The 288,358-nt window shown below is 35.3% G+C and overlaps 2 protein-coding genes and 1 long non-coding RNA gene across 16 annotated transcripts in view; 2 read left to right on the top strand and 1 right to left on the bottom strand.

The window, feature by feature from the left end:
- The window catches only part of LOC105483303 (sodium voltage-gated channel alpha subunit 9), a 180,808-nt gene extending 112,451 nt beyond the window's left edge, over positions 1–68,357 (top strand). For 3 of the 4 annotated variants that reach the window (XM_011744101.2, XM_024793261.2, XM_071072885.1), the window contains 10 exons: positions 18,810–18,930; positions 28,061–28,215; positions 32,478–32,651; positions 37,272–37,394; positions 41,702–41,983; positions 42,935–42,988; positions 43,947–44,084; positions 61,674–61,778; positions 61,913–62,183; positions 65,535–68,357. In XM_011744101.2, coding sequence (XP_011742403.2) covers positions 18,810–18,930; positions 28,061–28,215; positions 32,478–32,651; positions 37,272–37,394; positions 41,702–41,983; positions 42,935–42,988; positions 43,947–44,084; positions 61,674–61,778; positions 61,913–62,183; positions 65,535–66,727 — 2,616 coding nt within the window. In that variant the 3' untranslated portion in view covers positions 66,728–68,357. The remainder of the gene's footprint in view (positions 1–18,809; positions 18,931–28,060; positions 28,216–32,477; positions 32,652–37,271; positions 37,395–41,701; positions 41,984–42,934; positions 42,989–43,946; positions 44,085–61,673; positions 61,779–61,912; positions 62,184–65,534) is intronic. The other variant, XM_071072886.1, reaches the window with a different exon arrangement.
- LOC105483302 (uncharacterized) overlaps positions 1–127,415 on the bottom strand; it is a 143,000-nt gene extending 15,585 nt beyond the window's left edge. For 2 of the 6 annotated variants that reach the window (XR_011609844.1, XR_011609846.1), the window contains exons 1-5: positions 127,018–127,414; positions 104,854–105,024; positions 65,581–65,760; positions 22,420–22,501; positions 18,783–18,861 (exon numbers count right to left, since the gene is read on the bottom strand). This is a non-coding gene — a long non-coding RNA (uncharacterized lncRNA). Of the gene's footprint in view, positions 1–18,782; positions 18,862–19,006; positions 19,059–21,307; positions 21,350–22,419; positions 22,502–65,580; positions 65,761–104,853; positions 105,025–127,017 lie in introns of all 6 variants that reach the window. The other 4 variants (XR_011609845.1, XR_988161.3, XR_011609847.1 and 1 more) reach the window with 4 other exon arrangements.
- Positions 127,416–148,801: 21,386 nt separating this feature from the next.
- On the top strand, positions 148,802–285,543 carry LOC105483300 (sodium channel protein type 1 subunit alpha). 6 transcript variants are annotated; one of them, XM_071072884.1, is made up of 28 exons: positions 148,802–149,074; positions 196,523–196,615; positions 200,656–200,968; positions 215,240–215,360; positions 217,428–217,515; positions 219,126–219,254; positions 220,957–221,048; positions 221,916–222,185; positions 225,684–225,747; positions 226,868–227,009; positions 227,665–227,871; positions 229,338–229,619; positions 230,625–230,921; positions 232,262–232,394; positions 233,216–233,454; positions 235,409–235,582; positions 236,994–237,350; positions 238,515–238,997; positions 258,812–258,932; positions 260,639–260,793; positions 262,228–262,401; positions 264,820–264,942; positions 271,897–272,178; positions 274,957–275,010; positions 276,543–276,680; positions 278,603–278,707; positions 280,281–280,551; positions 282,286–285,543. In XM_071072884.1, exons 3-28 carry the CDS (start codon positions 200,705–200,707, stop codon positions 283,458–283,460), a joined length of 5,940 nt encoding a protein of 1,979 aa, XP_070928985.1. In that variant the 5' UTR covers positions 148,802–149,074; positions 196,523–196,615; positions 200,656–200,704; the 3' UTR covers positions 283,461–285,543. The 6 variants fall into 6 exon arrangements, with proteins under 6 accessions (XP_070928985.1, XP_070928983.1, XP_070928980.1 ...); XM_071072882.1 differs by having other exon boundaries at positions 230,625–230,972; XM_071072879.1 differs by having other exon boundaries at positions 230,625–231,005.
- The last annotated feature ends 2,815 nt before the right edge of the window (positions 285,544–288,358 follow it).

The following is a 288,358-nucleotide window of genomic DNA, read 5'->3' as shown; positions in this document are numbered from 1 at the left end:
GAACTTTCCATTTAGCACTTCATTTTCTAACTGAAAAAGCAGGCTCATTAAAAGGAAGTGATTTTATTCACAGTTATAAAGCTAGAGTTGTACAGTTATAAATCCAGAGTTATATAGTTGTACAGTTATAAAGGTAGAGCCATGTCAAGAGTCCCAGTCTTGTGACTTACAGCTCAATGGAATTTCTACCTCTCTTGCCCTCTCTTTCTCCATTTGAAAGACAAAACAAACATTCCTATTGAACTTAATGTTCAATTTGTCTCCCCTGGGGTATAAAGCCATGCAGCTATAGAATTCATATATCTGTGGTATGCAGATGAAGGTGTGTTGTCATAATGGTCAGCTATCTTTTATAATTAGTGATTTTATTTGTCTTTTGTAACTGAAATCGATTATTTTAACCATCTGTAAAATTACTCTGCCACTTATTCCATGAGCCCTTCCTAAAGAGTATGAAATCTAGTGTCCTATAAACTGAGTTCTCTAAAAACCATTTGATGTTAATATTTTAATATTCTTGATTTTCACTATTTTTTCTCATTACATAATGGTCATATCTATGTGATAAAAGAGTGTACATTCTTATTCTATTACATTTCTATGGTATGCACAATCAAATATACAGGGGTTTGTGGCTACCTTAGAGGTTGTAGTAACGGGTACACAAGCCAGTATTTTTAAGTCATTTAGCATAGTATTTGAATTAGCAAGCTATTAAAAAATTTTTTGTTATCATCGATTTCTGCATCAATATTATTACCTAAGAACTCAGGTTCTTAGTGCTACTGACTTCTAATTATGAACTTTGAAAGTTTACCCTTCTTCATAAAAAATTTTCCATGACATATCTCAAGGTATGTCATCTTAAGTATAGACAAATCTACCTGAAGATGTAAGAATTGAGAAATAATGAAGGTTCAAGATCTAAAGGAAATTTGTTAGATAAGATAGTAAGCTGTGGGCAACTATAAAAACCTTATGTCTAAGGTCTTTCCTTCCAGCCTCTTCAGATGAAAATGTTTCCAGTTTAAATTTTGTCATTTTTGTTTTGTTTTGTTTTCCCATTTGGATCACCAAAATAGTGCACATTTTCTTTATTTGTCTAAAATGTTTCTAATCCTCCTATGCTAACTTTTCCTGCTCTAATTCTCATAATCTTCATCTCCCACTTGAGTTCCTAGAGTCTTGAACTGTGAATTCCCTCCTTTGCAACTTTTGCTTTTTTCATATCTGAGATGCCTTTGAAATAGTGATGGTTGTGTTTATGATGAGCCTGGATGAGCCAAAAAGGCAAATTCGATTACCCAATAGAAAGTAATTCCTAATTTATATATTTATGTCATTAAGTCTTAGCCACTACCTTGGGATATGATTAAGAACGCCACTTTTAATTTACAAGAAGAAAACAAACAACCCCATCAAAAAGTGGGCAAAGAATATGAACAGACACTTCTCCAAAGAAGACATTCATATAGCCAACAGACACATGAAAAAATGCTCATTATCACTCGCCATCAGAGAAATGCAAATCAAAACCACAATGAGATACCATCTCACACCAGTTAGAATGGCAATCATTAAAAAGTCAAGAAATAACAGGTGCTGGAGAGGATGTGGAGAAATAGGAACACTTTTACACTGTTGGTGGGACTGTAAACTAGTTCAACCATTGTGGAAAACAGTGTGGCGATTCCTCAAGGATCTAGAACTAGAAATACCATTTGACCCAGCCATCCCATTACTGGGTATATACCCAAAGGATCATAAATCATGCTGCTATAAAGACACATGCACACGTATGTTTATTGCAGCACTATTCACAATAGCAAAGACTTGGAACCAACCCAAATGTCTATCAGTGACAGACTGGATTAAGAAAATGTGGCACATATACACCATGGAATACTATGCAGTCATAAAAAAGGATGAGGTCGTGTCCTTTATAGGGACATGGATGCAGCTGGAAACCATCATTCTCAGCAAACTATCGCAAGAACAGAAAACCAAACACCACATATTCTCACTCATAGGTGGGAATTGAACAATGAGATCACTTGGACACAGAAAAGGGAATATCACACACTGGGGCCTCCTGTGGGGAGGGGGAAGGGGGGAGGGATAGCATTAGGAGATATACCTAATGTACATGACGAGTTAATGGGTGCAGCACACGAACATGGCACATGTATACATGTGTAACAAACCTGCACATTGTGCACATGTACCCTAGAACTTAAAGTATAATAATAAAAAAAAGAATGTCACTTTTTAAGATAGAATATTTGCCTCAAATCTTAGCTTTTGATATGACCTCGAGCAATTTACAAAAACCTTTTTTTCAGTTTACTTATGTGTAAAATAGATTGTAATAAAAATTACATGATTCTCATAAACAATTAGAAAATGCTTACTGAAAAGTAAGTGCTCAGTGTACAATTATTATAAGTATGGAATTGAGTGCTTACATACACAGTGTAAGTAGCTGTTGGCTACAGATTGAATTTAAAAGAGATAGCATGATGAAAATCAGTGCTTCAGAATTTTAGTGTGTGAAAGACATACTTGGGGACTTTATTACAAATGCCTGTTCTGGATCATATCCTTTGAATTGTCTTTGCCTAAATTCGGATGCAACTTCAGAATCATTAACAATGTTTGCAGCAGCTACTGATCATTAGAGACTACTATGAACAAGCATACACCAACAAATTGGAAAACCTAATGGAAATTGATAAATTACTCAATACATACAACTTGCCAAGATTGTATCATGAAGAAGTGGAAAACTCGAACAGACCAATAATGAGTAACAAGATTGAATCAGTAATTAAAACTCTCCTAGCAAAGAAAAGTCCAGGACTACATGGCTTCGCTGATGAGTTCTACCAAACATTTAAAAAAGAACTAATATTAATTCTTCTCAAATTATTCCAAAAAAATCAAAAGGAAAGGAAGTCTTCTAAACTCATTCTACAAGGCCAGTATTACCCCAATACCAGAACCAGGTAAGGATACACACAAAAAAAGAAAGCTAGAGGCCACTATCCCTGATGAACACAGATGCAAAATGCCCCAGCAAAATACTAGCAACTCAAATCCAACAGCCTATCAAAAAGATTATTCACCATGCTCAACCGGAAATGGAAATCGTCCCAGGGATGCAAAGATGTTTCAACATTTGCAGAACAATAAACTTGCTACATTATATCAACAGAATGAAATGTAAAAACCATGTGGTCATCTCAATAGACAGAGAAAAAGCATTTTATAAAATTTAGTATCCTATGTTTGATAAAAATTATCAACAAATTAGGTATGGAAGAAACATACCTTAATGTAATGAAGGCCATATGTAACAAACCCACAGCTAACATGATACTAACCAGGGAAGAACTGAAAGCTTTCTTTTCACGATCTGAAAGAAGACAAGGATACTCACTTTCACTACTTTTATTCAACATAGTAACGAAGTTCGAGCCAGAGCAATCAGGCAAGAGAAAGAAATAAAGGACATTTAAATTGGAAAGAAGGAAGTCAAATTCTCTCTGTTTTTATATAATCCGATCTTAGATATAGAGAATTCTAATGACCGTGTGAAAAAAAATATTTCATAAATGAATTCAGTAATGTTTGAGGACACAAAATCAACATGCAAAAATCAGTATTATTTCTATATGTTAACAACCAATAATCTGAAAATAAATCAAGAATGCAATCCCATTTACAATAGCTACAAAAAATAAAATACCTAGAAATAAATTTAAACAAGGAGATGAAATATATTTACAATGAAAACTATAAAATATTGGTGAGAGAAATTGAAGAGGACACAAAAAGGAAAAGATATTCCATGTTCATGGATTAGAATAATTAATATTGTTAAAATGTCCACATTACCCAAAGCAATCTATAGATTTAGTGCAACCCCTATCAAAATACCAATGACATTCTTTACAGAAATAAGACAAAAACAGTCCTAACATTTGTGTGAAACCACAAAAGACCCTAAATAGCCCAAGTAACCTGAAACAAAAAGAACAAAGCTGGTGGCATCACCCTAACTGACTTCAAAACACACTATAAAGCTATAGTAACCAAACAGAATGATACTGACATAAAACAGACATATAGAGCAATACATAAGAATAGAGAGTCCAGAAATAAATCTACACATATACAGTTAACTGAGTTTTGACAAAGTTTCCAAGTACATATAATAGGGAAAGGACAGTCTCTTTAGTAAATGGTTCTGGGAAAACTGAATAGCCACATGCAAAAGAATGAAATTAGACCTTTATCTCTAAATTTTTATACAAGTCAACTCAAAATAGACTAACTAAAACGTAAGACCCACAATTACATGACTATCAAGAAAACAAAAATGGGGAAAGTTTCATGATGTTGGTCTTGGCAAGGATTTTTTTTTTATAAAACCTCAAAAGCACAGGCAATAAAAGTAAATATAGACAAATTGGATTATATTAAAAAGCTTCTGCACAGCAAGGCAAATAATCAATAGAGTGAAGAGACAACCTACAGAATGGGAAAATATATTTGTAAACTATGCATCTGATAATGGGTTAATATCTAAAACATATAAGGAACTCAAACAACTCAACAACAACAACAAAAAACAAATAATTCAAAAATGGACAAAAGACCTGAATAGATATTTCTCAAAAGAAGACATAGAAATGCCAACAGATATATGAAAATATGCTCAACATCACTAATCATCAGGGAAATGCAAATCAAACCTATATTGAGGTATCTCCTCATTCTAGTTAGAATGGCTACCATCAAAAAATCAAAAGATGAAAGTATTAAAAGGATATGGAGAAAAGGGAATCCTTACACACTGATTATGAGAATGTAAATTAGTACCACCATTATGGAAAGTAATATGGGGGTTCTTAAAAAAATTAAAAATAGAATTTTCATATGATCCAGCAGTCCCAATACTAGGTAAATATCCAGATGAAATGAAATCAATGTGTTGAAGAGATAGAGTAAACATAGAATACTATACTCCTATATGTTTATTGCTGTACTGTTCACAATAACCAAGTTATCATATTAACCTAAATGATCATAAAGAGATAAATGCATAAAGAAAATGTAGTATATAAGAAACATTGAACATCATTCAGCCATAAGAAATAATGAAATCCTGTTATTTGTGGCAACGTGAATGAACCTGGAGGATATTATGTTAAGTGAAATCAGCCAGACACAGAAAGTCAAATATCTCACACATATGTGGAATCTAAAGAGTTGTCATAGAAGTAGATAGTATAGAATAGTGGTTATCTGAGGATGCGAGGCTTGGAGGAGCGAGGTATGGAGAAAGATTTGGTCAATAGGTACAAAGCTGCAGTGAGATAGAATAAGTTCTGGTGTTCTATGGAATAGTTGGATGACTAGAGTTAACCATAATGTATTGTATATTTCAAAATAGCTAGAAGTTTGTAAATGATCTCCTCACAAAGAAACGATAAATGTTCAAAGCTATGGATCTGCTGGTTACCCTACTTGATAGTTACATAGTGTATACATGTATCAAACTATCACATGTACCCCATAAATATGTACAATTATTATGTGTCAAAAATAATTTTTAAAATAAATGATGGTAATCTAATCCCTAGCTTACTTGGGTTCAGGTTTCTGAGATACTACTTTCTTTATTCAGGGGCTATGGATATATTTCCCCTTTTGGTTGTTTAAGAACCTGCATTTTGAGTAAGGGGAAATAACATCACTAACCTTTGATATCTCTCCCTCTCCTCTCCCTACCCAAAAACCCTCTCTTTTATGACTTAGCATCCTGGTTTCTCAATATAGTTTATGCAGAATTTTCAATGCTATCCTAGTATAAGTTTTCAGGTTGGCAGATTTCCTCATCCTGATAGATAGTTAAAAATACACTCCAGAATCAAATCAAAATATTTTACAGTAAAACATCTTATCAGAAAATAACCAAAGCGATGAGTTCAAACAAATGGTTTAGTCAAATATCTTAAACAGTTCTGAGTAAACAAATGGAAATAGAACAAGAGCACTTCTCTGAAGATACAGTGTCAGAATCAAGAAAGGCATGCTGTTATCTCAAAGGTACCCATGAGAATAATACTCTTTTCACTGTTTCTAAGAATGCAGGCACTGAACTGATGTCTCTTCTCAGAGTCAGTCTTTTCTTGAAGTGCAATGAAGCCCTCCAAGCACGCTCCAAACATTAACAACACACTACACAGGTTTTTTTTTGTTTTTTTTTACCATTGGCAGTGAAGTGCTTCCTTGTTATAAACCTTAAAGGAAGCATGAAATGCATCCATTCATCAATAAATATCTATTGCACCTTACTATGCTGTAAGCACTCTGCTAAGAACTGCTGAGGGAAAAAAAGATCATGTTCTCAACCAACTGCAATAATTTAATATCTGGATTAACTTGAAAGTTAAAATATAAGAGCCCAGGGTCTAGATATATAAGACTGTGAGCTGATCCAAGGATGTATTAGTTTCTTAGTGATGTAACAAATTAGCACAAACTCGGTGGCTTACAACAACAGAAATTTATTCTTTTGACAGTTCTGGAGGCTAGAAGTCTGAAATCAAGGTCTGAGCAAGGCCATGATTTCTCTAAAGGCTGTAGTGACTATACTCCCTTGCTGCTTTCTAACTTTGGAGGTTGTTGGCAATCCTTGCAGCTTGCAGCTGCATCATCCCAATTTCTGGCCCGGTACCCACATAGTTTTCTCCCTGTGTATCTCTGTCTTTTCTTCTTATAAGGACCCCAGTTACATTGGATTTGGACCCACACTAATGCCCTCATCTTAATTGTATCTGCAAAGACCGTATTTCCAAGTAAGATCACATTCAAACGTGCCAGGGTTAGGACTTCAACATAACTTTTGGAGGATTACAATTCAACCCATAACAAAGAATTTTGACTTAGAAGACTGGATGGTTTTTTTTTATTTTTATTTTTTTGAGACGGAGTCTGGCTCAGTCACCCAGGCTGGAGTACAGTGGCGCGATCTCGGCTCACTGCAAGCTCCGCCTCCCGGGTTCACGCCATTCTCCTGCCTCAGCCTCACAAGTAACTGGGACTACAGGCGCCCACTACCACGCCCGGCTAATTTTTTGCATTTTTAGTAGAGACGGAGTTTCACTGTGTTAGCCGGGATGGTCTCAATCTCCTGACCTCGTGATCCACCCGCCTCGGCCTCCCAAAGAGGTGGGATTACAGGGACTGGATGGTTATTGATGCAATTAGGGATATACTGATGGAGGAGAAAATTGAGGAACCGTGGATCAAACACATTTGAGAGGTGGGTGCAAAAGAAGAAAGCACACACACACACACACACACACACACACTACACACACGGATAAAATGTATACAGTAGCCCCTTTACACACATTATATAATTTTCCCTTTTGTGACCTCCTTAGGAAGTAAATGTAATTCATCTATATTTGCAGATGACTGAGATTCTAAAAGATTGAGAAAAGATTCGTTTAGTCACAGATGTGTCTGGGGGTATTTTTAAATTTAAGCCCCAAGCTTTAATCGTTATATTACATGCCATAGAAAGGCAGGAGAGTGAGTAGGAATACAATTGTTTTCTGCTATACCTCTGCAATGGTGTAATTCAGGACGAAATTTCTGTTGTAATGGTATTGTACATTTGCTGATTCATTGGGATTCTGATATTGTGCTTCTAATCCACCTTAATGCTGACTGATTAGGTTATAGTTTACCTTGGTAATAATGTGTGATTTTTATATTTTAAGTGTTTAAATTTGTTTCTTCAAAACTATCTTACTCCCTTCTTTATTGAAAAGTAAAACTGATTTTACTTCTAGAATATATTTCTTTCTCAAGACTACATTACCCTTTCCTTTCCATTTATTCAATATTAAACGCATATTTCATATATTATAGTATTTCATGTGTATCTGTATATTTATTTGCATATATATTAATGTATCTCTATTTTTTCATGCAAATTATTGATAAATATGACAAACTCGTCTTGACCAAACTCAAGTTCTTGTGGCTTCTGCCTGATATATTCATTCTTTTCTGGTGAAAGCCTTGCTGAGGTAACTATTAGGTTCTTAGTGCTACTAAGACTTATCCAGCTCTCCCTGGCTTGTTGATGAAATTGGCAAGTGACTCAGAAATATCACTAAAGTCCAGATCACTGCCTTTAAAGCATCTCCTTTGTCATGACATATTATGTTATTACAGAAAAGTATTAAATCAATTTGGCATAATTTTTTCTACACATCACTTTGCTCTCTTTGAAACTTTGTGTTCTCTCAGGACAATGTATTAAGTAGAATTGATTTATTATTATATTATCTTCCACATTAAAACTATATTAAGGGCTAGGGAATACACTTACTGCCACACCAAGGTACACATGTTAAGATCTTAATTATTTGAATAAATCTATTTTACTTAAGGGTACATGGATAATCCCTATTTTTTTTGTATTATGTTATTTTTGGCTATTTCGGAGTCAGGACTCTGTTTAACTGCATGCAACAGAGACTTAACTATATCAGCATAAGTGGATAGAGCATTCTATTTTCATATTTTAAAACTTCCACAGATCAGCAGTCCACGTGGCCTCCATGTCCTAGGCTCCATCTCTTCTCCCTTCTGCCAGTCTTCATATGTGTTTTTTCTTCTATCTTAATGCCTATAATTAGAGGTGACTGTTCCACCTACAGCTTTATATCCAATACTCAGGTAGGAAAGAGAAAGAAATAGACAGAAGCAGAAGTAATGACTATCTCACTTGCCTGAGGAAAAGCAAAACTTTCCCAGAGATCTTTATCCAACTTTGGCTTATGTCTTATTGGCAAGAACAGTGTGACATGACCACCCCTAACAACAAGGAAGCCTGGCTGAGGCAGGACATTTATCCAGGCATATTGCTGCCCTGAATAAAATCTGGATTATCTTAGTAAGATACATTGGAAGACATTAACAAGGTCAGACATGCTTCTCCAATATTATTACTGCTACTAATTATTATTATTCCTTTATGAAAATGTCAAAAGAATTGAAAGATGGTAATTTTCTATTTTAAGAGATTTAGTTACTAGGCATAGTTTGGAATAATGTGCATCAACTATAATGTTATACTTTGAAACATATTGTATAAAATTACCAAGAAACAAAATTTAATTTTTATTTACTGAATTAGTATATATGAAAATAAGAATATATTAAGTTAAATAATAAAAAACTAAATATCTAACCATTTTTAATATGCAAAAAGTAGAAATTTCACGTGGCTCAACATAGTATAAAGACATAAGTAAAATATAAACTTTATTCTACCTGTATAATCTTATTTCTTAATTACATAAATGTGTTACTGAACACAGATATTTTATTTATTTTTTGTATTTGTGCATAGTAGAGAACACATTAAAATTTTCTATGACTATCTGCCCAGAATTGTAATAGGCATAGAGTTTTTCTCTCCTAAATTACACTCATGAAATATTTTTGACCCCCTATAAATATTGAGTCCCCCAAAAACCACACTAAAAACTTCATGTACTTCAAAGGTAAAGGGTGATTGATCATTGACAACAAAAGTTTACAGTCTAATAGTTGCACCTTAGATAAATACACAAAAAATTATAACACAGAACAAAGCAAAGCACAATCCATAACAGGACACTAAACTAGTCCATTGAGGATGCATTGAGTAAGGGGCTATATCAGGCTGACTTCACATGAAAGGAGGTGGCACTTAAGCCAGACCTTACAGTATGGAGAGAATTTCACTGGGCAGATGTGGTACAGAAGGAAATCTCAGGCAGAGGAACGAGCATTCATGTTGTTCACCTGATTCACTCATTCATTCGTCTATCCACCCATTCATCTATTCAGTGTTCAGTTTACAAAGTCATTATCTTTAGAGAGACTTAAATATGCTTATTATTATGAAATGTAGTCATTTTATTGACTTGATAAAAAGTTGTTTCAATATTTGCAGTTCTCAAAGTTAAATATTTAATGTCCTTTTACTATGTGGTGGTTTTAATTATATTGTTATCAAGACTTTCTCTCGTTAGATTTTTTAATCAAAGTTTTTTCCTTAATTTAGATTTATGTTCTGCTTATTACTACACTTTAGAAAATGTAATAATCTTTCAAAAATGCATTTGACTTTGAAAAATTTAGGGATTAGTTACAGTTATGCTGTTGGGTAAAACTGGCATTTGATTGTATTTTTTATGCATGGATTTTTTAAAAAGCACTCTTCTGTAGAATTGCACTTAGACCATTTCTTTTTTTCAGGTTGTTTCCAAAGAATTTGAAAAATCTTTCCATCTTCATTTGTTTATGTGCCTAAAAACAATGAAATATTTGTCTGACATATTCAAATCAATGTGTCTTGTTCTTTATATTTTGATAAATTTGGAAACTTCACTTTTTTGCAATGCTGTTTAAAATGTCAAAATTAATTAATTAAAAATAAAAGTCAATCAAGACATGTTAATTTTAGAATATGCTTTTTAAAGCTGCATACTCTTACTCCCACTTCACCCCCTATACTGATAATCACTTGTATTTAAATGTTGCTTGCATTTAAGGAAAAATAGAATGCAAAACATTGCATTAGCACATTATAGTAAATTCAATTCCTAAATAATAGAATTATGTAACTGTTTAATTGATTGTTTTAAAGTCTCTGTTGAATGACATTTAATCTTAGTATTGTGATTCTAATATATTGCTTAACATTGAGTATATAGCATGTACTTTCAAATATGTAACTAATTTCTACTTATAGGTATATGACTTTAAACATTTTAAAACACAGTTGACTAAACTTTCATCATGCTGCATTTCTAAAATTTAGTACCTAACCTTCTTACTTCTCACAGGGGTAAAATCAAACTGGATCAATCAAGGATGCAGCTCTGTGCTTTTAACCAGGCAGAGACATATGTCACCACTTTTACACAGGTTACCTTAAAAAATCATACATACGATATTTTTTCAATGTCTTGCATGCTGTTCAGCTACAAAATCTTTCTGCCTGACCCATTGCAAGAGAGTAGAAACATATACAGTTGCTCAATAGATAAAGCGACATCACAGCACAATTCGACACCAATTGTGAAATTGTCGCACAAGCGACACCAGGACAATTCTATTATATTTTTTGTGATTCTCTTGATGACTTCTTTGATGTAACCTTCATGTGCTTAAGTGATTTCAAGTGCATGATCTGTAGATTTTTATTGAATTGATTATAAAAGTAAAATGCAGAATGTAACAGTAGCCATTGAAGCAACATTTGATTTGAAAACCTCTATCAACTTCCCTTCCTGATTAAACCTACATAAAAATATAGAGATGTTTATCACATTAAATTGTCACATTTAAATTAAGTAGATCAAAACTCTAAAAAATTGTGGAAGAAATGTTTCTGGCATAAATATAAAATCTCAGAGCAGGAGAGGATCATTGTAGTTCTAGCTGTATATTTATGGATAAGTAAATTGAGACTCATGCTTTCTTAGTACACATCTAGAAAGTTGGGGTCAGAGCCAAAGTACCCTGCTTCTAGTATAAACTTTGAATACATTTTGAAATGGTTTTAAGCACTGTTAGTTATGGGACTTTATTTTTTTAAAATCAACTCAGTAATTAATTTGATTTTATTTCCTCCTATATAAAATGCATCAGTTAAAAGTCGATAGGCCTTGCCTATGAATTAATAAGTGATACGTGTTCAAAATGTTTAATTTTATTCCAGAAGTAATATTACACATTGATGAGAATAAGTTTCTGATTACATACCTAATCAGAGTGGCCTCTAGAAACTAAGAGGTTTAGATAGAGCACATTATGAAGTGAACACTAAACCTATCTATCAATAACACATAGAAGACTTTTACTGAAATTAGATACAGATTAATATGTATTGCCTTATTGAATATTTCTAAAAGGTATTAAAAATACATACTAAGATATATTTTAATTTTAGCATAACTTGTTGAATGAACTTTAATAGTACTAGGATGGGGGAAGGAATCTCTGTCAATAAGAATTTTGACTATTTTTTATAATCTAGTTCATATTTTGAATTTCTCTGTCATTGTTGAGACGTTTGTATTATTGTTATCTTTTGTGCAATGATGAAAGCAAAACTTTATCCTGAAATTGACATACCCTAGGGTGTGTCATTGCAGTTTCAAATGAAAAATTAGTTATTTTTGTGTTCCAGTTTATTCAAAGATAATCTTAAAGGTGGCCTAAGTGAAAGATTTATTTTTCTATTTCAAATTTGGTGGGGATTTAGAGGCAATATACTCATAGAAAACTATTTTATTCCAGAATATGGTGAATTTTCTTCAACTAGAGCCTAAATAAGGATGCATATACGTCCAATATTATCTATATAGGTATAGATAAAACATACAATTTTTGAGAAAGCTATTTCTAGAACTATATATACATGCATAGACATATAAACATATGCATATATATGTTTTGAATTCATAAATTATTATTACTTTTTTACCAAGCTATTAGAAAAGATGAGGCACATGTTATAAATAGTCATCCTCTTAATCAAGAAAAAACTGAATATTCAGTTAAGAATGACTTGAAATATGGCACTTTAGCAAAAGTTGCTTACATAAGGGATAGAGTTATTTTATTCATGTAAAATTTCTATTTACATTATATTTTCAATATTAGAAATCCACATGTTTAAAAAACTAGTAATTATTCAGCTCATTAAAATTCACTTTTCCTTGCCCTCCTTCATTGTGGGTAGTATTAGTGGTTAACAGAAATGATTCAGATACCTAGGTAGCTTACTTTGTGTTTGTCATTCTTGCTTGTTTTAAAATTATAGATAATATTTACAAAGCTTGAGTCTGAGTATCTACACTTTGCCTTTGTGTTTGCTGAGGTTCCAATCCTTCTTTACCTACATGTTGCATTTTTTAAAGCTGGCATGAATAGTAAAATTGTCTAAATGTTTGCTTCTAAAGATTTTAAGATACTCTGACTTGACCCACTGTGTTCCAGCTGCTTTCTCTGCAAACAGTATAGCAGTTCTGTCATGCGCCTCTGTGTGAAGAGACCACCAAACAGGCTTTGTGTGAGCAACATGGCTGTTTATTTCACCTGGGTGCAGGCGGGCTGAGTCCGAAAAGAGAGTCAGTGAAGGGAGATTAGGGTGGGGCTGTTTTATAGGATTTGGGTAGGTAAAGGAATATTACAGTCAAAGGAGGGTTGTTCTCTGGCGGGCAGGAGTTGGGGGTCACAAGGTGCTCAGTGGTGGAGCTTTTTGAACCAGGATGAGCCAGGAAAAGGAATTTCACAAGATAATGTCATCACTTAAGACAAGGACTGGCCATTTGCACTTCTTTTGTGGTGGAATGTCATCAGTTAAGGCGGGGCAGGGCATTTTCACTTCTTTTGTGATTCTTCAGTTACTTCAGGCCATCTCGGCCTATACGTGCAAGTCACAGGGGATGCAATGGCTTGGCTTGGGCTCAGAGGCCTGACAAGTTCTGTGACAGAGCACAGAGACAACCCTTGAATATCAATGGCCACTTTACACTTCTAGCTCTTACTAGTAAATGCTTCTGTTCTTTTCATTAGAAAAATACTTCAAGATGATACTATAGGACCTGGCTGAGAAATCTGTAGCCAGTCCAGCCTTCTTATATGGCCAAGTGTTGTTGCTTTTGTATGATTTTTAAAATATTCATATCTTATCATTTAGTCATGTAAGTGTTCATGTTACTGGATAGAAAGTGCCCTAGGTAGAAGATTCTGAGAAAAATAAGAGCTCTCCATGAAATCATTGGTTTTATTTTGAATTTCTCTGGTGGTGGCTGAGATTTGACCTCATTATTTCACCAACAGAATACTATATAGCATGTTGACCTTGTGATGGAACTGTGTGTTTCATGCTGAATGAGTAGCTGTTCCTCCCAGAGCCTACACGATATTTCTCTGCTAGCAATAGACAAAGAAAAATAGGAAAGGAAAAAAATCGGTTTTATTGCCTTTTTTTTAAAAAAAAGAGCTAACGTTTTAGTTGTCCATAATTAGAATGTGAGCCCAGAATTTATTGCAACTAGTTAATAAACTGACAATTTTCTGCTAAATTAGTGAAAGTAACATTAAAACTTAGACAACAGAAGAAAATACAGTTGAGTTTTCCACTGATCAATAATATCTGGAGTATTTTTAAATTATTTCCATTTTTTCCTGAAATTCCTGAGCTTCAGTTATTTTTTAACTTGAGGCATTACCTTTCAAAAAGAATCTTGAGAAATTTCATATCAAAAACAATATTGCAGAGACCTTGAGGGGCCCAGAAATCTAAATCATGTTAAGAAATGTCATTACACTCAAGATGAAAAGCACAAATAGTAATATCAATAATATTAATGACCTCCAATTTTAAAAACTCTATAAAAGGATAATGTTCACACTTCTCCAGAAGGAACAAAATAAAGGCCCTGAACAATTGCAAGAGAGAAGAAAGGTTATCTTGGTTCTGCACCAGAAGAGGGTATTTAAACAACTAGTTATCCTGTAACATAATGGGAAATTGGAAATTGGACTCTTATGCCACATAGTAACTATGTGTGGAATTCTTCTCAAAGGGTCCTTTGATCCTTTAATCGAACTTTACTATTTTACTCCTTAATGATTCAAGAACACAATTATAGATATTGATGGTAAAACTATGCAGTTAAAAGATGGATAACAGTAACTTGAAACTAATTTTAAAATGTCTTTCTTGCTTATTAACAGATAATGGCGCTTAGTTTACCATGAATGTCTGCCATAATTTTTCTTCTCTTTTATACCCATCTCCTCCTTTTGATTTTCTTCTCTCAACTTTCTTACTGTCTTTTGTGAGTATTTTAAGGCTCAGGTGAAATAACCATTCTAGGCTCTGCTCCTTAAAGAATATCTTTTTTTGTTGTGTGAAGCAAAGAGTTTATAGTATGTACTTTAAATGTAACACTTTTAGGTTCTTTTCAGCATCAATCATTCTCTTTGAGTAAGATTTTTGTTGAGTTCTGTGTTTTGTACAGTGCCGCTATATGTTTGATAGTTTCTTCTTTTGAGCGTTAGATTATCAAGTCATTAGATATTCCTACTTCACACCTCTTGGAACAATAATTAACTAAATAGCGTTAGCCACCATCCATGATAGCATGAAATAGGCTTGCATTGTTAATGTTTATCTTAGGAAATGCCAGTGATAAATTTGTAAGTGAACAACTTAGGACATGTTCTAACGTGATACATATATTTAACGTAATTTCTACTCAAGCAGTATAGTAGAAAACACAGCTTCAAGGCAATCAAAGGGAAAACCATGAAGAATAATAACGCTTTTAATTTGAACATATTTTCAGTAATTGAAAGGAGCATCTTAAATAGCTACATAAGTTTACAATGAAGATAAGGATTATTTCACAGCTATAGTGTTGTATGGATGCACACTGAAAAATATGGAAAGATATGCCAATTTCTCTCTCTCTCTCTCCTCTCTCTCTCTCCCCTCTCTCTCTTTCTCTCTCTCTTGATTACCTCAGGGGGGTTGAATCAAGGAGATAGTGGAGGAAACTTTACTTTTGCACTGTAAATATTATACATTTAAAATGTTTGAGTCAACTATATCACTTTCATATTTTTAAAAAGACACTTTTAGAAGGCACTTACAGTCAATATCATATTATTCAATGAAAAGGCAAGAATGCTAATTATGGTACACTTCTGATTCCTAATACCAATGAGTCCACCTTCTTGATCCTATGCTTACATTTATATTTATTTTATTTATAAGTAGACTGCCAATGATAAAAAATTGATATTTCCCTTTTATTAGAAATCAAATCCATGTGAAAATTACAGAAGGTCCTATTTATAATAGCAAAAGAAAATTTTTTCATACTAAAGCATTTATTTCACTTCTCTAATATAGTATAGTCATTCTTTCATTTCCAAAATTACTTGGAAAACTAAACAACAGATGATTGAGTTTAAAGAAATGAAAGTAATATAGAAAATAATCATATAAAATAATACAAATAATTGATATGATCTTCCTTATATAGTACTTAAATATGGTGATGCTTACTGTGAGAATTCAATAAATTTCACCACAGGAAAAAAACTTTATTATATATATCAGCCTTTCTATATAAAGGTATTCTCTTAGAACTCTGCTAAAGAAGCTTATACTATAGCAAGTGTAGAATTCAAAGGTCAAATTGATTAGAACTGTCTATATTGCTAAAGTGTGCATATAAATATTTAATTTTATATACAGTATTGAAATAGTTACTGTTTGAATACTTAATGCATTCCCAAGAAAACCCTGAATGTGTAAGAATCTATTAGCCATAATAATTTGACTACAAATACAAATTAATAATAGTTCATATCAAATATTTTGATAATTTCTGACCCATTAAACAATAATATTTAATAACTTTAATTTATGACATAAAATTATGTGCCAAGCTGAATTCAATTGACCATAAAAAAATATAAAACCTGCATGTGAAAAAAAAAGTTTCAATGGCAAGATACACTACGTAAAATCACCGAAATTTTTACTTGCTCATAAACTAATTAGGCATAAATCTTTGTTAATGCTCTCTTAAACAGTGAGAGAACCAATTACTGGTGTTGAAGATGCTTTCATGAATTTAGCCTAAGTCAGAATTCTGCAAATAAGAATCATTTTATTTAAAAGTTGTTACCAGCTCAGAGAAAACAATTATAACTATTTCCTATTGTTAATATTGTGTCTAATAGCAGGGAGGTGCTTTGTATTCTTTCTATCAGCAGTTCCTCCCACTGCCTTACCTCAAAACCCAGGCCAATAATTCTTTTTTCAGAATTGAAGGACTTGGTCTTAACTTCACAGAATAATAGGGCCCTGTCTTTCAGTTCCCTGATGATAGTTCACGTGTAGCCGAGAGGTCAAGACTTGAAGCCGTTCAAACTGTAGTCTTCTAAATATGGTACTTTGGATTTTGTGGCAATTGGCACAAAATACATATTAGTAATTATAAGTTTATCCAACATCATTTCCTGGATTAATCTATATTTTAAAACTTGTCATATATACTTTAAAACTCATTCTATAGTTTCTATTTTAAAACTTGTTCTATAGTTTTATAGAATATTCAGTTATAATTAATTTCTATTTTCTAATTTTAGATTAAGCTAATTTAGATGAATTCAATCCGTTTAAAGAACCTGTTTTTGAGTGAAATTGTGTACTAACACTTTCATAACTGATACTGTCATCAAACTCATGGACCTGGTGGGAATAATGCCTCTAGGCCAACGTAGACTAGAGGAGTTCACTTAACAGTTTGTTCATAATTCTTTACTCCAGTTATAAGAAAGACTTGGTCTGCTTACATCATTCCTTATGTACAATACTTTATCAATGCCATTTTTATGATGTTGTATACTAGGTGATAATAATAGCATTGAGAATTTAATGTGGTACCCATCAAGAATACTTCCAGCTTCCAAGTCAATCTCTAAAAATCAAACCTTTGGATTGGGCCTATGATATTAATACAGATTCATAGATCAAGAATCAATTTATCTGAAATAAGTACTTTATTATTTTTAGCACTTGCACTTGCTTGAACTACTCTAAAAAAGATAAAGTTGTAACTTAATAAGAGAATCGTGTTGTAGTAACTAGCAGCTTCCAATATTCATGTGTCATTTAGCAAATGAGAATGAAAAATTAATTCTTCCATTGATATGCTGCTTTACTCCTTTATAAAACAATATTTGCGAAATTTGACAGAGTTTTGCTACAATTGCTGTATGTATTTTTTGTAAAGATTTATTCGTGTGTATGTGTAAACATCATGGTTACTCATAAAGCTCTGGGTGGGAAAAACCTATTTGTGTTATGATCAGTTATATGATCATAATGACAATTAATTCATTGCTCCATGTGTAAGTCTGCCATGTTTAATTTTCTTCAGTCTTTGTTTCAGAGTTTGCATGTGGTGCTTACTTTAGTAGCCACTTTCTTGACATTATAAATAATACTGTTGTTTAATCTTTTCTACGATGTACTAAAATGTTATATACAAAATAGGTAGTGTTGGTATGGTCATTGGCATTTTGATTTCAAAACCGTATTTGATTTTGTGGTCTTGATCAAAGAACTTCTATCTATATCGTCCTACTACATGTATTTAAATCCAAGAGATAATAAAAAATACATTTGGACTTTATCTTGAACTCATCTTTTTAAAAAATTTTAACTATTAAGTTTTTTGCCAACTATTTGATCTGAGCTTTCAATTATCAGGCATTAGTAATTTCACACTTGTATTATATTGCAAATAGGGTATAGGTTGTCCTCAAATAATGATTGTCAGTGTCCATAAATTTATATTAAAAATTAAAAAAAAGTAAGATGTGGCCAATACTTTCCAAAAGTGATAGTTAACATCAATATATTACCTTATCTAATTTTGGCCACATAACTGTTACTGTAATAAAATAATAAAGTTTATTATTTTACAGGATGGTGTAGATAGAAAGATCAAGTATAGATACATTTAAGGTTACTTGACCTCAATATGTGTTTATACATTTTTATGGCCATCATACTATTAATCTTTTTTTCATAATACTTTGCATGAGTCTGATTATTAAATAAGGCTTAAATACCAGATTTGAATGAACTCTAAATGAACTACCTGGTGGGGTGGTGAATTCCTTTCTAGAGATTAAACCAATCAAGCTCCTCAGAGTGCAGCACAGTTGATAACCCTTTGCCTGGAGAAGGAGAAGAAGCAGAGGCTGAACCTATGAATTCCGATGAGCCAGAAGCCTGTTTCACAGATGGTAAGACAAAAATTGAGACCTTGGTTAGCATTCCTTTATTAGTGTTTTGGAGTTTGTTTTAATGCGTAATACTTACCAGAGTTTGTTGGTAAGTCAGAAGACTCCATTCCATGCTGATTCAGCTATAGCTGTATGATGATTAAGGGCAAGTCACTAGAGTTCTCTAAATTTCAGTTTCCACATCTATGGCACTTGACTAACAATAATTTCCTATCACTGTATGTTAGACTGTAAGCACGCTACTGCTTCTTATTTTAGAGCCTTAATTAATATTTCCAGATCAGTGGAACCACTAGAATACAAGTTAATGAAAGAGTTTATACTTTTGTCCTTTTAATAAAAAATGGAATCTACTCACTAACTCTCAGAAAACTGTTTGATACTGTTGACCACAGTCTCTCTCAAAATTCTTCCTGTCCTTAGTTTCAGAGGCCATAGTCTACCTTTGGTCTTTTATTTGTCTTAGAATTCTGAGTTCCTCTCTCTATTTCTTTAATGAGTGTTGTTTTTCTGCACATCCTGTAAATAATGATTTCTCCCCACATGTTCAAACTTCAGTTATCTTTTCTTATTCTGAAGCTCCAAGGTGTTTCATGCATGCCTGTGGCTTGAAAAGCCATTTCTGTGCTATTGACTCTTAACATCAGTGTCTTTGCCCCTGACCTCACTCTTGAGTCCCAGATCTGCTTACAATTCCCCATTGGTCATCACCATCTGTTGTTTTTAAAACATTCCAAGTTTAATAAGTTTTTTTTGAAAAGGGCAAAAACAAAAACAAAACTTTAGCATGTTTTACAGCTTCCTCCAGTCTTTAATTAGTAACTTCATGATCTATCTTATCCTCAAGCTAAAGACTTTGAGAGAGCCTTAAAGTTTTCCTTGCTAGTCACAAGTTCATCAGGAACTCTGGAGATAGGGCCCAAGCCCTCGAGAGGATTTTCATGCACACTAAAATGTGTGAATCCTTTGCCTTCGGGGTAAAGTCTGAAGTCCTTAACTTTACATGTAAAGTTCTTTACATTTGGCCTTAGTCTTTTATTTTTTAACGGTACTTCTTTCTACTCCTGTATGCTTTCTGATGTACTGAATTTCTTACTACTTCTGGAATTTGCCAGGGATAATGCAGTATTGTCTGAACAAGTATTGTATCATCTAGGTAAAAATACAAGCCCAGCATAGGGCTGTAATGTAATACAATAACACAAAGTTCAAACTTTGGAGCCTGATAAACATACATTCTAATTTGCCTACTTATTATCTGCCTGTGAGAACTAGTACACAATTTAAAATCTTGTTCTTCAGATATCTCATCTGTAAAATGGGGATATCAGCATCCACATCACAGCGATGCTAAGAGGATCAAATAAGATAATGATTATAAACTTACTAGCACAGTGTCTATCTTCCTTCTTCTACTTTTCTTGTTCTTCAAGGATTCTGTTAACAATCTTATAAAGAAGCTATGATAGCACAGATGCTAATGACTTATGTAGTCATGGGCTTACCCTCTGCATTAGTATTTTTTGAAAAATCATCGACTTGCTTTCAGTCTCCAAGATTTTCTCAACTAGTCTCTTATAACACTCACACGTGAAGCAAAATGATTGGAAAATAAAGACATCAGCAAACTACAACGAGTGCATGGTTTTTCTTTAAATGCACACCAAATATCATTTTATGTAAGGAGCAAAGGTGTATGACATCCAGTCAATATACATTTTGCGCTTGCTGAAATTAGTGCTATAAGGAAATGCAGAGTTTCCTTTAAAAGTGTTCATGTTATAGGGATTTAAGAATTTCATCAACACTTATGGCCTGTTCCTCAAGAAATTTATTAGCAGCATATAGACTTAAATTTGTACTGATGCTACCAAGATTTTCCCTATTCATTTTATGAATGATCATCACTTAAAATTCTAGGATAACTAGAAAGAAGTTGGGTTTATCAATCAAATTAAAGTTTCAAACCAAAAAACAACTTCAAAAAACTTAAAGTCTTACAGAAAGTATTAACACTGTGCTATTTCAGACTGTAGGTACTGTTATACTAAGATATAAAGTTTTTTAAATCCTATAAACATCAATGAAAATACTTTTGTGATTACTTTGAGAGTGTTCATTGCTTCCAAATTGAGGCCAGTGTAGAAGAAATATTATGGAAACACATTTTCCGATGAACCTGGGCTTGGACCATTGAAATTTACTGAGGGAGTACTGGTCTCTGAGTCACATCCCTTTTATGTGCTCCAGTAGAGACTTCATACAGTCTCTGGATCTGTAGCCTAATAAATTCAACGAAGCAGCCAATTTGTTTAGCCTTTCAACCATGTATTCACATAATCATTCTTATTCCCGTAAACAAATAATTATTAAATACCTGTGTGCCAGGTCCAGTTCCAGGCACTGGAGGGAGACAGAGCTGTGAACAAAACAATGCCCCTTGCTGAACAAACATATCAAGATGTAGCAGGTCAGACAGGTGAAAAGTGCTATGGAGAAGGTATATGGAAAAGAGGAATACCAAGAGTGAGGGGGAAGAACTTACTGGCACATAAATATGCTATGAATGAATGATTGATCAGAGAAAGCCTACCTATAAAGGTGATGTTTCTTCTGTGACATAAAGAAAATTGAAGGGGGGCATGCAAATATATGGAAGAAAAGTATTTTAGGCAGAGTAATGAAGTCACATGCCCCGAGGTGAGGATATGCAAAACATTTGGGAAAAACCAAGGGGCCAATATAGATGGAGAATAATGAGAAATGAGAAGAGTATTAAAAGTTAAGGTCAGAGGCTAGGTGAAGTGGCTCACACCTATAATTCCAGTACTTTGGGAGGCCGAGGTGGGAGATCACTTGAGGCCAGGAGTTCAAGACCAGCCTGGCCAACATAGCGAAACTCCATTTTTACTGAAAATGAAAAAAAAATTAGTTGATCATGGTGGTACATGCCTATAATCCCTGCTACTTGGAAGGCTGAGGCACGAGAATCACTTAAATCCAGGAGGCAGAGGTTGCAGTGAGCCAAGATTGTGCCACTGCACTCCAGCCTGGATGACAGAGGAAGACTCTGTCTCCAACAAACAAACAAACAAACAAAACAAATGACGTTATTTTAAAAAAGTATAGATCAAAGATGTAGTAGAGGCCAGATTATAAGACATTTCAAGAACATTATAAGGATGTGATTTTAAAATCTCACAATGTGCAATCTTAAGAGTGGAAGGGCGAATAGCAATGGCAGAAGCTGGGAGATTTCTTGGAGTTTCTGCATAAATCCAGGTGAGAGGTGATGGGAGCTTAGACTAGTATGGTAGAGTTTTGTATAGTGAGGGTGGGACATTCTGAGTATATTTTGAAGTTAGAGCTGAAGCAATTTGTTGATGGATTGAACGTGGGGTGCTCAAAAACTAGAAATGCATAGTTTCCACATGAAGACTGAGAAGTATGGGCTTGTCAGAATGAAGAATCAAGAACATGTTTACTTACAAGTTGGTAATTGGTCTACAAGAGCTGAACTAGAATCAATACCAATTCAGAGCAATGTTTCACCTCCAGAGATCTCTGTTACCTGAAAAGTAATAGAAAAAATTAAAGAAAGTATGAGAAACAATTAAATCCGAGTAGCATGTTTTTACTGAAGACAAATGTTAAAATGATTTTGTTGTTCATTGTCTCACATTTGTTGATTCATTTCAGCTTCATAACTATCACTTTGCTAATGTATTTCATTGATTGCATCTAGTTCCTCTTATTCACCTTTTCTCCTCCCTCTTAGGCCAGGTTGTTCCTTAGTTCCATGTCTTTTACTTTGTATTTCAAGACTTCAGACTCCTTCTATCTTGCCCTGTTCTTTACTATCCTTGGTTCTACATGACTTGGCAATCTATATAATTATGAATATGGCATGACTCTTTGGGTCTATGTGGTTTTATATTGTGCTGCTTTTAGATTATCAAATTAGTAAATTACGTAATCAGGATTAGAGAAAAATAACCTTTTTCACAAGGTCAAGAGATCAAGACCATCCTGGCCAACATGGTGAAACTCCGTCTCTACTAAAAATACAAAAATTAGCTGGGCCTGGTGGTGAGCACCTGTAGTCCCAGCTACTCAAGAGGCTGAGGCAGGAGAATCGCTTGAACCCAGGAGGCGGAGGTTGCAGTGAGCTGAGATCGTGCCACTGCACTCCAGCCTGGCAAACAAGTGAGACTCCGTCTCAAAAAATAATGATGATAATAACAATAATGTACTTTTCTGTTAACTTGGTAGGAGGAGCCAAATCACCTTCCTTTCAAAATGTTTTGTATTCACCCACTTCCTATAAAATGACTAATCATTAATTCTAACTTTAGTAACACAATAACCAACTCCTTTGTGACTAATTTTTTCTTTCTTTGGAAAGATAATGTTAACAAATATTGTTTTAGTTATTTTAGACATTAAGAAATGGTGAAGAAAGCTTGTTTTCATAATCAATGTTTACATTAATTATATTGATCATGCTGTTATAGTTTATAATGAATAGTCTGTCTTTGAAATGGTCAATGGTTTCTTTTTTCTTTTCTTTTTCTTTTTTTTTTTTTGAGAGCATTGGTTTAACATGATGAAACTCAGCATAGACTTTATGTAATGCACCATGAGAGCACATTAGTGAAACCACCCAAAAGAAATAGCATTTACTCACTGGGACCCATTAAAATGTATGAGAGATTCCCTGTTATGTTTACATTTAATTAATAGTCCTTTTAAAGAGAAGGTGTGATAGCATTGCTAACCAGCTTGGTTGGAAATCTCTTGGGATATACCTTTGCACAAAAACCAGACAGGCACTCCATCATTCTTGCCTCAAAATAAGAGAAAGAAACTCTCTGAGGTGTGATAAACCCTGAGGGCAATATTTATGAAACTTCATTTCAGATTGAAAGTTTACTAACTTTTCTAATTAGGATTTTTAGTGTTTTTATTTCCTCAATCATAAGAACAATGTTTCCCTTCAACTTTAAGATGGACAAAAGTAAATCCCAGAGAGTAAAATCTTCTTAACCAAAGGGATAACTTTCTTATCCAATAAGTTGTACCTGAGAAAGATAGATTCTTTCTTGTATGTGCTCATTGTTTTTAAGTTTAAGACAAACTCTAGAGCACTAAGTTAATATTAAAAAATTCATCTCATGTTTTCACTCTCTCTCGTATTTTTATCTGCCCAGAAAAAGATTAACTTAGAGTTAATTTTTGACCCTACCCTTTTACTCTGTTTTTATATCATTTAATTGAATGTTCTCTCTTAACTAAATGCATTTAGATAATTATTTAAGTACAGGATGATAAATAATTTCAGATCTGAGATCATGTTCACTGTAATTAGCATTGTATAAATGAAGCTATGTGTAGATTTTCCATCACCTTTTTTTCTTCTTTTTCATCCAATCTTTATGTAAAGTATAGAATTCACAGAGATGAGACCTTTCAAATTATGGCTAACTGCTTAGAAGATTATATAACTCTCTTTGGGGAATCAAGTCTTTTAAAAATCGACTATAAATGACCTATTAAGCCAAGTAGAGGACAACAATGAGTACCGTAAGCACAGACAGCAAGCATTAGAGACTCAGTTTGAGCCTTCTGGGAACTTAGAAACTTCCAGAGAGAAAGAACAGGAACACATAAAATATGCATGATAACAAAAACACCAGAGACATTGTAGGGGGAGAGGGAAACACCTTGTTTGCTGTATTTCTATAGAGCTGGAAATTAAAGTGCTAGAAAATAACCTCATATCAACTGGATCAATGCACTAATTAGACTTCAGAAACATGAAAAGATCCATTACAAAACATAATCTACCAGGTGCATCTTGTCAAAAGGATTCTAGTTTTGTTGTTTTAGAACATACATCTTATGATTATCTGAAGTTGTTCCTTGAAAGGCTCAATACTTGTTAATGAACTATATTGTTTTGCAGAAAAGGAAATCAATTTTTTAGAAATATCTAAATCTCAAACTTCTGAAACAGGTATCGAAAAAGTGCTGCCCATTATTACTTTCCCACCTCCTGCCTTAATCTAAAATGAGGTTTTTCGTCTAAAATTTTATGAGGAGGAATTCATTGTAGTTAGTTTTTAAAGAGTCGCTCTTTTCTTCAGAGTAATTTAGTTGCTTTAATAAACTTTAAATTGATTTAAATTTAATTTTTCAATTTTTCAATCATTCTCTTTCTGGGCCTCCTACGTTCATAGCTCTGTTTATCACTGCTTGTAAAACTTTTTACTCTTTAGTTTCTCTTTTACTGCATCCACTTGGTTCTTCTTGTTCATCTCTCATTTCATCTACTTCAAAGTTTTCTCCTCTACCTGTCCTAGTGATGTATAGGTAAATATTTTTATAAACTGGTTCTCCAAAGAAAATAACATATGCATACTTATATCATTTGTTATAAATTTTACTGATATTAAGGATATATGACACACAATTTACAAATAATAAAATATTACAACTTTTTATTGAACATTCTGTGTATCAAATTGTTTATTAAAAAATGCTTTTTTTGAATTTTGCCAAACTTTTGCATGTATAGGCAACCTATTTTTGCAGCTAATAAACAAGTATAGTTTTAATATGAAGATTGCCTGGTATTTATGTTAGTCAGTGAAGTAAAAATGAAATGAAGAAGCTATATGTCAGATACTCATTTATCAGTGATGTAAGCAATTATTTGCAAATCAGAAAACAGAATTTCAATAATGAAAGGATTTTTTAAAAAATTTTTGTGCTATTCAGTGTAATGGCTATAAACACAATACACCTTGACTGTTTATCTGGTTTATTAGCATTTTCTCCATCATCTTCTTAATTCTACTCTAGAAAATCAAGAAGTTCTCATTTGTAGTGCTTGGAGATTTTTATAGTGTAAAGATTCCCACCATCACCAATTTCAAACTACTGATGTGAAGTTGCTAAATGCAGAGTTAAGAAGAGATTCACAGTAGTTAAACAATGTGACATACTCCCACCATCCAGATACAATAGGCCAGATAGAATAGACCAGCATCCAGAAAGAAAAGTTGCACAGTAATCCAGCAGTAAAGCATATTACTACTGTCAAGAGAGAATAATCCAGAGAGAATAGACCACCGTCCAGAAAGAAGAGATGCGTGATAGCCCCACAGTATGCCATACTTCTGCCGTTCAGACAGAATAGACATATATTGCCCAAAGAGCATAAATAATAGTAAAATACAGGAAAATAATTAGGAAGTGATATGTTTTAGTATTTATTACATTTCTTTAAAGTAAGTTATAGAATTCTAAGTTTATATAGTCAAATATTTAATAATGGCTGCTTTTAATAACAGACTAACAGGAATTTCTGACAGTTTAACAATGAGAATTGGTATGGGCTGCTTTCAGCACACCACTGAATTCTCTCCCTTAATTTTGTTGTTTCGGAATGTTTTGGAATTGGCCCTTTTTCCTCCTCACCCTAAATACTCTTTTTGTATGACCTCAAAAACTGTTCTGACTTCAACAGATACATGTATGCTAATTATTACTAAGTATTCCTTTCTAGACAGGCTTTTCCCCTGTTTCAGGTTCCCACCCCCATTTTAAAAATCTATAGGATATCTGTATTTAAACATTTCACAGGCCTCTCAAAATCATTACCTGCCAAGTCAGCTCCTGCTCCTGTGGTTTTCAATTCACTGCTGACATCCACGTGGTAGTCCTGGGCTCCTTCCTTTCTCTTACATCCAATATCCAATCAATCACCAAATCCTGCTGGTTTTATATGCCAAATATGTCCCGAATCTGTTACAGCTCTAGTTCCTAACTAGCGTTGCCCTGATCTTCCCCTCCTGACAGGGATACCGGACCAGAATCCGAAAGTTTTTCTGGGTATGGAACTTTCTTTACCCCTACTCCTCTCTATTCACCTCATCCAACTTATCCTCCATGTACCATGGAGGCATCTATTTACATTGCAATCTGTATATCTTGTTCCCTGCTTATAACCCTTTACTTACTCCTCAACCTGTATAGGATATAAACCAAACTCCTTAAGGTAAAGGCCAATGCTTTCCATAGTCTGACCAATTTCTCTAAACTCATCTCTCACCCTTGCCTCTTGTGTACGTTCTGCTTGCATCACCGTTCTAAACTGGTTTAAATTTCTATGCATAACAATTTTTGCTGCCCTCTTGGCCTGGCATTCCACCCAAACTCTTTTTTACTGATATTTTGGTTCAACCCAGGCTCCATCTCTTCTAGGAAGCCTCTACTGATCTCTCTTTCTCAAGAAATAAGCCAGGTTAGATTGACTTCTTCCATGCTATCAAAATGAACCCTATCTGTCACTTTAGTTGCCGTATCTAGTTATATTCATTTATTTCTGTGTTTATCTACCTAACCAAAACTTAACATAAATTCCCTGAGGAAAGGAAATCATGTACAGAAGTGAATACATAGAAGATATGTAACAAGGGTTTGATGGACAAATGAATGAGTTAATGAATGAATAAACCTAACCATTTTTAAGTACAATTTTCAAATTTTTGTAGCGGTATATTTTGTACATGAAATTTTAAAGCCAGATTTCTTTTTAACTTAGAATACTGGAAACAATTTCATCTGGATCTTCTAATCAAGATGACTTTCTTTTGAACCTAATTTCAGGACTTTACACTAATTTTCTCAATATTGTTTAGAAAGGTGTATTTCAGAGGGTTTTTATCATAGAGGAATTGAAGTATCATAGACTAGAAAAATTTATCTGGCAGAAAAGAAGACCATAAAATTAATTTCATCTTCGGATTTTAGTTCATTCATTCATTCACACATCAAATGAAAGTGGTTTAAAGACTGTGGAGGAGACTGAAGAGAAATTGGGGATTACAGAAGACACAAATACATAGTAAGCTAAAACTAACTAACAAGTATTAAGAAAACATCATGGAAAGTTAGAAGATGAAGGAAGGCAGCATTCAAATTAAATATATCTGAAACTGGAAGTATAGGTGTTGAAATTATTTGGTTGAGGGAGTATCACAGAGAACACTTTGCATTAAATCGTGTATTAAAAATTTTATTTATTCTAAATATCAAGATTTAACATGCATGTCTTTCTTGTCAGGTTGTGTACGGAGGTTCTCTTGCTGCCAAGTTAACATAGAGTCAGGGAAAGGAAAAATCTGGTGGAACATCAGGAAAACCTGCTACAAGATTGTTGAACACAGTTGGTTTGAAAGCTTCATTGTCCTCATGATCCTGCTTAGCAGTGGTGCCCTGGTAAATGATCTGACACCTAAGTCAACATATTGATTAAGTTGATATTCTTTAAAATGAACTAAAAGATAAAAATATCATGGCAAGTTGTTTTACCTAGAATTAATCCCTATGATTAGTGCCAATGAAAAAATTTTACTTGGGCTCAGTAAATAGTTACTGAACACTCCTACATGCCAGGCATTATCCTTGCTGCCCAGAATGCTGTTGTCCAAAGGACCACCCAGATGGCTATAATAGAAAAGAGAGTTTTACTGGCAATATCAGTTTGCAAAACAGGGAGAGAGTCTCTGGCGTAAACTGAAAGCACTTTATCTGTAGAACAAAGAGAGAAGGTTAGAGGTTTTATTGAAAAGGGAAAATGTTATGTATTGCTCTTTGAGAAACTTCATTGGCCCTAGTAAGGATTTGGGGAGCTGGTAAGCTCCAATTGGTAAGCAACAGTGGTGGGCAAAATTAGTCCTAGAGTGTAGCAGGTTTCCTCAGAAGCTATAGATAAAACTAATTTCAAGTTACAACAAGCAGTTTCAACAGTCAGTGTTGCCGAGAATTACAATTCTTGGAGTAATGTTTTGTTCCCTGAGAGCTTTTCCCCCTGCCTTCTTGACTCTTAGTTGACTGTTAGCTGAGTATGTCAAGAATGACCCAATTTGTATGATCCACTTTCACAATGCAAAGATAAATGAGATCCAGGTAGTATTTATTCTTAAGGATCTAAGAGCAATGGAGAAGAGAAGAATACAAATGAGTAAATGTAGAACTTGCATGTGTTTGTAAGCAAAGTGTATATGTGATAAAGTTCTGTAGCAAGGAGAACAATCATCTGCTTGCAATTTCAGAAACGTAAATGGTGCTTTTCAGGGTCTAGAGAGACGAATAGGAATTTTCTAGTTAGGCAAGGCAGGCTGAGGGGAACAAGTATATAATGGTAAGGAGGCACAAAACAGCATCAGACATTCAGGAAATTAAAAGTTGCTGAACTGTAGCAAGTGTGGTGGGAAGAAGAATAAGTACAGGTGGCCAGAGATACTATGAGAAAGATAAGCAGGGTCAGCTTGTGAAGCATCTTGTGAGTTATAAAAAGGGAAAACAGATGGTAGTTTTAGGATAAAAAGTAGGACAAGTTTCTCATTTTTGTACACATACAAGCAGCTTCCATGGGAGTTGAAAGAGATCTGGTAGAATTACAAGCTTCCTGAACCTTTATCTTAATTGTCATTTTTTCTGCTGGCGCGGACAGAGATGAGCCATTAGAAGCCATTAGGAGCCCAGACCCAGCTAGATATACCACTGGAAGTTTCATTATACTAAAAATAGAATACTCAAGAACTTTGTAACTTGCCACAAAGACAGTCTTCATGAATTTGGAATTTGATTTTACTGTACTTATAGGCTAATAGGTTGACCTGTTACTGTTTCATGGATGCTGGCAGAAGATATGAGGTGCTTGGGTCAGAGATAAAGGACTTTATTACTTATGCATGGAAAGTAGCATGAGTTTCAACATATTTCTGTTGGTTCCCCTTTTACCCAAGTCTCATGAGGGCGTTATATGAGCCTGAATGAGTGTGTACACATATAGTGGATTGATGTTACAGCTGAGGAACACTGAGCTTAGGGAACACATCTTTTTATACCAAGCAACATAAGTAACCCTGCCCTTTGTCCCAGAGACCCTACCTCATGTCTCAAGGTTGCTCACTGCAAGCACAACCCTGAGGAATGTCCCAGGTACGGAGCAGGCAGTGTCTGGCTTTCTTGGCACACTCCCCCACAACCTGCAGGGACCCACTGTGGCTTTCCTCTCCTAACAAGTCTCAACTCTCAGAAACAGAAAATGTGATCAGAAAAGCTTTATTGTCCTTATCTGGAGTTGTCCAAGTAGAAATCTTGATAGTGTCTACCATACAATGTATTCCTAATAACTAAGGAAGTTTATCCCATGCTGACTCACATATGTGACTGAGAATTTCAGAGAGGAGATTACCAAAAAAAAAAAAAAATTAAAGAACAGTTTGGAGTAATTCCTTGTTCAAAATGTCTAAAACAGAGGACATTTGGGGAGTGCATTCTCAAAACTTTATTTTAAGTAAATTGTATGAGGAAGAAAAGGGAAAGATATTTCAAGAAGCTGGTATTTGTACTTAGAGAGGTTGCCAATTAAACTAGATTTTTTAAAAGTATAGCAAACCCCCATGACACGTGTTTACCTATGTAACAAACCTTCTCATGTACCCTCAAACCTAAAATAAAAGTTAAAAAGAAGTAATAACTCTCACTTAGTTTATATTTATTGTGTTTCAGAACCTTCTTTTAAATGTTCTCATTTAATTTTCAAACAACCCTGCAAGATTATGGTATTTTGCTTATTTTACCAATGATAAAGCTGGGTACAGTTTTAAAAGTTGCTTAATGTCCCAAAGCCAGCAAATGACAGAGCTATCACTGAATTGATGTCTAAAGTCAAAGTCACCGTATCTTTTCACTATGTCATGGCTCCTCAGAAAGAAGAGTATACACAAAATAGAAATAAATGAGTGGTAACTGAATTTAGTAACAGTAAAGTGTAAGTCCTAAATCAGATAGCGCTCACATAAGGTCATTCTTGCCTCCTCGCTCCTACATCCACAAAATTCATTCTGGAAGCTAGAACCCCTGTGGGCTGAATTCTAATTCCTGCTCTGGGACCACTCAGACAGAGGTTCTCATTATCAAGACTTCCTGTGGCTCTGCTCTGACCCTGTACACCAGTTCTAGAAACAGGCTTCTTTTTCCTTGTGACTAAGCCCCTTCCTTGTCTTTGTATTTAAAGGACTGAGTCATTGCCATAGTTTCTGTTTAGATGGCTTGCCTGATTCCTCCAGAACTTGGGGGTGGAGTGGCAGGGAGGAAAATCCTGAGGGATAGAAGCCTCCCTCTGCACTTCAATTCCATTGAATTTCAGAACCTCTGCCAACTGCTGGGAACTTCTTTTTGCATCTTAGTAGGTCTTTTCAGTCTTTCTGCCCCAACTTGTCTCTTTTCTTCAATATTGATACCAACAGTTTCCCAAAACTGCTAAGGATAATTTTAGAGTATTGATAGCGGAACTTAGAATAAGAAGAATCTGAATGGCACAAGTTCGTTAGTATAGACAGTTAATAAATATAATATTATCCACGAAGGATACAGGTCTTTGACTTTCATTTTATCCAACAGGGTTAATGGTGTTTCAATCAGAAAGAGAAAATTCTAACACTTTAGACCTGTTGAGATCAGCAATCATTTTCAGTGTCTCAATGAGCCCTTTTTTTTTTTTTTTTTTTTTTTTTTTTTGAGACGGAGTCTCACTCTGTCCCCTAGGCTGGAGTACAGTGGCATGATCCTGACTCACTGCAACAATGAGCCCAATTTTTAAGTCCATTCAAATTCTTTGTCAAGGGACATGTGGCTGAAGTCCAAAGTCAAAGTCACCCTATCTTTTCATTGTGATGTGGCTCCTCAGAAAGAAGAGCATACACAAAGTAGAAGTAAATGAGTGATAACCAAAATTAGTAACAGTAAAGCGTAAGCCCTAAATCAGATAGAGCTCACCTAATGTCACATAATATTGTTGTGTGTCACTTACTAAAATTTCTTGGAAAGCATAGGAAGTACCGCATTCATGGAGAGAATCGAACAGTAATTTTCAGAGCTGAAGCTTTGAAGGATAATACATAGATAGACTGTCAAAGGAAAAAGCACGCTCTGTGTTCTATAGGCCTATTAAGCTACTGCAGTCATTCGTTTAGCAAACCTTTCCTTTCGTGCTGCTGTTATTAACATGGTGCTAGGCACTGGGATGCACAAGCATTTAAGAACTAAGAGAGGCTCCACATCCTACTGGTGGGGAAAAAGGGGAGTGTAGGTTGTGAAAAGTTTATAACAGGGGCTGATTATGGGATCATGTCTTAAATTGTTAGGACTTATCCAATTTTAATGGAGAAAGAGGAGGAATCAGATGGAGGTGGAAATGATCAGGTGTCAGAGATCATGAGTCTTTTTGTGGATTACAAGTAATTTCATTCTTTTGCACTTTCTCTTGACCTCTGATGACCAGCAGCAGCACTGGTGAGAAGGCTAGAACTAAGCGTTATGTGGTAACTGTAAACCCGAAAAAATGTCAGCTGGCCCATGTCAATATTATGTTTCAGTGTTCTTAGCATTAGAATTGTATTTTTCCTGGTTTTGTATGAATCATAAAGCTTAAGTTGTGCATGACTGAAACTTGAATATTATTTCCACAGGCTTTTGAAGATATATATATTGAAAGGAAAAAGACCATTAAGATTATCCTGGAGTATGCAGACAAGATCTTCACTTACATCTTCATTCTGGAAATGCTTCTAAAGTGGATAGCATATGGTTATAAAACATACTTCACCAATGCCTGGTGTTGGCTGGATTTCCTAATTGTTGACGTAGGTACTTTTGAGTACATTTTAGAAGATTTATTCTTACTGAGTGTTGTGAAAAAACCTTCACCACTGTTGTATATTATTATATTTTAATTTTGTTAAGCTTCATATACTTTCAGGTTATAGGTTTATTCTTTTAGAAATATTAGCACAGCCAGTGGAAATATATCTGTGAGGAATATTAGAACAGAAATCATTCAACAAATATAAATTATTTCTGTGACATGCTAACATTTATAATTGAGTTTTTTATGTTTTCTGCAAAGGAGATGTGATTTAAAAAAAATATATATATATGATTTGAATGTCATTCCTGTTAAGAATGAAACAAAATTTAGAAGTAGGAGGTGATAAGAGAAAAGGGCAGAGACACAGATTAAAGAGAGGAAATGATGACTATTCACAATATAAAATTGGAAGATAAGAGAGGATGAGGGGTATATCGAGTGGCTGATATGTGAGCTAAAATTTTTCTAATTTAAGTAAAGTTAAACTTTGTATTTTTTAAAGTTAACTTCGTATTTGGGGAGGGCGAAGGCATGAAATTTTAAAATATCTATCTCAGACCCAATTATAGGAAAAACCAAAACGAGACACAATTATCTCTATCTCAAATATGCAACTTGCCCTTCATCTCCAGAATGGCAGTGGGGCAGTGGAGTAAGCATTATTATTAATGTAATAATTTTACATAATAAATTAAAAGAACTGATGAATACTTGCATGATGGAAAATACATAATAATTCTTTAGTTTACATATAAGCCTGTAAAAAAAGCACAAATATTTTTACAGGCTTCTGACTGAGATAGGGAATAAATCTTAAAACAGTCGGTGAGATCAAGGAATCTCAAATAGAAACTGATGGTACAACACCCATTGTTATCATTTCATTGAATGTACTCTATTTTATATTTTAATAATATAATTTAATAATATATATGACATATTTTGTATTATTTAAAATGGCGTTCTTACATTATTTTATAACCTCAATCTCCCAGTCTTATTTTTCTCAGAAGGATATGTTCTTTATCTTTTACTAATTCTTCTAGATATTCAGAAACCTAACCTTTGTGTTTAGGGAAGAAACATCCTATAATCAGTCACACTTTTTAGAGATTTGTTTACATATAATGCCTGACATAATTAGGGGTCAACACGCAAGTTTTTATATGCCAATAAGTGCTTTAAAATTTAACCAAGGGTTTGCATTATTGAGCTTTTAAGAAAAGTTGAATTCATAGAGCATCATACGTGGATTAGAAAATCACAAGTAAGCATGATCATAAATAGTAAAATCTGACTGCAGAATGTTACCCAAATTAGTCATATTTACTCAAAAGTTCAGTTTCTCAACTGTTATTTAAAGCTTCATAAACTTTTGGCTTCTGGCCAGGCGCGGTGGCTCACGCCTGTAATCCCAGCACTTTGGGAGGCCGAGGCGGGTGGATCACCTGAGGTCAGGAGTTTGAGATCAGCCTGGCCAAAATGGTGAAACCCTGTCACTACTAAAAAATACAAAAAAGTAGCCGGACATGGTGGCAGGTGCCTGTAATCCCAGCTACTGAGGAGGATAAGGCAGGAGAATCACTTGAACCCACTAGGCAGAGGTTACAGTGAGCCAAGATCGCACCACTGCACTCCAGCTTGGGCAACAGGGTGAGACTCCATCTCAAAATAATAATAACTTTCGTTTTCTTAATAACTTGTTTTCTATAATATGTAAGTTATGTGAAAAAATTTTTTTAACATAGTTATATATTACACCTCATATGTGTTATCTTGGGTTTCCTCTGTGAGAACTCTAACTTTTGATATAGTAATGATTTCTTGTTTTTTTTTTTTTCAATTAACCATTCATGTATCAAGTTATCTAGTTATTGCCTAGAAAATGAAAAATGATAAAATGGATATTTTTGTGATATAGTAGTTTTAAAGAAAGGCTGCCCCAAATAAGAAGAAATTATAGAAGGAATGTAGGTTTTCCTTTTCTCTTAAACTGTAAATATGATGGGGTCTTTCTCTTAAAAAATTATACAATATTTTAGATATTTTAAAATCTTTAAAATATTATCACAAATATACTCACTTTCATCATTCAGTGTAAGAGATAAAGGTTTACAAGTAAAATTGAACTTATTTTAAATTAAGAGATATGGCTGTTTAATAATGGAAATTGTTTTATATTTGAAAATTTAAAGTGATAATTCTCAATGAGTATAACATCCTGTTCAGGGATATGTGTGCAGAAATCAGGGAGATAAACAACTCCAATTTGAAATATTATTTAATATTTTGGAAACAAACAAATATAATGCAAAGTACAGAGAGTAAAGCTCCACACAATATTCTTGCTGATATAGATGCAAATTTCAGGACGCAGATTTGGGGGAGTGGCTGACTTTTTTTTTCCCGAAAAGTATAGTAACTTATCTACAGCAGTTGTTCTCCAAGCATGGTCTCAAAACTGAAAACGTTGGCACATGTAGGTGAGAACTCATAAGGGGTGAGTTCCTCCAAGACCTACTGAATCAGAAACTCTGGGGTTGGATGCAGCAAATCGTTGTAACAAGTCCTACAGATGATTCTGTTGTATATTCAGGTTACAGAACTACTTATATTATTTGCTACTCAGAGAATGGACTTGTCTGATTTCTGCAGGCTTCTGGGTTATTTGAAACTTACTTGATTAAACAGTGTTCAGCAGTGCAGGCACATATTTGTATATATACACATGTGTTTATAGAAAGATATGAATATATATGCATATATATTCTCAGTTACAAACTATACCGTGGTCTTCTTAATAATATACATATATTCCATGTCATAAAACTCACTTAACAGTGGCTTGGAGAACAGACCTATCCGTATTTTAGGGGCTGTATCAATTATAGCAGACATGTCTTAGTCTACTTTTTATTGCTGTAACTGAATACCTGAGACTGGGTAAAGTATTCACTAAAGAAATTTATTTCTTAAAGCTCTGGAAGCTGGGAAGTCTAAGGTGGAGGGTCCACATCTAATGAGAACTTTCTTGCTGGTGGGGACACTGGAGAGTCCTAAGGCAGTGCAGGGCATCACATGGCGAGGGATGTTCACTGACAGCCAAACTGGGTTTTATAATAAACCCACTTTTGTGATATCTACCTCACTCCCGTGATAACCCATTAAGCCCTTACTCCATATTCCATTCATGAAGGCAGAGCCTTTATGATCTCATCACCTTTTAAAGGCTCTGCCTCTTAATACTGTTACATTGGGAATTAAGTTTCAACATGAGTTTCAGAAGGGACAAACATTCAAACCACAGCAAAACATTTTAAAATTTTGTTTTTTTTTCTGATTAAAGAGGGAGCATACATATTTTCAAGTGTTCTTAAGTGAAAAATAATGGATGTGAATGACTGGGCAAATTTAAGAGTGGCATGAGGAGCAATTTATTCTGTTAAATATATAGCTTAAGGAATTAAAGCAGTATTACATTTAGTGAGACATTTGGAAATACCACATGAGGACGAGTACTTTAAAACACCTCCTGCTTCATAAATCAGTTTACCTGTCTCTGATGGTAACAGCAATGAACTTGTTGTGAACAATGACTTTTTCTACTCCTGAAATAGATAAATATATAAAAAGTTGGCTCTCATGTGTTCCTATTCTTCCCTTGAAAACCTGAATCTCTCAGTCACTAACTTAATTCGTAATGAAGAACTGCATTTCAGACATTTTTCTTAGACATCGTCTCCTGCTACACAGGATGTGAGGCAAATGAATATTTTCCATGGAACTAATTCAGAGAGTAAATGCATTTATAGATCCAGATCTAAGATCATTGAGGAGCTTATTGCTTTGTAACTAAAATGTGTATTGATTGTATTGCTGTTCATGTTCTTTCTTAAGATAATTTATGGTAAGAACTCAAATTTCTTTTGGATACTGGTTATGGTAATTGTGGCTGATCTATCTAACATGATGAAGTTCTTATTATATCTATATTGATTGTGAAGCCAAGGAGATCAGCTACTTTCATTCTCTCTTCAGTACAATTGTGATTTTTCTCCCATGAAAAATTATTTGGTAGATCTTTGGTGCCAATCCTGAGAAATTGTAGGGCAGAAGCAATCTTGTTGAGAATTTGCCCCAACTCAAAATCATGAGTCTACAAAATGTTTTTTAATAAGATGTATACCAAGGCATCGATTTAGTTGAGTGAATACCACACTTTTAGGGCTTAGCTTCAGAATCACACACTTCATTTTGACCTGAGTTTTATAATTAAAATGTTGACCATTGTTCTAATGAAATCTTCAGATTTAATAAGCAATTACAAAACAATTGATTACAAAAGTGTGAAAAGCATATGCATGATTTCTACTCAAATAGAATAAACAACTTACTTTGCTTACATTATTTCTTCTTATTTTGGTTAACCTTCTTTTAAATCTATTTCCTTATAGAAACATCCACCTTATCCTGTTTTTAGGCATTGACTGTACAACTCCATATATAAAATCTTATTGTTCCTGTTGAGTTGCTTTTAGTGAGTTTCAAAATTGACTTTTTCCTTTTATGCTTCATCATTTTATTGACACAATTAATGAAAATGCTATTTTTATAGGTTTCTTTGGTTACTTTAGTGGCAAACACTCTTGGTTACTCAGATCTTGGCCCCATTAAATCTCTTCGGACACTGAGAGCTTTAAGACCTCTAAGAGCCTTATCTAGATTTGAAGGAATGAGGGTAAGAAAATACTAAACTTTATAATATTCTTATTTTTTTAATGGGGTTTAAAATATAAAAACAATGGGTGTGTAGAAATTATGAGTGGTTTCTATTTACATAAATATGTGAGCTGTTTATGTATGTGAGTGTACATACATATACATATATGTATGCATATATGTATACATTATGTATATAATAGTATGCATATGTATACTATATATAGTATGTATTTACATACTATATACAGTATGCATATATACTATATATACTATGCATATATATACCATATATAGTATGTATATGCATATTATATATACTAATAGTACATATATGCATGTTACATATACTAATAGTATATATGCATATTATATATGCTAATGGCATATATATGCATACTAACATATAAATGCTAATTATAGCATTAATTAAACAGTATATTACTAAAATAGTATAATACTAATTAGTATATACTAGTATATATTAATATATACCAAATATGAAATACTATATATAAAATATGCATATATAGTATATGTATATATCATAGTTACTGTACATATTAGTGTATATATATGCATACTACATATATATACACACACACAGTATTTCAGCACATATTGTTTAACAAGGGAATAAGTTAATCACAGTAATCCTGCCTTTATCTAATATTGTCAAGCAATAGAATGATCCAAATGAGTGACTTTTTCCATGTTAAATGGAAATCTTCCCTGTGCTAGGAAGTCCCAGTGAAAGGGGAAACTATTAGTCCTAACGTCATCTCTCATACATAAGTAATCAAGGACCTATTTATATCAGGTGTTCAAATAATATTTGTTTAAGGAACTACCTGGGTAAGGAGCATTAGAAAAGATAGGGAAGTGAGACCACATCAGCCATCACATTTAATTTCACCTTTAAAATAACATTACAAAGTAAGTGGAATTATAACTAAATTATATTTGAGAAAACTAAAGGTCACAGAGTTTACTTGATTTGCACTTAGGCTGCAGAGTGCCTGAAAAGATACTCAATTAGCAGAGACAAACAAGTTATAATGAATAACAACTACCATAACCTAGCTTTAGGGATTGTATTAAACTAGCAACTTTGTAACACACATGAAGGACAACTTTATTTTCTATAATTAGTCCATATCCTCATGTGTTGGTACTCTTCTAAAATTTCTTCCCCAGATTTATACCTGCTTTTTTATGCCTCTGTTCTGAAATGCTTCCCCTGCCCTGCCCCGACCCTAACCCGTCTGTACAGCAAACACCTATCTGTCCTTTAAGGCTCAATTTAAAGTTGCCTTGTCTGTCCACCAGCAGACTAAACTGCATATTCTCTCACTGTTCAGACACCTAAAATCCTCATTATATTGTATTTTACTTATTTGTTTACTTAACTACCTCCCTACCTTACCATCTCTGAGCAATTTAACATGGAGATTAGTCTAGCTTACTGATATTTTAAGTGTGGTTTACTAACCAGCTATTAGCATTATCTACAAACTTGTTAAAAAGATGGGCGGATCATGAGGTCAGGAGTTCGAGACCAGCCTGGCCAATATGGTGAAACCCCATCTCTACTAAAGATACAAAAAATTACCCGGGCATGGTGGTGCTCACCTGTAGTCCCAGCTACTCCGGAGGCTGAGGCAGAAGAATTGCTTGAACCTGGGAGGCGGAGGATGCAGTGAACTGAGATCATGCAACTGCTATCCAGCCTGGACAACAGAGCGAGACTCTGTATCAAAAAAAAAAAAAAAAAAAAAGCAAATTCTTGGATCTCACCCCAGACCTACTGAGTCAGAAACTCCAGGATGGGGACGAAATTTGGGTGAACATTAGAGATCTTTCAGCCTACCAAATCTTCACTGTTACCCCTACAAACCTAATTATGACTGCAATCTCTGCTATTTTAAGTATCCAGTGTATAATGGCTTCCAAGTATGTCAGAAAGAACATGATTATATAAAAAGTACATAAGCACAATTCAAAAATATTCTATCTACAAGTTGAAAATTACAAGTTTCATTTTGTGCAGAAAGGTGGTATTAGAATTCATTGACATTAACTTAATTTTTTGAGCATTAATAGAATGCTACAATCTACCCAGAACTTTCCCCTACAAAATCACTTCCTTCAGTGACTAAATCAGCCTATTATTTTACTCTGTTTGCACTTTGTTCTTTATCTGTATTACAGGTGAATTGGATGCAGGAGAATAGTTTAGTATATTTTGAGGGACAAATGTCTATTTAGTTACATTTGTTAACCATGCAAAAAGAGACATTTCTTCATGCTGCAGGGCTATTTTGAAGGATAAATGAAATAATGAAATAATACATTTGAGGCATATTGTAGTTAGCTTGAGTCCTTAGGCTCTTTAGCTTTCCCAACTGGCTTCTCATCAGACCAATATGTGCCTGTGTTTCTCAGAGACCCATGATTCCAACATTACTCATGTTTTTTGAAAAACATTTTAAATACCAACTATGTGTCAGGTGTTGTGGTATAAAAAACACAGAGTACAGTGGTACATAGACCCCGGTCCCCAAAGAGTGAGCAGGGTCAATGGTTACAAGAGAGACAGACAAGGGCACATAATGATACAGGAATATACAGGAGGGAGTGGCTATCTGGGGAAGTCTGGGAAGACATCACAAGGAGGTGACATTTCAGATATTTCATGACTGAAGAGTAAGCCCCAAATCATAGGCAGATAGGCATTCAAGGCAGGGATACCACATGGTAGGGCAGCACAGAACAGAGTGTGCAAGGTGTACGTGGTCAGTGACTAGACAGATCAGTGTGCCTAGGTGATAAACGTAGCAGGGAGGGCAGCAGGAAATGAGCATGAAAAAGTAGACTCTACTAGGAGGTGGCCACTTTGAACTTCATTCTCTATTCCTGTTCCTCCTAATCTTTTTTGAGGTCACATGGACTATGAAAATCTCATGAAAGTAAGAATTTTCTTTCCAGAAAGAGAGCACAACCATAATGTTTGTTATGTAATTTCATGCCCCCAGGGAACCTCTACAGGTCCATGAACTCCAAATAATCATTGCTCTGGACCAAAGGTCAACAAACCCCCAAAAACCATGTGTTTTTTTCTTGGAACACATCCTTACCAGTTTGTTTATATGTGACCTATGACTACCATCCTAGAGTTGAGTAGTTGCAACGGAGATATAACCCACAAAGCCTAAAAATATTTATAAAAATGTTTGCAAACGTTCTCCCTAGATGATCTGATTAGTAGTCAGAGATCCTTAGTATTTCTCTATTTTAAAGCATCCTGAGAACCTGCTTAATACATTGCAGAAAAGAAGGATCCCAGTGCTACTTCCCTAACAGGTTAATCTTTAACACATTTGTACTTGAATGGGAACTCTGAAGTGAATGGGAGCTGAAGTGTGAGAAGACAGGTAGATTTTAAAGGATTAAGTAAATGAGAAAATCTGGAGAGTGTTAAATGCTACAGTAATTGCCCTGGAGGAAAACTGGAGTGGCAAGACACACTGGTGATCAATAGCAGTACAAATGCTGAAAAGCCGAAATAAATAAAGGATTAAAGAAAAACTGTTCCTAATTTTTGCCTTCACTGAGGTCAGCACTATCTATATTTAGTCAAAGGCTTACATATAAAGTATTTAGAGTAATAATAATAAATTTAAGAAGATTGCTCTTATTTTGTAGAACCAGCCAAATCTAAAGGATTCAAACCATTTAAAGACTCTCAATCCTTTTGTAGAGAAGAATGTCTCAAAAAAAGAGAGTAAGAAAATAAAATAACAAAATTAAAATGATGTCCAGTCATAATTCCACCTGATAAACACTAATAGTTTCTCTATGGGGGAATCTTTAATGCTGGTAATAATAGGATCATGAACATTTAAATGTATATAAATATATATTTTTCATTTATGTTTATAAATTTCTTTTTTTACAGAGGGTACAGATTTTACAAGTTTACCTTATCAATAACAGGTTCTGGTTTATTATTTTTATTTATTTTACATTTATTTAAGCTATTACATTATCTTAGTTATTTTGTCTTATAGTTTGCTAATAATTTTATTGTGTGATAGTCATGTAATTTGTAAGCCTGGTGATCACAGAATTCCTGTCTCATTTTGTCTTGCTTGGCACACTGCTGAGTGTAGAGTAGGCATTTAATAAACGTGTCGGTTGGTTTGGTGTCTTAGATATTTAAGGGTGGCTTTTCTAATTTGTTTATGTCTGCATGGCATTTCTTTCATGTTGCCTATTTAACATCTTACTAATCCTAATTATTCTTTTCTTTCTTTTGAATACAAGGTGGTTGTGAATGCACTCATAGGAGCAATTCCTTCCATCATGAATGTGCTACTTGTGTGTCTTATATTCTGGCTGATATTCAGCATCATGGGAGTAAATTTGTTTGCTGGCAAGTTCTATGAGTGTATTAACACTACAGATGGGTCACGGTTTCCTGCAAGTCAAGTTCCAAATCGTTCTGAATGTTTTGCCCTTATGAATGTTAGTCAAAATGTGCGATGGAAAAACCTGAAAGTGAACTTTGATAATGTCGGACTTGGTTACCTATCTCTGCTTCAAGTTGTAAGTGTCCCCTTTCATGAATGCTTGGTATTTTGATAGATATTGGACAAAGGATATAAGTTATTCTTTAAATAGTCTGTTAGTTATCAATTGAAGATAAAATACTGTATGGTTTTTAAAACAGTGCCAGTCTTGGCCAGGCTTGGTGGCTCATGCCTGTAATCTCTTCACTTTGGGAGGCCAAGGTGGGCAGATCACGAGGTCAGGAGTTCGAGACTAGTCTGGCCAACATAGTGAAACCCCATCTCTACTAAAAATACAAAAAATTAGCCGGGTGTGGTGGTAGGCTCCTGTAATCCTAGCTACTTGGGAAGCTGAGGCAGGAGAATCGCATGAACCCGGAAGGTGGAGGTTGCAGTGGGCCAAGATCGCGCCACTGCACTCCAGCCTGGGCTACAGAGCGAGACTCCGTCTCAAAAAAAAAAAGTGCTGGTCTTTCCTAGAACATGTTCCTACATGAATAAGAAGCATAGGTTCTGTTGCATTTGAGTTATTAATTTATAATTGACTCTTTGGTGTCATGTGGACTCCCATCTTGTACCATTCAAATATTGCTTCAAAAATGAACATTTTTGGACTTCCTGCTTCACACTATGAAGGGATGAGAGGAACTTCCCACAGGCGTGGAGAACCCTTAAAAAAATGAAGAAAAGATGTTTCCTGTCTTATTCATAAAAGTTCCCTTCACCTTTAAAAAATAAAAGGTTATGTGCAAAATTCACAGGCAAATGTAACAATTTGGAAATAATTAACTAGAACTAAGATTTAGCATGTTACTTGGGAATATGTCCTTTTAAAAAAAAATCTTTATATTAAATGGACATGTTGAATACAGCAAAACTTACTAGTATTGCTTAGTAATTGTGGTAACATTAAACAGACAAAACTATGTTTATGGCTATTTTAGAATATGAGTTTAACATTCAGATTCTATTAATATTATTCTTAAAGGCAACATTTAAGGGATGGACGATTATTATGTATGCAGCAGTGGATTCCGTTAATGTAAGTATTGATTATCTTAGCACTAAACTTTATTTTTGCAAGCTTCTGAGTTTATTTCAGTGATTTCCAAACTATAACTTCATGAAGCCCTTGGGACTCACACAGACAATGGAGAACATCCACCTGATGTAGCCTAGTGGTTGTGAGTACAGCAGTTGGAGATAGAACCCGATTCAAATTTTAGCTGTACCACATCATCCAAGCTCTACGGCTGACTTTGGGCAAATTACCTTACCTTCTTGAGACTTAGTTTATTTGTCTAATCTATAATTTAATGAATCTATCCTTTGCCTAATAAATGTCTATAATCATCCAATGCCTACTCCATAGTGTTGTGAGGACCCAGCAAGAAAATAGAAGCAGAGCACTTAGTGCAGGCTGGCATTACTAAATGCTCAGTAAATATTCGCTTATCAGATAAAAATAAAATAATTATAATGTATAACTTTTACTCTTTTTACATTTTAAAGCACCTTGGATGAGTTTATGTGAAATAAGTTCCATGCTAAGAAACTTTAATGATTACTCCCTAGGTAATATTTTTACAAAATCTAATAAAGACATATTTGGAATCAAATGAAAATACATGGCAAAATTTATATAAATATGATAATGTCTCATTTACAGTACTTTTGGAAATAACATATACACAGTATGTCACTTAGTTTTTGAATTGTCCTACCAATATGAGCACAAGTATGCATGTGATTAAGCCCTTTGTAGTTATTTGAAGATTATATTATTTATTACGTAAGTATGTAATAAGTTAAAGAAGTATGTAATGAATACACATTGAATAAATTGTTAAGAGTGATTATGTTAAACCTCAACAATGCTAAAGCTCCTTAAATCCTGTTTACCTAGGATAGCACTGTTTGAATTACCTTGTCAGACCATGTGAAAAAGAAAATGAGGAATGTTATTGTCTATATAATGCTAACTTTTGTAAATTTTATAGGTAGACAAGCAGCCCAAATATGAATATAGCCTCTACATGTATATTTATTTTGTCATCTTTATCATCTTTGGGTCATTCTTCACTTTGAACTTGTTCATTGGTGTCATCATAGATAATTTCAACCAACAGAAAAAGAAGATAAGTATTTCAAATATTTTTCATTGCAATGAAAGGGATGAACAATTATTTTCCAAAAAAGATAATGTAAAGTTTAATTTGATATCAATTCATGATTAGTTTTATTAGAACTTCATTTATTTTTCAAATAATTGACTAGTATACAATTACAAATATACTTAATCTCATTCATTTTTGCACAGAAAACAATTTTCTAAATAATAGGTTCTGGCTAACCTATGATTTAGGTTAAACCCATAGGTTTTGAGCAATATATCAACTATTCTGTTTTTTCCAATGTTTCCTATAGAGGATTGAATAATTTTAAAAAATCAATACACTATTTATTCAAAACACATTTTATAAGTAGCTATTTATTTTATTCTGTGTGATACATACTGGGTTGGAGCTTGGGGGAGACCAACATAAGATAGGGTTCCTGAGCTCAAGGAGTTTATATCGTAGCAGAATAAGTAATACAGGTACTGAAAATTAAGATTTGATGAATACTGTAATTTGGGCAATCTTCTGAAATTTTTAATTAATTAATCTTCACATCAACTGTATTAGTTTCTTTGACCTGTGAGAACAGGATAATACAAACCTGATGACTTAAAACAAGAGAAATGTATTCTCTCACACTTTTGGAGGTTAGAAGTCCAAATTCAAAGTGTCAGCAGGTCCATGTTCTCTTTAAAGCCTCTAAGGAAGTACATTTTATTGCATCTTCCAACTTCTGGTAGCCCAGGTGTTTCTTGGTTTATGGCAACAGAACTCCAATCTCTCCCTTTTTAGTGACATGCCATTTTCCCTCTGCATGTGTTTCTCCTCTACTAGTAAGGATGTCCGTCACACTGGATTAAGAGTCAACTCCACTCCAGTATGACTTCATCTTAATTACATCTTCAATGACATTATTTTCAAATAAGGTCACGTTCTGAAGTGCTAAGGCTTAGGACTTATATGTACCTTCTTGGGGCACACAATTCAACCCATAACATCAATCACAAAAAGTATTATTACAGAGTCTATTTCATAAATGAGGAAAGGCACAGAGAGATTAAGTGACTTACCCAAGGTCATATATCGAGTATGTGATGAAGGTTAGATAGAGTCTGTAGTAAATTCGATGTATCTTGTACTCTATTACTTTAGACTCTCTACTATGCTCTATCCCCAAATACTATAATAATGATAAATACAATAAGAAAAATTAGCAAGAACAAAAAATGTACATGACAGTCGGAATAAAAATAGATGCTGCTATAGAATAGTTTATGAAATATGTGACAATTGAGAAGGCTTTGGAAGATGGGTAAGAAGATATGCAGCAACTGAGAGGCAAAAGAATGGCTAACCCACATGGAGGGAAACAGAAATGAGTGAGGAAATGAATTGTGTTGATAAAAGAGGCAACAATTCAGGGGGGATAGCAATGCCTTCAGTTTTGAAGAAATTTAAGATTTGGAGAAATAGTAAAAGATGAGGTTTTGACCTGCTTGAGAGTAGATATAAAAAGCCATATTAGACCTTTTTTAGTAGCAGCTGGTGTTTCATTCATATATGTTGAGTAGGGAAGAACATGGAAGCAGGAGATTGATGTTTATTAAGACTCAATGATATGTCAGATCCTGTGTAAAATACTTCTAATGTAATTGTAGTCAAATTTTACAACAAATCCAAAGGACATAGTATCCTCATTTAACCTCTCAGAAAAATTTTCTTATTTGCACATGGCCTGACAGCTAAAACGTAGTTTCATTATGGATCTAGCTCCAGAATTGCTTTTTCTAGAGTCTGAGACAGAGCTTTAAAAAAAAATTAATCTAGCAGCGATGCCCAAAATGACTAGGGAAAGACCAAAGACTATTTCAGACCCTGCTTGACCTGCCACCTGGCCCATACTTACTCTCCAAATTAGTCCTGTGTGGCAATGGAGAATAGGAAATATATTCCATTAAAACATTTTAGAGGGTAGAATCTACAGTATTGCTTGTGATTTGCAAGAGATAAAGGAGTCTAACTGTGGAGTTTCTTCTCAACTAACTGATATACTCTGGTTGTAGTACCACCTATACAAAAAGAGACCTTTGGAGACTAAATGGTAGAATTACAAGAGAATAATCATTTCGGGTACTGGCTTAGCATCTAAGAAGACAGATGTACATGCATCGAAATGTCATTAGTGTGTGTGATTGACTATTCACACGTAGACAAAAATTTAGTAAATATTGCATTATTTACCCTGACGTTTCCAAATACAGATGTTTATTTTTAAAGAGTTTTAAATCTCATGTTCCATTTTACATTTTATAAAGTATACCCTGATTTTCAATTGATTTTTCTCAACTTAAGCATTATATATACATACATTTAATATATAAGCACACACAAGTAATTCCTCAGTCTTCCCTGCATAGGATAAATTAAATGCATCTAGAAAGAACAGTATGAGTATGAATAAAACAGCCAAAGTCCAATTGACTTTAATCTTCCTGCTTGTTAATGTTATTCTTACAACATTTCTACGCAGGAAGTAAAATAGAATGGGTTGATACTATCACCACTAAAGTCAGGAAAGAGTTACTGATTTAGAAGCATCAAAAACTCATATCCCCTATCATTCTTCCAGTATTTCATCTTGAAATCTAAGTATAGCTTTTATTTTCTGACCTTTTCTGAATGATTTAGAAATTCTTTCCACTCTTCCTTGAAAAAACATGACCAACACTTCAATTAGTTAACACATGCTATTAGAAGTAGGTAGTAGATGCTTTGTGATGAACTCATTTATTCGATAGAAGAAAAAAAATGAAAGTGGTATCCTTTTCTTTGCCTTTCCTATTTTTAATTATTGTGGTAAGGACACTTAATATGAGATCTACCTGCTTAACACAATTTTTAAGTATACTATATATATTGTTAACTATAGGCATGAAGTACCGCAGCAAGTCCATAGAACTTATTCATTTTGCATAATTGAAACTTTATTCCTGTTGAATAGCAATTCTCCATTTCACTATCCTTTCATGCCCTGGCAATCACCATTCTTCTCTCTGTTTCCATGAGTTTGACTATTTTAGTTACTTCATAGAAGTGGAATTATGAAATATTTTTTCTGTGACTTCATTTAGCATAAATTTCTCCAGGTTCCTTCAAGTTGTTGCATATGGCAGGATTTCCTTCTTTATAAGGCTGAATACTGTGTGTGTGTGTGTGTGTGCGCGCACACACACGCACACACATGCAGGTATACAAATATCACATTTTCTATCCCATCATTCATCAATGGACATTTAGGTCATTTTCATATTTGGATATAATAAGTAGTGCTGAAATGAACATGGAAGTGTGGCCTCTGAGATCCTGAGTTCAAATTTTTAAAATATGCTCAGATGTGGCATTGCTAGATCATATGGTAGTTATATTTTTAATTTTTTCAGGAAGTTTCATACTGTTTTCTATGGCAGCTACATCATTTTACATTCCAACAATATACAAGGGTTCTAATTTCTCCATATCCTTGCCAACACCTATTATCTTTTGATTTGGATGGTTTTTGGTTTTGTTTTTGGTAATAGCCATCCTAGCAGGTGTGAGATGATATCCCATTACAATTTCTGTTTGTTTGTTTTTGAAGGAGTCTCACTGTGTCACGAGGCTGGAGTGGAGTGGTGTGATCTTGGCTCACTGCAACCTCCGACTCCTGCCTCAGCCTCCCAAGTAGCTGGGACTATAGGCACGTGCCACCATGCCCAGCTAATTTTTGTATTTTTAGTAGAGATGAGGTTTTACCATGTTGGCCAGGATGGTCTTGATCTCCTGACCTCATGATCCACCCGCCTTGGCCTCCCAAAGTGCTGGGATAACAGGCATGAGCCACTGCACCCAGTCCTCATTAGAGTTATTTGAATTTTCTGATGATTAGTGATATTGAACATTTTTCATATACCTGTTGGCCATTTGTATGCCTTCTTAAGTTGTAGGAGTTCCTTATATATTTTGGATATTAACCATTTATTAGATATATAGTTTGGAAATATTTTCTCCTATTCTGTAGGTTGCTTTTTCACCCTCTTGATTGCTTCCTTTTTTTTTTTTTTTACCAAAGCTTTTTAGTTTGATATGGTCTCCCTTGTCTATTTTTGCTTTTGTTGGTTGAATTTTTGAGTCATTTCCAAGAAATCATTGTCAAGATCAGTATCATGAAGCTTTCCTGCTATGTTTTCTTCTAGGAGTTTTACAGTTTTCAGGTCTTAGGTTTAAATGTTTAATCTATTTTGAGTTGATTTCTGTGTATGGTATAAGAAAAGAATTCAATTTTATTTTTTATATGTGAATATCCAGTTTTCCCAATATCATTTGTTGAGTGGCGTCTTTTCTATTGTGTATTCTTGGCACCCCTGTTGAATACGAGTTAACTATGCATGGGTTTATTTCTGAGATCTCTATCCTGTTTCATTGGCCCATATATTTGTTTTATGCCAGGACCATACTATTTTAGTTGTTGTAGTTTTGTTATATATTTTGAAATGAGGACCTATGGGGACTGGGTGCAGTGGCTCATGCTTATAATCGCAGCAACTGGGGAGGCTAAGACTGGAGGATCACTTGTGGCCGAGAGTTTGAGACCAGCCTGGGAAAGATAGAAAGACTCCTTCTCTACAAAGATATTTAAAAATTAGCCAGGCATGATGGCACACACCTATACTCCTAGCTACTTAGGAGCCTAAGGTAGGAGGATCACTCAAGCCCAAGAATATGAAGCTGCAGTGAGCTATGATCATGCCACTGCACTCTGGCCTGGGCAACAGGGTAAGATCTTATGTCTCCGTAAATAAATAAATAAATAAATAAATAATAAATGAGAAAATGTGATTCATCCATTTTGTTCTTTTTTCTTAAGATTGCTTTGGCTATTCAGAGTCTTTTGTAGTTCCATGTGAATTTTAGGATTTTTTTTAAATTTTAGTAAATAATGCTGTTGGGATTTTGATATGGACTGTATTGAATTCACAGATCACTTAGGGTAGTGTGGGCATTTTAACAATATTAAGTCATTTAATTCATGAGTACCAGATCTTTCTATTTATTTGTGTCTTCTTTAATTTCTTTCATGAACATTTTATAGTTTTCAGTGCGTACATTTTCAATGCCTTAGTTAAGCATATCCTAAGTATTTTATTTATTTTGATGCTATCATAAATGGGATTTCTTTTTTAATTTTCTTTTCAGATTATTGTTAGTGTATAGAAACACAGGTGATTTTTGTATGTTGATTTTATATCCTTCAACATTTAGTAAATTTGTTTATTAGTTCTAACAGATTTTCCTGATGTGTGGAGTCTTTAGGGTATTCTCCATATAAGATAATGTCATCTGTAAGCACTTTTTTCTTTCAGGTTGGGATGTCTTTTACTTGTTTTTCTTGCTTAATTTCTCCGGCTAGGACTTCTAGTGCTTTATTAAATACAAGTGGCAAGAGTAGGCATATTTGTCTTATTCCTGATCTTACAAGAAAGTTTTTCAGTTTTTCACCATTGAATATGATGTTAGCTGTGGGATTTTCATGTAGTCTTTGTTATCATGAGGTAAATTTCCTCTGTTCTCATCCATTTGTGCTACTATAACAGAACATCACAGACTGGGTAATTTATTATGATCACAAACCTTATGGGATCACAGTACTGGAGAATGGAAAATTCATGATTGAGGGGCTGGTGAGGTCTTATTTGTTGTGTCATAACGTGCTGTAAGGTATCACATGGCACAAAGAGAGAATAAGTGAGAAAAGGGGGCAGTACCTGCCTGTTTATAATGAACCCAATCCTGAGATAACAGCATTAATGCATTTAAAAAGGTAAAATTCTCATAACTTAAATACCTCTTAAAGGTCCCACTTCCCGATTCTGTCACGATGTCAATTAAATTGCAACATGAGTTTTGGAGGGGACAAACGTTCAAGTTATAGCAACTTCTATACCTAGCTTTTGTTTTCTTTTTTAGCTTTTACCATGAAAGGGTGTTGACATTTGTCAGATGCTTCTTCTGAATCTCTTTTGATGATCATGTGATTTTTATCCTTCTCAGATCATGTGGTGTATCACATTATTTGATCTGCATATGTTGAACCATCCTTGCTTGCTATCGTAAATGGGATTTCTTAATTTTCTTTTCAGATTATTGTTAGTGTATAGAAACTCAGGTGATTTTTGTATGTTGATTTTATACCCTTCAACATTTAGTAAATTTGTTTATTAGGAATAACTCCCACTTGGTCATAGTACATGATCATTTAATGAGCTGTTGCATTCAGTTTGCTAATATTTTGATGAAGTTATTTGCATCTATGTTCATCAGGGATCTTGCCCTGTAGTATGCTTTTTTCTTTCTAAAAATTTGTTCATTTATAATTGACAAAAACTGTGTTTATTAATGGGGTACAAAACAATGTTTTGATCTATATAAACATTGTAGAAAGATTCAATCACGCTAATTAACATAACCATCACATCACCCACTTATCATTTTTTTGTGGTAAGAAAGTTAAAAAGTTATTCTTTTAGCAATTTTGAAATATACAATACATTTATTTTTTTCATTTCCTAATGTGTGACTTTTTTGACTTTTAAGTTCAGGGGTACATGTACAGGATGTGCAGGCTTATTACATAGGTAAACGTGTCATGAGGGTTTGTTGTACAGATTATTTCATCACTGAGGTATTAATCCCAGTATGCATTGGTTATTTTTCCTGATCCTCTCCCTCCTCCCACCCTTCATCCTCCAATAGGCACCAGTGTGCGTTGTTCCCCTTTATGTGTCCATGTGTTCTCATCATTTAGCTCCCACTTATAAGTGAGAACATGTGGTATTTGGTTTTCTGTTGCTACCTTAGTTTGCTAATGAAAATGGCCTCCAGCTCCATTCATGTCCCTGCAAAGGATATGATCTCGTTCTTTTTAATGGCTGCATAGTATTACATGGTATGTATTTACCACATTGTCCTTATCCAGTCTATCATTGATGGTCATTTGAGGTGATTCCATGTCTTTGCCATTGTGAATAGTGCTCCAATAAACATATGTGTGCATGTGTCTTTATAATAGAGCAATGTATTTCCTTTTAAGCATATACCCAGTAATGGGATTGCTGGGTTGAATGGTATTTCCGTCTTTAGGTTTTGAGGAATTGCCACAGAGTCTTCCATTATAGTTGAATTAATTTACACTCCCATCAACAGTGTGTTAGCATTCTTTTTTTCTCCACACCCTCGCCAGCATCTGTGATTTTTGATCTTTTTAATAATAGCCATTCTGACTGGTGTAAGATAGTATCTCATTGTGGTTTTGATTTGCATTTCTCTAATGATCAGTAACGTTGAGCTTTTTTTCATATGCTTGTTGGTTGCATGTGTGTCTTCTTTTCAGAAGTGTCTGTTCATGTCCTTTGCCCACTTTTTAACAACCATGGGGTTGTTTATTTCTTGTAAACTTGTTTAAGTTCCTTATAGATTCTGGATATTAGACCTTTGTCAGATGCATAGTCTGCAAAAATTTTCTCCCATTCTGTAAACTGTCTGCTTACTCTATTGATAGTTTCTTTTGCTGGCAGAAGCTCTTTAGTTTAATTAGATTCCATTTGTTAATTTTTGTTTTTGTTGCAGTTGCTTTTGGTGTCTTCATCATGAAATCCTTGCCCATGCCTATGTACTGAATGGTATTGCCTAGATTGTCTTCCAGGGTTTTTACAGTTTTAGATTTTATATTTAAGTCTTTAATCCATCTTGAGATTTATTCCTCTACTCTAAATGAAAACTGTACACCCTTTGATCAACATTTCTCCTCTCTTCACATCCTCTTCCTCCAGTCCTATGATAACCACCTTTATACACTGTTTCTGTGATGTTGACTTTTTAAAATTGTACGTGTAAGTGAGATCATATGATATTTATCTTTCTGTACCTGGCCAATTTTGCTTAGCATAACATCCTTTAGTTGCATTCATGTTGGGATGAATGACAAAATTTGTTCTTTCGAAGTTTTGTATAGTAGTCCACTGTGCATACCTATCACATTTTCTTTATTCATTCACCTGTTGATGGGTACAGGTTGTGTCTATGGGTTAGTGCAAAAGTAATTGTGGTTTTTGCCATTATTTTAATTGCAGCAAAAGTAATGGTAAAAACTGCAATTACATTTGCAGCAACCTAATATGTCTTGGTTCTCATAAATAATGCTGAAATGAACACGGGAGTGCAGGTATACCTTTGACATAAGGATTTTAATTCCGCTAAAGGAATTAAATATATACTACTATGTACCTAGAAGTGGAATTGCTGAATTATATGGTAATTGTATTTGTTTTTGGAACTTCCATGCTATTTTTCTCAAACAGCTATAGTAATTTACATTTTCACTAACAATGTATAAGGGTTCCTTTTTCTCCACATCATCATCAACACTTGTTATCATTTGTCTTTTTGATAATAGCCATTCTAAGAGGTGTGAGGTAATATTTCATTGGGATTTTAATTTGCATTTTCCTGATGATCAGAGATGTTGAGTATTTTTTAATATATCTATTGGTCATTCATATATCTTCTTTTAAGAATGTCTGTTCAGATTATTTGCCCATTCTTCAATTGGTTTTTTGATTTTCTAGGTGTTGAGTTGTTTGAGTTTCTTGCATATGTTAGATATTAGCCCTTTATCCGATGTATGGTTTGCAGATATTTTATTTCAATCCATGAGCTCTCTCTCTCCACTCTGTTAATTGTTTTGTTTGCTGTAAAGAACGTTTTTAGTTTGATCTAATCCAACTTGTCTCTCATTATCTTTTGTTACCTGTGCTTTGAGAGTCCTAGCCAAGAAATCCTTGCCCAGACAAAAGTCATAGAGCTTTTCTTTTATGTTTCCTTCTAGTAGCATTATAGTTTCATTTCTTATATTTAATACTTTTACTTGTTTGGATTTTTTTTAAATGTGGTATTATAAAAGGGTCCAATTTCATTCTTTCGCATAAGAAATACTCAGTTTTCCCAACACCATTTATTGAAGAGATCGCCCTTTCCCCCATTGTTTATTCTTTGCACCTTTGTTGAAAATCAATTGACTATAAATAATTGGGTTTATTTCTGGGCTTTTTCTCCTGTTCCATTAGCCAATATATCTGTGTGTATGCCAATACCATAGCTTTTTATTTTGAAATGAGAGAATATTGTACCTCCAGCTTTGTTCTTTTTGCTCAGATTGCTTTGGCCATTTGGCATCTTTTTTATTTTATTCAAATTTTAGCATTTTTGACTATTTCTGTGAAAACTGACATTAGAATTTTGATAGAGATTGCATTCATTTTAACAATATTAGTTCTTCCAACACATGAACATGAAATATATTACAATTGATTTGTCTTCCTCAGTTGTTTTTTTTTTTTTAATCAAGGTATAGTTTTCAGTATACAGATCTTTGACCTTCCTGGTTAAATTTACTTCAAAGTATTTTATTTATTTATTTTGATGCTGTTTTAAATAGGATTAATGTCTTAATTTCTTTGTTGGAAACCTCATTGTTAATGTATAGAAATATTACTGATTTTTCTATGTTGATTTTGCAAACTGCACTTTACTGAATTTATGTATCAGTTTTAACAGTTCTCAGTACAGTGTTCAGAGTTTTCTACATATAAGATCATGTCATTAGCAAACAGAGATAATTTTATTTCTTGTTTTCTTACATGGATGTCTTTTATTTCTTTTTCTTGCCTAATTGCTATGGATGGGACTTCTAGTACTATGTCAAAAAGAAGTAGTAACAGTCAATATCCTTGTCTTGTTCCTGATCTTAGAAGAAAAGCTCCCAACTTTTCACAGTTTTTGTATAATGTTAGCTGTGGGCTTGTCATATATGGCTTTATTTTGTTAAGGTACATTCCTTCCATATCTATTTTTTGAGATTTTCTTATGAATATATGCTAGATTTTATCAAATGCTTTGTCTGCATCTAGTAAGATGATCATATGATGTTTGTTCTTATTTTGTTAATGTAGCATATCACATTTATTGATTTATGCATGTTTAACCATTTTTGCATCCCTCAGATAAATCCCAAATAATCATGGTGACTGATTTTTTAAGTGTGCTAGGGAATTCAGTTTGCTAATATTTTATTGAGGATTTTTAGATCTATGTTCATCAAGAATATTGGCCTGCAGTTTTCTTTTCTGGTAGTATACTCTTATGGTTTTCATATCAGTGTAATGCTGTCCTCATAAAATGAGTTTGACCTCCTCTTCAATTTTTGGAAGAATTTGAGAAGAATTCATATTACTTCTTTAAATAGAATTCACCAGTGACCTTTTCCTTTTTTTTTTTTTTTTTTTTTTGATTGGAGACTTAATTTGTTACTGATCTATTTTCTTTACCTAGTATTGGTTTGTTCAGATGTAATATTTCTTGCTGATTTAGTCTTGGTAGGTTGCATGTTTCTAAAGATTAGTTCATTTCTTCTAGGTTATTCAGTTTGATGGTGTATGGTTGTTCACAGTAATAGTTTATGATTCCTTGTATGTATGTGTTATCAGTGTTAGTCTCCCTTCTTTCATTTCAGATGTTGTTTGTCTTTTTTCCCTTTGTTAGTCTAGTTAAAGGTTTTTCAATTTTCTTTTTTCAAAAAAACAACTTTTTAGTATTTGCTTTGTTTATTTCTATCCTTATCTTTGTTATTTTCTTCCTTCTGCAAAGTTTGGGGATATTTTGTTCTTCTTTTTCTAATCACTAAGATGTAATATTAGGTTGTTAATTTGAGATTGTCCTTCTTTCTTTAATGTAGGCAATTATTACTACCAATTTTTCTCTCAGTGCTTCTTTTTCTACATTCCATACTATTTGTTATCTTGTGTTTCCATTGTCATTGATCTCAAAATATTTTCTGCTTTTCCATATAATTTTCTCTTTGACCCATTGGCTCTTCAGGAGCATGTCGTTTAATTTCCACATAATTATGAGTTGTTCAATGTTATTCCTCTTATTGACTTCTAGTTTCATGTCATCGTGAACAGAAAAGGTACTCGATATGATTTTAATCTTCTTAAATTTGTTAAAGCTTGTTTTGTGGCCTAACATGTGATCTATCCTGGAGAGTGTTTCATGTGATTTGAGAAGAATTTGTATTTTGTTGCTGTTGGATGAACTCTTCTATAAATATCTGTTAGGTCCATTGGATTAAAGTGTAGTTCATGCCTTCCTGTAATGAGAGACTGCAGAAATTATGTCAGGAGTAAGCCAGGGAAGAAGTCACTCTCCTATTCTTGGTGGTAGAGACCTTCCACCTCTATTAAAAGAAAGATTGTAGAGTTGGGATTGTCTCTGTAGGAAGCCAGGGAAGAAGGCTGGGCAATGCTATTCCTCTTGTTTAGGCTGAAGAAGGTTTATTCTTCATTTGCTATGTAGATTTCCAAGTACTGGAAGAGGCCAGAACCACAGGGAGCGGCTGGAAAATGTGCAGCCTAATGGTTTCTATGGGAAAGTTGGAAGATGGTCTGATCCCAGGAATTAAAGCTTCTGAAAGGGCTCAGGCAGTTCAACACCCCCCATTGTTCTTTGTACTTCAGAGAAAACTCCAATGGCTTATCTCTGCCATTTCACAAGCATGGTGATCTAAAAGCCAAACTCTGTTGCAGGGACTATAAAAGTTGAGTTCTACAAAATGGAAAACTAAGGCACTTATGAAGATGATTATATAATATAGTTCATATCTTCTCTCTTTCCACTCTAGAAAAATCATTTTCTAGAAATAAATACGTTTCCTCAAATTAAAAAAAAAAAAAAAAGGTTGGGTTCTATATGTGTGCTATAGCTTCTCAACCCTTGGGAAGCAGCTGCAAATTCAGTTTTCTTCCTAAATGTAAGGCACTGTGCTCAGGGTGGGGTTAGTGCATGAGTGTCTTTCCACTTTTTCTACACATTTTGATATGGATATTTTCTGTCCTCTGGTATGTTTGAGTTTTTCTACTGGATTATGGGTTTCTCTGCAGAGAACTGATCCATATGTATGTAGATGTTTACTTGGTATGTCTGTGAGATAAAAAAAATAGTCATAAGCCTCCTATTTCACAATGTTGTTAAGTCACTTCCTTCAAAAGTTGTAATTTTCTTTTCTTACAGTGTCTTTGTCTGGCTTTGGTATGAGAGTAATTCTGGCCCCATAAAATGACTTTCGAAGTGTTCTCTCCTCTTCAAATTTTTAAGAGTTTGAGAAGAATTAATGTTGATTCTTCTTTAAATGTTTGGTTAGACTTCTCCTGTGAAGCCAACTGGTCCTGTACATTTCTTTTTGGGGAGTTACTATTATTATTATTATTATTATTGGTTCAATCTGTAGCATATCCTGTGTGTTTGTTATCCATTTGGTCTATAGCGTTGTTCAAATCCACAGTTTGTTTATACATTCCATGTCTGGCTGTTCTGTTCATTATTGCAAGTCAAGTATTGATGTATCCTACTGTTATGGTATTGCTGTATGTTTATCCCTTCAAATCTGTCAATGATTGCTTTATGTATTTACATGCTTTGATGATGGATTCACATATATTTATAATTGTTATATCTTCTTGATGAATTAACTCTTTTATCTTATTTAATGACCTACTTTGTCTCTTGTGACAGTTTTTTTTTTTTTTTTTTTTTTTTTTTAACCTAATGTCTATTTTGGTTGATATAATTATAGTCAGTCCTCTGTGTCTGTGGGTTTTACATCATAGATTCAGTCAATGCTGATTGAAAACACTGTATTCATGGAATGTGAAATCCAGATACAGAGGGTCAATTTTTTTTATCCACAGGTCCTGCAGGGCTAACTGTGGGACTTAAGCATCCTCAATTTTGGTATCCCTTGGGGTTCCAGAACCATGACCCTGTAGATACTAAAGGACAACTGTATAGCCCCATTACTCTCTTTTGGTTACCGTTTGTACAGAATGTATCTTTTTTGACTGGGCACGGTGGCTCATACCTGTAATCCTAGCACTTTGGGAGGCCAAGGCAGGTGGATCACAAGGTCAGGAGATCGAGACCATCCTGGCTAACATGGTGAAACCCTGTCTCTACTAAAAACACACACACAAAAAATTAGCCAGACGTGGTCGTGGGCGCCTGTTGTCCCAGCTACTCGGGAGGCTGAGGCAGGAGAATGGTGTGAACCTGGGAGGCAGAGCTTGCAGTGAGCTGAGATCGCACCACTGCACTCCAGACTGGGTGACAGAGTGAGACTCTGTCTCAAAAAAAAAAGAAAGAAAAGAAAAAGAAAAACAGAATTTATCTTTTCTATCAATTAACTTTCAAACTATGTTTTCTTAAATTTGAAATGAGTATCTGGAAACAGCATATAACGATCTTGTTTTCATAAATCTATGCAGGCATTGTAGGTCTTTTCATTGGGAAGTTTAATCCATTTGTATTTGAAATAATCATTGGTAGATAAGGACTTACTATTGCCTTTTTGTTGAATTTTTCTGTTTTGTAATTCTTTTTTCTGTCTTTTTCTCTCTTGACTGTCTTCTTTTGTGATTGGTTGATATTTTACTGTGATATGCTATGATTTCTGATTTCTCTTTTTTATTTCTGTATTTTTACATGGATTTTCCATGAGGCAATCACAAATATAATAGTCTACTTTAAGCTGATAACTTAACTTAAATCATGTACCAAAAATCTTTACTTTTAATACCTCCCTCACACTTTTTGTTATAACTGTCACAATTTACATCTTTTTATAATGTGTTTCTACAAACATATTTTTGTAATTTTAATTATTCTTAATTATTTTGACATATAACTTTTATATTAGAATTATAAATGATTTACATAATACTATTTAGAAAAAATAATAGCCTGACTTACAGAATATCTTCCACCTAGGTTTTAAAGGGGTGCATTTTGCACAAGGCCTATATAAGCTATAGGGAAACAAAACACCCACACAAGTTTCTCTATTGAGGTAATTCATAATCTTCTATTAGTTTTATCCCACTCTTCATCATATTGACAACCAGGGTATCATTAGGGAAAAACAAAATCTATTACTTTGATTTTCTCCTCTAAGTTAGAGTTTTCTCCTCTGCAGAAGTTTTTCTGCAGCTTCTTCTGTTAAGTTCTTGGCAAGCTGTAATATTCAGTCCCCATTAATGAACAATAAAGGATCTGGGCTTCTCTTGACATTGACATGAAGTCTCTCTCTCTCTCATGCCTTTCCAGTAGGTGAGATGAATATGAAAATTACATAAAGACTGCATATTAAATAGAGGAAAGCTGAGTTAAAACAGTCTAAGGTGGCTGAATATGGTGGCTCATGCCTGTAATCCCAGCACTTTGGGAGGCAAAAGCAGGCAGATCGCTTGAGGCCAGGAGTTGGAAACCAGACCAGCCAACATGGCGAAACTCTATCTCTACTAAAAATACAAAAATTAGCCTGGTGTGGTGGCATGCACCTGTAATCCCAGCTACTTGGGAGGCTGAGACATGAGAATCACTTGAACCCAGGAGGTGGAGGTTGCAGTGGGCCAAGATGGTGGCACTGCACTCCAGCCTGTGCCTCAGAGCAAGACTCCATCAAAAACAGCAGCAACAACAAGAACACTCTAAGGCAGAAAGGGAAGTCTGGTTAACATTAGGTATTTGATGAATAAGAAAATTCAGTATAATAGGAAGCTTCCCATTCAATAGCAAACCGAAATAAATAAATAAATAAATAAATAAATAAATAAATAAATAAGAGAAAGCTGAATATTACGAAATCCAAGAGAATAAAGGGAAACCATAACCAGATCATCTTTAACTCCAGTACCCTGCAAGTTAAGTAATGATCTCAGAACTAGAAATCCTTGAAAATAAATTCTCAATTATATGGATTATACTAATTTATGCTGTGACTAAAAAAGATGTAATTACAGATCAATGTAGAATATACATAAATCTGTAAAACTTACAGATAATTTAAGAAATTAGCAGAGAATGAAGGGAGCAACTGAAGCTTCTAGCCCTCTTTGTGAGATTTAGGCTTTTCCAGTCAAAAACCTCATTTAGATGTTATGTTATTTTGTGTTGATTTTAAAAGTTATATTTTCTTTTACATAATTAATTGGAAAGTCCTTCAGTTTGGGTCTGATAATTGATAACTTCCTCAGTACCCAGAAATCTATCAAGCATAATGTTGACATCCAATAAAGTGTTTATGTTGAAATCCTTTATTTAGAATTAAAAAGGTAGTCAAAGAGTTTCTTGAAACAGAGATATAGAAATGTATATTATCTTTTTAGTTTATATTCATTTTTCTGTAAAGGAATAATGGCATATTAAAATGAATATAAAATTAATACAATTTTGGTTATTGTATGGAGCCCCTATTCTTTTTTGCTGTTATACTTTAAGTTCTAGGGTACATGTGCACAATGTGCAGGTTTGTTACATACGTATACGTGTACCATGTTTGTTTGGTGCACCCATCAACTTGTCATTTACATTAGGTATTTCTCCTAATGCAATCCCTCCCACAGATCCCAACCCTCCAGCAGGCCCCGGTGTGTGATATTCCCCTTCCTGTGTCCTTGTGTTCTCATTGTTCAACTCCCACTTATGAGTGAGAACATGCAGAGTTTGATTTTCCGTCCTTGTGATATTTTGCTGAGAATGTTGGTTTCCAGCTTCATTCATGTCCCTGCAAAGGACATGAACTCATCATTTTTTATGGCTGCATAGTATTCCATGGTGTATATATGCCACATTTTCTTTATCCAGTCTATTATTGATGGACATTTGGGTTGGTTCCAAGTCTTTGCTATTGTGTATAGTACTGCAATAAACATAAGTGTGTGTGTGTCTTTATAGTAGCATGATGTATAATCCTTTGGGTATATATCCAGTAATGAGATTGCTGGGTCAAATAGTATTACTAATTCTAGATCTTTGAGGGATCGCCACAGTGTCTTCCACAATGATTGAACTAATTTACACTCTCACCAACAGTGTAAAAGTGTTCCTATTTCTCCACATCCTCTCCAGCATCTGTTGTTTACTGACTTTAGTGATCGCCATTCTAATTGGCGTGAGATGGTATCTCATTGTGGTTTTGATTTGTCTTTCTCTGACGACCAGTGATGATGAACATTTTTTTTCATAGGTCTGTTGGCTGCATAAATGCCTTCTTTTGAGAAGTGTCTGTTCATATCCTTTGCCCACTTTTTGATGGAGTTGTTTGTTTGTTTTCTTTTCTTGTAAATTTGTTTAAGTTCTTTGTGGATTCTGGATATTAGCCCTTTGTCAGATGGATAGATTGCAAAAATTTTCTCCCATTCAGTAGGTTGCCTGTTCACTCTGATGACAGTTTCTTTTGCTGTGTAGAAGCTCTTTGGTTTAATTAGATCCCATTTGTCTATTTTGGCTTTTGTTGTCATTGCTTTTAGTGTTTTACTCATGAAGTCTTTGCCCACGCCTATGTCCCTGAATGGCATTGCCTAGGGTTTCTTCTAAGGTTTTTATGGTTTTAGGTCTTACATTTAAGTCCTTAATCCATCTTGAGTTAATTTTTTTTTAAGGTGTAAGGAAGGGATCCAGTGTCAACTTTCTACATATGGCTAGCCAGTTTTCCCAGCACCATTTATTAAATAGGGAATCCTATCCCCATTCATCATTTTTGTCAGGTTTGTCCAAGATCAGATGGTTGTAGATGTGTGGTGCTATTTCTGAGGTCTCTGTTCTGTTCCATTGGTCTATATATCTGTTTTGGTACCGTACCATGCTGATTTGGTTACTGTAGCTTTTTAGCATAGTTTGAAGTCAGGTAGTGTGATGCCTCCAGCTTGGTTATTTTTGTTTGGGATTATCTTGGCTATGCAGGCTCTTTGTTGGCTCCACATGAAATTTAAAGTAGTTTTTTCCAATTCTGTGAAGAAAGTCAATGGGAGCTTGATGAAAATAGCATTGAATCTATAAATTACCTTGGGCAGTATGGTCATTTTCACGATATTGATTTTTCCTATCCATGAGCATGGAATATTCTTCCATTTGTTTGTGTCCTCTTTTATTTTGTTGAGCAGTAGTTTGTAGTTCTCCTTGAAGACGTCCTTCACATCCCTTGTAAGTTGGATTCCTAGGTATTTTATTCTCTTTGTAGTAATTGTGAATGGGAGTTCACTCATGATTTGGCTCCCTATTCTTTATCAAAGTTCTGAATATTAGCCAAATCATCAAAGAGGATATTCATTACCTTTAATTCTTATAACTTTTCTTAGCAATAAAATTCATGGTAAGACAGCTAGCAGATAAAAAATGTACAAGTACATAGTTTAAAACAACACTGATTAGCACACCAAAAGAAAATTGAGCCAATCCTTGTTATATGTAATACAAATATTTTATATATGTACATTTAGCTGTGTTTGGAGACCCACGTTTCTACACATATATAATTATTTAAGATATAGTTTATGTATAGCTACCATGAACACAATAAAATACATTTTATTTCTATATTAACACATTTTAACCTATCTTAGTGATCTGTAGAAAGATCTAGACAATGATTCTGGTTTTAACTACATTTCTTTTTTGTTTCTTTACCTTGGAGGTCAAGACATCTTTATGACAGAAGAACAGAAGAAATACTACAATGCAATGAAAAAGCTGGGGTCCAAGAAGCCACAAAAGCCAATTCCTCGTCCAGGGGTAAAAAAAAAAATGTATCTTTAGCATATAGATTTTCAAATTATTTCTAATTCATTTTTAATGCACATCTTTAATTTCTAGATACTACTTGAAAAATTTACTCTGCATTCAATATTATTCTCGTTTCTTTGCAGAACAAAATCCAAGGATGTATATTTGACCTAGTGACAAATCAAGCATTTGATATCAGTATCATGGTTCTTATCTGTCTCAACATGGTAACCATGATGGTAGAAAAGGAGGGTCAAAGTCCATATATGACTGACGTTTTATATTGGATAAATGTGGTTTTTATAATCCTTTTCACTGGAGAATGTGTGCTAAAACTGATCTCCCTCAGATACTACTACTTCACTATAGGATGGAATATTTTTGATTTTGTGGTTGTGATTATCTCCATTGTAGGTAAGAATATTTATTATTCAGATTTTATTTTTTGAGTAAAGCTAAACTTCACTTATGCTCAAGGAAGTATATTCTGAATTCTTGAATGCAGATTTATTCTTGAGTAAGTCAATATAATGAAAGAATGAAAAAATCCTAAAAAGCAAAATAAAAATATCTGTGTCTCTCATACTACAGTGTTTCTGGGTTTACGCTACAGGCCCCAAAGCCAAATATTTCTATCTGTTAGAAGGAAATTATACTTGTTGATATTTAGTTTCCAATATTACCTTTGCAAAGCTAGTTACCATGTTTATATATAGCTGTGTATATAGCTGTGTCTTGGAAAAACCAGTGTTGAATCTGAAATCACTTCTGGTTTTAGCACATGTGAGACTTGTCATTTGATTAATGATAATATCAATAGCCAGAATATCTGTGAATTTCTGAAAATTCTTCCAGAATTTAAAGTGAAGTTAAAGTCTCTAGAAATGCCAGTTTTATTTTTTAAGGCTTAATACTTCACAAGTGTATAAAATGCGAATCATTCCTCAACCAGCCATGGTCATGTCTGTGAATAACAGCACATGATTTTATACTTCCTACATATTCATTATCATGGCTGTTTTTCTATCTTCTTGGGGTTTTTTTCATTATTTTCACATATCTTGCAAAGTATTTTAGGATTGTATTTCTTTTTAGAATTATAAACTTTTAATAGAGATTATAGAGATTATTTACTACAAACTTAATCAACAGGTTATCAGTCTGAAAAGGTTAAAGGTTGCATAACTTAGACACATAAAACTGAGTGCCACAGAACAGAATAAGCATTTAAAATCAATATTTGGAAAAGGATATTATCACCAGAAGTCATACCAAAATTGATATAGGAAAATCAATTAAAATTTAGATGAGAATTTCACACTAACAATAATAATTCTGAAAGCATTCCCATTAAGTCAGGGAAAAAAAGGTGTCCCTGTATCATCCCTGTTTTTAATAGTGTTGGCCAACGCAATTAGATAAGAAAACAAAGAGGTACATATATCTAAACAATGGAGCAAACGATCCTTATCTTAATATAATGACCTTCTTCATATAATGAAAGAACTTCTTCATATAATGAATGACCTTCTTCATATAATGAAAGAGAATCAACTAAAAATAAATTCAATTAGAGTTGAAAAGGTACAAATTTTAAATTACATGTGCCAACACTAATAATCTTATACATGAAAAAAATAGAAAATCTGATTCACAATTGCAATAAAAATAAAGTAAATTATCTAACAATAACTTTATCATATGAGACTTCTGAAGAAAACTTTAGGATATAAAAGAAAGCTGAAATAATTGAAAGGATTATCATGTACTTAGATAAGCTTCTATCATTGTAATTAAGACTTTTTTATTTATTAATCTACAAGTTCAAGGAAAATATCAATGAGTCTTTTTATGCAGTGGGGGTAATAAATTGACAATAACAATGTAAGTCTAAATGATTCTAAATTCATCGGAAGAAAATTAGGGTGATAAGAGGTGGCTTATTCTGCAAAATATTAAGACTTATAATATTGATGTTAAGTAAAACTGTTCAAATACAAAAGCTCAATGAGTTTGAAGAGAGAGTCCAAATTAAACTTTAATGTATAATTACCAATTTACTGAGTGAACGGATCACATGAATCAAAGTCTATAGTTAAAAAAAGAGATTCTAGTAGGAAATATGTAGAAATAGACATATAACCATATACTCTTATAGTCCTTTCTATTCATAACACAAATTTGTAAAGCTAAAAAAAAATGAAGAAGAAATGACTGCACAAAAACAAAATATTCTTTGAGGAAAAAATCATCATAAATAAAAGGTTGAAAGACAAAAAATAGGGGAAATGTTTATGTAACAGTTAAGGCTGAGAAAGGATCAATACTTTAAATAGAAAATTGTTCTTATAAATTAATAAGAATATAGTAAAAATCCCAATAGACACATGGGAAAATACCAACTAAGCCAAAAACAGAAGTTAAAAACAACCAATAAGGATACAAAATGACAAAATACAAGACAAATTGTGGATTATTTTCACAAAAAATGCAAATAAATTACAATAGTAGATGTTTTCAAATGTCATGACCATTTTTTGGTAAAAAGTTATAAAGAAGAATGGTAGTACTCAATACTGGTGAACGTGTAAGGTATGAGCACATTCATATACTGCCATTAGAAATGTTAATTAGTACAGGCTTTCTGGAGATAGGTTCAGCTATATATAGTGTATTTATATATACACATACATACTATATATAGTATATATTATGTATATATATAGCATGTGTATATATATATGGTATGCGTGTATACATAGTATGTGTATATTTATATAACTGTATATATGCTGTTGAAACAAGTTCTGTTAATATATTATTAAAACGTACTCATGCAATTAGGAGAACATACCTATTTAGATATTCATTTCAGTAACAAAAATGGAAACAGTATAAGTGCTAGTCTTCAATCTGTGGTTATTTTAAGAGAGCATTATACCACTATAATAAGTTATTTTGTTGTCATTTTTATGAAACTATCTCCATGACACATAAATAAATTAAAATAGGTTACAGGCTGGGAACCATGGCTCATGCCTATAATCCCAGCACATTGGGAGGCCGAGGTGGGTGAAATCATTTGAAGTCAGAAGTTTGAGACCAGCCTGGCCAACATGGTGAAACCCGTCCCTACCAAAAATATAAAAATTAACCAGGTGTGGTGGCACATGCCTGCAGTCCCAGCTACTCTGGAGGCTGAGGCTGGAGAATCACTTGATCTTGGGATGCGGAGATTGCAGTGAGCCAACATCACGCCACTGCACTCCAACTTTGGTGATAGAGCGAGACCCTGTCTTGAAAAATAAATAAAAAATAGGCTACAAAAAAAGCTTATATAACATGAATACATTTGTTTGTGTGTGTACATATGCTTGCACAGAAAAATGTCTGAAGTGATACTCAAAAAAATATTGATAATAGTTATTGTTGTTGACATTTCAGGTGGTTTATATTTTCTTTTAGCATTTAATGGTATTGGTTGAATTTTCTATGTGAGTAGGTATTATTCTTAAAATTTAAAACACTATTATGGAGGAAGAAAATGGCCCATGAACTTAGTAAAAAGGAGAAAATGTCAGAATGGTAATGTCAGTCATTTTTCTTTGGAATTGCTTAATCCTTTTTTAAGTAATTGCATTCAGTATAAAATAACTGTCTTGAATTCATAAGAAATGAGTTGACAGATAAAACTGTTTAGAGTCATCATTTTATGTAGCATAGATATTTAGATATTTTATTTCTATTATTTTCCTCCACACATAGGTATGTTTCTAGCTGATTTGATTGAAACATATTTTGTGTCCCCTACCCTGTTCCGAGTGATCCGTCTTGCCAGGATTGGCCGAATCTTACGTCTAGTCAAAGGAGCAAAGGGGATCCGCACGCTGCTCTTTGCTTTGATGATGTCCCTTCCTGCATTGTTTAACATCGGCCTCTTGCTTTTCCTGGTCATGTTCATCTACGCCATCTTTGGGATGTCCAACTTTGCCTATGTTAAAAAGGAAGATGGAATTAATGACATGTTCAATTTTGAGACCTTTGGCAACAGTATGATTTGCCTGTTCCAAATTACAACCTCTGCTGGCTGGGATGGATTGCTAGCGCCTATTCTTAACAGTAAGCCACCTGACTGTGATCCAAAAAAAGTTCATCCTGGAAGTTCAGTTGAAGGAGACTGTGGTAACCCATCTGTTGGAATATTCTACTTTGTTAGTTATATCATCATTTCCTTCCTGGTTGTGGTGAACATGTACATTGCAGTCATACTGGAGAATTTTAGTGTTGCCACTGAAGAAAGTACTGAACCTCTGAGTGAGGATGACTTTGAGATGTTCTATGAAGTTTGGGAGAAGTTTGATCCAGATGCAACTCAGTTTATAGAATATAACAAGCTCTCTGATTTTGCAGCTGCCCTGGATCCTCCTCTTCTCATAGCAAAACCCAACAAAGTCCAACTCATTGCCATGGATCTGCCCATGGTCAGTGGTGACCGGATCCATTGTCTTGACATCTTATTTGCTTTTACAAAGCGTGTTTTGGGTGAGAGTGGGGAGATGGATTCTCTTCGTTCACAGATGGAAGAAAGGTTCATGTCTGCAAATCCTTCCAAAGTTTCCTATGAACCCATCACAACCACACTGAAACGGAAACAAGAGGATGTGTCTGCTACTGTCATTCAACGTGCTTATAGACGTTACCGCTTAAGGCAAAATGTCAAAAATATATCAAGTATATACATAAAAGATGGAGACAGAGATGATGATTTACTCAATAAAAAAGATATGGCTTTTGATAACGTTAATGAGAACTCAAGTCCAGAAAAAACAGATGCCACTTCATCCACCACCTCTCCACCTTCATATGATAGTGTAACAAAGCCAGACAAAGAGAAATATGAACAAGACAGAACAGAAAAGGAAGACAAAGGGAAAGACAGCAAGGAAAGCAAAAAATAGAACTTCATTTTTGATATATTGTTTACAGCCTGTGAAAGTGATTTATTTGTGTTAATAAAACTCTTTTGAGGAGGTCTATGCCAAAATCCTTTTTATCAAAATATTCTCAAAGGCAGTGCAGTCACTAACCCTGATTTCCTAAGAACGGTGGGCAGCGTTAGCAGATGGTTATTTTTGCACTGATGATTCTGTAAGAATCGTAAGAGAACTCTGTAGGAATTGCTGATTATAGTAAACAAAGGTGATTCAGTTTTTTGGTTTTTAATAAATCAGAAGACCACATAGAAAACTTTTACATCTGCCTTGTCATCTTTTCACAGGATTGTAATTATTCATATTTCCCATGTAAATAAACAACACACACACACACAGAAAAATCTATTATTTATCTATTATTTGAAAATCAACAAAAGTATTTTGCCTTGGCTTTGCAATGAGATGCTTGATAGAAGTAATGAACATTAGTAATGAATGTTTAGTTAAAATGCATTATTAGGGAGCTTGACTTTTTAGCAATGTACAGAGGTTATTCTATATATTGAGGTGCTTAAATTTATTCTACATTGCATTAGAACCAATTTATATGTGCCTATAAAATGCCATGGGATTAAAAATATATGTAGGCTATTCGTTTCTACAAATGCTTTTCATTCATCTTGACTCACATGCCAACAAGGATAATACTTACCTTTAGAGTATTGTGTTTCATAGCCTTTCTTCTTTCATATCCCTCTTTGTTCATAGAATAACCACAGAACTTGAAAAATTATTCTAAGTACATATTACACTCCTCAAAAAATAAAGATAACTGAGAAAAAAAGTAATTGACGGAAGTTCTATTTGCTATTACTTATATAGCCTAACATTGGGCTGTGCTGCCCAAAATACTGATAATAGTCTCTTAAACTTTTGTCAAATTTTCCTGCTTTCTCATGCGGTATTGTTTAGTCATCCTTTAGCTGTAAGCAAAGTTGATGAAATCCTTCCTGATATGCACTTAGTTGTTTGACCATGGTATATGTGTGAGCAGATAATAACCTTGGCACAGTATTTATTGCATCACTTGTATACAATCCTGTGTTTGGCAAGCTTTCAAGTCATATAATATGACAGACTTTCAACACAGATATATGTGTTTAGTATGAATAAAAAAGCATTGAAATAGGGATTCTTGCCAACTTGCTCTCTTGCTACCAACTTACTTTCCTAAATTATGGAAGTAATCTTTTGGACCTACATGCTTCAATGTATACAATGAGGAAGATGTCACCTTCTCCTTAAAATTCTATTATATGAAATATATTTTGCCTCAATCAACACAGTACCATGGGCTTCTAATTTATCAAGCACATATTCATTTTGCATTAGCTGTATACATCTAGTTTTTTGAAAACACCTATTAATAGTACTTTGAAAAGAAATAACTGTAATGCTTTTTTTCATGAGTTTATTTCAGGAATATGAGATCTTTCTTCTATAAAGTCATTCATGCACAGGCAAAAGTTGAGCTACATAGATAGAACATAGTTTTATTTAGAAGATTTTTGTGGGAGGTTTTGAAGCGAATATATAAAACATCTTTCACTAATTTGCTTTTCATATTTAAAAAATAATAAATTACATTTATATAATAAATTACATTTATATAATAAATGTTTAAAGTACATATTTTTGTTGTTCTGAAAATTGAAAAAGAAAGGATTTAAATGTACTTATAGAAACAAACGGTTATGGTTAAAGAATGAGACAGGAAGTCTAGAATGTTTTTAAATTGTGATATATTTTACAACATCCGTTATGACTTTGAGACATTTGTTCTAATGTACGTATAAAACTATATCTAGGGCTAAAGATTCTTTATACCATCTTAGGTTCATTCATCTTAGGTTATTTGAACCACTTTTTAATTTAATATGAAAGACAGCATGCAGTGTTTTCCGAGACTATATAGATCATTGCATCCCATACCTGCCACGCCTGTTGGAAATAGGTTTTGATAATTTAAGTAGGGACCTACAAAAAATATATTACAGTCATCAAATTTTTTAATACATTCAATTAAGAATTTAACATCACCTTAAATTTGAATTCAATCTATCATTATTTCAAACTCACAAGTTAACTGCATTATGAATACTTATATAATATAGTATGAAAAGATGTTTGACAGGTTTGTGTGTAATTTTCTATTAATGTTTTTACATTGCCTTGTTTTTATGTAAAATAAAAAATACGGGCAACTGGTTCGTTAACACAATTTCTTCTTAGCTTTTCAAAAATATATATAAAGTTGTTCTTTTTCCTATTTCATGAACTATGATTTTTTTAAAAATAACATGGTTAAGTTTTATATATATTTATGTTTGTTTCAGAAATGTCTACTTGTGACTTTTTATCAATTAAAAACAATATTTGGAAGAAAGAGCCTATTAAGTATAACCTTGAAGTAAAATTAGACTTCTCTTTCCGTGTGGATTACTGTTTGTACTGATTGTATCACCCGTCAGAAGGCATTGTCATATTAATATTTAAATTTTATAATCACTGAACTTATTACACCCAACAATACAGAATGGCAGTTACACTGAAGAATTTAATTTAGAATAAAATGGAAGCAAACAGGTTTTCTAAAAATTTTTTTTAACTGACCAGGTCTCGCTCTGTCACCCAGGCTAGAGTGCAGTGGCATGATCATAGCTCTCTGCAGCCTCAACTCTGGGCTCAAGCAACCCTCTTGCCTCAGCCTCCCAAGTAGCTAGGACTACAGGTGCATGCCACCATGCCCGGCTAATATTTAAATTTTTGTAGATAAGGGGTCTTGCTCTGTTGCCCCAGGCTAGTCTCAAACTCCTGGCTTCAAGTGGTCCTACAGCCATGACCTGCCAACATGCTGGATTACAGGCATGAGCCACCATGCCCCAGACAGGTTTGAACACAAATCTTTCGAATGAAAATTAGAGAATCTAATTTTAGCATTTTGATAGTTACCTAGTTTGCAAAAGATTTGGGTGACTTGTGAGCTGTTTTTAAATGCTGATTGTTGAACATCACAAATATTTAGCATGATTTTATAGAATTTTGATAGCTTTATTAAAAAGAGTGAAAATAGAATGCATACATAAATAAAGCAGTTCTAAATAGCTATTTCAGAGAAATGTTAATAGAAGTACTGAGAGAAGGGCCAACTAAATTAGGATGGCCAGGGAATTGGCCTGGGTTTAGGACCTATGTATAAAGGCCACCAGTTTTTAAAAAATATCTGTGGTTTATTATGTTATTATCTTCCTGAGGAAAACAATCAAGAATTGCTTCATGAAAATAAATAAATAGCCATGAATATAATAAAGCTGTTTACATAGGATTCTTTACAAATTTCATAGATCTATGAATGCTCAAAATGTTTGAGTTTGTCATAAATTATATTGTAGTTATACTTGAGACCGACACATTGTAATATAATCTAAGAATAAAAGTTATGCAAAATAAAATTATGTTTACACGTATTTTCTGTTTCAGTGAGAATAACCACAGGTGGGTAAAGTCAGTGCATATCTAAATAAGTTACAGCAACTGACAGCTTTTTCCTTTTCATTGAAAGAAGGACAGCTTTAAACATCCTCCATAAGAAGTGTTCCCGGGAAACAAAGACAAGGATAAAGAATCTAGAATTCCAAAGCAATTTCTTGAAATCTACATCAAGGTTTGTGCAAGGGAGAAAATTGAGACAGGAAGCAAAAATATGCAAACATCTAGCCATGCAGTGATGTATACATTTTTGTGTAATAGCATTAAGAGGTGGTATAGCATACATAATGGCTAAGAGCTTTGGTTCATGGAGACTGTATTGTTCCTGTATGACACAGAGGTAGCCTGGGTTCTTACATTTTTAGTAGCAAATTGGTTGCCATACTAACTACTATTACTACTAATATAAATTCTTGATTCTGTATTGTCAGTCATTGTTCTAATTTCTTTGTGTAGCTTGTCTCATTCTACCCTTACAACCGCATCATGGAGTATTACTCTTTTTCTCATTTTACAGATGGGAAAGGTGTACCAGCTCTTAAGAGGTGGTATAGCATACATAATGCCTAAGAACATGGGTTCTAGGACTAGAACTATATTTGTATCCCAGTTAAGTCATGACCCTATGAGTTTGCTAAATACATTCTTTAACCTATATGGGCCTCAACTTTCTTATCTATAAAATGAGGAGAAGAGTACTACTTCGTTACGTGGTTGTAATGACAGAATGAGACAAGCTTCATGAGGAAATTAGAACAATGACTGAAAACACATTAAGAATTTATATTAGTAGTAGAGTAGTTAATATGGCAATCAATTTGCTACTAAAAATGTAAGAACCCAGGCTACCTCTGTATCATACAGGAACAATACAGTCTCCATGAATGTTAAATAATGACAATATTTTCTCTATTTTATATGAGTAAGTATAACTATAGTGCCCAAAAGAGTTTCGTGCACCCATTGGTAGGTAGTAAATATTTAGTGAAGTGGCATATACACAAAATATTTCAAAATTTAGCTACTTATGAGATTTATGAATTCAAACAACATATTAAAATCAGGAAATGTGCACATTTATAAAGGTCTAGCTTGTTCCCAAAAAGTGCAGGTGGTTCTTCCCATTTTTAGCTGAGTAATTAATACAACCCTCTACTTTAGCTGTAAGCATCAAGTCCTGTTGATGGTCATTAGGTAAGATATTCTAAAAATAATTGCTATACTAGGCCATTATTTCAACTTTGTATGTTATCATAATAGCATGTAAAAGGTGTAAAATATTCCTTGGGACTTCTGTACTGATAGTTGTAATAGCCATTCTGCAAAATAGAATTATAATCAGTGAATAATACTGTAATCCATTTCAACATAAGTGATTGTCATACACATAAATTTTTTACAACAACAAAGCTAAATTCTTTCACATTGTTGATAACGCTATGCCATAACCCAAGCAAAATGAGCTGCAGGGTACATGGTAATCTCTCTCAAGGGAGGGAGAAATTACATACTAGCAAGAGCAGAAGGGATTTTGCTGCAATAGTATTTGATGCACACAGGAAATGAAACATGAATAATTGATAGTTATAAACAAGCAATAGAGTGAACATGCTACTCTTAGCTTGAATCCCTATTACTCTGAGAGCCATATCTACATTAATAATTGATCTGTCTGAGAAAAAGGTAATTTGAAGAGATTTATGAGACATTGGTAATAACCGCATCATTGTGCTTTAGCTTGAATCTTTTTAAATATATCCTTAGAAACAACAGAAACAATAGATAAAAGCAATGCACAATAAGTATACAGAAAATGTTCAGAGCTTGTTAAAATTTTTGAAAATCTAGTAGAATTGAGCAAAAGTTATTCCTGTTTAAGTTGTAATATTTGCTGGCATGACCTAGTTTTTATTTTATTTCCTACAAGACAAAATGTCTTCAAGTTAGTTTAGTTATATCCTTTTTATAAAAATATAATTCTTCTCTAATATACCGTCATGATTCATTTCTATTTTTAGTGATATACAAAATTTAGAATTTATGGGAAAATTACATCCAGTGAATATTAAGAATGCTTTCCCATTAAATTATTATTTCTAAATATGTGAAAACATAATCTGGGGTTCCATGTGCTGCTTTAAAGAAATACATTATTTTACTTATGGCTGGCCCTTCATCTGAAGTCTCCGGATTTACTCCCTTTAAATATCTTGTGTCTTCTACTCTGTACATTGACAATATGTTAAAATGTGCTTTCTCCTGCTCTTAGGCTACTCTTGAGAACTGCCCATTTTTATATGAGAAAGAACGATATCTTGCTCATATAAGAAAAGGATATAAACCAGCTGTGATACACTAATTCCTTCTAACAGAACAGAAAAAATAAATGGATGGGGTTACATGTGTCTTTATACACAACACAGATAACTATACCCAGGCTCCTGCCTCATAAAAATTGTGAGATAATACATCTGTATTATTTTAAGCTGCTAAATTTGTGATCATTTGTTACAAAGGATCAAACACAAATGCATGCTCCTGTTTTCCAATGTACCATGCTAATATATAAATACAGATGAGCAAATGCGGCTAGAAAGGATATTTTATCAAACCACAATGGCTCATACAGACTGTGAGGGTAAAAAGAGAAGGACACTGATGAGACAGTTTGGCACACTGATCTTGCCCACAAAAGACTGATGTAGAAAACAAAGGCTAATTGTTATCTTATCAAAAATTTAAAGGAGGAGATTTTCTTCCCTGTTGACTATCCTATTAGTGTCGACCATTCAGTGCAGCTTATTCTTGACAAAGCACCTTATCAAATTTTTACACAGAAGCCAAAGAAAATGGGCAATCTTAAGTAATTTTCTCAAAGTCAAAGAGAATCTGAAGTATACTTGTCCCACTCATGCTTTTAAAACGTAGGCCAAGAGAATCTACAGCAAATGTCTTCTAAAATGTTTCATTTAGAACATAAAAAAGTTTCTATGTCAATACATTTAAGGAAGGGTGCATTATATATTTCACTCTTAGAGTAACATAATTCACTTTAGCATGTTACATGCTTGCAGAAGATATGAGACTCAGGAGTCAGAGACAATAATAGATTATTACTTAGAGCAATAGTAGGAGCCAGAGTATTATCATTTTTGTGTTGGTCTTAGACAGCTGGGGCTGCCATAATAATATACCATAGACTGGGTGGCTAGAACAACAGAAATTTATTTCTAACAGTTCCCGAGGCTGAGGAGTCCAAGATCAAGGTGCCAGCCAATTTCATTCCCCACTGAGGGCTCATTTCCTGTCTAGCAGAGGGCAGCATTCTCACTCTGTCTTCACATGGAGGAGGCAGTGAGTTCTGGTCTCTCTTCTTTTTTCCATAGGAATACTAATCTCGTGATGGAATATATATATATATATATATATATATATATATATATATATACAGTCAGTCCTCCATATCCATGGTTTCTAATCTGTGGATTCAACCAACTCTGGATCAGAAATATTTGGGGAAAAAATCCACAAAGTCCCGAAAAGCAAAACTTGAATTTGCCATATGCTGAGTACTACATTGAATCCATACACATGAAGTGATGTGTAGGTAATTTTAAAGTATATAGGAGGTTGTGTGTAGGTTATAAGCAAACACTATGCCATTTATAGGAGAGACTTGAGCATCTGTGGATTTTGGTATTCTCAGGGAGTCCAGAAGCCAATCCCCAACAGATACTAAGGGAAAACTGTATTATCATGATAAATAAATTACATTTTCCTTCATTACATTTTCCTTCATGACATTAGTACCACCATTCATCCAGTTTTCCAAACTAGTAATCCTCTTCATTAACCCTCCACATTTATTCACCAAGACCAGTTCATTCTACCACCTAATGTAATGTAAATCCATCAGCTTCTCTTAATTTCCACTGTCAATCCCTAATCCAATCCATCACCACTTCTAACCTCTTTATAAGACAATATGATAACCTATTTGGTTTATCTTCCTAAATGTATTCTTGTCTTACTTCCAAATCTATTCTCAGTACAGTAGCCAGAGTGGATTTTATGAGACTGTGACATTTCCCTGCTTAAAATTTTGGGTCATTTTCCTGCATGAAATTCTGTAATATTTCTCCATTATTGTTATGACAAATTCTAAAATCCTCAGCAAAGATTTTACAAGCTCTATACTGTTACAGTCTACAAGTTCTACAAGCTTTCCAGCCCTACACCATGTCAGCCTCACTGCTCTTATCTTCCCTCTTTCCCTATCTTAATCTGTGTGCTTCAGTCTCAATAGTTTTCTGTTTGTAGGGTCTTCTCAACAAAAGCATAGTATATTCTTGGATTCTTATATTCTTATACAGTGCCAGTGCTTTCTGGCCTGAGAGAGACTACACAGCTCTTTCACATTGCAAGTTGAGTGCATGTTTGAAACTGTCCCACTGCTCATAAAATTAGTATAGAAAACTGGCATTTTTGAAGGACTAAGTTAAAAGTATTTTCCTCTATACCTTTAACAAAGTAGAAAAAAACAGAGATAATGTCTGGTAGGAAATAAAGGGATTGAAAAATGAAAACTTTCACATACATTCTACATTAAAATCAGACATTAATTTCTCTAAGGTCTGAGTTTCTCAATATTGGCAATCTTGATACTTGGGCTGGATAATTCTTTGTTGTGAGAGGCTGTCCTGTGCATGGTGGGATGTTTAACAGCATCACTGGTCTCTAACCACTAGATATCAATAAACATTCCTAATTCCACCAGTTATGACAAATAAAAATGGCCCCATCTTTGCTAAATGTCCTCAGGGGGACAAAATCTTCCCCAGTGGACAATGACTGATCTCTGACAATGTCTATCAAGGTATGAATAATGGATGACCCACATTGCCTTTGCTATTAGTTTAAAAAACAGTGAGACTTACCCAAGATCTACTGAATTGGAACCTCTGGGGATAGACCCCCCAAATAATCACACAGCAACAGTGAAGACCATTACCCCAAAAATGACTAACTTGTTGTCCTAGGGATATTAAGTGCTCTTGATTTTCTCTTTTAAAATATTGCTGTAAATTCAAAATGGTGTCTTTCTGTGAGAAATTGAGTCAATTATCTTTAAGTTCAGGTGTTTCTTTTTGGCTAGCAGGTAAGCTTTGGGTACATTCAGACATGATAATTCTTCCAATGGGTATTCAAGAGTTTGGGTTGCCATTTTTATTATAATTACATGGAACATTCACAGAGATGGGATCACTTATTCAAGTGGAGTTTCTTTGACATGCTAAGTGTTAGTGCTTTGTTACAATTTGCACTTTGAAACAAAGAACTTTTTTCCAAGAAAAATAATTCAGACATAATATTTCAGGTCAGCTTTTTCAGATCATATCCCGAATGAATAATAAGTGGGGCTTTATTTCATCACATTCATTTCATTACATTTAAGTTTTCTCATGCTGCTAGTTGAAAAAAATAGGTAACTTTTTCCTCAACTTCCTCTGAATAGAATTTTATATTCAGCATAGGCCCACCAAGCAGACATCCCTTAAACTGAGTGTGCTGTGATTCAAAACAAGTCAGAGGAAATTCTATATTGGAGGAGGAGGCAGATAAAAATTTTCTAGGGCCTGAGACTTACACAATTCTCTAATTCAGATGTATACCCCTCTAGAAATTTGTTTCAATAATATATAAGCTGTTTTTCCAGAGAAATATCACTCATCAACTAACTTTTTTTATTCTTAATAGTTATTTGATTTCTCACTCCCTTAAGTGTATTTTTTAAAAAAAATATTAAAAATACTCAACTTGTCTTAACATTTCCGGCCAAAGACAATGAATGAGACAAGGATTAAAATTTACAGTTAAAATATAAATGTATGCTTCTGACTGAAGATAGTTTATTATAATTTTCTGTGATGCTCTTCTCATTTTGAGAAATTATGAGTTACCTTTGTAACAAAATTTTATGGATGAAAAGAAAGTGTGAAATGCCACAGAAAATATCTTTTTCTCTTAAAAAAATCCTGTAAAGTTTATAACTACCAAACTTCTCAGTATCAAATCTAATTTTGACTCCCTCTAAAATTAATAAAGATAAAATTGTATTGTAACACCTCAACAACTCAGCTCATCTTGATATACTGATTCTTGTCCATGACCTTAATAGAATCAGTCTGATAAAGCTCTGATAAAAGAGGAGGAGGAGGAGGAAACCGAAGTGGGAAAAGAATTCTTCCATGCTTCATTTTCTGCCCAATTTATTTTCTTTTATTTACTCATCTTATCCTAATCACCTCATTTCTATCTTAAATTCAGAGCAAATATTAATAAGTGATTTGGAGTCACCTAATTTGGCCTGGTGCTTGCAATTAAAAGACATGCTTATCTCTAAAGAATCATACATTGTCCATGTATTTTAAAGACAAGTGAGTCTGCCTCCTATAAGCCTCAGCCAGAATACTACTTAGAGCAGCATTATGGGCAAAAAGGAATCCGGGAGGGAGCCAGGAAAAATAAGACAAAAAATTGACTTTAGCGTCGTGACACTGAGCTGGAGCACTTTGATCTGCACAAGCTGAGGAACCATTCTGGCAGCTTCAAATGGTAGGCTTCGGCATTTTTCCCCTATCACATTTCTTCCTGTCAAGTTATTTCCTCCTAGTGTAAGAGAACTTCCTCCCTGCTTCTGTCTCCTTGGGACCTAAAGTCAACAAAACTAATCTCTTCCGTTTTATGAGATCAATAAAGCAAATTAGACATGGCATTGAAAGTACTTAACAATTTAAGCCCTGCTTTTTGGAATGCAATCTTTTGTCTTTAGGAATTGTTTAAAAAATGTCAATATACAAACATATACATAGCAGTATCTTTTATATAATATCAAGAATTTAAATTTTTGTCACTAACAGTGTGGCTGTAAACTTGAACAATATAGCATACTTTCTGAACCTCAGTTTCTTTAGCTATAAAAGACTGATACTCAGCAGTTCCCAAGTATATAAACACATAGTAGAAACCATGCATTTTTGGAAGCACCTCCCAAACCAGGATTCAGTCATAAATTCAATAAAATGACATTATGCAGATACTGTGTCCTGAAAAAAATAGTCAATGATGATAGTACTATGCTATAATTGTATATCTATCATGAGAACAGGATGGAGTAGTACTTCCATCTAGCCAAATAGGCAAGAGCTGACTTTTTAAAACTGACTAGGAGTTAGTTTGAATGTGTTTAACTTGAGGTATTATAGGCTAAATAAGTCTTAAAGGCAATTAGATATAAAAGTGTGGACTTCAATGGAGACATTAGGGTTAGAGACACATATCCAGGAGCCATTGCTTCCTAAGGTGGCTGAATCCAAACTACCAGACCAAGTCAACAAGGAAAAGTATATGTAAGGAGAAGGGAGAAGCACACCACCACTTCGGAAAGAGAACATGATCAGCATTACAAAATTTTATGTGATTGTCAAGCAACTAAGCACTTGAAGAGTCTGTCATTCATTATAGGAATTTCTGTGGAATAATAGATTTATTTTATTTTATTTTTTATTTTTTGAGACGGAGTCTTGCTCTATCACCCAGGCTGGAGTGCAGTGGCCAGATCTCAGCTCACTGCAATATTTTATTTTTTATTATACTTTAAGTTCTGGGGTACATGTGCACAACGTGCAGGTTTGTTACATATGTATACATGGGCTGTGTTGGTTTGCTGCACCCATTAACTCATCATTTACATTAGGTATTTCTCCTAATGCTATCCCTCCCCCGTCCCCTGACCCCACGACAAGCCCTGGTGTGTGATGTTCCTGCCCTGTGTACAAGTGTTCTCATTGTTCAATTCCCACCTATGAGTTTGAACATGCGGTGTTTGGTTTTCTGTCCTTGCAATAGCTTGCTAACAATGATGGTTTCCAGCTTCATCCGTGTTGCTACAAAGGACATGAACTCATCCTATTTGATGGCTGCATAGTATTCCATGGTATATATGTGCCACATTTTCTTAATCCAGTCTATCATTGATGGACATTTGGGTCAGTTCCAAGTCTTCACTATTGTGTATAGTGCCACAATAAACATATGTGTGCATGTGTCTTTATAGTTGTATGATTTATAATCCTTTGGGTATATACCCAGTAATGGGATCGCTGTGGCAAATGGTATTTCTAGTTCTAGATCCTTGAGGGATCACCACACTGTTTTCCACAATGGTTGAACTAGTTTACACTCCCACCAACAGTGTAAAAGTGTTCCAATTTCTCCACATCCTCTCCAGCACCTGTTGTTTCCTGACTTTTTAATGATTGTCATTCTAACTGGTGTGAGATGGTATCTCATTGTGGTTTTGATTTGTGTTTCGCTGATGACCAGTGATGATGAACATTTTTTCATGTGTCTGTTGGCTGCATAAATGTCTTCTTTTGAAAAGTGTCTGTTCATATCTTTTGCCCACTTTTTGATGGGGTTGTTTGATTTTTTTCTTGTAAATTTAAGTTCTTTGTAGATTCTGGATATTAGCCCTTGGTCAAATGGCTAGATTATAAAAATTTTCTCCAATTCTGTAGGTTGCCTGTTCACTCTGATGGTAGTTTCTTTTGCTGTGCAGAAGCTCTTTAGTTTAATTAGATCCCATTTGTCTATTTTGGCTTTTGTTGTCATTGCTTTTGGTGTTTTAGTCATGAAGTCCTTGCCCATGCCTATGTGTCCCGAATAGTATTGCCTAGGTTTTTTTCCAGGGTTTTTATGGTTTCAGGTCTAACATTTAAGTCTTTAATCCATCTTGAATTATTTTTTGTGTAAGGTGTAAGGAAGGGATCCAGTTTCAGCTTTCTACATATGGCTAGTCAGTTTTCCCAGCACCATTTATTAAACAGTGAATCCTTTCCCCATTGCTTGTTTTTGTCAGGTTTGTCCAAGATCAGATGGTTGTAGATGTGTAGTGTTATTTCTGAGGCCTCTGTTCTGTTCCATTGGTCTATAGGTCTGTTTTGGTACCAGTACCATGCTGTTTTGGTTACTGTAGCCTTGTAGTATAGTTTGAAGTCAGATAGCATGATGCCTCCAGCTTTGTTCTTTTTGCTTAGGATTGTCTTGGCTATACGGGCTCTTTTTTGGTTCCATATGAACTTAAACTACTTTAAAAATATGGAACTTAAACTACTTTTGGTTCCGTATGAACTTAAACCACTTTAAAAATATGGAGCTTAAACTACTTTTGGTTCCATATGAACTTAAACTACTTTAAAAGTAGTTTTTTCCAATTCTGTGAAGAAAGTCATTGGTAGTTTGATGGGGATGGCATTGAATCTATAAATTACCTTGGGCAGTATGGCTATTTTCACGATATTGATTATTCCTATCCATGAGCATGGAACGTTCTTCCATTTGTTTGTGTCCTCTTTTATTTCATTGAGCAGTGGTTTGTAGTTCTCCTTGAAGAGGCCTTCACACCCCTTGTAAGTTGGATTCCTTCATATTTTATTAATTTAGTAGCAATTGTGAATGGGAGTTCACTCATGATTTGGCAGTCTGTTTGTTATTGGTGTTTAAGAATGCTTGTGATTTTTGCACATTGATTTTGTATCCTGAGACTTTGCTGAAGTTACTTATCAGCCTAAGGAGATTTTGGGCTGAGACAATGGGGTTTTCTAAACATACAATCATGTCATCTGCAAACAGGGACAATTTGACTTCCTCTTTTCCTACTTGAATACCCTTTATTTCTTTCTCATGCCTGACTGCCCTGGCCAGAACTTCCAACACTATGTTGAATAGGAGTGGTGAGAGAGGGCATCCCTGTCTTGTGCCAGTTTTCAAAGGGAATGCTTCCAGTTTTTGTCCATTCAGTATGATACTCACGTGTGAGTTTGTCACAAATAGCTCTTATTATTTTGAGGTATGTTCCATCAATAGCTAGTTTATTGGCAGTTTTTAGCATGAAGGGCTGTTGAATTTTGTCGAAGGCCTTTTTTGCATCAATTGAGATAATCATGTGGTTTTTGTCTTTGGTTCTGTTTATATGATGGATTACATTTATTGAGTTGCATATATTGAACCAGACTTGCATCCCAGGGATACAGCCAACTTGATCTTGGTGGATAAACTTTTTGATGTGCTGCTGGTTTGCCAGTATTTTATTGAGGATTTTTGCATCGATGTTCATCAGGGATGTCAGTCTAAAATTCTTTTTTTGTTGTTGTTGTGTCTTTGCCAGGCTTTGGTATCAGGATGATGCTGGCCTCATAAAATGAGTTAGGGAGGATTCCCTATTTTTCTATTGATTGGAATAGTTTCAGAAGGAATGGTCGCAGCTCCTGTTTGTACCTCTGGTAGAATTCGGCTGTGAATCCATCTGGTCCTGGACTTTTTTTGGTTGGTAGACTATTAATTATTGCCTCAATTTCAGAGCCCATTATTGGTCTATTCAGATATTAAACTTCTTCCTGATTTAGTCTTGGGAAGGTGTATGTGTCCAGGAATTTATCCATTTATTCTAGATTTTCTAGTTTATTTGCATAAAGGTGTTTATAGTATTCTCTGATGGTAGTTTGTATTTCTGTGTGATTGGTGGTGATATCCCCTTTATCATTTTTTATTGCATCTATTTGATTCTTCTCTCTTTTCTTCTTTATTAGTCTTGCTAGTGGTCTATCAATTTTGTTGTTCTTTTCAAAAAACCAGCTCCTGGATTCATTGATTTTTTGAAGGGTTTTTTGTGTCTCTATCTTCTTCAGTTCTGCTCTGATCTTAGTTAATTCTTGCCTTCTGCTAGCTTTTGAATATGTTTGCTCTTCTCTAGTTCTTTCAATTGTGATGTTAGGGTGTCAGTTTTAGATCTTTCCTGCTTTCTCTTGTGGGCATGTACTGCTATAAATTTCCCTCTACACACTGCTTTAAAGGTGTACCAGAGATTCTGGTACATTGTGTCTTTGTTCTCATTGGTCTCAAAGAACATCTTTATTTCTGCCTTCATTTCCTTATTTACCCAGTAGTCATTCAGGAGCAGGTTGTTCAGTTTCCATGTAGTTGTGTGGTTTTGAGTGAGTTTCTTAATCCTGAGTTCTAATTTGATTGCACCATGTTCTGAGAGACAGTTTGTTGTGATTTCTATCTTTTACATTTGCCGAGGAGTGCTTTACTTCCAACTATGTGGTCAATTTTGGAATAAGTGCGACGTGGTGCTGAGAAGAATGTATATTCTGTTGATTTGGCGTGGAGAGTTCTGTAGATGTCTATTAGGTCTGCTTGGTACAGAGTTGAGTTCAAGTCCTGGATATCCTTGTTAGCCTTCTGTCTTGTTGATGTGTCTAATATTGACAGTGGGGTGTTAAAGTCTCACATTATTATTGTGTGGGAGTCTAAGCCTCTTTGTAAGTCTCTCAGGGCTTGCTTTATGAATCTGGGTGCTCCTGTATTGGGTGCATATATATTTAGGATAGTTCTTCTTGTTGAATTGATCCCCTTACCATTATGTAATGGCCTTCTTTGTCTCTTTTGATCTTTGTTGGTTTAAAGTCTGTTTTATCAGTGACTAGGATAGCAACCCCTGCTTTTTTTTTTTTTTTTTTTTTTTTTTTTGCTTTCCATTTGCTTGGTAGATCTTCCATCCCTTTGTTTTGAGCCTATGTGTGTCTCTGCACGTGAGATGGGTCTCCTCAATACAGCACACTGATGGGTCTTGACTATTTATCCAATTTGCCAGTCTGTGTCTTTTAATTGGGGCATTTAGCCCATTTACATTTAAGGTTAATATTGTTATGTGTGAATTTGATCTTGTCATTATGATGTTAGCTGTTTATTTTGCCCATTAATCAATGCAGTTTCTTCCTAGGTCTTTACAATCGATGGTCTTTACAATTTGGCCTGTTTTTGCAGTGACTCATACTGGTTGTTCCTTTCCATGTTTAGTGCTTCCTTCAGGAGCTCTCGTAAGGTAGGCCTGGTGGTGACAAAATCTCTCAGCATTTGCTTCTCTGTAAAGGGTTTTATTTCTCTTTCACTTATAAAGCTTAGTTTGGCTGGATATGAAATTCTGGGTTGAAAATTCTTTTCTTTAAGAATGTTGAATATTGGCCCCCACTCTCTTCTGGCTTATAGAGTTTCTGCTGAGAGATCCGCTGTTATTCTGACGGGCTTCCCTTCGTGGTAACCCAACCTTTCTCTCTGACTCTTCTTAGCAGTTTGTCCTTCATTTCCACCTTGGTGAATCTGACAATTATATGTCTTGGGGTTGTTCTCAAGGAGTATCTTTGTGGTGTTCTCAGTATTTCCTGAATTTGAATGTTGGCCTGCCTTGCTAAGTTGAGGAAGTTCTCCTGGATAATATCCTGAAGAGTGTTTTCCAGCTTGGTTCCATTCTCCTGGTCACTTTCAGGTACACCAATCAAATGTAGATTTGGTCTTTTCACATAGTCCCATATTTCTTGGAGGCTTTTTTCATTTCTTTTTACTCTTTTTTCTCTAAACTTCTCAATTCATTTCATTAATTTGATCTTCAATCAGTGATACCCTTTCTTCCACTTGATTGAATCAGCTACTGAGGCTTGTGCATGCATCACGTAGTTCTCGTGCCATGGTTTTCAGCTCCATCAGGTTCATTTAAGGTCTTCTCTACACTGTCTATTCTAGTTAGTCATTTGTCTAATCTTTTTTCAAGGTTTTTAGTTTCCTTGCGATGGGTTCAAACATTCTCCTTTAGCTCGGGGAAGTTTGTTATTATCGACCTTCTGAAGCCTACTTCTGTCAACTCATCAAAGTCATTCTCCGTGTCCTGCTTTGTTCTGTTGCTGGTGAGGAGCTGTGATCCTTTGGAGGAGAAGGGGTGCTCTGGTTTTTAGAATTCAGCTTTTCTGCTCTGGTTTCTCCCCATCTTTGTTGTTTTATCTATCTTTGGTCTTGATGATGGTGACCTACAGATGGGGTTTTGGTGTGGATGTCCCTTTTGTTGATGTTGATGCTATTCCTTTGTTTGTTAGTTTTCCTTCTAACAGTCAGGTCCCTCAGCTGCAGGTTGGTGGGAGTTTGCTGGAGTCCACTCCAGACCCTGTTTGTCTGGGTATCCCCAGTGGAGGCTGCAGAACAGCAAATATTGCTGCCTGATCCTTCCTCTGGAACCTTCATCTCAGAGGGGCACCTGGCTGTATGAGGTGTCAGTTGGCCCATACTCGGAGATGTCTCCAGTTAGGCTACTCGGGGGTCAGGGACCCACTTGAGGAGGCAGTCTGTCCGTTTTCAGAGCTCAAACACTGTTCTGGGAGAACCACTGCTCTCTTCAGAGCTGTCAGACAGGGACGTTTAAGTCTGCAGAAGTTTCTGCTGCCTTTTGTTCAGCTATGCCCTGCCCCCATAGGTGGAGTCTACAGAGGCAGGTGGGCCTCCTTGAGCTGTGGTGGGCTCCACCCAGTTCAAGCTTCCTGGCAGCTATGTTTACCTAGTCAAGCCTCAGCAATGGTTGATGCCCCTTCCCAAGCCAGGCTTGCTGCCTCGCAGTTGGATCTTGGACTAGCAGTGACAAGGCTCTGTGACCTGCTGAGCCAGGGGCAGGATGTAATCTCCTGGTGCACCCTTGGCTAAGGCCTTTGGAAAAGTGCAGTGTTTAGGTGGTAGTGTCCAGATTTTCCTGGTACAATCTGTCATGGCTTCCCTTGGCTAGGAAAGGGAAATCCCCCAACCCCTTGCACTTCCCGAGTGAGGTGATGCTCTGCCCTGTTTTGACTCCCCCTCCATGGGCTGCACCCACTTTCTGACCAGTTCCAATGAGATGAACCAGGTACCTCAGTTGGAAATGCAGAAATCACCCGTCTTCTGTGTTGATCACACTGGGAACTGCAGACCAGAGCTGTTCCTATTCGACCATCTTGGAATAATAGATTTAAAAGTCACATTGCATGAGCCAATGAAAAGTATGTTAAGGCTTAACATAATCATTGTCACCTCTCATGAAATCTACCTTTCCAGCACATAGCAGGGCACATATTGTAAGAATCGAAGCTTAAGGAGTAAAATTAGATATCCTCTTTTGTGAAGCATATGTTCATGTTTTCCCCATTTTTAATTTAGGTTTTCAAAATGTTAGTAGAAATACCCAAGTAAGGGCCAGGCATGGTGGCTCACGCCTGTAATCCCAGCACTTTGGGAGGCTGAGGCAGGTGGATCACGAGGTCAGGAGATCAAGACCACGGTGAAATCCTGTCTCTACTAAATATACAAAAAATTAGCCAGGTACAGTGGTGGGCGCCTGTAGTCCGAGTTACTCAGGAGGCTGAGGCAGGAGAATGGCGTGAACCCAGGAGGTGGAGCTTGCAGTGAGCTGAGATCTCGCGACTGCACTCCAGCCTGAGCGACAGAGTGAGACTCCGTCTCAAAAAAAAAAAAGAAGAAGAAGAAATATCCAAGTAAGGACTTCTGAAAATTGCTTCTCCATAAAATAGGAACATTGGCAAAAATTATCAAAGCCTCTTCCATTCAGAACTCTAGGACTTAACCAAAAGAGCATTTACTCAAGGAAAATAGCTAAAACTGAGTAAGAATAGAAAGGTCTATAGTAGTCTTAAAAATCAACAGTATCTTTGGAAACCAACCCACAATACAGTAAAAAATCTGAAGCCTAGAAGCCAATGGAGGGGACAGAAAAAGTTTGGAGTTCCCCAAAACTTCTATTCCCAGAAAAATCCCATTATTTGACCTGCCTGGCAGTTCCATGGAAAATCTATTTGCAAGGTTGCCTTTGTTTGGCCTGACTCAAAGTTCATCCAATGCGAACAGTGTTTTCCCTTGTGTTGTTTGCAATGATTTTATATTTCTTCCATCTGAGATAATGATAAGAGTATGGGAAAACAAAAGGTTATCAGAAAATTTATAATAAAAAGCCTGGGAATGAGGAGTCAGTCGGCCCCTACTGGGAGGTGTCTCCAGTTAGGCTACTCAGGGATCAGGGACCCACTTGAGGAGGCAGTCTGTCCATTCTCAGAGCTCAAACACCGTGCTGGTGGCAAGCATCCTTAGGCTGTGCACATGTCCTGAGCTCTTACCTCTGGTCAAGCTTGACACTCTACATAAGCAGAAAAAGAAGGCTAAGCCAGAGTTATACACTGCATGCTTGAGTCTTAAAGGTATGTCTCAGTAAGCAAACAGTTCCTCAGCAAAATTGGAAGATTCAGTGATCCAAGAGATTTACAGAAAGTTCTGTGCAGTCATTAGCTGACTACTGAACTAATTGAACAGAGACTTCAGTGTCCACATAGGACAAGGAATAGAGATTATTCTAGCTTACCTTAGGAAAGTCCCTAAACAAACAAACAGCAGTGGCAACAACCACAACAAGAACAAAGAGCAATAATGACAAACCCAAGGGAAAGAGGAGTGATATGGTTTTGTATCTGTGTCTCCACCCAAACCTCATGTTCAATTATAATCCCCAACGTTGGAGGTGGGGCCTGGTGGGACATAATTGAATCATGGGGGAGGTTTCTCATGGTTTAGTATCATCCCCTTAGTGCTATTCTCAGTAAGTTATTTTAAGATCTGGTTGTTTAAAAGTATGTAGAATCTCCCTGCCCCTTTTCTCTCTCTTCCTCCTGCTCTTGCCATGTATGATGCCTGCTCCCACTTTGCCTTCCACCATGAGTAAAAGCTCCATGAGGCTTCCTCAGAAACAGATGTTGCCATGCTTCCTGTATAGCCTGCAGGACTATGAGCCAATTAAATCTCTTTTATTTATAAATTACCCAGTCTCAGGTATTTCTTTATAGCAATGTGAGAATGGACTGATACAGGGAGAGTACAATTTTCAAAGCTGCTACCTTATATTATTTTAAATGTCAAGTTATCAAGATTATGAGACATGAAAAACAATAAGAAAATATGGCCTATACACAGGAAAAAAAAGGACTCAATAAAAAAATGTCCCCAGGCCAGGAGTGGTTGTTCGTGCCTGTAATCCCAGCACTTCGGGAGGCTGAGGTATGTGGATCATGAGGTCAGGAGCTCGAGACAACCTGGCCAACATAGTGAAACCTGTCTCTACTAAAAATACAAAATTAACCAGGCATAGTGGCAGGTGCCTGTAATCCCAGCTACTCAGGAGGCTGAGGCAGGAGAATCACTTGAAATCAGAAGGTGGAGGTTTTGGTGAGCTGAGATTGTGCCATTGCACTCCAGCCTGGGCAACAAGAACAAAACTCCATCTCAAAAAAAAAAAAAAAAGTCTCCAAGGAAGTCAGACTATTGGCTTACTAGACAAATATTTAAAATATAATCACAATGATTAGACACAAATATGTTTTTAAAGCTATTTTAAATATGTTCCTGAAATAAAGGAGTCCATGTCTAAAGAACTAAAGGACTTATAAGAACAAGTTTTCACCAAATAGAGAATGTCAATAACAGACACAAATTATAAAAAAGAGCCCTAATAGAAATTCTGAACTTGAAAATTACAATACTGCAATTAAAAATTCTCTAGCATGGCTCAAAAGCAGATTTGAGCTGAAAGTAAAATTGAAGTTATGTCAGTTGAGATTAGCCAGTCTGAGGAACAGATATAAAAAGGAGTAAAAAACTGAAGAGAGCCTCAGACAATTGTGGAACATCATCAAATATACCAATAAACAAATAATAGGAGTTTCAAAAGGGGAGGAGAGAAAGAAAAAGGCAAAAAGAATATTTGAAGAAACAATGGCTAAAAACTTTCTATTTGATGAGTAACATCGAGAGTAATGCTCAAGAACTTTGATGAACTCTAAGTAGGATAAACGCAAAGAGATCTACACATAGAAACATCACAATCTGCCAAAAGCAAAAGACAGAGAATCTTGAAAGCAGCAAGAGTTAAGAATTCATTACATTCAATAACTCATTACATTCAAGATTAACCAGTGATTTCTCATTAGAAATTATGGAGGCCAGAAGACAGTGGGATGACAGAAGTGCTGGAAGAAAGAGACTGTTGGCCAATAAAGAGACTGTTGGCCAAGAAAGAGACTGTTGGCCAATAATAATTCTACATACAGAAAACCAACCTTCAGAAGTTAAAGATAAATCAAGATATTCTGAGATAAACAAAAACTGAAAAGAATTTGTTGCTATCTTATTTGTCCTACAAGTAATACTAAAGGGAGTTTTAAAGCTGAAATAAAAGGAAACTAGACAGTAACTTAATTCTATGTGAAGAAATAAAGATCACTAATAGGTAGCCTAATAGGTAAATATTAAAGATAATATATATGTATGTTTTGGTTGTAATGCCCCTTTTTTCTATATGATTTAAGAGACAATACTATAAAGCAATAATTTTAAATATGTGGTGATGGCTACATAATATATAAAGATGTAATTTGTATGATGTAGTAGCACAAATGAATGAGGAGAGAAAGTGAGGAGCAAAACATTTTGTATACTATTGAAATTAAATTGGTATGAATCCAAACTATATTTCTATAAGTTAAATATTAATTGCAATCTCCAGGGCAACCACTAAGAAAATAACAAAAAAAAAAGTAAAATATAAATTAAAAAAAAGAAAAACAGGATTAAAATAATGGAGTAGAAATCTATTTAATACAAAGAGTGGGGTAACTAGAGAAGGAAAAAGAACCAAGACACAAAGACAATATTTAGTAAAATGACAAACATAAAGGCTAACTTAGTGCATTGGGATGTCAGTCTTTTTCTTATTTTTTGAGTTATTCACCAGATAAATGCAAATTAAAATAGTAATGAAATATTGCTAGACCACCACCAGAATAACTAAGTTAAAAAAAAAATGACAATAAGTGTTTACAAAGATGTGGAGCAAAAGAAACTCTCATATATTCCTGGTAAGAATGTATACCTGGACAACTACTTTGAAGATATGTTTATCGGTGTCTATTAATGCTGACCATGTATATTCTTGACCAGAAATTCTATCACTGGTATATATGCACAGAAAGGAGTATTTATAGTCATCAAAAACATGCATGTGAATGTTCACAGATAATATATTCATTACGGTCTCAAACTGGCAACAACCCAAACATCCATCAAGATTAGAAAGAATAAATATTGAGGTATAGGTATACAACAAGGGGATCCAGGCTTGTGCCTATAATCCCAGGTGCTCAGAAGGCTGAGGCAAGAGGATTGCTTGAGCCCAGGAGTTTGAAGTTGCAGTAAGCTATGATCATGCCACTACACTCCAGCCTGAGTGACAGAGTGTGATCCTAGCTCTTTATTTTTTAAATTAATTAATTAATTTATTTATTTTGAGACAGAGTCTTCCTCTGTTGCCCAGGCTGGAGTGCAGTGGCAGTATCTCCACTCACTGCAACCTCTGCCTCCCGGGTTCAAGCAATTCTCCTGCCTCAGCCTCCCGAGTAGCTGGGACTACAGGCGCATGCTGCCACAGCTAGCTATTTTTTTTTTTTAGTAGAGACAGGGTTTCACTGTGCTGCCTAGGTTGGTCGTGAACTCTTAAGCTCAGGCAATCCACCTGCCTCGGCCTCCCAAAGTGCTGGGATTACAGGTGTGAGCCACCGTGCTGGGCTGTGATCCTAGCTCTTAAGAAAAGTGGTATGCAACAGTTAAGAAAAGACATTTTACTGATACGTGTAAAACATGAGAAAACATAGGGAATCTCACAAACACAATTATGGGCAAAAGAAGCTAGACACAAAAGATTACATATTGTTTGAATTAATTTATGAAAATGACAGGCAAAACTTATTTATGCTAATAGAAGAGTGGTAACTTTGGGGGAGTTATTGGCATAGAGGGGCATAGGGGACAATTCTTAGGTAATAGTAATGTTTTGTATCCTAACCGAGGTAGTGTTTATTTAGGAGTATAAAGATGTATATTTGAACTGTACAATTTTCTTAATGTACTATGTACTTCTTATATCCCAATAAAGTAATAAATAACAACAACAAACACCTCTTTTACTGAAATCAGCCACCATCCCCAGGGGGTTATAGCTATAATGTCATCTTACCACTCTGTTTCTTGCTTCTCTTTTGATTTTTTATTCCTGGAAATTTTCTTTAATTTCTTATAAGCTCAGTTTTGCATTCATAAAGCTATTTATTAAATTTTACTCAACAGTTTATCAGGACTTTTTTTTCAGGATACTTGGATATCTAATTGTTAGGTAATAAATGTACACTAAATGATCTGGCTAGGAATCTCCTGTAGCTTTGCTTGAGAGTCATAAAAACTAACATCATTTTAATACAATTTAGGCTTCCAAAATATTTTTTTCTCCTTCTTTTCTAGAGCCTCCCAGAGCAAAACTATAAAGGACAAAAAAAGTAGCAGGGAAACAGAAAATAAATATCCAAAAAGACTCATTAAGCCTGAGACCTAAGTTTGTAAACTTAGATAATGTTTTAATTACTTAATATAAGAGTAATTTATTTGCTAATCTAATTGAAACGTTATTTTCCTACTGCATTACAATTGCATTTTACCAACAATACAAAGCCATCTGAGAACTTAAATATACCACAAATGCATTAATCATTTATCTTTGGAGACATGGCTTGAAACAGGATGCACTATGAACAGCCTTATTTTTTCTAACTTGCAATAAGTCTAAACATTTTTCTTTCCAGTATTGCTTACATAGCTCATTTCCTTTATGACCTACTTCAGACTAGAAATTAACTGATGGGCATAGTATCTACATTGTTTCTAAAACTAATATTTTTTATATATATACACACACACACACATGCATATGTGTGTGTATATATGCACGTGTGTGTGTATATATATAAAATATATATTTTATATATAACATATATATGCACAAGAATGTATATATATGCATATATACACATACATATATAAGCATGTATATATGCACAAGAATGTGCATATATATATGTTTTATATATAAAACATATATATGCACATTCTTGTTTTCTTCCCTTACATAAATATCTAATCCATCAACAAACGCTATTGATTCAATCTATAAAATATATCCCAAATCTACCCATTTCTCTTCATCTAGACCACCTGCACCCTTGTCCAAGCCACTATTGTATCTTTTGCCTAGACTATTGTAGTAGCCACTTAACTGGTCTTTTGGCTCCACTTTTGACTTTCTAAAATGTTTTCTTCACAGAGCAATCAGAGTGATCCTTTAAAACTTTATTGGAGATCAGGCTACTGTCTCCATGACCCCCAATCATTCTTATGATTTTCAGAACTCCCAACTGCACCTAGCATAAAAAGCAGACTTCACTCTCTAAAGGGCTTTACATGATCTGTTCCCTGCTTGACTGTGCTGCTGCTCCATGTCACACCACCCTCTTTTTTTTTTTTTTTTTTTTTTTGAGACGGAGTCTCGCTCTGTCGCCCAGGCTGGAGTGCAGTGGCCGGATCTCAGCTCACTGCAAGCTCCGCCTCCCGGGTTTATGCCATTCTCCTGCCTCAGCCTCCCGAGTAGCTGGGACTACAGGCGCCCGCCACCTCGCCCAGCTAGTTTTTTTGTATTTTTTAGTAGAGATGGGGTTTCACCGGGTTAGCCAGGATGGTCTCGATCTCCTGACCTCGTGATCCGCCCGTCTAGGCCTCCCAAAGTGCTGAGATTACAGGCTTGAGCCACCACACCCGGCCACCACCCTCTTCTTAAACTCACAGTGTCTCAGCTCTACTAACCTGCTTTCTGTTCTTGAAAATAAGTTTATTCTTGACTCAGGGCCTTTCTCTTGCTCTTCGTCACCTGGAATGTACCTCTGATTCAGAACACAGCTGCATCCTTTTAGATTTCAGTTGAAATATTTCCTTATTAGAGACGCCTTTCCTGGTCAGCCTACTTAAAGCAATTCCACTGCCCTCCTCACTCTTTACCAAATTAAACTGGTTTATTTTCATCTACCATTTACTATTATCTAAAATTATGGCAAGTTGATTACATGTTTACACGTCTCCTCTGCATTGATAAATGTAACTCCACAAGCTACAGATATTGTTTGCTTTAGCTATCTTCTTCCCTAGATGGCCTTACAGCCAACAGATGCTCATTAGTTAACTTGTGTTTTTCAGATCCCTGAATTCAGTCAGTTTGGCTTAGAAGGAAAACCTCTGATGAACTAATTTCACAAAAAGTCAGTGTCTGCTCATAATTGAGTGTCACCTTTTCTGTGAGTCTGGGAATTTGAGAGAAATCCTGAGAATACGTAAGAGATACATGGTAAGACAGTGATCTCAGGAAGGGCTTTCCTGGAGCCCTTTTGTGACACCCTCCTATTTGGGCTATGCTTTGCTATTTCTGTTTCATGAGAGAAAAGCAAACTACCTTCTAAAATCTACCCATCAACAGATAACCACGAAAGGAATGTCTACCAATGGTGTACTGGTAAATGTTAAGCAACTGACTCTCCTGGACAATAAGGTCTTATTTGTATGTATCTTTTGCCTATTTCCGTGGTGTAAATACTCATCCCATGGTTAAATTCCAGCAAACAATCTGAAGTTACTGAACATAGACTTGAAGGAGCCGTGTACCATTGCTCTCTCCAGCTGGCCCAAGAAGGCTCTAGCACACCACTGACATCTACTAGGTGCCAAGAATAATGTGCGGCATTTTATGTTCAGTCTCTCCTATCTTTGCACCATGCTAAAAACTAATTTGTCAGTTACCTGTGAGAGATGAGGAAATAAACTTGGGTAACATGCTCAGGTACACATCATGAAGGGGTAAAATCAAGGTTCAAATCCAGATCTGACTCCAGATACCACATCTTTCATTTGTTTCAGGGAGTAGTAGTAAAAAAAAAAAAAAAAAAAAAAAAAAAAACACCAAAAACAAAGCAACAAACAAAACAAGAGTATTGTTAAGTGTCAAGCTGCTTCGTAAGATCATGGTTATTTTCCGAACATCCTAGATGTCTCACAGATGATGTAAATTTTATTTTTAGTGTCAACTATATGTGTAGTACATAATTAGTTGGAACGAGAATTCTAAAAGTAGATTAATTAGAGTTCAGTGCACCATCAAAGTCTTGGAAATGCTCTCTCTTCTTTTTTCCCTTCTTTGCTAGTTCCCTTTTTCAACACCCTCCTAAAACATGCACATTTTAGACATTAAGGGGACCAGCCATTGAAAGAAAAAGTCACCCAATATCAAACAGCTGGTGCCTATTTGTTTAGAAATTCTGGTGAAAAACAAAAGCTAGATCAGTTTCCAGGATACAACTGTCAATGAAGTAATAAATCTCCATGCCGTTGGAAGATGATGTCACTACCACCTGCCACCAATAAAAGGGAGGAGGAGAATGGTCCCAAGTGAGACCATTAATTCTCAAACATTTGCACACATTAGAATCAGCTGGAGAACTTTAACACACAGAATGCTGGCATGTACCCCAGGGGTTCTGATTCAGATTCAATAAATACACAGCGGTGCTCAAAATTTGCACTTCTAACTAATAATCTCCAGGTAATGCTGAGGCTTTTTGACTAGTAACCACACTTAGTAGGGGCTCTGTAGATGCCAAGGATTTGTATATCCATGACAGCTGAGTAAACGCTGGTCAAGAGCACTGTTTCTCAAACTTTACTGCATATTGCAATCACCTGGAAACCTTAAAACCCATGCCTATGTCTCTTCCCATAGATTCTACTTAAATTAATCTGGGGCGTAGCTGAGTGTATTGAAATTTTTAGAAGCTCCAGGGGCGATTCTAACGTGCAGCTAAGTTTGATAACCAATGGAAATTGCTCTAATTTTTTCTTTCTTTTTTTTCAACTTTTATTTTAGATTCTGAGTACACAAAGTTTTGTTACAAAGGTATATTGTGTGATGCTGAAGTTTAGAGTACGATTGAACCTCTCATCAGAAGTGAACTCTGCATGCCAGGGATCTAGGTTGTATGTTCCGTTTAAGACTGTAAATGCCTGATGATCTGTTACGGTCTCCCATCATCCCCAGACCGGACCGTCTGGTCGCAGGAAAACAAGCTCGGGGCTCTCACTGAGTCTACATTATGGTGAGTTATATAATTATTTCATTATGTATTACAATGTAATAATAATAGAAATAAGGTGCACAATAAACACAATGTGTTCCAATCATCCCCAAATCATACCCACCTCCCCAGTCCATGGAAAGATTATCTTCCACTAAACCGGTCTCTGGAGCCAAAGAGGTTGGGGCCACTGTTGTATAGTATCTCACAGGAGTTCTCTGAATTTCTTGAATTTGCATATCAACCTCTAGTGATTGCAGAAAATTTTGTGAACTACATCCTCAAATGTGTTTTCCAAGTTGCTTACACTCTCTTTTTCTCTCAGAAATGCCAGTGAATCATAGGTTTGGTCTCTTTACATAATCTCATATTTCTCAGAGGTTTTGTTAACTTTTGAAATTATTTTTTTTCTTTGTTTTTGTCTGACTGGATTTATTTGAATGACCGGTCTTCGGGATCTTACATTGTTTCCTTACGTTCGTCTATTAGGTTGTTAATACTTCCAAGTATATTATAAAATTACTGTAGTAAGTTTTTCAATTCCAGAAATTCCATTTGGTTCGTTCTTAAAATGGTTATATCATCTTTCCACTCTCGGAATGTTTTACTTGCTTCCTTGGATTGTGTTTCAGCTTCTCCAGAATCTTGTTGACCTTCTTTGCCATCCAGATTCTGAATTCTGTATCTGTCAGGGCTGGTGTTCCTATATCTTTTGGAAATTGCTGTCACTTGGATGAAGCTTTTGTTTTTATATCATATCCCTAGAGAGTTTGACTTTGGTTTATGTTGAGTATAGTCCACTGGCTTAATTTTTTTTTTTTTTTTTTTTTTTTTTTTTTTTTTTTTTTGCTACTTTCAAAGGCCGAAGCTCTGTGCGGCTAGATTCCCGCATTGGGTCTCACAAGGGATGTGTGCTGGGAGAATATTTCTTTGGTGGTGTAATCCAGGCTTGATCCAGTAGATGGCGACGGCGCGTAATGTTAACAGTAAGGGCTGGCAGATAGGCTCTTTGGCGCTCACCTGTTTTGTATTTCAGTGCATTTGCAGCAGTGCTTTTGGGTGTGGGAGATGGGGGAGGCAAGAGATGACCCTCTCACCAAGTCCATGGGCCTTGCGAGGACCCCCTCCAATCATTGCGCGGCACTTGCCTTTCCTTAGCCCGAGGGGCCCTGGTTGGCTGCACTCCTCCGTTCCTTAGGGGTGGCCCTAACCGAAGGTTGTTACGTTGTTATGATCCAGCTCTCTGGATCTCATAGCAACCTAACAACCTTAGGTGCCCACTGGTCCTCTGTACTCGGCAGAGTCAGGGTAGGTTGTAGGGTACATCTGTGGTTTATGTGTTGATGCAGTGGGTCAAGGGTGGAGGATCCCTGGGTAGGGCAGGATTGCCATGGTTGTGCAGCCGGTGTGGCCCCCATGGCCCAGAGTTTTTTGCCCAGCAGACAGTTGTGTGATCTGCCCAGCTCATGCTCCCCCAACCAGATATCTTTCCGGATTCTGCCCCAGTAGCTGGACCAAACCAGCTAGTTTTGTCCCAAGCATTGTGCACCCAGATCACTGGGTTGTTATTGTTCCCCTCTGTGGGGCTCCCTCAGGCAGAGCTTGCAAGCAGTCTACACCCTTCCCGGGCTGGTCTTGTGGAGGGAGGCACACCCAGCTCCGGCGACGGCCCATGAGCATATATGTCTCTCTCTTCTTAGTGCTCTGAGAGTGGGGGCTTCTCCTCCCCTTGAGCTTCAGCGACAGATTACAGGTCAATATTCCTTAGCTGTGTGCTGAAACGTTTGGGTATTGGGACCAGGCCCATGGCTCTGTCCTCTAGTCCTTCAGGGCTGAACACTGGCTGTGCTGAGGAGCGGCCAAAGTGCTCCCAAGCTGGCGGCAAAACACCGAGGCAGCTCAGTGGAGATGGCGCTGTGTGCATCCTCTTGCTGGAGTGGCCAGGCAGGAAAGTGGGGCCAGTGGACAGGGGGCGTGCAGATCAAACGTGTCCTGGTCCTGCGAGAAAGACACTCCTTCTGTCTCTCAGCTCCTCAGTCAGCATGAGCTACCAACACTCAGAGCAAGGTGGAGAGCCTTGGCGAGAGGGCCCCCTCGGTTGCATTTGCTACAGCTGCCCCATGCACAAAACCTTCTGAGTTCCACGCAGGCTCAAGCTCTCCTTCTGTCTACACTCTGGGCAGTTCCTCCTGCCAATTCAAATGCCTGTGGGGAGATATGAGGGCGATCTGGCTGCGACATCTGTCACACCATTGATCGCCAGGGTTGATTCGGCTGATCTGGCTGGCTAGGCGGGTGTCCCCTTCCTTCCTCACCGCCCCAGGTGCGAACCTCCCAAAGCTTCGTGCTCCGTCGAAGAGGATGACCATCTCCAACAGAAGGATAGAGGAGGACCAGTCTTCCGTCAAGGATATACAAGTAGCTGCGCTCCCCTGCTAGGACCTCCAAACAAGCTTTCGAGTGCCTGTGGGGGTCGTGGGATCTCTTGTAGCTAGGATTTCAGAGGTCAGTGGTGAGAGTGTGTTGCCCTGCAGTTCTTATACTTCCTTAGGACCTGTTCAGGGCTGAGAGCCGGTTGTGACATTTGGCAACTCTGTGCAGGGTCCCAGCTTCCTCGTTCTTCCACCTTGTTGTCTGCATCACCTCTCTATTTACTTTCAGTGTTTTCTCTCAAAAGATCTGTTCAAAGTGTGATGGCTTAGTTGATATTTTGATTTCTCTTGGTGGGAGTGTAGCTTCCTGGCTCAATAGAGTTGGCCATCTTCTCCCCTCAATCCGCTCTGGATTTTAATTCATAGGTTCTATATTCTTTACACATAACTTTCAGTGTGTCCTCCTAGAACTTACCCATCCAGAAAGCACTCATTTCCTCAAGTTGCTAGTTCGTTTCAAGCATGTGCTGAACTGTGGAAGTTAGAGTGCCAGCTGAGAAATCCAGTGGACAGTGCCTCTATGAGTTTCTCCTCTATGACAGTGCCTCTTTGGGTCTCAGTCTCTGCTACTTACTGACTGTGTGATCTTAGTTAAATATGACATTTAACTTCTTTGTTTTGTCTCCTGTTCTAGGGAAGTATAGATTATTATGAGCAGTAGATGAAAGAACTTGGAAAATGCTTGGAAATGCTCAAAAGGTCACAGAGAAGAATTATTATTAATGTATAGGAAGATGGTGCTTATAGATGGTACACAATAGATTTTTTTTTAATTAGAGCACCTCTCATTGTCAAAATACAGTCTCAGATTACCTGTTATATGAGAATCCCAAATAATATTGTTAAAGAGTAGCAGCTCATATGCCACTTGCTTGATAAAGTTTTCCAGGGTCCAAAGTAACCAGTGTGATTATAATTCTGCAGTATTAACATGCAACAGCTTATTCTATTATTACCTTACAGGTATCTCCTAATATAATTCACCCATTGAGGACAGAAGCAATGAATCCTCCATGAATATGCTCACTTATGTAGGTGCTAATTGCCTAAAAATATATTACTTCTCTGCATATGTGAGGATAAAATATTACTTCTTTTTCATTGTTAAAAGCGAAAAGATATTCAGACTACTCTGATTCCATAAGATGTTTTAAAATAATTATTTAGTAAAAAGAGAAATGTAGTTTTTTTGGGGAATGTAACTTTTTAAAATTCTTTGTATAATGGCTCCATCTTCTGGTCATTGAAATAGACTTACCATACTACAAAATGCAGTTAAGTCTCATACTACACAAATAAATTAGTATGAGTCAAAAAGAATAACATAACTTTATTCAGGAAACTTTCACAAACTTGACTAACTTCTTCACTGAGAATTTTACTTTGGTCATTGTTTGAATTTAATGTATCTGAATCCTTCTCCTCACCCCAAATTGTTAGGACACATCTTAACAATGTTTGACTTTCTGGGGATTTCTTTTATATTTACACAACACTTAACACAGTACAGAGATCTGTACTTAAAAGAACAGTGAGAGAAGCCAAGTCAGGAGCACCTCAGTAAACACATTTAAGTTCCATGGACCTCACTGTAAAAGGCCACCTGTAGGACTGATGAAAAGAAATGGATCTACTCTGCGGGTGGTCTCTCCACTTTGTTCACGGTTTCCTTTGCTATGCAGTTTTTTTTGGTTTTTTTTGTTTTTTTAGCTTGATGTGGTCCCATTTGTCCATCTTTGATTTGGTTGCCTGTTCTTGTGGGGTATTCCTCAAGAAATCTTTGCCCAGACCAAAGTCTTGGAGAGTTTCCTTAATGTTTTCTTGTAGCAGTTCCATAGTTTGAATTCATATATTTAGTTATTTAATTGATTGTAATTTGATTTTTAGATATAGTGAAGAATAGGGGTCTAGTTTTATTTGTCTGCATATAGATATCTAGTTTTCTCAACATCATCTATTGAAGAGACTGCCTTTTCCACATTGCATGTTCTTGGCACCTTTGTCGAAAATGAGTTTACTCTAGGTGTGTGTATTTGGTTCTGAGTTCTCTATTCTGCAAACTACCCATCTAACAAGGGATTAATAATCAGAATATACAAGGAACTTAAATATCTCTATTTGAAAAAATCTAATAATATGAATAAAAAATAGGCAAAATATTTGAATAGAAATTTCTCAAAAGAAGACATACAAATGATAAACAGGTACATGAAAAGGTACTCAACATCACTGATGATCAGAAAAGTGCAAATCAAAACTGCAATAAGATGACATCTCACCCCAGTTAAAATGGCTTACATCCAAAAAATAGGCAATAGCAAATGTTAGTGAGGCTGTGGAGAAAAGGACACCTTCATACACTGTTGGTGGGAATGTAAATTAGTACAATCACTATGGAGAACCATTTGAAAATTCCTCAGAAAACTAAAAATAAAGCTACCATACGATCCAACAACCCCACTGTTTGTATACACGCAAAAGAAAGAAAATTGATATATCAAAGAGATACCTGCACTCCCATGTTTGCTACAGCTCTGTTCACAATAGCCATGATTTGGAAGCAACCCAAATGTTTTTAAACAGACAAATGTATTAAGAAAATACGGTTCTTATACACAATGGCTTACTATTCAACCACAAAAAATAGAGAATGAATTCAGTCATTTACAGCAACATGGATGGAACTGGAGGTCATTATGTTAAATGAATAAGCCAGGCACAGAAAGACAAACATCCATGTTGTCACTTATTTGTGGGATATAAAAATGAAAACGATTGTACCCACAAAGTTTGAGAGTAGAAGGATGGTTACTAGAGGCTGGGAAAGATAGTGGGGAGTGAGGGGTCTGAGGGGAAGAGACAAATAGTTAAAATGAATGAATAAGACCTAGTGTTTGATAGCACAACAGGGTGACTATGGTCAATAATAATTTAACTGTACATTTTAAAATAACTAAAAGACTCTAATTAGTTTGTAACACAAAGGATATATGCTTGAGGAGTTGGATACCCCATCTGCCATGATGTGATAATTATGCATTGCATGTCTGTATCACAATACCTTATGTACCCCATACATATATATACTTACTATGTCCTCACAAAAATTAAAAATGGAAAATGGAAAATAAAAGAAATGGATCTAGAAAGTATGTACCTTTCAACAGGAAGGAACGTGCTCTATGACAGTGGATGAGTCTGAAATTGTGACTTGGCCTCCAAAGATATGAAAGGCAGCCAGCCCACAGCTCTGGACTCCTGTGACCTTATGGGCTGTGCACTCAGCTAATAGATGGCTCATTTTGTGTGTGCCCAGAATGAAAAAGGCTGTGAGGAGCTGCATCTTCTCATTCATTTGTATCTGTATCAGCTTTTTATTCTTTATACTGTTTGTTGCTGGTTTGATATAAGCTAAAGTTAGAGCATCCATGAATCAAATCTCGGTACAAGTTCACTAGTCTTTGATCACAAAGCAGTCCGCTGTGGTCTGGCCAGCTCAGGCATGCTTCTTCTTCTTTTTTTTTTTTTGAGATGGAGTCTTGCTCTGTTGCCCAGGCTGGAGTGTAGTGGCGAGATCTAGGCTCACTGCAAGCTCCGCCTCCCAGGTTCACGTCACTCTCCTGCCTTAGCCTCCCAAGTAACTGGGACTACAGGTGCCCACCACCACACCCGGCTAATTTTTTTTGTATTTTTTTGTATTTTTTTTTAAGATGGGTTTTCACCGTGTTAGCCAGGATGGTCTCAATTTCCTGACCTTGTGATCCACCCTTCTCGGCCTCCCAAAGTGCTGGGATTACAGGTGTGAGCCACCGCCCCCAGCCTCAGGCATGCTTCTTAAACACATTACACCAGGCCAGACAAAGGACACTAGTCATTTCAAAGGGATCTGAACTGCCTAATGTATTTGGAGAACATATTGCAGTACAGAAACACACATTTCCATAATATCTATTATTATTCACTTAATGTCAACTATTAATTCTGCAGATTGCAAGCATAACATGTTCTCTGTTGAAATTTGAAACACACAGAAACCCAAAAAGAAGAAAAAAATGAAGCCATATTCCCTTGAGGAAAAAAAGCATTGCATTTCATTCCAGTCATTTTTTTTTTCTATGTAGATAAATTTGATGTTTGTGTTTTCATGTGGTTTGATTAGGGTCATGGTGTAATACAGTAACCTAAAAGAATTTATTTATTAAAACTGTCAGCTGTCAGTTCAGTGCTATATTTGGTTCGTCTTACAGACATCTCTCTCTCTCTCTCTGTCTCTCTCTTTTGTCTCTCGCTCTGTCAGCAGCGAAGGCATTGATGTTGATTAAAGAGTCCCATTCCCAGGGCCAGATATGGATGGGATATATGCTATTTAATTTTATTAATTTCACTGGGGCAAAGAGAAGAATAAAGCTGGCTTTTGCATGCTGCTTCTGAGCAGTGCCAAAGACAAAACCATTAGGTGGTCCTAATTCCAAATGTCAATTCTACTGGAGAAGACACTCCTAAACAAAATGTATGCAGAAAACCTCAATTACAAACATTTATTAAACTAGCTCTCTGGTCCTAAGGGCAGGCCTTCATGAGATTCAAATTTCCGTCCTAAGCCACCTTACATTTAGCTACTGTTCATATGATCATAATTAGAATAAGTGTCTGTATATGTTTTTGAAAATATTTCCAAAAGCGGGTTGAAAATATTTCTATGCATTTTAAGCATTTTTCATCTTTTAAAAAATCTTATAAGTTCATGTATATGTAAATTCATTTAAAATGTCTAAAAACGTATATACCAAATACTGATATGTCTAGGTGGTAGGATTGGCTATGTTTTTTTCTAATTTTTTATACTTTTATGAATTTCATTTTTGTCTAAACTTTTAAAAATTAAACTAAGTATGAGTTACTTTGATCAGCAGAGAAAGGAGATACACTCTAGCTTACCAAAACAAAAACAAAAACAAAAACAAAAACAAACAAACAAAAAAACCACAAAGAAAAAGAAAAAACCTTTACAAGATTACATTAAACAAACCAGACCATCTTCCCTGGACATTATGCCCAGACACCCAAAAGCGGGAGGCGGAAGATGAGGGTGGTGATGACAATATAGGGAGGGCACACCCAGGCCTATCTGTATTGTGCAAGGCTTATTTGCCAACTCTCCCCTGTTCAGGATCAAGGGAAAATTACATGGCATTTGTCTTTCTGTATATGGCAGCAACATGAATACTATCTTATTTTCCAAGGCTCACTTCACTGATTTGCATACCTTCCTTGCCTTAATAAATGGATCTTGAAAAGCTTTAATTAAAACTACAAAATAACTAGCTTCAGAGTAGTTATTGGTAATTTATTCTACATAAGCACAGCACACTAACAACCATTTGGGGCTCTCAAGAACATTATTCTGCCTTTGAATGTCAGTCACTTATTTTCATCCTCGTTGTCACTATCTCAGCCAAGGTCCTCATCTCTTCCTATCTAGGTCGTTGCAAGAGCTTCCTGTTTTCAATCTGTTTGGCATAACATTTCCAAATGAATCTTTCTAAAGCCCAGTGTTCATATAGATAGTGCTGATTAAAGACATTGACTGTGCTCTCATTACCTACAGAATGAAAACCAGACATCATTTGGGTGCTAGACTCATAAACTAACCCTAACCTGTTTTATTATTTTAATCGTCTGCTATTCCCCCATTCCATCCTGTCGCTCCAATCAGTCAGAGCTGCTCCCCTGAATGTATTATATACTTTTATGCATCTACCCTTTGGCTTATGCAGTTTTTCCTTTACTTTATCACTCTGAAGTGCCTTTCTCTCAGTCTACCCAAGTCCTCCCAGTTATCTGACTACAGCCCTTGGAGACTGTCAAGGAGAGAAGCTTGGCATGTGCCCAGGAGATGCTGCTCAAAAAGAAAGGAGCCAATTATTTCAGGAGAGGAGCCAGTGAAAAGAAGGGCATTACTAGGAGGACACTCCAAAATCAATATTGGAAGAAGAAGGCTATTCTCAGCTTGCAGCTAAAGTGGGAGGATTAAGAACTCTGAGATTTGATAAAATGTCTTACCAAAGAAAGCAAATGTGAGAGTTTAATTGGTGGATGAAGACAAAATTAAATGAGGTATCACTTTGTCATCAGAAAGGCCAGTTCAAGGGTATTGTTATAATATTACGTACCCTTTAGGGCTATCCCCTTCTTGTGGTTTGGTATCCTTTGCAGGGTTGGGGGATACTCACTGAACACTTTATCCTTTTAGGCCTAGTTTAATCCAATCACCTCTAGGCTGCTATGAAACTTTTCCAGATAACTTTAGCACATGGGTGTCATACCTCTCTCTGACATCACAGCATCTGTTATCTCTAGCCTTCATTTGGCAATGGATCATAAGATTGTCCTATGATTTTTTTTGCATTTTGTACTCTCAACAACCACAAAAAATTATTTATTGCATGACCAGAAATATGTTCTGTTAATTCACTCTTCTCTTTAACTGGGCCTAAAATCTAAGCTAGCAGTTCTGTCTGTGAAACCATCTCTGAAACTGACAAAAATTTCTCCAAAGTGCTCATTCAGAAAGAATTATATTGAATAAATTCCATAAAGAATATATATGCGGTTTGGAGTTACATTCAAGAAAGCACATATTTCAGCTTGGATAATTTGGATATGAACAATAAAAATCAACTCTGACTTGCTTAAGCAGAAAATAATGTACTGTAAGAATATTTTGTAGTTCAAAATTCATGGGAAGGCTAAAGAAGATGACTCAGAAAAAAAAAGATAAAAACAAGGCTGTAAAGATTCCAAGTAGCAGACCAGTTTGAGTGTCACCACTTTTTTCTTGTATTCACTCTGCTCAAGTTCTTAGTTTTGGGAGAGAAAAAAAAAAAAAATCAGGGTGGCTCCACCGGAGTCATTTTCTCTTCCACTCAGCCTGCAGAGAGCAAGACATCTTGGCTATACAAAAATGAGAAGTAATTTTCCCAGAGTAAATCTGGCACTCACCAAAAGGGGAATCATGGAAACCAGGCTTCCAAAGAAAGCACAACAGGAAGAACTGATGTAAATTATCATCCAATCCATATATCTGTGAGGTTTTATAGATCAGGGTTCATTCTGGTGAGTGAATCCTATCATCAGTTTAGAAATAAAGCAGGTGGAATGAGAGCATAGGGTGAAGGGTTTATTTGAAATTGGAATACTATACTGAGACTTTAAGGCAGATGTAGGCAGCTCCATAGTATGGATATGACCTTTTGGGCAGAAGGCACAATCAAGTCCATTTTGAATGTGGAGTGGGCAGCTTGCCAGGTGAGGATGCCTTCAGGATCCAAGACTCACTGTCTACTTAGATTCTCCTCTGAGGTCACATTGGTAATTATTCCCACTGGTTCACACTGAATGAGAGCTTTGTATGGGGAAGATAAGTGTTTTATAGTGCAGGTGGGAAAAAGACAAATTAACAAAATATAGCAATGCTGTAATTAACATAAATCCCTAATGCCCAGAGTTAGTGAAACCAAGTGGTATATGGGTTACACAGAAATGTACTCAAGATACAGGTACTGGGTGACATAAAGCTGCACAGTTATGCATCAGACATCTCTAAGCAAATGCTAAGTACTTAAAAATGGTTGTTTTTAAAATTCAGTGTCTGGATATACTAATAAATCTACAAAATATTTGCCAACTGATTTTACTTTGGGAAAAGAATAATACCTTAAGAATAAATAAAGCAGAATTTGATCATAAAAAGTTTTTAAAAAGAATAATTTATCTGCAGTAAGTATTTCTCATGCTTGCATTATTTTTCACTGCTTCTATTATTTTAAAAGATAGTAAGTACGAAGCTTACTCTGCAAGAAAATTCTAATTATTCTACTTTTAGCAGTGGGGCCCAAAATTCTCACGTCTTCTTGGAGATAGAGAAAAGTTATTGAGAAAGTAAGATTATTTTAGAGTGAGGAGAGCTAGTCTCAGTATTTACATATTTTAAATAATAATTGTGGTTGCATATGCTGCTCAGAACTGAGCGAGATAGTTTATCTTACTAGTGAGTATAATAAACCTAAGCCAAAAAATTTAAGATTACTAGAACATGAAGTGAAGACCAAAAATATCAGTATTTTTTTCTTTGTAGGGGAAACAGAGTCAGAAAACAGTGAGTATTTCCTCAATTTCTTAAACACAAGAAACAAGAAGATAATAAATAAGTCCCATTTTTATAAGTTAATATGGTACTTCAGTTAGGGAACAAACGTCATTCAATTGGTTGATCAGAAATCTTTAAATCCCTTATTAAATATCCGGAACTTGACTTCTAAAAATGATATTTGTACCTGTTAATTTATTGTTGTGGAGTGATTAAATGTGTATGAAATTATTTCACTTTGTGGAGCAAAGGGACTAAAGAATAAGACTAGGAAGTTTTTATTTTTTATGATACTCCAAGGATTAAACAGAAAGATGGATCCATATCTGTCTTTCCTTCCTACCAACTAGCTGTGATATAAAAGGAAATTTAAAAGTTGTGTTCTACTCAAAGTGAAGCTCACTATAGTCAGAGTACACTAAAGCAAAGTAAAAATACAAAGCAATTAAGACATCTGAACATTATGCCTTCTCCAAAACAACTACATTTAAATGTTTTATTCAGTACACACAGAACGTGTCCAATATCTTATACTTATTTCCCCGCCATAAAGGCAGCATTGGAGACCCAAGACAAAAACATTGGAAAAAACATTTTCACATGTCCCACAATCACTATTGAACATGGATATTGCCATCCGCAGACACTGAAGCAATTAAAACCAACTTAAACATGACCAGGAAGTGGTAGCATTGGACTGAAGGGCACACTAAAGTGACTTAATTTCATCTGCAGACATTAAACCAATATGAAGGCTAGTAATTTTACTGACTCTCTATAGAGCACCTTCTACTACAGAAAAATAAGGGAAATATTATAAAGAAGTTTTGTAGTGGTGGTTTCACAATAAAAAAATTATTTCTACTAAGAAGAATGTTCTTATAGCAAATTCCTAGGGCAATGAACTAGGATATATATAATTCTACTTTATATTGCTTTTAAGGGTGCATAAAAATTCTGTGTGTTTTGGGAGGGTGGCAAGCAAATAAGTTAGAAGAAACTAAAATGTTAATGTAACTTCCAAAGCTATTAATAATTTTGATTACTGACCTGCATTCCTGTTTCCTGGAAGTGTTTCCTAGAGACAACAGTCTCCCTGACTTCTTTGTCGCTGGTGGCTACAGTCCTGTTTCATGCAAAGATTCCAAATCCTAGGCAGGGACTATCATTCAGCCTCAGTTGTCAGTACCTCTTGATTTACTGTCTGATGATGTCAAGTTCCTGATAAAAGCAATGGGGAAGAAATATCTTTTAGATCATAGTGGAGCAATTAACTTGATGAAATTGCTTTGGGGAAACTCAGTCTTACGTTATAGAGAAGTATATCAAGTGTTTGCCTCCAATAAATCCTGAACCAGGATTATCTCAACTTGAAGACTTTCACTAGCTGTAGAAAACACTGACCACAAAATGTAAAAGTACTAATGAATTTTGAAATTCCAGAAAGATTTGTATATGTATTTTTAAAAGGTTATCAAGAAGCAAAACAATGTGAGAATTTTAAATAGTGAACAGTTAGTTCTTCCTAAGGGCCTTCTTACCACCTAACCAATTTTTCCCCACATGAGTTGCTGAATATTTAGTTTTGTGATGCAGCACTCTTCTTAATGAAGAGTTTCATTAGCTTTTCTTTATCTTTCACTGGATCCAGATTAAAGCTGTGTGAGGTTTCAGAATAACATTTCTAAGATGAAAGAACTTTAAAAGGAACTTACAAAATACCAGTGCTACCTTAACCAATAGAGACAAGTATATATTCAGCAGCTGGTGCACGCAGGGCACTGTTCCAGATGCTCAACAAAACTCAAATAACGTCCGCCTGCCCAGAATGTACATTCTAGTGGTCTGTATGCTGGGTGAGGAAACAAAAGCCATGTCCGAACACTTAAAAAGCTAAACAAATAAATGAACAAGATAATTTCAGATAGCAGGAAGTTCAAGGACGAAAGGAAGCCAGGGTGGTATAAGAAGAAATGACCGTAAGGAACAGGATAGGAGAGGGTTAAATTGGATTGGTTTGCTAGGGAAACACCTTGCTGAGGATGTCATATCTAATGTAAGGCTGAAATGACCAGAAAAATGAGTGGTTTCAAGACCGGCAGTCTGAGCATTGCAGACAAAAGGAACAGTATGTGCAAATCTCTTCAGATGGAAATGAAAGCCACCTATTGGAGGAAAGGAAACCTGGCGTGAATGGGAGGAAATAAGATCAGAGGCAAGCAGAGACTAGATTGCGTGGGCTTTGATAAGGGATTTGAGTTTTCTTCTAGACGTATTAAGCAGTGCAATGGCATACTTTAATTTACTTTGTTTTATTTCAACTTTTATTTTGAATACAGGGGTACAAATGCAGGTTTCTTACATGGGTATATTGCATTCAAGTAGTGAGCGTAATACCCAATAGGTACTTTTTCAATCCACGCTCCCTTTCTCCCCAGTCTACTAGTCCACTTTGTCTATTGTTCCCAAGTTTATATCCATGTGTGCTTAATGTTTAGGTCTAACTTATAAGTGAGAACATGCCTTATTTGGTTTACTGTTCCCGCATTAATTTGCTTAGGATCGTGACCTCCAGCTCCATCCATGTTGCTTCAAAGGAAATGATTTTTATTATTTTTTATGGTTGCATGGTGTTCCATGGTGTATATGTACCACATTTTCTTTATTCAATCCACCACTGATGACCCCCTAGGTTGATTCCATGTCTTTGCTATTATAAATAGTGTGGTGATGAACATGAGTGCATGTACTTGTAATGATCTAATGATCTGTTTTCCTTTGGGTATATACTCAGCAATGGGATTTCTGAGTCGAATGGTAGCACACTGTTTTAAGTTCTTTGAGAGATATCCAAACTGCTTTTCATAGTGGCTGAACTAATTTACATTCCCACCAATAGTGTATAAGCATTCCGTTTTAGTGGTTGAACTAATTTACATTCCCACCAATAGTGTATAAGCATTCCGTTTTCTCCACAGACTCACCAGCATCTGTGGTTTTTTGACTTTTCATAATAGCCATTCTGACTGGTGTGAGATGGTATCTCACTGTGGTTTTGATTTGCATTTCTCTGATGATTAGTGATGATGAGCATTTTTTCATATGTTTGTTAGTCGCTTACATATCTTCTCTTGAGAAGTGTCTGTTCATCTACTTTGCCCACCTTTTAATGGGGTTAATTTTTGCCTGTTGATTGAATTAAGTTCCTTATAGATTCTGGATGTTAGACCTTGGTCTGATGCACAATTTGTGCCTATTTTCTACCCTTCTGTAGGTTGTTTGTTTATTTTGTTGGTTGTTTGTTTATTCTGTGGGTTGTTTGTTTATTCCATTGGTAGTTTGTTTATTCTGTGAGTTGTTTGTTTATTCTGTTGGTAGTTTGTTTATTCTGTAAGTTGTTTGCTTATTCTGTAGGTTGTTTATTCTGTTGGTAGTTTGTTTATTCTGTAGGTAGTTTGTTTATTCTGTTGGTAGTTTGTTTATTCTGTAAGTTGTTTGTTTATTCTGTAGGTAAGTTGTTTATTCTGTAGGTTGTTTATTCTGTTGGTAGTTTGTTTATTCTGTAGGTTGTTTATTCTGTTGGTTGTTTATTCTGTAGGCAGTTTGTTTATTCTGTTGGTAGTTTGTTTATTCTGTAGGTTGTTTGTTTATTCTGTTGGTAGTTTGTTTATTCTGTAGGTGGTTTGTTTATTCTGTTGGTAGTTTGTTTATTCTGTAGGTTGTTGTTTATTCTGTTGGTAGTTTGTTTATTCTGTAGGTTGTTTGTTTATTCTGTTGGTAGTTTCTTTTGCTGTGCAGAAACTCTTTAATTAGGTCCCACTCAAGTTCTGTTTTTGTGCAATTGCTTTTGTGAACTTAATCATAACTTCTTCACCAAGGTTGATGTCAAGAAGGGCATTTTCTAGGTTTTCTTCTAGGATTTTTTATAATTTTAGTCTCACATTTAAATCTTCAAAGCTTACTGTGTTAATTTTTGTACATGTTGAAAGGTAAGTGTCCAGTTTCATTCTTCTGCATATGACTAGCCAGTTATCCCAACACCGTTTATTGAATAGAGAGTTTTCCCCCATGGCTTGTTCTCATTTTTGTTGGACCTTGTTGAGGATCACATGGTTGAAGGTGTGTTGCTTTATTTCTGAGTTTTATATTCTGTTCCATTGGTCTGTGTATCTGCTTGTCCAGTACCGTGCTGTTTTGATTACTTATGGTAGCCTTATAGTATAGTTTGAGGTTGGCTAGTGCGATGCCTCTGGCTTTGTTCTTTTTGCTTCGTATTACTTTGGCTAATTTGGCTCTTTTTTGGTTTCGTATGAATTTTAGAGCAGTTTTTTTCTAATTAGGTGAAGAATGACATTGGTAATTTGATAGGAATAACATTGAATCTTTAAATTTATTTGGGCAATATGGACATTTTAACAATATTAATTTTTCCAATCCATGAGCATGGAACATTTTTCCATTTATTTGTGTCATCACTGATTTCTTCCAGCAGTGTTTTGTAGTTCTCCTTGTAGAGCTCTTTTACCTCCTTGGTTAGCTGTCTTCCCACGTATTTCATTTTCTTTGTGGCTATTATAAATGGGATTGTGTTCTTGATTTCACTCTCAGCCTGTGTGTTATTGGGGTATAGAAATGCTACTGATATTGATTTGGTATACTGAAACCCTGCTAAAATCATTTATCAGTTCTAGTAGTCTTTTGTTAGAGTCTTTAGGGTTTTCTGCATATAGAATCATTTTCAGTAAAAAATATGGTTTTACATTTTTTCCCTATGGATGCCTTAATTTAAACTTTTAATGAATTATTCTGATTGCCAGCTGGAGTAGAAGCAGGACAAGTGTAGAAGCAGTGATTGAAATTAGGATGCTTTTGTCTAAGCAAGAGATGATAGGGATTTGGACTAGTGTGTTAAAATAGAAGAAGACAGGGGTAATACGGCAGAGATGTTGAGACCACAATTATATTTTGGAAATGAGTAAAATATCTATTTCATCAGCTTCCTTCAATACATTTCCATATTCAAACATTTTTTGAATGTCTACTAAGTTCTGGTTTTGTACTTGAGAGATACCACAGTGAAAAACAAAAAGTCTTATAAAACATATTTTAAAGTACATTGGAAAAAATAAATAATAGATCTAATATTTAAAAATGAAGCACAAAATATTTTCATTTGCTTTTTAACAGTTTTTAAAATAAAGAATAGACCTGCACCACAGGGAAAAAAAACCTAAAAATATGCAAGAAAAAAATCCCAGAAATTAGAAATCATCAGTAAATGTATGAAAGAAAACCACTGGTACTACTTTTCAATAAATCTTCCCCATTTTTTCTCTTGCTTGTAACTAGTGTTTTCTTAATGATAATAAAGCCTGGAAAAAAAAGTATAGTTAGGAAATGTTGTCATGTGGTTGGAATTTAAAGGATTTGGTAATTATTTTATCAAGAAGTAGTTAAAGGATTATACCCCAGCCTTGGCCATGGTTGACTAGAAAACAAAGCCTGAGGCAATCACAAAAGTAACAAATGAGTGGGAAATGTGAGGTGGGTTGGGGAAGAGGCTAAACAAATGTAAGTGGTACATGATGAGCCTGGCCTGCTTCATGAAGAGGCACATCCATAAGGATGTCTTTGGTCAGGCTATATAATAACACCATGCTTTGGAACTGTCCATAAGTGGAGGAAAAGGAGAGAAATCATCCTGCTGCTTCCTTCCCTCTTCCCTCCTCTCTCCCCCGGTAAACATTTTTCCATGGAAATTTAATACTTTGCCTCACTTTGGGGCTGGGCCTACTGATGTTTCGGCAGCCTCAAAAGAGGCCAGATTTTGCCACTGTGGCCCCATTCTTCACAGGAGACCAGAAGTAGTGAGCAGAGCAAGAGATTTCTTGCAGTAGTATCAATGTTCCGTTACCATTCTGTGTCAGAAGCAGCTGCAATAGCCTAAAGAAGCAAGCAGCTGAGGTTTCATGCCAAAGGGCACATGAGATGACTGTAAGGGTCAATCAAACAATACAGCCCTGAAGCCAACTACTTTTAGCATTTTCTGACAAAACCTAAGGGTCTAGTGTTGTTTTTGAGTCAATTTGGATGTTTTATATATACCAAAAAAAAAAAAAAAAAATTTAAAGATGTTTCATCTCTAAGAAAAAAAGCTTTAAAATTTGAAAAATATATATGTGTATGGCATGTATACATACAAATACACATACATATTCTATATAGAATATAAATATAATATATTCTTAAAAATCTGTAAATGGTCTAACTTTTTTTTTTTTCCTAAGAAGCAATTCTTAAAACAGTTTTCTCTTCCTCCCAGAGATAAGCTACACTTTATCTTGTCAAAGGTGAAGTAGCCTGCCGGGATGAACAAACTTGGTCACATGGTCTTCTCTCTTCCCCAGATCCCACCTGCCAGAGCTACCTCTGACCCACTTGATAGGCTTTCAATAATGACAGCAAGTGTCCAGCCAGCCTGAAGTTAACCAGGCATCCAGCCCATTGGACACGGGCCTGGAGGTTTTCGCACTCCCCAGAGAGCAAAGAATTGTCCAACTACTTTCTAGTTTAGCAATTTGTGTGCTAAGATTCATAGTCACTATTTAGATAGTGATTTGTGTGTATGTTTAGTTTGAGCTACATGATCTCACTTAAAATCCTTTCTAAACTTTAGTTTGAAGCCAATTTTTAATTTAGATTTTTTTCCTTCTCTCCTATCCAAAAGATGCATATTTAGATGGTCTTTGATTTTAAACTACAACTGTTTGGCCAGACTATTAACGGAAACTTATATGCTTTTAACTACAGCCTCTTATTCTACATCAGTGAAAATAATAAGATCATAATCAAATCAAACCTGCAAGTGGGTCTCTCCAGAATTTGTCCATTGTATACTTCTAATTTCTACACTCAGTGAGAAGAAAACCAGTGTGATCCCAGGATAAACATTTCTGCTTATCCGATAATGGTGGGACAACTTTTGAAAGGACTGAAGTGCATGCCCACAAAGTATCCTCTTATAAACTCTGCTTTTCTAACTTTTGGTAAGAATCAGAAAACAGACAAATTTGATGTTACAGTTTCTAACAAGGGTCTAAAGTATAAGTATTCTGGGATCATGGTAAAGGGCAAATTCTTATGTTTCCATATCAAATGTGTGGATTGAAAGATTGACATATTTTTGTGAACAAGTGTACAATATCTTAAGCAAAGCTCTTCATGGGAGGAGGATCTATGATATGACTTCCTCCCTCTAGAACCTTCTAACAGCCTTGCTACCAATTCGTTCCTTTTCTCTTGAGTTGGAAATGAACATATAATTTTGTGCCAATTTCCAACTGACACCAACAGTGTCCCTAAGTATTTTAAAAATAAGGATAATATTGAGAGTTAAGGAAATAACTTCTGTTTTTAATAACACATCTTGTAAGAATCTGTCAGATTTGAATATTCTCTTCTCATATCTAAATGAGAAATTTAATAACATTAAATCATATGTTATTATCATTAAATCCTGGACTAGAATCACTATTTTCTATTTTAAATTTAGAAATAAGGTATTGTCAACAACATAGAAACTACTTATACATTTTAAGAAAATTAGTGATAATTTCTGCCAGTGGAGAAAATTCTGGTACATATTTATCTCTGTTCAAAGGAAAAATTTAAGAAATTCTATGGTTAATTACATATGTAAACTTGAGTAGTCCAGGGGTGTCCACATTAAACATTATTTCTGGGTGTTTCTGTGAGGTGTTTCTGGATGAGATTAGCATTGAACATATAGACTCAGTAAAGTACATTTCCCTCTTTAATGTGGTTGAGCAGCATCCAATCCTTTTGAGGGCCTGAACAGAACAAAAGGTGGAGAGAATGAGGAACTTGCCCCTCTTTTCCTGCCTCAGTGCTTGAACTGTGACATTTCATCTTCTCCTGTGCTTGGACTGGGATTTACATCATTGGTTCCTTTGGTTCTCAAACCTTCAGACTCAGGCAAAATTACACCACCAGCTTTCCTGGGTCTCCAACTTACAGATGGCAATTATAGGACTTCTCAGCCTCATCATCTCATAATAAATCAATCAATAATAGATAAATAGATATTTAAATACATAAATACAGATATAGGTTCTATTTCTCTGGAGAACCTTGACTAATCCAAACTCTAAATAAAGGAGACAATAGGCATGAATAGGCTGTAGTTATCAAAAGACACAACACAGAGGCATGGGAATAGCGTAATGTATGTTGGTCTCCATTTAAATCCCCTTTATTAGAACAATGTGCAGATTTCCCCCTCCTGTCAATGCTTATATCAATAGCTCAGAACTTCCCCTCTTCTGTAAAATTGCTGTAGGCCAATAGGAGCAACCTTGTCACCTGGAAATGCGTAGAAAGCCCCACCCTGTTTCCCTAAGGGAGCATCTGATATCTCAAAATCCAACAGGTGTTTGGTACAAGAGTCTTTCCTGCTTCTAGGTAACCCAAGTGTGATAATCAGGTTGGAGAATGGCATTTATATATAATTTCCTATTTTTTTTCCATTTTATAGCATAAGACTAGGGACTTACTAATTCAAACATCTTTATTGGGTCATTTAATTTCTTGCACCACTTTATAACCTCCTTGAAAGGATTTCATCTATTTTGGCCCTTAATTTCCTAGAAATCTATTGTTAGGAACAGCAGAAGGAGAGTAGAAAGAGAGTACAACTATAAGTTCTGACACTTTCTAAAGCCAGGTTTTAATGGAAGAGCTATTTTAAAAACACAATTAATATAGTTAAAACTAAGCTCTTAGCAGAAACTGAATTGACATTTTGATCAAGTCCTATGAAGGATTATGCATTATGAGATTGTTTTAATACCTATGTTTGAATAATATATGGGCTAATGATTATTTATGTCTGAATTAATACACAAACATATACGCACTCACACGTATATTCAGTAAAGACTAAAGCTCTCAAGCAAAATATGCATGATCATTCTTAAATATGTAAATTCCTCTTCCATAAATTTCTTAATTCCAACCAATGTAAATCCAGTCTTAAACATTCACCCTTTCAGTCATTCAGCAAGTATTTTTGAGAGACTAGCATCAGCCAAACATTGTAAAATGTACTAAGATATAATGTGAACAATTCCCTTTCCTCACAGAGCCTACAGCCAGTCAATAATACAGCCTAGAAATGGCCAATACAGCATGGAAGTGGTGAGAGCTCTAAAGAAGAAAGTACCAGGAAAGCACAAAGGAGAGGCACTTAACTAGTACATGGGTCTGAGCCTCCTGAAACCACTTAAGCAGAAACTAGAAGAGTGAGATAGGCGAGTGCTCAGATAGAAGAAAGGACAAGTGCTAAGGTCCACAGGTAGAGCACTATATATTTGAAGAAGTGAAATTAGTTGAGATTGGGCAGAAGATAGAATGCAAAAGGAAGAAGTGATTCAGTGTGATGCTTAAATGCTAAATAGTCCATAGAAAAGTCTAAAGTCTTGAGTCAAAGGCAAAGTCTCTTGGAAACAGACTCAGAAGTTGAGGTTTTTCATATGCGATGTTTGTGGGGAGAGCTTCCAAGGTCTACACCTGTGGGGAAGCAGTGAAAGCCAACTGCCCAACTTCTCTCTGTATGTGCAGAGGCAGAAATTTGGCTATAATATAGTTGCAACAAAGGATTCCAACAACTCCATGGAGAACTCTGACATTGGAGTGGACCTTCAAATTAGTTCCCAACTGGGATGGGGGCTAGAATTTTATACCCCAAGTGGTGCATGCATTGGACATAGGCTATATAGGCTATCCCCCAGGAAGGATGTGACCTTGGGCAAGCAGGGTCCTCTTCTGCTGAGGAAAAGCCCCAGGAAGGGACACAATTGAGAGCTCTTGACTTCAATACCACAATGAATGTTTGAGTTCCTATGGGTGAGGGTAGTGTCTAGGAAGTGCACCTCATCATAAACAAAGCATGTTAAAGATATATCTTCATAAATCAGGTTAGGACAATAAAGGCCTGGACTTTAGGCATGGGAGAGACACAACCTGTTTTATGTTTAGAAAGGTATTTCTGGCTGTAACAGAAAGTTACAGACTGGAGAGAACAGTCTCCAGCAACAGACTGGAGACAAGCATGACTAGAGGCAGACCAACTAACTGAAAATTGGTTGCAAAAATCCAGGCAACAGATTGTGGTGGCATGCAGTGGGGTAGTGACAGGAAGAATGGAGAGTTTTAAATGGACCTGAAAGAAGTAGGAGGGGCAGAACTTAATGACTGAATGTAAAAAATTTAGACAGGGAGTAGTCTAAGTTGTATCCCAAATTTCTGGGTTTGGCACCTATGCTAGGAAACAAAGCAAGAGAAGCCGATTGTTTGCCATTGTATTTTTTTAAAGGTAGGAGGGAGTACAATTGTGTGAATGTTAAACTCAGCTCTGGAAATGTTGAATTTAAAGTAAGTTTAACAGAGACATATACTAAAAATCACACATAAGGGTCTAGAGCACAGGAAATTTATTTGAGCCAGAAATAGGAATTTGGAGACCATCAGCACATAAGTAGTAATTGTATCCAACAAAGTGATCAATATGGCCTAGAAGTTTATAAAGTCAGAAAAAATAGAAGGCCTAGGATAAAATCATAAAGGTTTCATTGTTTTTGTTTTTCAGTGATGCATTCATTAAATTCTCACTGTATGCTTTCAACTTGATTAACGAGGACAGTGGAAAAGAAGAGTAGTATTTTCTGAACACCTTTGATGTGCTGAACACATTACCTCATTATCTTATTTTACAATCCTATGATTTTAGAATATCATCTTCATTTAACAGATAAGATGAAAAACTCATAAAATTTAAGCAAGTTCTACAAGCCGTAATACTATCAATTGGTAGAGCCAGAATCTCACTCCAGATATCTGTCTGAGTTTTCCTCTGTCTAACTGAGTTTTCCTATGATTTGTCACTATATTATTGCTAAGTACAGATGATTTGGAATAAAGATTTTTATGAATTATGTTTCATAAAATCATAGCTTTATTTTGATTTCCATAATTTACTAAACTTTAAATATTAAAAAGTTGTACTGGAAACTAGAATCACATCTGCTTTAGGAAATAGAGTCTCCTATGTTCTTAAGCCTTAAAAATGTAGCATATAAATTTGTTTTTGTCAAGTGGAAAAACAGAATAAAAGGGCTTACTCTTTCATTAGCCACTTTGTAAAGGAAAGTTTGATTTATTCCGGGAAATTAAAAATGTATAGCAATTGGTATTCAGGACAAAATTACCTCACAACAAAAAGTGTATACACTATTAGCACTGATATTATTTATTCATGTGTAGCTAGAATTTCATCCCCATATAGGTCCCAGGCTTAAGAAAATGCCTGAAAGAGTTTCTCAGGGCTGTGAGAAACCAGGAATATGCAGCAACTTGCCATAGGCTTCCTTGCAGGGATTCTAAAAAAGAAAAACACACAAACCATCACTTCTATTGCTAGAGATGCAACAGTAATGCTTAATCAGTAGTCTGCTTAATCAGTAGTCTGAGCTGGTTTATATTTGCAAATGTTCTCTCTAACACACTTTGATTCAGAGTTGGAGCTCAGTCTTCCTATTGAGGAATTGTGAAGAGATGGTAAGCCAACCAGAGGGACTTTTTGGCTATGCTCAGAAGTGGGGTAACCATTCGTCAGCAGTTGTCCCTCTGCGGGTATGTCCTCCACATGGAAGATGGCACACATTCCTAAGGGAGCCATAGTTTTACCAGTTTCAGTGGTGAGGCTTGAATACAACATTAGCTTTTATAAGGTCATTTAGGTCAAGTGTGGTTGTATCTGTGATACACTTTGGAACTGCTAAGCCTTGTGTTGTTATCAGTGTTAAATTATACATATTTCAGGAGTCCTTGCTATTCCCCACCAGGAACGGAGAGAAGATCTCCTTTTAAAATCTTCCTTTATCTCATTAAGTTTCTTTAGGTAGTTGGTTTTGACATTAAGATTTAACTAGGCTAGAAGCTGGTTTGTAGTCCTAGAAAAATTCTCCTGCTACCTAACAAAAAAAATGATTTGAACTTTGCAGATTCTATTTATTATTAACATGGTTTTCAAAAAGGATATAAACATAAAAGGATTGTGTTTTCTTTTGAAAATGTAATATTGTACACTTTTTACAATTTGAAGAGATTAAAATGCACTTAGGTTTTTGTCTCATTTATTTTTGTGCATGATTACACAGATTCACAGATGGGAAATGTATTCAAGGTCATACAAGAAAGAGTATTTCATGGTAAAAGTAGTATTACAAATCAAGTTTTAAAATCCCAAATCTAAAAATGATGTGGCACAACATCATTTTACTTTGTTTTATAATTTGCTGATAAATAATAAATATGAGATGCCAAATCGATGTGTATTAAGGGAAAAATGTTAAGCCTTATATTTAGAAATCTCGAGAACACACTGCAAGTTTATACTAAAACTAAAATCTCATAGTTTTCTTAGGATGATGACGTGGCTTAATTTTTAAATATCACACATAAATTATTCCTCTAATGAACTTTTTCTTTTGTGTTCATTTCTTTTTTAAAAAAGTGTCCTCTGTCTTTGAAGATGCCAAATAAAATGCATGGACAGAAATTAATAGGCAATGGAACTTGATGTATTCTCCTGGATAATATTTTTATAATGAAAGCTTGGCAACTGTTCCTGTGATTAATCATGATAATACACAAATGCTTAACTCCAGCTAAACTTACCATTTCCTTCTTTCTGGAACACTCCTCTCCTTTTCTTTTTCTTTCAAGGAGGATTAACCAGTTCACTCTTTCCCTTTATTGTACATTCTTCCCTGTGATGTCCCCATGTCCACTTTTCTATCCAAATCCCACTTTTCTCAAGAACATGTCTCAGTCCACCAAAGAAGGAGATGGTGTTATTCTCCTTTAAAATTCAATGTATTTTCTGTTTCTAGCACACAACACTGATCATACAGTGTAATATTGTCCATGTTATATATTCCCCAGACCTTAAATTATCCACAAAGATTGAGTAAAGTGCTTACTTCTAGAAGATGGGGGAGAAACAGCAGAAGAACTGGGTGGTCAATGAATATTCCTTGCTCTTAGTTAGGGTTAGCAAGGACACAGCAGATGGCTAAGTACATCAGAAATAAGGATACTTGGGAAGCTCAATCAATCAGTGGATCACTGGCTAGTACATACACTGAAAGTGGGCTTTCTATATGAATAAGGAACACTTCCAACCTTCCTACCTTTCCTTTAACAGATAAATCATAATACAAAGGAATTGTCTAAAAAAAAACCCAAAGAAAAATTTTCTAATCTAGTTGAATCTGAAGATTTACATGGCTAAAAGTAGTACTCCCTTGGCTTCCTAGGGATAAAAATTCCTGTCTTTACATGAGGGCAGCAAGAAGGTTAGAAGTGAACATTATTGACCACCCATCATGTGCCAGTTACTAACATATATTTTCCCAGTAAAGTTTACAACAGTTCTCTGAGGGAAATATCATTAGTCCCACTTTCCCCTACAAAATTTGCCCTGAATGCTAAGGAATCAGGATTATAGAGAGACTATGGTTAACGTGTGGTGTTATAAGTGATATTTTTTTTTCTGCTTTGTTCTATATAATGTTTGTGTTAAAAAATGGAATAATTTATGTGTTTTAAGCATTCATAAGTATAACATATCAAATGTTATTGTCTATTAAATAGAACAGAATTCATTAGGGCTCAAAATATCAAATGTCAAACCACTAATATGTTAAATTTAAAATGTTTTACATTACTAAAGAAAGATTGGGTGTTTTGGTGTGTTCTAGAAATACTTTTTCTTTAAAAGGAACACTAATTGAAGTCAAATTCCGTCTTCTGTACTTGCTAAGTTAGCCAAGTGGGGCAATAGCAAAATTCGGGTTTCCTTCAACCTCTAAATCCTGTGAGTCATTGATTTATAATGTGCCTTAGTATTGGAATTAGAGGAAACTTTTTTCCCCCTAATTAAGCCTGCTGACAGAGTGATTCCTGGTGTGTGCAAAATCTGCTTGCATTTGGAGCTCTATTGCCTGTCCTCTGAAAAGAGGGCAATGTCTTCACATATGAAGACTTTTGCAGCTGTTCGGCTAGTTGACTAATCACTTCTGAGATTTTCTTCCCCAAAATAAAAATCATCTGGGAACTAATTGTTACTCACAATAATATCAGAGCTTGGCATTTCTGAAGATCTGTTCATCACTAGATTTCACAAGTCTGAGCCCATCTTTGAAATCATGATCTTCACTTTCAAAATTCAAAGTGGGAGCCTGAGTGGTAACAGAGATTCTCTGTGGCAGGGTTGGGTTAGAAATTGATGTTCTTCTCTCTTATGTTTCACCTCACATCCTTGTAGCACTGCACTGGGTTAGTGGGATGCTACAGTGTGAAATGTTGCATAGAGTGCTACATACAGGGTTCCACTACCTGGGATGAATCCTGGGCTCCATCTTAATAGGAGCATGCAATCAGGCAAGTGACTGCCTTACTCACCTGTCTTAGTCTCTTTATGTTGCTATAAAAGAATACCTGAGGGTGGGTAACTTATTTTTCAAAAGAGATTTATTGGGCTCATGGTTCTGCTGGCTGTACCAGAAGCATGGTGCTGGCACCTGTTTCTGGTGAGGCCCTTGGGAAACTTCCACTCATGGTGGAAGGTGAAGGGGAGCCAGTGTGTGCAGAGATCACATAGTAAGAGAGAAAACAAGAGAGAGCAGAGGGTTCCAGGCTCTTTTTAACAATCAGCTCTCTCTGGGAATTAATAGCATGAGAACTCACTCATTACTGCAAGGATGACACCAAGCCATTCACGAGGGATCCACCCGTGACCCAAACACCTCCCATTAGGCCCCACCTCCAACATTGGGAATCAGATTTCAACATGAGATCTGGAGGGTCAAATATCCCAACCATAGCACCACCTCACATGGATTTGGTAAGAATCCAAGCTTCTAGAGGATCAAATAATCTTTCTAAAGTATTGGCCTACTTACACAAGTGTAAATTATGATTCACATTTATCTGCCATTAGCCCAACATTCTCATCAACTTCTTTTACAAGAATAAGAAGAGGAAGTCTCAGAATATATATTGTCACTATGAAGAACATGTTTAGAGGTTTTGCTAAGTGGAATACATTTACAAATTTTTGTAATCCAGCTGTATCCACAAAAACAAATCTTGACTGTTGTTCATTTCAGTTATATTGATTTTTCATTTATTTGACTCTAGTCAAGAAATCCTATTTGTTGGCCAAGCCCTGCTGCCAACTAGCTTTGTAACCTCAAGCAAGTTATCTAATTTTTCCAGGTCTTTTCTTCAACTGAAAACCTGGGAGGTGTGGGCTGGGAAGAGGGCGTGGGAAAGAGGGCATGGGAAAGAGATGAGGCCAAAAGAACAAACAGAAAAAGTTCCGTCTGGATTAAGCAGTACAGAAAATACAATCTTAGTTCTCCACCTCTAGGAGAACTCTCACCTTGAGCAGAGAGCACTCCGCTGGTTTAGAGTTCTATGTACTCATAGATCTTAACACAAAAATGTAGGAGGGAGCTAAGACTTGCTATTTGAGTATAGCACTGCTAAAACTGAATTTGAAATTCTTACTAAAAATGCCTGAAGATTTTGCAGAAAAAATAAATAAAGGGTGACACAGGAGAAGTGTTTGTTGACTGCTTGAATTGCTGATACACTAATAACTATACTGAGCACTTTGAACAGAATGAAGGCCTATCATGGGCAAACATAAATTCCAAAAGTAAGTAAATAAATTAGAAGGGAACAGTCAGTAATCTAACTGTAAGATTTGGGAAAACTCATGTACACTCTTCCTCCATGTTTTTTCAAGGGAGCTGTGGGGTAAAGTCATGAAATATGTTCAACACCTATTACAGGATTGCTATAGCAATAAAATAATGATGTCAGAGTTTTGAGAAACTAAAGCATCATACATAATATAGGACAAAAATATTGAATTTAAAGATATGTCATAAAGTCTAGTTGCCATTTCTATAATTTTTAGGGTATTTTATAAAATAGACTACCAACGTCTAGCTTCTCAAAAGAGAGGTAATTTTAAATTCTTATACATGGATTTAATAAAATAGGCAGATAATAGTCAAACTGGAGCTGCTACTATAACCAGATATAATTTTAAAAAATCAAGAAATTGCCTTCAATTGGATTTTTGAAGTATCGATGTTGCTTATTTTAAGAAAGAATTTTTTTCTGGAGTGAACTGAGTGTAAAGATAATTTTTAGATGATATTTTCAATGATAACCTGGTGATCTCTTACAAAGTGAAGCGTCTTTTTATAGTACATATCATTATCCCTAGTATTTTCTATTCAATGAATTTATGCTTTCATGTATTTGACTTTCTTAAAATAGATAGGATTCATCTGCATTCCTATCAATAATTACAATTTTTAATGGCAGAGAACTATAGTTGAATGCATACTGTATTCTTGTAAGGCTCTGTTTTAGGTACTGAAAATTCAAAGATGAATAATCCACAATCTTTGCTTTCAAATAATTAGCTAATTACTTGAGATTGGTGATATATAAACAAATATGTTTAAAAAGGATAAGCACATTAGAATTTTATTATTGTGCACAACAACATCCCAGTGAGCAGGAATCCTTTCCACTAAGATGGGGGTAGAGAAATCAGGAAAGGCAGTCTGAAAGAACTGGTTCTTAAACCTAATCAATAATAGGTATAATTGATACTTATTGGTGTATCAGTGTCCTTTGACTTTTGGGAAAGGACTGAGGATGGAATGGTGAAGCCAGGTCTTGGTGGAATGAGGGAAGATGAATGCCCTTGACAGAATGCAGCCTGGACATATTCATAGAGGCATGAAATAGCATAAAGATCTCTCATACCTGTAAGCAATTCAATGATGTAGGAACATTGGCCAAAATAAATGGGTGTAAAAGTCAACTCTTGATCTGGTCTGAGAATTATCCACAGATCTAGAAGGGAGTTCCTGAGAAGGCTAACTATGCGGAGATTGACTAAAATTAAGATGTGGGAATCCCAGAAAAGAAACGACAGTGCATTTTTGCCAGCCATTTAGGCCTTTTAGGGCAGAATTAAAGATAATCTAATGCACTAGATAATTAACCAGGGCCTGTGTGTTCTGAGATCTCACTTGGGAAACCAACTTGGAAAAGAGAAAATGCTAGAAAGGACAAAAATTGAACACTTAGCCCTTCCTTCTTTCCAGTTGCCCGCCTCCCTGCATCCTCCCATCCACACTCATGTCCTGACCTAGATGATTCTCTTTTAATTTCAAAACTGAGAAGTTCTAGTGGTGGGTAGGTGTGCGCATAATGAAGTGAGGCAGCTGGTAAGGAGAACAGAAAATTTTGGGGGTGCTTCTTCCTGGACTAAGTAGAACACCTACTTTGTATATATCCCTGCAGGTTCAGAAGAGAATCCAAGATTGAAAAATGCAGAAAGGCAAAATTATGAATCTACAAAAACCCTGATTCATTAAACACTAGGTTACATAACTCTTTTAAATGAAAGCAGTTTCTGGATTGCCTAGGGGTTCATCCTCAACACCAATTAACATTCTCTCTCTTGCTTTCTCTCTCTCTCCTTCCCTTCTTCCTTCTTGCTAGAAGTCTGATTCAAAGCAACAGATGTAGTGTAAAACAGCAACTGACACTCAAAACCCCAACATTGACCAGAGCTAGAGGACCTCATCCATGTTGACCACCCACCTTAGTCACCACATTAGCTGGCATGTCTGGTAAAACATCCACTTTGATCTTTTTATTATCAATATATTTAGATAGACAAACTGGACTTTGGATTGTGGAATCACTAAAGAACAGCTACTTTTCCTCGCTCTCTTATGAAATAGATCACTTGGAATAAGCAGATTCCTCAGACTGTTATTACTAAGGACAGCATCCTCCTGAGCCTCATTCTTCTTAGTTCCAACACAGGGCACTAATCATAAACATACCTACTCCAGTGATGTAATGTATTTTTCAGACCACTTTGTGTGTTTCTATTGAACTGTAATCTATTTCTCCATTATTCTAGAATATCCTTCACCGTTTATTTGGGGTTTATCTCAAAATATTCTGAAATTGTCTTTTTCTAGAGCTTATTCTTTGTCCTCTCCATTCCCAATTTTCTTATGATATCAAGTCTCTTCCATTCAGTTCTCCCTCTCTCTCTCTCTCTCTCTCTCTCTGTGTGTGTGTGTGTGTTTGTGTATGTTTGTGTGTCTCTCTCTGTCTCATACCCACACCCACACACACAATACTAAGTCCCCTGGAGAGAGTAAAACAAATTTATAATCACTGCAGGCTGATTAATTGGGCTGTTAATATTGAGGCCGAAATTGTTATTTGCCTGCCACATATCTTTCCCTCCTTCTTCCTTATCAAGAGAACGAATTTGGTTTGAAACATCTATGAATCCAGTTTAAAAGCTATGTTTCTCCAGCCTCCTCCCTTGCTGCTATGAACAGTCATATAACAATTCCAGACAATTAGATATATAGGAATATGTTTTCTAATGATTTATGAGAGCTTTTTAAAATTTATTTTTTGTTGAGAGAGAGGGTCTTGCTCTGTTGTCACGTAGGCTGGAGAGCAGTGGCATGATCATGGCTCACTGCATCCTTGAACTCCTGGGCACAAACAATTCTCCCACCTTAGCCTCCCAAGTAACTGGAACCACAGGCATGAACCACTATGCCTGACTTTTTGTTGTTGTTGTTGTTAGAGACAGGAACTCTTTATGTTACCCAGGCTGGTCTCAAATTTCTGGGCTCAAGCCATCCTCCCACCTTGGCCTCCCAAAGTGCTGGGATTGTAGGTGTGAGCTACAATGACCAGCTTTCTTTCTTAATATAGACTCTACCCCTTTCTCCTTGTCCCTTTATATATCCTACCTGAAATACAGAAATGTTAGCTGGATATTAGCTGTATGCTACCATCAGAATGGGTTCAGAAATAATCCTTTTAAAGTTCATATTGATCATTCATGCTTCTCCTAGTATGGAGAACTGCTGCAATTTAGGATGCTTTGTTTAAAATGTAAAAGAGACTTGAATCCTAGATACTATGATGTAACAACTGGAAAATCTATACTGAAGTTTCTCTTGGCTCTGTGAGTAGAAGAAAAAGTATGTGATCTAATCTTAAGGCGCAAAATATAATCAATCATAGCACCAACATAATGAAATTTACTCCCCCCTACAAATGAAATCCTCAGTTCTCTAATTTAATTTTTAAACGACAATTGGCAAAAACATAATATATGATTTTAAATTGCTTCAACTGCAAAGATGAAAGGCAGGCAAAGACAGCTTGGTGATCACCAAAATTGATGTTTCCTTCTAGGAAGTGGCTGCCCAGTTAGGGGAATGTCTCAGCCTTCCATTGCATCTAGCCGGGCTATGTGACTATTTCTCACCATTGAAATGTGAGCCAGTCATGTGTGTCACTTCTGGGCTGAAGAGGTAGGTGTAATCCTTCATGATGTCTTTTTCCATCATCAGCTGACTCTGAGTACCTAGAAGCAAGAGGTGCCACAAGACTGAAGAATCGCCCGAATCCATAAATGATCACATGGAAGGCTACCTGCCAACTGGGAACAACCACGTAGAATTTTTCTTGAGCAAGAAATACAATTTCATTGTACGAAGCCACCAAGATTTAGGAGTGTGTTTGTTGCTGAAACAAAGGTTATTCCAATTAATATAAAGGGCAAAAATAAAAATCTCGCATTTTAGTGGATTCAACATGAAATGACTGAAAAAGCATGAATGTCATTCAGTGAGCTCACAAATAATTAAATAAGATTTTCCATAATTAGGTAAAAATAATAGAAACCAAATTAATTTATAAGAAAATGAAGAAAGTTAATCTTTTGTTCTACCTTGAGTTTGTGACTTACAAAATCTATACCTGCCAGTTACTAAGTATTTTTTAATGTTGCAGTTGCCAATTAGTCTGGATATAGTCTGATTTTCGACAAAGAATTGTCCATATTTATTTCTCTAAGAGGGTGAAATGAATACTATGTTCTATGAAGCTTTTTAGTGGAGTAGAGCCTAATTTAATATGCAACTGGTTTTGAACAGGATATTCCAAGGTGACGGCGATCGGGATTCAGAAGTCAACTATCTTCCATAGAAAAACTGGGTTTAATAGACACTAAGAAGACCATCATTTGTTCCTCTAAAATTAGACACCTGCTATTCCAGCCTGCCCATAAACATTCTCCAAGTCTAAAGTAAAGTTTTTGGATAGAGGGACTATCGTGTTCTAGGACCTTTCAAATTATTTCTTGTGCCGATGTAAAGAACAGGTTCTGGTCTATAGAGGCATTGTTGAGACTGAATTGGGAGAACTTACAAAAACCTTCCATGGACCAGCCAGGGGGAGCCACATGCTATTCAGTGTAGCTGATTCCAGCAAGATAACAAGTGGAACAGAAAGGAAAACAAAACAAAACAAAAACAAACAAACAAACAAACAAAAAACCTCATTAAAGGCTTCTTTTCTAAATTAGTGAGATACAATTTTGCTTAATAATTGAAGAGATTCCAAAGGTTGGAGCTTTAATTCGGTGCCTATCTATTCTCCCAGTCAGAATCTTTTCAGAAAAAACTTCAGACAACCTTATTTTGTAGGGTAAATATGAGATGAAATAGGCCATGGGATTCTTTTCATTTTTCATTATGAAAAGTCTGTCTACAGTTTTCTCTTCGCATCTATCTCACTACAGGATAGTTATAAACCCATCTGTTTCCCAAGTAACATTCTATTCTAAAAGTAGGATATTTTTTTCCATAGAAAGCTCAGATATAAAATGAGGAGACTTTTTGCTCTTTAGGAATACAAATCAGCTTAGACTAACCAAGCACACTGAAGTTTTAAAGATTTTACCAGTAACCAAAACCAGTAACCAAAATTTTTAAAGATTTTACCAGTAATCCATGTTAATGGAAAATGGATATGGGGCAAATACATCCTTTATCTTAAAAACAGAACCCCAACTGTATTTAGGGGTGGCCATGGGCTCAGCTAAAAACACAGTGATTCTAGATTCCCTTGCAGGAGGGAGTGGGCATTTTTCACAGTTGTGACCCATAGGCTATAAGTTAAAATCTCTAGGGGTTTGCGAAAGCTCTTGGAGAAAGCTGATTTAGCTGGTATATGTCTTACACCTCTTGTTCTTCCTATCCTTCTCCCTGGAATGTAGTTAGGTTGCTGGAAGTGAGGCAGCCATCTCAAGACCATGAGGCAACAAATAGAAGGATGAAAGTCACAAGCTGAGGATGTTTGAGAGGAAGAAAAATGAGCTTAGGTCTCTGAGGACTGTGAAATCCTACCTTCAGACTAATGTCACTTAAGAAAAACAAACTTCTATTTTGGCTAAGCTAGTATATGTTTGATTGTCTCTTATAAGCAGCCAAAGCTATACCAAGTTGATCCAATTAGAAGAATGTGCCAAAAAATTCTTTTAACCATTTCCAAACATGCATTTCAGAAGCATTCATTTACTTTGGCAATTATTAAACTGATATATATTAGTAAAACATTTTTATACACTTCTTAAAATGACTCCTCCAAATAACTCTACTAGGTCATACTGTATGCACTTCCCATACAGGGACACATTATGAATACTTTTCATCCCTCCATTTATTCATTCAGCAAACACTTATTGGAGGCCCAGGAAGCATTGTGCTAGGGGCAGGGATGCAAGAATGAAAAACACACACCTGATTACAAAAGGCTTAGTTTATTTGAAAAGAATAAGACAGAATATTTTTTAAAAAACATTCTATTTTCCAGTTCTTTGTTTCCTGTGGGTTGTTTGTTTCACATACATTAACTCTCCAAGGGATAGAGAAGCCTAGCACCATAATCAACATTAATAAAATAAAAGGATATGAGCCAACAGCATGGTGTACATAGCTTAATGTTCAGAACACAATTTTATCATTGCATATTTAATTAAATGTTGCACCAATGTGTTCATTACTATTGTGAGAAATAACTGAAGAAAGTTTCTCATTCCAATCAGTACAGAACTTGTTTTTCCAAAATTAGACTACTGCTAAAAGCAGATATTTAGTACTACTCCACTTTTTTTTTCTGTCATTTGTATGATATTAAAAAATCACTGTACATCAAGCCTTTACTCCAGTATCAAAAGACAATTATTCATTGCAGTATGGGTGACAAAATAACAAGTCAGTGTCAGGAAAACCATTTTTCACTCACCTCTTCCTCTGTGTCAGGCATATCATCTAACTTCTTTCTACCTCAGTTTCCTTATGCGTTAAGTAATGGGTTTGAATTAGATCACTGTGTTCCTTCATAGACCTAAATTCTCTTATTTCCTCACTCTACTTAGTGTGATGCATTAGCAGATAGGCTTCCCAGCTAAGAGCAGAACATTAAGATTATTTTTAAATGATGCATGGTTCCTTCTCTATTTCTGTTACCTCAGGAATTACACATATTAGCCCACAACTCATATCAAATCACAATTTTATATATAATTAAATAATATAATGTAATCTTATATTAATAATACCATATCACCTTACTCAGAATCAGAATAGAAGACTGGTTTTATTATTTCCAGCTTTTCAAAGCATACCTTGCATTGCATACATTTGGGATAATTGAAAGAAAATTAGGTGGAGAGTACATTGTTTTACATTTGCTGTTTAAAGTATCCCCCAGATATCTAGGAGTAAGTCTAATGCAGATTATCTCAAAAGCACAGCGATCCTCTTGCTCCATCATAAGAAATTATTTTCAGAGTCTAAAAGAAGATTGATTACATGCAAAATCTGAAAGCTAAAATTAAGATCTTATTTTTCAGTGTAGACAATAGAAGTAATTAATTAAGACATCTGACATTTATCTGCAACCCACCATAGGCAGATATCTGCTTGTCTTATTACTTGCATAAGAATTTCAGAAGTTGAAATACATTAAACACAACCAGTTTAACCCATCGCATTCTGAATTTTTATCCTATTACCTTGCTCACAAACAAGATATTTAAGGAGCATAAATACCGTTTACAAATCCTTTAGTTATCATCCTGCAAAACAACTCATACCCCCAATAATTATCTCATTACATATACACATATTTCCCTCTACTCACCACAATGAGTTAAAGGTAGACAAAAGCCCTCGGTGATGGTCTTTGAGTTATTACTTTGCTTTACCAGTTCCTTCATTCTGGGTGTCATGGTACAGGACTTTACTGATAGCAATTCACTCTTGTTAGGTTTACTGCAAACACTGAAAGAGGTGTCTTGCACTTGCTGGAAGACTTAGCTTTTATGCTTCTGGTCATTCTTCTGACAAAAAGAATGAGACCAGTTTCTGAGCTATTCTTAACTCTCCTTCCAAAATATTTCAAAAGAGGAAGACAAGAAAGACTTCATGATTTCCATGCAAACTCCCAGCCTGCCTGGCTGCCTGCTGCTGCCAATACTTCTTGCTCTTGCTGGTGATGACATTCAGAGAGCTCCCCAGCACTGGTGCTTCGTTATGTAAGGCTGTCTAGGTCAAGTGTAGGAGACACACTGCTGGCCTGTGGAAACTCATGGAACTGTTCCTCCAGATTAACACTTCAGGGGTTATGGAAGCTGGAGGAAGCTGAGCTTTTACTACATCTTTTGGGGGTAAATATTTTTGCATGTTTCAGCGGTTTATGTACTACAGTCTTGGCAGATGCCTGTCAGCCATGCTGAGAGTTGCAGGGAGAAATTACTGAGATTACAGTTTTGTCAGCATGCTTGAATAAGCATAGTAAGTCTTCCAGTAATCCTGGCTCTGAGACACTTAAGGAGTAAATTAATCATGAATTCAAATTTGCTTATCGGACATCATCTGTAACCATCAAGGAATGAATGTTGATTTGATGTTTAAACTCTGAATACAATTTATTTGATTGGAGATGTTGTAGGAGAGCATTATTAGATGTGGCTGTTAGCTCAAAGAGATTTACTGCAGTTCTTGTTATGTTGCCCTTGTCTCTGAATGCAAATTTGCTTCCCTTGTGAGTTATATGTATGCCTGTATTTGTCTTCTGTTGTGATTTGTTTGTGATCGTATAAGAAAAAAACTGACAGTTAGGTGACTTCAACAAATAATGAATCCTGCCTACTTAGTTCCAAGGTGAATACTGCAGCAAAAGCGCCATTCAACACTAGCACTGAAGGAGGGTAGATTAACTGCATTGGCTCAAACTGTACTGTGTTTAGGAGACTTGAAGGGATGATTCCAGGTTTGATATGAACAGTTGTTCACTCTCTGGGTAAAAGTAGAAACAATATAGCACTGATTCTGTTTTAGACTCTCACACTCTGTCCTGCCTCAGCAATTAGTTAAAATAGCAGGCTCTTTATTGAATGCTGCAGAAAAGCCTGGAGAGGTAGCAGGGAAGATTGCTGCAGCAGAGTGATATATTGGCCAGGAATTTTAATAAGATTTACAACAGATACGATAATACAACAGATGGCATCTAATCTAAAAGATAGATGGATATTTAAAAAGTTGAAGAAATAAGATTTAACCAGATACGATAATACAACAGATGGCATCTAATCTAAAAAATAGATGGATATTTAATAAGTTGAAGACAAATGCAGCACATTTGAGAGGGTTTATCTTCCTATGCGTCCTTGGCAAGCGAAGTTCAGTACCTTGGACAGGATGACATGAGTTAGGAAAGTGAAGTCTGCATAAACTGTCTACATGATCTCAAAGGGCAAAATGGAAAGTTAACTATGAATCATTTGTTTTGGTGTCTCTCAGTGATGACTGGCATGAAGCAGGTTACTTAGCACATACTTTCTAGGTAAACAGTTTTAAAGTATCTAAAATTTCTTGCATTTTAAAAATTAAATTGAATGAAAATGAGTGATAGAAAAATAAATTTCCTTGGAGATAATTTTCATTCTATAATTAACCATATTAACAGCAGCACATTGATTATGATGAAAATATACCACTTAGAATTGTATGCTGTATTTAGTTGATTAAACATGTACATGCTTTCCCAAATAATTTAAAGAGACAATTATGGTCCCTCAGGGCCTGATTTTATATTACTGATGTCAATAGGCATTTTCCCTAGACATAGCTTGAGATAAGGGCCCCATTAGACCAGGTTTTACTCAGTTTGGCATTTAGACTATTCCTCATAAGTTAAAAATGACGGATACATACTTAATTGTACTTATAATCTTTGAGTTTATGTATCTTTCAGATAACAATGTCAGTATTCAAATTGTCTATAATTGATTTGCATTTAATATTGTTTCTATTGGCTATTGCTAAAAGGGATTCTTCTTTGTGGTAATCAACTTAAAGTATATTATTTTTTTCATTTTAAAATGGAGAATTTGAATTAAATGAAGTTTAAATTAGTTTTGATCCTACCATATATATCTTTGTATTCCTCTAAGTGGGAATTAGAATTATTAATTAATCTATGCTAAAGTGAGATTACATTTTTTGGTGAGATTATGTTGTTTGAATACTTACAATATTAAGCCAAAATTTACTAAGTACCTACTAAATTCTAGGACAGTGGTTTTCAAAGTGGGGTCTCCTAACCAGCAACATCAGTACTACCTGGGAACTTGCTAGGAATGCAGATTTTGGGGCCTCGCGACAGACTTACGGAGTCAGAAGCTCTGGGGATGTGTCCTGGCAATCTGTGTTTGTATCAGCCTTTCCTCCAGGCGATTGTGAGGCGTGCTAAAGTCTGAGAACCACTGTGCTGGAAAGTAAATTGGTTAAATATTATAAAAATGGTTTTTACTGTATATAGTTAAATACATAGTCATTACATTTTCTATGTTCATCTTTGTCTAGATAGCCTACTGTAAGCAGTACTGTGTTTTAAATATTTATGCAATTACGTAGTATATCTTAAGTCTAAATATGTCCATAAGAAGGTCTATTTTCCAACAGTTCCATTTTAGAACTTCAGCTCTTAGAAGTTAAATAGTCTAATGGGAAAAATACTAGAGGCCTTATCTGTTTGCTCACTGTGTGATTTGGCACACATTGCTGACCCTCTTTTATGTTCAGCTTCTCATTTATTAAGATGAGAGGTTGGCTTACATCAGGGTTTCTCAACTCAGTACTATTGACATTTGGGTCAGATATTCTTCGCTGTGGGGTCTGTCCTGGGCATTGTGGAATTTTGAGCAGGATCCTTGCCTCTACACACAAAGTGCCCATAGAAACCCTCAGTTGTGATGATCAAAGATATTTCCAGACATTGATACCTTTCTCTCAAAGGCAAAACTGACCTCCTCCTCATTTGAGAACCACTGACCTAGATTAGCTCACCTATGAAAAGTTGTATCATAATAAATAATACAACAAACATACCATTTATCCTTTTGGAAGTAGGTAGATTAAAACTTATAAATAAATGAAGATATGTTTTATTTGTATAACTCAGGTATAAGATGGGACCTGTTTGCCCCCTTGAAGATCTAGGTGATGATCTATTGGTAGATATCTATTGGTAGATATCTTGGTCAGATATCTACCAATACCACAGTCAGTGGAAGTCCAAAACCTTCTGCAAATTATCAGGGACTTAAAGTCTTACATCATCCTCTGTGTCCTGGCATCCTGGTTTCATGTATACTCTCAAGTGACCCAGTGTCTGTCTGTCACTAGTTTTTAACAGAGACTTACCTACACCAATCACCTTTTCAATTTAATAAATGCTAGTAAAGATGTGGTCTTCTACTGCCTTTTCTCCCTTCCCCATCCCATCTCTGCTCCTCATCCCCACTCTGAGAGATCTGAACACTCCAAATTTTTCTCTTCTTAGTATGGAAAGCAGTCCATCTCTCTATAGCTCTTATATCCAGATGTAGATGTCCAAACTCATCAAAGAGTTTAGATGATAAAGGGCCTTCAATTTAGAACCATTCACCATACATAGAAGGTAGTTGGGATCGTATCGTATAATCAAAAAGTTATAAAACCATAGGCTGTTGGAAGGAATATTGAATTTAAGTTCATTTTCATGTCTTTAGCCTTAAAATTACAAATGTTACAAGCTAGAGTCTCAGAATTTTAAATTATACCTTTCCATGAATTTTTACCTAAACCACTTGGCAATTTAGTATGACATTTTCTGGACCTGATATGTGCGATAGAAGTAGACAAGCCTCACACACATGCATGCACGCCTACACACACACACACACACACACACACACACACACACACGCACACGATTTTTTTCCCAACAGTTAAAGATTCTTTTCAATATACTATTCTACAATTCAAATTAGGTGTTATTCTGAGATATATGTGGATTAAGGAACCTAATATAAGATATAGGTAGCTATATTTCTGCTAAAATAATACCTCATACTTGAATTACTATATCTGTATTTTCAAGTAATTTAAAAAACATGATCCTGGCCGGGCGTGATGGCTCATGCCTGTAATCCTAGCACTTTGGGAGGCTGAGGTGGGCAGATCACGAGGTCAGGAGATCGAGACCATCCTGGCTAACATGGTAAAATCCCATCTCTACTAAAAATACAATTAGCCTGGCATGGTGGCGGGCACCTGTGGTCCCAGCTACTTGGGAGGCTGAGGCAGGAGAATGGCGTGAACCCCAGAGGCGGAGCTTGCAGTGAGCCGAGATCGCGCCACTGCACTCCAGCCTGAGCCACAGAGCGAGACAGACTCCATCTCAAAAAAAAAAAATTACTTAGGCCGGCACGGTGGCTCACGACTGTAATCCCAGCACTTTGGGAGGCCGAGGCTGGCGGATCATGAGGTCAGGAGTTTGAGACCAGCCTGACCAACATGGTGAAACCCCATCTCTACTAAAAAATACAAAAATTAGCTAGGCATGGTGGTGTGCGCTCGAAGTCCCAGCTATTCAGGAGGCTGAGACAGGAGAATCGTGTGAACCTGGGAGGTGGGGGTTGCAGTGAGCCGAGATCGCGCCATTGCACTCAAGCCTGGGCAACAGAGAGAGACTCTGTTCTCAAAAAAACAAAAACCATGATCCTTTCTGAGACTCGTAGCAACTCTAAAAGATAGGCCCCATTATCTCTGTCATTTTGCAGTAAGAAAATAAAGGCTTAAGGTCTCCAAATGCCAAATTCACTTCTTGTTCCACTATCCTACAAAGCAAAACTCAATAGTTCATGTAGTTTGAATACATTGATAAGTATAATTTCTAAGTGATTTTTTATAAAGACCTGTCTCAAGAGTCTTCATGCTCTAAGACCTTCAGAGATATTAGCAATGCTTTGCTTTATTCCTAGGATTAATGCATTTACCTGGCTTATACATTTATTCGTATGATATGCTTAATTAATTTTCCTGTATATGTATTACAGAATGATTTTAACACACTATTATACTAGTCATAGTCACATGCGTTCTATCACTTAGTGCCCTCAAAAAACTCCATGGGAATAGGATTGTTTCCCTCTTAAGAGGGAATAATTCAAACACAAGATTGAATTAAATTTACCTATACTTGAGCTTTACCAGAGGTACTACATTGATGACCCAGCCAACTTCTCTGTTTTCATCAACAAAAATGCAGAACATAACAACACACTATCTCTTTTCACTGGTACCCTCTAGTGCTTGACATATAGAGAGTGTCAGTAACTTTTATTGAAGAAATACCGAAATATTGGTATTGCTGTGTAGTTCCTTTACATTTTGGACTTTACCTAACATTATCCACCCTAGTTAATTAAGTAGTGACTTGCAAATGAGGCCTAGAAGAACCGAAGAACAAATTTTAAAAAGAACTCTCTGCAACTCGCAACTGCTAATGCTACTTTCTTTGTTTCACTTTATTTCACTTGAGAAAATCTCTTTGGGTTTGATACAGAGATGCTTTCAGACTTTGAACCTGAAAAATTGTTCCCAACATCAAATACCAATTCCTCCTTTAAAATACAATGTCACAAACTTGGATCACAAAGTCACTTCCCTCTTTAATCTTAAAGCGAATACCCAAGGTGAAGGTGAATGATCTTTTATTCCAATTTAGAATATTATTTCAGAAAATAATTATTCAAAGTTTTTTGAGAAACCTCCATATAAAGCCAAACAAATTTTTACAAAAGTAAAATAAATTCTTTGTCAACTGAGAGCCTGAATTAGATGATTCCTCAGACTTTTTTCTAATTATAATATTCTATGTAAAGGAGTTTAGCTTGGCAATATCATCATCCAAACATCAACCAAATCCAAGATGATTAGATTTAATAGAGTCATTTTGGAGATGCATTGATTATTGAGGATAAGTAAAGGTCTCAGTGTTTTTGTTTTCCTCATTTTCCCCGAAATACATCATCAGTCACACATGTCTCAGGATCTGGAATTTGTTTAATAAAAATGCTGAGTTCTGAAAAAATTAGACTTTCTTGTTTTGTTTCAAATGAAATTATAGCTCTCTGATAAAGTGGCATTCTCTTTTTATTTCTGTTTTATATTCAACGAGTGTATTAGTCTGTTTTCATGCTGGTAATAAAGACATACCCAAGATTGGGTAATTTATAAAGGAAAGAGGTTTCATGGACTAACAGTTCCACATGATTGGGGAGGCCTCATAATCATGGCAGAAGGCAAAGGAAAAGCAAAGACACGCCTTACATGGCTGCAGGCAAGAGAGCTTGTGCAGGAGAACTCCCATTTATAAAACCAACAGATCTCGTGAGGCTTATTTACTATCACTAGAACAGTGTGGGGAAAACTGCCCCCATGATTCAAGTATCTCCACCTGGCCTCACCCTTGACACATGGTGATTATTATAATTCAAGGTGAGATTTGGGTGGGGACACAGCCAAACCATATCAGCAAGTGAGACAGTGAAATTGGATTCAATGTTCTGTTGGAATTATTTTATTCAGAGCTGTAAGGCAAGTACAACAGGTACCAACCTTCCATATGAAATTTCCTAAAGAATATTATTGTTATCTCATACTGGGAGAAGAGAAAGTAGCAGTGATAGAGGGTTTTGATTTCAAATGTACAGCTTCTAGTAAAAGCATTACAATTAACTTTATATTAGTAAGCACAACCAGGAACATAAAAATAAAAAAGTTTTGGGTTTGGCCTCCAGATTTACCAAATGTTGCTTCCTAACAAGTAGCCAACCTTCCTACACCCGCACTTACTTTGTCTAAATTGAGTCTTAGGAGAAAATAAGCCAATTATAAAGACACAATTATTATCAGTCAATGCCCTCACAAGAAATAGATGGCTCCTCCAAACTTGTGGGAATAAAAAACAAACTATTTGGTTTTATCTTCTCAATACCATATTCTCATGGATTCCTTCAGAATGCAGTTCCAGTTTTCCCCCTTTAGCAGGTATGCCAGGCCCTTCTGATCTGGCTGTCTGCCTACCTCTCCAGACTCTAGCCACTTCCACAGACCCAACTTTACATATGTCCTACATGATATCTCCTCTTCTTAGAATGCACTTCCTCTTTCTCCTCCACCCTCTTTGTGTGTCTACTCATAAATGCCTCAGAGAAATTCCTGAATAAATTTAAGACAGCCTAGATTCTACCTCCCAGTCAACAAAGAAAAAAGTTTGATAATTTCTAGTGATGGAAACAGGTGCCTTATGCTGTTCTGGAATATAAAATGGTGCCACACCTTTGGAGAGAAATCTATTGATATCTACTAGGTTAAAAGGCATATACCCTTCCACCTGACAGAACAATTTCCTGAGACTAGATCTTAAAGGAAAACTTCCAAAAGTGGGAAATGCAATTGTAAAGAAATGTATACATCAGCATTGTTTGAAATAGCAAAAAAAAAAAAAAAAAAAAAAAAAAAAAAAAAAAGAAAGAAAGAAAGAAAGAAAGAAAGAAAATAACATAAGTGTTTATCATCTGAGAACTGATTAAATAAACTTTGGTATATCCATCTATATACAGAACAAAATATTTTAAGCAATAATAAGTGAACTAATTAGAGATAAATTATGTAATTAAACTAGGTTTACAGTCATATATATATTGTGTGATGTTTTTCTTTCTTTTTTAAAAAATATTTGTAGAGATGGGTTCTCAGTATGTTGCCCAGGCTGGTCTTGAACTACTGGCCCCAAGCAATCCTCCCACCTCAGCCTCCCAAATGGTTGGGATTACAAGCATGAACCACCATGCCTGGTGTCTGGTACAAAGTTATTTCAAAAAAAGAAAAATGTAAAACATGTATATTTTGGATGCTTGGATATACACAAGAATTTTAGAGAAGATTAAAAACAAAAAATAACAGCGATTGCCACTGCAGACTGTGCCTAAGGGAAGAGAAACTGGAAAGTTTATTTTTATTTAAAGAGCCACTCAAGTCAATTGACATTAGAAATGTGACTTAGAAGAGTAGATTGGGTGTTTGCTTGGTGTATCTAAATAGTATGTACAAGCAGGGCTGCAAAGGGGAATGGGAACACCCAGGGACTGGTGAGCAGGGCAGAGTGGCTGATTTACATGTTCAAGATGCAGAAGGAAGTGAGTAGGCTTTAAGAGCTAAGGCCAGATGTGACAGTCAGGGCTTCTCAAATACCAATACGCATGGAATCACCCGGGGAAATCTTGTTAAAATGCACATTCTTATTTAGAAGGTCTGGGTGGAGCCAAAGAGACCACATTTTCAACAAGCTCCCAAGAAGTGGGGATGCTGCCAGTCTGTGGCCACACTTTGAGAAGCAAGGCTTTAAAATTCAGAAAGTATCACGGTTTTGTGTGGTCCGTGTCTTCACAAACATCAAGCAGAGCCAAAAAGCCCTTGTTTTTAGAAAATGAACTGAGAAAAAAACAAACAAACAAACAAAAAAACCCACCTAATTAAATATAATATTTGCAACATGAAGCTTCCACCAAAGGAATCTTACTGTCAAATGTTCACGATCAGCAGTTCTGCTTTGTTAGCTTTTTCATTTCTAACAAATTTAGACTTCTGGAGTCTGAAGCTTTGCCAGACTGAGGCATGCTTCTCCCCTCACTACTCCTGTGTTTAGCGTATTTGTTAACTTGGTGAGCGTACTTCCAAACGTAGTTATATTCTTTCACTTGCTATGGAAGATTGAAGAATCTGAGGCAAGTAAGAAGGAAGATCTCCATTTGCCTCCCTCCCACCCTGCCACATGCTGCCCCCTGACATGTTTGACAAGAATGCAGGCTATAGACTTATCATACACCTAAAACTATCTTGGGTCAGTTACATGTAGAAATGTCCTTCCCCCATTATGTCCTTACATGAGCTTAATGCGATGTAATACTGACCAGTAAAGAAAGACTATTGTCTTCTGTTTGTTTGCCTGTGAACTTGAATTGCAAAGCCTTTCCACTGTAATTTTAATAATGTGATATTGTGGAGAGTTTTAGCATGGCCTTATGGTAAGATTAGGTACTTTGGAGATAGACTGCTGGTTTCAGAATCACACTTAGTCACCTTGTTACTGTGTGATCTTGGCCAAGATGCTCAACTACTCTGAGTCTCAGTTGCCTCATTTATAAATTCATGAAGATAACACAGTAATAGTAACTATCTTATGAGACTGCTGTGAGGTTTGAAGGTCCCAAAATATACTAAGTCCTCAATAAAATTAACAACAATTATTATTTTTCTAAAATTATTCTTAGAATTGATCTAAAAATAGTACTCCTTGAATATCAATATATTTATTCCTGAATATCTACCTGCTGATTTGGCTGTGCCCCACTCAAATCTCTTCTTGAATTGTAGCTCCCACAATTCCCATGTGTTGTGGGAGGGACCTGGTGAGAGATAACTGAATCATGGGAGCAGTTTTCCCCATACCATTCTTGTGGTGGTGTATAAGTCTTATGAGACGGTTTTATAAGGGGTTTCCCCTTTCACTTGGTTCTCATTCTCTCTTGCCTGCTGCCACGTAAGATGTGCCTTTCACCTTCTGCCATGATTACCCAGTCTCAGGTATGTCTTTATTAGCAGCATGAAAATGAACTAATACACTGGGCAATTCACAAAAGAAAAGCAAGTTTCTTGGATTCATAGTTCCACATGGCTGGGGAGGTCTCACAATCATGCTGGAGGCAAGGAGGAGCAAGTCACATCTCATATGGATGGCAGCAGGCAAAAAGAGAGTTTTTGCAGGCAAACTCCCATTGTTAAGGCCATCAGATCTTGTGAGACTAATTCACTATCATAAGAACAGCACAGGAAAAACGCACCCCCATTATTCAAATACCTCCCACTGGGTTCCTCCCATGACACATGGGAATGGTGGGACTTACAATTCAAGATGAGATATGGGTGGGGACACAGCCAAATCATATCATTCCATCCCTGGCCCCTCCCAAATCTCATGTTCTTACATTTCTTTTTCTTTTTTTTTTTTTTTTTTTTTGAGACGGAGTCTCGCTCTGTCCCCCAGGCTGGAGTGCGGTGGCCCGATCTTGGCTCACTGCAAGCTCTACCTCCCGGGTTCACGCCATTCTCCTGCCTCAGCCTCCTGAGTAGCTGGGACTACAGGCACCTGCCACAGCGCCCAGCTAATTTTTTGTATTTTTAGTAGAGAGGGGGTTTCACCATGGTCTCGATCTCCTGACCTTGTGATCTGCCCACCTCGGCCATTTCAAAACCAATCTTGCCTTCCCAACAGTCCTCCAAAGTCTTAACTCATTTCAGCATTAACTGAAAAGTCCACAGTCCAAAGTCTCAAGGCAAGTCCCTTCTGCCTATGAGGCTATAAAATCAATAGCAAGTTAGTTACTTCCTAGATACAATGGGAGTACAGGCATTGGGCAAATACAACCATTCAAAATGGGAGAAATTGGTCAAAACAGAGGAGCTACAGGCCCTATGCAAGTCTGAAATCCATCAGGGCAGTCAAATCTTTAAGCTCCAAAATGATCTTTGACTCCATGTCTCATATCCAGGTCACGTTGATGCGAGAGATGGGTTCCCATGGTCTTGGGAAGCTCCACACCTGTTGCCTTGCAGGGTACAGACTCCCCCCTGGCTGCTTTCAAGGGCTGGCATTGAGTGTGGCTTTTCTAGGAACACAGTGCAAGTTGTCAGTGGATCTACCATTCTGGGTTCTGGAGGATGGTGGCCCTCTTCTCACAGCTCCACCAAGTGGTGCACTAGTAGGTACTCTGTGTAGGGGCTCTGACCCCACATTTCCCTTCCATACTGCCCTAGCAGAGGTTCTCCATGAGGGCCCCATGCCGGCAGCAAACTTTTGCCTGGGCATCTAGGCATTTCCAACATCTTCTGAAATCTAGTCAGAGGTTCTCAAACCCCAATTTTTGATTCTGTGCACTTGCCGTCTCAACACCACGTGGAAGCTGCCAAGGCTTGAGGCTTGCACCCTCTGAAACCATGACCCAAGCTCTATGTCGGCCCGTTTCAGCCACAGCTGGAGTGGCTGAGGCATAGGGCACAAAGTCCCTAGGCTGCACACAGCATGGGAACCCTGGCCCTGGCCCATGAAACCACATTTTCATCCTAGGCCTCCAGGCGTGTGATGGGTGGGGTTGCTATGAAGACTTCTGAATGCCCTGGAGATATTTTCCTCATTCTCTTGGGGATTAATATTCAGATCTTCATTCCTTATGCAAATGCCTGCAGCTAGCTTGAATTTCTCCTCAGAAAATGGGGTTTTATTTTCTATTGCATTGTCAGGCTGCAAAGTTTCCAAACTTTTATGCTCTGTTTCCGTTTTAAGATTGAATGCTTTTAATAGCACCCAAGTCACCCCTTGAATGCTTTGCTGCTTAGAAATTTCTTTCACCAGATACCCTAAATCATCTCTCTCAGGTTCAAAGTTCCACAAATGTCTAGGGCAGGGACAAAATGCCACCAGTCTTTTTGCTAAAATATAACAAGAGTCACCTTTGCTCCAGTTCCCAACAAGTTACTTATTTCGATCTGAGACCATCTCAGCCTGGATTTCATTGTCCATATCATTATCAGCATTTTGGTCAAAGCCATTCAACAAGTGTCTAGGGAGTTCCAAACTTTCCCACATTTTCCTATCTTCTTCTGAGCCCTGCAAACTGTTCCAACCTCTGCCTGTTACCCAGTTCCAAAGTGGCTTCCACATTTTCAGGAATCTTTGTAGCAGTGCCCCACTCCCAGTACACTGCCTGTCTTGGGCTGCATTCAGAGCCAATGGATAAAGGCCCCCAAGTTACTCAATCCATGGAAAGTGGACTTTGAAAGTCTTTCCCTCTACTTGTCCGTTATTCCACTTCTAACCCACATTTTATTACTCCCAACACTCTCTTCCCTGGTCTGCATTCCTTGGAGTCCAGTGCTCCCGCTAGTAGCCCTTCTTCCAGGGTTCCAGCATTTGTTGGGCTCTGGGAATGTTTTAGCAGTGCCCCACTCCCAGTACCAATTCAAGCTGCTGATAATGACATATGCGAGACATGACAATTTACAAAAGAAAGAGGTTTATTGAATTTACAGTTCCAAATGGCTGGGGAGGCCTCACAATCACGGTAGAAGGCAACGAGGAGCAAGTCACATCTCACGTGGATGGCAGCAGGCAAAAAGACAGCTATGTCAGCAAAATCCCATTTTTAAAGCCATCATATCTGGTGAGACTTACTCACTATCATGAGAACAGCACAGGAAAGACTCGCCACCATGATTCAATTACCTCCCACCAGGTTCCTCCTATGACACATGGGAATTGCGGGAGTTACAATTCAAGATGAGATCTGAGTGGGGACACAGCCAAACCCTATCATACACTACCGTATACTAGGCACTGTACTAAGGGTTAGGGTACTAAATAGGATCTTTTATCATAAAGAGTTTTGTTTATCTCTGTAAAATATTTTAAACACATGTGTTTTGCTTTTTAAGCAAAGAAAAAGATATGCTTTTAGAGATAAGATGAGACACATCGTTATTTTCCCCAGTTCCCACCAACTCTTCACATCTGCTAACCTGGAAAAAACATTCCCAGATGGCTTTGAATGCAGCCCAAGACAGACATTAGCAGAAATTTGGAGAGTCTCCCCCACCACACCTCCCTTCCTAGCTTAAAAAAACAGCTACATTCCTCTTTAGTTAAGCTTCTTGGTCAAGTCTTCTAAAGCTCTAACTCTCATTGGAATCTGGTGCCACTCTTTCACTCTTGCCTGGAATGGCATTGGCTCTCTCTATTGCTAGTTCCTGGGCACTCATCAACCATCTTAACCCACTTGGTCAATAGTTTCTCCATAATTGTTTTTATTTTAACCATTTTGAATGTACCATCTACTTTCTGCTAGGAACCTGACTGTATCTGAGGTATAATTTTAAAGCAATAGATGGTTCATAGAAGGGTAACTCTGTTTGTGATGCGAGAGGAGACCTAGGGCAGATGGAGATACATATAAAGCTACTGCTGTCCTAGAGAGCAGAGAGACAAGAAAAGGGGAGATAGAACACTCATTAACAGTTGTGTGTGTGTAGCACAACATAACATATATATATATATATATGCATATGTATGATATGTAATCTTAGAAACAACTACCATGTGAAGTAGAGCAAATGATCACTGAGTTTCATCCTTGCTAAGTGCATGGGAAAATCCACATTCTATATTTGCTTAGTTGCAGAAAGAATGAGGGAAGCAGAAACGTCAAGGGCCACATCCTCTATGTGTCAATTAAAGGGGTGCAGACTCAGAAGGTGTCCTTACCTACTTTATTTAGCCTGTTCTTCCCCACAAAGATGAGGGATACAGGTGACTTTGATGTCATGACAGCAACCAGAATGTAAAAGAGACTTTCAAGAAGACCTAGTGGAATATAGAAACAAAGACTTTAGTCTCTGAGCTTCCTTATGTATCAAGTGTCATAGAAAATATTGAGACCAAGTGGTTCTGTCATTTCAACAACCCATAACGAGCAGAGGAATCTGTTTGCCTTTCACGCCACTGCAGATGAACAGGTATGAGAGACTGCACTGAGGCATGAAAGTGCAGCTGCCTAGCACCTCTATCCCACACTTGCATCCAAATTTCAGGTGTGGGTAAGCGTCTCAGTTCTCTGCTATTTGATATGAATAGGGGCAATCCCAGAAGCAGCACCTTAGGGGCAATCCCAGAAGCAGCACCTGAGCTCATGGGCCCCAAAATTTCCAAGGAATCTCCAGGAGAACTAGGCTAAATGTGATTATTTTCTGACCCTCGACGTACCTTTTCCCTACTTACTTGCCAATCTCTTCTAATGGGCCTCAGTCCCTGGAGTGGGCCCTAATGATCTCTGTCCATTATTTGGCCTAGAGTAGAATTCTTGCTTTTCTCAAGGAAAGAGACAAAAACAAAAGATGTAACCAAATGTAATTTATGTGAGTTTGTAAATTGACATCTGAAGATTGGAACTGCATACAGATGTGTCAAAAGTGTTAATTTTCCCAAGAAATATGGTAGCACCTAATTCCAGCGACACTTGCATACTTTACGGATGGCTTTGCTGTGTTCCTGGTAAAGCCAATGGCTTTCTGCCTTTGAACATGAAAGGAAAAAGATGTTGACAGGAATCCTTTAGGGAAACAGGAACTACATATTTGCTTATGCTAAGTTATGGCAAAGTTCAGTTTTATTCTGTAAATAAAGCGTTGTCTTCATAAATATCAGCTATATCCTTTAGAGTAAAGAAAGTCTTCTTTATAAAAAAAATCTAATTGAAACTCTTCAATAGGCAAGTGAGGTGGTTGATATAAAGATATATTTAAATGGAAAATTGGTATTCGAGTTCCAATAAGTAATCAATCATATTGTTGTTGGTAATAGCTTTTGTTGATTCATCTTTGCAAGGGATGTCGGGGGTTGGGGGTGATTGCTGAATGAAATAAATCAGGAAAGAATCCAAGCATTATGTTTAACTAAGAGTAAAGGAAAAAAACACATAAAAACAGAATAGAATTCACACAGTAACTTCATACTTTATGACTGCTCAGGCATTTTCATTATTTACATTTATGTTTATTTTCTCTTTATCCTCCTGTGGCAATAGATACGGAGATAATGCTTTAAATATTGTGATGTACCTTGATCTTTTCTGAAGAACCAAAGCTTTATGAAATCTTGATACATTTAAAGGAGGGGTATGAAACTCACGCATGTGAAATGTTGAATTTTGTCTCCCCATATGACAGATAACTATCATATAAATATGGTTTATTAGACCAAAAAAGCAGAACACATATTTTTAGATTTCATCTTGGCATTTCAAGGAAAGTATAGAACTTCCAGATAGTTTGCTTCCTGGATATTTTCTGGGGCTCTCTTTGGGCCTGCATTCCTGAAAGCTGTCAATGCTACACTCTGTGTACCCAGAGCTCGTGCCCTTGGGCTTGAGCACTTTGTGGTTAATATTTAAGAACAGCATGTGGAGCTAGATTGAAGGACAGTCACTTCCTTTATTCTTCACTAAAACCAATGTTGGTTAGTCCATCACCTTCTTAAACAGTAACTGCACTCACACCCTTCATCACATCCATCTCTCTGTCAAAACATGAGTGAAAATCAATTGTGGCATATCTAGAAATACTTCACTCATTTCCATTTTGCTTCTTATGTGCTGATGTACCTTACTCAATATTAATTTTCTTTAGAGTTCAACTGTGGAAACACTTGAATGGACCTTTGTGGTATAAAACTATCTATGTGACCTTGGACAAGTCACTGCACCTCTCTTGGCATCAGTTTCCTCATATCCAAAATAAGAACCCTTGCCTGGTTTATCTCTGAGAACTTTCCAGTTCCATAATTTCTCAATGATTAGTAAAACTTTATCCATAAAGCAATGGTAATGATTTATGTAAATTGACATTCTTTTTTATGAGATTCACAAAGTTATTTTATCCTACTTGAGGGTTTTGTTGGAATTCTATTCTGGAATGTTTATTCATCAATACTCAGCAGATGTTATCAGGTTCTCTCCAGAAACTACCTTAATTCTACCACAAACTTGGAATATGTTTTGGGAACAATGACAAAAAAAGAAGTCATAGTTCTTACTCTCAAAGAGATTATTGAGTGGGGTCAGACAGTGGGGAGGTGCACAGATAGAGGGTGGAGGAAGATGCGGTCAAAGAATAGAGGGTCCTGCAAACAGAGGAAACAAAGGAAGTAAAACAGTGAAGGCATAATGGCTCCCTGCTTGTTTAGGAAAAGGCTAAGAGTTTGTTGTTTTGAAAAACAGCATTTTAGTGTCATCTTCACTAAATATTGATAATGTCTTCTTACGCATTAGCTGAAGAAGAAAAGATCAAATATAAACCAGGCCCCAAAATAATAAAGGATTTAAAATTAAAAATATATACAGAGCACTACAGTAATTTTCGAAGTGCTGCTCGGTTGGTGATATAATCAAAGGAATAATGCTATTATATAAACTGATAAAAAGTAACTTTGTGATTTAATACTCACTCTGAACCTATATTGTAACGCTAATCTTGTCAGATGATTGACATTCATATACTTAATTTCTCTTTGAGAAATCAGGTTCATGTATTATTCTGTCTTGTTCATAAAACCTACTTATTTGGTTTGGGAATATTGTTATTTCCTTCTCCAACACCAGTGGCTGCCTATGTAATTGAAAGGAAATTGCAGTGAATCTTCCAACAAGGAGTAACTGCTTCCTTGAAATAATCACCTGCAGACATAATTCTGGCTTCTGTGCCAGAATATGCCCTGTCTCGATAGCAGGGAAGACAGAGGGCAACTGGGGAATCTGATTATCTCCATCATAATCCCCCAACTTCCCTCCTTTCTCTCCCACTTTTAATTACTGCATTGTGGTGAGTTAAGAAAAGCCTATACTATTTTTTCTTCTCCACTACCAGAAAGAGAGAGAGAATAAGGATTTTTAAAAAACTTTTAATAAAATTTTAAATAGTTTAATGTGTGCCCCCAAACACATTGATTCTAACCATACTTCAAAAATACTTCAGAATCAAATCTGTAAGAAAAAATTCAGTTATTTATGTTCATTATATTACAAGTGATTTAAAAAGTGGTTATCTGTGCATCAAAAAATGCAAGTCTATAACAGCTTTGATTCAGTGAATTCCAGCTGCAGCGGAGGGGAGGAGCCCTCAGATATTTTTATATCATATTTGAAAAAAATGGCTGATTATTTGTTTTATTAATTTATGGAATGTATGGACTTTACCACAGTTTCAAAAGTCCACTTTAGTACCTATATGTATTTTGAAATCAGTTGGTCAATTTTTGCCATCAAAAAATTGTAACTTTAAACTTGCAGAACAACTAGTTGCCTCTATTCCTAAAAGAGAGTTCTTAATTGTAGTTTCTGCATTTATTTGTCTAATAGCAAATAAATTTCACATTCATTTCTGGCTCCCTTTCAAAAGGGCAGGTTAATCTCAAGAGGAAATATATGAGTTTATCATTTTCTGCTAGGATTTGGTTTCTATTTCTAAAATAGTGGCACAGTGTTGGTAAATGCTTTGTGAGAGCAAGGAATTGGTAGTAAATTTTTGCAGAATGCTGCATTTACCAAAAGAAAAAAAAGAAAACTAGGAAATTGACATCTACAAAAGCAAAGTACTTAAGTAGTAAATTACATTTACCAAGGATCACATTAGTAGTGTGCTTTACCTGATTACTCCAATCAAAAGGGGGCAAAGCCAGGATTTGTAGTGATACAGTAGTCCTGTAGATTTAAAATCATAAGGGCTGAGTTGAAATCCTAACTCTAGCATTTGCTATCTGTGTTGGGATCACTCCCGACTTCATCAGAAGACCTGCTAACATCTAGACTTGTCTATTGTCACCACCACCTCCTTTGGGATACCACCCCAAGGTACCCAAGTTCGCCTCCAGCCTCCAATTCCTTTCCTGTGGTGGGAAGAGAGGGGAGACCCAGCTTCATGTTGCCCAGTGACTATAGATTCCCAAACAAATGACAGGGGAATTTAGAAACATTTCTGCCTTAAAACTCAAATGTCATTGATAACTCTAAGCAAGAGAACCCGAAACCCAAAGCATAATGATTTGGCCATTACTTTGGGAAATTTTGGGCTAAAAATCAAGAATGGCTTCCTTCTCCTTGGCAGGCATAAAGTTAATTAATAAATTCTCTTTATAAGGCAGCTGGTTAAAATTTCAGAACTCCACAACTCCAGGAGATAGACATTTGAAAGAATGTTTTTGATAACAAATTGCCTTTATTTTCTATGCAAGAAAATATTAAAGAATATTCAGATACTAATTACACTAATTCCTCAGTCTTCTGATAATGAGGCAGTTCTCTCTTTGAACTCTTTCAAGATCTAATGGAATCAAGAGACTCTCCTATATGTCTTAAAACTAACAGACAAAATTACCTGGCACAGCTTTTTCCACCTGAGTGACCTCACTCTCTTTTTAATACCCAAGATCTATTGACAGAGATGATGTCCCACTGTAATATTCCCTTTTATGTTTTGGCACTGAGCAGTGCAACCGGCAGAGCAATAACAAAGTAACAACCACATTCTCAGGACAGAGACAGAGTCTTACAAAGACTAAATGACATCTTACGCCTTTATTCTCTTTCCCTTGTTAGGAACTCTTTCATAAAAAAGCCACAGCCACTCCCCCTAGGTCAGTTTAACAAGTCCATTCATTCACAGATTGAAGTATTGTCACCTAGCAAGTGAACAGCTAATTTTTTTCAACTTCTGAAACAAGATTATGAAGGGTTTCCTGGAATGGCTAACTTTACCGATGGGGGCAGAGGAAGATTACTTTTTTGTTTTTTGAAGTTGGAAACGTAACAGTGAGAAAGAGACAAAATTATCTCTCAATAAATTAATCTACAAAAAAACAAGGAAAATGCAAAGCTGGTTCCACAGGGAGTTTACATTCTGGGAGCCAAATAAAATACATACATAAAACTCTTAGCACAAGGTCAAGTGGGACAAGTGCAGTAGCGATATAAGGTAGCACAGAGTTTTGTTTTAATATCTTTTGCTAACTTTAAAAAATAAATATGTAATTTTAAGTGCATATTACACTAATTTAATAAAAATCTCATATTTTGCCTTTATGCTCAGCCTTAAACATGGAATATTTAAAGTTACTAATACTGTAAAATTGCTTCAGCTCTGATGAATGAAATGTCTGTGTACAGAATGATGAGTTGTTAGTTAATAGTACTCTTTGGGCCATGCTTGGGATATTGGCCTTTTCTCAGAGACTGTATGAGAATAGTCATTTATCTCCTTATGCTCAATGCTTTCAACTTGTCAAGTGACCATGTTTCATAAGATAAAACATAAAATTGTTCCATAATTAACAAAAGAAAAAAGAATTCTATCTGCTGAGAAAATAGAAAAGACGTTGAAGAAGACAGAATATTTGATCCAGACATTTAAAATATTGGTAGAATTTGCTACATGTAGATGGATGAAAGGTCTGCCAAGAGAAGTGAAGGTTGTGAACAAAGATATGGAGGCAGAAGAAGGGTAGCGTGCACGCTGAACGCATTGTGTCTTTCCGTATGACTGACATGTCAATGTAAACTCCACAAAGGGAGGATTTTGATCTGGTTTGTTTGCTGATGTTACTTCAGTACCTGGAAAAGTGCCTGGCATATATCAGGTGCATGAAGAAGTGAATAAATGAAGTGTCAGATGCCCAGAATATGAATAATACTTGATAGATGCAGTACTGGCAGCTTCCTTGAAGCTAATGAAGTGGTTAGGCCTCCATAGACTAACAGAAACCAAGTTCAATTAAGCAAAAATGGAGTTTGAGTTTATCATGGAACTCAACATCAAGAAAGTGTTTGGATCTTGAGTAGACTGGAGATGGAAACAGGAACACTATTGGGAACCCAGGGAGTTTTCTGGCTCTGTCTTTTGTCACTTCTTCCTCCACATCTGTGTGGCTGCTTTATCTCAGCATCCTGGCCCACCTGGTCCTGAGTCCCCATGGTGAGGGAAGGCTGTCACCACAGCTGCCAGAATCACATGTAGTGGCTCTCCTTGACCAGGTCAGCTGCGTAGATACCATCTCCTGCTCCAGTCCTCTGTAGCAAGAGGGTAGGTTTACCACTAAGGATTAGGGAAGAAGGACTATTGGGGGAATTGTTAAGAGCAGACACTCCGAAAAATTGGCACCTATAATATGCAATTAGAATTCATTAAAACATGTGGCCAGGGATGTTCTTATTTTGTATTTCTACATATCTAAACTGTAAGTACTATTCATATGGAATATATTATTCTAAAAAAAAAATCACCTGTTAGTTCATGCAGTTCCCACTCCCTTTTCATCTCTAACATCTTGGTAATCATTTACCAGTTGTTGATCACCAGTCTCCTCAGCCTCTTTCAACTTTGCCCTGACTCTACCAAATACTGGACACCATCATTTCCCAGACACTGAGTAACTTCAAATGAATGTGTTCATGCTACTCTGACTGGCTTTTGGGAAAGCACTGGATAGAGTTTTTGAGCTGGAGCAGGAAATTATCTTACTTAATTTCTTTCTTTTATAGATAAAAAGATGGATCCACAAGAGGGACCCGATTAGTCCATAATTAAAGGCTAGTAAATGTTTTGGAAACATAGAAATCAAAATTACTTTTCTGTGAGTCTAGAACAGGAAAAAGTGGTGAACTTTTAGATACGTTGCAAAGAACAATGGATTACTCTTTGGGCTCTTGGGACCAACAGCCTTAGTTTTATTGCTTTGCAAGCTATGTGGCCTTGAATAAACCTCAATAAGGCTCAGAAAGCTTCAGTGTTCTCAATATAAATAGGAATAATTATAATTATAATAACATTAATAGTATCTATCTCACCATCCTGTAATAAGGAAGAGAAAGATTAAATATTGAAGGTTATGTTGATAAATGCTAAAACACATGCAATGATTGTAATAAGAAGTGTGTTAGGTGGCAAAAGAAAAATAATGAGGATGAAATATTTACTTCCAACAACTAATCTATACATAATTAATCATGATTTTATGTATGACTGAATGTTTAAGGCTGATTCTATTTTAGAATACATTATATAACATAAAAAGCTCTACTCTTAGTTCCGAGAGTTATAAATAGTTTAGCATGGATTTTCATTGTCTTAGAAAGACCTGATATTTATGGTTTTCATAATTCTATCTTTGGGTAATAGGCAATTGGACTCTGTCTCTCTATATATTTGCTTATTAAAATGGGTTATTATAATTAAGCTTTAGGTTGTGTCCACAAGATGGGAAAACATTGGAGTCAAATATGGTGAAACCATAGAAATTTAGAGTGGGTTGAAAGTCTTGTTTAATCTCTAATTACAGATGAAGATAGTAAGAAGGTAAATGTCCACAGAAGACTTTAGTGGCTTTTTTAAAAGGCATGTGTTCAACAGTGTTGAACTTGAAGTAAAACTCACATTTTGTGACTCTGAGCTGTTCACTATAATATGGAACCTACTCCTAAAACACAATATTAAAACAGAAAACTTTGAAGTCATAGATCTGTAATAAATGGCCACCTGATTGTCTCCTGGTGGAATAAAAAGACAAAGTTTTATTTATAAAATATATCATTTTTATAGATAACTATGATTCATATTAGGAATAAAGTAACATTTTCAAACAAAAATAATGCTGAAGTTTTTCACATACTACTTGAAAATAGCTATATTTACTTTCAAACTTTTTCCTCTTTGAGTCATTAGGTTCATAATATATAGCAATTGGGAATGAAAGAGAAGCAAGGAGAAGCAATAGTGAGAGACTACAGAGAAGAAAGGAAAAAAGGCTGAGAGAAAAGAGGTTGAGGAAGAAATCATAAATCCGGATTGTGAGAAAGTGTTTAATATTTAGCCACTAGATGGCGATGTAATGTAAGGTGCCGTCTTGACTTTTTTTTTTTTTTTTTTTTTTTTTAAACAAGCTATTTGCTGATTTGTATTAGGTACCATAGAGTGAGGCGAGGATGAAGCCGAGAGGATACTGCAGAGGTCTCTGGTGCATGTGTGTATGTGTGCGTTTGTGTGTGTTTGTGTGTCTGTGTGTTCTGCCCCAGTGAGACTGCAGTCCTTGTAAATACTTTGTCACCTTTTGCAAGAAGGAATCTGAACAATTGCAACTGAAGGCACATTGTTATCATCTCGTCTTTGGGTGATGCTGTTCCTCACTGCAGATGGATAATTTTCCTTTTAATCAGGTAAGCCATCTAATGGTTTCATCTTGATTTTAAGTTTATTAATTCCAATCCTTCCTTTGGAAAAAGAGTGCATGGAAATTCAGTTTGGGCAGAGCAGGAAGTCCATTTTTGTATGTGTATGCAGACCAACTGTCCCCCTCCTCCCTCTCCTCCTCTTCTCCTCCCCTCCCCTTCCCCCTCCTCTCTCAACCTTCCATGAACTGAAATCAGGTTTGTTTTGCAGTTCAGCATTTTGATAGAAGATGGGATTCTTTGGCCTGAAATAGCTTGGCATCTGGCCAGTTCTTGCCTTTGCTTGCCTTTATCCTGTTCAAGGTCTCTTTTGATCCTATTGAAGCCCCCTCCTTCACTGGTGCTTTGGAAGTGGACTAGCTGGCTGTGAATAGAGGTCATATTGTTCTTAAGGACGGAGCAAAAATTAGATCTCAGTTTTAACTCCACAGGAAGAAAGAAGGCAGCGGGGCCGCTGCCGAAGCCTAGCATTGCAGGGGTGTTCAGCTTCCTGAGGCTGAGGCTGAGCTTTTGAGAAGAAATGCCTCATGCGTTGGACAAGGAGGGGGCAATGATTTTTCCCCCCAACTCCTATTGAGCCACACTAAAAAAGGAGCTTGAGGGAAGTGGTAAAGACTCCCCTTTTTCCATGCAATGCCAAATAGGAAACATTGACTTACTTTTACTTAGACAGAGGTCACAATCAGCAATGATACTGCAGATACTGCTCCGTTCCTAGTGTGAACCGTCTTGCTTTTCAGAACAGCACAAGAATTATTTCTGGGTGGAGGTGAGGCTTGTCCAAATGTCTTTGCTATCATGGATTCCCTGACTCCTACCTGTTTGAGGTATGTGTTTAAAGACCCGACCCACTTGCTGCATTTACTTCTCATTTCTTTTTGTTCTCCTTGATTACTCACTGGCGATTGTTAACAAATCGGTCTGGAGTGGTGGGTAGGTGCCTTTCACCTGTCCAATGCAACAATTAAGTCAAGGCAGGCTACATCACTGTCAATATGTGCATGTGACTAAATATTTCTGAGTGCAGTAGCAAACTTGCAAATTGCCAAGTGCTGTTGCTATCACACCTATGAAATGTGGCTTCTTTTTCTATGGATTTGCAGGTTCACGTGGTATTTCTGATGCGCTAGTGTAGTAACAGAACATATTTCTCCAAAAAGCACTTTAAATCATCCCAAGAGGATGTGGCCAGACAGAAATAGGAAAATTCCATGCTGAGGTTGGTGATTCCTGCTTTAGTTTCTCCTGCCCAGAGAAGTGGGTAGCTTACCTTTCCTATTTGCTGCAATACCTAGCACGCCGGGGTGATGCAACTAGGAGCTTCCGCACGTTCCCAGTGCGTCTGACACTTTTCTTTCCCTCAGCTGTGCATTTCAGGAGAATAACTGTAGTGAAAAACTCCTTTAAAACTCTTTTATGATTGTTGCTTTTGTAATTGCTATGAAGCAATTACAAAATCACATCTCTCTTCTAGGAGGAGTTGTGCAATTTAGGCCTTCCTTCACAAAGCTCCTGGAAGAGATTTTTAGCTGGCATCTATTTTAGGAACATAATGTGTAGACAGGAATGAATGGCCGCAGAGATTTACGGGAAACCAATTTCTTGGAGAGGGTGAGGTAACATTGTAAACCACTAGAACAGAGCACAAATGGCTGGTTATATTACATGAACCCAGCAATGGAATTAGTTTTCATTAAACTCAATATAACTAATTTGTGTGGCTTTTTTTCCCTCCTCCCTTCACATTGTTTGTCTGTTTTGTTTCAAATATCTATATAGGAGGCCAGGATACCCAGAGTGCTCATACTGGTAAAAATAACACATTGGATTTTGCTGCCAATACTAATAGACTTGATTTACATGCCCCCTCTTGCTGGGAAATGTGCTGTCTGGAGACTCATTTATTATGGTAATTTCTCTTTAAGGCAAGGCAGGAGGGATTGTCCATCTATGGGTTGGGGCAAGGGGGGCACAATTGGAGGCCTAATTAATTATATAGTGTTCAAGAAGGCACTGAGGAGCTCAGTTAGGATTCTGCTGTACCAACCGGAGATACCAGGGGCAACCAGGTCCACTAGAGACCTAAAGTAAACTCTGTCACCACCAGCAGAGGAATCCAGTAAGAAACATTCTAGTTCCTTGTTTAGAGGGTACTATCAGGGAATCCAGAGATTCAGAGAGGGTAAACACAAGAGCACTTCATCTGGGAACTGCTGACGAAGAAGGGAAAATCTGGGGCTTGCTTGGTGTTACCTCTAGGATGTCACCGACCAGGCATTTCTCAAGGGTTTATGTTGGTGTGAGTCTGACAGTGACACACAAAAGCATCCCTCCAAAATTTAGCCTGGGGACCTTGAAAGGTATTGCTTTCTCCTTGGGCAGTTGGAGAGGCTGAACCTACTACTTTCTCCCTGTACTTGCCAAAGAGCACAAAGCCTACTCTCTTCCAGCGACCTCAGAATGGGGATAGTGGGAGAAACAGATCCCAGAGAAGGGTGGGGAGAGAATCAGCAATTGAAGGTCCTATATAGTCACGCTCAGGGTCATTGGGGCTGTGCTCTGTGAGGTTATCACTTCCCTTTGAAATTCTGATTAGTGAATGCAGCTTGCTCCCCAGCTCAATTTAGATTGCATTAGTTTAGGGTAGGGTGGGAAGAAATTTATTCTCATTGCACTTGTGATCAGAAAAAGAAGTTACGACAAAATGCCCCAAGCTGCCTCAAAGTTTGCTTTTCCAACTTTTAAATTTTGTTCACGTTCCTAGATTTCCATTTATTAATTGTTTTATTTATCAAAAATGTATAGCATTTACTCTGTGCCAGCCACTATCCTAAGCAGTACTTTGCAAATATGATCTCATTTAATCCTATGAGGTAGGTACTATTGTTAATTTTACAGGTGAGAAAACCAAGGCACAGTGAAGTTCAATTAACTTGCTGGGTTATGCAGTTAGTAAGTGGCAGAATCCAAGCAGTCCCGCCACACCATGGCCGTGGCATCTGTGTTCTTGACATTTGTTCATCATCCATGTGATGCTACAGCTACAGCTTAGCTAGGAGAGTCAGGAATCGAGTTGGGTGCAGTCGTGCATGCGAGCTATAATTTATCTGCTTTCTGACATGTCAGAATTCCAGAAAGTTTGGTTTAGAATGATTACCCAAATCCACTCCATTTTTTTGTTTGTTTCTTTGTTGTTGTTTTGAGACAGAGTCTCACTCTGTCGCCCAGGCTGGAGTGCAGTGGCACGATCTTGGCTCACTGCAATTTCTGCCTCCCGGGTTGAAGTGATTCTCCTGCCTCAGCCTCCCTAGTAGCTGGGACTACAGGTCAGCACCACCACACCCAGCTAATTTTGGTATTTTGTACAGAGAGGGTTTCACTATGTTGGCCAGGCTAGTCTCAATCTCCTGACCTCAAGTGTTCTGCCTGCCTCAACCTCCCAAAGTGCTGGGATTACAGGAGTGAGCCATCACACCTGGCTATCTGTTAAATAAATAAATAAATAAATAAATAAATAAATAAATAAATAAAGTTCTCCAGTACAATAGAAGATAGAAGGGTCTATGTTCTAGGTGCGGAAATGTGGTAAATAAAACAAAATTCCTACCCACACGCAGCTTTCAGTCTGGTGACAGAGTTAGACAGTAGGCAAATCAATGTGCAAAGAAATGTCAGTAAATGTAAGTTCTTTGAAGAAAAATAATGCAAGATAAAGAGATAGTGAGGATGAGAGGGGTATGCAAAGAGAAAATAATGAAAGAGGTGGAGAAAGTATTTTTTTAAGCAGAAATCTGAATGAGGCCAACAATGGAGTGAATGAAAGTTCCTAAAGGGTGAAGTGCCTCACAGGTATGAAGAGTGGCACAAACCTTGTGAGTGATCCTGAAAGTAGAAGAAACGAACAGAAATAGCACCATCGAGGTGTCCATCCAGATCTGTGTAATCTCAGAGACTGGGCTTATGGGTCTAATTGCCCCCGCCTTTTATAAAAAACAAATCAAAGAGTTATGTCAAATAAATTTAAAACATTTAATATTAACAAGTTCTTAGGTTTTAAAAAAACGTAAATCAGTCATTTTCACAAAAAAAGTCTTGACAGTTTTTAAAGTTCTCTGAAAAAGTGCTGCAGTTCCTAGAATGCAAAAAAATTGCCTCAAAAATGTTGAAAGGGACTGGTCCAAAGGTAGTGAGTTATCTCAGTTGATTGTTCACAGTCAGTTACAGATCAAACTCCTTGTTCTACTCTTTTCCCTATTCTCACTATTGCTCTTGACTGGTCTAAAAACTTTTTTAAAAATTGAAAAATGTTGAAAAGCTACTATTTGATGAAAAAAAATTGTTTGAATGAGACCATTGGTTAGAATGATACAGTCACCCAGTCAGTTTTTCTTCCTCCAGAAATGATAAACTGACCAGGTGCAGGCAAGAAAGAGACACTAGGATGAAAAGCAGTGTTTACATCCCCTATAGTGGCCAGGACACAGGAGCTGCTCAGAGGATTTGAACAACTCTCTCTTTTTTTTTTTTTTTTTTTGCAAATGAATGAGTAGGAATGTGATTTCAAAATAATTTGATAAACATCAACTTTCATTTTCATCTATGTTAAAACTTTTGTTGTTATATTTTTATTCCTTCAAAATTCACATTCCAGTGGTTATCTTTTTATATTTTTTTCACTATTTGCTTCCCCTCATTCTCAGTTACTTATGGACACTGTGGTTCTTTTCTAGAAAACGTGAATTTGCTTCTCTTCTAACTTAGAATCAGCCTGTTGTTTTAGTTTTTCTCTGTAAATGGTCAAAAATCTTTGCTTCTCATATTGCCTGTTTCTCCTTTGGTGTTCTACCTACAAACTTTGACTTAATTTTGATGAAGAATCTACTCTAATTTTTTTCTTTTGTCACTTGTGCTTTTAGTCTCATGTATAAGAAACCATTGCCTAACTGGAGGTCATAAAAATTTACTCCTATTATTTTTCAACTAGTTGTATAATTTTAGCTCTTACATTTAGATCTAGGGTTCATTCTGAGTCAAATTTGTGTATAATGTGAGGTAGGGGTTCAGCATTACTCTTTTGTTTTTTCATATCTAGTTGTCCCAGTACCATTTGTTGAAAAGACAATTCGTTCCCCAGTGAATTGTCTTATTAACATTGTTGTCCATGCGTTTATGATTTTAGCATCAATTATTTCTTACACTGGGTGCTAGGGATACATCTTTTAAGAAAAGGTCAGTGAGATACTTTATTCTTGAGAATTCATATAACTTTAAAGAATCAGAAAACTGGTCTATATACCCTTAACTATTAAACACATTTTTTATCTAACTTCAGGACAAAATGTTTCTTCTTATTATTGGAAACATATTCATTTGTGACTACACTGAAAATCTAAGGAGATAATGATACACAGCTCAGTAATGAGCAGACATTTCCAAGGAAAGGTTACTATTTATTTCAAAGAAACATATTTACTGTATTGCACATGCTTCCCCAAAGTTATACAAATATTATCCTTGTTCTTTGTAATGTATGTTGCTAGTGTGCTTTTGTTTCACAGATACCACTGGGGAAACTACTGAACTTGAGATAGAGGTGTGCCATTCAAATAGGGTTGGTTTTTGTATTAGTCAACTTAGGCTACCATGACAAAGTATCACAGACTGGGTGGCTTAAATAGCAGTATTTATCATCATTCTGGAGGCTCAAAGTCCAAGAACAAGGTGTTGGGAAGTTTGGGGTCTTCTAAAGCCCATCTCCTTGGCATGCTGATGACTGGCTCTTCCTCTGTGCATGTGCATTCCTGGTGTCTCTTTTGTGTCTAAATTTCATCTTCTTTTAAGGACACCAGTCAGATTGGTTTGTGGTTCACCCTAAAGGCCTCATTTCACTGAACCACCTCTTCAAAGGCTCTAACTCCTAACACAGTCACATTCTGAGGTACAGGAGTTTGGGACTCCAACATATGGATTTGGGGAGGATACAATTCAGCCCCTAACAGTTGTCTTTGGCAATACTTATAACTACTAAAATCATAAGCAAAGAAGGTTAAATTGATATGTTTTTTGTTGTTGATGAAACTGTTGTGGTTATTTTATAAATGATGGATTTTCATTATTCATACCCTCCTCCTACTGGATAATAACGAGTTATCTGTGTATGTGTTAAGATTCTAATAAAAGCAATTAATTGGGTTTGTAATTACAGGCATGATGACTAACAAAGTGGGGGCAGAAGTATAATGATGGTGACATTGATTCCACTGCTGGGCCTATAATGTCACATTTACATTCATGATCTGTGATAAGAATTAAGATGCTCACTTATTTCAATAAGGAAAGTGACAGAAGAGGATATAAAATTAGGAATTTATGGGGAATTGGTAAAAAAAAAAAATTTAAGCATTACAATAAGTAACTAAAACTGACTCAGGTTAATTTAAGTATAAAAGCAGTGTCTTCAAAAGATATTACAGTTCACAGAGTTAAGGGGTAGTTACAATCTAGACTGAAAAATGCCAGGAGCAGAGAAAACTGTAAGAGCAGATAGCCCAGTTGGTGGACTTTTTGGTGGTTTCTGTAAAGTGCTGTAATCTAGAATGAATCAGTCAACTGCTGTCAGGCTCTTTTTGTTTTTTCCCTGACATTCATGTTCAACACCAAAATTCCAGGAAGTAAACATCTGGTTGGTCAAGTTCCGGTCATGAATCTGATCCTTTTAGTTCAGAGTCAACTTAACTAACAGTTCCTTGACTGACATTTCTACCAGACTATCCCTATGTAGGAAAACTAATTCAACCCAAACAAAATTGAAGAGATTAACAACAGTTTACATAGGCCAGATACAGTGACTCAAACCTGTAATTCCAGCACTTTGGAAGGCCGAGGTGGGCGGATCACCTGAGGTCAGGAGTTTGGGACCAGCCTGGCCAACATGGTGAAACCCCATCTCTACTAAAAATACAAAAAAATTAGCCAGGCATGGTGGTGTGCACCTGTAGTCCCAGCTACTCAGGAGGCTGAGCCAGGAGAATCACTTGAACCCAGGAGGCAGAGGTTGCAGTGAGCCGAGATCATGCCACTGCACTCCGACCTGGCGCCTGGATGACAGAGCAAGACTCTCTCTCAAAAAGGAAAAGAAAAAAGAAAATAGCCTATATACACAATGTTGGAAGGTTGAAAGAATGGTTAAATAAATCATAGTCTATGCAAATGATGAAATATTATAGTGCCTTTAAACATAATGTTTCAAGGAATATTTAATTCTATGTAAAATCGCCCAGGATATAATGGTGTATTGAAAGTACCATACAAACATATATATCTAAAATGGCCCCAATTACGGAAAAAAACAAACAGGTTTTGCCTAGGGAAAGCCCTGCAGATAATATAACAGTTATCTCTGGCTTATAGAATTAGGATTTCTGTTTTCTTCTTTATAAAGTTTTTGTTTTAAAAAATAGAATATTATATCTTATTTTTTCTTATAACAAAAGTAATACATAAAGGAAAAGGAACATAAAGTACATAAAAAAGGAACATAAAGTGCATAAAACAAAAAAAAATTTTAATAGAATATTACATCTTATTTTTCTTATGACAAAAGTAATACATAAAGCAAAAGTAATGCATGAAGCAAAAAGGAAAATATAAATTAATAAAGATGATGAAATAACTCAGAATTTTACACAACAAAATTATTATTGTTAATAATTTATTTTTTCTAATGCGTTGGTATTGTTTCTTTGGCATTGTTTCTTACCAAACAATTTGGTATTGTTTTGGTATGTTTTCTTAAAAAAATGTCCAAAATAAACATATTTTGCCTTAAAAACTAGAATAAAAGTTAGTGTACATTAGTTTTCAAATAGAATTTAGTAAATCTATTTCATGCAAAGATACTCGTTGTATCTTAAATCAAAATAGTAAATGTAATTTAAATTACCAATGAAACAATTGAATGTTTGAATATTTTGTCTTTTGGAATATTAATAAAATTAGGCCACAAACCTTGTATAATAAAAGTACAGTATTTTGAAAATTTTGTAACAATGGAAAAGCTTTGAGAATCAGTCTAATATAAAGTTAGACTTGAAATAGCAAATTGGTGGTGTTCTGAAAATCATGTTACTTGGTAACCTAAGTTTTCTCTTCAGAACTCAGCATAAATTTTGAGAAATTTATCTTATATTTATAAAACATCTACTGTTTGCAATGGGTTGTTTTAGCAAAACTTGACCTCAAATTGAACATTTGAGAATATTGAAGAATAAATAAGAAGCATCTGTAAATACTGACATAGTATGTCCTTAAATTTTTAAACTACTTAGAACCAAATTCATCAAGCTGGCAAAATGAAGTTACTAGATTATCAAACGGAATGGCAAGTGAAAATGAGCCAGAGGTGGCAGAATGGAGTAAGAAGGGTAATTATTAGGGAATGCTGCATTTGGAGATGTGAAATTATTTGTGTTGAGGATGTGTGGAAAGAAATCTGTGTGAGGAGAAACAGATTATTAATGATGTAACTTAGTAACATCAGATCAGGGGTCCCCAAACCCTGGGCCATGGACCAGTACTGGTCCCTGGCCTGTTAGGAAGTGGGTCGCACAGCAGGAGATGAGCAGTGGGCCAGGGAGCATTACAGCCTGAGCTCTGCCTCCTGTCAGATCAGCAGAGGCATTAGATTCTCATAGGAGCACAACCCTCTTGTGAACTGTGCATGCACAGGATGTAGGTTGTGCGCTCCTTATGAGATTCTAATGCCAGCCCCCACTCCCCACAATGTCCGTGGAACAATTGGCTTCCACAAAACTGGTCCCTGGTGCCAAAAAGGTGGGGGACTCCTTATCTAGATTATTGTAAAGCAAATATTCATAATTTTAAGATTAAAGAAAAAAATCCAATAAAGATGAGAAACCAGATCTCAGAGTTTCCAATTACATATTCATAGAGGAAAGAAAGCTAAGAGAATTCTGTCACGTACATATTTCAATCTAAGAAATTCAGTGGATTTGAAAATCCTGGAAAGAGTTACTTTGAGACTTCACAAATGCTACCAGGCAGCAGTTTTGATATTACCCTGGAATGTGATATGCCACTTAAAAAGGCCAGTAGTATTTTGGGCTATGTATGTCACTGTGTTGGGACAAAACCAAGGAGGAGGTAGACTGGTGTCAGGTCTAGAATACCATCATTTCAGTGCCACCTGGGCCTTCCCGTTTCAGGTTTCAGGTGATTTGAGGAGTCTGTGAGGTTGCACAATAATATTTAAGGCCTTTAAAGGGTCAATGAACTTGTACAAATGAAGGCAAGAATGCCTTTGGAACACATTCCAAAAAGGAAGTTTGAGCATACTTAAGAAGAATCTAGCCACTGCACTCCTGCCTGGGCAACAGAGTGAGACACTGTCTCAAAAAAGAAAAAAAAAAAAAAAAAAAAAGAAGTTAAATAGAAATCAGTAAGCAAAGAAAAAGAAAATAGGAGTGTGATTTTTCTCCGTGAAATCTCTGTGGAATAGCAAAAAGTACAATTTTGACTATATCTTCTCTGGGACCAAACTTTATCTTACTCTTCCTGACTTTCTCTCTCTTTTTTTTTTTTCATTCCTAGGCATTTTGTTTTACTCTGTTTTTGCATACTCTGCTGATTTCATTCAGTAACATATAAAAAATTTTTTTCACAGTCATGTTCTCAGAATGTTCATAGTCTTTGATGCACATAGAATATAATCCAGAAAATCAAAAAATTCTTTTTTTTTTTTTTTTTTTTTTTTTTTTGAGACACAGTCTCACTCTGCTGCCCAGGCTGGAGTACAATGGTACCATCTCGGCTCACTGCAATCTCCGCCTCCTGGGTTCAAGCGATTCTCCTGCCTCAGCCTCCTGAGTAGCTGGGATTACAGGCGCACAACACCACACCCAGCTAATTTTTGTATTTTTGGTAGAGACGGGTTTCACCATGTTGGCCAGGCTGGTTTTGAACTCCTGATCTTGTGATCCGCCTGCCTTGGCCTCCCAAAGTGCTGGGATTACAGGCGTGAACCTCCGCGCCTGGCCAAAAAATTCTTAATGTGATTTTAGCAGTTATGTTCAAAATGTGGTCCACAGATGCTCTTGCATTCCCTTGAGACTTTTTAAATGATTCATCAGTTCCAAACTATTTTCATAATGATACAAAAACATTATTTGCCTTTTTCACTGTGTTGACATTTGGAAGAACAATGAAACCCCTAGCCTTAAGTGACAACAAACTGTACTGCCATTGGATTCTTCACTGTAATTCATTCCCAGCAAAAATAAGTAAATAAACGAATAAAATTAAAGCCAGTTGCACTAAAGGAATGCCTTTGACGAAACATTAAAAATTAATTTTATTTAATCGATACCATTAAGTACATATATTTTTAAAATTCAGTACACATGAAGAAATGGAAAGTATACATGCAGAACATCTGCTGTATATCAACTACGATGCTGGCTGTCTCAAGGTAAAGCACTTGTGTAGTTGTTTGAGTTGCAAGCTAAACTAGCTGTACTTCCATAGAATACTGTTTTTACTTGATATAATGACTAAGAGACAAATTGTGATTATTCAAACAGATATTGAAAGGACAAATTTTTGAAAATAAATGGAGACTGTCATTTAAAAAATACATTTGACAATATTTGTTGTCAGTGACAAAATTTGGCCTTTCAAGATAAAATTATTATTTTGAAAAAGATGTCTGCCGGGCGCGGTGGCTCACGCCTGTAATCCCAGCACTTTGGGAGGCCGAGGCGGGCGGATCACGACATCAGGAGATTGAGACCATCCTGGCTAACACGGTGAAACCCCGTCTCTACTAAACATACAAAAAATTAGCCGGGTATGGCAGCAGTCACCTGTAGTCCCAGCTGCTTGGGAGGCTGAGGCAGGAGAATGGCGTGAACCCAGGAGGTGGAGCTTGCAGTGAGCAGAGATCGCGTCACTGCGCTCCAGCCTGGGAGACAGCAAGACTCTGTCTCAAAAAAAAAAAAAAAAAAAAAGAAAGAAAGAAAGAAAGAAAAGATGTATCTGCCACCATTAGCTCAACAGTTTCTCAAAACTTAAAGGGTTTCTGATGTGATTAGTGGTAATATTAACAGATGAATAATGAAATCTTCCAATATTTTGAGGACCTGCATAACTTTGCCAAGTACTCATTAGATCTTTTTCTTTTAGAAATATGGTTATTTTCACTTGAAATTTATTTTGTTGACATGTGATTTATGATTACAATTTATAAATTTATTAATTGATGTGCTTGTGATTTTTCTACTTTCTAATATGGTAAATGGCAATACATTGAACTCATTTTAAAAAAGAATTTTTTGTTTCCTCAATAATATTAACAATCAAAAGGAGTCCTGAGATAAGTAAACGATGACGAGGATGAATTTGACAATTCATCAGATTCTGGGACACTGAATCTGATGAATTGTCAGATTATCTGATAAATTATTCAGATTATGTGTGTTGCACTCTATTAGTTGAGATTATTATAATACAGATAATTGAGTCCCCTAGAATTATGCATGATAGAGAAAATATTTGTCACATTACACAAGTTAGTACATTTTTCATTACCATAATATGAGCTGCACATACCAGTTTAGTTCAGTAAGTTCTGTGAAAAGTGAGTAAAAATTGTTGCAAAGCAAATCAGAGGATTATAAAATATAAATGTTCTAATACTCTTGTTAGGACTTTCATCTTTCCTCACCTAAACCAATGTAAGAAGTTTCTATTGATCTTTTTCTAAACGTTCAACCACTCCCTTCCCCCAATTAGAACCTGATCTCCATACTACCACCAGTGACCTTTCAAACATGTGGGCCAAATCTCTACTTTTATTTAAGACTGTAAGTTATATCCTGCAGTAAAAGCTATTCAGTTATTCAGCATGGCTGTCTTTCATGAACTGTCCAGGTTTATTTCTTACCCCATGGTCGATCTACCTTACCATTAGTCCTTCAGGAAGAACTAATTGCATTTCTGTGAAGACCTAAAGCTGTTTCTGTCTCTAGGCCTTTGCTACTGCTTCTTTTTTTGGTGAATAGCCACGACCTCTTCTTCCCCAAGTATAATTAATTTCCTTTTGTGTTGTGCCTAGGTCCTGTATAGACAGACTTCTATCAACTCTCCCACTACACTTTATTGTGTTTATGCCCCTGTCTTCCTCAGCTATACTGTACCTTCTTTGCAATATGGTGCAGCGTATTGTCTGATATGACTAAGTCTCATTACCACTGCCTACGTCAATTTTTGGTGTCTAGGTTCTCAATAGAAATTGTTAAATAAAAATGAAACAAAACAAAAACATTTTTAGGGTTAACCTTTAATGTTAATACCTGACAGTTTTAAATTTTATGGGATGCTTTTGCAAATACTATTTTTGTAAAAATATACTTGAAGCATATAATAATTTAAATAATTCTTTTATTTCTTATGCAAATCCCAAACTCCTATTCTAAACTCATATATTCTAGGAGTATTGAACTACTTATATATACTATGATTAAGCACTGCTTTTCAAAGTAATTCTGAATGCATTTTTTCTTCAAAATATTACCTTTAGCCGTTTTTACTTATTCAATGTCTGATAAATTTGATTACTTCTCCTTTTATCATTTTGAGGTATTCTTTTTGTTGTTGTTTTAGATGGAGTTTCACTCTTGTTGCCCAGGCTGCTGGAGTGCAATGAAGCGATCTCAGCTCACTGCAACCTCCACCTCCTGGGTTCAAGCAATTCTCCTGTCTCAGCCCCCCAGGTAGCTGGGACTACAAGCATGTGCCACCATGCTGGCTAATTTTTTGTATTTTTAGTAGAGATGGGGTTTCATCATGTTGATCAGACTAGTCTCGAACTCCTGACCTCAGGTGATCAACCTGCTTCAGCCTTCCAAAGTTATAGGCATGAGCCACCAAGCCTAGCTCATTTTGAGGCATTCTTTGGTCTTTACTTGAGTCTAATTATTAGAAAATTATTCAAGTACTATATTTTATAGTTATGGAATGCATTAATGATATTATAGAAAACAGAATATTTAGAAAAGCATAAAGAAGAAAATAGTATTTGTGCTCTTATAATCTATGTGATTTTTCCCACAATAATAAAATATTGCTTTTAATATGTTAATATTTTGCTCAAAACCATTTCTCTTCTTGTTTGAATAATGGGATTCCTATGGTGTTTTCAATTTTGTAGCACGTATTACATCCTAAACATTTTTTAATGCCATCAGAATAATTCAAAAGTATAATTTTAATAGCTTCATAATATTTCCTTGTAGAGTTTTACATTTATTTAATTACTCTGATAATCATGGAAATTTTGTTTCATTTTAGTTGGATCATTACTTTTGAAGTAAATTTAAATAACACATTAAAAATACCAAGCATTTTACATTTTTATTAATAGCCAAAAGATCATCTGTTGTATAAACAGAGCCCAAAACTTAGGGTTTTCTCGATTAAGGAAAACAGAAGGCATGTAGTACACACAAGATAGAGTCAACTAACACTTAAATCTGAAGGAAACAATTCCAGTGCATGATTTCTTGCATTGGGCTTGTTCTCTTTCTTTTTGATTCTCCTTTCTGGTCCTCAGTGGGAGTAGAAATCACACAAAGAGCTTGGCTCACTACTTTCATTCACTCTCTCCTCTCATCGTTTGTTCAAAATGAACCCATTTGGACTAGTTCTTTAATATTCTCAGATGTTTTCCTGCTTTCAGAAACAGGGACAAAATAATTTATATATTAACATTGAACAACTCTCTGAAAACCATTGCATTGTTTAACTAATTTCTGATTTTTCTACCACTTTCCAGCAGAAAACAACTTTCTTCTCAGAGTTCTTGATACAAACTTTTTAAGAAATTTAAAATATACATTAAAATCTGTCTTTGATGAGCATTCTAAGTAATATGATAGCTGGAAGGAAGGTAAGGGAGTGGTAACAGTTTTAAAGTTCTAGTTTATTTTTCAAATATGAATAGTTACAGGTTTTTTATTATCTAAGAAAGAGAATTATTAATATCCTCCATGAGATCCAAGGATCACATTATATCTCAAACCAAGGTAACATTAGAGTGTGAAAAACAATTTTAATTATTATTTTATCAATTTTAAAAGTTTTGTATATTTGTAGGGTACAAGTGCAATTTTGCTACATTGATATATTGCATTTTGGTGAAGTTAGGGCCTTCAGTGCATCCATCACTGGAGCAATGTGCGTTATATCTGCCAAGCAACCTCCTATCATCCACCCGCCTTGCACCTACTACCCTTCCAAGTCTCCATTGTGTTTTATCTTAAAGTGTAGTAATTCTTACCCTCTAGCAATAACCTTGGTGTATGCATCTAATTCTCAGACGATAATCTGCAATTTCAAAACTTTAAAAGTAGCTGTTTAAAATTATAGCAAACCTATTATTTTATTTTATATTTATGATTTATATATATATATATCGGTTGCTCAAGCTAAAAGATGAATGAGAGGAAACATTTGAATCAATAGGATTCTTTTAGCTATTATGGTAATATTCATATTTATTGGGCCTTAGAGTAAAACAGTCAGGAAGTTGGTCAGAACAAGAAATAATTGTCGCATTCTTTTTTCATTTACGAGTCATTCATTTAACAAATATGTATTGAGAACCTAGTATATTTAATACTAGGTGCCAAGATAGCTACTCTTAAGTACTTAGATTCTAAATTTTAAAAAAAGCCAAGTACTACTGTTTTAACCACACCACTTCTGACATCACATGTGTGGGTTGTTTTGTTTTTGTTTCCCTCACCAATCAATTGTCTGACAGCCTGTTGAGTGTCCTACAATTCAGTTCAAGAATAACTTGGCATTATCCTCAGATACCATAAGTCAATGGCTCAGTCTCACAAAACTGCCCCACTTCAAACATCAGTTGCAAGACCCAGGCCTCTGGAACTTCTGAGTGACCAGCTCTAAATCCTCCAGTTCAATAATGTGCTACAACAGCTCACAGAATTTAAGAGTTTACTATTTCCAGTTTATTATAAAGGAACAGCCTGGAAGAGACACACAGCAGAAAGTATAGGGTAGGACAAGCTATCCAAACCCCATAATTTAGAGTTTTTATGGAGGTCTCATTATGTAGGCATAATTGATTGAATCATTGGCCATTGGTGATTATCTTCATCTTCAGCCCCTAGCCCTTCCCTTGCAGATGGGGGTCTTTCTAGTGACTAGCCTCAATCCTGAAGCCATGTATGGGCCCTCAGCTACTTGTCATCTCATTAGCATACAAAAAGACACTCCAGAGATTCCAGAGATTATAGAAGCTCTTATGTCAGAAACTGGAACTAAGGCCAAATATAAGAAAGATGCTGCTATCACCCATATCAATCAGGAAATAGAAAGGGTTGTAGGAGCTCTGTGCCAGGCAGCAAGGACTAAGACCAAATACAGGCACACCTCAGAGATATTACAGGTTTCGTTCTAGACCACCACAAAAAAGCCAATATTGCAATAAAGTGAGTCACACAAGGTTTTTGATTTCCCAGTGCATATAAAAGTTATGTTTACACCATGCTATAGTCTATTAGGTATGTGATAGTATTATGTTGAAAAAAAGTACATACCTTAATTTATAAATACTTTATTGCTAAAAAATGCTAACAATCATCTGAGCCTTCAGCGAGTCATATAATCTTTTTGCTGGTGGAGAGTCTTGCCTTAATGTTGTTGGATGCTGACTGATCAGGGTGGTAGTTGCTGAAGGTTGAGATGACTGTGACAGTTTCTTACAATAAAACAACAATGAATTTTGCCACACTGATTGATCTTCCTTTCACAAAAGACTTCTCTGTATCATGTGATGCTGTTTGGTAGAATTTTACCCACAGTAGAACTTGTTTCAAAATTGGACTCAATGCTTCAAACCCTACCACTGCTTTATCATATAAATTTATGTAATATTCTAAATCCTTTTTTGTCATTTCAACAATGTCCTCAGCATCTTCACCAGGAGTAGATTCTATTTCAAGAAATCACTTTCTTTGCTCATCTGTAAGAAGCAACTCTTCCTCTGTTAAAGTTTTATCAGGACATTGCAGCAGTTCAGTCACATCTTCAGGCTGCATTCTAATTCTAGTTCTCTTGCTATTTCTGCCACATTTACAGTTACTTCTTCCACTGAATCTTGTACCCCTCAAAGTCATCCATGAAAGTTGGAATCAATTTCTTCCAAACTCCTGTTCATGTTGATATTTTTACCTCCTCCCATGAATCACAAATGTTCTTAATGGGATCTAGAATGGTGAATTTTGTCCAGATGGTTTTCAATTTACTTTGCTCAGATACATCAGAGGAATCACTGTCTATAGCAGCTATAGTCTTATAAAATGCATTTCTTAAATAATAAGACTTGAAAACAAAAATTATTCTTTAATCCATGGGCTGCAGAGGGGATGTTGTGTTATCAGGCATGAAAATAACATTAATCTCCTTGTACATCTCCATCAGAGTTCTTTGGAACATTGTCAGTCAGCAGTAATATTTTGAAAGGAAACTTTTTTTTTCTTTCTTTTTTTTTTTTTTAGCAATAGGTCTCAATAGTGGGCTTAAAACATTCAGTACAGCATGCTGTAAACAGATGTGCTGCCATTCAGGCTTTGCTGTTCCCCTTATAGAGCACAGAGTAGATTTAGCATACTTCTTAAGGGCCCTAGGATTTTTTGACTAGTAAACGAAAATTGGCTTCAACTTAAAGTCACTGGTGACATTAGCTCCTAAGAAGAGACTGATCTTATACTATGAAGCTTTGAAGCCAAGCATTGACTTCTCCTCTCTAACTATGAAAGTCCTAGATGGCATCTTCTTTTAATATAAGGCTGTTTCATCTACATTGAAAATCTATTGTTTAGTGTAGTCACCTTCATCAAAGATTGTATTAGTCTGTTCTCACGCTACTAATAAAGACATACCCGAGACTGGCTAATTTACAAAGGAAAGCAGTTTAACGGACTTACAGTTCCACATGGCTAGGGAGGCCTCAAACAATCATGGTGGAAGATGAAGGAGGAGCAAAGAAATGTTTTACATGGTGGCAGGCAGACAGTTTGTGAAGAGGGACTCCCCTTTATAAAACCATCAGATCTCCTGAGACTCATTCACTACCACAAGATCAGCATGACAGGGACCTGCCCCCATGATTCAGTTACCTCCCGCTGGGTTCCTCTCATGACATGTGGGAATTATGGGAGCTACAATTCAAGATGATATTTGGGTGGGGACACAGCCAAACCATATCAATGATCTTAGCTAGATCTTCTGGATAACTTGCTGCAGCTTCTACATCAGTACCTACTGCTTAACCTTGCACTTTTATTTTATGGAGGCGGCTCCTTTCCTTAAATCTCACAAACCAAACTCTGCTAAGTTCAAACTTTTCTTATGTATCTTTCTTACCTCTCTCAGCCTTCATAGAGTTGAAGAGAGTTAGAACCTTGCTCTGAATTAGGCTTTGGCTCAAGGGAATATTATGGCTGGTTTGATCTTTTGGTTGGACTTTCTCCATATCAGCAATAAAGCCATTTTACTTTCTCATCATTTTTTGTGTTCACCAGAGTAGCATTTTTAATTTCCTCCAAGAATATTTAAGAATATTTATTTTTCATTCACAACTTGGCTGTTTGGTTCATGAGGTCTAGCATTTGGCCCATCTAGGTTTTCAACATGTCTTCCTCACAAAGCTTAATTATTTCTAGCTTTTGATTTAAAGTGAGAAACACACAATTCTTCCTTTGACTTGAACATTTAAAGGCAATTGTAGGGATTTAAAAATTTTCTTTTATTTGTATGGCTACATAGTAGGTGTATACATTTATGGGTTACATGAGATGTTTTGATACAGGCACATCATATGGAATAATCACATGAGAGTAAATGGGGTATGTGTCCCCTCAAGCATTTATCATTACTTTGTGTTACAAACATTCCAATTATACTCTTTCAGTTATTTTTCAATATACTATAAATTATTGTTGACTGTGATAACTTTTGTGTTACTAGATCTTATTCTATTTAACTACATTTCTAGATCTTACTCTATCTAATTATACTTTTATACCCATTAATTATTCCCACCTCCCCACCACCCACATTGTAAAGTTATTGACTGGAATAATTTCAATATTATTGTGTCTCAAGGAATTGGAAAGCCCAAGGAGAGGAAGAGAGATGGGAACAGCATGTTGGTGCAGCTGTCAGAGCAGGCATAACACCGATTAAGTTCACTCTTATTTGGGTGCAGTTCTTGCCATCCCCAAGCAATTACTAAAGTAACATTAAATATTACTGATCACAGGTCACCATAACAGATATAATAATAGTGAAAAAGTTTGAAATATTGCAAGAATTAACAAAATGTGACACAAATACATGAAGTGAGCACACGCTGTTGGAAAAATGGCACCTATAGACTTGCTCGATGTAGGGTTGCCACACACTTTCAATCTGTGAAAAACAGTATCTGTGAAGCACAATAAAGCAAAGTACAATATGTCCAGATATCTATGTATATACTTCTTATGATAAGACCACACCAAGTATATAAAATATTTTTCAAAGATGGCACTTGTTACTTCTTTGAGACTCTCAATGTGTTGCATACCATGTTTAAGCTTCAAATTACTGATCTTAAGGAAATCAATGTTCTTATCTATCTGTACTGTTATCTTAATGTAAATTCAGTAGTGTGCCTAGTTAGTCAGGGTAGGATCCAAAATTCCAACCTGAAACAAAGACTTTTCTCTATTATAATGCCCAACATAACACCAAGGGTAATTAATAAACATACTAAGATGAACAATTATTCTTGATTTTAGGCAAAAAGAAAATTATTAAAAGATGTATTTATTAATCGAATGCTGTAATTTTTGTTATTATTTCTGTAAAGTTCTAAACTTGAAATCCTATAGAGGAGGAAAGAATAAAAAATTATCAAGGCATTCTGATTCATACAGAAAAAGAAGGGAATCAAATAATTATCACTGCTTACATGATCATCATTGTAGTTTTAGCTCCTTGTTAGTTCAGTGCTTTTTTGTATATTTACAGAGTTGTGTAGCAATCATTACAGTCTCATTTTAGAACATTTCCATTGAGCTTAAAAGAAACTTGATGCCCACTTGTAGTCACTGTCTATTCCTACTCCCAGTCCTAAGCAATCACTATTTGCTGTCTCTGTACATTTGCTTATTCTGGACATTTTATATGAATAGAATCACGCAATGTGTCATCTTTTGTAACTTTCTTCTTTCACTTAACATATAATATCTTTGAGATTCATTCACCTAACAGCATGTTTCAGTATTCATTCCTTTTAATTGACCAATCATACTCCCTTATATGGATATGTGACATTTTGTTTATCCCTTTACCAGCTAATGGACATTTGGGTACTTTCCACTTTTGGGCTATTATTAATAAGGCTGCTATGAACATGTCCATACAAGTCTTCATATGGATATGTATTTTCATTTACCTTGGTTAGATATCTAGGAGTGAAATTACTGGGTCATATAATGAATCTGTGTTTAACATTGTGAGACACTGCCAGTGTATTTCCAAATGCCTGTACCATTTTACTAACAGGATATGAGGGTTCCAGTTTCTCTATATCCTTCCTAACACTTGTGATTATCTGTTTTATTATTGTTATTATAGCCATTCCAGTGTGTGTGATGTGATGTCTCATTGGGTTTTTTATTTGCATTTCCTTCATGATTAATGATGTTGAGCATCATCTGATGTGCTTGTTGATTAGTCAGTTATCTTCTTTGGACACATATCTACCCAAATCTTCTGCCTATTTTTATAGTTAGGTTCTTTGGAGTTTTTTATTATTGACTTGTAAGAGTTTTAAAATATAGATACATGCTGGATACAATCGCTCATCAGATATATGATGTGCAAATACGTTCTTTCCATCTGTGGGTTGTCTTCACTTTTTTGATGTTGTCTTGTGAAGTGCAAATGACTTTTTATGAAGTACAATTTACCAATGTTCTCTTTTGACCACTTATGCATTTGGTGTCGCAGCTAAGAAATTATTACCTCATCTATGTGCACCATAATTACTCATATTTTTAAAGAATTATAGTTTCAGCTCTTACATTTAAATGTACGATTAATTTTGAATTAATCTTTGCACATTGTTATCCACAGTTTCAAATCCTTCCTTTTGTATATGGATATCTGGTTTTTCTAGTAGGAGTTGTTGAAATGATTATTCTTTCCCAATTAAATTATCTTCACACCCAAAGCTGAATTGATAAAAATTGTTAGCCAAGTTGTGTTCTCTTCTTATTTATTCAAGAATGATTCCGAATAAGAACCATTGCTACTTTCCATGTGTCAGATATCTAAATATTAAGAAAAATATTTCATCGCTATAAAATTCATACTTTCCAGTAAATTACATAAGTTTTACCATACAATGTTCAATACTGTAACATGTTCTGTATGTTAACTTTCGATTTTTTTAATAACTGTTGAATTTTGAACTATTGTATTTTGTAGCCTCTCACTCTTAGGTGTTGTTATTCCAAATATTTTATTAATTAATTCAGAAACTATTGTGCGACTGTTATGGGAAAAGTACTTTGCATGATACAGTGAAGAATGCAAAGGTAAATGCTACTCTCAAGGTGCTTATGGACTAAAGCAAAAAACAAGACACATTTAGAAGCAAATATACTGGGAGGTAGAAGTCAGTCATCAAGTAACACCAGAGTTGCAGATAAATGCTTATGTGAATTCGAAGATTACTTGCTTTTTGTTTCAGAAAAGTGCTAGTGGATGAAGAGATCAACAGTCTATATGACAGCAAATTTGGTTCCATATTGGTCTTTAAAAGTAGTTAAGTTGGGAGGCCGAGGCGGGCGGATCATGAGGTCAGGAAATCGAGACCATCCCGGCTCACACAGTGAAACCCCGTCTCTACTAAAAATACAAAAAATTAGCCAGGTGTGGCGGCGGGCACCTGTAGTCCCAGCTACTCGGGAGGCTGAGGCAGGAGAATGGTGTGAACCCGGGAGGCAGAGCTTGTAGTGAGCCGAGATCGCGCCACTGCACTCCAGCCTGGGCAACAGAGTGAGACTCTGTCTCAAAAAAAAAAAAAAAAAAAAAAAAAAAAAGTAGTTAAGGGCAAAGAATAAGCAGTAAGTTTCTGATGAATATAAATAAAATATATGTAACCGTTAAAAAGTATGATGTAGCCGTTAAAAAGTATGATCTGTGATTTAAAAAAATGAATAATAATATTCATGTACAAGACATGACAGTTACCAATGTATTGCCTCTTAGCTCTGTTTGGTAGCTAACCAGCAATAGTGTATTGGGCACTTAAAGCGTTTGTCTTTGACCGTGAGCATGACCTTACTCTTTGTCAGTAGAGGGCAGTGAAGGGTCGCTGCAGGAGGAAGGGGCTTCTCTTCCTGGTTCTTAATGCTACGTTTTGATTTTACTTGGATCATTAGCAATGTGGACCATTAGCAATGGACCATTAGCAACGTGCTTGTGTGATGACATCTGGTGGTGTTTTTCCTCAGCCACATGCCCAGATGGGGCAGTCTGTTGACTTCACAGCCTTTATATAAGGGCCTAGTGACCACTTTGCCACAGTTCTCCCAACACAGACACTGCACACTGCCAACATAGACACATCCTCACTTCAGTGCCGCACTCCTTCTGAAGGCCCGCCCACCAACCTTAGCTCACCTGTGTCCTAAACGGTTGTTTCTGCTTGCCCAACTGTGACCCAACTATAGACCAGAGCTCTGGCCAGGACACCCCAGCAAACTATTCTGCTGTAGAGTAAGAGGGCTTCAACCACACTTTTCCCAATGACGTTTGGACCCCAGCCTTGGGATGGGAAATCCTTCCAGTTCATTCTTCTTCGAGTCCTCTACCTTAGCTCCAGGATACCCTTTAGATTCTCTTACATCTTTATAGTTACTCTCCTATCAGTACTTAATAATTCTTCATATATTAAACTTTCTCTGTTTAAATTAGCATGTGGTTTCTGTATTTTGATTGTGTCCCACACTGATTCCTGTTGCCACAAGTTATTTTGCTCAGTTAATATTACTGATTTTCAAATGCTTCAGTTTATAGGGGTAAAGACTTAATTTCTTGATGCTATCCCTGAAAAGGAATTGGACAAGTTTAACTTATGTCATCTTCTCACTTGGCTTCATGGAAGATAGCCTTTTCACTAGTGAATATTGGATATGGTCTAGCATTTCCACTGAGAAATAAACAGGCATTCATTCAAAAAAGTGTGGTTGATCCTATTTCTAATTCAAATGCTTTGATTATTATTGAGTTATTCGTATAGTAGATTTTCTAAGGATTCATTGTTTTTGGCCAAGATAAACCAAATGTGGTAGATGTAAACTATTTTCATATGGTCAAATATGTGATGATTATTTTAATGTGAAGGGTTTCATTGAAGCATAACTGCATATGTAGGAGTTTTAATATGTATGAGGTCTGTAATTCACAAAATTGTTGGTTGATTCTTTCTGTTTCACTTCTATTGGCAAAGGTTTGATTTACATTCAGGCCTGGTGGTAACCCTGTTAATAACCGAATTCAGTCTCTCATTTTAAACTTACAGCTCTGGCAAAAGGGAAATCCTGGATGAAGTTGTTTTTAAAATTTTATGAATGATTCTTTTTAAACTCTTTAAAATCTGAAACATTTTAAAAGTTCATCACTTTCTAAAGAGTATCCACCAGGTAAGGTCCAGGTACACCAAGCAAATATGTATAAAACATTAAATTAAGAAAACTTTGCACTTTTTCCTCTATAGCAAAAATCATAAGGAGTAAGACATATGATATAAGCTATTTCCCCTAGGACTTCACTGAGGTTATTTGAAACATATCAGAAGTAAGTTGAGAAATTATTTCATTTCTTTTGTTATTTTTATTCCTTGAGGAAATAACTTTTTTCAAGACCATGATACCAACTATTTTCTTCTCTACAAGCATTCCTGTGCTTTCTTACAACAGCATACTGGCAACACAAAGTAGCTGAATTGACTCAACGACAAATTTCTGTAAAGGCTGTTGGCTGAGAAATATCATTTGACGGTCTCATAGTCTCATATATAAAATGCACCTTAATTTACTCTTTTAATTTTTTTGAGACAGTCTGGCTCTGTCACCCAGGCTGGAGTACAGTGGTGCCACCTCGGCTCACTGTACCCTCCGCTTCCCAGGCTGAAGCAATCCTCCCACCTCAGTCTTCCAAGTAGCTGGAACTACACTCCCGCACCACCATGACTGGTTAATTTTTGTTATTTGTTGTAAGGACGGGGTCTTGCCATGTTGCCCAGGCTGGTCTTGAGCTTGTGAGCTCAAGCAATACACCTGCCTCAGCCTTCCAAAGTTATGGGATTACAGATGTGAGCCACCATGCCCAGCCCCATTTACTTTTTAAACTACCACAACCATTATTATATTGTAGCACTCTAGGTTCACAGAGATGATTAGGGACAGCTATGTTGGTAATTCAATGGATTCTGTTCTGTTCTTACCTTCCTAGATTATGCTGTAACATTAGACAATGTTCATCATTATCTCTTTCTTACTCTCTCTTCCCCGTTACTTCCTCCAGAAAATGGGGTTTTGTTTGTTTGTATTCTGCAAAGATTAAAGTTGAATTCTAACAATGAAAGCATTCATTTTGACTAAAGTCTAGTTCCATAATTTTTCTTAGAAAGTATTGGCAAATCTGTTTATGTCTCTTTTCAATTATTTTCCTATTATCTCTACATACCACCAATAAAATCAACTAAATTTAGTTTTATTTCAAATCACCCACTGGTTCTTTTATTCAAAAGATATTAATAAGCATAGTGTCAGGCACTATGCCATGAGCAGAGATATATTTCCAGGAAATTGATATAATAGGAAGAAACTAGGGCTAGAGTCAGGCAAATCGATATTTATATCCCAGCTCTAGCTATACACAGTATCACTTTAATTAGCTACATTTTTTCTGACTTTTGTTTCTTCATCTGTAAAATAGTGATAATAATATATATTTTCACATTGTATTGTAAAGTCTAAAGTTATGTTCACTGATACATAATGCAATTCTTGGCACTGAGTAGAGGCTTTAAACACTATTAGTGCTCTTTATGGTATTTTTTTCTAAGTGACTAAAATATCATATTAATTTTATATGCCTCATAGGTCCTCAGTCCTTTACCTTTATCTACCTGGTGAATTTCCTTTTAGTTTACAAAACCCACTTCAGCTCTCACTTACTTAGGAAGCTTGTCTTAACATTTTTCCCCCTCATTGTATCCCAAAAGAATTGATTATATCCTCTTCTGTGCTTCTTCCGTGTCTCAAAGATAACTTATTGTTATACTTCCTCAATATTTATTTATTTATTTATTTATTTATTTATTTATTTATTTATTTGAGACAGAGTCTTGCTTTGTCACCCAGGCTGGAGTGCAGCAGTACGAACTCAGCTCACTGCAACCTCCACCTCCCAGGTTCAAGTGATTCTCCTGCCTCACCCTCCCGAGTAGCTGGGACTACAGGTGCCTGCCACCATGCCCGGCTAATTTTTGTATTTTTAGTAGAGACTGGGTTTTGCCATGTTGGCCAGGCTGGTCTTGAGCTCCTGACCTCAGGTGATCTGCCTGCCTTGGTCTCCCAAAGTTCTGGGATTATAGGCATGAACCACCGCGCCCAGCCTACTTCCTCAATATTATAATCTATTGGTATTCAACTGTGTCTGGCCTAATAGACTGCCTGCTCCTCTATAACAGAAACTCATATATATATATCCCAAATCCAAAGTCAGGCTTGAAATCTAGTAGGCAGCTCAAAAGTGATTTATTCTTAAACAGAATTGAACCATGCCTTAAGGTACAAAAGTTGTGCATTATCCACAAAATAGCATAGAATATTACTGAAACTTTGTTGAATGGTATTTTCTCTGAAGCACCCATGTTTCTTCAAAGGACATACTTTTGTTCTTACTTATGGCTGTGTAATGTTCCGCAGTGTATATGTACCACATTTTCTTTATCCAGTCAACCATGAATGGACATCTAGGTTGATTGCATGCCGTTGCTATTGTGAATAGTGCTGCAATGAATATATGCATGCATGTGTCTTTTTGGTAGAATGATTTATATTCCTTTGGATATATACCCAGTATTGGGATTGCTGGGTCAAATGGTAGTTCTGTTTTCAGTTATTTCGAGAAATCTTCAAACTGCTTTCCACAGTGGCTGAAATAATTTCCATTCCCACCAGCAGTGTATAAGGGTCCATTTTCCCCACAACCTTGCCAACATCTGTTATTTTCTGACTTTTTTTTTTTTTTTTTTTTGATGGAGTCTTGCTCTGTCACCCAGGCTGGAGTGCAGTGGCACGATCTTGGCTCACTGCAAGCTCTGCCTCCTGGGTTCACGCCATTCTCCTGCCTCAGTCTCCCGAGTAGCTGGGACTACAGGCACCTGCCATCACGCCTGGCTAACTTTTTTGTATTTTTAGCAGAGATGAGCTTTCACCATGTCAAACAGGATCGTCTCGATCTCCTGACCTCATGATCCACCCGCCTCGACCTCCCAAAGTGCTGGGATTACAGGCGTGAGCCACCGTGCCCAGTCCATGACTTTTTAATAATAAATAGTCATTCTGACTAGTGTGAGATGGTATTCTCATTGTGGTTTTGATTTGCATTTCTCTAATGATTCGTGATGTTGAGCACTTTTTCATATGCTTATTGGTCATGTGTATGTCTTCTTTTGAGAACTGTCTTTTTAATTCTTTGCCCATTTTTAAATGGAATTGTTTTTCACTTGTTGATTTGTATTAGTTCCTTATAGATACTGGATATTAGACCTTCATCATATGCATGGTTTGCAAATATTTTCTCCCATTCTGCTGGTTGTCTGTTTACTCTATTGATAGGGTTGTTTTTGTTGTGCAGATGCTCTTTATTTTAATTAGGTCCCGCTTGTCTATTTTTGGTTTTGTTGCAATTGCTTTTGGAGACTTTGTCATGAGGTAGGCATTGAGATTTCTAGAACTATTAATAGGTTTCCCCTTCTAGGAAGGAAGGTGAAAAAAGTTTCAAAAATAGAAACGAAGTGTAATTACTGTACATATGTAAATTATTGTAAAAGAAAACATTGGAAGGCCAAGGCAGGCAGATTGCCTAAGCTCAAGAGTTCAAGACCAGCCTAGGCAACAAGGTGAAACCCTGTCTCTACTAAAATACAAAAAGTTAGCCAGGCATGGTGGCATGCACCTGTAGTCCCAGCTACTCGGGAGACTGAGGCAGGAGAATTGCTTGAACCGGGGAGGCTTAGGTTGCAGTGAGCAGAGATCATGCCACTGCACTCCAGCCTGGGCAACAGAGCCTGACTCCGTCTCCAAAAAAAAAAAAAAAAAAACAAAAAAAAAAAAAAAAAAAAAAACCATAAATAAAAATAAAAAAAAGAAGAAGAAATAAATATATAGTATTTTTAGATTTACATCACTAATGGTGAATGCTTTGAGTATTTTGTTAAATCTAGTGGTAAACTCTATGAAAGGGCAAATTTGGAGGTCTATATTTGAGAAAAGTGATTAAAGAACTTCAGGACTTTCCTCTTAACTCAGTATCTTCAAATTTTGATAAAAACAAAACAAAAACAAAAAGTCACACATATACTAAAATTAATAGTCCTCTAGAATAGCATAGAATAAAATCACTATGACCTTGTGAAAAGAAATTGTCACATCAATGTAATTTTCTTTTGAGTTAAAGCAAAATGTCATGTTGATCAAGAAAAAAATAATGGATACCACTTATCTGTGTTTTAAGAAGGTATTTGCATATCTGTATATGTATATGTTCTTATAAAAAATGTGATCTTTCAGGCCAGGCACGGTGGCTCACGCCTGTAATCCCAGCACTTTGGGAGGCTGAGGTGGGTGGATCACGAGGTCAGGAGTTCAAGACCAGCCTGGCCAACATGGTGAAACCCCATCTCTACTAAAAATACAAAAATTATGTGGGTGTGGTAGTGGGTGCCTGAGGCAGATAATTGCTTGAACTGGGGAGATGGAGGTTGCAGTGAGCTGAATTCACACCACTGCACTCCAGCCCAGGCAACAGAGTGAAATACTGTCTCAAGAAAAAAAAAGAAAAACGTGATCTTTCATCCCTGATTTCCAATTTTCGTATCAGAATTATGGACTACCACATGAATGAAAGAAATTGAACTTTCAGTGTCAGTTGATAGTAACAATAGACATTGACTCTCAAAAGTCTTCTGTGGAGTCAATAACTCTTTGAGAGAATTTGCATTTTATTAAATACTTACATTTGTATAATTTTAAAAGAACATAGTGTGAATGTTTGTAAGACATGTATTTAACATGAATCCAAAACTGGAGTGGGACATTATGGATTCTTGAAAACTTTAGAATAAAACTGGACCTAATTGTCTGCAATTATTCATCTGTATCATATTGCTTTTAGGGGAGGGTTCAAGTGGATCAAGATAGGTAATGATGATTTTATGACATCCTGGAGAAATATATTAATTATAACATATCTAAATTAATCTAAAGACTGTTACCATTTGATAGCTTTCATGCTGGATATTAAAATTAAATATAAATGTTAAGTGAAACTGATATTAATAGCTCTGAGGAATAGAATAAATAGGAATCAGAATAATTTTGAAACCTTTAGGAATTGGCCCATCAAGGCAAGTAAGACTCCAGTGTCCAGTTTGGTTAGCTGGTAGTATATTTTGAACCAAGAACAAACTATACAAATAACAGGATGGCAGAGAAGCTAATTAGTCACAAATTTGGTAGAACCAATAAGGTTCTTTTATTTAACAGGCAATCGATAAATATTTGTTGTTTCTGATTGATAGCAGGAAGAATAGGATAATTATGGCATATTTTTATATTTAAAGATCAATTTTATTGTTTCAGTCCCCCTTTTTTAAAATATCAAACTGGCTTGTAAAATGTCACAGGCTAAATAAGGTATTATATTACTAAAAAACTTCATACAGTAATTCATACTAAGGGAAATGTACACAAAAATCAGACATCATCTTTTTACTGTTCTTATCATCATTATTCTATTACAGTTTCTACCCTAAGGAGATTAGTGAAGTTGGGCAGAAATTAGAAGGGAGCAAAAGAGGAATACAAATAATTATATCATACCTATATTATGAGGTTAAAATATTGAAAATTTTTCAGCTTGGAAAAGAGAAAACTAAACAGATACATAATAACTGCCTTCAATTGTATGGGGGTTTTTCAAAAGGAGGGTACATAATTGAATTTGTATCCCTGTGGAAAGATAAATCATTAAAAATGGGTATAAACTGTAGCAATGGGGAGCTTATTTGTTTATTTTCTATTTCCAAAAATTATTTGATCTGGCTTACAACATCACATACAATATAAAGCAGAATAATAAAGACCAAATGAGCTAAAAGGAGTGGTGAAATAGATGTTGCCAAATTCAGAAGTATAACAGCAATTTTTGTTTGATCCTGAATTTGGCTTTGTGATTTTAACAGCTGAAGGGGAAGGGTAGGAGCACATGGAGGATTATGTAGATAGATCCCATAGACTACACAGGAAAGGAGCACACTGCCCATCTCTGATAGCCCTATACCCTCAAGTGTATAACTGAGCATCGTTGCAGTTTAATAGGTCCTTTAGTGTTTGGTTGATTGGCATTTAATGATCTTTTGTTGTTGTTAAATTGTATTCTACTCCATGCTCAGCAACTAAATTATTAGAAGATGAAATTGCTAGTGAGATGCCAACTGAATAGAACTTTCTGGTATTTTTATCATATCCAACTTATTTTCTGCATTTGGCCGTACTTCGAAACATCTAAAATGCTAGATATTTTTATACTAAGATTCTTTGAATTTTGGAGTGCAACATTCGGAATGTTATTCCTTATTTCTGCCAAGAGATTATATAATGACATATAAAACTGTGACTTTATGTGGAAAATAAATTTGACTCAATTTAATATTCTGGGCACAACTTACTATCAACTACACTAAAACTTGTTCTGTCTGGCAGGTATTCTCTGGAGTCTAAATTGATCATTTAAAAGGACACTTTCAATCACTCAACTCATTAAGTGGCTCAGTGATTCTGTTTGCCAGTAGTCCATTCCAACACGTCTATCAGTATGCAATTCTCAAAATCAGTCATTCTTCAAGGCTCATTCCTTTTTTTCTCATTTAATATTTAAGGTGTATATATGGCTTTCTTTTTTTCTTATCAGATGTTTATCCATCCTTCATAACATAGAGCTCTGGTATCCCAACTTGGTATTTGTCTAAGTGCTTGAAATAATGTTAAAGATCATTTTTTTGTGTGTGAAAGATTTGACCGATAAGGATTCTTTTACCCTATTTTCATGAAAAAGTGGGATGACTCAATTTCTCAATGTGAAAACATGTTGGGGTCATGAGTGTTTCTAATGAAATATCAGTCTTGCTGCCTGAATTTCTGATTTTAAAACAAGAGCATTGAACTGTGAAAGATTAGACCCGATTTAAATCTCAAACTTCCTCCTGACAATGGTTATCACTTTATTACCTGTGATATTTAACTTTGCTGAACCTCCATTTTTCTCTCTATAAGGTAGTCAGTTAAAACAAAAGTTTAAGAACATGTTGTGTTCAGTGTTTTTACATTGTGCTTTCGTTAGAACACTTGTATTCAAAACATAAGGACACATTTAAGCAGGAATAAGTAAAATGGTTTATTTGTTATAAGCATTCAATTGAAAATCCCATAGGCCAAAACCCAAGTAAGGCAAAAAGAGTTTCAACTGGAATGAGAAGTCCAGAAACATATCAAAACAGCCTACATTCTTTCTGAATGCTTGCATGGCTACTGTTATTTCTGGTTTTTTGTTGTTGTTGTTGTTGTTGTTGTTGTTGTTGTTGTTTCTGTTTTGGACGATATGCTCTGCTTGCTTATAGCCACACATAGCTTCCTCATCCTCAACTCTGGATCATGTAGTGCATCTTCTCATAACATTCTGACTCACTCACTCTTACCTCATTTAAACACCCAGAAAGCAAATTCTATTTTTCAGTTAAGCCTATAGATGAGTCCCCCTGTGATCGGTGTCCTCATAAAACCTACCAAGCCGTGGCCATGGGAAAGGGTTGAAATAGTCACATGGTATAAACATAGTTTATACTTTCCTCCATGGGTTACATGGAGGACAATTTCAAAAAAGGAGGGCTGAATTGGCACCTATCGTGTTATTATAAATTTTTTTCACATTTTATAAATTATAGAATTGAAGCTAAGGAAGACCAAGGCACTATTTTAATATCACAGTTTCGTTAAGGACTACAACCAAATTTTGAACCTGACTATTCTTTTTTTTTTTTTTTTTTTTTTGAGGCGGAGTCTCACTCTGTCGCCCAGGCTGGAGTGCAGTGGCGCCATCTCGGCTCACTGCAAGCTCCGCCTCCCGGGTTCCGGCCATTCTCCTGCCTCAGCCTCCCGCGTAGCTGGGACTACAGGCGCCGCCACCACGCCCGGCTAATTTTTTGTATTTTTAGTAGAGACGGGGTTTCACTGTGTTAGCCAGGATGGTCTCGATCTCCTGACCTTGTGATCCGCCCGTCTCGGCCTCCCAAAGTGCTGGGATTACAGGCTTGAGCCACCGCGCCCGGCCTGAACCTGACTATTCTTATTCTAAGTCTAATGATCTTATCACAAAACTTACCTGCTTGAGAAAATAAATCTTCATGTCAGAAATGATCCGTTCCTACCTGAGCATGGTGGCTCATGCCTTTGATCCCAGTGACTCCGGAAGCTGAGGCAGAAGTATCACTTGAGGCCAGGAGTTCAAGACTAGCCTAGGCAACATAGTGAGATCTCACCTGTACAAAACAATTAAAAATAAAACCAAAAGATATGACCCGTTCTAACATTTAAATTAATTGAATCATAGATACATCTTTAATCAACAAACCAATACCTGCATGAATCGACTCAATCCCTTAGTTACCAAAGGCTTGCTTTTCATATTTGTAATGGATGCTTTTCCTAGACCATTCTCTGTAACGGTGTTTCTCAAAATTTGCCCATTCATTAACTCTGAGTGCTACATCCTAATCACCTGGACAAGCAGTTTAAATACAGACCCTGGGTCCACCTCTGAAACAAAATCTTGGGGTGGGACCTTGGACTATGTGTTTTCAAAAAGATCTCCAGATGATTTTTATGAATGCAATGGTCTGTATTTTCAGTTTAGTGTCTACTAGATAAACAGAAAGCAATATGCCATATTATTTAAGTTCTCCACAAAGACGCCTTTATTTAATTAAAACTTAATATTACATTCTTGGATTTTAAAGAAAAAAATATCTGAATGAAGCTCTAAACATTTGTTTTATGGCTACATGTTTTAGTTTCCTTAGTTTGATGATAACACTCGTGTTAGAATGAGATGGGTGGGAAGGACAGTGGTATTTGCTCTTCCTATAGCTCGTGCACTGAGCAGATGACCTAGGATAAGGCATTGATGATGAATTCAGTCAGTTATTCATTCATTCAAAAAAAAATTACTGAGCCCACTGTGGCAAACATTTTGGTTTCTTCAATAGGTTGCATAGAATGAAACATCAAGCACAAGACATTTAGTTGATTTCATTATGGCACTAAAGTATTTGACTTTTTCAAGGCTGAAGTTGACTTCTCTGCCTTCCTGAGCTGTAGGGAAAAGGGTCTTGCCTTGCCTATGCAGCCAGCAAGATGCATCAGTTTAAGAAAAGTGCTGAGTAATGCCTGCAAATGTAGCAGGCAGTCAGCCTCTTCTCTGCAGTTTGGTTCATGTCCTCTACCCATGCTATTTAACCCCCGATGTTTTTATAGCCCTATTTCTAAACTGAAAATGAACCTCAAACTGAATAAGGCATACAATAAATGTATCCATATTTTCTTTATTCAATTCAGTAACATCTAAATCCCTCTTGTGAGGACCCTCTGCTTTGGTCATTAGATAGTTAAAAAGATTGAAAATTATTATATCTCTAGTTTCTAAAAATTGCTAAATGATTTTCTAAGGTAAACACCTTTCTGTGTATCCAGTGCTTAACAGAATTAACGTTAGTTATGTGAGTTTTCAAAAGAAAGAAAGGAAAAAAAGGAAATCTCTTTTTTGTCTCAGCCAACAGCAAGCAGGGCTGCTCCGGAAAGAAATGATTTTATTTCTAGCCTCTCTGCGGCATCTCCCTACCGCATTAGTATGTTGCTGCAAAGCTATGCATTGTGTAACTTTCCCCATCAGTCAGTCAGCTGTGTAGTTCTCTTCCCTATAAAATCATTGTTCCACAGGAGACAAAAAGAAAAATACAGTGCAGGTTAGTTCATTATATCTTGACATCTGTTTCATGCAGATTGTGATGCAATAAAATACTAGTAATTTAAAGAGAATGTAATTGTGGTTTGAAATCACTTGGGTAAATCGTGTTATTTTAAAACACAAATCTTAGGAAAATGAAACTTAAACTTTGCACTATTTGATTAGGAGTAACAAACAACAATATGAATAAACCAATAGATATAAAATATTAGACTTTGGTACTTAGAATATGTTTTAAGAGTTTGCTTCTAGTATGAGTTTTAATTAGCAATTATTCATTAACTGAAAATTTTTGAGGACCTATTAAGTACCTATACTCTTCTGGGTACTATGGGAGGTGAAAAGGGAGTTTGAAGTTTGTGGCAAATGTATAGTAGTTACATTTTATAAGAAAATGTCTCATGCCTAGTGACTGGTAAAGACAATAAAGGCTGTAGACCGTGGTGACTAGTGAAGAACCTATGACCTGGCTTCTGCTTAAAGAGAGCTCAATGTTGCCAAATTCCTATTTGCCCTTTCACTTTTGCTAGAAGTGTATTGAGTCACTTGTAAGATTAAGGGGAAAATATACTTATTTTGTTTCCCAAAAGTTTATAGGTTTCTGACTTTCACAAATGCTTAAGAGCACTCTTCTCTTTGTTGTTATGGCCGTCCAGGTGTAACAGTTTCATCTTTAGAAGTTTAAATTATTTTCTCTTTCTTGCTGGACACAATGGCTCATGCCTGTCATCCCAGCAACTTGGGAGGCAGAGGCAAGAGTATCACTGAGGCCAGGAGTTCAAGACCAGCCTGGGCAACATAGAGAGACACTGCCTGTACAAAAATTTAAAAATCAACTGGGCATGCTGGTATGCATCCCAGCTACTTAGGAGCCTGAGGTGTGAGGATCACTTGGGGCCAGAGGTTTGAGGCTACAGTGAGCCATGATCTTGCCGCTGTACTCCAGCCTGGCTGACAGGGTAATACCCTATATCAAAAAAAAAAAAAAAAAAAAAAAAAAAGAAAGAAAGAAGGAAAGAAGGAAGGGAGGAAAGGAGGAAGGAAGGAAGGAAGGAAGGAAATTTCTTTGGTTTGTATAGGACCTACTGAGCTAAAGTGAAGTGATAAATTCAACAAAGGAGGAGTCATTAATGTGGAAAGATGTACTACTCATATATTTGAGGATAATCTTACATCAATACTTTTAATAATGAAAGAAACATGAAAATCTGCTTGCCACTGGTTTTAACATTTACCATTATCCATGTTTGAAAAATAAAACCCATCACTGGTTCCTCTCATGAGTATTTCATTGTTCAAGAAAAATCCTAAAAAGAGTGAGTTTTTTTCTGGCACTACCACCTTACACTCTGTACGCCCATTCCATCTTTTTATATAGTCTTTTCTTGGCGCGTTGATAATTCATTCCATCAGAAAATCCCCACTAAAAGTAATTCATCCACATGTATTCTTCCACTGAAATTAACAGGTTCCAGCCAACCCCACCCTCTACCTAATCAACCAAAAAAAGCACTCTTAAGCCCTCTGTCTGACTGATTAACCCACTTTAACAATGAGAAATGCATTTTACATTGAGAAGTAAGTAGTCTCATTGATGCATAAACGACTCATATACTCCCAGAGATACTTGTCTTTTAAAAGGGAGCACTTGTTAACTGAACTGAAAATGCTAATAAATTGAATTTCAGGAAACAGGAAAATAATTTTTTTAGCAGAGAAGACTTTCTTCATATTTAGGGCTACTACATTTGGAAAATAAACATACAAACTGTCCAGTTATATTTGACTTTCAGATAAACAATGAATAACGTTTACTAGCAGTGGGCCCCAAATATAGACAATGAGAACACATGGACACAGGGAGGGGAATATCACACACCGGGGCCTATCGGGAGGTGGGGACTAGGGGAGGGATGGGAGAAATACCTAATGTAGATGACGGGTTGATGGGTGCAGCAAACCATGATGGCACGTGTAAACCTATGTAACAAACCTGCAAGTTCTGCACATGTATCCCTGAACTTAAAGTATAATAAATATTTAAAAAATTGAATGAGGTATGCTTATGCTTTAAAAAATCAGTTATCTGAAATTCAAATTTAACTGTGTGGCATGTATTTTTTCTGGCAACCCTGTTCAGATATCTTAAATCATCATGATGGTTACTCATATCCTCCAGGTCATAATGCTGACCTTGGGTGTCCCTACCTCCAATCTGCCGGTCAAGACCCTTTGGACATCAGTATGTTTCCTTCACCCAACATTCTACCTAGAAAACAACAACAGTTGTCCCAACAAATCAGGTACTCTTCTAGGCCAACTTGGTGACATTCTAAAACAATAATGCCCTACCTAGCCCAGGGGCTTTGGGACTTTACTGGGGGTGAAGGTAGGGTAGCAGGTGAGATATACTTGGGAATTTAAAGAAAAGAAAATGTAATTTGAGTGTAGGCTTTAGCTGACTGTAATAATAGTATTTAAATTATTTATAAGGTTTTAACAAAGCATATAATTGAACAATTTCAGCTGTCACCTGCTATTGAGGAAAACAAAAAGGAAAATTTTCTTAGCACTTAAGAAATGTTAGAAAACATATTGATATGAAAGAGTAGAAATGAATCCAAAAAGCATACATTTTTTTCTTTCACAATTTTTGTTTTAACTATATCTTTTTCCAGTTCTTCATCACTGACACCTGAAAATAGGCATTGGCACCACAAAAATACTTAGATGGAGAGAATGCAGAACATGAATTGAACTTTATGTTCTGTTGTCTCACATGTTTATCAACATTCAGTTTGATGTACCAAAAATATTTTTAAATGAGATGCACATTTTAATGTGCATATAGATTAGAGAAAAATCACTCTGGTCTGATAACTTCATGGGATTGTGAATACAGGTGATGTGATGGATGGTTGCCCAATTATTTTAAAAATGATTTGGTGACAATAATTCAAGATTGTGTTGCAGCTCATGCCCTTACACACACACACACACACACACACACACACACACACACACACACACACACAGACTTATGGGATTGAGAGAGATGTTCAGTTTTCAAAGTCAATATTTCAGTGTTCAACCTCCATTTTCCTCTACTCTGGGACTTAAAAAAATGAATCTGTTAAAATCAGGAATACCTAAATTTCCAAGTAAAGATCCAAGAAGCCTGAAGCCTAAAGTCTATTTCATAAAGGAGCATCTACAATGAATTCAGTTACTTTGCAGAATTCTCAATATTACTATTCTCCATTTGCCAACTTCATAGTCTCCACATCTCTCACCAGTGCTTTGCACATTGTCTATATTCAATAAATATTAAAGAAATGAACGAAATTGACTGTATAGACCATGTCTCTTAGTCCATTTAGTATTGCTATAAAAGAATACCTGAGGCTGGGTAATTTTTTTTATATATATATAAAAAGGAGGTTTATTTGACTTATGGTTCTTCAGACTGTACAAGAAGCATGGCACCAGAAGCAGCTTCTACTGCGGGCCTCAGGTGACTTCCCCGCATGACAGAAGGCAAGGGCAGCCTGTGTGGGTAGAGACCACATGGCCAGAGAGGAAACAAGAGACAGGGTGAGGTGCCAAGCTTTTTTTTTTTTAATGGAATTTTGCTCTTGTTGCCCAGGCTAGAGTTCAATGGCATGCTAGGGTCACCGCAACCTCTGCCTCCCAGCCTCCCAGGTTCAAGTAATTCTCCTGCCTCATTACAGGCATGCACCACTATACCCAGCTAATTTTATATTTTTAGTAGAGACGGGGTTTCTCCATGTTGGTCAGGCTGATCTCAAACTCCCGACCTTGGGTGATCCACCCTCCTCAACCTCCCAAAGTGCTGGGATTACAGGTGTGAGCCACCGTGCCAGGCTGCTCTTTTGTTGTTGTTGTTGTTTTCAACCAGTTCTTATGAGAACTAACAGAGTAAGGACTCACTCGTTACAGTGAGGATGAGGCGAAAACCATTCATGAGGGATCCACCCATGACCCAGACACTTCCCATTAGGCCCCACCTCCAACATTAGGGATCAAATTTCAACATGAGATTTGATGGAGACAAATGAACCATATCCAAATTATAGCACCAACTGTCATACACTTAGACAGAAATAGACCTGGCTCAATGTCACATCTGCTGTGACAGATGTGCTGGACATCTGGTAGTGTCCACTCTATACAAATCTGTGATAATCACCAGCTGCTGAGCTCTCAGACAAGACAAAATTATATAAGAATCCCTAGAGGGTCTGTTTAACCTGGACCAGTATACTACAGAAGGAATATAGTGAGAATGACTGACTTCATGTGACAGACTGAAAGCAAACTTAAGTAGACGTTTATATGATTATCACCTGAAGAATGATGAGGTTCATAAATTTGGAAAGGAGAACTTTATTTCTCGTAAAGGGCTGCAGCCTGCAGTGTGACCTTCTGACAGGTTGGGAAGCACAACTTCCAGCCAGAAGCCAGAAACAGACACTTCAAGGGAGGGGAAAAGGGAACAGAAATTTATGCTAAGCACAGTGGCCAAATATATATTCAATAAGTTGTAGGAGGGATCATGAATATTTATGAGAGGAGAAGCATGCACATCCTCAACTGAGCTTCATGCCCCTTCGTGGGATCCATGTGGAAAAAATGGCAGGATTAGCATGATTCGAGGGTGGAGTTTTCGACCCTCTGACATTAAAAGGTGAAGCAGAGGGCACAAAAATCCTTACTGCACATTCTCAGTGGAATGGCTAGAATCATTCCCTAGTGGGTGGTCTCTTATGAGGCACAAATGGAGGGACAGTGTCAGGTGGTTGGTCCATGTCAGGGGGGGAGTCTTTTGGAAGGGCTGGTTTCTATTTAGCCTTTTGGGAAGAAAGCCTCATAGTGGTTAGTGAGGGAGGGGTTATAAGGAGGTATGTCTGACTCCCCGATCCCATCGTGGCTGAGAATTTAGTCTTCAAGGTTATTCTGGGATCCTTTTGGCCAGGAGAAGGTCAACTCAGTTGGGGGACTTAGAATTTTATTTTCAGTTTACATGATAAATTAAGCATAATTTTATATCATAAATGATAAATAACATACAGAAAATTTAATATAGTGAGCTTCTGAATCAGGAAATTCTCTCTGCCTTTCATCTTTCAAGACCTATTTTCTGTAAGTTCTTTCAGCTTTCTCTATGCCAAAATGGTTCTTCTTTGAACAAGAATCCATAGTAACCATTGCAGATAATATGCCTTTGCTTAGAATTGTTCTATGTCTAGATTTTATATATACAGAATCTGAACCAAATGAATCCTGCAGCTCTGATACTTCTAGTCTCAATTTTTCATAACTCAGGGAGGTTTCATTTGTCTTCAGGTCATTTGTTAAAGTGAAAGTGTCAAACACCTGATACTCATTCCGCAGGGTAGTTAATTTGTGCTTAACACTCTCCTCTCCCCGTTCCTGGATCTGTTTCTCTTTCCCCTGTAGTTTTTCTCTGCTTCAGCCCCGCTGCCTATGGGTTCTATGCTGTATCTCTCCATATAGCAACTATGCCTGGACGGTTTTGCTTTGTGATGAGGTGGTTTCATAAGAATGCTTTTGAGCAAAAGAGTATTTTCAAATTGAGTTTATGCTAAAGAGAAACCCCTCTGAGCAGAATTCCACACAGAATTCTGCAGGATATTTCCTGCATAACACCATAAATGTCCTTCTGGCTGCAGCAGCTCAAGTATTTCTCTTGAACCATTTCACACCCTGAGCTAACTAACACTCAGAGAATGAAAGGTGAAAGTCTTAAAACATAAATTAAATAACTATGATTTCTTAATGACACTAATGACTAAATATTCCACAGAGATCCTACCAAAGGAGTGAACTGTGTGTCTCCCAGGAACAGAGTCTGATCATACCATTGTGCTGGAACACCATTGAGTCCAATAGGGATGGCACCATGGCCAAGAGACCAAAGAAGAGACTTGAAGCCAGCAAGGGAAACATAGGATTTATCTAGGACTCATATACAGAGGCGGTCCAGTGGCAGTGGGTTGGACAGGGGAACCACTAACGTTTGTAAAAAGCATGCAGTTTATATAGCATTTTCACTTAGCACTCTCCACCTAGCAACATTCATTTAATCCAAACAAAGGGCTTCATCCACTGTATGACCCACATTCCGAGGAATGGACCAGGCTTTGGAAATCCTTAATAATAAGGAGCGAATTTCCAGGTTGGCCACTTCCAGCCAGATTTCTTACCTCAGAATTCTAAACACACATTCTTTTTAGACCATAGAGTCATTCTCAGGGTAGCCTTAAATTATTGCTGTCAGGTGCATCTGCCATACAACCATGAGTCCTGAAAGGATATGCACACTGAAAATACTGCATTATTTTACCAAAGGAGTTATCAAAGTAGATATTTCCAAAGAAGGAATGTAAGCATCCTTCCCCCAACCCCCAACCTGCATTCTGTGTTAAAATGCTAGTGTTGGCGTCTTTTTCCTTCAAAGGGAATTGTACCAAGCCTGAATTTTTCTCCCATTATTGTCCCACAGCAATAAAAAGACAATTGCTGACTCAGGCACTATTTCCTCTGGCTGCTACTTATAGCTACATAACTCCTGCCTTTACCAGCACCACAGGCGACAATGATCTGCGATGTCTGAGAGCAGCGAGAAGAATGGCATTCATTCTGTCTCCATCTTTGTGGGTTTACATTAAGTTACTTCTAGACCATGGTTTTTGAATGAAATAGAGTGGACTCTTGACATGTCTACAAAGAAGAGGCAGAGTCTGGAGTGGGAAGGGGTGGGGAGAGGAGGGCAACGGAAGTGAGATGGAGGCTGAGCAAAAACAAGAAAATGGAGAATAAAAGAGAGCTGGGAGAGAAAAGATGAACATCAAGAAAGGGGAAGATGAACAGACTGGCCATTAGACTTTCTCTTCTCCGAGTAATTCATTTTGTGCAAAACCTGTCATATACAACTTGGATATAGGCAGTGCATCTCTCATTGCCAGCTAAACAGCCCTTGGAGGCCCACACTGGGCTTTTAGTGCCTATCACCTCACACCTGGTATCTCAAAATCTGCAACCACGATCACAGTCGTGAGGATTAGACTTCACTCTCTACATCCTCCCAAATCTCTCTGTCTAGTGACCACTCACCCACACAATAAGATTACTTATTTTCTAACAGGAAAACTTTACTAAAAGAGTTTAACTGAAGTAATTTTCTGACAGTGACAGTCATTACTATATTCTTGATATAAACTAATCACATTTGTTTGAAGGAATTCCCTTTAATTATTCTATGATCGCCTAGAAGAGATCCTAAATTTCACATGATTTATTATGTGAGCTATCCATGGTCCTACTCTTTAATGACAATCTTCTCTGTAAGGAAAAAAAATGAAATTAATCATCCTAATGATACAGATGTGTTTCATAAGAAAACTACAGGCAGAGCCTCATAAACTATGGCAGATCTGAATCTCAGGCAAACATTATGTATTGTATTGCTTTGTGAATATTTTTTTTTTTTTTTTTTTTTTTTTTGGTTGTGTCGCCCAGGCTGGAGTACAGCAGCACCATCTTGGATCACTGCAACCCTGCAACCTCCGTCTCCCGGATTCAAGCAATTCTCCTGCCTCTGTCTCCCAAGTAGCTGGGATTACAGGTGCCTGCCAACACGCCCAGCTAATTTCTGTATTTTTAGCTGAGTTGGGGTTTCACCATGTTGGCCAGGATGGTCTTGAACTCCTGACTTCAAGTGATCCACCCACTTCGGCCTCCCAAAGTGCTGGGATCACAGGCGTGAGTCACCATGCCTGGCCAAGATATTGTATTTCTTTATTTGTCTAATCTGTTTAGCAGTCTGGTAATTGATTAGTGGCTCACACTGACAGACTAGTTAGCTTTGCTGTTAAACAACCCTGTAATCTCAGTGATTCACAACTCCTAGTAGTTGCTGGTTGCTCCAGAAGCCCTGTTCCATGTGTCTTCTTACTCCAGGATCCAAGCTGAGGGAGCAATCCCTATCTGAGACATGCCATTCTCAGGGCAGAGGAAAAAGAACAAGAAGCTGGGAGAAATGACAGTATTGCATGGGAATCATCTGTGTGGTTGAAGATTATGTGTGCCATCTCACATTTTGCTGACTAAAGCAAGTCTCATGGTCAAACTGACAAAGGGGCAAGGAAGTACAGTCTAGGAATGCCATCTGCTGAGAGGGCCTGCAGGTCACATGGCAGTTAGTGGAGATGTGTAATCCCTTACAAGGAGCAAATGGTTGGATGTCTACCATGACTAAATGCCACTGAGGTGCCCGTTTCACCCCTTCAAGTCCATAAGATCTGCTGTTTCTCTGTCATGCCTAGCATCTACGAGTCTTTGGCAAGACTGGGATCTTCCCTCTCTAGGATCTAGCTTTGCAGTTGTCCTATTTGAGATGTTTGTCACCTGCCTAGGTCACTGCCATCCCCTTCCTCATCTAGAGAGTCTCACTGCTTACCCATACAATTGTCTCCCCGATCTGAGATTTCTAACATCATTTTTGCAATGTGTTAAAGATTTTACTGAGAGAAAAGAAAGCATTAACTTCAAGCAGTTTCTGTTTACTGCTGTGCTAAAATTCCTGAGGTAATAACGACCTCACAATTTGCTTGAAATAATTTAAAAAAGAGAAAAATATAAGCAAAGCACACGTAAATGTATATTTTGATAAACTATGTCACCGCAAAATAAATTTTTCAGTGGCTAAGACTCTCAGCCCAAGTCTAGAACATATATGTTTCAGTACTTCATACTGTCAAGACATATTTTTATTCAGGAATTCATTCAGATATATCTTATATTGCTCAGTGGTGGAGTTGTTGCTGAAGTTCAATTGCCATCAATTGAAGAAATGATAGTGTAGTTAAAGGCATATTTGGGAAATAATAATTGCTCAAAAGACTAGACTCAATGAACTGTTTGGCCAAAGAAAATTTAACACAGGCTGGGCGCAGTGGCTCACAACTGTAATCCCAAAGCTTTGGGAGGCCAAGATGGAAGGAAGGTCAGAAGTTCCAGAGCAGCCTGGGCAACATAGTGAGACCCCACCACCACCATCTCTGCAAAAGTAAGAAAATTAATCAGGCATGGTGGTGTGCACCTGTAGTCCTAGCTTGAGCTAGGATCACTTGAGCCCAAGAGCTTGAGGCTGTAGTGAGCTATGATCACATCACTGACTCCAGCCTGGGCAACACAGAAAGAACCCATCTCTTAAAAAAAAATTATCGTAAGTCAAAGAAAAATAAGATTAGAGATAGAATAATATCTATTAGAACTATTTTTGAGTAGGAGAGTTTTCTTCCCAGCAAGAGTACAAGACTTTGGGCTACAAGAGTATGTTCAAGCAGATGACAGCTGATTTAAACGAGGCTACGTAGTTCTATTTGTTATTCATCAACACTGCCCCACACATACTGCCAAACTGGGATTATATTTAAAGTTAACTTCAACTGATGGGATTAGAAATTTATATCCTATTTTATTTTTCTAGGTATTTTACTCAACAATAATACAACAAAGCAAAAGAGTCCCAATAATTGTGCAGTTTTATTAAGACATTTAAATATTCTATGTTACTTAATTCCAAACATGCCTAGAATACAATGTTTTATTTTAGTTCAACATATAACATTTTTATCACACTCTTTGTATTAGATTTACATTAGCATCTGAAGTAAATATAGGCCACCTATACAACAGAGTAATAAGTGATGCACTCAATTTGAACAAAGTAGTTTTTTGATATCAGGTCGACAGAGTCACTAATAGATTGAGTGATTTTTTTACTTCTTAGTTTATTATTAGAGTGTCTTGAAAAACACCCCTGAAGTATACAAATGTAGATACAGACATATGTGAAATATCTGACCTTATTTTAACTGCAGTTTGCATAAGGCTTGAAAAGCTAAGGGTAGATAATAAAGTTATTTTTAAATGTAAAAATTTTAAACATTTGGATGAAATATGTTGTTTTAGTTAACGCCAACATACTAAAAATTGGCTAATTGAAAAATCAAATGAAATATTTTTGTAATTATAATTACCCCAAATCAAATTATTTCCAGAAAAGAAATCTATAAAACAATACTTTCTAGGTTTGGGATTTCTATGTAAAAACCAATTTCTTTCTTGGCTGCTAAAAAATAGTTATGTGAGATCACAACAGCAAGAATAACATTTTACCTAGTTATTTTTATTATTATTGGCAGTAACATTCTTTTGTAAAGTAGGTGGCAAGAACACTACAAAACGAACTGAAACACTTCACAAATTGTCGTGCCCAGATGGTTTATGTCCCCAGAATAGTAATAGCTCTTTACAAGGAGATGGCAAGCATTTTGGTAGAAGTCTTTTTGGTTTCTCTTCAGTATGGATATTAAACTGCTTTATAGACAGAATTGAAGATATATAATTTTTCTCCACATCAGATTATATATTATAAGGTGGTCAAGATATATAAATGTTGCATAACTATATCAAACTTTGGAGTTACAGATAAATTATATAAAGTCATCTGCTCAGTTAGTAACTAGAAATAATCCGGTTTAGCAATACATAAAATGTAATAGAAGTAAAACATAAATTGATGGCGGAGGTATAGTTCAGCAGGATTAAAATCTGCATCATATAATTCTAAACTTGAATATTATAATCATCTTCTTTTTTAATTTCGGTGTCTGCCATTTTTCAAAATTTTGAAGTCTCCATTTTTGCCAGAATGCTTTATTTACTGTATTTGTTTTGGGTCTCTCAAAGTAATATAAATTCCTTGGCGAGGCCTAGATCAATTACAGTAGATAAATACTATTGTAACACAGCTACTTATATTTTCATATATTTTACTTAATTTTAAAAACATATTTCATAACTATTATGGCCTGGCAGACACTGATTTGGGAATTAGAAAATAAAAGTTCTGATTTAAGTCCTACCATTAATAAGCTGTGTAACCTGGGAGAAATCACATATTTATTTTGAAAGTAGGAAGCACATAAGTTCTAAACAAAGAAATTGCCCATTTTTCTTTCATTCAGTTTGTTTTCTATTAAATGAGAGGAATAGACTAATCTGTTTTTTAAATCTTTGCCATTTCTTGGTTTTGATTTACTTATCTTTGTCTAATTCTCTTAAAATAACTCACTCAACCTTTCAGAAGTTCAGAGGTCAAGGTAAACTAGGTTTTGTCTGCCTGAAACCCTGTATTATAGACTTACAGTATTCCACATCAACAACAAAACACTATCATATTAAGGACTACATATATTCTTGTCTGTGAATAAACCATAAAAGCTGCACTTTATATTCAGTTCACTAATCAATTGGTTAGTAATTTTTTTCCTGTAAATCACTTCTAGGGTCAGATAAGGCATAAAATAATAGCAATTATTCTAATAGATCATAACAATAGCAGTGGAAACTGGGAGGAGAAAATGAGAAAATTGTCTCAGCAGGTTTAGGGAGAGGCAGGGGAGTGAGGAGGGGGAATTTCTTTTAGGCTTTAAAAACAACATGGAATTTAAGGACATTATTGAACCAAAAAAAGCCTCAAGACATTATCTCAGTTACGGTATTCCTCACATAAATACACAATGGCATCAGAGTGTGAAGTTGTGGATGTTGGGTGTCTCTCGGTGATGGGAAACATTAAATTTCATTCATCTTTCTCAGGTTCCAAACAAAGAAAAATTAGTCAGAGGACTAACACAGATATCACCTTTTTATCTCACAGAAGTTTGTGTGGAGAGTATAGCTTTGTGTGAAAGCCCAAAAGTCCATTAACCAAACAGATCTAACCACAGAGGCCCAAGTAGTCACAGACAGAGCTGCTCCCCAAATGAAGAAACTGCATGATGATTAACTTATAAAAGGCCAGTTTCTTCAGGTACAAAGCATTTATAAGGTTGCCTTTACAGTTAAGACTTCTGTGTGAAATGCCACAGGGAAAATGAAATACTTCATTGTGAGCTATCGTAGATATTTCTGTTTGACTAGAGAAAAGCAGATGCCCAAGGGAGTTTAATTCTAAGACTTCATGAGTTAGGATCGCTTTAAATAAAGCTCCTCCATCTGTACCTTGAGGGTCACCAAAGCCATATGGTTTACCAGTCCCAGTCACCTCAGTATAAACATCTTTTGGCTGTGATAAACGCCTACTCAAGTCCAGAATGTAATATATGTGTCCTCTTCTATGGGAAAGAGAGATATATAATGCCCAGAAGCAAAAACCTCATCCAGTACTAAAACATTTATTATAAGTAATAAATTAGTAAAGTCTTAGAAATGATACTGAATATTATCAGTATTAACTTTCTGGTCTTGTAAAGTCTCCCAAGAATGTACAGTGTTCCTAATCTGTAATTATAATGCTATAGATTTATCTCCCTCTTTTTCTTTCAGTTAGATATTATCAGATTATATCTTTATTTACTATTTGTACATTCTAACAAATTTTTCCTTATTATTCTTTTGTCCACGTTATTTGATATTGGTCATGTTATTGCTATTACTTTACTATTTCTTTCCACTCAAAATTTCCACTTCATTTTCTTACAGTCTTTTTTATTTTCCCATGATGTCTCACTTCCATTTCATTTTCTTTTGGATTCTTTTTTCCCTGTCTTCTTTAGGGTTCTTATCTAATTGAATTCCACTTTTAATGCGTTTTTCTTGTCTTCCAAAGAATCATCCTTCTTCCAGTTTTCTATTGCCTACTACTCTACTTATTCCCAACATTTTTAAAAATTCCTTCAGATTTGAAGTTTGCTAACATGTACTTTGTTACTTTTTCTTCCTAGCTATGGTTTCTTAGTTCTCTTCTTAATTTTATTTTGTCCAAATGCATAACCATAGTCATCTTGAAAAGGCCTCTCTCTTTGAAGTCTTCTCTTGTTAGGAAAGTTTCATTGTCTTATCTCTTTTGAAAGAAGCAAGGTCTCCTCTATGTAACCAAATATTTAAATGCTGGTTTTTATGTAAAGAGAAAGCTGTAAGGCAAAACTGCAGATTCTGTGAGGTTACTACCCCATATCTAGTGGCATGTATTTTCATAAATTAGGAGAATTAAGTCTTCTGTTATAAATTTTTAGAATAAAGAGGTAAAATCTCCTTTGTAAGTGTAAATGGAAAATTCATGATTTATTTCTGTATTTTAATAGAATAAGTACAGATTTCAAATGTAATTTAGAACATTTTCCATAATATTACTGAAAAATATTAATATTGAATGATATTTGACAGTTTTTAGGTATTTCATAATTAACCTTATGGGATTTTTAATGGGTTTTATTCTTATAATTATTGTAACATAATTTATTTTTAGGTAGCATTTGAATAGAAGATCTACTTAGAGTTAAAAAAATACTTTTTCTAGTATCAGTATGCTCTCATTATAATATAGGTTATATTGCTCACATATGAATATAATTCCTGTATCTTAAGTAATTTATAATTATATATAATACATTTGAACTGATCATATTTGTCAGTGTAGAATTCATGTCTTCCACTTTCTTGGTTGTTTATTTCTCCAGTAAATGATAGCCAGTGACCAGGGAGATTTTCTTTAGAGAGCTCTTCTCAAATGCAGTATTTCTAGACAATAGGAAGGCTTTTAGTAACTGTTTCTGTCCTTTCACACAACTTCATGGACAATAACACCAAGTGTGACACTCTATTTGAAAGACGGTGAAAGTGGGCATCATTAAAAAGTCAGGAAACAACAGGTGCTAGAGAAGATGTGGAGAAATAGGAACACTTTTACACTGTTGGTGGGATTGTAAACTAGTTCAACCATTGTGGAAAACAGTATGGCGATTCCTCAAGGATCTAGAACTAGAAATACTATTTGACCCAGCCATCCCATTACTGGGTATACACCCAAAGGATTATAAACCAGGCTGCTATAAGGACACATGCACACGTGTTTTTTATTTTTATTTTTACTTTTCCATATGAAGTTTCAAATAGATTTCTCTAGTTATATGAATTTTGTGATTATTTTTCAAAGGCTGCATTTAATTTATTAATTTAGGGAAAATTATATCTTTATGATATAGCATACCTATCTAATAATAGGATATACCTTTCCATCCATTTATATTTACTTTTGGGATTTATTCAAAGCTTTTACAAATGCTTACATTATATATGGGAACATTTCTTCCATTGTATTTTTTCTCTTTGAAATACACTAGTTTTATAGTAGTTTTAGGTTCACAGCAAAATTAAGCCAAAATACAGAGTTTCCCCTTTCTCTACACACACAGAGCCTCCCCCCACTATCAATATCTTGCACCAGAGTAGCACATAGGTATTACTGTAAAAATAATCTATTTAGAAGAGAAAAATACAATGGAAGAATTTTTCCCTAAGTTAATAAATTAAATGCAGTTCAAATATACCTATATCGTATATAGGTATATTTTAACATATGTGCTATGTTATATGTGTTAGAATCAAAGTTCTCTTTGATTCAAGAGCTGTTTTAAAGAAAGTGTTTAGATATTGTATATAGTTACAATTGATGAACCCACATTGATGTGTCATAATCACCCAAAGTCCGTAGTTTACATTAGAATTCAATCTTGGTATTGCACATTCTATGGGTTTGTACAAATGTATAATGACATGTGTCCATTATTATAGTGTCATGCAAAGTATTTTCACTGCCCTGGCAATCACTGATCTTTGTATTGTCTCCATAGTTTCGTCTTTTCCATAATGTCATATAGTTGGAATCATACTGTATGTCCATTTTAGATTGCTTCTTTCAATTAGTAATATGTATTTAAAGTTTCTCTATGTCTTTTAATGGCTTGATAGCTCTTTTCCTTTAATGCTGAGTAATATTCCATTGTCTGGATGTACCACATGTTATTTATCCATTCCCCTACTGAAGGACATCTTGGTTGCTTCCAGGTTTGGGCAATTATGAATAAAGCTGCTGTATACATCCGTGTGCAGGATTTTGTGTGGACATAAGTTTTCAACTCCTTTGGGTTAAATCCTAAGGTATGCAATTGCTGGATCATATGGTAAGAGTATGTTTGGTTTTTAAGAAACCGCTAAACTGTCTTCCAACTTGCTGTACCATTTTGCTTGCCCACCAGCAATAAATGTGAGCTTCTATTGCTCCATATCCTCATCAGCATTTAATGTTGTCAGTGTTTTGGACTTCGACCATTCTAATGAGTATGTAGTGGTATCTTATTGTTTTAATTTGCATTTCAGTAATGACATATGATGTGGGGCATCTTCTTCTCATATGCTTATTTGCCATCTGTGTGTCTTCTTTGGTGGTGTCTGTTCAGGTCTTTGGCCCATTTTTTATTCAGATTGTTCATTTTCTTATTGTTGAGATTTAATAATGTATCATATGTTTGGGATAACAGTCCTTTATCAGACATGTCTTTTACAAATATTTTTTCCCAGCATGTGGCTTGCCTTCTTATTCTCTTGATAGTATCCTTCACAGAGCAAAAATTTTTCATTTTAATGATGTCTAGTTTGTCAATTCTTTTTTTTCATGGATCATACCTTTAGTGTTATATCTAAAAAGTCATCACCTGAGTTCTGGTTCCAAAATGGCAGTGAAGAAGCAAGCTGGCACAACTCCTCCTCACCATCACTGCTAGAAAACCAAAAACATATATATGGCACTGAGATTATCACCAGAAATACTCCAGAACTCAAATATGAAGATGAGACATTTCCAAGAAAAACAGAGAAGTAAAAAGTTATCAACAAATTTAGAGTCAACTAGGTTTTCTCCAATATTATCTTCTAGTAGATTTTTAGTTCTGCATTTTACATTTAGATTTGTGATCCATTTTGAATTAATTTTTGTGAAAGGTGTAAGGTCTGTATGTCTAGGTTCTTTATTTTTGCATTTGGATGTCTAGTTATTCCAGCAATACTTGTTGAAAAGACTATCTTTTCTTCATTTTATTACCTTGCTTCTTTATTAAAGATCAGTGAGCTATAATTATGTGGGCCTTCTTCCACACTCACTATCCTATTTCATTGATCCATTTATCTGCTCTTTTGTCAGTACCACACTGTATTGATTACTGCAGCTTTATAGTAAGTCTTAAAGTTGGGTTAGTGTCAGTCCTCCGACATTGTTCTTCTTCAACATTGTGTTGGCTCTTTCGGGGTTTTTTGCCTCTCCATATAAACTTTAAAATCAGTTTATCAATATCCACAAAATAACTGCTGGGATTTTGACAGAGATTGAATTAAACCTTTAGTTCAAGTTGGGAAGAACTGGTGTCTTTGATATATTGAATACTCCTATCCAAAGACATGGACTATCTCTGCGTTTATTTAGTTATTCTTTGATCTCTACCTCACTCCATATAGAAAATAAATTCCAAATAGATAAAATATTTAAACTTATAACATTAAACCATCAAAATACTAAAAATACAAGAAGAAAAGGTGATATATATGCATGTATGTGTATGTATATATTTTATATCCTTTTTCCTACCCCTTACTGCCCATCCCTCTGGATGCCTTTCTAAGCATTATGCAGTATCCAGAAGCCAAATAAGAATTAGATAATCACATAAAAATTTTAACATTTTTAATTAAATCATTTAAAAACTGTAGCACAAAACACCATAAAGTCAAAAAACATATATTTTTAAAAAGACCACACATCAAAAAATCAAGTGGCTAATATTTTGTCTTAAAAATGCTATAGATTGAAAAAATAAAAGGAAAAAATGGGCTGTTCCTTAAATAAGCAGTTGCAGGAAAGAAAATAAAAAATAATTCTTAAGTATAAGAAAAATATGTTCCACTTTTCTCATAGTAAGACAAATGCAAATTGAAATTATAATATGCTCTCATCTTTGTCCCTGTCAGGCTGGAAATATCAAAAATATGATAACACATTATATTGGTGAAGATGAATAGGCACTCTGTTACATTGCTGTCAGGAGAATAAGTTCATACAAACTCCATAGAGAGTAGTTTTGCAGTAACTATCATAATTAAATATTCATTCTTTGCAAAGCCAAGTCTACCTTTAAAAATTAATTTTATAAATATATCCACATTTATTTGAAAGTATGTGTGTAAAAATGTATTACTTGCAACTTTATTCAATATTAGCTAAAGATTGGAAACAACCCAAATACATTCAGGGAATTGGTTAAATAAATTATGGCACATAACATGCAATGGAAACCCAAGTAGCCAGTAATAGGTATGAGTCAAATCTATAAAAATTAAGACAAATGAACTCTAATATACATTTTAAGTAAAAAACGCTGGTGTAAAACAGTTTGTATAATAAGATTCCATTTGTATATGTATTTTACAATAGAATATGTATACATACACTCATGTTCTAGCACATACCTATTACATACCTGGAAAAATATATGGAAGATAGGTAGCAGTGGTTGCCTCTAGGAAGGGGAATTGGGCCTGGGAAAACAAGGTAAAAAGTAGACATTATACTGCATTTTCTTGTAGATGTTTGCATTTATATCATTTACATGTATTTTCTATCAAAAAGCTAGTTAAAAACAAAAATTATATATATACATCAGAATATTTTATTTCTCTTTTGACAAAAGTTACTATATTTGTTATCCTTAAACTTTTATTTGCAAAAAATAAATGTTAGTATTTTCCTGATGCCTTATAGGGGAACCAGAGTTTGTAGACAGAACATTCAGTCTTCATTGATTAACAGGCAACCTATTCTTGCAGGTACTAAATAACTGCAGGTAAAGTTGTAAGAACCTCTGAAAACTTCACTTAATAGACTAAGGGTACATATTTAAACTTGAGTCCTCCCTTCTTCTGATCATCCACTCTGAAAAATATGGTTTTAAACCTCACAGCAATGAGAATCTCCTTGAAATTTGAGGTCTCTGTCCCTCACAAAATAATTATGACTGCAATTTTCTTATTGCAGTTTATATACACCAAAGCTGTAATTAACTGTACCATAGCTTGCTGACCTTAATGAGTTAATGCAGTCTCCAAATAAAATTCATGGCCAAGTGGCAGCTTAGGCTCTGGAATGTTTTGGCGCGGTAATATCTGTGAAATCTGAGCTCATATTAAATATGCCTTAAAACAATACATCTGGGATTTGGCGTCTGGAATCAGATCAGGTCTGACTCTGCTGTATGAGGTTGATGGTTTTGCCTCAGGCCTTCATAATATGGTTAGCACTATAGGACTATAGAATCAGCAAGAATTTCATTATTGCTCCAGTGAAGAAAAACACTTCAGTTTCTATTGAGTTTATGGCACCCTGACTTCTTTCTGATCATTTTTCTTGAAACAGGAGAATCCTGCTGTCTCCTGCACTTACAGCTATCTTCTTCCACCCCCACCTCCATCTAGTAATTTCTTTGCAGCCTAGCTTTTCTCTCCTTCTTACTCACATAAATGACATTTGTCCAACCGTGGACTGTCTTTATCTTTATATGTTCAAGTAAGCCAACCATGCATGGCTAATGAAGTGAACAGGACATAGTTCCAGTTATCTCAAATCTTAGAAGAGGTTAAAGCCCCGTCAGGACAGCAGTAACTATTTGATTGGTCATTAAGGTTGGTCACTGCAAACTATCCTGGCTAGCTTGGCCAGGAATCACTTGTCAGACCTAGAGGGTTAGATTTTATGTCCTCTCAGAAACAATTCCTTTTCCCCTCATCCTTGTTAAATGAGCTATCCTTTGTCTTTATAGGCACAGTCTCCATCTTCTCGGTGTGTCACAGACTGAATAACTCATTAGGACATGGTGGTAATTAGCCTAATGTACTTTGATTAAGGCCATATTTGAACCACTTTTAAAACTCATGGCACAGTTCCTGTATCAGTAAAACACAATAATTAATAAATATGGGATGCTTAACTAAACTCAACACAGAAACCATTTGTGTTAAAAATTTTTCTTTAGAAATCACCTTTCAATTTAAGGAGAAAGCAAAATTTAAATCCTCTAGCTCCTGTTTCATGACAATAATTTATGTTAACATCTCTTAGTCCTCTCTTTAAAATATCTGTATTCCTTTTATTTTAGGAATTTCATATGCAGAATAAATGGTAATTAAAATGTGCAGGATGACAAGATGGAGCAAACAGTGCTTGTACCACCAGGACCTGACAGCTTCAACTTCTTCACCAGAGAATCTCTTGCGGCTATTGAAAGACGCATTGCAGAAGAAAAGGCTAAGAATCCCAAACCAGACAAAAAAGATGACGACGAAAATGGCCCAAAGCCAAATAGTGACTTGGAAGCTGGAAAGAACCTTCCATTTATTTATGGAGACATTCCTCCAGAGATGGTGTCAGAGCCCCTGGAGGACCTGGACCCCTACTATATCAATAAGAAAGTGAGTGTTTTTTATCAGGCGTATTTTGCTGCTAATTGCCTGCTTCATTCCTTGGACTGTTGTAGCACCAACACATGCTGAATTAGCACAAAATCTTAAGTATCCTTCTGTTTAAGAAATGAAACACATTTGTGGGTGGTTTATGCATATACATGAGAAATGAATTGATTATATCATAACACACGGAACTGTCCCAAATGCACCATGACAAATAAAAAGAGGCCGGGTGTGGTGGCTCAAGCCTGTAATCCCAGCACTTTAAGGGGCTGAGGCAGGTGGATCATGAGGTCAGGAAATTCAGACCATCCTGGTCAACATGGTGAAACCCCTTCTCTACTAAAATACAAAAACGTAGCTGGGCGTGGTGGCACGCGCCTGTTATCCCAGCCACTCGGGAGGCTGAGGCAGGGGAATCGCTTGTTGAACAGTGAAGGCGGAGGTTGCAGTGAGCCGAGGTGGCGCCACTACACTACAGCCTGGAGACAGAACAAGACTCTGTCAAAAAAAAAAAAAAGAAAAGAAAAGAAATGAAAACAAGGAAGGAAGGAAGGAAGGAAGGAAGGAAGGAAGGAAGGAAGGAAGGAAGGAAGGAAGGAAGGAAGGAAGGAAGGAAGGAAGGGAGGGAGGGAGGGAGGGAGGGAGGGAGGGAGGGAGGGAGGGAGGGAATGGGCAGCTAATTTAATAAATTGACAGATTCTCTCCACAAATTAGATTTACTGTACAATTTTTTGTACTTTCTGTACTTGGAAATACTTGGAAATCTCAAAATCATGAGTTATAAAGAAAATATGAATACTAATTTTTCATGCAAACAAATTTGATGCCACAAGGGTTTGAAATTCCTATGTCATGTTATAAACAACAAATCAATTAATTTCCTGAAGAAATTTTTTTACCTGTAAATTAACATTTTTACATAAACTAGAATTTTACAAGTTACTTAATATTTTGGTATTAATGTATTAATATTGGCAAGAATAACAAAAATGTCATAACCTGAAAAACCTATAAACAATATTTGAATGCGTGCTTTTTTTATATCCATGCTTGAAATGAATACCTTATATTAAGCATCCAACCGTTCATTATGACTGTCGTTTCAGCAAACCAAAAAGAAAAGCATAAAAAGTTTTAAAAAGATTATTGCATTGATTTTAAATTAAATGTATGACGTTAGGTGATTTGTAATATTTTCTTCTTTTTCACCTGACACAATGCATTTGTGACTCTTAGTGGAAAGACAGGGCACAAAGATTGTAATTAAATAATTTTTTTTGTTGGACCTGGACCTTAAAATGCCCCCTAAACTTTTAGGTACTGTTTCTGGCCCAGTTCTGTGTGAAGTTAGTCCTTGTCAAATGCATGCAAAAGTTTGGCATTTGTAATATGTGAATTTGAGGCAGTTTTATAAATCACTTCTGATTGACAGCTACAGTTTCAGAGGCAAGAGCTTCACAAAAGGTTGACTAGCCTTAGGTTCAGATTTTTTTTAACTTTTCAGGATATAATCAGTTTAAGTATAATATATTTTCCCTTTTTAAAAACTGGTCTATTCATTTTACAGTAGAGGAAGGAATGGATCATTTTCCATGTATTTCATTTTCTTCTAACTTTGCTTTTGAACACCATATTGTCAAATCTTAGTTAGTAAGAGATTATTAATCTCCTAACTGCCATTTAAGTTATAAGAAAAGTTGCACTTTATTATTTAATCAGCTCTTTGGAAATTAATATATCTGAAAAGCCAAAGTCCAAATTAAGCAAACTACGTGAACTTTATTTGCATAAGAAAAGTAAAAATGCAGATAATCCAATTGCTTAAACATTTTAATTCATTTAAAATGACTTCAGTATTGAAGTGAAGACTCTGATGTGTTCCAGGCAGAAATTCATTCACAGCGTAGAGTGTACTACTGTGTTTATAGCCATTGGATACTTCCAGTTTATTCAGAGGCTGCTCTTGGGATGTGTTAGTGGTCTCCATCCTCAACAGACCTTTCGCTACCCCTAGACACCCCGTCCTCACCTCTTTGGTGGCAATCACTATCTAAAAGTTATTAAAGCCACCCAGCATCTATCCCTTAATCAAACAGGGAAGAAATTTAGTATCTCTGCTCCTAGGCTGGGTCTTTATTTGTAAAACAAAAAATGAATGTTTTGAGAAAGACCAAATTAATGCATGTTGACAAAGGTAGACATTCTTCATCTGGAAACCAGAACATCCAATCAATCTTTTTTTTTTTTAATTAAAGAACTTTCAGACTGATAAAAGTGATTGTCTCCAGGGGATGTCTCCAAATAAAATGGTCCATAATTGGTCTATAATGAATTATATATAGCAAAGGATATAAAGACAGATGTAAATCAAAATCGTGCAAACATTTTCAAAATACTCAAAAGAAACATCTTAAAACTGAGGGTGAAAGGCCACCTCTGATGAAGTGACAGCCAGATTCTTGTGTTGAGGAAACCCTTATAAACTTTGTTAGGCTCACATCTAAACTTGCTCTTAACATCTTCTGTCCTTATCTTCAAATGCACATGGTATGAGGAAAGAAAAGCATTTTGGCATTTTGGAACAAATCAGTGTGCAAGTAGAACAACCTGATAAGAGAAATATTGTTATCAGGAAAGTGTTTTCCCCAAGGTAAGGTATATTCATGGCTTTTACATTGAGCTGACACCAAGCAAATCTTCAAATGTAAGTCATTCAACAGCAATGCACATCAAGCTTTTTGCAGGGCTGAAATCCTTAAAAACTAACATGGTGTGCTTAGAACACATGATGGAGTTATGTGTTTGAAATTTTCTTCTTTTGTGTTTTGACGTCTTAAGACTTTTATAAGTTGCCTGTATGCTTTTTTCTGTCTTTAATTTTCTTTTCTAATTGGATTATTTCAGTATAGAAGAATATTCTTAAACTCTGAATTAATTTGCTCTAAGTAATGTTGGAATGCTTAGCAAAATCTGAACCTTTTTAAAAAATGAATACTTCTTTCAATATTCAAAGACTAATTTTATTTTAGTGACTGGGTTACCAGAGATTGGCTGGGTGATCTTCATTAAAACAATGCAGTACATATATACAGTACCCTTGACACAGCTAAATGGTCAAATAGTGGAAATGTCACCAGGGAAAATGTTTATTAGGATGAGATTTTCCACTAATGCTGGTATTGGGGGTGTGGATTAGGTTGGCCTGAGTAAAATGGTATATGCAGTTAGACTAGTGATTTCCTTAAAGTTGGACTCTAGTACAATAGTTAATGTGTCTTTGCATCAGTATACAAAGACTCTGGTTTTTTTCTCAACAATATAGAATAAACAAAACAAGCCAACTGTAAAAATATTTACAGAATCAATTCCTTATGTTATATTTTACATTAAAGTGCAGTAGTGTACATGCAAAGAATTTTTGTGAATAAAAACAACACAACCACCACACTGAAGCTCTCTGTAATCTTTTACACAGGCAATGTCAGTGAGCTTATAAAAATGTCACTGCTGAGGGTGTATTTTCCAATGGCATATGCCCACATATTTTTATCCTCTTTGTCCCAGTTTAAGATGTACAAATTATATAATGTTCAAATATTCTACTAAAATTGTTGAAGTAGTTTAATCCATGTTCAGTAATATTGTAGTAGTAACTAAAGAAATAGTAGCAACCATCTCATGAACATTCTTGATGCATAGAAGCGTTAGAAGGTTTTTAGATCCTCAGATGTTTTAAGCCTTCATAATTCCAGGTTAAAAACTCAGGGGAAAAAATGCTATCATAATACGGTGACAGTATTTTTCATATCATGTTAGCTCTGACTTAGTGATCTTTAGAACATGATTCCACATTGGGTTCCCTTTGTTTGTTTATTTACTTTAGCTGTGTAGCAAGGCACATTTTAGCTTGTGAACACACCTTTTTTTCCCTCATGGAACTTTTTTTCACAGTTTCCTTTCATAGCTTGGGCTGATTTTGTACCATTTGGCTCTACATTCAAATTCTTTACCCATTCTTTATTACAGAAAATGTCTTTCTTCTCATGTTCTTGTTAAAATTACAGATGACTCATTATTATCATGGAAGAAAATATCATTTTAACAATGTGACAGTTTACTGGAAATAGAATGAGATATTTTAGATCTGTAGTAAAAATGGATGTTTGTTAATTATGAAGTGCAGAAATGTATTCATTTTTAAACAGTCTTATGGATCATTTCAAAGTAACTTATTCTCTCTTTCTGTCAGCTGTTCTAAAAAGATGCACACTCTCTTTTTGTTGGGCTGCATGAGAAGTCATATATGAATTTGTGATTTCAAATTCATGTTTGGTATACGACTGCCATGGGAGTTTTTAGTTGTTAAACTGGGTGGAGAGAGTTTGTTTTGTTTTTAATTGAGATGATGGAGTTTTCCTTGCAAAAGTAATTAATGGGAAATCAGAAAAGTGGATGATTATTACAAACTTATAATTCCATGAATTGTCATATGGGCAGTCCCCAGTGTGTAGTTGTTCTTTACTTATCATCACCTCCTCTAAAACTTCAAGTCACCCAGATTCTCCCTTACATCCACAACCCTGTAGTTGACTTCCCAATCTTTCTCCTCCCTATGCACTGCTTCTTCCTTGTGCTTCTTTTTCCTTTGTCACCTCCCTGTCTCTGTCTCAGAAACAGTCCCAGGATGGTGATGTTGATAAATAAAATGATGGTTGGCATTTTTAGAGTATCTGCCATATCAATAGGAGATCCTTCAATTGAAAGTGACCAAAACCCAACAGAAACAACTTTTGGGGAAAAATAAAGGAAATGTGTCTAGCGAATCTGGTTTTAATATCAAAACACCCAGTACCTCAAACGATATCATGAGGGTAGTCCTTTTTCATGGTTACCTCTGCTTTCAACTATGCTGGCTTCATTTACAGGCTGGCTCTTCCACAAATGGCAGAAATAGCCACCAGTGGTGCTAAACTAACATCCTACAGCCTTGTAACTACTATCTTCTGCTCACTAAAACAAGAAAGAAAAAAGAAAAAAGGCTCACGTTTTCTTCAAAAGCTCTAGCAGTTGTCCTAGAATTGATTCTAGTTAGGTCACATGGCCTCCTCTGAAACACTCACTTTGGTCAGTGGTATGTGATGGTCTCCTTGGTATGGGATGGTCTCTGTCACATACTAACATGTGTTGCCAAGGGGTGGGTCAGCTCCACCAAGCAACATGGGAAGACAGTGGGGCTGAGGTTTACTCCAAAAGGAAGAGAAGAGGAACTGTTAGAAAAGGTGTCCTAAGTGGACAAAAAAAAAGAAGAAGAAAAAAGCTATGTACTCTACATGCTATATATAATATCAGTACAATTACTGTTCTTTTTAAATCCACAGATTCTTTCAAGATAGCTCTTGTCTTTATTTAAATATAATGAAACTGAGGTTAAATAACTTGCCTAAGATCACAAAACTATTAAGTAACAGAGACTAGTTTTAAAACTAGACCAATGGGTTTCCATGGCCCATTGTCATGCTGGTTTGGATTTGCAGTCATAGCACTAACGACAGCAGTGGAAAAAAGAGAATTCAGTGATAGAATCTAAATAAGCCTATAGCTGTTCTTCCTGTTTCCTACTCATGCCATTTTGCAAGATGTGATTCTTGTCTCCTAGGCTAGCAGTATTTCCCAGACCCTTACTGGTCATTTCACCATTTGGCCATTTCCTGCCTTTGTAAAAACTAAAATCTTAGACACTCATTAACCTAGATTAGCTTCTAAAATAATTAGAATTTTTTTTCACACTAAATTCCAGTAGGGTGATAAGCATCTATTTTCAAAGAGCATCAATTCAGGAAATTTAAATTGTGTGCCTCTATAAGGAAATGGCATTTAAATTGGGATCTGAAGGTTAAAAAAGAGGAGGGAGAGGAGAATCTTCCAAGGAAAGAGAACAGCATAGAATAAGACATATAATCAAGCTGACCTGTAATAGGTAAGAAGAGAATAAGGTGAGGTTGAGGAGGTAGACCTGGGGCTAGATAAAGAGGATCTTTCAGTACATCTTAAAGAGCTTGAAGGTTATCTTCAAAGCAAAATGAATTCCCAACAAGTATTTGGGTACAGGAGTAACATGGTCCACTTTACAGTGTTAAAAATCACTCAACTTCTCTATGGAGAAATTTAGGAGTTTTATGTTTGATCTAGCATTTTGACCATGGAGATGGAGAATAATGGATAGAATCGGAATTGGTTTTGGAGGTGTTTAGGTGTCAGACAGAAGGAAGGTGATGGCCTCGTTTTCTTAGGTAGGAAGTTTGAGAAGAAAGATATTGAACCTGAAAATTCCAATACTAAAATTGGCCATGATTGGAGAAACAGAAATGTTCTTATATGTGTACATTTAAGAGTTAGAATACAGATCCTTATATTTTTATTGACACTTTAGAATTCACAAGGGCATTGACATGTTTTATTTCACTTCATCCTCAAAACAGTCCTGAGATTGGTATTAGTATAATCTTCTCCACTGAGATGGAGAAATTGAGGGGAATAGTTTGCTCATAGTCCTCACACAGCAAGCTTGTAATCAAACTGGGCTCAAATGTGTTCTTTCTAGTCAAAGAGAAATTAACTGACCATATAATAGCGTATCAGACTCATGGTATGTACATTCTGATGATATAGGGCTGAAAAATGTTTCAGCTCCAGATTTTATTCTTTTCCCTTATGGTTATAGTTTCTTCTCTCTGCTGGAGAAGAGGTTGAGGGCTCTGCAGCTTTGGCTGACAAAAGCCTAGTTAGGCACTTTCTAGCGATGCACCTTCTGCAGAGTTATCTCCTCCAACGGCCCCAACCCTCCCCCATCCCACCCAGCTAAAGCTTAGGAACAAGCAATTTTACAGATTCTTCTCTAGGTACAAATTCTTCTCTTTTGTGTGAGCTTATGGCAACAATGTTTAAAAACTGACTATGAGGCATGGAGTTCACAGACATGTTTTGTTAAACTAACAAAATTACTTATAATTTTGAATTATTTTCTAGCATTTATAAATCAGAAAGTCTTTCACACACACATAAAATTATACATCTAAGGATTTCTCTTGAAATATCAGTTCAGGCATCACTGACTTATATGCCTAAAACTGGCAGGTACCTACTGTCACTTAGCCTCTGTGGGCATTTTAGTTTGTCATCTGTGACTTAAGGACCACATCTGTCATTAGGTGAAGGCTATATATTAAAGCTTGGTGGCACACAGGTAGGCAAGTGACACAGATTGTTGTTTAGTCTGATTATCCCTGGTTGAAAGGAAAAAATTGAATGAGACTAGGAGATGAAAAAATATTAAATATGGCATACTCTTTTCAGAGTCAGATAGAAAGCCTGCAAGAAAACTTTTCATCTCCCAGTGAGCCAGAAAAGGAAGAAAATCTTGGCTCGAACTCACAGGCTATAATAAATGTTAAGGGAAGTAGGTGAGACCATTTAAAGTCCTTGGGAAAAAAGTGATATACCATGGAATTGGCCCAGCATAAGAAATGTCCCCAGAGATATGTATTATACTAATGGAATCTCCTGACCATCTACGCTGCTCTTCACACCCAAAACTTTGAAGCATCTCTCCTCTTGCAACATGGCTCTAACTCTGCCCCTTCATGCTGGAACCACTTCCCAAGCCAGCAGCTTAGAGCTATGAAAAAGTTAATAGCACTTCTGGGTAGGAGCTAGAGCCAGATAATTTTTCTGGTCTGACTTCCAGGGCTATTTCAAGGAAAGAAACTATCTTTTTCAGAGTAGCACTTTCTTACACATAGTGATAAAGTTTTGCAGTGCCATTAATTCAGAATTGTACTTCATTAACAGTTTGATAGATTTGTGGATCTAGAGATATATGTGTATCTGCGAGAATATTCACGGATACACATGTATTCACACATATATATTCACATTTCCAAACAATTGACTTCCAAATGCATTTTTGGAACACAGCTCATGTACAAGTTGGAAATTACCTGTTTTAAACTTTGAAGCTAAAGGATAAATTTAACCAACCAGTAGTACATTCTACATTTTGTGTGTTGTTCATCATCGTAGCTCACCTTCCTGTGTTATTTCTTTTCTTTGCCAGTAGATTTACTTCAAGAGTAGGAAAGTGCAATAAATTTGGAGTCAGTCCTGTTAATTGGCAATGTTTCAATAATGTTTAGATGAAACACAAAGTTAGAGCTTATGTTTGAACTATGTACTTTGAAGAATATGGCACCTAGATTGAAATAAAAGTTAAGGTAATGGCTATATTTAAATGAGAAAAAGAAACTGGAAAAGCATGGCTTGTTAAATTCAATGTCTGTCATGGGAAAAAATTGTAAACAAATCACTTTCTCTAAGCCCAGAAACAAGAAAAGATTACTAGATAATAACAAATATAGTTTCATAAATAGCAATTGCTACCAAATCATTATAACATAATTATTTTCTTAGTAACTATTCAGTTAGATCAAGGGGCAAAATTTCAATCCACATGTACAACATAATCATTGATATTTGGGCAATGGTTTGTGATTTTTTATAACCATTAGGTAACAAAAACAGATTAAGAGCCCTGCTACGACAGAATCATCTGGATTACTTATTTAAAGTATAAAAACTAGGTATCAAAATCTGACCAACTAAATTGGAATCGCTTCAAGTCTGTGAGCTAAGTACATTTATTCTGTTTTCAAGTGAGGTAACTGAGTCACAGAATGTTAAGAAACCTGTTGAGGATCACACTGCTAGAAGGCAGCAAAGTTAGCTTTTGAACCAGAAATCTAATTTCAGAGTTTGCACTCTTAAGATAAAACAAATCACACTTATATTTTTGTAATGTTGCTTCCCAGATTATTAAACTGTTAATTACCAGAGTTATTACCAATTTTTCTATATAACTTACTTCTTGCTTTTTCTTTAAAACCAGAAATTATTTTTACATGGCAAGGATTGCTGAAGAAGGTATGAGCTTGCTGAACAATGGATGGTTTAAGTTTAGGGCTGTGCTGCCCAATACAGCGGAGATTAATTAGCCTTGTGTAGCTACTGAGTACTTGAAATATGTAAGTGTGACTCCAAATTTCAAAGACCTAAGAGATAGTAAAAAATATATATAATACCTCAAAAATTTTTTATATCTATTTCATTCCCAAATGATAATAATTCAGATATGTTGGGTTAAAATTCATTTCACCTGCTTTGTTTTTCTTTTAATGTGGCTCTCAGGAAATTTAAAATCATACCTGTAGCTCAGATTTGTAGCTTACATTATATTTCTGTTGGAAAGTGCTGGTCAAGGTAAACCTTCATCAATTCTTCTATATTCTATTAAAAAAAATAGTTGAGAATCTCCTAGTTTATAAATGTCTTGGTGTCATAACCTACGTATCTTTGTTTTCTCTTTAGACTGTAGCACAGGGCATTGCAAATATTGTACTAAACAGTTAATATGTGTATTTTGAATTGAAATCAATTGAAATTAACAATTGGACCTAAACTAGGTCCCTGCTCATTTCTGGATGTCTGCAATGCTCATACATAATTACCAACTTATTGTATATATGCTCAATAACTTTGGTACCTGTATATGAAGACATAAGTGACAAGGTACAACAACCCCTATTGTATGAATGTTACATTCCTGCAAATAAGTCCGTAAAGTGATTTTTCGTATATAAAATCTAGTTGCTACCTCAGTCACAATGCCATACTTCAAAATTTGTTTTGAAACAGAAAATTATCCACGTGTTAAAATGATGTTATTAATTTCTAACAGTTCTATTTCTTTGTAGAACTGCAATTAAAGCATTTGTTTTGGCCCTATAACAAATGAACTGAAGGACAAATATTAAGAATAATCATAGGTGTGACTGAATTGTACTAAACCACAAAGTCTTGCCGCTTGTAAGTGGAGCCAGTCATGTCAATGTTCCTATGAACCTTGGGCAGTAAAGATAGGTTTGTTTCCAGCTAGATGCTACTGTATAAACCTTTTCTCTTCCACCATCAACTTTGAACTGTTTCTTTTTTATTCAAATGACTTAATGGAATAAAAATTTTCCTGATAAGTTGTATTAATGAAATCTTTGTTGAACTAATTAGATTTAAAGGATGCTAAGATACTTCACTATAATAAGCTAACCAATACATTATTTTAAAAAGTTTTTAAAAAGTCACCCAATTTAATAGTTCATAAATCTTGATTAGCTTAAAGCTGCATAATATTTGTTTATACAGTTTAAGGTACAGCAATATCTTAGCTAGTCTTTGAACTCTTCCCTCTTGGAGCCCTTTCTTATATGTATAGCAGGGAAGGCAAATATCTATATATTTGAAAACTCTAGAGCTACTTATTGGTTGTAAGTAAACAATATTTCCTTCAGACTCTTCCCTCCCTTCAATATCATCAATACCACTAGTGGGAGAAAGTTGTATCTGAGAGTCCTTGGAAACAAGTATCCTTTTATTAATTCTTAACACTTATAAACTGAATGATTGGCTTCTTGGCTGTATAAGCAATTACAAGGAGGTAAGATACAGACAGTTGAGGAAATAGACATAAGATCATTACAAATAATAAAATTGACATTCCAGATGGAACTTACTCTGACATGAAAGTGCTATCATATTTAAAGTTATACATATTGGGTTGCTATACATGTCTGGGTAATTTTGCTTTATTGGAAGGCTGTTTAAAATCCATCAACACCTTAAAGCTACATCTATGAAGTTTGCACGTAAGCATGTATGTTTCAATCTGAGAAAAGTGGAGTTCTCACAGAAGAAATCCTATAAAAAATGGTCCTTTACTGTTGGCCTTATTGCTAGCTTCCTGGGTAGCAAGGATGTCTTGCACAACAGTATGTCTTATGAAAAATTAAAGCAAAACAAATACCGTTGTCAGTAAAACCTTACTAATTCCATTTATAAATTCAATTTGCAAGTGTTTTCCATTGCATTTATAAATCTTGTTACAAAATAATCTTCTACACATTCTTTAAATTTTATAAATGAATAAAGGGAATACACTGTAAAAATCAGTAAATGTTTTCATCTAAGGCTTGAATAATTGATAATTATGCCCATTTGTTTTTAACTTTTGTGTCAAAGTATTAATTTTATCTATGTCAAAGGACTTTTAGATTTAGAATCACATGTAAGCATTGGGAGTGCTTTGGTTTCATTAAACTCACCCTTGCTGAGTTTCTGCCCTTTATACCTCCTTTTATCTTATTTTTTAAATTGACACATAATAATGGTACATATTTATGAGGCATATAGTGGTTTCAATACATATGATGTATAGTGATCAGATCAGAGTAATTAGCATATCCATCATCTCAAACATTTGTCACTTTTTGTGTTGGGAACATTCAATATCTTCCTTCTAGCTATTTGAAACTATATAATAAATTAATGTTAACTACAGTCATCCTACAGTGGTGTGGAAAGCTAGAATGTATTCCTCTTATCTAGCTGTAATTTTGTGTCCTTTAACAGATTTGTCTCTGTCCCCACTTTTCCCCTATTTTTGTCTAGAATCCTCCGCTCTTTTTACTTCTAGGCTGACTCCCTTTTTGGACCCTTTTGTGTTTGGTTTCTGAATCTTGCCTCTTTTACTTTTTAGTACTCGGGGCAGAAATGCTCCCCTCCCTTCTTTTAGATCTCTAGCTTTTCCTTTTACTTTACCACTCCCTGTCTGTCTTTTCTGTTTTGGTCATCTATTACCTCTGGTCATGGTTTGGGCTGAACAGTGGCCGAGGAGCCAGCATCACAGGTGTTTTCTTCTAAGTATGGTCTTTTCTCCTTAGGATGAGCCTGGTTATTTTCCTTATCCACGGAGGTACAAACAGTACCATCTTGATTATCCTCACACTCCAGCCCATGATTTAGGCCATCTATGGATTGTCATTTCTTTCTCATTATCTCTTTGTATCACTAGTATTTGTTTCAAAATTGGCTTTTAAAAGTGAAGAGATTCTTATTTTAAAATATATATATATATATTTATTTTTTTATATATATATTTATTATATATAATATTTCTTTTTCTTTTTTTCTTTTTTTTCTTCAGATAGAGTTTCGCTCTCATCACCCAGGCTGGAGTGCAGTGGTGCGATCTTGGCTCACTGCAACCTCCGCCTCCTGGGTTCAAGCGATTCTCCTGTTCTCCTGCCTCAGCCTCTCAAGTAGCTGGGATTACAGGCACCCGCCACCAGGCCCAGCTAATTTTTTGTGTGTGATTTTAGTAGAAATGGGGTTTCACCATGTTGGCCAAGCTGGTCTCAAACTCCTGACCTCAGGTGATCTGCCCACTTTGGCCTCTCAAAGTGTTGGGATTACAGGCGTGAGCCACTGTGCCCGGCCGTCTCAGCCCCTAATATTTCTATCAGATTTTACTCAGCATATTTTGGGGGAAAGGAAGTATATGCAGTATGTTTGAAAGGTGAATCATATTTAGTCCTGAGCTAGCTCACTTTGGACCTTTCTGTGTCCACGTGCTCATATTCCCCACGGCAAAGGCATTTGCATTGCACAAGTCTGTTCAGATTTACGACGATCTCACAATGTCATTCATTCTGTCCCTGAATGAATCAGAGAAAAAGAGGGCTAAGTATTGTTGACACAGGTGATTGTTCTTCTAGTAAGCACAGGTGAAATTCTCCCTTCCTTCAAATGGACTTTGTGGTAAAGTTCTATCTGTTTTCTGGACTCATACTCCTTCAAAGATGATAGAGGGAATGCAGGCAGAGTTGAGACTCGGAGCAGTGCTTCTCAAACTCTGTTGAGGAGGTGAGGTCTCTATTTTTCTGTAAAATGAAGTAAAAATTAATTTCTAGAAAACTGAAATGAAAAACAGGGCCACAACAACATCCCCTTACTTTTTTATTATTAAACAGACACAGCATTAATTGGTCAAATTGCCCTACAAATTTGTAAACGTGGACTCTCCATATCTCTACTTAACCAGTACCAGTTGGGGGACCATACTTTCACAGCCAGTTTAGGACACTTCTACCCATACCAGATAGAAAGTGATTAATTTTAAAAAACCAACTCCATAAATATTTAGTGGGTAGAGGGGTGGGAGGGTGGGTTTGCTTTACTTGAATTTAGAAAATCCTGCAAGTATAGGGGAAATCTGTTAATGAGCTAAGACTATAGACAATTAACTATTATCAAAGATTCTTAGCAGAAAATAAACAAAAAGTTAATGCTTGCTATATCATAACATGATCTGTGCACATATGCATCCTAAGGCTTAAAAAAGAGAGCTTTTGAAGAATGAGTGAATTTAAAATGATGCTTAAAATTTCCTTCCACAAATATCTTCTTCACAGAGAGAAAGGCTTTCTCCCTGGCTCTGTCTATATAAGTAAGCACCTTGGGAAACACTGGGCCAGAGTTCTTTTTACACCTTTGCATGTTGCTGCTTTAATGTTTTATCTGCCCACTGCCAATTGATCTCAAATAAGTCTAATTTTTGGAAGGAATTTCATTCACATTCATGGATCCTGGATTCTTTAGGGGCTTTGAACTTTTCCTTTGTGATAAGAAAGCACCACGTAAGATAGGAAGTCAATTGGGATTAGAATTCAATATGTCAGCTAACTCAGAAATCCCAGTACAGAATTTAGCACTCCTGGTCAACGGATGCTCTCCAGGGAACTTGGCCTCCGGAAATCAATTATTGGATTACATCCATCTAACCCAAGAGTGGGTTTGATGATGACTGTTTTTATTTTCTATTATGAAGAGAGTGATAATGTTTATTTTATGAGGATAGATGGTAAAAACAATCTTTATTTCAAAAATAGTATCAGTTCTATTGAATGATTTTGCGTTCCACAGGATTAATTTTCAAGATACTTGAATTGGGAAAGCTGAAATTACTATAAAAAGAATGTAGTGCCTTAAGTTTTTTGGAATGAAATGAAATGTGCACCCATTTAAGACTTTCATTTAACTCAGACACTTAAAATATCAAGAAAATAAATGACTTCTTTTGGCTAATTGTCTTATGTACAATAACCTTGAGGGTAAGTATCAGGTAAAAGGTAAGTGGTATCATTGGATTTCCTCTCTAATTAAGAAGAGATCCAGTGACAGTTTGTTTTCATGGTGCACATTAGAAATTGTGATTGTGCTGCTTTCTCATTTAACTTTAGAATAATTTATTATGACAAGTAACAGAAAGTAGATAACAGAGTTTAAGTGGTTTATACTTTCATGCTTGTATGTTGTGTTCCTGTCTTACAGACTTTTATAGTATTGAATAAAGGGAAGGCCATCTTCCGGTTCAGTGCCACCTCTGCCCTGTACATTTTAACTCCCTTCAATCCTCTTAGGAAAATAGCTATTAAGATTTTGGTACATTCATATCCTTTTTCAAGTGATTAATATTAACTATTTGTACATAATCTGTAAGCACTTTGTAGCTAAATATCAAATTAAGTTGGGAAATGTCCATATTCTATAGTTTTCATCACTCTCATTTTGCATCTTTGTCATATAAGCCTCATTCTTAAAGTTCATTAATCACATAGACATTACTGAAACATTCAGTCTTTAACATTTTATATATTATGTATAAACATGTATTTATGTACTTTTGTTATCTGTCTAAAAACACTTATATGTATTGAATCCTACAAATCTAAAGTAAGATAATCATATTTACCTTTACCATCTTTATACAAAGTTTGTGATGGTGTAGAATTTGCAGTGAGCAATGATATAATAACAGAAAAATCTACTTCCACACCCAAGTTTATCCATAGTTATGATATAAAACACTTCAATGTATCTTAGAATAAATCTTTAAGTATATTTTCTGTCAGAGAATGTCAAGAGTCTTTGGCCAGTACTTAGTTAATTCTTGAAATTTCCTGATGATTTTTGTGAAGGAAGAACTGGAATGTTGGCTGAATTTCAAATTCAAGTCATGAGTTATGATGCTGCCATGCAAAACTGATTGCTTAGTAAAGACTCTGGAAGTTAATGAGAGAAGTTGGCATATATTTCCAAATGGTCTTAAGGGATTTGGTTTCATGATTCATGGTGTTAAAAAGAACTTCACAACTACATTCATTTGTTGATCAGTTTAGCAAAACAATTCATTTCTGAGTGTATCTTGTTTGATAGCTTTGACAATAATAGGTATTCAAAGACCATTATAATTATCATAAGCTCATACTATTTTTTAAAGGATTCTAAAATTTAAAAAGCCATTCTAATTTTAATATGATAGCAAGGCATTTCTTAGTGGTATAAATATGCTATTACTAAAATTAAAAGATTTGAAACATAAAAATCATATGATCAGGGTTTTTACACTTACGGAAGTTTCCTTATCCCAGTTTGTATTCGTAGTGCCATCATGTGGTCATTTGATGAAAACTTTCTTTTTCAATTATGGAAAATTTTTGTTTTGGCAGTAAACTATAGTGGAAAGAATATTGGATCTTAATGCAGGAAACTTATATTCTAGTCCTGAGCCCTTTATCTAATTCCTCTAGAGCTTAGTAAGGCCTTATTTTCCTGATTTTTAAAATATAGTGATAAAACTTATTTTTTAGGGTCCCTTTCAGTTTTATAATTCTGTTATATCTGTTCATTTGTTTTAGCTACCATTTAGAGTATATTTACTTATGCACAGCGACTGTTCCAAGCATTTCCAATATATTAACTCGTTTAATCTGCATGTAAAAATGATTACATTACAAAATGAGTATATTATTAGCTCCATTGTAGAGAAGTAGGAGGAGATACAAGGCAATGGCACAGAGAGGTTGAGTCACTTGGCCAACATCACTTTGCTGTGTTGCATTTTAATTACATTCCCATCATGTTAAGTGCCAATCTTCAAGAATACTCACTTTTAATGTTATCGAATGCTGCTGCACTTGCATAACTCAGTCGAAATAGAGCAGCTGAACAATTAGCATCGTGCCGTACTTTGACTACAAATTGTTTTCATGCATTGAACTATGTTGGATAAGATGTGTTTAAGAAATTACAATATTGCAGATAAGTGGTCTTCCTCAACAATTTACTAGTTTATTTGCCTGAATGAGCTCAAGTCAATACTTTCTGTTGAAAAACTATGCAACTCCAGGTAGCACGAAAATAGTCTTCCCACGGAAGTTCTCTGGGAGGTGAATATATTGATTTAATAATAGTTGTAAAAACAACACCTTATACTGATATAATGCTTTTATATACATTATCTCATTTAATCTATACAAATACTCAGTGAAGGTGATATTATTACCCACATTTTACACATGCAGAAATTGAAATTTAAAGAGATTAGATGACTTGACCACAATACATTTATCCCTGAATTTTGGCTAAGCTGCAGTTTGGGCTTTTCAGTGTTAGCTTTTTGTAGTATAGCACTTGGATTTTGATTTTCTTTTGTGCGTTCCTTAACAATAACCTACATTATTCAGCATGCTAATTATGTGCACTATTTTGACAAACTGTGTGTTTATGACAATGAGTAACCCTCCTGACTGGACAAAGAATGTAGAGTAAGTTCAACTTATATTTTTAATAACATATCTACATTTGGGAGTTTGAAACTGTGTCTTATTGTAGTTTTAAAAATAAAACTGAAGAGCATTTTATTAAAGTCATTTCTAGACAAAATTACTCAGCAAGAGGACAATGTTCATTGGCCCTCAGGCCTGCTGGCGTTATACCTGATTATTGCTCTCTTTCGCCTGTACCTGGTGTTTACCAGAAGACCAGCACTCTTGGACATTTACTCCTTTTTCTTTAAAATCTACAGTAGCCAAACCAAATGTGGTCAAAGCAATTGCAGAAAAGAGACAGTATGGTAGACCTTTGTTCCAGTTAAATTCCAGATAAATTCATTGAGTCGAAAATCAAAAAGAGTTAGTTACAAATGCCATATCGAACCTCACAAAGTTTTCGTTGCCAACAGGCACATTCACTTCATGTCAAGTCAATATAGTTCCAAGCGTGTACACCAACAAATTGAAAAATAATCCAAAGTTTCAGGATTGTAGAACTTGAAAATTCGGTAGACTGAAAACTAAACTAACAGAAGTGGAAATGTTGAAGAGTGTTCAGAAACCAGAAGCATTACTAACTATACTGATGGTGTCTCTGTTCTGGGGATACCTTCGAGGCAGAGAGGCCAGATTTGTGATAACTGAAGTTGGGCTACTCTAACCATAGCTGCTCACCTGCCCACACTTCCTATTTGTAGTGCCTGTTACTATACAGCTGCTGACCTGTAACAGCTACAGAAGTATTAGGTTGGTGTAAACATAATTGTGGTTTTTGCCATTACCTTCAATTGAAGGTAATGTTTGTACCAACGTATTTCCAAGAGTGTTTCCTTTCCTAGACACTTCCAGGCTGAAACCAGTAAGAAAAATGACATTTTGAAGAAAATAATAAATATTATATACAAAAAATTCTAAAGTATTGAAGTTAATATGAGAGGCCCCACAGGTTTTCCGTTGCCCTAGTTTTTTTGTGATTTTATGCCACTCTCACACCCCAATTTCTGAGTAGGAGATTTAAACTTTGGAAACACCTAAGTTTCTGAATTATCACAAGAATTTTATTCTAAATTAAATGTTTACTTTTTGTAACCCTAGAAATATTTACTTTGATTTTAAAGAAGTCTTTATTCCAAGTAAGTTAAATTATCTTGTAGAAAAAAAAAAAAAAGGCATGCTAGTTTGTCAATTCCCTCTCATTCTTGGAACACCATTAAAATTGAGATTTTTTTTTTTCCCTGAAAGGAAATCATTTCATGCTTCTGCAATAGTATTGATTGGCTATTCCATCATGTAAACATACTAAATATTTCTCAGGAGACTATGTTTATTTATGTAAATACCAAGACATTTCAGACAATGTCTAGATAGATTTAATATACCTTGTATTTCTCACACTACTCTTAAGACACTTTACAAAACAACTCTTTGTGTGTTAGAAAGTTGAATTTAAATTTAGGGCTATGTTTTATTTGTATGAAAATAAAGTCCATCTGCTTAGTTTTCTTTTTTAGTATTCATCTATTCTGCTGATAGAGTGATAAGAAATTGGTATGCTATGAAAAAACACTGTTATTTTATCAAATTTGTTGGATGCTTGTTTTCAGATACACCTTCACAGGAATATATACTTTTGAATCACTTATAAAAATTATTGCAAGGGGATTCTGTTTAGAAGATTTTACTTTCCTTCGGGATCCATGGAACTGGCTCGATTTCACTGTCATTACATTTGCGTAAGTGCCTTTTTTGAAACTTTAAGAGAGAACGTAGTTTGGTTTTCCATCAGTGCTTATGCTTTTAAGAATAGGCTTGCTTTACCTGTAGAATATTTTGGTGTGATTCATACATTCAAACTCTGGATTTCAATTTAGCACAACAAAGGTCTAAGTGGGATTTCACTATGGCATGAAGGCTTTGCAGTAGTTGAAAACTACAATTTTCACACGTAGCATCTGTCAGAAAATTTCACATACGCCACTCTTCCACACACACATGCACAACACACATACACAAACACATATGAACACACACAATCTCATATCAAAACACAAGCATATTTGTAATACATCTGTGAAAATCACTTTGAAAATTATAGCCACGAAACAGTTCTATTGGCTACACAAATTTGCAATGACCTTGCTCATATTACACACAGTTTCTTTTATTGGTTTGGTAGAATAATCGAAAGTAAGTATCTACTAGCATCAAAATGATCTGACAAATCAAACTAAGAGAAGAAAGAAGATACTTGAAATATTATGTTTTTAATATATTAAATTACTGATTTCTAAGACCTGTAGAGGAGGGCATTCTCTCTGCCTTTCTGTTTCTCTCCTGACCCCTTTTCTTTCTTATTTTCTTCTTTCCTTTTATGGTTTTCTTCATCTCTTTAGTCTCAACATAAACTTCCTTATCCTTATATCCTATTCATATCCACTCAGTAATATACACAGTTTATGCAATCCCATGCTTTTTATTCTAGTCACAGACTTCCTCAGGAAGAGACCCAGACAAAGAAAACCATTCCGGACTAAGTGAGAGTAGAGCATAGAAAGAGGCAGCCCAACAACACTTACCCTCAGCCTTCCTTCAGGAGCTGATTTTTTGGCCTCTTACAGTTGTGATGTAGTGGAGAGGAGCAGGAGAGGTGACACTGATATACTCAGGACTCCGAATACTGCGTGTCTGGTTGTAATTTCCTGTCTGATCAGGATGAGCCAATTCTTTGCCAGGTTCTCTGGCCACAGCTCAAAAGAAGGCATACCAGGATTTCCATTTCTTAAGATCAAAATGGCAATAATAATAGGGGCAGCACTGGACCCTCATAAAATATTGTTCTTAATTTGCTTAACTTTTATTTAAAAGTTACACTGGGAAAATCTTATCTCGTATATAAAAGCAGTAAGGCAATCTGCCTTTTCATGCCCAAATTTCTGTTCGGTGATTTCATATATCTTTTTCTAACTAAAACCCTAAACCATAGCCAAGATTTATTTTCTTTTTACAAGTTACACATGATATTGGTTGCATTGCTTCCAAAGTGACAACAATGGCGCCTACTTTATGAAGTTTACATTTAGCTAATGGCCTTAAATTATGTGAACAGAGGATTAGTGATGAAATCTAATTCCTGATTTGCCACTTACAATATTTATCATTTAAAATCACCAAGAAGGTCTTTATAAAAGACCCATGCAAGTAATATAAATCCTGCTAAAATCTTGAATAACTCTGATTTAATTCTACAGGTTTGTAACAGAATTTGTAAACCTAGGCAATTTTTCAGCTCTTCGCACTTTCAGAGTCTTGAGAGCTTTGAAAACTATTTCTGTAATTCCAGGTAAGAAGTGATTAGAGTAAAGCATAGGCTCCTTGTACCTACAGCTTTTTCTTTGTATCCTGTTATTGTGTTTGTGTGTGAACTCCCTATTACAGGTACGTCACAGAGTTTGTGGACCTGGGCAATGTCTCGGCATTGAGAACATTCAGAGTTCTCCGAGCATTGAAGACAATTTCAGTCATTCCAGGTGAGAGCAAGGTTAGACAACGAGACTGACCCATCATATGATTCAGCATCCTTCTCTTTGCTTGGCATTCAGTTTTACCGAAAATCAAGAATCATAAGACTAGGTGTTTCAAAGAAAATGATTCTTATTGTTTAGACATAAGCTTTATCAGACTTGGAGTGTAACAGTGTCTTATGTGAGATACTGTGATTTGAGGTCAAGGTGATTTGCACTTACAAATATCATGTTTTGTTTTGTTTTTTCACCATGTTAGTTTTATCAAGAATTTGCTCCCTTTTAAATGTACCAATCTCTAATTTCTTATTCATTAGAGTCATTAATGACTATGTGTATACAATGCAAATCTTCTAAATTTTTTGCTAACAAAAGAGAAGGGAATGAGATAATAAAAAATAGTGTGAGTCTGCATGGAGGATTTATTATCTTAAGGCACAATTATACTGCAAACCACTTTCAGTTGTACAGCAAAATCTTTCTTATTTATAAATAGGAATTTAAAAATATTTATTCAAGTATTTTGTCATAAAACTGACCTCTGACCCTAATGAAAATGTGAGGCAAGCTTCAGTAGCAAAAAGGAAAAAGACAAGGCCCTTTCCTTAATATAGGCTCCATGAAGAACATGAACCTTCCATTACTCTGTCTTGACATAATGGGATATGAATCTTCATTTCATTGCTTAAATCATTACATTTCTGGAATTCATCTTCAGAAGTTCTTCCCCCTTCCATGAAGTGTTGCTTCTCCATTAGCATTGCAAACATTCTTGGACTTATGAATGAAATCTATGTTTTCAAGAAAATTGTGTGAAACTTTTATTATTTCAGATGTGTTAAGTTTTCATAGTAACAGACTTCTTTCTTTCAGGCCTGAAAACCATTGTGGGAGCCCTGATCCAGTCTGTGAAGAAACTCTCTGATGTCATGATCCTCACTGTGTTCTGTCTGAGCGTGTTTGCTCTAATTGGGCTGCAGCTGTTCATGGGCAACCTGAGGAATAAATGTATACAGTGGCCTCCCACCAATGCTTCCCTGGAGGAACATAGTGTAGAAAAGAATATAACTGTGAATTATAATGGTACACTTATAAATGAAACTGTCTTTGAGTTTGACTGGAAGTCATATATTCAAGATTCAAGTAAGAATTATTGTTATGTACATTTCCTTAAAAAGTAGAATTGGATTGTTTGTAACACAAAGGATAAATCCTTGAGGGGCTGGATATCCCATTTTACATGATGTGATTAGTACACATTGCATGGCTGTATCCAAACATCTCATTTACCCCATATATACAAACACCTACCTTGCACCCACAACAATTAAAATTTAAAATTTAAAACTAACGAAATAAATAAAACACCCTCTAAAAAATAATTACTGTTATGTATATTTAGTCTTTTCATTGCTAATGTGCCTTCCATCTAGGCATGAAAATGTTTTTAAATGATCACATAACAAGACGTCATCTTTTAGAAAATTACCTAATCAAACTATTTAACAATATTTAAAATTATATTTTATTTGGTATTTCTATCCTCTGGATTTTAAATAATAGATTATTTATATTTCTGGAACTAATTTTAAAGAAGAATTTTGTTAATCACCTTATCAATGGCTTACACATACATTTAACAATTTTGTTCATAACTACTCTAGTCTTGACTCCTCAATGCCATTTTCTATTTTATCATCATTTGGAAGCCTGAAGAATTCAGCTAGAAAGAATTTTCCTAGGATCCTTTGTTGTTTCCTGTGGTAATTGATATAATCAAAGGAGATAAAACATGTGAATGCCCTTTGCGAATTCTACAGTACTATGCAAATGTAACTCATTATACACTAATTACACAATGTCTCTTATGTATCAGAAACTTTGTAGTACACTGGGGAAAATAATGGAGATAACACATGGCTTCAGAGTGTTGTAGTTTAATAGATTATTTTGTTACCTAAAGGAAATAAAGTGATACCTAAAAGTAAATCTCATTCATATATTTGAAAAGTAGTATTCCATCAAAAAGAAGAAAATTACAGTTAATAAAGCTTCAGGAGAGAGTAATAGAAAATGTTAGTTGGGTGCAGTGGCTCACACCTATAATCCTAGCACTTTGGGAGGCTGAGGCTGGAGAATCACCTGAAGCCAGGAGTTTGAGAGTTTGAGACCAGCATGGGCAACATAGTGAGACCACCTTCTCTACTATATATATATAGAGATATATATATATATATATTATATATATATATACACAAACACACACACTTTTTTTAATGAGTTGGGTGTGGTGGCATTTACCTATAGTCTCAGCTACTAAGAAGGCTGAGATAGGAAGATCACTTGAACCTGGGAGGTCAAGACTGCAGTGAGCCATGATCATGCTACTGAACTCCAGCATGGGTGACAGAGTAAGACTCTGTCTTGGAAATAATAATAATTGTGCTAATAGCCTTTCTCTTTTGAAAGTGACAATAAAAAGTGTGTAAGTTTCCTCTCTCTTTAATTTTAGAATCTGCCAGTAGTGATATTTCAAAAGCAAGGAGAGTTAGAACATGATTAATAAGAAAAGGAAAAGTCCTTTTTAAGGAAAAACATTAAACCTGCACAACTTAGATTTTTAGATGTTCTTGAATATAGTATATCTGTATTATTTTAAGGTGATGAATAATATTTTGGAAAAAAAGAAAGAAAACTTCAGTGACTGATTGTGTGGAACAAACAGAATTAATTACAGAAAGTTACTAGTTGTTTGTATTTATTAAAGTAATGATAGCATAGTTTAAAAAGCGAGTACTAATCAGTGTTTCCTTATAGTTATAAATCTGGAAAATACCTTAGGTTGATACAAATGAACTCTTCCATGACATTCAGTGATACGCTAATAAATAATTTACAAACAGCTGAAAATCTTTAGGTTTAGTTGTAAATCTTTAGTTGTTAATCTTCAGATTAAGAACAGTGTTTGAGCAATACACCAATGTTCCTTATTCACTTGATATGATGCCAGTAGGTCAACTTCAATCACCAACTCCCTGAAATCTGTTGTTTGTTTGTTTTACCTAAGTTTAAAATACTGACTATGAGGGTTATTTAGGGTTTATTCTCTCTAGGGAAAATTTATTGGACTGCATTTTTCCAATACTCAAAGTAAAAAAATAAATAATATCTGAGGTCATTTTCAGCTCTAAACATCTGTGATTCTTATTTTAAACCAAATGCAAATATAAATAAAGTGGTTCATTTTTGAAAGTAATAGAAAATTAAGTTTATTAAATTTAAGGATAAATATTATAACTGAAAAGTTATATTTTCCTCAGGTTAAGGCTAATCATTAAGGTTAGATCATGAATTTAATGAGCAAAACTTCATTTATAAATATGAGATACCAAAAATTCATCCATAAACTATTATAGTCCTTTCTCTTTGTTTAATTTTAATTCAAAGTTAGAAAATACTACGTCAACTTTCCTGTCTAGGTTCAAATAAGTCAGAATATTAGAAACAAAAATGATATTTTTCCTTATGTGGTTCTGTGTACTGTATGGAACTATGCATGGAATAAATTCCTCAGAAAACTTAACATCTAGAAAATATATCTTCTTACAAAATCCAACATTGATTGTTTAATTTCATGTTTTCCTCTTTTTGTCTTTTATTTACTTATTCATTCAATAAACTTTACAGAAAGGCTACCCAGTCTCAAACAAACACTAATATAGAAGTAATTAATGATCATGACTTTCTAGGAGGAATACTTGTAAATAAATAATTACAATATAGGAGTGTCACTATAAGAATAATTCAAGTATATATGTGTTACTCGTAGCACAATGAGGAGAGTTCTTAATTCTGACAACATTTAGTGGAAAGAAAGTTGAAAATATCAAGGAAAAAGTTACAGAAGAACTGGATGTTGCAAGACGCAAAGGAGTTTGCAAGAAACGGGAATCTTTGAGATAATGTTCTGTTCACCTATAGTCATCATTTTAGCTTTAGTACTTAAGACTTTTTAAAACTGCTTTCATTTCAGTTGTTGATCTGGTTTATGCATATTTGACTATAAGTTGCCTATATTCTGGAAACTGTGAGAATATAAGTTATACTTAATTATTAAAATGTATAGTGTTAAAAATATAGGAGAGAGGACCAGAAAATATACTATTCTTTTATTTTGAAATGTGTGGCCGTTTTGAGAAAATGAATTCCTGTCATTCCTGTCTATTTTTACTGAATGAATTTTTTTTCATGAGAGTGGTGGATAAAGGCTAATACCTTTTTGAAAGATTGTGTTAGTACCTGTCATTATCACTAAATTTACATTCATAATGAAGAAATACTTTGCACTGTGAAGTATCTAATGCAAATACTTTGCACTATAAAGTATCTAATGTAAAGTATCTTTGCACTGTATCTAATCTAATGCCATTCCTTCATAATGACAAAATGCTTTGCACTGTAAAGTATCTAGATAGAATATCTAGAATTTGGAGGGAGAAGAGACAAATACTTGTGCCTTTGAATGAATTATATGTTTAAAATTCCTCAACAAACTTAAAAGAAGAACCTGACCTTCCTGTTCTCCTTTTAGTGTTTTTAACAATGCAAATGTTCATCATATGACTTTCTTTTTTCAAACAGGATATCATTATTTCCTGGAGGGTTTTTTAGATGCACTACTCTGTGGAAATAGCTCTGATGCAGGGTAAGTCAATAATTTGTGTGTATCTGTGTATCTTTCTGTGTACACATACATATGTGTATCTTTTCTCTCTTTTTATAGAAACTGAAGATAACAGCCAACTAATTTTATTGACATTAATTTGCTATATGTAAGGTTTTAGATAAAGTGTGAGATTATTTAAATATTAGGTAAGATTTATGTTTTCTAAAACAAGAAGTAATACTGTTAGACACATGCACACGTATGTTCATTGCAGCACTATTCACAATAGCAAGAACATGGAATCAACCTAAATGCCCATCAGTGATAGGCTGGATAAAGAAAATGTGGTACATATACACTATGGGATGCAATGCAGTCATAAAAAATAATTAGATCATGTCCTTTGCAGGGATATGGATGGAACTGGAGGCCATTATCCTTAGCAAACTATTTTTGCAGGAACAGAAAACTAAGTACCTCATGTCCTCACTTATAAGCAGGAGCTAAATGATGAGAACACATGGACACATATAAAGAACAACACACACTAGGGCCTACTAGAGTGTGGAAAGTGGGAAGAGGGAGAGGATCAGGAACAATAACTAGTGAGTACTAGGCTTAATACCTCGGTGATGAAATAATCTACACAACAAACCCCCATGACACACATTTAACTATATAAAAAACCTGCACATGTACGTGCTTCTGAACTTCAAATAAAAGTATAAAAAAAGAGGAAAATATCTCTTAAACATCCACTGTATATAACAGCAAAAATACAAAAAGAGGAGTAATCCTGTTCCTACTTTTTTAGTTTATATAGTAATAACAATGCTGTTTCTTTTAGATAAGTATATGGAGCTATAAACTCTGGAGACTCCATAGTAGTAGAAATGAAATGGAGATGTTGAAATTGCAAATTATCAACAAAAGTTATTTTGTAAAATATTATTAGAAATGCTGCACCATATTTTAATGATGATGCCAAGTAGCTAATAAGGCTATATGCAGTCAAAAGTTGGGAAATAGATTACTTACTTATTTATCAAACTTTTATTTTGAAATAGCAAATCTTTCTGGCTAGACAATATTATAGCATAGTATCAGAGTAAAAAGGCAGCAGAACCACTTGTAATACTTTCTTTTGCCCCACTTGCAGCCAGTGTCCAGAGGGATATGTGTGTGTGAAAGCTGGTAGAAATCCCAATTATGGCTACACAAGCTTTGATACCTTCAGTTGGGCTTTTTTGTCCTTGTTTCGACTAATGACTCAGGACTTCTGGGAAAATCTTTATCAACTGGTGAGACACTAAAGAGCTACACTCTCCATTTAAGTAAAAGTACACAAGAAAACCAATTGAGTTATGAAATTAAAACCAGAGGATAATATAGTAGAAAGAGCAGAACTTGAAACGAGACTTGACTTTCTCTATCCTATTGATTATAACACATATTGAGCAGAATGATGCCAAGGATTGCAATTCTCTCCCATTTCTTCTTGACTCAAAACCTGTTCTCTACCTTTCTCAGACACAGATTGTCCTAAACAGAAGGCACGTTCTCCCTTCAGCCTTATCTACCCCCTCAAATATTATCTCTCAGGTGGGAGGTAATGAAAATGAAGAAGCAGATATAGAAAGATAACTTTATTGTCTTCCTTGACTTTCCTAACGGCTCAGGTCTTTAATGGAGGACTCCATGGCATTTTACTGACTGTTTCATTCTTGGTGAATACAAAAATTCTCCCCTAGAGATCATAGTACGAATCCATCAGCTAGGAGAGAAGGAAGAAGCTGAAGTTAAAGAAACAAAGAATCAAAAAAAAGTACAGTGTGCTGTGACCAGCATAATTACTATTTATATCTGAGTTTTGCTAGACACACAAGTAAACTGAAAGTTGAAGCCACCACTTAGTGAAATAATATCGAGAAATAATTCTGATATTTTTGTTTGCAGACATTACGTGCTGCTGGGAAAACATACATGATATTTTTTGTGTTGGTCATTTTCTTGGGCTCATTCTACCTAATAAATTTGATCCTGGCTGTGGTGGCCATGGCCTATGAGGAACAGAATCAGGCCACCTTGGAAGAAGCAGAACAGAAAGAGGCCGAATTTCAGCAGATGATCGAACAGCTTAAAAAGCAACAGGAGGCAGCTCAGGTAAAGATGCCCTGTCTCATGGCACTGACCTTTTATTGTTCTGATTGTTACAAAAATATTGAAGAGAAAGTGAGTACCTAAAGGCAGGTGGTTATATGAGGAATTATTAACGATTTCTATATTTTGATCATCCATTTACTTTTATTTAGTTTAATTATTTTGTTTATTTTTTTAAGATGTATATAATAATAACCACAATAGAACTCTCTCATGTTATTTTAATCATCTTAAGATTCTCAAAGCAAAGGGAAAATGTTATTTTGGGGTATTTTCAAGTGAGAGACTTTTATTCAATGAGTAGCCTGACATTAGGAGGAAATCATCTTTTCTTAGAACAAGAAATTATTGGTTATCATATGAAGAGTTGCTCCTCTAGTTCTTAAACATAGTCTCCTTTTTTCTTTAACTAAAAATATGTTGGCTTTTAACATGGTTGCTTTATTTCCTTTATAAGGAAGTGATCAAATAATATAACGATCTCTGATATAGCAGCATCCAATAGACATATGAATGTCACCAATCTTACAGAGCTTGACCATCTAAAAAGGATTACTTGGTTTTATAGTGAAGTGTTAGACCTCACAGTGTGATAAATCATAAAATGCCTCTCCTATCTCTCTCATCTTTCTGTTTAGCATACAAACTTAATGTCTTTACTAAAGAAGAAAGTTGTTTCAGAAATATTAATTTATATGCAAGAGTAAATAATTTATCAAGGTTACCCTGGGAACAATGATAATAATTAAAAAGTGTCAACTTACTACCAGTACAAGCTATAATCAAAAAGCAGTGTATTATTCCATTTCCACATGTCCCTTAAGAACCAGTACCGATTCAAAGATGGTGGGGACAGTTTTTGGAAAACTGGATGTCTTATTTTGCTCAGCAGAAACTATTGATTCTCCCTTCTCCATTTTTCTGGATATTGTGGATGGGTGAGAAAGGGATTTTATAACTGTCCATAAATATGATTAATGATATTTTGAGGGTATTGGACAATCCAATTTCAATAATTAGAGAAAGGACCTCACGTCCTTATCCCATTCCCCTGCCTGAAGATAGGACTTCAAGTAATTCATCAGCTTTTCTTCTATACTTCAGTTTCTTTTTCAGAGAAAAGAAAACAACACTAATTAAATAGCAATTTTTAAAGTAAATCAAATCCCAAAAAGTAATGAATTTGTGTTCTTGTTGATACCTGATGGATATTTTTGAATATGTGGTTTGTGGGGCATTAACACACACATAATAAATGTTACCATGGAGAAGACCAGATTATCTCTGAAAGCCTTCCTTAGGTGGAAAAAAAAAATCTCCTCTTATACTTGCAGAGAATCTTCTCTGTGAGATGATCCTCAGTCAGCTCAATATATTTTTTAAATGCCATGCAAATACTTCAACCCTTTCAGAGAAAGATACAGTCTTTTCAGGTGCTATGTTAAAACTATTTCTCTTCAATGTAGCAGGCAGCGACAGCAACTGCCTCAGAACATTCCAGAGAGCCCAGTGCAGCAGGCAGGCTCTCAGACAGCTCATCTGAAGCCTCTAAGTTGAGTTCCAAGAGTGCTAAGGAAAGAAGAAATCGGAGGAAGAAAAGAAAACAGAAAGAGCAGTCTGGTGGGGAAGAGAAAGATGAGGATGAATTCCATAAATCTGAATCTGAGGACAGCATCAGGAGGAAAGGTTTTCGCTTCTCCATTGAAGGGAACCGGTTGACGTATGAAAAGAGGTACTCTTCCCCACACCAGGTATGGCACTGCTGAGTTTACTGATGCACAGTTGAAAATTAAAACATGGGAGAGAGGGGGAGAATTAGAAAATGGACTTAGGAATTTTTATCAACTGAATCGACCACTGTTGTGCTGTATTTAAACCTATCCCTTCTGCACATAGTTAAGCGAAAATTTTACTCCACAGATATGTAAGTCTACAGCTCAGTGTAGTTAAGATAACACCAAGTTGACAGTCAGGAGAACTGAATTGTCATTCTGATATTGTCTGCCGATATTTGTCTACAACTAATGACATTTAATCTTTTTGATCCTCAGCACTTTTAAGAAAAAAAATGTGGAACTGGGGATTGTTGATCAAGAATGTCCTTAGGTTATTTTATGATTTTATGTTGCTTTTCCTCATAACTTCTTTATAAGTCACCACGCATGCTTCTGAAAATATTAGTCATGGTACACTTGTTCAAAAGGCACATAGCTCTGAATTTCAGAAATATGAACTTCAGGTTCCAACAATACGATGCCTTATAGGTGAAAAAGAAATAATAATTAAAGTGATTTTAGAAAGGTGGAGTAAACTAAATCGTGAGGAGTATTGAAAGTTTTTGAAAGACAAGATCCATGAAAACCAAGGTGGTCTTGTTAAGGTCATGGTGCCAGTGTTCACTGAATGTTTACCATGTCCATTGCCATATTCTGAGGATATTTCCCTTTGAACTTGAGAAATGGTGGTTCAGGGTGTGTGTGTTTGTGTGTGTGTGTGTGTGTTGTGTGTGTGTGTTTCAACATGTTAAGGTTGCAATCTATCTCCTCGTTCTTTAATCCCAAGGGCTAGAAACCTTCTTTTATCAAGGTAATTTAATTTAATGTGAACGCACATAAAGTGAGAATGATAGTCAAAAGGAATGGGCCATATTCTGTCATGAATGCTGAAATCTTCTTCCACGTAATCTTGCAAAATGAAATCACATTCAAAGGGCCATATTAATATGGCTTTATTTGTTTGCTGTTTCAAACTTCTAGTCTTTGTTGAGCATCCGTGGCTCCCTATTTTCACCAAGGCGAAATAGCAGAACAAGCCTTTTCAGCTTTAGAGGGCGAGCAAAGGATGTGGGATCTGAGAATGACTTTGCAGATGATGAGCACAGCACCTTTGAGGATAATGAGAGCCGTAGAGATTCCTTGTTTGTGCCCCGACGACATGGAGAGCGACGCAACAGCAACCTGAGTCAGACCAGTAGGTCATCCCGGATGCTGGCAGTGTTTCCAGCGAATGGGAAGATGCACAGCACTGTGGATTGCAATGGTGTGGTTTCCTTGGTTGGTGGACCTTCAGTTCCTACATCGCCTGTTGGACAGCTTCTGCCAGAGGTGATAATAGATAAGCCAGCTACTGATGACAATGTAAGGAAGTTTTAAATAGTTCAGGCATGGCTGGCCCATTATTGTTGCACCAGCCAGTGTTTCTACAAAACGGCAACCTTGAGAATGATTCCTGGTTGGTCACGCTGTGAATGCACCTGCATCTTGTAATATCTTTAATAGACTAACCAACTAAAACTTAAAACCTTAACAGTCTACTGCACAAACCTGAATGCATTTACTTACTGAAAGTGCTAAGGATTAATTAGACACAATAATTACTGCCTCCAGTTGGAGGATTTGCTATATACCCACACTGAATTTAGATAGCAGGACATCCTCTAAGGCTCTGATATAAAAGTAAATGAATGATCCCATGTTTAAGTGTCAAGGGTGTATAATAAATCTTTCCAACGGATTCTTCAATATATCTCTGCTTTAGTTTAGATTTTCAAAAACACTGTGCTTAAGTAGATAGCTTCATTGTTACCTTAATACTCCTAGTACTCATATTTTTCTTACTAAAAAAATGCTGATATAGGTCTTCTCAAAATTAATCTAAATGAAGAGACACAAATACATTATTAATACAGACAGATAAAATAATTGTCTGTGTACAAAGGTATGCTATGTGTTTGTGGATGTACACCCAGATGAGGAATTTCTAAACAGATGCTGCCTCTTCTTAGACTGTTTACTCACTTGGAAATATATCAGCATGAGGAGGCATGACTAAGTCAGAATTAGATGACTTATTGCTTTGGTACCCTGGATGAAACTGTTGTCCATGCAGCATGTGTGTGTTCTTTTCAACATAGAGTTTGTGTTGTCAATGACCATCTACATCTTGTGTCCAGAAAATAAGATGGCAGCTAAGTGTGTTGCAATCATTGATACTTCCTTAAAATTAAATAGCTACCTTCTCAAAAACCAAGTGCCTTGATCACTTGTAGGACTTTTAAGTTACTAGGCTTTTACTATTAGTTCAGAAATAAGGGTAATAACTGTCAAATATATCTCTTAAGAGTTTTATCAACTATATTAAAATTGTTTCATATTTTATAAAATTATGAAATCAGGAAGTTAAAATCTTGGTTTTTGCTGTATGACTAAATGGTTAACAGTTTGAACATTCCAGGCTAATGATACAATAAGTCAGAAATATCTGCCATCACCAATTGAATATGAAAGTGCATGATGCATGTGTTTCATGAAATTCACTGTGTCACCACTTGGTTGTTTGCTTGTCATATTGCTCAAATTAATCATTTAACGCATTAGCATTTTTTTTTTTACAGGGAACAACCACTGAAACTGAAATGAGAAAGAGAAGGTCAAGTTCTTTCCATGTTTCCATGGACTTTCTAGAAGATCCTTCCCAAAGGCAACGAGCAATGAGTATAGCCAGCATTCTAACAAATACAGTAGAAGGTTGGTAACAAATTCTATTTTCGTTTCAATTATTTTCACTAAACTTATATTGTCTCATTTCAAATAAATATATTTGTGAGTTGGAAATAGTGCATTCTAATGAAAAGACAATAAGTTTAATTCAAGAACTGTTATCTGTTATATCTACTCAGATATTCTAGAAGCCTTAACAATTTATTTTAAACTCAGTGATATTGGGACTAAGAATGTTTTCCTAACTGTGTGGCAACTCTTTGAAAATGCAGAATAAAGCATTTCTGTTAGGGGTTTCTAATCTCGTTAGTCACAGTGACCCTCTTTTTGTTCCATTAGTTTAAGACTTCAGCAGTACAACCCTTTTCAGCCTCATCCTAAGTACTCTCAAGATTGTAGAGGAAGAGCAGGTCATTTTCACAAAATAAAAACAAGTTAAAATGATGATTCTTGGGTCACATCAATCCCTATTCTAGCTCTCATAGTCTGAGGTTGACAATGTAGAGTCATTCACATAGGGCTGCACACAGCATCTACACCACCCTAAACCATGTTCCCATTGAGACTTCACATGAAAAACCACTCGCATCACTTGAGGCCAAGCGCTGAGCCACAATGTCAGTGCATAAGACAAAAACTACCCATTGTTACCTGGGCTCTATGTGTGTGTCTAATGAAATATCCTTGGGAGGTTTAGAGTAAACTCTGTAATTTTTTTTAAGAAGTACAAAAAAGGTTGCCTCTGTAACAAAAATGTGCTGATTACTGAAAATAAGTTTAGTGGATATGAAATAAATGCGTGTGTATAAAATATACCTTTTGGTGGTTCTTATTTTTTTTTAATCTAGAACTTGAAGAATCCAGGCAGAAATGCCCACCCTGTTGGTATAAATTTTCCAACATATTCTTAATCTGGGACTGTTCTCCATATTGGTTAAAAGTGAAACATGTTGTCAACCTGGTCGTGATGGACCCATTTGTTGACCTGGCCATCACCATCTGTATTGTCTTAAATACCCTTTTCATGGCCATGGAGCACTATCCAATGACGGACCATTTCAATAATGTGCTTACAGTAGGAAATTTGGTAAGCATATTGGAAGGTAAATGTGTTTAGTCTTCAAATTTTCTGCTTGAGAAACTGTTTACATTTAATTGTGTATAGCAGTCTTTCAACCACCCTTCATGCTTCCTGGCCCCTGCAAAATGCTAATTATATCATACTGGCTATACTCCACTTTTTGCCAAAAATAATGACCTTAATGTGCTCACAAAAACTGAAAAAGGCATAGGCCTACAGCACTACTTGAAAAGTCAACAGCAATATTTATAACTTTTCAAGATCCAGAAGTAGCTCATAGTTTAAGAACACACTTTTTGAGATATTATTACAATTTCCCTTACTGTAGAAGGTTAAAATAAAATTGTGGATCTCTTTTATCCTTCTTAGTCATCATCATTGCAAGAAATAATTTAACAACTCAAAAATGTCTCCAGCTTTTATTCTTCCAGGATCTAAGTAGTACATGTATTGTTTATCCATCTATTCCATATCAAAACCATGAACTATTTAAAACCTCCAGTACATTTTGTGTATTATATGATTACGAAGGTCATTTTTGGTGAAGGTTGCCACTTAATTTTTCCTTTTTGTGCTTCAAAAACATAAATTATTAAAATGTTTGCCAGTCAACTTAGGAATATTAGCTTTTATTTGCTGAAGGAAAGAGCTAGCTAAAGTAATATATGCATTTTCCATAATATTTGGTTTGAAGTTTAGGATTTTTGATGGTAGAAAGCAGAAACATCATGTATAACAACTGACATTTTATTAGTTATATTTTTGAAGTTCTACTATTTATACTACAGAAGTAAATTTGGCCGGGCACGGTGACTCAAGCCTGTAATCCCAGCACTTTGGGAGGCCGAGATGGGCGGATCACGAGGTCAGGAGATCAAGACCATCCTGGCTAACACGGTGAAACCCCGTCTCTACTAAAAAATACAAAAAATAAAACTAGCCGGGCGAGGTGGCGGGCGCCTGTAGTCCCAGCTACTCAGGAGGCTGAGGCAGGAGAATGGCGTGAACCCGGGAGGCTGAGCTTGCAGTGAGCTGAGATGCGGCCACTGCACTCCAGCCTGGGCGACAGAGAGAGACTCCGCCTCAAAAAAAAAAAAAAAAAAAAAAAGAAGTAAATTTATTTTTTCATGTGCATAACAAAGAATGACAACAGTAATGTACCTAGTATAGTAATAGATAAGAATGTATAACTCTGATTTGAGGGAAATAGGAATAAGCTTATAGAGAAATAAAACTGCTCATGGGCAAAATGTTGTCAGTACTTATGTTATATGAAGTCTGGAGAAAAAGGTAGTTTGGTATAATGGAAAGAGCACTGTTAAAAATAGATGACTTGAGCCGGGCGCGGTGGCTCACACCTGTAGTTCCAGCACTTTGGGAGGCCGAGGCAGGTGGATCACGAGGTCAGAAGATCGAGACCACCCTGGCTAACACGGTGAAACCTCGTCTCTACTAAAAAATACAAAAAATTAGCCGGGTGTGGTGGAGGGCGCCTGTAGTCCCAGCTACTCAGGAGGCTGAGGCAGGAGAATGGTGTGAACTTGGGAGGCGGGGCTTGCAGTGAGCCGAGATCGCACCACTGCACTCCAGACTGGGCGACAGAGTGACACTCCATCTGAAAAAAAAAAAAAAAAAAATAGATGACTTGTACTGATATCCTAGTTTTGCCATTTTCTTGCTGCATGATATCAAGCAAGTCATTTCACCCATCTGAAGACCTTAGTTTCCTTATCTGTAAAGTAATAATTCTGTCTGCATTATCTATTTAGCGTTTCCACAAGGATAAAATTAAATAATGTATATGAGAGTCTTTCATCAACTACAAATTGCCATACAAATTTAAGTTAGTAATAGAATCATTGTGGGAAAATAGCATAAGCATTATGTTCTAAGGGCAAATCTTATGTCATGTACATTATCATTATCTGGTGGAATTAGAGTAATTTTGTTTTGATCTTAGGTTTTCACTGGGATCTTTACAGCAGAAATGTTTCTGAAAATTATTGCCATGGATCCTTACTATTATTTCCAAGAAGGCTGGAATATCTTTGATGGTTTTATTGTGACGCTTAGCCTGGTAGAACTTGGACTCGCCAATGTGGAAGGATTATCTGTTCTCCGTTCATTTCGATTGGTAAAAAAAAAAAAAAAAAAAAAAAAAAAAAAGCACAAAAACATTTCTAACCATCAAGGTTCTTGCATAGCAATGTCATAGTTTTTTTTGCCACACAACCCTTAGCATTCTAAGTTTTTCTGTAAAATTTGCATTGTCAAAAACTTTTCCTATGTGGAAAAAAAATTCTCAATTATTTACGAAAACCTTTATTTCAAAGAACATAGTTACGTAAAGGTTAATGTATTACTCAGTTGCTATTTTCATTAAGTACTGCTTCTAGAGACTACCACGGTTAATATTTCTAGACCTAAGAAAATATTTTTAATGAAAATGCATCACCTTTTAATAGTAACTTGAAAATATATATATAGCCCTTTGTAGCAGTGGATGAAAATCTGATGTAAGATGTTCATGCAGAAACTTTTTCTAATTCTGTCTCTGGAAAATATGCATCTTGCAAAAGTCAAAGGAGAGAAAGTCTGTAGGATTACTAAACATGCCCATTAATTTACACATATATCCTTACAAGTCAGGAAAATAATTGTAGAATCATGGGAAACATTCCAAGTTTTTCAGTGCAGGTGCATGTAGCTACGTGAATACCCCTAAGGAGCATTAATGAATAATGAACATTTTTCTCTACTTATATCAGGGCTCAGTATGATGTTACTTTGCACACTATTGGCAAATTAATATCTTTCAGCAGATATTTCAGATTCAGATGTTAATATTATAATGTCCAGCCTTAGAACCACCTTTATAAAACATATTAAGAAGAGTTGGATTCCAAGTACTCATTAAAAATTCACTATAAGAGGCCTGGCTTGGTGGCTCACGCCTGTAATCCTAGCACTTTGGGAAACTGAGGCAGGTGGATCACTTGAGGCCAGGAGTTCGAGACCAGCCTGGCCAACACGGTGAAACTCCGTCTCTAGTATATATGTAAATATATACATATATACACGTATATATGCATATATACGTATATATATACACGTGTATATATATTTATATATACACACACACACACATATACGTGTATATATGTATATATTTAACCAGGTGTGGTGGCACGTGCCTGTAGTCCCAGCTACTTGGGAGGTTGGGGCAGGAGGATCACTTTTACCTGGGAGGCGGAGGTTGCAGTGAGCTGAGATCACTCCTCTGCACTCCCGCCTGGGTGACAAAAGAAAAAAAAAAAGAAAAGGAAAGAAAAATAATTCACTGTCAGAGAAAATGATCTACATGGTCAAAATATGGAAAATGCAGCTTTTCCTAGGGAGTCCAAAAATTAGCCATGAGCCTGAGAGAGTTAGGGCAGATCAGATATTGTAAGATATTGAATTCTAATTACCATTTCTAGGTAAAGCTCAATACATATAATGCTTTTAAGAACCATACAAATATATATTAATATTTTATTTTCCAGCTGCGAGTTTTCAAGTTGGCAAAATCTTGGCCAACGTTAAATATGCTAATAAAGATTATTGGCAATTCCGTGGGGGCTCTGGGAAATTTAACCCTTGTGTTGGCCATCATCGTCTTCATTTTTGCCGTGGTTGGCATGCAGCTCTTTGGTAAAAGCTACAAAGATTGTGTCTGCAAGATCGCCAGTGATTGTCAACTCCCACGCTGGCACATGAATGACTTCTTCCACTCCTTCCTGATTGTGTTCCGCGTGCTGTGTGGGGAGTGGATAGAGACCATGTGGGACTGTATGGAGGTTGCTGGTCAAGCCATGTGCCTTACTGTCTTCATGATGGTCATGGTGATTGGAAACCTAGTGGTATGTACCCACTTAAGATACGCATTTCAGAAATACATTAAGAGTATAATGGAATGGTGACCGTTCTGTCAAAAAGAAAAACAAACTATGATTATTAGTTTAAAAGTCCGTTACCTTGGATATATTATCACTTTAACAACACAGCAATATAGCAGTGCCCCTACATTTTTTATACCAAATTCTATTTCATCAGTCACTTCATCACATTTTTATGTGAATTACAGTAGAGTATCATATTGAAGACAAGTCTAAAAGGATGTGCTGGGACCATTTTATAAATTCGGAGCCAAGGAAGAGAGAAGTCTAAAAAAAGTGGAGAGAGAAAGAGCAAAATTACCATCCAGATCAGGACTAAAAAGTGGTGTCTTTAAGTGTTCGTAATGATTGTGCCGTTTCTTTGCCTCATTGTAGCATATGATATTCAATCACTCTACATCATATGGCAGATGCACTAGCCAACCTGAGTTTGTCAGTTCTCGAATAGCTAATGACTCCTGAAATTACCCTAATAGAGTAACTGATCAATCTTTCTCTCTCTTAAATTTGGAGTGTTACTGTTTATAGTATAGAAATATATAAAATATTCTAAAAGTATGTACATTCACGTGCCAGTCTCATGGAAATATGAGAGATTATTCATAAACATCTCTACTTAGTCAACAATGAATTATGAGAAATATAATAGATTAAGAAAACAAGTGTCAATGCCTATGTTAAGCTCCTGATCTTCATTCTGAGTCCTAATGGTTATTTTTCAATTAACATCCTATTTAATATCTTTGTTTATCAAAAAATTATAGAATGCATTTACATGCATATTGGAAACATTAGTGATTTTTAAGAATTCTTGTGTAGTACCTATATAAACCTGTCTTCTTTTACTCATAAATTTTAGAGTTAGCAAACCCTTAGATTAGCTCATTCAATTTCACTTTACAAATGGGAGAACTTGAGAGCAATGGAAATCATGTCTTTGTCCAGGGATGTGCTATTGAGCCAGTCACAAATTCAGATCACCCATCTTCTAATCACTATGCTGTGGTGTTTCCTTCTCATCAAGTTTTAGAACTTAGAGTTTCTTCCACACTTAAAAGAATAAGTGATTGTAATCTGCTCTTCCCTACATCGGTGTAAAATTATAATCATGTTTTTGTTGTTTTAAAGGTCCTGAATCTCTTTCTGGCCTTGCTTCTGAGCTCATTTAGTGCAGACAACCTTGCAGCCACTGATGATGATAATGAAATGAACAATCTCCAAATTGCTGTGGATAGGATGCACAAAGGAGTAGCTTATGTGAAAAGAAAAATATATGAATTTATTCAACAGTCCTTCATTAGGAAACAAAAGATTTTAGATGAAATTAAACCACTTGATGATCTAAACAACAAGAAAGACAGTTGTATGTCCAATCATACAACAGAAATTGGGAAAGATCTTGACTATCTTAAAGATGTAAATGGAACTACAAGCGGTATAGGAACTGGCAGCAGTGTTGAAAAGTACATTATTGATGAAAGTGATTACATGTCATTCATAAACAATCCCAGTCTTACTGTGACTGTACCAATTGCTGTAGGAGAATCTGACTTTGAAAATTTAAACACGGAAGACTTTAGTAGTGAATCGGATCTGGAAGAAAGCAAAGAGGTAAGATTCTATAGGTGTGTGAAGGTATGAATACATATACATATCTACATATACACACATACAGATGATTCTCAATTTAATGATGTTTTGACTTAAGATTTTTTACTTTATGATAATACAAAAGCAATATCCATTCACTAGAAACCATGCTTCAAATTTTGAATTTTGATCTTTTCCCAGGCTAGCAATTTGTGGTACAAGATACCCTCATTATGCTGGGCAGTGGCAGCAAGCTGCAGCTCCCAGTCAACCATGTGATTACAAAGATAAACAACCAATATTCACCATCAGTATACTGTATTCAGTAAATTACATAAGGTATCCAACAGTTTATTATAAATTGTGCTTTTCTTTAGATGATCTTGCCCAACTGTAGGCTAATCTAAATGTTCTGAGCATGTTTAAAGTAGACTAGGGTAAGTTATAAAGTTTGGTAATTAGATGTATTAAATGAGTTTTGATGTACAATATTTTCACCTCACAATGAGTTTATCAGGAGCTAACCTCATTGTAAGTTGAGGAACATTTACAGTACATGTATTATATTGCCTGTATTTCTTATTACATATTTTCCATATAGATTTTTGACATCATGTAAAATTTTATTTCACTGAAGAACAAAAGATTTAACTCAAGCTAATGATTGAAAAATTAAAGGGTAATATAGTATATGTGTGAGTTTTCTCATCCTTAGTAATGGATATTTGTTAGATGAATGAATGAACGATCCAACAAATAGACAAACATCATCAGATTTAATACTTACAATAACCTGGAAAGAAATGTGTTATTATGTTAACTTTTCAGACAAGAAAATTAGCTCAGGGAGCATTACGTCCCATAACTAGTGAGGGGAGTGCCGAGAGTTGAACTTAGAGCCCTTATTTACAAGTTCTGTTTATTGTTTGTTGCATCACATTGGCTCATGTACATTGAAGAGAACTTAGCAACAAGAAATATTCTTGTAGCTTCTTCAACTAAAATTACACTGCCCTATGCATTAGCCTGTTTGGACTGCCATAGCACTATACCATAACTGGGTGGCTTAAACAACCAAAATTTATTTTCTCACAGTCCAGAAACTGGAAAGTCCAAGACCAAGATACTAGCAGGGTCAATGTCTAGTGAGGGCTCACTCCTTGGGTTGCAGACAGACACCTCCTTGCTGTGTCCTCACATGGCCTGTCCTCAATGCATGTACATGGAAAGAGAGAGAACTCTGGTGTTTATTCTTCTTCTTACAAGTGCACCAGCCCTATCAGAATAAAGTCCAGCCTGTATGACCTCATTTAACCTTTATCACCACCTTACAGGCCCTATCCTCAAATACAGTCATATTGAGGGTTAGAGCTCCAGCATATGAATTTTGTGGAGACAAAACTTAATCCATAGCAACCTACTTTAAAATATTAAGTTAAAAGTCTAACGGATATATAAGATAATTAACAAGAAGTCTAGGACAAAGCACCTTTACTTCCCATTTAGTATTTGGAAATCTCAAAAACAGCAGGGTGCCCACCTTTCAGGATGTATAGTCTAAATATTTTAAAGGATTGAATACATTAAAGACATTTTATTAGAGATATAATTCTATTAGATATCACCATGTCCATTGCATTTTGATGGTTGTCCATGGAAGATACCACAGGTATGTGACATTCTTTTGATTTATTGACTATATCCCTTGAAAGACGCTTCAAGTATTTATAATGAGTCTCTGAATAATCTAGGTCATCCTCCACTTTTAGGAGTATGGGGCTAATATTGGAGCTGGAAGCAGTTGCCTTGACCCTAGCATTAGAGTTGCTTAGTTAGTTCAGGTTTGTGAGATGAGAGAAGGGAAAGAAATATAGTGCAGAGACGTAATAGTAGATAGATCCTGTCACATTTCTATGTCTATGGAAATAGATTCAGTACAAAAAAAATAGACTGTTTTTATCAATATTGTGGACTTTTTTACAGAATTTTTAATTTTGATGTTATGTCAGTTCAGACTTTGTTTATTTGAGTTTTCCTAAGGAATCAGATGAAGGCCAATTTTTGGAAAAATTGTTGTCTTTGTATTTATAAAATTGATTTTGAACTTCTGTTAAAATAAATTTAGTAATAGCCTAGTCTGGTTTCCTTTGTCTTGAATCTTTAGACCTATATTTAGCATTTGATGAAGACTAATGGCTACCATATGCTATCTGTTATATTAAAAAGGAAAAACACTATTTTATTACAAAGACCATCCATAAGATATACATTTTCTGTAAAAATTTGACATGATTCATACTCTTACTGTTGTTGTATATTGATCAAGGCTAAAAGAAACAGTAACCTTTTTATAAAGCAACTATCCACTGAAGCACCAGGGGTAGTTCTGTTTCTTTCTACTTCATGGCATTTTATATCTTGGAACATTGAGTTACTTGAAATTTTAAATGTTAGGGTAATAGAAGCTTTAGAGATAATTTAATGTGGTGCTTCTCAAATTGTGAGTCATAGTTTAGTTAGACTTGAGAAATCCCTTTAATAGGCCAGGGTTTTTTTTTTTTTTAAATGAAATAGTGATCCGCCCATGTCGGCCTCCCAAAGTGCTGGGAATACAGGTGTGAGCTACTGCACCCAGTCAATGAAATAGAATAGAATAACGTTAGAGCACATTGCCTGTCATAGGGAGAAGTCCTGGTAAATGAAGCTTTTGCCGCCTGTGCTGACCTTTAATGTGTTGCTTGTCTAATTAGAATGCACCCACTTGGTTCATGGGCATAGTGTCTGAAGTTCAGGAGTTCTTAAGCTTCAGAAACACTGTTTCAGCTTTTTGAAGGCAGTGGTAATGAAGCCTTCCCAACCCTAAGCAGAACAGATTGCTTTCTTTTTTGGTTCCCAGAGATACAAGGCATAGAGCATAGTAATAAATAATGCATTTTCTTGACTCATGCATCTTACAAAGTACTATCATATTTTAGGATAGCTACTTATATGCGTGCATGTCTCTCCTTTTATGTGGTGACCTACTTAAACATGTTTGATACAAAGTAGACACTCAGATCAAACTTTTCCAGCTCGTTCAACTCTTGTTAATAAAACCATTTTGAAGGGCTCTCATAAATACTTTCTCTGATTAGGGCGTACTTGAGATTGTCATTTTAATTCCAATTATTTTGGACCAAATTTTTCTCTTGATTCAAGATTCACTTGAGTTAGGTTTTGTTGTTTTTGTTTTTGTTAGCCATGTTACCTTGTCACTTTACACCAGCCTTCTAAGAAAGTGATAATATCTCATCTTTTCCACATGAATTGCTGTTGAAATGCAGTTGTATCTCATCCAGATGAAATTTTGTAATTAAATACTGAAACTTCTATTTATCCCCTAATGATACATTTCAATTTCTTTTATTCATTTTTGAATCTGGCTTTCTTTTTATGTTCTTCTACAGATTACCATATTGTATCAAATTTCCTGGCACTTTTACTTCACAATTCCTTTCTTCTTGGTCAGAAATAAACCCATACAATATTGTTTGCCCTCATTGCTTCATCAGTCTCATACTGTATTCTGTTCATCAAAGTAAGGCACAAATTATGAGATATTCTGCTTTTAGAGGAATTAAGCTGACAGCAGATGCCCCAATAGATGAAGTCTTTGTTCTACATTAGGAATGCTGCCTGTAGTACATTAATCTCATCATTTTGGTTCTTTTTGTTTTAGCCTTTATTCTTTTTGCCTATTTTCATTTATTTAGCAGTTATCATATGCCAGGGAGATTAGATAATGGAGTATACTAATAAGCTATAAGGCATGATTTTATCTCTCTCTCTCTCTGTCTCTCTCTCTCTGCTTCTCTCTCTCTCTCTGTCTCTCTCTCTCTCTCTCTCTGTGTGTGTGTGTGTGTGTGTGTGTGTGTGTGTGTGTGTGTATGTGTATTTACAGTTGGACCCTGACTTATAATGGTTTGACTTAATGATTCAACTTTATAATGGGTTTGTCATGAGTTCGCCCTATGGTAAGTTGAGGAGCATCTGTGTGTGTGTGTGACTTTCAACCTTTAAGTATGAATTTTCATATTGAGACATATGTTACTAATGCAAAAATGTTACCTTCCGTGGCCTCTGTTAGACTAGTTTCATTTGAACATGTTATTGTTTCCATTCCTGAATTCCAGTAATGACTTATCTGCAATGCATCATTATAATACCTCCAAAATTATATTAATGCTTTGTGATAAAATTACAAGTGCCCACTGTTTATTATTCATACACTGAACATTTGTTTTTAGACATGTGAGGCCACAGTTATAAAGTTGGTAAATGGTTATACTCTGGAGCCAGATACTGGGTTATATAATTTCATTTTAGCTGCTTACTGTGTGACTTTACCTATCTAATAATCAGTTTCCTCATCTCAAAAACGTGCATATGTTACTGACTGCATTTTTGGGGCAGAGTATTCAATGAGATAATAAATGTGAAGTACTTAGCACCGTGCCTAATATAGAATATTTGATAAATCATCATTATTAGTATTACCAGTTGCATGCCACACTGTTCCAGGTAAGTTTTCTTACAAGAATTACTACTAATAACATATTCCACTATTAGTCTTTTTTTGTTGTTTGCCTTTTGCTCTCTGTAATAAATTGTTTTATAAGTTTATCTGGGAATGGTGATACATTTTATATTTTCTGTATATTTTTAAACTGTTTTGATTACATTCTTGATATGGTAAGCTCCTTAAAATATTTAAGAAAATTACTTTTCTAGGGGGCATTCCAATCAGGAAATATAAACATGCAGAAACCTAAAGACAGGAAGCCAGAGAGTGTATTTGGAGACAATTAGTAGTTTGGAATTCCTGGGGCATAAATCACAGGAGCTGAGGATGAGATGTAGGTAAGGAGTCTCGGTTTCCAGGAAGCAAGAATAGACTGGTATGAAGAGATGTGCTGAGCTGGAACCTCGTATTTTTTTTGCCTCTCACATCTGTGAAGTCACACCTAAGTATCCTCCATTCCAGAGCAAACTAAGGGCTGTTTTTCCTACACCTTCCTCCTATTGGTCTCCAAAAGAAGAAAGGGAATAGCATGAGTCACATTTCATCTTCTCTTTAAGTCCTAAGAGACTTCAACCTTCAAAGTACATTCAAGTAATTTGAGGAATTGTTTTTTTAAACCTCAGAAAATTTCTTGACTCATGCCATAGTAGGAGTAATGATAAGCTAGAAATATGAATTTTTATTGAACATTAATAATAAAGAATGTTGACTTGGAAAGATCTGAGAGAGCTTTGAAGGCTGGGCAAAACTGCCAAGAGTATGCAAAAGACAATACAAAATCTCCTCTCCCCAAATAGAAAGTAAATTTATTTTGGTTATGGATAGTATTTTATAACATTTTTATCCTCTGAAGCACCTACCACAATGCTGGGTACATAACAGTTGCCCAATAATTTTTTGAGTTTTGGTTGATTTATATGAATACTAGATTAAAAGCCTATAAGCCTTTAAGCAAATCACTAAATCTATATTACCCTGTTTCCTAATTTATTAAATGAGGTATCTGTCCTATGATGCTTATAGAAATGTTATGAAGCTCTAAAAGCTATTTGGAAGTTAAAAATGTTCAAAAGTGTAAGGCAATGTCAAGAAAATTACTACTGTAATTCCATTTAAATAAAAATTTTTAAATAAGTTATTAAAGTTATACTTTTGGGAACAAAAATGGCATATTACTAAAGTAATTATAAAAGAAATATACTTGTTTTTGTGACGAGTGAGCTCTAGAATAAAGAGTAAAAATGTCAGTGAGGTCCTTGTAATTCAGATTATGTTAATAACAGCTATTGTTAAATGTTCACCATGGACAAAGTACTATTGGAGGGCATATATTGTCTCATTCAGTCTTTACACCATAAGACACACTGTTATTCCAGCCTTAAGATGAGAAAAATAAACATATTTTCAACAAAGGAAAACTTGCCAAAGTTACACAAATAGTACGTGGTTGGTCCTGGACTAGAATCCAGGCAGTCTGCTCCATAGTCACACTCTTAACCACTACACTAAATCTTAAAAGTGTCTGAAAATGTACTTTCTTTGGGATATTTCTGAAATAAATAATACTATTTGTTGAAGAACTAGGTACAGGTGTCAGCTATAGATTTGGTGTTAACTTCCAGTCACTGCACATTGGGCACAGGTTAACAGCATAGTCTGGAGTGTTTCAGAGCCCTCCCACTTAGTCCTGAAAGGTTCTGTTCCTCTGGTGCTGGCCTGCACTTTACGCTGATCTGCTTCTGCATTCCACACTGATCTGTGGAGGTCTAACTATACTTACAGAGCTCTTAGTCTCCCAGAGTGTGATAGTTGTGCTTAAGGAGCATCCCCTTCTGAGTTTAAAGCTGCTGGAAGAGTCTTCCAAATCATTAGGAAGAACTTCTATGATGCATCATTAGCTTATGAGGTCTTGAGAACAGGAAAAACACTAACCCTGTCTTCCCTTAAGTCCACAGCACATACAACATATTTATTAAATGAATGAATAAATAGATGATGGGCAGTTACTTCTAGATTTCCATTTTTTTCCCCAATTATATCACCGATATATACATTTTTAAATATACTTGCTGCTTTGCTGATATTTTCCCATTTAATACTTTTATCTTACCTTATATGGGTTAAGGAACATATGACAATCCCCAACCTAAGCACATAGTCTCTAAGAGATGGCAACTACTCTCTGTGAAGAGTACTATCCATGGAACCCAAGGTCCTTCTCCATTACTTCTAATTGATCACTAGGGACTGCCAAGGCTGCGTATCTTTGTCCACCTCTCTGCATCCCCACGGCTTTTACCCAGTGTCAGACCTCCATCATCTTCCAGTTTTACTGCTACAGCCTCCAAACGGGTCTCCCCTCACTAGCGTAGTCTTGACAAAACAATAGATGGTCTTTCTAAAATGCAAATCCCGTAACAGTTCTGTCCTCTCTAACCTTTCAGGAGTTGCCCATTGCTCACAGCATGGAGTCTATACTACTTAACATGGCTACAAGTCCCTGCAAAACTGACCACAGCTGACCCCTTCAGTATCATAGAATAGTACACCTCGCACTTCCCCACCCAGCTATACTAATCTTTCATTCAATGGAATTCCCCATGCTTTATCAGTTCTCATCTTTGTACCTTTTCTCTCTGACAGGAATGCTCTCTTACTCCATCCTGCTTCACCTGACTCATCCTTACCCACCACATCCTTCTTATCCCAAATGTCACTTTATTCTACCCTGTCCTTCCTAGTCTGAGCGAGGTGGTGATCTCAATATACTCTATACTACTCCTATCACAGTGTGTGGCAATTGCTTCTCTGTATCTTCCATTTGATTGTGAACCGATGAGGGCAGATACTGAGTCTAGTATGTTCACTATCTTATTTTTCAAGTCCTAGTTTTGACGCCTGGCACATTTTTGGTAGTCAAAAATCAGTAATTACACCTATTACAAACAATACAATACTGTGATGGAAATTGTTACATTTATCAAATAAGCACACGCCAAACAATATTCATGTGTTATCTTGTTCAGTTCTTATAACAAGGATGTGAAGTAAGAACCATTTTACAAATTAGAAACCTAAAGCCTAAGGAGGTTGGGATAATTGATTAGAGTCCATAAAACCAGTGATTGTGACTCAAACTCAAGTTTCTCTGATCCTCAGAATAGCGGTACTTTCAACTCTTTCATTATATAGATATATAGTTTATTTGCCCAGTAGACACTTATTAAGTATGTTATAATTTAACATTAAAAATCAATGTCAAAATAACATTATAGAAACTCTGTGCTCAATTTGGCAAAATGAATTTAACAATGAAAATTACACATTTGATTTGCATTTTGGTTTCTAGCTTGGGGATTATAAATGCAATTTTTCAGAATTTTTTTTCTTTCCAATTTTTTTGTATTACCATGATTTTCTATTGACTCAATATGTCTGAAATATGTTCCTTTTGTTCCCTTATGTTTAATCATTGATACAAAAGTTTATGGGTGACATATCGAAAGCAAAATTCAGAGTAGTATATTAGAGTCATATTCTTCCACCTTTACTTTTATAATGGACAAATGTTTGACTAAAGAATGGAAACAATTAACATTTTGTAAATATGAATAATCCACTGATGACTGTCCTTTCAACATACAGCTTGATGAAGAAATCCACTGGGAATAATGTGGGAATTAATGAGTTAATATTTGAGTTTTCTAGCTGCCCTGTGGAAATGTTGAGTCTCATCACAGTGTCTTTTCCATTGATATGATATTGTTCCTTTGTTGAGAGTCTTTAATAGGGGTCATTTTAATTTTTAATATGCATAGTGTACAATAGAAATATTTACTGGTGCACAATGTACACAATGAAATATTAATACTAATATTTCTGAGGTTGTAGAGAACCTCATTTAAGCATGACTTAGGAGATGTATATGTCACAATAGTAAAATACCCAGCATTAAAATAGTACCTGTCCAGTTTTAAAAATAAGTACTTTGGGTAATATTCTTTATATATTACATTTAAATATATGTGTGTGTGTGTACATATGTGTACAAATATATGTATATATATGCTATATATATATATACATATGTATACAAATATATATACATCATATGACCACATATTAAGTATGCTTTTTACCTTTAAATTCCAGATTTAATTATATTACTTATTATAAATTTAGTAGGAGTATTATAAACTCCTACTAAACTCTATAAATAAGCTCCCTATAACAAACCAAGTTTAAAAATAAAAACATAAACATTGTAGGATCAAGTCAGAGAACAAGAAAAAAAGCATTTAATCACTTACTCTCAGAGAATATTGAACAGTGTTTTCTTTGTTTTGCCTTACCCTCAAGGTCAAATCATTTACTAGAGTAAAGAGCATTTTTTAAAAAGCAAGAAATTTGCATAAATCCACTGAGGAGGAAAAATGCTCTTACCATCAGGGTTGTAGTTATTAAGTGGTTATTGAATGCCCTTGTGTACAAGGCAAAGTGGATGCTTCATATACAATGTGGTCTCTGCATTCTGTCTTAATAATTTAGCTATTAAGATTTAGCTATATAATTTAGCTATTAAGATTCATGTGTGAAAATACACAGATTCTCAAATGAACTAGCCTATTTTGAAATTGGTAAAATTTAAGGTTGATTCATGGTTTAATAAATATTAAAATGGATTTTAAGAAATATTCCATAATCTCAAAACAGAACCAATTGCTTTATTAGTGAATAGTGAATTTCAAAATGAAATAAATTTCAATCTAAGAACAAAAAAGGAAAAATTAATTGGCCTTATTGATTTTTAAATCTATAAAAATACTTATTTGAGAACATTTTAGTTTTGCTGTTACAAAATTTCTTTAGTATTTTATCTGAATTCGTATTTTATGTGCTAACATAGAGGAGGACTCTTCCTACACATGTGAAGATCTTTTCCTTCCCTTTTTGAGTATTTAATAATAATAGTGTCACTATCCCAATCAAATAAAGAATTGGACCACTTCATCTTTTATCTCAACCATTAAAAGAATATATTCATACAAATGTACTGATTATGAAGGTTTTAATACAACTTTTTTAGCCTATGATAAAATGTTTTTTAAAATAGATGACATTTAGAATTTGAATAATATTAATAACAAAAGTAAATATATTATGACTATATATTATCTCAAAAAACATATTTACAGAAAATTCTTATTTTCAAGGGTTCATGGGATATTTCTATAAACTAATCATATACTAGAGCTCAAAGTAAAGCTCAATACATTTAAAATAGCTGGCATATAGGGTTGTCCAGTCACAATGCAGTTAAGCCTGAAATTAATAATAAATTGATAGAAAGCATTCCAACCATTTGAAAATTAAGAAATTTCCTCCTAAACAAATATAAAATACCTAAATAACTGTTTCAAAAATAAGAACATTTTATGTCAAAATTTGTGGAAGAAGACCAAGTAGTCATTGAATGTCTTAATATTACCAATATGATTAAGAAGGAATGAAAGAACCTAACAAATACCTTTGAGAAATTAGAAAAGGAACAAAAAAGGAAGAAGATATACATAAAGAGAAAAAATAGTGAATTATCAATGTAGCAGACAATATTGGTATAACAGGTATGGTTCTTAGGAAAAAAAAAAATCAGTAAGACACACAAACTTCGGTATATCAGGCAGAATCTAAGATGACCTCAATGACACTTGCCCTTGTACAATCCACACTCCATGAGTGTGGTTGCAACCTGTGGATATGGTATCACCCTGTAACTACATTACATTTATGGCAAAAAAGGGGATGATGCTGGGTGGGCCTGACCTAATCAGGCAAACTCTTTAAATGCAGAGTGATTTCTCCTGCTATCACATAGAGGAAGCTGAAAAGATATGCTCTGCCTGGCCCAGAAAAAAGCAAACACTCATATTGTAAACTGCATACAGCAGCCATGTGGCCAGGGACTATGGGTGGCCTCTAGTTGCTGAGAGTGGTTCTTGGCCATGAACTGACAGGAAAGTAGGAAGCCCAGTCTTATAATTATGAGAAATGAACTCTGCAAAGGACAGTAAACTTGGAAGAAGATGCTGAGCCCTAGAAAAGAACTGGACTTCCAGCCAACACCTTGACATCATCCCAATAAGACCCTGAGCAAAGAATCCAACTAGGCAGACATCATCCCAATGAGACCCTGAGCAAAGAATCCAACTAGGCAGTGCCAGACTTCTGACCTATAGAAACTGTGAGATGGTGAATGTATGTTGTTCTAAGATGCTGGGTGCATGCTTATTTCTTACACAGACATAGAAAACTAATACATTTGGCAAATAATACTTGTTAGGAAAACTCAAATGATTTTCTATGTGTAAAGAGCAATTGCAATCAAAGAAGAATACTAACACTCCAATAGAAAAATAGGCAAAAGACCAGGCACCGTGGCTCAGTCCTGTAGTCACAACACTTTGGGAGGCCAAGGTGGGTGAATTGCTTGAGCTCCAGAGTTCAACACCAGCCTGAGGATCAGATGCTGTCTCTACAAAAAATACAAAAATTAGCCGGGTGTGGTGACATCACCTGTAGTCCCAGTCACTTGGGAGGCTGAGGCAGGAGAATTGCTTGAACCTGGGAGGTCGAGGCTGCAGTGAGCTGTGATTGCATCACTGCACTCCAGTCTGGGTGACGGAACGAGACCTGTCTCAAATAAATAAATGAACAAATAAGAGTCAAAAGAGACAAGTCACAAAAAAATATAATTGGAAGACAAACCTTTAGAAATATTACTCCTAATTGTTATCAAATAAATTAATATCAAAACAACGGTAGTGTACTTTCTACTTTTCAATTTGGCCGATAAAAAAGAAGAAACAAAAGCAACACATAAAAAGGAAAACAAAACAAAAACCCATGTAAATAATGCATTATGCTGATGAAGGAGACCCATGAGATAGATACTTACAAATCTCAGAACATGGTACCTTTCAATAAATGTTTAGTAATTGAATATTTCGTGTACAGCTAATAGTGAAATTTTAAGAGCCCAGCTATATGTGGATGGTTTCTTTCTTTCTAAGATGGGAATAGCTATTTACTTCTCCTTGGTCAGAGATGATCAGAGGATTTTTCTTTTTATTTATTTATTTGTTTGTTTGTTTATTTTTTGAGACAGGGCCTCACTCTGTCATCCATGCTGGAGTGCAGCGATGCAATCATAGCTCACTGCAGCCTCAACCTCCTGGGTTCAAGCCATCCTCCCACCTCAGCCTCCAAAGTAGCTAAGACTACAGGCATGCACCACCACATCCAGCTATTTAAAAAAAAATTTGGCTGGGCGTGGTATCTCACGCTGTAATCCCAGCACTTTGGGAAGCTGAGGTGGGTGGGTCACCTGAGGTCAGGAGTTCGAGACAAGCCTTGCCAACATGGTGAAACCCTGTCTCTACTAAAAATATAAATAATTAGCCAGGCGTGGTGGCAGGTGCCTGTAATCCCAGCTACTTGGGAGGCTGAGGCAGGGGAATCGCTTGAGCCTGGGAGGCAGAGGTCGCAGTGAGCTGAGATTGCACCACTGCACTCCAGCCTGGGCAACAAGAATGAAACTCCATATCAAAAATAAATAAATAAATAAATAAATAAATAATAAATTTAAGACACCATTTTTTTTCTTTTTTTTTTAGTAGGGACAGCAGGATCTCACTATGCTGCCCAGGCTGATCACAGGACTTTTCTAGCCACAGTCCCAGCGTGTTACCCAGCCTGTGCAGGCCCAACAGCCACACCCACTCTGAGTTTCCTGATCCTTTTCTCCTCCAGAGTCCAGATCTGCTCCCTCATCACCTTCTCTTCAGTCCTCACATCACATCTCTCTTTGCTTTAAGACTTTCCAAATGTATCATTTCAAATTCCAAAACACTCCAAAGTCATAGAAAATTAAAGCTGGAACTTTAAAGATCATCTCCTCATTTTACATATTTAAAAAAATGGGCTAAAGGAAGAATTATTTGAGCAAAGCCACACAGAAAGCGAGAGGTCAAACCAGGTCTCGGTTTCTTTCCAGTTTATTGTCGGTAGCTTTCTTTCCACTAATGTGGCCTGGGCCAGGAGAAGCATGAAAAAATAAGATTGTTGGCTCCACTGGAGGCCATAACTTGTTTTAAAAGTTCTTGGAATAGTCAGTTCAGAAATGGTGAGTGACAGATGTGGCTTGGCTGTATAAAGTAATTTACATCATCTACTTACTCCGTATATTGATCATTTTACCACATGATAATATATGCACATATTCTGCATATATGCAAATGAAATGACCAACATACATACTTATTGTAATGATGTATAGTTATAAAATATTCATAGAGGCACCATGTTGAATTTAAAGAGCTTTAAAGTCAAGAGTTTTGTATCCCAGTTTTTTTTTTAACCTACTGTTTTTTGCCAAATCAATTATATTATCCAGATCTACTTTACCAATCTGAATATTGTACTTTTCTGAGGTCATGTTCAATTCCAGTCCCTCTGAGCTTCCAGTAAAAAACCTGAGTATAATTTGTCAACTTTATCTGATTGGTAGTATATGTTTTCACGTAGCAAAGCTTTCGCATTTTGCTGCTTCGATAAGCCTGGTTGTTGGTACTTAGCATTAAAAAGTCAGAACTACTAATTATTTATTTCTTGGAGAAAAAAGAAAACATTACAACTTTTCTAAAATGATTCAGTGTAACAAGATCATGTGAGTGACATCTCATTACTTTTGCCACATTGTATTGGCTAGAAGCAAATCACAGGTCCTGCCCATATACAAGGCATGATAACAGTGGCCAGAAATTTTGGAGACCATCTTAGAATTCTGTTTACTACAGACTGTCATGAATAAAGCATGTTTGCAGACATAAAGAAGAGATTCTTACATGTCATTCAATATACTGTCAATTCTTCTTCAAGTTTATAGATTAAACCTCTGAAATAACTTTTTTTAATGCCCACGAAGATACTATCTCTTCATTTGATATAACCCCCTCACCCCCCAGTTACTAGTGGTGTTGGTGACAAATTCTAAACTTTAAGAGACTTTTTAAAATAATGGCTCCTTGCATTAGTTTAGTGCCAAGTTGTTTTATCTGAAATTGCTAAATCTTGAAGACTTTTTTCATTGTATCACCTTTCTTCCACTGAAATTCATGATACTAAATTCCACATAATTTTCCCTATATTCACCACACATATTTTTTCTTTCATTTGATACCTTCTTTTTAAATTTGGGCATGCATTTCCCCAAATTTTGATTCAATTATGGTTTTCCAATATATTTTTTAAATGTTCATTTATGTATTTATTTATTTATTTTAGAAATGGGATCCGGCTATAATGCTGAAATTGTTCTCAAACTTGTAAGTTCAAGCAATTCTCCTGCCTCAGCCTCTGAAGTAGCTGAGAGTGTAGGCAGTTTTCCAATCTTTTTAAATAACATTTCAATCAAATTTTTTCATGTATCATGCATAAATTAGATGAAAGTGGAACTTCCCTGCTCAAATTAAAGCCTTCAGCCACTTAAGGCTGGAGTGAGATCTCTGCAGAACATTGGCTGGAAACACCTCTTCTGTAATATTAGTAGGACAGATGCCTTTCATTGCAACATACATACTAAATGTTGGTATAATTGTTGATTGAAATTTAGCTGTAGTTTATCATCTGCAGATGATAGACTTTCTCTAAGTTCTAAAGTACATTAATGACTAAGCATGTAGCATTTTAGATATAATTTATACAAATTAAGTGTTTAAGCTTAATGCCTTTCTTATTTTGAAAAACTTACTATCATCTTTGAGAAGATCTTGGTGACTTTTATATTAATGTTTTTATTTATTTTAATCTATTGACTATGTAAAAAGGATTATTATTTGTTTAATTTAATTTTAATTTCTGTATTGATATTCCTTATTTAACATGCCGATCAAAACTCTTGTTGTTTCCCATATTTTGGCTAAAAACAGTTTAGTTCAGTCACTTGTGTACTTATTTCGTTTGTTTTTCTTTCCTTTCTTACACTAATGCTCATTTATTTACATTATATATAAATTTCCAGAAAAAGCACTAACACTTCTCTCAGGTTATCATCGTTTATCTAGAGTAATTCATTGACATAAGCCCCGTTGCTTACGGTTTAATCTTTCTAATATTCATGTGTCACTTTTTCTGATGTTATTATGATTTGAAAGTAGGGGAAAATTCTTCTTACCATTATGAGAATCAAGGTCTATCATAGGGGTTAGCCATGATGTGGCTTACCAGCCTCCCTTTGCAAAATGCTGACTTGGGAAGTAGAGCTTAAGCCAAATATGAATATCATTTTTAAAATCTAATTTTCAATCATATATTGTTCCTGAAAGATGTATACACTCCTCTGGATCCAAATATTCAACTGCTCCATTTATTTACAAAATAAAAGTGACATATATAAAAACATCACTTTAGACCCCTTGTGATAGCATGGGTTCATTGTTTGGAGTGCTACATCAACGCTTTAGCATGAGCTGCACTTGTAATTCATCATCTATTGCTTCTGTTTAGTTTCTTTTTCCCCCCAGAGGACAAATATCTTAATGAATCATATAAAGCAACCTGAATTTAGTCTCTTTCTAGAAATTTATAATAGTACCTATTTAAAAATAATTATTCACACCTAATTTTATAGTTTTTTAATGTACATGTATCCATGTGGGGGATTTACCTGTATTACATTTATTCAATGACTTTGACTTAGTCTTTATAAATACAACAACACTTTTTAAATGCATTTTTCAAATTCTACAAGATTAAATTACACACTTACAGTATTTTAGAATAGTGTAAATTGATTAGAAAATAAACATAACTTATTCTTGGTAAGCATACCATTCAGCTGGTGAAAATACAAATATGCAGGTATACTACCTGAGCAATTTTTGCACATCAAGGTCATCAGTTATTGTATTTTACTGAGAAAACTGCAAGTGTCATTTTGTAAGTCCATTAGAATGAAGAGAAGTTATAATAAAAAAGCAATATGCGCCCAAAGTAGTGCCTATAAAGTGTTGAAAGGGGTTTAAATAAGAGAGTAATTATTACTCTTCCACATTGATGGGAGGAAAAATCACTTTGAGAAAAAGCCAGAGAACATTAAGAAGTTCGCCTTGATTAACACACAGCTTCTATCTGTGAAAGACAAATTTGGGAGATTTGGTTGGAACTCTAAGTTGAAAACAAAAACTTTATCCATCACTAATATCTGAAACGGAGATATTCATCTATTCATTCATTCACTAAATGTTTATCAGTCATTCACCATACATACACTAAGCTTTGTGGACCACAAAGGTCTAAGTTGCATGAGGCTAGAATGAGGATGGCCATTTTTATTTATAGTTATATAAATAACTATATATATAAACAAAGAAAAGGTAAAAGAGTGAACAGAAATTTCACGGGAATTTGGAATCTGGCTGAGAAAATAGTTATTTCAGAGATAAAATAAGGAAAACTGTCTTTTGATTACTGCCAATGTTTGAAATAAGTTAAGTAAACAAAAAAAATTTGAGTCTGGGTGCTGAAAGAGTGATATTGCAGAATCAGGAATTTGGTTAAAGAAGTACGTTTAAGATTGTTTAAAAAGTCATTACTTAGATTGAGAGCATGCTAAGTTTGAACATTATTAGGCACACCTCCACTTTCCTACTGTAGTTCAGACAGACTGTAGAATATACTTATATTGCTTTAAGAAGTTTTAAAATTAATTTGTAAACATGTAGAAGATCACTCGTCTAGACCTGTGAACTTTCCAAGTGCAGATATTCCAATAGAATGCTAATAAGCGCATTTGATCATCTTTTAAATCATCTTAAAACTTCTGAAATATGGAGTGGCTCCAAGCTCTATGCATTAAAAAAAAAAAACATACCTAGAAGCATATTGTATCCATCCATTGTGACTATCTTTGGCTTTGCCATTAATGTTTTACAATTTGGAGAAGTAACATTATTCACCAATTCCTGGATCTACAACCCACCCACGGTCCCAGTTTGTTTATAAAGTAGTCCTCATGAAATAGCAAATGTATTCAGAAACATTTAACATATTTTAAATATAAGTTAATTTAGAGTTCATATTATCTTGTAATGTTCATACAATCATACAGTTCATACAATCTTATAATGTTCTTAATATCCACCACATTCTTAAAGAGTTACCAAGGTACTATGAGTACTTACAAGCACTTGCTCATGTACTTGAAATTAGTAGTAAGTTTACTTTACTAACATTTAGTAGACAGGGTAGAGTTTGTGTGTGTCCAAATGCATGCCAACTCTTGCATTGTTCAATTTTCCATTTTGATGTTATTCTCGTATTGTGTTATATCATCATTACACAATCTTGGTGTAAAGATAAAATAGGTGTAAAGAGACAAAATAGGAATGCAAATCATATAAACTTAAAACTCAGATTTTTTTTTTAGTGAATTGAGACTCTAATGCAAAAACATCACAACACTATAAGTCTACATGTATTTTTAAAAAGTAATTCTGTAAGAGTGACCATCTTAGGTAAGCATCCTAAAAATAAATGTCTAAATAAGAAATATAAGATGAATATCTTAATATTAAAATGTATTGAACTGTTGATCTATTTGTCTTCTTCAGAGAATGTCATTTTGAAAATGTGTCAAAAAGTAACATAAGTTCTTTTGAGTTCTTGTAATTTTCACAGAAAATAGTCATAACTTAGGTAAGTCAGGTAAGTCTTTGTCTTAGAACAAGTAATTGCATGATATTACTAGTAATCAAAGAAGAACAATTTTTATGTACATGTTCATGCCAGGATTTAATTCACCTTACAATTGGATAAAACACTTATATGCAAAGAATCAGTCATTTATGTGTGGCACTTACATGAAGATTAATTACTCAGCAACTTTTTGTTCTGCTTATTACTGACAACCTATACTGATGAAGAGTAGATTTTTATGCTAATATTCTATTATTTTGTGAGTCTTGATATAGACTGGAAAACTATGTAGGGATCAGATCTAGCAGATAACAGTTTTATATATATATATATATATATATATATAGAGAGAGAGAGAGAGAGAGAGAGAGAGAGGGAGAGAGAGAGAGAGAAGTAGATTTGCTATTTTAATTCTTTGTACCTGAATGCCTCTCTACACAAATTTATTCACAGGAAATAATATCCTTTCTAGTTCTTAATTAATTTTTGTGAAAACTGTTAAAATTCTCAAATCCCATTATCTAATTGTTTTATGAAGAATGGGCATCTTACACAAGATTGCTTTTCTACAGTGAAGAACAATGAGTGATGAAATGTTGTTCACATGGTTTTTATAAAATATGTAATGAATTTTATTATGGCCCGGAGAGTGCCAATCAAGGTCATTTTTAAAATATGAAGGCACTTGTTGAAGTGACAAGTCTCAGCCTAGGCGTATCACTTTACGGCCAAATGATGAATCTGTGTAATGTTGAGGATAAGACCTAAGAATTTCTTCAGAAGACTATGGGATGTTATGAGTAGTTTGACTGAGAATGTGACTAATGCCTGCCATTAGGTGATTTTCTTTCTTTGTCAGAGGAAGAAACCAATGACTTATTCCTGGATACATTTTTAATTCAGTGCAAATGCTAGAACAGAACACAAATATAGTCAAAGCTAAATGCAACCCAAAAGTAGATTATAATCTATTTGCTACTGGCTTTCATGTTGAACAATCAACTTTTCAGCTTCTTAGTATAGTATGCAAGTCTATTTAATATGTGTTAGAATGTTGAAATTAGTCTTCAGTGAGAAATATTTTTGTAATTTCAAAGGCCATCTTCAACCTGACTTCTCAGAACTATGACAGAGTTATATACCATTATAGGTCCTAATTTTCTGTAGCTGTCAGTTAAGTTTTTCTATTTTAAGAAATGAAAAGGAAAGGAAAGAAGGCAACTAAATATGGACCCAGACATATAAGCTATACTTCTTCAAGCAAATGCAAATATTTTGGTGAAACTCTTTCTGAAATATCAACACTCTTCTATGTATGTGAAATTCTTATTAACAATTGTAATATTGTGCTTAATTTTTACTATTTACAATATTGTGATAACGGGTTGAATGGCTTGTCATCGTGTGCGCTTGAATGCCTATTGGAGGGTCTACACAAGCCTAAAGTCTGGAAAACACTGTACTAGATTTGATACTCCAATAAGGATTACAGATATTTCAGTTATCAGTGAATACTCAGCTTGTAGCATATTGTTGGTGTTCAAAAAAAATTAGTTGAATAAATCAATGAATTAATTACACTTGCCAAAAACTTATAAGCCAGTTTGCTGGTCTTCAGAAAGAGCGTTCATGAGTTTTTCCTATCTTAATGTGTAAGTTATTGTTTTCTATTATCTCTGCCATCTTTGTCTTCTGAGAACCATAGAAAGAGAAATGAGTATCCTATCACTATTGTCAAAATATGAAGGATATTGTTATTGTTGTTGTTGTTTAACTAGATTTTGTTCTTTCAGCTTCACATGGCATATTAACATAAACATGATTTGTCAGAGGAAACCGAATTTTCCCACACACTGTTTATCTCATTTTACAACACTTCAGGCTCTAAAATATTGGCCAGAAATTGAAGATGTCTATCTAATATCTCTAAGGTTGTTTATTGATGTAATTTTTAACATATTTTATAACAATTTCTCTCCAAATGAGTACATTTATAGTAAATAACTCTGAACGCCTTAACCATGAATCTCAGTAACATGAGTGAAAACAACAGGTGGTATTTTCACACATAGGTAAGACATTGTTAAAGAAATATGTAAAGTCAAACATTAAACTGCTGAATAACCTAACGACATTATTATCTTCTAAGGCAAGTTTTCTCTTTCTCTCCTGCTCCTTTTCCCTTACTCTCCTGTTCCTTTTCCCTTTCTCCTCCTCCCTCTTCTCTTCCCTCTGTCCCCTGCTTCTCTAATCCACAGGGCAGTGTTTTGCTCAGTACATGTGGCTGATGGCCTTTTGTAACCTCATAACACAGCAATCTGATTTCATGCTTACATTGTGAATTATGGTAAAAGAGTTAACATAGACAATGATTTTCTGATTTCCTCCTCTTATTCAATCTCTCTTTTTCTCTAAAAATATCTCTACCTCAAGAAGAATAAAAAAACAAATTTATAGTAATAATCCTTTATTGGCAGTCAAAATGAAAGGACTTTACTTTCTACGTCCATCTCACTTACAGAAACTGAATGAAAGCAGTAGCTCCTCAGAAGGTAGCACTGTGGACATCGGCGCACCTGCAGAAGAACAGCCCGTAGTGGAACCTGAAGAAACCCTTGAACCGGAAGCCTGTTTCACTGAAGGTAAAGAATCCCAATATTAATCTTTCATTTGGAGTGCAGCTTGTTTAGCTGTTGGTCACCTAAAATAAATCACATATAATAAAACGGCACTTTGTAATAGATATAATTCAATTACCTCTAATATGTTGATAGACAAAAAAACTTAAAAATCTAGTGTTGTGCTTTGATTATATCTGCCCAATACGTGGAAGAGATTAAGAACATGGAGGAAAAATATTTTAATGTCATCAAAACTTCTAGCTTATGTTTTTAAATTAAATGGTGATTTCACAGTAAGTTAGCATCTTTAAAACACTAGTGAAAATGATCCTACACAGAATTTGCCTTAAAGGTAACTTTCTGACTGCTAAAACTAAATGGATTGCTAGTGCTAAATTGTGTTTCTTTAATGAAAACATCAGTTTCCAATGATTGTTGGATGAAGTGAGGAATAAATACGGCCCTTGAAACTCAATACCTAACCCGTCACAAGTTAAGTCTGGTGCAGTATGGGCAATAGATAGAAGAGATATGTTTTTCCTACAACTAATATTTCCTGTGGTCTGATGTCCCTGGAATTTGAGGTTTGGAAATATGCATGCTTTATATTTGATGTTATTTTTTTCATAGGCCTAGTATACCTTCAGTCTTCTTCTATTCCCTATACAAATCATGCATATCACTTAATGTCCTCTTCAAAACTACCCTCGTCTGACCATGGTGGAAGAGCAGCTTGTTCCTCTGAATGGCTGTAACAAATATTTCCATTTAATTTACCTGATAACATATATTATCCTATGAAAACTCTTTCTCTTTTTGAACTGTTATATGTTGCTTTACTGTCTTCTTTCTCTTCTTTTCCTCCATTCCTTCATTCCTTAGTTCCTTCTTTCCTCCTTCCCTTCTTTTCTTCCTCCTTTTCTCCATTCATTCCCTTTCTCCTTCTTCTTCAAACACATCTTTCCCTCCTTTTTTTACCTTGGAGCAGGGATCCTGTATTTATATCTCTTTTTTTTCTCTTTTGAAAACCAGATTTTTTTGGTAAGGTTCTTGGGAGTAAGGTACATGTTCTGTGCCTTTTTGTGTGTGTAGCTAAGTGTACCTTTGTGCTTACAACAGTACTCAGAAGTACCTGTTGATTTCATTTAGACTAAGTGAAAGCAATGTGTGAGGAAGGCAATGACAAGTCAAAGCCAAACCATACAAATTACATTTTAGTGAACTAAATTAATTTTGCAAATTACATATAAGCCCTTCTAGGCACATAACAAAAACATCCTGAATGGCTAGAAATGCAGGATTGTTGGAAGAGATCTACATTTTTACTCTCTATCCTTTAAAAAAGGGGGGAAGTTTTCTGCTTATCATTTTTAATGTCCAATTTAAAGTTCTTCTCTAGAATGACTTCAACAGAGTGCAACAGGATGATATGGTACAAGGAAAAGCTACTTCACATTTATTTGTAATTTACAAAGTTTTTCATGTACAATAACACTGTGAGGCAGACAAAGCAAATACTGTTCACTAGGGAACCATTTAAAGAGGCTGAATGATTTCCACAACTTCACACAGCTGATGAATGTGCTCTTACTACTCTAGGCTTAGAGAGCTACCCTAGCAAGACAGAGATGAGCATAGTAATAAAAAGATAAGACAAGGACATTGCTAAAGGATATTATGGAAGCAGAGATATTTTATCTACTTTTATTTGAACACTATTTCTGCAGGCTGTGTACAAAGATTCAAGTGTTGTCAAATCAATGTGGAAGAAGGCAGAGGAAAACAATGGTGGAACCTGAGAAGGACGTGTTTCCGAATAGTTGAACATAACTGGTTTGAGACCTTCATTGTTTTCATGATTCTCCTTAGTAGCGGTGCTCTGGTGAGTGAATATTAAGAAAAGGTGATACGGCACTAATCTTTAGAACATTCTAATACTGATGACGTATTCATCCTTTCTGTTTCATTGTCTTAGTATCCAATGCATGCATTTTTAATTATCCTACCTTGTATCCTCTAGACTATAGATTTACTTTATAACTCTACATTTCTGGATTTACTTTTACTATGTATGTAAATACAATTTTAAGAAGCTAATCATTAATTTTTGCTTATTACTAAATAGTCCAGAAAGTGTAGCCCTTCAGCTTATTCATTAACACCAAAGGATGTGAATATTTGATTACTCATTGTGTAATAAGAAAAGAGTTATTGGAAGCCCTGGGATGGGAATATATATTCTCTGAGTTTTGATGAATTTTGTTTCTAAATGGTATTTATTATTATTATCTCTGATGGACAGTAGTAAGTCCTTAGGGACCACTCTCTGTCTTTTTCCAACTGTGTGCTCACTATTTTTGTGCTACTCAGGAAATAATGAAAGTTGGTAACAATAAATACTGGGCAGCATGCCTAAGAGATTCATATAAGGATGGGTTTATCTTTATAAGAAGGTGTTCACTTCATCAGAATCAATTTATTTTTATATGAAAATTATTTATAAAAATATAAATATACAGATAGAATTTTAGAGAAACACTGACACAAAGGAAATACTTAAGCCATAGATAGAAAAAGAGAGAGAAAGAGAAACAAGAGTTTGCCTGATTAAAATGCAACAATAGTACAAGTTTCTTTAACTTCAGTTTATAATTCTAACACAGACATATATTTACCTGTAATTTTTCTGAAGAAAGAAATATTTTCTACATGCTACTTTAGAAGTATTTCACTGTTGAAAGCAATGCATACTTAGAAGTGAAACATCAAGATGTTCATAACAGAAGAATATATATTAGAATCTAAATGAAAAGCAATTTTATTTAATCATTGTCACGCTGCATGTCTGTTGAGAAACATAAACTATTAAAAAAACAAACAAGAAAAAAGAAGCGGATGAACTCAACTATTTAGTAAAATTGGAAACTGTGAAGATCAATCACAATTTCTGCTTTACAAAAACACAAGTTTTCATTATTTCTTCAACCTCCTTTCTATAGCAAAAAAAAAAAAAATAGGAGGAAGCAAAATAAATGAAACAAAAGGAATACATAACTTCAAGTTGCAATGGCCACATCAGGATACAACATCAAGAACTTAATTCACTGGAATCATACTTTTCTTTTTCTTCTACCAATAGTCTTTCCCCTGATGAAATAAGTAAAAGAGCTTTGAGAGGAAAAAAATGTAACCATAACTATTGTTTCTCTGCCCTCCTATTCCAATGAAATGTCATATGCATATATGATTAGGTTTTTAAAATAGCTTATAGAGTATAATCATTTTTGAAAGCTAATGTGTAACATTTTCTTTATAGGCATTTGAAGATATATATATTGATCAGCGAAAGACAATTAAGACAATGTTGGAATATGCTGACAAGGTTTTCACTTACATTTTCATTCTGGAAATGCTTCTAAAATGGGTGGCATATGGCTATCAAACATATTTCACCAATGCCTGGTGTTGGCTGGACTTCTTAATTGTTGATGTAGGTATCATTCATATTTTTGTCTCTGTTCAAGGTAGCTTGTCTTATTTATATACAAATTCTAAAATAGTGAGTCTCAGACCACTATGTTATGTTGACAGACTATAATAACCACTAAATGCATATACTCAATGACAGTGTCATTTCTGGAAGACATGGGCTAATTTAATTCTGATTTAAAACAGCATTGGGGGATGGAATCTATGGTAGTTCTCTAGTTATCTGAGAAAGCTAAAGAAAAAACAACACATCAGCAGTTTGTAGGGAAAGTAGTGAAATAGGGAACTTAAAAGGTATGTTACTTAAATCCTTTATGTTGTGAATCAGCGGACTCAAGTTTGTATCCCGGGACCATCGCTTGTTGATTTTGTGCCACTGAGTTAGTTTCTTGGCCCCAAACTTTTGGCCCCAAACTTGTACAGTATTAAAGGCACTCAATAAAAACAGTGATGCCGTTGGGTGCTATAGTCATTTAAAAAAAAATTCTTGGGAGGCTGAGGCAGGAGAATGGCGTGAACCCGGGAGGCGGAGCTTGCAGTGAGCCTTGATCGCGCCACTGCACTCCAGCCTGGGCGACAGAGCGAGACTCCGTCTCAAAAAAAAAAAAAAAAAAAAAAAAAAAAAAAATTCTCTTTGATCTACTCAAACTTTTTAAAGAATAGATTTAAATAGTAGATTATCTGGATTATGACTTCATTTTAGGGAGTAAGGTGTGCAGAGTATAGGGAAAGACAAGTCTACTTTATGTAGCAGTGAAAGTTTTCCTAGAATATAAACTAGATTTACGGCAAGCCCAAACAGCCCTTTATAGAATTTGTATGCCCAATGATTAATACTGCATTTACTGAAAACAAGTGACTGACTTCAAGATGTGTTAAAGTTAAGCATCATGTTTTCCATTATCAACTTGGCAAAATTTCAGCTTTAGAAAGCTATAGCAAAATTATCCTGACTTCGTATTGTTTTACCCCAAAAAGATACTAACCCAGCAAGACTATGAGGGTTTCTTGTGGAAGGTGTGATTGAGCTAAGAATCATGCATGCATTATATCTCCTTGATCCTGAACAAAGGCAAAGCTAGGCTATTTGAAAAACTTAACAATGTTCCTGTGAAATGAGCCAATTGAGAGAAATCTCAAAGGAAGAATTGCTTTATCACATCAATAAGGGAGGAAGTTTCTAATATTGAGGTTTCAAGCATTAGAAGTTACATTATATTTCAATTTCAGAATTTTTTACACTATAATTTAAATCTAAATGTAATTTAACCCTTTAAAACTTCCTGAGGTTTGTTTTTTTTTTCTATTACACTTATTACACATCGGCTTTCTGGTGGAAGTTTTTAAGTTTCATTTTTGAAATATTTTAAGAAAATAATTTTATAGAAAATTTTGTAGTTTGTAACAATAATACCTTTATTTTCAAAGTTCTGTTTTAATTATTTAATGAAGATCAGTATAGCACTCTATAAAAAGACTAATTACAGCACATATCAAATAATGTAAGAAGTGTATTAAATATGATACATAATTAATACATTTTTAAAAAGAAAAGTTTACAAAAATAGTGTCCAGTATATGTGGAATTGTCCGATACTAGCCTCTTCCTAACTAAATAAATTGTAATCTTGATTGAATGCAAAGTTTTGGTAAATTCCTTATTTAGAGAATTAGATACATAAGATTTGTCATTTAGTCACGTATATTACCTACAAATGAATACAAATGAAGTAAATTTATTGCTGTGTGTATTTGGTAAATATTCATTGATTGGCCCCTTGGGGCCAGGTATCATGGCAGAAGCCATAAATTAGTGTAAAGATTTTTGAAGAAGTTTTGTAATGGAATTTCTTTCTAAGTTACTTATGTAAAAATAAACTTTAAACAAGTGAAAATGCAAGGTATTACCAAGACAAAATATCACCTTTAAAACTGATGTAGTTCATTAATTTCTGAGAATACCAATTATGATTAGTTGAATATACTGATGCATGGTAGAAACTTCTTGCTTTTGTAACTACAATAGCAGTTTTTGTATTTTATAACTAGCTATAAGAAAAGCCATAAATTCAACAGCAACTTAATAAAATAAAGGAAGAATAGCCAATGAATTTTTTTCCACCTTGATTTCTTCTTTTATTTTACTAATTTTTACTTTGTTTTTTTCCTAATTATTCAATTGATAAATTATATGACATTTAAGGATTTTTTTCAGCTAGCTTTTAATTAATGTCCTAAAAGTTACATCGTTTGCATCAAACTGAAAATATTTCTTTAATTTTTTAAAGGTTTACTGAAAATGAACATTTACTTTCTGAATAATTATAAGCAAAAATTATACTTGTTATATATAGCAACTAGGAACTACATATTGAATGATGATTCTATTTATTAATTGTTATTATTTTTGTGTGTGCAGGTTTCACTGGTCAGTTTAACAGCAAATGCCTTGGGTTACTCAGAACTTGGAGCCATCAAATCTCTCAGGACACTAAGAGCTCTGAGACCTCTAAGAGCCTTATCTCGATTTGAAGGGATGAGGGTAAGAAAAATGAAAGAACCTGAAGTATTGCATATAGCCAAAATTAAACTAAATTAAATTTAGAAAAAGGAAAACCTATGCATGCAAAAGGAATGGCAAATCTTTGCAAAATTGCTACTTTGTTGTTTTATCTGTTGCATATTTACTTCTAGGTGATATGCAAGAGAAATAGGCCTCTCTTGAAATGATATAATATCATTTATCTGCTGTGCTTATTTAAATGACTTTATTTCCTAATCCTTCTTGGGAGTTTCCTTACAAATCTATATACAAAAAAAAAGCAAATGCATTATTAAAGTACTGTGTGTAATGATACAATAATAATCTAAAGTAAATTCTGTATCAGGTGCTTATTCTTTGTGATGATATACTGTACTTAACGAGTTTTCCTGAAAATAATGTGAATCACACATGTGCCTAAGTATGAATGTAAAGAAAAGAATGAAAGGAGTTGTTAAAATTTTTGTCTGTATAATGCCAAAGTTTGCATTATTTGAATATATTCAAGGTTAGATGGTTAGATATTAAGTGTTGACTGAATTTATAAAACTAGTAATACTAACTTAAAGATTACATACAAATCAACACCATTTTTATGATAATAAACACTTATAATGAACAGAAAATATAATTTTGACTCATTACTATAATTTATAAATTAACCTTAACTTACATCTTATTGGTCAGAGTCACACAAATTTTATTTTATCCTTCTTAAAGACCCAATAATCATTTTCCATCATTCGTAACAGATTAGAAATTTTGCCATTATTGACTTGTTATTCTCCGTGTCTTTTGTTAAAGCATGAAGCATTAATTTATAGATGTATAATATAAAAAATTAGTTCTGCTTTTTAAAAAAATATTGTCAAAACAAAACACTAAATTGTGTGATTCCAATAGAAAATCATTGCTCTCTCACCTCCTAAGATTAGATACGTTTATGGAAACTAAGCTGTATTGTAGACTTCCATTTGCACTTTATACATTGTTTATAGCCTTATGTTCTCAAGTCTTATAATAAATGTCACTTCGTAAGAACATAAGACTTGTCTTCGATTTCCCTAATATATATGAAAACTTTTTCCTCATTATCAACAACTCAGTACAATAAAATACAAGTAGTCCTCTTTTATTTCTCACAGAGAGCCTCACATTTTCACCAAAATGTTATCAGAAATTCTCTCTGGGGTATGTAAAAATTAAGTCTGTTTTCCAATTAAATGTCACTTTGTTTTGTTTCAGACTGGCAGTTTCAGTTCTGGAGAAAAAATATCATTTCTCTATATTCTACTTGAAAACATGTTGCCTGAATCAAAGTAATATATTTTATATGGGTTATGAAATCTGAACAATGCTAAACTTTTGAAAATATTATAAACTTTTTACATCTGACCATTTGAAAATTTGTTAAATCCATTCACTGGTCAAGTGCTCAGATATTTCCATACATTACACTTCATTGCTATAAAAAAGTTGGTTTTGTGGGTATGCTTTTAATTTTCTCAGAAATAACCATATCTATAATTATTAATCAATAATACCCTTTATATTAAAAGAGGTTACCTTTTCAAACTTGGAGTTTTAGACATAAAATCCTTATAAATGTTGATAGTGATAAAACTAATCATTTAAATGGTCAGATTTATGAATATGGCTCTATTCCTCATAATGACAGCATATACACAGCACTAAAATGACTGATCTCTTCAATACGTGTTTGGCATTGTAGAGTCAAAATAACCTTATACTTGATTCTATTTTTTATACTTCTAGTGTTTGGATTTTTTTATTTTGTAAAAATATAATCACGAGTGATGGTGAGGTTGGATATAAGAATGATATTATGATTGGGAAGTGAGATTTGAACATACTCAGAAACTCTCATTTAATTCTTTGCCCTAGCAGCATAAAATCGCAATAGCTGCGTCAAAGCGTAACACAGGCACTCATTTTATTTTTGTTGTTCTGTTACTTTTTCAAAGCATGTGCTTTTATGCAACATTACTGAATAAAGCATGTTGTACAGTGCTTCATAAGAAGTTAGAAAGTAACAAATAAATTATCATCACGTTGCACTTTGTGTTTTGCATGTTTTATGCACATTTCTGGCTGACAGCTTTTAAACATTTATTGTATTTCAAATTTCCAGTCCAAATTTTTCAACTTGTAAAATTAAACTGAGTGAATTGATGTCGCTAATATCTAGAATAATTAAAATTTGTATTGAAATTTGTATTTTTAATTTCCTAACATAGGAAATCTTAAATACCTTCTTTTTCAAAAGAACTCAAGTCTTAATTGATAGGGAAACAGACAGAGAGCATCATGAACAAAAGATAACACCAAATGTTCTGTCATATCAGATCTCTAACTAATAACAAACTATATATTTCTATTTTGTATAGGATAATCTTGCTCCAACTTGGATGGGGTGGAGCGCTGGTTCCTCCCCTGAGCCCTTTATTATGGGTACTGTATTACCCCTTTTGCTACCTTTAATCCTTGCACTGTGACTTATGTGTAGTGGGGTGAGGGTGGGATTGGGAAGGGTACTATTATTGCACCACAGTAGGGAAAATACAGTATTTACATCCTAATCCCCTCTTTTCAATTGTCTTAAATTTCATTTGGGAAAAAAAAAAAAAACCTTTATGAATTTACCCTCTGTGGATTTTAACCCCAATGGTTGATATCTTTATGAAGTTTCATTGAATATGATTTAGTTGTGTGTATATAGAGTTATCCATTTATGGGGAGATTACTTGATTGGTGAGGGCGGGGGACCCTGGTGTAGAACAATTATGTGAAAAAACAGTTTAACTTGTTAAGCTCATAATACTGTTTGAGGCATACAGCCCCTGCTGTTTAGTACCTTGGTCTGGGTCCTGCAAATTACCAGTGAGATACCATCAGTTGATTATTGATACGTATGAGCAGATACTAGGGTGCAATATTTCAGGTTTTATAAGACTGGTATTGATTGTGACCATTCTCATTTTTTATTGTGTAAGTTCGTATGGGGTTATTTTCAAAATGTTAACAAGGCAAAAAATAAATTAAGAAATAGTTGAATTAAGCACATGTGAATTGTGTTGTAAACAACAAGTTAATATAAAAGAATCCACTTATTTGAATTATGCAGAATAGAATACACACCTAGAAATAAAACAAAAACATCTTATCATGAGCATTAAGATAAAATCTGAGGCATAAACTCACTTCTTAGAATAAGTAACTCCCAACTAACTTTCTAGGATTTTAAAAGATATCACAGTCAAAACATACATAAACATAACTCTATATTTTATTTATTCTTAAAGTTTAAGTGTATTATACAAGAAGAAGAGTTCTTATTTTTGAGAGACAGAAAAAGTCAGAATTTTTGTTTGGATCACTGATATATCATAGCTTACAAAAATAATTGTCTTAATTAAAACCCACAGTACGATTATTTTAGATTTTTAAAGGAAGATTCTATTATTCTTCTTCATACTTAAAAATGGATAATTCCTACTTTGCCTACTTTTTATTTTTATTCACATACATTTTCTTTATTTCTATTACAGAAACACTAGAATTCATAAATAGTGTTGAATTGAAGTTCAAAAGTAATTAATTCAGATAAAAAGACATTTCTGCATGTATGAAAATTTCTAATGTGAATTTGCATATTTAATCATCAAGCCTTCATTTGGTGTAGACATATTTTTTAAAATGCAGGTAATGAACCAGAAATCGAATTGGTTGTGCTAGAGCAGAGAAACTTTATTTGATGATGTTTGTTTTGAAAAAAAGCTTCTGAGAAGAAACAACCTCTAGTACAGTATTAATTCATTAAGATAGTTCCTTTCTCAGACATCTCCTTTCATGTAGCCTGAAAGTTCAATTTGTTCTTTCCAATTTATTCAGACTAATTCTGCCTACTTTCTTCCCGCCATGAGAACCAATTACTGCAGTTTTATTGAGACTGAAAAAAGTTAATCCACCTCCTGCTTTGCTGAACCAAGGAATGGCTTGGAACTCTTGGGAAAAGACAATCTTTTCTATGATCTTTCATTGTCTAATTTAATACATCATAAATATGACTATAGCTTTGTATAGTAAATTCCCCAATACTGTGCCAAGTGTTTTCTAAAATAAGGTTCTTTTATATTCACAAAAAAAATACAACTTTTCTCTGGGCCAAATGTATGCCAACTTTGCGAATCATATCCTGAGCTGCACGGCTGCAGAATACATGCTTGCATCATAAATTCCATAGAGTTCATTTTAACTCTAAATCAATCCCCAGTTTCAAAGTAAACCTTTCATACATATTACCTAAGCACAAACTTCTCCCTCTGCTCCGTTCCTTAATTATTCTCAGCCATATTCAGAAATAACATTTAAAAATTATGCTTTAATCAATAAATACTAAGCTAAACTTTGCTTCATTAATCCATTCATTTTGTCAACCATTATTTTATTCCTGTATTCAAAGCTCTCTGGTATATTCCTATATTCAAGACACTTAAGGCCCTGGAAGATTCATGAACATATTTTTGCATCTTAAATTTTTAGAAAACCTTACAAGCTGTCAGGATTACACTGAACTCTAGTACACAGTAATATGGTACCAAGATAAGTGGGAGCAACTCTTCAATGTAGACTGGAAAGAGCACTAGATGCTATTTATAGACTACTTTCTGAACTCAACTTGTTATAACCTTATTTTTTCTCATATGCCAAATGAGAACACAATACTGAATTATCTGTACAGTCTGTTCAGTACTAGAATTCTGATTCTTGAATTCAAAGGGGAAAACATTCCTCTTTATTTAGGAGGCTAAACTGGGTGGGCAAAGTTAGGCTCCATGAAAGAAGTGCTATTTGAACTAAAGCCTTTGAGAGGGGAGAGTATTTCAGAAAAGGAGCTATTAGACAAGGAATTTCAAGGTAAATGACATCTCAATTATCTGGCAATTATATTAGCATATGGTTATTATATTAATTGAAGTGGCATGAAGTATAGATGACCAGGGAAGTTAAAACCGGAAATATAGATTGTGGAGTGATGTGAATAGCAAGGTAAGAAAAATATTTGGTAGTTACCAGAGAGCCAATAAACAACTTTCAAGTGGGATTTGGGGAAGATTAATTCATCTTACATAGATTAAATGAAGGAGAAGGTTAGGAGACTGACGATAGTAGAAGTATGAAATAACAGAGGGTGGTTCTAGGTGGTGACTGTGAGAATGGAAAAGAGGTGACAAAGCTGAGAAATGTTTTGAAGAAAAAATGTGAGACAGGTAATGTGAAAAGAAAATCAAGAAGTGGTATAGATAACCAGTGTTCTGCTCATACTCTAAATTGGGTGTTGAAGGCAAAATACATATTTTAATTAGTACTCTGTGTATACACACTAGAAACAGCATTGTAATCTGGATAGTGGACAAAATAATCGGGAAAGAAGACAAATAAATAGTAACTTGATTTCAATTTCCAAATCTCTAATCTGAAAGAAATCTAATTCCATCCATTCATTTAAAATAAATCATAAAACAAGAATTTATGAAGCCCATTGTATTAATACAGATAGTCAGATGAGATATGGCAAAGTGTCACCTGTCAGCTTGGTAGGTTGCATAGGCCACATCATTTGGTTCTGCCTGGATAACTCAACCAGATTAATTTTTCATACTCATCCCCTCCACCTTTGTCATTACTGGTATTCTTATTTTCTTTGGCCCACTTATCACACTGTTTTATATTCCCCAGAAGACCTAGAGTTCTTTACAGACTTTAAACAGGGCTCAGAAGTATAAGAAATTGGCTCATGTATTTTTGTTTACAGACAGGCAGTTAAAAAATAGTTCTAAAAATACACTGGCATCAAATGGCAAATAGAAGATGTTTTGATGACTACTTCCTTTGGATCAGGTTGACAAGAATAATACAAGCACATAGGTGGAATTAAACACAGCTACTAATGTCCAAGTTTAAGGCAGCTGCCCCTTACAAGCATTTTAGGGTCTGTTTTTACCTTCCCTCTTAGCCACTCCTGTGCAGCTCCAGTGGGAGGGATGGAGGAAAAGTAAGGAAGCCACCCCTATGTTGTTGCCAAACATGAACACTCAGATTTTTAACTAGTGGTCCAGAAATAAAGAGGGGGAAGACATCCTTCTATAGAAAAAAAAAGTAGATAATAATTGAACACAGAGCTTCATGTGATCACATCAGATTTGAGAACTATGTATAGCATCCCTCTTTTTCTTATTTTTCCAAGAAATGATTTCTATTATGTTTCATTTGAAATAAGTGTTTTGAATTAAACTCAGTAAATGAAACAACTGACATGACTGGAGCTTGAAATAAACGATGTGATGATCTAATGAAATACATAATGCAAATTGTCTTGCTTCTTATGCAAAAATTATTAGTCATAGCAATGCATGAATAATTAATGACAATTATATTAGGTATTTAATAATTTTTTATATTCATTATCTGAATTTTTAAGTTATTTTAAAAATATATTGGTCAAATCAACTCAGGTCCAAATGTTTTAGTTTTGTTCTTTAAGATACTGCCTTTTTAAAATGAGTTAAACTTCTGCATAGGCTTTTTAACTTTTCTTTTTTCTGATAAACAACACAATTCTAACTTCATCTGGCAGCAAGTTCCTCCGATTTTGCTTTTCCTTTAACCTTTTAATGCTTCTCCCTCCCTTTTTTTAAAAAACGTTTTTGTTTCATTTCTTGGTTATATTGCCTATAGTTGTTTTCCTAAGTGTATTGCTTAAGAAAAAAAATGTATTTTAAGATTTTTTTAAACCTTGCTTTTAAATATCCTAGAATAAATAGCCTTGATAGAAAAAAAAAAATGGGAAAGCCAGAGATTACTAGGGGAATTTTTTTTTCTTTATTAACAGATAAGAATTCTGACTTTTCTTTTTTTCCATTTGTGTATTAGGTGGTTGTGAATGCCCTTTTAGGAGCAATTCCATCCATCATGAATGTGCTTCTGGTTTGTCTTATATTCTGGCTAATTTTCAGCATCATGGGCGTAAATTTGTTTGCTGGCAAATTCTACCACTGTATTAACACCACAACTGGTGACAGGTTTGACATCGAAGACGTGAATAATCATACTGATTGCCTAAAACTAATAGAAAGAAATGAGACTGCTCGATGGAAAAATGTGAAAGTAAACTTTGATAATGTAGGATTTGGGTATCTCTCTTTGCTTCAAGTTGTAAGTGAACACTATTTTCTCTGAATATTTTTATTGTTTGGAATAATAAAATAATTACACACATCTATTATTTAGTACCTAAGAAAAAGTATATATTTCTTTCTATTTAAAAAATTTCAGTTTGTTAGTACAAGTTTATGAGCCCAGCTGGGTGAAAACATTATTACATGTAAGGACTGCAGATATAGTCAGTAGTGACCAGGCCAAACAAAGACCTCTTTGTCTTTTTCTTGTATTTTCTTTGTTTCTATATTGCTCTTTCTTTCTATATAAACAAGTTAATAAATAAATCAGTAACTTTGCCATTTTTATTGTGATTAGAAGGCTTGTTTCACTGATCAGCTACCAAAACAGAATACACTTAACAGATAGATCATCTTCCAAAACACATACACTTAATACACCTAATTGGACTGTAATTAATTCGTAGGGATTAACTGCTGCTGAAGTCTATTATTTCAATCAACGTTTGCGGAATGACATTCAGGTTTTAGAATTAGATCCAAATGTGGTGGTGGGCACTTGTAATCCCAGCTACTCAGGAGGCTGAGACAGGAGAATCACTTGAACCCAGGAGGCGGAGATTGCAGTGAGCCAAGATTGTGCCACTGCACTCCAGCCTGGGCAACAAAGAGCGAAACTCCATCTAAAACAAAAAGAAGAGAGAGAGAGAGAGAGAATTAGGTCCCCGTAGTGAAGTGGAAATAATACCTGAAAGCAACTAGAAACAAAAATGAAGCACAAGCAGCTATTATCTTGTCTCAAATGACCTTTCAGCACCATTATTTAAGTCTATTTTATCCTAAATATTAATGTTTTCACTATTGGGTCTCTAAGACTGGGTATCCAAGAAAAATAGCTTATAATTTATATTTAAAAAGGTAGCCCTTTTAACATTTTCATTTGATTCTGCTTCTAGCTGCAGCAGCACCACAACAAAGCAGGGAATAAAATAAGAGTCCAGATTATTTGAAAATTCAGCTTAAAAAAAAAAAGACTGTACAATTTCTTTCTTCCCTTGTGGTTCTACAGTGTCTTTAGGGCAGAAATCAATTTTTGCTCACCAAGGTTATGATTTCAACTGTTCAGCCGGGAGACTAACTAAGCAAACAAACCAACACTAGTCAAAACCCTTTTGCAGCTCTTCCAGAGGTGTCTACTATGATTACTTTACAAATTCTTCTCACCTTTTTGTTGGAAATTCTTATTTATCTTCTTAACATTTTTGACCTACTCGGAATATTTGTGCAATTAAAATAGAGATTTTTAAAATCTCTATTTTAAAAATGCCCCACTGGCAAGAACGGGTGGGGCATGTTGGCTCATGCCTGTAATCCCAGCTCTTTAGGATGCCAAAACTGGAGGATTGCTTGAGGCCAGGAGATCTAGACCAGTGGGGGCAACATAGTGAGACCCTGTATCTAAAGACAAATAAAAATAAAAGTTAAAAAAATCTGGCAAGAATGTTTTCTTTAAAAATTGTCAACACATGATGACATTTATTTGGGCATTTATTGTAACCTTTAACAAATGACCACACTTGTAAATATCACTAAAGCAACCACTTCCTCCATAAATTTGAGGAAAGAAATATTTAAAATTTTAAGCAATCCTTTAAAATGTAAGCAATTTTGAAAATATAGTGATGGTCCTGTACAAAGCTATTAAATAAATTCTGCTACCAAAAAAAAAAAAAAAAAACCCTCTAAAATACTGCTTCACATTTGGCTTTTATAGAATCGCCTCTCTATTGATTAGTAAGTCATTGAAATGGCCCCTTGAATCACTTTTTTCTGTTTCTATACCAAGTGTGTAATGAACTTGTTCTATCATTGACCTAAGCCACTAACATATTTAACACATCTCTCTTTCATGTACAAAAGCCTTGTACTTTCTAGCTAAGAATCATTACTTTCTTTTCACTGCTGTCACCCACACCCTTGCTTAGCTTTTGTCTCATGGTATCCACCACTTCACAAGGGTTAGTGTTATCAAAACAAAGATATATTGTGATACAGATGCTAAAGCTTTGCTAGCCTCCCTCACTAGCTAAGGAATAATCCTTTTAGGCCCACAGGACTCAAAATTCATGCCCTAGGACAAGTAACAAATTACTGTAAGTTGTTAGCCTGAGTATCCTTCATCCTGTGAGTGCCAAGTGTCTGCTGTACTATTGTTCACATTTCTTATTCATATTAAGTTATTATCTTCAAGAATTTCAGAAAGAAAATAGAATATGGGATTATTTCTAAATGTTTTGCTCTAAAATTCTTAAAAAGATAGTTGCAACCCTGCCTTTATGTATCCTGGTACTATCCTTACATTGTTATAATAAAGAGAAATCTTAAATTTTCAATCACTTTGATCACCCTGCAGATAAATTTTAGAAGATGATCCTTAGATCTAAGTTGTAATTATTAGCCTGATAGAGCTATTGACACATGTGTTCGCATTTGTAAGACCTCCTAAAAGTGCTCCAGCAAATTTTAATACTGCTTTAAATATCATGATACCATGAACTCTAAAGAATTGAAAAGTACTTGTGAGTTGGTTATCAAATGGGAGGATATATCAAATGGTCATTTTGTTCAATATGTGTTCTAGAAATGAAAAGCCTTACTAACATACTGTCTTGGTCCAAAATCTATGTAAAATTTGTTTTGAAATGTCTTTCAAAAATATTCCCTTTTGAAAATTATATCAGTAAGAATATTTATTAAACATCAGGTCTAAATTATTTTTTACTCCAAAGTAAAACATGCATGTCCTTCTTAATAGGCCACATTTAAAGGATGGATGGATATAATGTATGCAGCAGTTGATTCCAGAAATGTAAGTATTCCTTGTATTCTAAGTCTTTTTATAATATTGACCAGGTGGTAAAATTAATCGGATAAAATATAACCAAATGAAATGATTCTATCTTGATTTAAAATATTTGGGAAAAAGTATGTCAGGTAAGTATTCAAGCACAGCAATGTTTATCAGAAAGATCTTACTAAGATAATTCAACACATGCATTATTTTGAAAACCAAAGTAAGAAATTCATATATTTAATAACTAACAAATATTTTTCTTTTAAATATTTTCTATTTTGTTTCCTATTTATCCACACATTATATAATTAGTAGTAATTTTAGTGTATAGGGCCAAATTTGAAGAAATATATGATTTCTATCATTAGTTGAAATGTATAGTCACCCTCCATATTAGACAGCATGAAAACTTATGGGTATTGTTCTGTCAGTCTTAGATTACTGTGTTGATTTCTTTCAAATAATCATATTTTAAACCAAAAAAAAGAATGCTTTTATATGATTTTTAGCCTCCATAAATTGACTGAAGTTGCAATCATTTCTGTGGCCAACAGATTCCTTTGAGTGTATATCACCAAAGTATAAACCTATTTTATTTGATTTCAGCCTCTTTAAGGCTCTATGACCTAAACTGAAATTCACGCTCATTCCAACTTTGCTCTTCAAAACTTTGCAAGACGTAGTATTTTCTGTCAACCTTCATCTTTCTATCCTGAAGTCTCATCTGTTTAGTTTATCATCATGAAGAATAACCTTTGTCCCTGCAGTCTTCAACCTGATAGTTTGGTGTTATCTTTCTCGAAGTGCATTTCAAATAGCTTTAGTTTTATGTTGAATATCATTTTGATAACCTCCAGAGTTGTTTTATTTCACTTTGTCACTTATATTTTGTTTTGTGTGTTTAGTTGGCTTTTAACTTTGTTGCCTTTAGAAGGACAGGAATCTGTTAAAATATTGTAGTGACTTTTTCAGTCCATTACTAAATTATAAGTAATAGTCCATTTGTTATAAGCACAATCTAGGAATTAAATAATCAACTGAGGATTTATAAAATGAACTGTCCATTTATGTCTACTTAATCTGAAAAATTCAGTGACTGTCACATTAGGGTATAGTGCCAAACATCTGAATGAACAACTCATTTCTTATTTGCTACATTATTTCATGCATACATGAATGATTGTTTCTAAACCTAGCCTATGGATATTTACAGTTTTAAAATTTTTTATTAATAATTTTAAAATTACTAAAATTCAGTACCTTAAAAGCTTGTAAATTTAGCACATTACTGTTCAAATGGAAGAATAGTATTTGTATTTATAGTTATAAAAATAGATTTTAGAATGTCATAGTAGCCACATTTTTCACATGAAAACATCCCTAAAGACTAATTTCAGAGATGTTTTTAGAGGTAGTTGATTCAGAAAAAAAAAAAATGCTGACATATTAGTAAGAATAATTTTTTTCTATTGTTATGAAAAAGCACCAATGATATTTCCAGCACTAAAATGTATGGTAATATTTTACAAAATAATCTCCTTTGGTAGGTGGAACTCCAGCCTAAGTATGAAGAAAGTCTGTACATGTATCTTTACTTTGTTATTTTCATCATCTTTGGGTCCTTCTTCACCTTGAACCTGTTTATTGGTGTCATCATAGATAATTTCAACCAGCAGAAAAAGAAGATAAGTATTTCTAATATTTTCTCTCCCACTGAGATAGAAAATTATTCCTTGAAGTGTTTTCTCTGCCAAATGCGTACTTGAATTTAGAAACCAAATGGGAGTATATATTATAACTGATTTTTCCTTCCTCTCCCTCTGTCATTCACTATCCATATATTTCCAGCTATAGAAAGCTAAGAATAACTGTGTTCCACACTCTTGTGCATAGGTTCATAAAGTTTTTCTCCTTTTATTCATTATCAAGAAACATTTTCTGTCTTAAATATAATAATAATTAGAATAAAACTAGAAAGCAACCTAATATGCCCCTTTCCCGAAAACAACTTGTTATTTTATGCGTACAACTACCCACTCCCCCTTGAAAATATATTTTCCAACTAATTTTTTGAAATTAGGAAACCGGATATAAGCTTCTTCTAGTGTTTATTTTTATGCTTTTTTCTTTCATTGATTTCTTTTATATATTCCCACTTCTTTCTCCAAGATATTTAATTATAAGCTATCCCTTTCAGTCTTGAATTGTATGACTCTTTATGATTTATCATTTATAAGGCTCATTTGATTGTCCCAGTTACTTATGTACATTATAGAACATATGGAAAGTAAATAAATATCTTCACTTGGAAGTAACTGCTGCCATTCACATTTTGTTTTTCTGTTCAGACTATTTCTATACATACTTATTGTTTTAATTTTTATCTATAATTATAAATTCCACTTTTGACTTAACATCAGTATTTTCTCATTTTGTTAAGTCTTCATACATACATTATCATAATTTACTTATTCATTCCCTAGTAGGTTGATAATTTAGATTGTTTTTAATCTTTAATGATTTAAATAGTACCTTGTTGAAAGTCTTCGTACATAAAAAGAGAGAGAGAGAGAGAAAATAAGGCTTTAATTATTTCCTTAGAATAAATTCCCACAATGAAGTATTTTACTCCCCCAGAGTAATATATCTACTCAAACTCCCAATAACAGTGTATGAGCACCCATGCCACTATTCCCTCACTGTCACCAAACATTATCTTTGTTTTTGAATACTTGGTATTTAATAGGTGAAAACTATTTAATTTTAATTTTTATGACTTTTATCACCTTAATTGTTATGACTTTTATGTATTTTATTACATTTGAACATGTTCTTAAATGCTTGTTGGCCATTTGTGTTTCTTCCTTTATGTACTGTTGCTTCATCTCACTTGCTCAGTATGTTTGCTTTTTGTATAATGAGTGCTTTCTTCCACTACAGAACATTCTCCCCTCAATTCCCTTTTCTTATTACTAGTAGTATTCTGTAGTCAATATCAGGCTACTCCATTTCACTTACTTGCCAGTGTTCCAATCTTCTATCCCTACTAGTCTGTCCCATACTTACTATGCTATGAGCTCTGATTTATCCCCTAAATCTCTCACTCACTCATCCAGTTTTCTTTTTATCCCTTTGCTCCAATTCTTGACAGAGTTGGAGTGACTTTTTTAATGAGTAACTCCAAACCATCTTGCAGTATACATACTCTAACTCTTTGCTACATTTAAATAAGAAAATTATTACCTTTAACATCATAAAGGTAGTATGTATAGTATAAGGTACCAAGTATTTATTATCTCAGTGAACCAAATTTCACCATTCACTAAGCATATAGTCTTGGATAAAATACTTAACCTTTTTGAGATTTGGGGGTTTGTCTTCATAAGAAAATAATAATAAAGTCAATTTCGAATTATTTAAGGAATTAGATATTATTATCATACCTAAAGAGAACTTTCAATTTTTCACATTTTGAATCACAGATATAATTATGCTAATCAGTTGAATTTTGCATTTATTTTTTTAGCCATACATTTTCTATTTTAACATTGAAAAAATATGTGCAAAAGGACACAGTTTTAACCAGTTTGATTTTTCTTTTCTATACTTTGGAGGTCAAGACATCTTTATGACAGAAGAACAGAAGAAATACTATAATGCAATGAAAAAATTAGGATCGAAAAAACCGCAAAAGCCTATACCTCGACCAGGAGTAAGAAATACCAAATGATATGGGGGAAAATATAAAAACAAAAACTTGCATGGTTGTCTCACAAGAAAGAAAGTAGCTAACATTTCCAGTAGAAAAAATTTCTTTCACTTTTAGAGCATCATAGTTTGTATCTTTTATGGTAATGGTAACAACAACAAAAATTAAACACCAAAAAGAACAAGAAAAAATAGAAGATGCCTTGACTTCAAGAGATTTAGAAGCATACCATTAGAATCCATATTAATTGGCCAATAGACACATAGACCATGTGATATGCACAAGAGAAAGTTAATCACACAACTCAAGAACGGTTGCCAAGTAATATCAGGGAAAGAAGTAAACCTTTGGATGGGGCTATAAGAAATGCAATTTTCTAATATTTTAAGAAATGGATGAAGTGTTGAGTGAAATAGCACCTTACTTCTATTTTATTTTTCACTAGAGATACTAAGTGTTTTAAAGGAGGAAAGAATTCCAGTATCTACTACTCATATATATGGCTACAGAGTTAGATATTACTAATGTCTGCAGAAGTCAGGGTCACTAATTACAGTTTATGATGATAAATAACAATACTCATGCTTCCATGATGAAACAAACAAACTGCTATTAAAATGGAGAGCTATTGTCCCACACTCTAAAGATGTTTATGATGATGATCTGAGAGGTTTCAGTAACTCCTAGGGTGCATCAAGGAAAAAATACTAGCAAATACTCATATTGTGATGACTGAATATTGCCTTCCTGAGAGTGATCGAGAAATATGTACTTTCTCTGTTAAAATTAGCACTGAAAGTAGAAAAGAACCAACAATTTGTAGGAAAAATATGTGAGAAAATGCCCTCAGAATTCCTCAGTGGCCCAAAGAAATAAGCCTGCGGATGACGTTCAGTGACCAGCAGTGGCAGAACTGGGAAGCAGAATCACAGATCAATGACAAAGAACATGAATTTTTTTGACATAAACATATAAGAAATGTCATTCTGGTCCCATTATCCTTGTGCAGGTTCAGCATTCTGTGTCTGACAATGTTAGCCAAGGCTATTTGGTAGAAGAATATGAATATTGATGTGGTATTTAAATGCATAATGTTATAGATGTGTCCTGGAAATTCCAAATTCTCTTTAACAATTATTTCAGAATACAAGTGAAATATTAATAGTACTATATTTTAAAATGGATGTATGGTCCAGCTGATCATTAGAAAGTCTTGAAAAGAAATTAAATGGGTTTCTTACCTTCTCATAATCTTAAAATGTTGATATGCATTGCATACCTCTGGAAGAAATATACAGTATCGAGTGTTCTGGTTTTGTTTTTTTTTTTTTTTTTTTTTTTTTCATCAGAAACCCTCTTTGGACAAGGGATTGTTATTCTGAGAAATGCACATTAGTAAATGGCAATTTAAATAACTAAATTTTAACAATTAATATGCTATAAATCATTCTTACAAAAATCAGGGTCAATGACTACTTTGCAAGAAACTAGAAAGTCAATTAATGCAGAAAGTACTTGATGCTAACGCACATGAGAAAACTCCTTTATTGCTAAAAGCATTTCTATTTCTCTACAGAACAAATTTCAAGGAATGGTCTTTGACTTCGTAACCAGACAAGTTTTTGACATAAGCATCATGATTCTCATCTGTCTTAACATGGTCACAATGATGGTGGAAACAGATGACCAGAGTGAATATGTGACTACCATTTTGTCACGAATCAATCTGGTGTTCATTGTGCTGTTTACTGGAGAGTGTGTACTGAAGCTCATCTCTCTACGCCATTATTACTTTACCATTGGCTGGAATATTTTTGATTTTGTGGTTGTCATTCTCTCCATTGTAGGTAAGAAATATTTAAAGTTCTTAAATTCAGTTAAATAGAAGTGAAAGTTGAAACAATCAAGATTAGATTCAAGATCATCCCAGCAATCAGAGATAATCACTGTAAATATTTTGATACATTTTATCCAGATGTTTGGTTTTTTAACATAATGTCTCCTACTGTATTCAGTATTGTTTCTTATTCTATCCATTTAGAATAATTATACTTAGTGTAAATGTAGTCATTGGAACTAGACCTGTGCTATTAAGTAAGATAAAAATGTTTTTGACATGTTGAGATTGAAGAACCAATACAGTATCTAGATGGTTCCATTAACAAGACTAGAAATGTAGTCTGGTACTCAGGAAAATTGCTTTAGAGAATAGACATGGAGTCACTAGCATATAGATATTAGTGGAAAGTGGTTTCAAGATAAGGAAAAGTATTGCGTAAAAAGAGAATAAAGACGAGGACAAAACATAATTAGCAAATGCATATAGTAGGTTCTTTACGAGTGTCATGTAGAGATTTTCTAGACTACCTTAAAAATGGGTTTATAATAATGATGCACAAGGGAAATACAATGACGTGGGACATCATTAGTACTATACTTCAAAGCCTGGAACATATAACTAGCCTCATGAGCAATAGCTCATTTCATTAGACACAACTAAAGCTCTAGTAAAGTGAAAAGCATCTGTCTGTGGGCCTAAACTATTCATTCTTCCCTAAACAGGATGATATGACTGGTTCAATATTTTGCTATTCAAAACAAGGCACCTCTGTTGGACAGATTTTCATGCCACTCCCTTCTCTGAAGAAACTGGCCTTATATCCAACACATTGTATACAGCCTTTGATTCCCACTAATTATAATCCTTGGTTATAACTAGTATGGCTAAGGTATAAAGGTGTATTCCTACACATCTCCTTCTCTCTCTCTTACACACACACACACACACACACACACACACACACACACACTCTTATACTTCGTCTTTTCAGAATGAGGCATTTAAACTTGAAGGCATTTAGTTTCTTGAGCTCTTCTTTTTAACTTTACAAATATAGTTTTTATTTAAAAAGCAAATGGAGAGAGAAGGTTAAAATAAGAAGACTGAGATTACAGTGTTAGGTACAGGAGACCAAAAAGAATTGAAATACAACATTAAGTACAGGAGACTAAAAAGAGCATCAACCTGGGATCCTTTTAGAAATGCACCAGAACATACATAAATAAGTATATAAAAATATTAGAGTGGAACTTAAGTAAGTACCAAGATCATGGGGAGGTGAAAGTAGCATCAAAAGCTACCAATACTTTCAGATGGAAAAGGAGTAAATAGAGAATTTAGAATATGGCAATTTCAGAAAAAGTCACTGTATACATATAAACTTGTACCTATACTGTTGGGCCGCTACTGTTCAGTCAAATGTGAATTTTTAACTTATTTTATTTCTAAATTCTGACTTGGTACTTTACGTAAACTAAAAGTAGTTTATAAACATCTCTTAAAGATAAAAAAAAAAAAGTACTGTAATCCTTATAGTTGAAATTATTGCTGAATTTCAAAATTAAGATTTATTTATAATATATAATATGCAATTGTATATATGTATTATATAGCTGCCATATTTAAGATAATATAACTGAGTTCAGGACTCTGAACTTTACCTTGGAGCTTTAGAAGAAACATATGTTTATTTTTAACGCATGATTTCTTCACTGGTTGGTATTCTCATTGTTTATTCTAGGTATGTTTCTGGCCGAGCTGATAGAAAAGTATTTCGTGTCCCCTACCCTGTTCCGAGTGATCCGTCTTGCCAGGATTGGCCGAATCCTACGTCTGATCAAAGGAGCAAAGGGGATCCGCACGCTGCTCTTTGCTTTGATGATGTCCCTTCCTGCGTTATTTAACATCGGCCTCCTGCTCTTCCTGGTCATGTTCATCTACGCCATCTTTGGGATGTCTAACTTTGCCTATGTTAAGAGGGAAGTTGGGATCGATGACATGTTCAACTTTGAGACCTTTGGCAACAGCATGATCTGCCTGTTCCAAATTACAACCTCTGCTGGCTGGGATGGATTGCTAGCACCCATTCTCAACAGTAAGCCACCCGACTGTGACCCTAATAAAGTTAACCCTGGAAGCTCAGTTAAGGGAGATTGCGGGAACCCATCTGTTGGAATTTTCTTTTTTGTCAGTTACATCATCATATCCTTCCTGGTTGTGGTGAACATGTACATCGCGGTCATCCTGGAGAACTTCAGTGTTGCTACTGAAGAAAGTGCAGAGCCTCTGAGTGAGGATGACTTTGAGATGTTCTATGAGGTTTGGGAGAAGTTTGATCCCGATGCAACTCAGTTCATGGAATTTGAAAAATTATCTCAGTTTGCAGCTGCACTTGAACCGCCTCTCAATCTGCCACAACCAAACAAACTCCAGCTCATTGCTATGGATTTGCCCATGGTGAGTGGTGACCGGATCCACTGTCTTGATATCTTATTTGCTTTTACAAAGCGGGTTCTAGGAGAGAGTGGAGAGATGGATGCTCTACGAATACAGATGGAAGAGCGATTCATGGCTTCCAATCCTTCCAAGGTCTCCTATCAGCCAATCACTACTACTTTAAAACGAAAGCAAGAGGAAGTATCTGCTGTTATTATTCAGCGTGCTTACAGACGCCACCTTTTAAAGCGAACTGTAAAACAAGCTTCCTTTACATACAATAAAAACAAAATCAAAGGTGGGGCTAATCTTATAAAAGAAGACATGATAATTGACAGAATAAATGAAAACTCTATTACAGAAAAAACTGATCTGACCATGTCCACTGCAGCTTGTCCACCTTCCTATGACCGGGTGACAAAGCCAATTGTGGAAAAACATGAGCAAGAAGGCAAAGATGAAAAAGCCAAAGGGAAATAAATGAAAACAAATAAAAATAATTGGGTGACAAATTGTTTACAGCCTGTGAAGGTGATGTATTTTTATCAACAGGACTCCTTTAGGAGGTCAATGCCAAACTGACTGTTTTTACACAAATCTCCTTAAGGTCAGTGCCTACAATAAGACAGTGACCCCTTGTCAGTAAACTGTGACTCTGTGTAAAGGGGAGACGACCTTGACAGGAGGTTACTGTTCTCACTACCAGCTGACACTGCTGAAGATAAGATACACAATGGCTAGTCAGACTGTAGGGACCAGTTTCAAGGGGTGCAAACCTATAATTTTGGGGTTGTTTAACATGAAACACTTTAGTATAGTAATTGTATCCACAGTTTGCATTTCAACTGCCACATTTGTCACATTTTTACGGAATCTGTTAGTGGATTCATCTTTTTGTTAATCCATGTGTTTATTATATGTGACTATTTTTGTAAACGAAGTTTCTGTTGAGAAATAGGCTAAGGACCTCTATAACAGGTATGCCACCTGGGGGTATGGCAACCACATGGCCCTCCCAGCTACACAAAGTCGTGGTTTGCATGAGGGCATGCTGCACTTAGAGATCATGCATGAGAAAAAGTCACAAGAAACACAAGTTCTTAAATTTCACCATATTTCTGGGAGGGTAATTGGGTGATAAGTGGAGGTGCTTTGTTGATCTTGTTTTGCGAAATCCAGCCCCTAGACCAAGTAGATAGTTTGCGGATAGGCCAGTAAATCTTAGCAGGTGCAAACTTCATTCAAATGTCTGGAGTCATAAATGTTATGTTTCTTTTTGTTGTATTAAAAAAAAAAAAAACCTGAATAGTGAATATTGCCCCTCACCCTCCACCGCCAGAAGACTGAATTGACCAAAATAACTCTTTATAAATTTCTGCTTTATCCTGCACTTTGTTTAGCCATCTTTGGCTCTCAGCAAGGTTGACACTGTATATGTTAAGGAAATGCTATTTATTATGTAAATAGTCATTTTGCCCTGTGGTGCACGTTTGAGCAAAAAAATAATGACCTAAGCACAGTATTTATTGCATCAAATATGTACCACAAGAAATGTAGAGTGCAAGCTTTACACAGGTAATAAAATGTATTCTGTACCATTTATAGATAGTTTGGATGCTATCAATGCATGTTTATATTACCGTGCTGCTGTATCTGGTTTCTCTCCCTGCTCAGAATCTTATTTATGAGAAACCATATGTCAGTGGTAAAGTCAAGGAAATTGTTCAACAGATCTCATTTATTTAAGTCATTAAGCAATAGTTTGCAGCACTTTAACAGCTTTTTGGTTATTTTTACATTTTAAGTGGATAACATATGGTATATAGCCAGACTGTACAGACACGTTTAAAAAAACACACTGCTTAACCTGTTAAAAATGTGTTTAGAATTTTACAAGCAAATATAAATACTGTAAAAAGTCATTTTATTTTTCAGCATTATGTACATAAATATGAAGAGGAAATTATCTTCAGGTTGATATCACAATCACTTTTCTTACTTTCTGTCCATAGTACTTTTTCACGAAAGAAATTTGCTAAATAAGACGTGAAAACAAGACTGGGGAGTTGTAGATTTCTGCTTTTTTAATTACATTTGCTAATTTTAGATCATTTCACAATTTTAAGGAGCAAAATAGGTTCACAACTCATATCCAAATTATGCTTTGCAATTGCAAAAGGGTTTAAAATTTTATTTGTACTTCTGGTAGTACCTGTACTAACTGAATTGAAGGTAGTGCTTATTTTATTTTTGTTCTTTTTTTCTGACTTTGGTTTATGTTTTCATTTCTTTGGAATAATGCTACTCTAGATTGTTTTAAATATAATGTGGGCTTCATAATTTTTTTTTTCCACAAAAACAGAGTAGTCAACTTATATAGTCAATTACATCAGGACATTTTGTGTTTCTTACAGAAGCAAACCATAGGCTCCTCTTTTTCTTAAAACTACTTAGATAAATTGTATTCGTGAACTGCATGCTGGAAAATGCTACTATTATGCTAAATAATGCTAACCAACATTTAAAATGTGCAAAACTAATAAAGATTACATTTTTTATTTTATTGTTTGCCCAGTCACTTTTTGTTAACAGAATATTATAATGATATGGAGATTTTTTACATTACAAATTGGGGGAGAAGGGGAGCGCGCACACACACACACACACACACACACACACACACACACACACAGAGGCATGCCCAGGTTGACAAGAAAACCTAGGGTAGATATGTCACTGGGGGTAGGGGGTAATGACCTCCCAGAATTACAAGCAGCAGGTGTGTTCTCTGTTAAGGGGAAGAACTGGTGTCAGAGGATAGCTAGTGATTCCAGGAGGAAGAGAAATATGGGAGCCAGAGTGATGGTGGATGACCACTTGAGCTATGAAAATAAATCTTTAAATCATATTTAAAAATTTAGAGTTGCCATGTGTGTAGGATACTGTGTTTGCTCCTCCAGAGCCACTCTCTATGCTTCTGTATCATTCCGTGTGTCCCAGAAGGATGACTTCTACACACTGTATCAATGGGCTCTCCTACCTTTGAGCTCCCAATTGGTTTGGCCAATAAGAAGCACCAGTGGGAAAGCACCAGAAAGAGAAGATTGACATAGGAATATTTCTTCTCCAATTCCTTCTTTGCTGGGTTGCCCTGGGTTGGCACTGGACTCATTCCTCCCCCAAAAGTCATACTCCAATCAGACTGCCCCTCATACAACTGAAGCTGCTTTCTCTGGGGTCTGGTAATCACCCCTCCCCTTGCTCCTTCAGGTCTGCTGCTGCATTGAGAGTGCTTCTGAATTCCTTGTAGCTTTCTCCTAACATTGCTGATATCTTTGTAAATGTCCCCTTCATGAAATTCTTCTATATGCCTCATTTCAGCATGCCATCTGTCTCCTGCCTGGCTGATACAAGGTGATTCAATAGCTCATGAAAGTCAGCAGGAAGCAAAGATGTGCCTTGCTTCAGCTTGGGGTCTTAATCTTGTTAACTTTTGCAGATAAAGAAAAATAGTAACTGGGGGAACCACAATGAAGTCCAGTGCAGAATTCATAGATATCATGGAAAGGTTACTCAGGTGGTCCAGATAGTAAAATTAACAGTCTAAATAAATCTATCTAAATTTCTGAGGAATGAGAAGCCTTCCCTTGTCATCAGGTGAAGCCAGAAGAGGGAATATAGCCTCAACCGGAAAAGGGACAGTAATTAAAAGTGCTTTTCCCATCCTTGTACAATGGAATGACTTTGCCTCTTCATAACATCACAATCCTAAAACAACACCTCAATTAATTCCGATATATTAGTAGCTGAAAAAAATTCCCATTTCCAACTAAGATAGGTAAGAATTATAGGATAAACTCTGCAGAATTTTTATACTACCCATCCACGCCATTACTCACTGTTACCTTTCCAAATACAAAGAGAAGAACTGGTAAAACATAATCATATAAATCTCCACATTCCACGGTGTGTCAGAAACAGCTAAGCAGAGAGAAAAGTCAACATGGAAAACATTGTTTGGTGATGTTTACATATATTTTTGCCAAATTTCTTTCCATAAATAGAACTCTAACTTTCTAATTCAGTATTAGATTTGCCACAGATATCCTATGCAACATTTTAGGTCTAAAACTCTAGGTTAGAAAGTTATGTGGTAAATTTATGCCTCCTTATAATCACAAAGATAATTTTTGATCTCATTAAAACTTATTTTAAAAAAAAACTTTGCAAATAGCCTTTAATATCTCTGTAAGACATGGGGTTAGGTGGAATATTATTCTGATTCAATATTTCATTTCTTATGTCTCATCTCGTATACTTTCTAAGATGAAAAAATTAGGTAGAATGTATTTCACATAAAAACACATTGAATTCTTTATTTTGGAGTTATAGCAGACTATAAATAAGGCTATTCTTATTTTCTCAAGTTTGAAATGAACTGAAAGATCGATTTAGAGGTCAAAGATCAAAATATGTTTATTTCCAATTATGATTAATTGTTAAAGGTAAATTTAAATGTAAGGCTAGGTTGTTCTGTTAATAATCTGTTTCTGTATTAGACTAACTCATGCCATTAGTGGGAGAACTGTACAGTTATAGAGTGGACATATGAGGCCTTTTTTCAATACCTTTGTAAATGAGACAAAGAACAACTCAGCACACATGCCTCCTGCAGACAAAATAGAAGCACAGCGGTTGCCATGAGTCATACATGTTTCTTTCTTCCAACACCATCATCAAGATAATTTCTCTTCCTACCATCAAGGTAACTTGAGCTTCTCCGTATTTTTTTCTCAAGATAATTGAGCAAGATACCACACAATTTTAATTATACAATGGAATTGAAGGCGTTCTAAGAACTGGTAAATAATAGTATTTTAACATTCTGAATAGTTATTAGAATCTAAGGATAGATTATTCAACTGAAGTGTTTTAAATAGTATTTTATATTTTATATAAGAATAAGTAGGGATTTACAACACTCAGAATAATAAAATCTAGCCCATTCTTTGGAAATATGAATTAAAATGTATCATTGAATATATATTTTAAATGCTGTTAAATTCCTTTTTAACATTGTCAATTAAAGGACATACCTTCTTTACCAAAAAAAAAAAAAAACAACTCCACATTCATTTTGACATATTTGGCATGATATTTTCTGTGCTAAAAAGTAATTATTCTTCAAAGAATGATGAGGTCATGTCAGTAAGATGCAGGAACCAAGTAGAAGAGGCTTCCCACTGACCAAATCTGGGGTAAGTTGAGCATCAAAATAAATGATAGTAAAATATTATAATTCATTGAATAAAATAAGAATCAACAAATACATACTGATGTAAATAAATAAGGAAAAATACAAATCTGTTTCTTGCAGT

This window comes from Macaca nemestrina, chromosome 11 (assembly GCF_043159975.1).
Source record: "Macaca nemestrina isolate mMacNem1 chromosome 11, mMacNem.hap1, whole genome shotgun sequence".
Classification (NCBI taxonomy): Eukaryota; Metazoa; Chordata; class Mammalia; order Primates; family Cercopithecidae; genus Macaca; species Macaca nemestrina.
Note: the sequence above shows the minus strand (reverse complement) of the source record. Positions and strands in the feature narration are given on the sequence as shown.

What these genes read in the sequence shown, in the direction of transcription:
- LOC105483300 (XM_071072878.1), top strand. Translation starts at nt 200,705, where the DNA reads ATGGAGCAAACAGTGCTTGTACCACCAGGACCTGACAGCTTCAACTTC. An exon ending in TTCTCCGTTCATTTCGATTG is followed by an intron (nt 235,583 to 236,993) that starts GTAAAAAAAAAA and finishes TTTATTTTCCAG; the next exon opens with CTGCGAGTTTTCAAGTTGGC. An exon ending in ATCTCTCTTTGCTTCAAGTT is followed by an intron (nt 272,179 to 274,956) that starts GTAAGTGAACAC and finishes CCTTCTTAATAG; the next exon opens with GCCACATTTAAAGGATGGAT.